This window comes from Oncorhynchus nerka, linkage group LG23 (assembly GCF_034236695.1).
Source record: "Oncorhynchus nerka isolate Pitt River linkage group LG23, Oner_Uvic_2.0, whole genome shotgun sequence".
Classification (NCBI taxonomy): Eukaryota; Metazoa; Chordata; class Actinopteri; order Salmoniformes; family Salmonidae; genus Oncorhynchus; species Oncorhynchus nerka.
Genome location: NC_088418.1, coordinates 43086461 through 43374818, shown reverse-complemented (window position 1 = coordinate 43374818; position 288358 = coordinate 43086461). Strand labels below are relative to the sequence as shown.

Genomic DNA, 288358 nt, shown 5'->3' with positions numbered 1-288358 from the left:
GAGAGAGAGGGGGTAGAGAGAGAGGGGTAGAGAGAGGAGAGAGAGGGGGTAGAGAGAGAGAAGAGAGAGAGAGGGGGTGGAGAGAGAAAGAGAGAGAAGGGGGTAGAGAGAGAGGGGGGTAGAGAGAGAGGGTGGTAGAGAGAGAGGGTGGTAGAGAGAGAGAAGAGAGAGAGAGAGGGGTAGAGAGAGAGAAGAGAGAGAGAGGGGGTAGAGAGAGAGAAGAGAGAGAGGGGGGTAGAGAGAGAGAGAAGAGAGAGAAGGGGTAGAGAGAGAGAAGAGAGAGAAGGGGTAGAGAGAAGGAGGGGGTAGCGAGAGAGAAGAGAGGGGGTAGAGAGAATGAGGGGGTAGCGAGAGAGAAGAGAGAGAGGGGGGGTAGAGAGAAAGAGGGGTAGTGAGAGAGAGGGGTGTGTAGAGAGAAAGAGGGGGTAGCGAGAGAGAATAGAGAGAGGAGGGTAGAGAGAAAGAGGGGTAGCGAGAGAGACGAGAGAGGGGGTAGAGAGAAAGCGGGGGTAGCGAGAGAGAAGAGAGAGAGGGGGTAGAGAGAAAGAGGGGGTAGCGAGAGAGAAGAGAGAGAGAGGGGGTAGAGAGAAAGAGGGGGTAGCGAGAGAAAAGGGTAGAGAGAAAGATTGGGTAGCGAGAGAGGAGAGAGAGGAGGGGTAGAGAGAAAGAGGGGGTAGCGAGAGAGAAGAGAGAGAGGGGTAGAGAGAAAGAGGGGTAGCGAGAGAGAAGAGAGAGAGAAGGGGGTAGCGAGAGAGAAGAGAGGGGGTAGCGAGAGAGAAGAGAGAGAGGGTTAGCGAGAGAGAAAGAGAGGAGGGGTAGAGAGAAAGAGGGGGTAGCGAGAGAGAAGAGAGAGGGGGTAGAAAGAGGGGGTAGCGAGAGAGAAGAGAGAGGGGGGGGGTAGAGACAAAGAGGGGTTGCGAGAGAGAAGAGAGAGGGGGGTAGAGACAAAGAGGGGTAGCGAGAGAGAAGAGAGAGGGGGGTAGAGACAAAGAGGGGTAGCGAGAGAGAAGAGAGAGAGGGGGTAGAGAGAGAGGGTGGTAGAGAGAGAGGAGATAGAGGGGGTAGAGAGAGAGGAGAGATCGGGGGTAGAGAGAGAAAGAGAGAGAAGGGGGTGGAGAGAGAGAAGAGAGAGAGGGGGTAGAGAGAGAGGGGGTAGAGAGAGAGGGGGGGTAGAGAGAGAGAGGGTGGTAGAGAGAGAGGAGACAGAGAAGAGAGAGAGAGGGGGTAGAGAGAGAGAAGAGAGGGGGTAGAGAGAGAGAAGAGAGAGAAGGGGTAGAGAGAGAGAAGAGAGAGAGGGGGTAGAGAGAGAGAGAGAGAGAGGGGGTAGAGAGAGAGAAGAGAGAAGGGGTAGAGAGAGAGAGAGAGAGAGAGAAGGGGTGGAGAGATAAGAGAGAGGGGTAGAGAGAAAGAGGGGGTAGCGAGAGAGAAGAGAGGGGGGTAGAGACAAAGAGGGGTTGCGAGAGAGAAGAGAGAGGGGGTAGAGACAAAGAGGGGTAGCGAGAGAGAAGAGAGAGGGGGTAGAGACAAAGAGGGGTAGCGAGAGAGAGAGAGAGAGGGGGTAGAGAGAAAGAGGGATAGCGAGAGAGAAGAGAGAGAGGGGGTAGCGAGAGAGAAGAGAGAGAGGGGGGTAGAGAGAGAGAGGGTGGTAGAGAGAGAGAAGAGGGGTAGAGAGAAAGAGGGGGTAGCGAGAGAGAAGAGGGGGTAGCGAGAGAGAAGAGGGGGTAGCGAGAGAGAGGGGTATAGAGAAAGAGGGGGTAGCGAGAGAGAAGTGAGAGAAGGGGTGTAGAGAGAAAGAGGGGGTAGCGAGAGAGAAGAGAGGGGGTAGAGAGAATGAGGGGTAGTGAGAGAGAAGAGAGAGGGGTAGAGAGAAAGAGGGGGTAGTGAGAGAGAGGGGGTAGAGAGAGAGAAGAGAGAGAGGGGGTAGAGAGAAAGCGGGGGTAGTGAGAGAGAAGAGAGAGAGGGGGGGGGTAGAGAGAAAGAGGGGGTAGCGAGAGAAAAGGGTAGAGAGAAAGATGGGGTAGCGAGAGAGAAGAGAGAGGGAGGGGTAGAGAGAAAGAGGGGGTAGCGAGAGAAAGAGAGAGAGGGGGTAGAGAGAAAGAGGGGGGTAGCGAGAGAGAAGAGAGAGAGGGGTAGAGAGAAAGAGGGGGTAGCGAGAGAGAAGAGAGAGAGAAGGGGGTAGAGAGAAAGAGGGGGTAGCGAGAGAGAAGAGAGAGAGAAGGGGGTAGAGAGAAAGAGGGGTAGTGAGAGAGAAGAGAGAGAGAAGGGGGTAGAGAGAAAGAGGGGGTAGTGAGAGAGAGGTGTGTAGAGAGAAAGAGAGAGAGAGAAGGGGGTAAGCGAGAGAGAAGAGAGAGAGAGGCGGGTAGAGAGAAAGACGGGGTAGTGAGAGAGAAGAGAGTGGGGGGTAGAGAGAAAGAGGGGTAGTGAGAGAGAAGAGAGAGAGGGGGGTAGAGAGAAAGAGGGGGTAGCGAGAGAGAAGAGAGAGAGGGGGAGGTAGAGAGAAAGAGGGGTAGGTAGAGAGAAAGATGGGGTAGCGAGAGAGAAGAGAGAGAGGAGGGGTAGAGAGAAAGAGGGGGTAGTGAGAGAGAAGAGAGAGAGGGGGTCGAGAGAAAGAGGGGGTAGCGAGAGAGAAGAGAGAGAGAAGGGGGTAGAGAGAAAGAGGGGGTAGTGAGAGAGAGGGTGTGTAGAGAGAAAGAGGGGGTAGCGAGAGAATAGAGAGAGGAGGGGTAGAGAGAGAGAGGGGGGGTAGCGAGAGAGAAGAGAGGGGGTAGAGAGAAAGAGGGGTAGCGAGAGAGAAGAGAGAGAGGGGGATAGAGAGAAAGCAGGGGTAGCGAGAGAGAAGAGAGAGAGGGGGGTAGAGAGAAAGAGGGGGTAGCGAGAGAGAAGAGAGAGGGGGGTAGAGAGAAAGGGGTAGCGAGAGAAAAGGGTAGAGAGAAAGATGGGGTAGCGAGAGAGAAGAGAGAGAGGAGGGGTAGAGAGAAAGAGGGGGTAGCGAGAGAGAAGAGAGAGGGGGTAGAGACAAAGAGGGGTAACGAGAGAGAAGAGGGAGAGGGGGTAAAGAGAAAGAGGGGTAGCGAGAGAGAAGAAAGACAGGGGGTAGCGAGAGAGAAGAGAGAGAGAGGGGGTAGCGAGAGAGGAGAGAGGGGTAGAGAGAAAGAGGGGTAGCGAGAGAGAAGAGAGAGAGGGGTAGAGAGAAAGAGGGGTAGCGAGAGAGAAGAGAGAGGGGGGTAGAGAGAGAGGAGAGAGAGAAAGGGTAGAGAGAAGAGAGAGAGGGGGGTAGAGAGAAAGAGGGATAGCGAGAGAGAAGAGAGAGAGGGGGTAGCGAGAGAGAAGAGAGAGAGGAGGGTTAGAGAGAAAGAGGGGGTAGCGAGAGAGAGAGGAGGGGTAGAGAGAGAAGGGGTTGCGAGAGAGAAGAGAGGGGGTAGAGAGAAAGAGAGGGTAGCGAGAGAGGAGAGAGGGGGTAGAGAGAAAGAGGGGCTAGCGAGAGAGAAGAGAGAGAGAGGGGGGTAGAGAGAGAAGAGAGAGAGAGGGGGTAGAGAGAGAGAGGGGGTAGAGAGAGAGAAGAGAGAGAGAGGGGGTAGAGAGAGAGAAGAGAGAGAAGGGGTAGAGAGAGAAGAGAGAGAGAAGGGGGGTGGCGAGAGGTAAGCGCGAAAAGAGAGAGAAAGTGACAGGACAACCAGAGGGGGGCACTGTAGGGCCGTCACTTCTCTCTCCTCTTCTCTGCACAGACAGTTTAACAAATGTGGGCAGCAAACTCAGAGACATGTCCTCTCTCTCTCATTCTCTCTCCCTCCATCTCCTGGAGAGCCAAGCTGGGATGGTTATTGTGCAGTAAAGAGGAATGGGATGTGGCTGTTCTCTCACAGCAAGGCTTCTTCTCTTCCCACAGACAGTGTGTGCACCCATGTGTGTCTGTGTGTGTGTGTGTGTTCTCCTCCCCGACAAGGATAAGATGTCTCCCTCCTGGAGGTAACGTCAGTTTAACCCCATCAGATAATGACCACATTTGTTTGTCATTGTCATGCTGTGCTCCATACAGGGTCCTGAGTCATGTGAAATAAAATGACACAGGAGGGGGGAGACTAATGTACTGTAAACTTCTAACCAAACATCCCCAAGCTCTAAGCGACCAATGGAGAGAGAGAAATGAATGCAACGGAAGTCGTACACTATATGTATATATATATAAAAAGATGTGGATACCCCTTCAAATTACTGGATTCGGGTATTTCAGCCACACCCGGTGTTGACAGGGGTATCCAGTCGAGCACACAGCCATGCAACCTCCACAGACAAACATTGGCAGTAGAATGGCCTTACTGAAGAGCTTAGTGACTTACGTGGAACCGTCGTAGCAATGTCACCTTTCCAACAAGTCAGTTCTTAACATTTTTGCCGCGCTACAGCTGCCCGGGTCAAATGTAAGTGCTGTTGTTGTGAAGTAGAAACGTCTAGGAGCAACAACGGCTCAGCTGCAAAGTGGTAGGCTACACAAGCTCACAGAACGGGACCGCCGGGTGATGAAGCGCGTAGCACATAAACATCGTGTCCTCTGTTTACAAACACGCACTACCGAGTTCCAAACTGCCTCTAGAAGTAACATCAGCACAAATGTTCGTCGGGAGCTTCATAAAATGGTTTTCCATGGCCGAGCAGCCGCACACAAGCCTAAGATCACCATGAGCAATGCCAAGCATCGGCTTGAGTGGTGTAAAGCTCGCCGCCATTGGACTCTGGAGCAGTGGAAACGCATTCTCTGGAGTGATGAATCACGCTTCCACATCTGGCAGTCCGATGGACCAATCTGGGTTTGGCTGATGCCAGGAGAACGCTACCTACCCCAATGCATAGTGCCAACTGTAAAGTTTGGAGGAGGAGGAATAATAGTCTGGGGCTGTTTTTCATGGTTCGGGCTAGTCCCCTTTAGTTCCAGTGAAGGGAAATCTTAAAGCTACAGCATACAATGACATTCTAGATGAATCTGTGGTTCCAACTTTGTGGCAGCGGTTTGGGGAAGGCCCTTTCCTGTTTCAGCATGACAATGCCCCCATGCACAAAGCGAGGTCCACACAGAAATGGTTTGTCAAGAACTTAACTGTTCTGCACAGAGCCCTGACTACAACCCCATCGGACACCTTTGAGGTGAATTAAAACGAGACTGCGACCCAGGCCTAATCACCCAACATCAGTGCCCGACCTCATTAATGCCCTTGTAGATGAATGGAAGTCCCCACAGCAATGTTCCAACATCTAGCGGAAAACCTTCCCAGAAGAGCGGAGGCTGTTATAGCAGCAAAGTGGACCAATAATAATTTTGCAATGAGATGTTCGACAACACGGTGTCCACATACTTTTGGTCATGTAGTGTAGATGGGAGTTTGTTTTTCCTACGGTGTCTTTGTGTTTGACCTGATTCTGAAGAACGGGTGTGATGTTGGCAGTCTACACCAACAGGATGATCAATCAATCAGCCAGCCAATGCATTCTTCTCAATGCCAAAACACATTCCTAATGAGACCAGGATTCCATCCCAAATGGCACCCTAATCCCTTTATAGTGCACTACTTTTGATCAGGGCCCATACTGCTAACCAGGGCCCACAGTGCTCCATGTAGGGAATAGGGTGCCATTTGGGACACAGGCCACCTCAGTTGATAGAAGGAACCCATCTCATCCAACTGCAAAGAACATGTTTATATTTCCGCCAATGTATTTTCATGTATTTATTTTCTTTCCCCTTTATTTAACCAGGTAGGCCAGTTGAGAACAAAAAAACAACACAGAGTTACACGTGGGATAAACAAATGTACAGTCAATAGCACAATAGAAAAATCTATATACAGTGTGTGCAAATGTAGTAAGATTAGGCAGGTAAGGCAATAAATTGCCATAATGGCAAAATAATTACAATTTAGCATTAACACTTGGGTGATAGATGTGCAGAAGATGATGTACAAGTAGAGATACTGGGGTGCAAATAAGCAAATATAAATAACAATATGGGGATGAGGTAGTTGGGTGTGCTATTTACAGATTGGCTATGTACAGTTACAGTGATCGTTAAGCTGCTCTGATAGCTGGTGCTTAAAGTTAGAGAGGGAGCGAAGACTCCAGCTTCAGTGATTTTTGTAAATCATTCCAGTCATTGGCAGCAGAGAACTGGAAGGAAAGGCAGCCAAAGGAGGTGTTGGCTTTGGGGACGACCAGTGAAATATACCTGCTGGAGCGCGTGCTACGGGAGGGTGTTGCTATGGTGACCAGTGAGCTAAGGCGGGGCTTTACCTAGCAAAGACTTATAGATGACCTGGAGCCAGTGGGTTTGGCAACGAATATGTAGTGAGGGCCAGCCAATGAGAGCGTACAGGTCACAGTGGTGGGTAATATATGGGGCTTTGGTGACAAAACAGATGGCACTGTGATAGACTCCATCCAGTTTTCTGATTAGAGGGTTGGAGGCTATTTTGTAAATGACATCGCCGAATTCAAGGATCGGTAGGACAGTCAGTTTGAGGTTGTGGTGATGAATGTATAACAATGTACAACAGATCTTAGAAATACTGCCTAACAACATAAATCCCTTCTAACAACTTATGCTGTAGTTGTTTTCTATCCAACCATGCAATATTTTAGATAAACCTTGTATCCAGTCAATTAAACTCTCAGTGAACCCGAGCCTCATTTGACTTCAGTTGCCTGAGAGTCATCAAACGAAATATGGTTAATAGTATCATTTAGAGGGGAATGGAATGGCCTCATGGTCTCAAATGGCCACCTATTCAATTTATGAGGCCTGGTCAAACGTAGTGCACTATGTAGGGAATAGCATGCCATTTTGGATGCATCCATTGTTCCCATTGGATTGGGCTGATCTGATGGGGCTCAGCGAAGGGGGGAAAGGAGGAACATTACGTGGTGTGATTACTTTAAGCACCATTAGGGATGCAATAACTTGGGAGTGTTTCGCTACAGAACAAGTCCAGCTCGGCTGGTCTGAATTGGACAGAGAAAAAGCGCTGTTCCACTATACACACAGTCCTAATCAACTGACTAACTGTTTGGTAGAGACCAAGGTTTGGAGACTATTCGAATTGAATGAACATCAATAGCTTTTCATTTTTTAAAGTTGATCGAGAAGTCATTGAAAATAAGACTGCCTTTTTACAATTATTGAATTGGAATTTCAGTTTAAATCCTGAATTGACTGCTTTCAATTTTTTTTAAATGGACTTAAACCATGGCACCTGCAGTAGCCTGTTACTACACCGGAGGGTAAATTGCTACAGGCAGAAAGGTCTCTGCTCACCTTGCCATGTCATGCATCATCTTCTGTTTGTAATTAAACAGGAAGTAAATGACAGCAGGAAATGCCAGTGTTTTGGGAATTATATCCAACAGCTGATTATTGTGGATGGCAATCATTCGACTGCAATGAAGCAGGCCTTCAATTGTAGACAGAGAAAGGTTCCTAACCAATACAGTCTTTACCTCACCACGCTCTCTCCAGTGTTCACTCGTCTGTCAGTGACCTCCCAGTAGGGAACATTCTCTCCAGCCAGGCCTGTGAAGTTTTTATTAGTGTCCCACCGAGAGGCTATGTAGGGTTACATTGTGAGGGCCAGTGTAGGCCCAGCCTGCACAGAGCTAAGGATTGGGGTAATTGGGTATACACAGCTCTCATAGCAGACTGACTAGTCTGGCACAGTGGTGTAGAGTGTGTGGTCAGTCCTCTCATGGCCTGTGGTGATGGGGGGGGGCAGGTATCAGGGTGTTTGAAGTGGGCGTGTTGGACCCATTGATCTATGGCAGTCTGAGTTCTTTGAGGAGAAATGGAAGCAGGAGGACTGCTACAATCAATAGATGGATAGAGCCCCGCGGCAGCCAGCAAGCAACACTTTGGGTTCACTCCTCTGATCCTGGTTCTTGCGCTCCTCCGCTCACAGCCACCGCCTCAGGAAATACAAAACACTTTCTCCATCTCTCCCTCTCAGAGGGGGTGGCAGATAGCCTAGTAGTTAGGAGCGTTGGGCCTGTAACCGAAAGGCCGCTGGTTCAAATCCTTGTGCCGAGCAAGGCAGTTAACCCCCAAACAACAAGTACTCCCCGGCTGCCGATGACGTTGATTAAGGCAGCCCCCCCCACACTCCTGATTCAGAGGGGTTAGGTTAAATGCAGAAGACAGTTCAGTTGTGCAACTGACTAGGTATCCCCCTTCCCTCATCAATGTGGTGATATCTTTTATCTTTATTTGATTTTTTTACCTTAAGGACGCAAATTATTTGCTTTTACCCAGTTCTGAATCACATTTCTTCTGCATCGCTGCATTGGCTCCTTACTTGGAGTGGCTGTTTCTCTAACCCATTAGAATGCATTACCTGAGCCCAGCTGTGGCTCTTTAGGGCCCGAGACCAGGGATCAGTGTAGACAGCTACTATCCTGGGTTCTGACAGAGCGGAGCTGTCTCAAGGTGGATGGGATAGAAAAAAACTCATCATCTGGGTAAAAATGCAAGTGTAATCACACTCACAATGACTTGTCTCCAATCTCCATGCAGTTTCGGTGTGAGCCAAGGACAGCAGCTGGCTGTGTGTGTGTTTATGGTTGTGTCTCAGGACGAAGGCCGGGTTTCTTGAGAATGAGACAGTGGGTCCCGACGGGAACGGGACCCGAAACCCGCTTTCAATGAAGACACAGTGAAGCACGAAAGGATGGGAGGAGAGAGGGAGGAAATTGAATGCACTCCGAGGCTAGGAAGAGGAGATCGGAAAATGACATTACTTCATTGCCATGCCGGACCAGATAGCACCGTAATGTGTGGGCCATATCAGAGACAGTGAGTGGATGAACAAATGTGGTCGAGGCAAAATATCTCTCCATCGGACGCCAGGGGAGAAGAGAGGAGCCAGAGACAATTTATATCTCCCCTGTAGTCGTTTTCATGTAATAAGCCCATTAAATGCTGTGGGCGTCTCATTCGTCCCTTTCCCCAGTAAAGCATATCTGTCAGCGGAATGGGCTTTGCGGCGCATCCAGCATTATGGAAGACCCTTACAGATAACAGGGAAACATGTATTGGTTTCATGTAGTTAATTTATAATAACATCCTGTAAACCATGCCAAGAGAGAGGATAGGGATGCCAGCCACCGACAGTGCTGCGTCTGGGGCCCGTTTTTCAGTCTGTGCTTTTGTGTGTAGGCAAATGTCCTTCCTGTTTAAGGAATAACAACAGAAGAGACACGGAGAAGACATGAACAAGGAACACACATAGACCCACTACAAAACCTGCACAGGGTTGATGAAGGCTTTAAGTTTATTAAAAGCCTCAAAGCCTACTGTAAAAAAAACAAAAAACAATTTGCACTTGACACCAAAAGTCACAACCTTCAAAATGCCCTCTGACCATTTCTAGAAAAATACACATTTTTCACACACTTATTAGTTTAAAAGCACTTTAATTAAGCTGTATCCAAACATTCATACATATTCAATTCTTATCAAATCATAATCCACATCACAGGTTAGTTACACACAGTGTGTCATGTCACCTTGAGACCCGCAAGATGAATGGTTTACATAAATATTCGGTCATTATAAAGCCTTCAGCAGAACTCATGTGTTTGTCAAAACGTTCCCCCACGTCAGCTGGCTTAGCGAGTCAGCGTGGGGCTGACACCGTTTGGTTCCACACGGATATATCCATTGTACAGCAAAGAAACATCAGCCAGTTCATCAGAACGGGACAGCCACATAGACCATTCACCCACAGGGAACATTATAAGCACGACCTGATTCACTCACAGCTCAGAGTTGAAATATAATCATGGCCTTTCGCAGCAACCAGTAATGATCGTGGAGAGGCTTCCAAAAGAACAGGCCGAGCCTCCCACAGTGTTGAGAGTTTAGGTCTGTGTGTGGTTTCACAGTGGCAGATGATAGATGTGTGTGCGTGCATGGAGTGTGTGTGTGTGTGTGTGTGTGTGTCCTAGAGTTGGCTGATGTTTTGGCTGCAGGAAGCAGCATCTGTCTGATGGCGGGCTAGTGTATAATTGTAACGGCGCTAACTCATTATGATGGCACTCTCACAAAGACATTACCCTACACACAGAGGACAACCCACTGGCAGCCCCCCTAGTGAGAGGGGCTACTAGTCTTAACTAAATCACTTCAAAATAGACAAACTGTAGCTCTGTGCCACAGGTGCGAAACTTCCTGGGAAAGCAAAATCACTGAGGGACCTCTGATTGCCCTGGAGTTTCTCTGCCCTCACATTGTATCACAGCGATACGCAGAAGCAGTGAGGCATTACCGACAGTCTAGCTTGGTGATTTCTACTTCCCATCGCATTGTCTTTGGATGCCCACACAGAACATCAGTCACATACTTTGATTGGAGGTACATAGAACAGATTCCTCCTTTTCGTTCATCTCATTATGTGGGTCTCCATATTCTCGGAAACCTGTACTGCAATCTGGTGTAATTGCGGCAGATACTCGGGGAGATGCATCAGGAAAGATACTTGACTGGGAAGGGAAAGCGCCATATGACAGCCTGTATGTCTTGTCAAAAGCGCAAGCTGATGGCAGTTCTCCTCGAATAAATGGGAAGTTGAAATACGTGACCAACTGACTTAAAAAAAAAAATGAAAGTTATAAATAAAAAATTTAAAAAATGCAGGACTTGCATGTGTGGTTGCAGGATGGAGGGATAAAGGGTCCAAATGCAGGACTTTCTAGCACAATTGGGGACAGTTGGTCCCCTTAAGCTTGCCACGAGAGACTTGATCCCTCTATTACAGACCATGTGTGTGTGTCAAACGTGGTCCTCCCCTCGACACCTCGGGCAAATAGTCTGATCAGCTGGCAGTGAACACTGTAGAGAGAGAGAGAGACACACACACACACACACACACACACACACAGAAAACAGTTACACATGTATTAACATAATGAGTGTTCGTTTTCAGTCTGACACAGATGTAAAACTAATGGAATGGAGATCAGGTTCCAAGCTCAGAAGCTTCCCTGTTCATTTTAGAGTAAAAACCGAGATTGTTATTTAGCGTTCAGGTGGCCTGGTTACAGAAACACTGATGAGACTTGTAATGGTCCAGTAGTAGTGTGGAGGTTAATGCATTAGAGAGACCCTGACTTTAATAAGAGTTCACTCAGATTTCATTTTCCAGTCAGTCACACTGGTGGTTCAAATAGTATGTGTGTCTAGCAGTGAAAGAAAGCACTGCTTTTCTTTTCAGGGGGGGGATCAGGGTTATCGCCATTAATTATCTCAGCCACTCATTCGCGGACTCATTCCAAGAACAATTACTGGAGAGGAAAAAGGCAATAAATGAACGGACTAAAAGGCTCTTAACAGTGGATGGGATATTGAATTAGATAAACTAGGATTACACATCCATGCCTCATTGGCAAAGTATAACGGAGCATAAAGTAAACGATGTGTTCAGGAAGAAAGCCACTGTTGTGCTATATAAAGATCTCTACTGATGTTGTGGTGGTGGAGGGAGAGCCACCATCATGCTATATAAAGATCTCTACTGATGTTGTGGTGGTGGGAGGGAGAGCCACCATCATGCTATATAAAGATCTCTACTGATGTTGTGGTGGTGGAGGGAGAGCCACCATCATGCTATATAAAGATCTCTACTGATGTTGTGGTGGTGGAGGGAGAGCCACCATCATGCTATCAAAAGATCTCTACTGATGTTGTGGTGGTAGAGGGAGAGCCACCATCATGCTATATAAAGATCTCTACTGATGTTGTGGTGGTGGAGGGAGAGCCACCATCATGCTATATAAAGATCTCTACTGATGTTGTGGTGGTGGAGGGAGAGCCACCATCATGCTATATAAAGATCTCTACTGATGTTGTGGTGGTGGGAGGGAGAGCCACCATCATGCTATATAAAGATCTCTACTGATGTTGTGGTGGTGGGAGGGAGAGCCACCATCATGCTATATAAAGATCTCTACTGATGTTGTGGTGGTGGAGGGAGAGCCACCATCATGCTATATAAAGATCTCTACTGATGTTGTGGTGGTGGAGGGGGAGCCAACATCATGCTATATAAAGATCTCTACTGATGTTGTGGTGGTGGAGGGAGAGCCACCATCATGCTATATAAAGATCTCTACTGATGTTGTGTTGGTGGTGGAGGGAGAGCCACCATCATGCTATATAAAGATCTCTATTGATGTTGTGGTGGTGGAGGGAGAGCCACCATCATGCTATATAAAGATCTCTACTGATGTTGTGGTGGTGGAGGGAGAGCCACCATCATGCTATATAAAGATCTCTACTGATGTTGTGGTGGTGGAGGGAGAGCCACCATCATGCTATATAAAGATCTCTACTGATGTTGTGGTGGTGGGAGGGAGAGCCACCATCATGCTATATAAAGATCTCTACTGATGTTGTGGTGGTAGAGGGAGAGCCACCATCATGCTATATAAAGATCTCTACTGATGTTGTGGTGGTGGAGGGAGAGCCACCATCATGCTATATAAAGATCTCTATTGATGTTGTGGTGGTGGAGGGAGAGCCACCATCATGCTATATAAAGATCTCTACTGATGTTGTGGTGGTAGAGGGAGAGCCACCATCATGCTATATAAAGATCTCTACTGATGTTGTGGTGGTGGAGGGAGAGCCACCATCATGCTATATAAAGATCTCTACTGATGTTGTGGTGGTGGAGGGAGAGCCACCATCATGCTATATAAAGATTTCTACTGATGTTGTGGTGGTGGGAGGGAGAGCCACCATCATGCTATATAAAGATCTCTACTGATGTTGTGGTGGTAGAGGGAGAGCCACCATCATGCTATATAAAGATCTCTACTGATGTTGTGGTGGTGGGAGGGAGAGCCACCATCATGCTATATAAAGATCTCTACTGATGTTGTGGTGGTGGAGGGAGAGCCACCATCATGCTATATAAACATCTCTACTGATGTTGTGGTGGTGGGAGGGAGAGCCACCATCATGCTATATAAAGATCTCTACTGATGTTGTGGTGGTGGGAGGGAGAGCCACCATCATGCTATATAAAGATCTCTACTGATGTTGTGGTGGTGGGAGGGAGAGCCACCATCATGCTATATAAAGATCTCTACTGATGTTGTGGTGGTGGAGGGAGAGCCACCATCATGCTATATAAAGATCTCTACTGATGTTGTGGTGGTGGGAGGGAGAGCCACCATCATGCTATATAAAGATCTCTACTGATGTTGTGGTGGTGGGAGGGAGAGCCACCATCATGCTATATAAAGATATCTACTGATATTTAGGTGGAAGAAGTGGGACCCCGTGTGTGTGTGTGCGCACGTGGGTAAACCTCAAACTTTTTAAATCTCTTAACAAAACCAACATATTACAATTCTGAATAGTATACCTCACTTGTATATCCGCATGAGGCAAGATCTCCCCATCACAGTTCCAGTTGCTATGGCCAGTGTCGTTGTTGGGATGGGCCGTGCAGACCTGGTTACAGATCTTCTTCCCACTGGTCTCACTCAGGTCCACCTCTGAGATCCCGTTGCTTTGCTTTGGAACAAAACGGAACCGCCGCACACGGTGCACCTCCACAAAGGACATGTCAAACTGTGGAGGCAGAGAGGGATGGAAGTCAGGGGAGGGAGGGACGGAGAGGGAGGGAGGGAGGGACGGAGAGGGAGGGACGGAGAGGGAGGGAGGGAGAGACGGACAGGGAGGGAGGGAGAGGGAGGGAGGGAGAGACGGACAGGGAGGGACGGAGAGGGAGGGACGGAGAGACGGACAGGGAGAGACGGAGAGGGAGGGAGGAGAGACGGACAGGGAGAGACGGAGAGGGAGGGACGGAGAGGGAGAGACGGAGAGGGAGAGACGGAGAGGGAGACGGAGAGGGAGAGACGGAGAGACGGAGAGGGAGGGACGGAGAGGGAGGGACGGAGAGGGAGAGACGGAGAGGGAGGGAGGGAGGGAGGGAGGGAGGGAGGGAGGGAGGGAGAGACGGACAGGGAGGGACGGAGAGGGAGGGACGGAGAGGGAGGGAGGGAGAGACGGACAGGGAGAGACGGAGAGGGAGGGACGGAGAGGGAGGAGGGAGAGACTGACAGGGAGGGACGGAGAGGGAGGGAGGGAGAGACGGAGAGGGAGGGACAGAGAGGGAGAGACGGACAGGGAGGAGGGACAGAGAGGGAGGGACAGAGAGGGAGGGACAGAGAGGGAGGGACAGAGAGGGAGGGACAGAGAGGGAGGGACAGAGAGGGAGGGACAGAGAGGGAGGGACAGAGAGGGAGGGACAGAGAGTGAGGACAGAGAGGGAGGGACAGAGAGGGAGGGACAGAGAGGGAGGGACGGAGAGGGAGGGACGGAGAGGGAGGGACGGAGAGGGAGGGACAGAGAGGGAGGGACAGAGAGGGAGGGACAGACAGACAGAGGTAGGAATAAGGAGAAGGGAGTAAAGACAAGAGGGGATGGATAGAAAGTCAGGAAAAGAGGCAGAAAAGAAGGGGTCAGTCAAAGGTCTGAATCTTTCACTGCACCAGAAAACAACCTCCCTTTATCCCCCCCATCACTACTCAGTTCTACTCCCCAGATTGTCTGAGAGGAGGGTGTCAGAGCGATTTATTCTCCATCACACTCACTTTATGACTGGGCCTGGTTAGTATTCATACCAAGTGTCCCCTAAAAAACTTTCGACAAAACTATGAATACACTTACTGGCCTCTCACTCCATGTTTCGCTCCGTGGTGGATGGGCTATGCAGATATTACAGAGGTATAATGCAATGGAAATCCTACCGTCCCACCTGTGTGTGTGGCAGTATGCGCAGGAGGATGATGCAAGTTATCCAGAGCGCTTTGTAGAATTGGGATATCACTTTGTAGAATTGGGATATTTACGAAAAGTGAGAGAGGGCGGAGTGGGACGCAAGAGAGTGTCTGAACTGAGGTATACCCTGATTTAGAAAGAGCTGTGTCAGCCAACTAAACCATGAGGTCTGCAAGCAAAATACAGGGAAACTCTTTCCCACTCAATCTCCATCTCTCTGTGAAGGCTGAGTAACCCGTGACATGCAGTACGTGAGAGAGATGAGTGACTGAGCAAGTGACGGAGGAATTCTCCATCTCCCCCCGAACCCCTTGTGACTTTCAAAAGTTGTATTGTGGATCAAGCCAGTACATTGCCAGAGATGAATATGGTTTGAAAATAATCCGTACTTACTTAGCAAATAACTTTGCTAAATCTTATCACTTTTTGGCAGGGGAGATATCCACCTCTGATTGAGTCATCTTACATCTAATGATCTTTTACGCTTGACAATGTGAAAATAAATAAACAAATAGCAAAATGTTTCTCTCAATGACAACTCAAGAGTTCCCCACCTGGTCGTCCTTGTTGGTGTGTCGCATGAGGTGTCGGAGGAAGTCGAGGCGGGAGGCCTTGCGTACCAGGATGAGGTCTGTGGTGCCGTCGGCCAGGTGGGCATAGGGCGACAGGCCTCTAGGGCTGCGAGGACAGGCACAGCTCATACTGGCAGCGTTGATTGCTAGGAACTTCCCCCGGATCACCCGCCATACACCATCACCACTGGTCTCTTTAAACACAAGAGGAGATGATCGATCAAAAAAAAGTGTCATCCCTTTTGGGGGAAATTCTTCCGACAGTGCTGCATCTGTATTATTGCTAGTAAAATATAAAAACACTCTTGTTGACTCTTTGGGTGCTCTAAAATCAGGAGCGAGGCTGGATAAAATATTGTGTGTTATTACACTCATGTGACGCCACTCGGTAACTGTTAGGTGAATCAAAGTCTTCTGCCATTAAATGACTGGTTGAGTGGTTTAATGGGGGATGTACAGTAACTCCAAAATGTTTGAGTGTTTTACGATAATATCCCTGATCGCATGGGGAATATTATGTGATCCGAGTCCATAAAACGCTTAATTATTCTAGTCCCCTCGTAAAACAAACTCACAGGAACGATAACCTGAACCAACATTAACAAGTCCACCGGGATTAAAAAACTAAATTCATTTACTTGGAAAGTAAATGATTAGACGTCTTTAAAAACTACCAATGGGATTGTGATTAGACATTTACAAACTTTACTGTAGGTCTTGGCATCGTCTTAGCTCGGGAACCTCTCAAGTGTCCCGCACACATTAAACATTTCGGGAGGCTCGTTTGCGACGTGGCACCGAGCCGGCGTCTTGCCCCATTGCTTAAGCAGTTGTTGGAGATTTGATCGCCAAAACGTGTGCAGCAAGTCTGCCGCCAACTCTGGCAGCCAGACCAACTATCTCCCTGATTAGTGGGGTTCTGACTCCCTCTGTCTGTGTGTGTGTGTGTGTGTGTGTCCCAGCACCACAGGGACCTGTCGCCTCAGCCAGCGCTCCAGTCAGCCACAACAGAGAAGCCGGAAATTAACACCAATTAGAGTCCCGGGAGATGAGAGGAGAAAGGGGATCTCTGTGGCTCTCAGTAAACTCTACTTATCCTATCTGCTGCTCAGAATAAATAAATGCCGGCTTAGAAGAGTTTCCCATTTCCCAAAAGTGGGGACTGTAGTGTGTGTGTGTATGTGTGTTGTGGGGTAGATAAGGGTCTGGGATGAGAAGAGTGGGCTGTGAGGAGTGTGTGTGTTCAACACCATACGGTATACTATGACTGTCTGTCGGGCGTCATGACAGTGAGAGAGAGAGAGAGAGACAGACGAGGGGACAGGAGGGAAAACAGCTTTATCAACAGACATGGCAACAGGGAAAAGACTACACACTGCACACACTTACAGAGGACTATAACCTCTTACCCTTGTCAGAGTTCTCTTCAGCCATCTTGTCGACATGATCCAATGAGAGGAGCTGCCCATTGTTGGCACCCTGCTCACAGATATGGCACCCAGTCATGCACTTGATCTTGTCTCTAGGGTTCCCCAGGTTGTCCTCAGCGGGCAGGAAAGCGACGGTCCCTTCATAATACTGATGGGTCAGGAACGTCTTTAGGCCTGCAATGTGTGAAGCAGTGTGCGTCTTTGAAAATCCTGATGTTGACATTGTGTGAAATGTCTAGTTTCTCCACTTATTCCTCCCTTTCCCTGTAGGTCATATTCGGAAATGGAGATTATTTTTTTATTTTTACTACATGACGTAGTAACTAATCGTTGGACTGCAATTGTAATAACACAATTTACCCGAGAAGTCGTATCTGGAAGGCCCCATCCAGCGCTTCCTCTCGCTGTCTGTCAGCACGTCGCCGTAGAAACCGTATCCGAGCAGCGAGACGGAGTACCTGAGGAAGGTGTTGTTGTGATGGACAGAACACACATCCATGGGCTGGGAGTCACCTGGAAAACAGACAGAAAGGGGGCCTTATTCAACTGGTTGGAATGTCGTCACGGAACACTCCCTGTAGAATAGTCTTGGCGTCCGGGTCAATGCCATATCAATATCAGTCCATTCAGAAAGTGAACCAAATTCAAATGGGTCCTCATTGAAAAGCATGGAAGAGAACTGGAATAACCAGTGTCCTTCCTGAATTGACCCAAACCCCCCTGGACAGGACTCTAGTAGAGTGCAATGTTATCTCTTTAAACCACACTCCAGACTGTGCGCATGGGACAACACAAGTGTACCTGCAGGACGTAGGATGCCGTACTGTACCCAGACATAGAATGCTTGTACTATTGAGAGATGCAGCTAATTGTGAGCATTGTCACCGAGATATATTAAGACATTCTATTAAATCTCGACGTGGACAGGTAGGAGACCGATAGACCTGTTTGTGTTTGTGTGTGTGTGTGTGTGTGTATGGTTACTTACCCATGATGATGTGCAGGGCTGAAGTCACTGGATCGTTGGTGCCTGTGGTAGAATAGCAGATACAGTCAGTCGAACCTGTTGGATAGGAGAGGTACAGGCCTCGTCAGTCACGTAATAGTATCTTGAATCTCAAGACTAATCCCAAACCACCAACTTTGGGGGCCGTTTCCCTCAGAAACAGATTAGCCCTAGTCCTGGACTAAAAAGCACACAGGACTAGGCTTTGTCTGTATCCAGTAGTTATTGTTTAAGTGTTTAAATATGGTTTTTATTGAATCATCAATGGCCATAAAAGTGTTTTATGATTAGAGTTTCGAGATGGAGTTAGAACAAGAGTTTAGGTAGTTTTATTAGGCAGAAAAGAGATGATATGTACCAGGGCCAAAGAAAGATATCATAGCAAATGGGTTTGTCCGGATCTGGGCAATCAGCACTCACTACACAGTAAATGAGGGGAAAGCGAGACGCAAACCCTTCCTGGCACTTGAGAGAAATGTTCCGTTTGACTTCGAAATCTCTGATTTGATATTATGGTAATAGGTCTCTATCGACCGTGCGCTACCTTTCAGCTGGGGGACAGTCATTTCAGGCATATCTGTCACAGTTAGATAATTTACGATCTGTTGAGACGAACCAACGACACCAAGACAGACCGGTGAGGAGACAGACTTATTTCCTATTTCCATCTCTACAGCTAGACTGCAGACTGATGCTAGGGATGCTTCCCAAATGGCACCCTATTCCCTAATAGGCTCTGATCAAAAGTATTGCACTATATAGGGAATAGGGTGCTATTTGGGATGCAAGCTAGATGTTTTCAGCTGACTCAGGGAACCGTGACAGAACAGAGAGCCTGGGAAATCAGCCCTGCCGTTTACAGATGGACTCATTGCTTAGTAATCACACTCCTCTCTTTTCAGATTGCTCTTATCAAGAATCTGACAATGACACAGCAGAGAGTAAAAGGGTGACATGGGCTGACTGGTTTGCTTCTCCAATACTTTTTGAAAAGTTATTGAATTGAAATTAAAACTAACTGTAGTGCTACAGACTGGTTTACACTTCCATATTTCTTCATCAAGTGAAGATTGAAGATGTGTGCGTGTGAAGGAAGCCTGGCTGTCTTGGGTGTGTGACTGTGAGCAGAGCATGTATTTATTATGGATCCCCATTAGTTTGCCCTACTCTTCCTGGGGTCCAGCAAAAGTTTAAAAACATTACAATACATTTCACAACACACTGTGTGCCCTCAGGCCCTTACACCACCACATATCTACAGTACTAAATCCATGTGTATGTATACTGCGTATGTGTGTGTGTGTGTGTGTGTGTGTATGCATGTGTCTGTGACACATTGTGTTGCTTCACAGTCCCCGCTGTTCCATAAGGTGTTTTTTTTATTACCTGTTTTTAAAATCTAATTTTACAGCTTGCTTCAGTTACTTGATGTAGAATAGAGTTCCATGTAGTCATGGTTTTATGTAGTACTGTGTGCCTCCCATAGTCTGTTCTGGACTTGGGGACTGTGAAGAGACCTCTTGGGGCATGTCTTGTGGGGTATGCATGGGTGTCCGAGCTGTGTGCCAGTAGTTTAGACAGACAGCTCGGTGCATTCAACATGCCAATACCTCTCATAAATAAAACTAGTGATGAAGTCAATCTCTCCTCCACTTTCAGCCAGGAGAGATTGACATGCATATTATTAAATATTAGCTCTCTGTGTACATCCAAGGGCCAGCCGTGCTGCCCTGCTCTGAGCCAATTGCTCTGAGTCAAGTCCTTTTTTTCGTGGTACCTGACCACACGATTGAACAGTAGTCAAGGTGAGACAAAACTAGGGCCTGTAGGACCTGCCTTGTTGATAGTGTTGTTAAGGCAGAGCATTGCTTTATTATAGACAGACTTCTCCCCTTCTTAGCTACTACTGCATCAATATGTTTTGACCATTTTTCAATATGTTTTGACAGTTTTCAATCTAGTGTTACTCCAAACAGTTAAGTCATCTTAATTTCCACAAGATTTATTACAAGATTTGGTTGAGGTTTAGGGTTTAGTTCCAAATACAATGCTTTTAGTTTTAGAAATATTTAGGGCTAACTTATTCCTTGCCACCCACTCTGAAACTAACTGCAGCTCTTTGTTGAGTGTTGCAGTCATTGCAGTCACTGTAGTAGATGACGTGTATAGTGTTGAGTCATCCGCATACATCGACACTCTGGCTTTACTCAAAGTCAGTGGCATGTCGTTAGTAAAAATTTAAAAAATAAAAAGGGGCCTAATCGGCTACCCTGGGGAATTCCTGATTCTAACTGTATTATATTTGAGAGGCTTCCATTAAAGAACACCATCTGTGTTCTGTTAGACAAGTAACTCTTTAGCCACATTATTGCAATAACACATACGTTTTCCCAACAGCAGACTATGATCAATAATGTCAAAAGCTGATCTCTAACAATCAGCCCCCCCAATCTTTTTAGCATTAATTTCTCTCAGCCGTTGGGTGTAAGTGCTGTGCTTGTTGAGTGTCCTTCCCTATATGCAGGCTGAAATTCTGTTGACAATTTGTTTCCTGTGAAATAGCATTGTATCTGGTCCAAAATAAAATCCAGAAGTTTACTAAGGGTTGGTAACAGGCTGATTGGTCGGCTATTTGAGCCTGTAAAGGGGGCTTTACTATTCTTTGGTAGCGGAATAACTAACTTCCCTCCAGGCCTGAGGGCACACTCTCTCCATTAGGCTTAAATTGAAGATGTGGCAAATAGGAATGACAATATCATCTGCTATTATCCTCAGTAATTTTCCATCCAGATTGTCAGACCCCGGTGGCTTGTCATTGTTGATAGACAACAATAATTTTTTCACCTCTTCCACACTGACTTTAGGGAATTCAAAATTACAATTATTGTCTTTCATAATGGTCCGATACACTTGGATGTGTAGTGTCAGCGTTTGTTGCTGGCATGTCATCCCTAATTTTGCTGATCTTGCCAATGAAAAAGTAATTAAAGTAGTTTGCAATATCAGTGGGCTTTGTGATTCAATGAACGAAGGAGCCGAGTTGGCCTTTTTCCCCAAAATGTTATTTAAGGTGCCCCAAAGCTTTTTACTATCATTCTTTATAGAATTTATATTTGTTTCAAGGTGTAGTTCATTTTTCTTTTTCTTTAGTTTAGTCACATGATTTCTTAATTTGCAGTACGTTTGCCAATCAGTTGGACTGCCAGACTTCATTTCCATACCTTGTGCCTCATCCATCTCAACCATACAATCCCTCATCAATCCAAGGGGATTTAACAGATGTTACAGTCATTTTAATTCCTGTGCTGTTTGTAACTACCCTGGTAGGTTGACTGACAACCTGATTCAGGCACTGGTTACAGTTTGACGTTTATTCCTGAGTGGGCAGCATGATGATAGCCAGTCAATATTTAAAAATCACCCAGGAAATATACTTCTCTGTTGAGATCACATACATTATCAAGCATTTCACACATATTATCCAGATACGGACTGTTAGCACTTGGTGGTCTATAGCAGCTTCCCACAAGAATGGGTTTTAGGTGAGGCAGATGAACCTGTAGGCATATTACTTCAACAGTATGTAACATTAGATCGTCTCTAAGCTTTACAGGAATGTGGTTCTGAATATAGACCGCAACACCTCCTTTGGTGGCATTTCTGTCTTTTCTGTAGATGTTATAACCATGTATTTCTGCCACTGTATCATCAAAGGTATTATCTAAGTGGGTCTCAGAGATAGTCAGAATATGAATGTCATCTGTTACAAGCAAGTTATTGACTTCATGGACCTTGTTTCTTAGGCTACATATGTTAATATGGGCTATTTTTAGCACTTTTCTGGGTTGCTTGATTGTTTTTAATGCTTTACTGGGAAGCTTGTCAGAGGTAGACTTACTCATGTTATTTACATTGGAGCTGATAGTGCAGGGTGAGCTGCATAAAGTGGGCTTCCTACTATTGCACACTGCCTCAGCGCTAACAGTAACTCTGGTTTATAGGCTCATGATTACTGCTTACAATAAGCAGATATATTCGGTGCAATTAGGGGTACATCAATTAAATTACTTACATTGCGTTTGCCAATGCCCCTAAAATCATGTACATTTGATGCGGCATTATGACGACTCATTGTCACAATGGTCGGGCTTAATTGAGCTGGGTCTTGGATCATCTACCAGTCATTGTTTCAACGCAGTCCTTTTCAAACAACAAACCTTAACACCCAGTCAAAAATATTCACAGAAGAGAGGAAACAAGCTACTCTCTCAGCTCCCTCTGAATTTCCAGATTTTTTATCTGGGAGATATTTCCCGCAGTTTTGACTCACTTCCTCATTCCAAAGCCTCTCTCACTATCTCTGTCTTGTCTGCCTACCTAATGGAATAACAGTCAAGGTTGAGTCATGAACCTAAACATAGTACCTTGACAATATGTGATAAGACAATGTGAATGTGTTGAACTACACACAGCCACTAGGTTTCTAGGTAGGTTACCTGATAAAACCGTGGACTTTGGGTACTCTAACCAAGGCTGTGTGTGTGCTGGGTTGACTTTGTAAACACTCATACTTTTTTCAGTGAAAGTCTATTTAATACAGAGAGGTTCTGTTCGCTATTTTACCACGTCTGATTAATACATCATTATTACTTCCGGTTATCATTTCTCCTGGTATACGGAACCGCACTACACCGTGACAGTTGGTTATCACTATCCCTTATCAGCCTCAAAATTATGTTTCGATTGATTGATAGGTAACAATATTTAAAATGTTTGTACGGGATAAGCAGTGGAGGCAGAAAAGGCCACACTTGACCTCATGAGACCTGTCAGTGGGACACCAACCAGGGCAAATGCACAAAGAAAAACTGTGATACCGTGAGTCCTTTTCTCTAGATATATAGTGTTAACTGGCTTATAGTAATCATTTCATCTTCATCTGACTGACTGGAAAAAGACAGTAATTCTGGACCCCAGCAGCAGCAGGCACTCAATGCTAAGTAGAAGCATTAACCTACAGAATCACTGAAGCTATAGGCCAAACCAGCTGTGATTTGATTCTCCTCCTCCATCTTCAACCTTAGGTATTGTAAAGTAATGGATTTCACGGTGGTGAAATGTATGATGATTCTTTATTTATTTTTTAAACTGGTCACACAGCACAACAGGCCCCCTCTAATTGAGTTTTGAGTGATGGACTCTTCAGAACCCCCTGTGGGACCCCAAGCCCTGTTGCTATAGGGATTCCAACTCGTAACTCAGCAACAGCCAGAAAACAGAACATGGGGATTAAGGTTAGCCACCGTGGGAGTCAATCATAGCCATGGCCACTAACAGAGGTATAACACAGTCCTATTCTATGGGCTAGAACTGGCCTTTACCTCACCATAACTTAACTTCTCCCATTCCTTCCTCTCCTCCCCTCATACCTGCAGGGATGATTCCGATGCGGAGCGCACATGGAACCAGGTCCTGGTTCGGTTGGTTTTGGTCCACTCTGGAATCACTCTGGGTCCTAGAGACCAGGCCGTGGACAACCTCGCTGAACATCCCGTCCCCTCCCACGCACACCACCCTGAACAGGGACACACACACACACACACACGATGCATGAAAACACTCCATTGAGACCAGCCTTAGGGTCTGCTGGTTTTTGCTTTCCTTTCAATTTGTGTCCAATTAAGACCTAGACAACCAGCTGAGGGAATTTCCTAACTAAATCGGTGACCATAATTGATTCATCTTAGGATTCATATGTCAGGTCAAAATGACCAAGCTAATGTTTTTTTGCTGTACTGATCTCCCCCAAAAATCTCATCTAATATTCCTGAAATAATGTATATTAATGTTCTAACATCCTAGTTTTGTTTTTTATTTCTTATCTTTTAAGGAAGAGTTTTTGCATCACTACCTCAAGTTTTCATATGTGGGTCAAATATGACCGGTATGTATTTCCTATAGAATTCACTGCATTGCACTTTTTTTTTGCTACAACAATAACATCTAAGTAATATCTTGTTTTTAAATGTTCATTAATCACCTTTTCCATGTATCCTTTTGAACTCTTTGAGTAAAAGGAGTTTCGTAAGGAGGCTCATAAGAATGTGGCCAGATATACAACCAAAATGGTTTTACAGATGCTGGATGAGGAAGCCATTGGTGCCTCCGACTCAGAATCTGAGGTATCCAATTCAGATGACACAGACTATGTGCCTGTGGGTCAAGTTGGAGTTGTGGATGCACCTGGTAGTCCAGCTGTCCTAGATGATTCTACAGATGGGGAGGATTCCTCTGAGGAGAAATTAGTAAAAAAGGGGTCTTACTGGAGTGAACACCCCTGCCCTCCCACTAAAGTCAGGACCAGAAGCCATAACATCCTGAGGAGATGCCCAGGGCCTGTGCCGGGGAAATCAGTTGTGTCACCAAAAGTTGCCTGGGAGCTGTTCATTAGTGATAACATCGTTGAGGAGGTCCTAAAGTGTACAAATTTAGAAGGACGGAGAAGAGCGACAGGAAAAGGGACAGAGTGGAGAGAGGTCAACAAGGAGGAACAAAAAGGCCTTAATTGGTTGAACCCTCCTCGCCGGCAAGGAGGAAAGGTGGGATGTCTCCACACGGGAGCTATTTTTGGATCCACTGCAGAATCCAATGTATAAGGCCACCATGTCGGTCGGAAGATATCTGGCGCTACCTGAGGCTTGATGACAAGAGGACCAGTGTGTTCAGAGAGGCAACGGATCACCTGGCAGCCTTACAGTATGTGAGGGACCTTTTCAAAGCAAAACTGTAGAAGGTTCATCCCCGGCGTCTGCGTCACAATGGATGAGCAGCTTTCCTCCAGACGTGACGCTTAGCATTCCATCCAAAGAGTTCAATCTTGGTTTCATCAGACCAGAGAATCCTGTTTATCATGGTCTGGGAGTCCTTTAGGTGTCTTTTTGGCAAACTCCAAGCGGGCTGTCATGTGCCTTTTACTGAGGAGTGGCTTCCGTCTGGCCACTCTACCATAAAGGCCTGCTTGTTGGAGTGCTGCAGAGATGGGAGAACCTTCCAGAAGGACAACCATTTAAACAGAAGAACTGAGACAATGGAAAGATGTGGGGTGATGAAAGAGCCATGCCACTACCACTCAGAGCAGCCAGGGCCAGAAGAGGAAGAGGTGCCAGCTCTGCCCACCACTCAGAGCAACCAGGGCCAGAAGAGGAAGAGGTGCCAGCTCTGCCCACCACTCAGAGCAGGCAGGGCCAGAAGAGGAAGAGGTGCCAGCTCTGCCCACCACTCAGAGCAACCAGGGCCAGAAGAGGTGCCAGCTCTGCCCACCACTCAGAGCAGCCAGGGCCAGAAGAGGAAGAGGTGCCAGCTCTGCCCACCACTCAGAGCAGCCAGGGCCAGAAGAGGAAGAGGTGCCAGCTCTCCCCACCACTCAGAGCAGCCAGGGCCAGAAGAGGAAGAGGTGCCAGCTCTGCCCACCACTCAGAGCAGCCAGGGCCAGAAGAGGAAGAGGTGCCAGCTCTGCCCACCACTCAGAGCACCCAGGGCTAGAAGAGGAAGAGGTGCCAGCTCTGCCCAAGTGCAAAGGATAGAAGTCAGCTGCTGGTGTTCTCAGTGCAACACATCCATCTGCAAAGAGCACAGTCACATGCTTGTGGTTTGTAACAAATGCATGGACTAAGACAGCACAAGTAAGCATCACACACACATGCACACGTTGTTCCTTTTAGGGTTCATGCTTTCTATATTCAAAATTGTTAGTGTGGTCGGTTATATTGATGAACTTTGGATTTAAAAAAAAATGTTTTGAAATATTATAAAACATGCTTAAGGTGGCTTTATTTGGTTCTTCACACTAAAAGGTTGAATGTGAAACTTTGATTGTAAAGATTTATTGTAAGAAAAAGATGCCAATATTTTCAATAGCCATTATGGAATTTCATAAATTGTCATCATTGAAATGGAGCTGTTGAAAAGCGACTAAAAAAAACATTTCTAACAATAAAATAATTATTGAAAATGTCCCAATCATCACTCAAAATAATTATATTCCACAAAAAGGATCATATTTTTGACCCATATAAATAAAACACAGATATTACATTATCGGGTAATTTTGACCTGGCAAATGCATCCTTGGGGCGCCATGTTTACAATGCATCCTCCAGTTCAATGGAGGAGTTAAAACCCACAGACACTCTGCCCCCCTCAGCTTTCATGTTAATGCGGTTGTTGTATTGATACTGCTATTAATGTCCATTTTGCTCTCAGCAGTCTTTTTCCCTCAGACATGAATGCATTGTGGTTGAACATGAACTGTTTTGTACTGAAATCTTCACTTAGTCTTTTGCACCAACAAAGTCATTTCTGACTGAGATGGTAAAGTCTATGCCAGGTGATTGAAGTGTTTTCCTGCTGTGTCTAAAACGCACCCGTCACATTGCTTCAGATCTACCTCCGTCTTCAAGTGATCCCTGGCATGATTGGCACTCTCCGTAACTATGGAAACAAGTTACATCATCACTATTAAAAACCCATGATGAACATCTCACAAGCTTGTCAAGACGTTGCACACACATTACAAAAAAATGGTTAAGCCAAGAATCCTGCATCCAGTATTGGCTTCCCATTGTCTAAAAAGGAAAGAAAATATATGTTTTTGACCATAAAGGGGTTCCAACAAATGGTGAAAGGCCAACACCAATTAAAACACCTCGAGCTATGGGTCTGGGTTCAGCCTTAAACCCATGACAGATCTATGGCCGCGAGCTGCCAATACCCTAGACTAGGGATCGGCAACTCCAGTCCTCGGGGACCTGGTTGGTCTCACACTTTTGCTCCAGCACCAGCTAACACACCTGACTCCAATAATCGACTAATCAGGACCTTCAGTTTAGAATGCAATAAGTTTTAAATCAGCTGCGTTTGCTAGCGATGGGGAAAAAGGGAAACACCATTCCCGGCCCCCGAGGACTGGAGTTGCCCATCCCTGCCCTAGACAATTCATGATCTTCCTAAGCTACGTGATGCCTCCCCCTGCCAATACCCTAGAACCCTCAAACTCAACTCTGGACCTTGAAGCCAACTCCAGTACTCGTTTTCATTTGTCCCCTCTAATCAGGGTCCCGATTTAGACCTGGCACCCCAAGTGGGTGCAATTAACTATCAGGTAGAACAGAAAACCAACAGGCTCTGGACCTCGTAGGGTAAGAGTCGAGTACCCCTGCCCTAGACGATCCATGGTCTTCCCAAAGCATCCCATGAATCATAGATGTGTTTGGAATGGATTCTCATGTTTATCGACTATCACAGCTTCCATTACAGTGTTCCATTGATGGATGGTGCTATAAATAAAACCATATTCTTGGGAGTGGTTGGCGGGTATAGGCTGTTTGCCAAGTCAACAAATAAATATTTGCCGGGCCATAAAAGCTCATTTTTTTATTTAAATATTAATGTAGGCCCTCTGACAGGAACTCACCGATCACGTCGGTGCTGATGGAGGCTCGAGAGAAGAGTGGGGCTACTCTCTGCTCGTAAATCCACTTCCCGCGCTGTTTCCCACTGTAGGGATTGATGTACACTAGCAAGCGTTTCGGTCGGATGCCTGCAAAGTGAAGGAGAGCCTGTTTGGTCATTAAAAATGGAGGACTCAACATTTAGTTTAACGGACGGTAGAGTGTGAGTCTCTGACAACTTCATGAAGTTTCATTAACCAACAAAACTTTACAGAAATGCTCCGTTATCAAACTGACATCCTCGGACTGATTCTCTTAATGTTCTCCAGAATAAATTGTTGGGGATACTGAAGGCTAGATGAGCAAAAAGCATTGGACAGGTACTTCTTGGTAAGATGCTAAATGGTGTATTAATGGTTGGTAAAAATGGTCCCACTTTACACAGACAACACATTTAAAAGAGATACGCCTTCATAGATGTTTCACAAATCGAGAGCCTTTAAAGTTGGTGTGTGTTTAATGTAAAACAGTCTGCATTGAAAAGGACATACTGAGTAGTGAGAGCTGGTTGTTGATTGTCTGGACCCACTGTTGACGCTGTGCCTCGTCTAAGCAATGGAAGATGATGTCTTTACACCGCCAGCAGTGATGTTTGGTCCTCTCCGTGTAGGACACTATTTCGAAAAAGAGAGAAAGACAGAATGGAAAACTGAAAAGTCAAGAGGGATACTATCATTCCAACAAATTCATGGCTTGTTCGGGTTGATTAAACAAAACAAAGATGTCTGCCTCCACAAACCATCCCATGCCAGATTATGTATCCCTCCCCTACCTGTAAATGCATACGGATACAACAGAACTCTATGCTTCCTTCCACCATCTTTGTTTGTTTGGTCTTCTTCTTCTTTGGTCTCTCTGGCACCAATTATCTCAGACACCAGGAGAAAATGGTGGTCTGCTGTAAACATTAAGAAACAACACAGAAAAACAGTTAAGTACCCCTTAATAACACAGCAATTACACAAAGGACAAATTGACATGCGGTCAGGATTTAGAATTCAACAATAGAGATTCGATATCAAAAAGGCAAAGATAACCTAGGGTTAAATTTACTTGAATGGGTGTCTTTTTAGGGTCATATTCCCCAGTGCTTGCATGAATGAAATCAAGGAACATTATTTATGACCTGGGATCATGTGAATGCTTGGAATGAGCCTTCCTGTTTAGTTGACTTTCCTATTAACAGGCTGTGGGCACTACATCTTGCATCACCATATGCCAGTAAACATCTCATGTGACCGTGCCACACTGGGATTAGGGTGACAGTATCAGAGTCATTATAGCTTTGTTCAAGGAAGTGGAGGGTTCAGACCAGGCACAAGGTGACGTTAATGATCTACCTCAGTCATAGACAGTAACCACCTAACGTTGACATACAGTACCAGTCAAAGGTTTGGACACACCTACTCATTCATGGGTTTCTTAATTGAAGACATCAACACTATGAAATAACACATATGGAATCATGTAGTAACCAAAAAAAAAAAGTGTCAAACAAATCCAAATGTATTTCATATTTGAGATTCTTCAAAGTAGACACCCTTTGCCTTTGACAGCTTTGCACACTTGGCATTTTTCTCAACCAGCTTCATGAGGAAGTCACCTGGAATGCATTTCAATTAACAGGTGTGCCTTCTTAAAAGTTCATTTGTGGAATTTCTTTCCTTCTTAATGCGTTTGAGCCAATCAGTTGTGTTGTGACAAGGTAGGGGTGGTATACAGAAGATAGCCCTATTTGGTAAAATACCAAGTCCATATTATGACAAGAACAGTTCCAATAAGCAAAGAGAAATGACAGTCCATCATTACTTTAAAGACATGAAGGTCATTCAATACGGAACATTTCAAGAACTTTGAAAGTTTCTTCAAATGCAGTTGCAAAAACCATCAAGCGCTATGATGAAACTGGCTCTCATGAGGACCGCCACAGGAAAGGAAGACCCAGAGTTACCTCTGCTGCAGAGGATAAGTTCATTAGAGTTACCAGCCTCAGAAATTGCAGCCCAAATAAATGCTTCACAGAGTTCAAGTAACAGACATCTCAACATCAACTGTTCAGAGGAGACTGTGTGAATCAGGCCTCCATGGTCAAATTTCTGCAAAGAAACCACTACTCAAAGACACCAACAAGAAGAAGCGAGTTGCTTGGGCCAAGAAACACGAGAAATGGACATTAGACCGGTGAAAATCTGTCCTTTGGTCTGATGAGTCCAAATTTGAGATTTTTAGTTCCAACCGCTGTGTCTTTGTGAGACGCAGAGCAGGTGAGCGGATGATTTCTGCATGCGTGGTTCCCAACGTGAAGCATGGAGGTGGTGGTGTGATGGTGCTTTGCTGGTGACACTCAGTGATTTATTTAGAATTCAAGGCACACTTAACCAGCATGGCTACCACAGCATTCTGCAGCGATACGCCATCCCATCTGGTTTGCGCTTAGTGGGACTATCATTTGTTTTTTAACAGGACAAGGACCGAATACACCTCCAGGCTGTGTAAGGGCTGTTTGACCAAGAAGGAGAGTGATGGAGTGCTGCATCAGATGACCTGGCCTCTACAATCACCCCACCTCAACCCAATTGAGATGGTTTGGGATGAGTTTGCCCACAGAGTGAAGAAAAAGCAGCCAACAAGTGCTCAGCATATGTGGGAACTCCTTCAAGACTGTTGGAAAAGCATTCCAGGTGAAGCTGGTTGAGAGAATGCCAAGAGTGTGCAAAGATGTCATCAAGGCAAAAGGTGGCTACTTCGAAGAATCTAAAATAAAATATATTTTGATTTGTGATATTTCATAGTTTTGATGTCTTCAATATTATTCTACATTGTAGAACAAAGTAAAAATAAAGAAGAACCCTTGAATGAGTGGGTGTCCAAACTTTTGACTGGTACTGTCATGAACATCTAGGTCTACAGCCTAACCTGCGTCATGATGAAAGCCACTTTTTGATAATGAAAATGATAGAGGGCAGCAAGAACAACACTTGAAGAATTATCACTCATAATATGAGCTGCTGCTCATACACACTGCAGCAGGGTACCCCAACTGGTGGCCCTCGGTCCGAATTTGGCTCGCATGTGATTTTATTTGGCCCCCCAAGTTCTGACCCCCCCCCCCCACACACACACACACACAAAATCCCCCAGTGTTTAATTTATTCAAAGGAATCCCATGCATAACAGAGTGATATATGTGATCATATACTGTAGAAATGTAAGCAAGGTTTGAAATCATTGTTTTAGTCAAATGTTATATCTGTTTGGGATTCAATTTGCAGTTTCAAATGATATGGAAATATGTTCCGGCCCCCTGACCATCCTCTCAAGATTCTAGTTGATGAGCCCTGCCCAATAGGCATTTGTGTGTTGTAGCTTTTAGTGTTGTGACATGGACAGTCAGCCAACTTACACCCACTCGGTCAAGCATAACCATTGGTTCTATATTTAGTCATATTATCACATATTATTGTCAACATAATGGAGCTTTGGAAACATTCCAGGACTGGAAATGCTAAACAATGACAAAGGCGGTATTCCTTGTACATTCACCAGTATATTAGCGACAGTATATCCACAGGAGGGGTTATTCTTTAGTCACATGTGGACTCTGTCTGATTAGTGATAGCAGAGCGATGGGGACGGGCGACTCCAGGTTTACACCCGTCATAATCATAAGGGCTTAAATCGGTTTTATCACTGTGACACTATGGGCGTATGACATGATGGAATAAACCAAACACTCCAATAAAAATATGAAATACATTGATGAAACACTGGGTAAGTGGAAGTTCACTGGCACAACGACAGACATTCCAAAGATGCTCTGCCTTTATTTCAGAGCATAACTCCTAAGAACAAACAAATCGTGGAGAAAAAAAAAACTGGTCAGCAAGAAACTGTCAACGTGAGAACAAGTGAACTACAGTGTCATGTGTACATTGCTGGGCCTCAGTCATCTGTGGCTGGGTCTTCCTCTTCAAGAAACGTCAGTATTAGGAGCTGATGATTATAGAGCAGACCCAATTTGCGTAAAGCCTCTTAAGCCGGTGGCTAACTAAGCACTGCCTTGAATCACTGGCTTGCACAGCGGACTCCCCTACCACGCTGAAAACACAAACCAATTACTGTTGCTGGACAGTATGTGACCTGACCTGGCAGTGTGACGCAGGTTAGAAAACACAGGCGCTTTTGCCACACACTGTTCACTGGTCTGGCACAGCTATAACCAAGAAAAGGTATCTAACAACTACTGTGTGTAGAATGCACAGTGCTTCAAGATTGTATTGACAACATGACCTAACTGTGACCCAAGAGTTTTTATAGTCAGGTCATATGGTCAGGAAAAACAACTTGGTTCTAATGTGTACAGTCAGATATAACCAAGGGAAGAAGTGTGCATATGATCTCATAATGTCTGGCTAATACAAACGCCCCAAATGGGGAAATTAGCAGTCCTCCAGCTACAATTCAAATATATATATTTTTTAAATCCATACAAAAAGGTGAGCTGCGTAAAGCAAAGCATGGGATTTTTATAAAGTACTTACTCAGCGGTTTTTAAACCTCAAACCCATTCCTACTTGGCCTGATAATGGAATAGTACAATTTCTAAATGATAACATTCATAAGTTCCCCCATGTCACCTCGCTCCTACACACACTCCCAGTCAAACCTTGAATCATCTTCAAGACCCTGGTGCTTGCCTACAGAGCAGCAACGGGAACTGCACCTCCTTACCTTCATGCTCTGCTCCAACCCGACGTTCCAATTCGAGAACTCCACCTTTGGTCCCTTGGCCCTCTGTCCTGGCACCCCAATAGTGGAATAACGCAAGCTTCCTCCTAAAGTCAGGACAGCGGGGTCCCTGCCCATCTTTTGAAAACTTAAAGCCTAAAACTTAAAGCCTACATCTTTGAAGAGTCTTCAAAGGCAGTTAACCCACTGTTCCTAGGCCGTCATTGAAACTAAGAACTTGTTCTTAACTGACCTGCCTAGTTAAATAAAGGTTAACATTTTTTTTTTTTTTTATCTTTTGGGAGGGGTGCCCCCAGCCACCCCTCCCAAAAAAATGCACTTCTCTTTTCCCACTTGCACTGACTTTGCTGATAAATACCTTGAGTGGAAATGCACGATACAATTGGGATGTGTTGTTGTCTCACCTAGCTATTTTAAGATGAATGCACTAACTAAGTCGCTCTGGAGAAGAGCGTCTGCTAAATGAATAAAATTTAATGTAAATTAAGGTTGTTGTGGTCATGAAATTATGCAAATAACTGCCGGTCTCACGGTAATTGACCGTTAATGAACATTAAGATGAATTAATCTCTTGGCTTCCACGCATAGCCTTCAAGCCACTGATGCAGACCTTTGGAACATCCACATTTTTAAAAAGTTGATCAAATTTATTTAATATAGCCGGCTATTACCAAACTGGGGCACCTAGCCCCAGGGGTATACGCAATGCCGCAGGGGATACGCCACATTTTCAAACAGTCCATTTAGATGTTCCAACGGTGCTATACATTTGGGTGATGTTTTTTTCCTCGCTTGAGTAGCCTCGTTTCACTGCCCCAAATAAAATGTAACCATCTAGTGTTCAGGGAATTAACAACACAATGTCAAATACATGTAGCCTAGTCAAATAATTAACATCCAATCACATTAACCATTACTCTCTAAGCTGGAATTCCACTATGTAGCCAAAAGTAGCTGCTGCTCATTCCGTTTGCTCGAAAATGGATGAATTGTTACAAAAAGTAAGGCCCGCGTCCTTAAGAGACACATACCAGCTCTACTGGTAGTACTACACCTGCACCTGTCGATGACAAGTTGTTCTGCTTCCACGATCACATCCAATGCTAGCATCAGTAATTCTGCATTTGTTGTTAGCACAGCTAGCATGGACACTGACGGTTGTGAATCTGATGCAGCCGAACAGCTACTGCCCCTTACCTGGGAAAGCACTGAACAACAGACAGGGACGTTGGACCATTTAAGTGGCGCAAATATGATGAGTATATGACTACATTGATTTGGGGTTCACTTATATTGGGAGTAGTGCCTTTCCTCAGCCACAGTGTGTTATATGTGCAAAAGTACTATCTCACAACTCAATGAAACATTCACTCTTGTTCAGACATTTAGAAGCATGCCAATTTGAAAAATAAGACACAGGAGTTTGAGCGAGAATTAATACGACTTTCGAGTAGTAAAACATGTATAAAAGCAATAGATACCATTAATAAAAGGGGCTAGAAGAGTCTTAAAAATGGTGAGCTACCGAGTGGCTAGTACAGGCAAGCCCCATACTATTGTGGAGGACTTAATTATTCCTGCTGCCGCGGATATGGCTAGGACCAATGCTGGGGGAAAAGGCCCCAAAAAAACTATAGAGACAATGACTTCATAAAACACTTTCACGACGCATCAGTGACATGGCAGGAGATGTTTAAACACAATTACTGCTTTGCATACAAGCCAGTGAATTCTATGCATTACAGCTGGATGAGTCAACAGAGGTGGCAGGCCTGGCACAACTGCTGGTATATGCCCGTTACGTTTGTGGGGGGTCAATTAAGGAAGACATCCTCTTCTGCAAACCACTGGAAACCAGGACAACAGGAAAGGACATTTTTTAAGTACTGGACAGCTTTGTGACATCAAATGGACTTTGGTGGTCAAGATGTGTTGGTATCTGTACTGATGGTGCAAAAGCCATGACAGGGAGACATAGTGGAGTGGTAACGCGTGTGCAAGCAGTTGCTCCCGATGCCACTTGGGTTCGCTGCAGCATCCACCGAGAGGCCCTTGCTGCCAAGGGAATGCCGGACAGCTTGAAACATGTTTTGGACACAACAGTGAAAATGGTTAACTTTGTTAAAGCAAGGCCCCTGAACTCTCGTGTATTTTCTGCACTATGCAATGATATGGGCAGCGATCATGTAAAGCTTTTACAACATACAGAAGTGTGCTGGTTATCAAGGGGCAAATTATTGACACGTTTTTTTTAAAACTGAGAGCTTAAACAAGTTTAACGGACAATGTCAAATGTGATATAGCGAAGCACCTGAGTCAGTTGGGTGCGCAATTACACAGGTACTTTCCCAAAATGGACGACACAACCAACTGGATTCATTATCCCTTTCGTGCCCTGCCTACAGTCCACTTACCGATATCTGAACAAGAGAGACTCATCGAAAATGCACCAAATCAGAAGCCACTGCCAGATTTCTGGATAGGGCCGCTCTCAGATTATCCTGCCTTGGCAAATCGCGCTGTTAAGACACTGATGCCTTTTGCAACCACGTACCTATGTAAGATGGCTAAATAAAGAACAAAATTATTGATTATATTATTATTTGTGCCCTGGTCCTATAAGAGCTCTTTGTCCCTTCCCACAAGCCGGGTTGTGACAAAAACTCACACTGATTCTTATATTTAATAAATGTATCGACATTTGAGAGTGCGCTGACCCTGGTGCTAGAGGGGGTACGCAGCTGGAGGTTGAATGTTTGAAGGGGTACGGGACTATAAAAAGGTTTTGGGAAACCATTTTTTAAAGTATAAAGAATACAACTGAACATAGCTAAATAAAATGATATTTTCTCCTAACGATTTCTAAGGAAGTGTGCAAATGCCCATATTCTGTGTTGAGCAGTTAACAAAGAAACAGCTCTTCCTATATCCTTAATTTAGAGTTAAAGTCAGCAAAATTGGATTTTGAATACCATTCAAAGGCAACATGATTTGACTAATGATGATTTGAAAAAAGTGGCATGAAAGGCATGAGATCTAATTTGTTTCTTGTGCAGGCTGCGCACATTCTCTCACAAGATAATATTCTCACCAGGCATCGAATTTCCCGGCGGTATCGGTATGTGTGGCTGTAATGCCTCCTAAAAAAAATCTGTGCCCTTGGGCTGAATATAATATTTATAATTCCCTTCTCCCGTGCTCCAAAGCACCTCTCACTCACATGGCTCTCTCAGATCTCAATTCTTATTAGCCAATGCCATTACTTGATAGGGTCCTTCTCACAAGCATCTCAGGTAAGCTACAGGTAGGCTACAAGTGAAGACAGACACATTGGGGACGCAACTGCGCATATCCCTCTTATCGAATTCCAAGGTGCATATTGAAGAGGACATAAAAACTGTCCACATTTAGCCTACTTTCTTGTCAGCCAACAAGATGAGTAGGCCTAACGAACAGCAAAAGCCCTAGCCTATGTCAATCTACTATCCCCCATAGCAAAAAAGTTGACCTATTATATTGGTCAACATGTCCTTCTGTGCAAGAAATAAATTATTCCTAGCATACTCTGGGACAGTTGTGGGATGCAATAGATCCCCCCCCCCCCACCAAAAACAATAAATAACTACATGAATAAAGTGATTAAAACCAATAACGCTGATGGAACAGATCAATTCGCTTAAAATGTTGATAAACCATTTGACAAACTGTTTCTTCACATTTTAAGTGCAACAATAAAACACAGGTTATAGGTTATAAGGGCAAATGTTTCAAAATGAACTAAATTAGTGGGAAAACACTGTTCTCAAAAGTGACCACAAATGCAATTACGCATGTAATGGTTTATTATAGAGGTGAATTTTTAGGTGTGAGGTGTGATACAAACCCTATCAAAACATATAGGCCTATGGGCTAGGCTACATGAGGTGTGATACAAACCCTATCAAACATATAGGCCTATGGGCTAGGCTACATGAGGTGTGATACAAACCCTATCAAACATATAGGCCTATGGGCTAGGCTACATGAGGTGTGATACTAACCTTGTTAAAACATATAGGCCTATGGGCTAGGCTACATGAGGTGTGATACTGACCTTATTAAAACATATAGGCCTATGGGCTAGGCTACATGAGGTGTGATACTGACCTTATTAAAACATATAGGCCTATGGGCTAGGCTACATGAGGTGTGATACTGACCTTATTAAAACATATAGGCCTATGGGCTAGGCTACATGAGGTGTGATACTGACCTTATTAAAACATATAGGCCTATGGGCTAGGCAACATGAGGTGTGCGACTATGATTAGAAAAACGTTTTCTTTTAAAGGCATGTGCTATTTCTTGCCTTACTGTATGATCAAGTGATAGGCTAATATTACCACCCATCAGACTATTCTTAATTTAATCTTGTCTTTATATATACTAAATAATGTGTGTGTGAAATTTGTTATAATTTAGAATGGAGCATTATCACGCACCTGTCTCGGGAACAGGGGCATAGGGATTGCCAGGTAGGCTATTCTCCTGTTGTAAAGTGAAGCAATCTGCTTAATATTAGGACAGTTATTAAATAAATATAGTAGGCCAAGCTGATGGGATCTTCTTTTAATGTAAAAATATAAAAAAATCTCATTCAATTGCATAGAAATGTTGCGCAACATGAGCTCTCATGAAGTGTTTGATTTGACTTTCGAAAAAACATTCACATTGATGTCAGAGTGATTAGAGGGACAATAGAGCGTGAAGTACCAGGCAGTTAGCAAGTTTGACTAATGACAGCAGCAACAGAGCTTGGAGAAGCCTAATTACCGTGACTAAATGGTCACGTGGAATTTGACTGTGGTCATAACTCATGACCGCCAGTGTGGCGGTAATGCGGTCACCATAACAGCCCTAGTGTAAATGTAATACACTTTGCCCGCAGTCTCCCATAATGTAGTCAGGTGGCATTCTGACAGACAGGATTCCTGCTCTGCACAAACAGAACATTCTGTACTGTTTGGGTCTCCTTCACGCTCCAGATCTACCCCTATACAAATAGGCCAAGAGGCCAAACTCACAGCTAAAATTGATTTCCTGTAAGCGCAGATTTTGGACCAGCTAACCCTCCAACAATTCTAACCATAACTACTGTGGGAAATGACAACATGCAGTCATTAGGCTATTTCAACTACACCTGTTGCTGAACGGTGTAAAAAAAAAAAAAAAAAAAAATCATACAGTCATGCAATCTCCATAGACAAACACTGGCAGTATAAAAGCCTCCATGAAGAGCTCAGTGAATTTCAACGTGACAGTGAAGGTGGCATCCTTCACTGTCAAAGGATGGCACTTTTCCAAAAAGTCAGTTCATAAAATGTCTGCCCTGGTCAACTGTATGTGCTGTTATTGTGAAGTAGCAACGTCTAGTAGCAACAACTGCTCAGCCGCGAAGTGGAAGGCCACACAAGCTCACAGAACGGGACCGCTGAAGAGCGTAAAAATCTTAAGTTACAACACTCACTACTGAGTTCAAAATTGCCAATGGAAGCAACATCAGCACAAGGACTGTTAATTGGTAGCTTCATGAAATTGGTTTCCATGGTGGTGTACATTGGCTGGAGTGGTGTAAAGCTCATCGCCATTGGAGCAGTGGAAACACGTTCTCTGGAGTGGTGAATCACACTTCACCACCTGGCAGTCCGACAAACAAATCTGGGTTTGGCATATGCCAGGAGAACGCTACCCTGCCCCAATGGCATAGTGCCAACTGTAAAGTTTGCTGTAGGAAGAATAATGGTCTGGGGTTGTTTTTCATGGTTCGGGCCCCTTAGTTCCAGTGAAGGGAAATCTGAACGCTACAGCATATGACATTCTAGACGATTATGTCCTTTAAAAACGTTGCCTTCTATGCCTTCATTTCCTAACTATTTATTTAACGAGGCAAGTCAGTTAAGAACAAATTCATATTTACAATGATAGCCTACCAAAAGGCCTCTTGCACGGACAGGGGCTGGGATAAAAAATAAATAAATAAATATATATATATAAACTAAAATGGACAAAACACACATCACAACAGAGAGAACACTACATAAAGAGAGACCTAAAACAAACGACCTAAAACAACATAATAGCAAGGCAGCAACACAACATGGAAGCAACACAACATGGTACAAACATTATCCTGGGCACAGACAACAGCACAAAGGGCAAGAAGGTAGAGACAACAATACATCACGCAAAGCAGCCACAACTGTCATTAAGAGTGTCCATGATTGAGTCTTTGAATGAAGAGACTGAGATAAAACTGTCCAGTTTGAGTGTTTTGTGCAGCTCGTTCCAGTCGCTAGCTGCAGTGAACTGAAAAGACGAGTGACCCAGGGATGCGTGTAGATATCTCAGATAGGGGGGGACTGAAGCCTAAGAGGGTTTTATAAATAAGCATCAAACAGTGGGTCTTGCGACGGGTATACAGAGATGACCAGTTTACAGAAGAGGATAGAGTGCAGTGATGTGTCCTATAAGGAACATTGGTGATGGCCGAATGGTAAAGAACATCTAGCCGCTCAAGAGCCCCCTCACCTGCGATCTATAAATTATGTCTCCGTAATCTAGCATGGGTAGGATGGTCATTGAATTAGGGTTAGTTTGGCAGCTGGGGTGAAAGAGGAGTGATTATGATAGAGGAAACAAAGCCTAGCCTGCAGCTTTGATATGTGCTGAGAGGACAGTGTACCGTTTAGCCATACACCCAAGTACTTGTATGAGGTGACTACCTCAAGCACTAAACCCTCAGAGGTAGTAATCACACCTGTGGGAAGAGGGGCATTCTTCTTACCCAACATCATGAGCTTTGTTTTGGAGGTGTTCAGAACAGGGTCAAGGGTAGAGAAAGCTTGATGGACACTAAGAAAGCTGTGTTGTAGAGCATTTAACACAAAATACGGGGATGGGCCAGCTGATTAGAAGACTTTCATCTGCATATAAATGGATGAGAGCTTCCTACTGCCTGAGCGATGTTGTTGAGGTAAATTGATAAGAGCGTGAGGCCTAGGATTGAGGCCTTGGAGTACCTCCCTTGGAGACAGGCAGTGGCTGAGACAGCAGATTTTCTGACTTTATACACTGCACTCTTTGAGAGAGGTATTTAGCAGACCAGCCCAAAGACCCCTCAGAGACACCAATACTCCTTAACCGGCCCACAATAAAGGAATGGTCTACCCTATCAAAAGCTTTGGCAAAGTCGATCAAAATAGCAGCACAATATTGCTTAGAATCAAGGACAGTGGTGACATCATTGATGACCTTTAAAGTTGCAGTGACACATCCATAACCTGAGCAGAAACCAGATTGCATACCCGAGAGAATACTATAGACATTAAGAAAGCCAGTCAGTTGATTATTGACAAGTTTTCCAACACTTTCGATTAACGGGGCAAAATAGAAATAGGCCTATAACAGTTAGGATCAGCTTGATCTCCCCCTTTAAATAACAGAACCGTGGCTGACTTTCAAGCAATGGGAACCTCCCCAGAAAGGAGAGACAGGTTAAAAAGGTCAGAGATAGGCTTGGCAATGATAGGGGCAGCGAACTTAAAGAGGGGTCAAGTTTAAGGAGCTCCTTTCGCACCTCGGACTTAGTGACTGCCTGCAGGGAGAGACTTTGTAGAGGAGCAGGGGAAAAAAGGGAGAAGCATCAGGGATAGTCGCATTAGAAGGGGTGGGAGATGAGAAAATGTTGGACAGCCAAGGAGGCATGGCTGAATCAAATAGGGATCCTGACTTAATGAAGTGGTGATTAAAGAACTCAGCCATGTGTATCTTGCCAGTAACAACCACATCAACTTTAAGGGACATGGGCAGCTGTGAGGAGAAGGGTTTATTCTCCAGGTCTTTACCCGTTTTCCAGAACTTCTTGGGGTTCGGCCCACAGAGAGAGAACTGCTCCTTAAAGTAACTAACTTTGGCCTTCCGGACAGCCTGAGTGCACTTATTTCTAATCTGCCTCAAAGCCAGTCAGCCTGAGTATACGTGTGCCGAGCCTTTAGCCAAATGCAATTCTTGAGGTGGAGTAACTCTGCAAGATCACTGTCGAACCAGGGGCTGAACCTGTTTTAATTTTATGGGGGCGTGTTTGTTAACAATACCACTGAAAATATCAAAAAGAAGGTCCAACCGTCTTCGACAGAGGGGATCAAGCTGATTCTATACTATTTTACAGAGGCCAGTTCATTAAGGAAGGCTTGCTCTTTGAAGTTTCTTAGCAAGTGTCTATGACAAATCAGGACAGGTCATATCACTGAGCAGCCATTACAAACACAGGCTGTAAAACAGTGATCACTAAGGTCATTACAGGAAACACCAGACTGATACCGATCAGGATTATTTGTGAGGATAACAGAGGAGAGTAGCCTTTTCTGGGTGTTTGGGAGTCATACCTTGTGGTGTTGGTAATAATCTGAGAAAGATTTAGGGAGTCCCATTGCTTTAGGACTTGGTCAGGTGGTTTAAGCATGTCCCAGTTTAGGTCACCTAGCAGGACTAATTCAGAGTTGGTGTAAGGGGCCAGGAGAGAGCTTAGGGCAGGTAGGGTACAGGCCGGTGTTAATGGAGGACCATAGCACCCAGCAACAGTCAACAAAGACCTATTTGAAAGTTTTATACCTAAAACCAGCAAATACAGTAAAAATACAGACTCTTAGCATTCATATGACACACAATTTTATAAGCTCCTATTGGTGCTCACATGTTGGTGCTCATGGGTCCTTTTCGAAGGAAATGACTTCATGAGTTATTAGCCAGGTTAACACCCTGACTCCCCCGCCCCTTTTTTAGTTTACAGATAAGGACAGTGACCCTTGTTGTCAGTGTGCTAGTCGAGGGTGTGTGTGTGTACGTTTGATATTGCTGCCATGGGTGAACATTGACCTGAGAGCTTTCGAGGGTTATTAAAGGCCATTTGGTTCCACTTAGAGAAAGGCCAATGGCAGTGCGCAATGTTAAGTGATGATAATCACTGTATTTACTGGTGTAATAGGATGGTGTCGTGTCTTTACTATCATTAACTGAAGACTGATAGTTCTTATCAAAGACTCTCTGTAATTAGTTATTACGCGATCAACTGATTAATCACGTAACTAATTAACTAGGAGGTCGGGGCACCAAGGAAAAATATTCAGATTACAAAGTTATCATTTCCTAAAATAACTTTTCAGATATTTTATCTGATAAATTAGTCTTCGAATTAATTAATTATTTACTTGACCTCATGTTAGTCTCATTCCAAACGTCGTAAATTGTTGGTTATCTCCACGAACCCAGTCTTCACTATAAGTCATCCATACATCAATTGTCTTAAATCATTTATTTATTACTAAATAAGTAATTCACAGAAATGCATAAACAAACTAGGTAAATGTGGTTACATGAAATGATAGGAGAATGTGCCCACTAAACCGGCATGGCGGCTTGTTAGACAAAAGGGGAGGTGGGGGTCGACTAAGAAGTCACTACAGAGTGATAATTATAACAATTGAAATGCTAATCCTTTGCACATGAACGCTCACTCATTCAGGAACAATTGCAATCAACATATATATATTTATGCTCAGTGTGTCGTCTTGATCGCTGGTGAAAAGTTCATTTCTTTTGTAGAATTGTGCGTCTCTCTCCCTCTCTCAGGTTGTGGTTAGAGAGGATTGTTCAGAGGGACATTCGTTATAGAATGGTTGTTTCGGCGGTTGTCATTCTTCGCGCTCAATATTCCCGAATTCCTAGCTGCAGACTAGTAATTAATATCAAAGACTTGTTCTTATTCTGTCGGTATCGATAGTCTAAGAGTTTAACCACGTGGTATGGTTAAAAGATTCAGCAATGGTCTACAACCTTTGTCCTCCTAATGGAGAAAACCATGGTCTGCAACCTTTAGCCATCTCGTAATTGAGGTAAGCTTGGTCTGCTGATCATTCCTCAAAGTTGGGTTTTATTCGGAATGGCAGAAAAGGGGCTGTCCCAGGAGGCCTGACCCTAACTGGGCTCAGGGGCGGTCCTCTGATTTAGTTCAAATCAAAAGGCAATTGTATTTTCTTCATTAAACAGTCCAAAACCATATTACACAATTATACAAACAGTATCATACTCACTCATTCATCTTATACAACAATTAGATGTAAACCTCATAACTGAGGCTATTATATAAACAGCGTTATGGTAATGTGGCCACACCGTCTCCCATGAGCTTCCCCAAGTTGTGACAAACGGACCAGTTCATAGCTGGATTCTTCACCGATCTTTTATACTTTCTCCGGAACATGAAATTTGTTCGTACCTCAAGTTCTGTGAGGTGGAAGGATTTAATTTGTTCTCCATGAAAATCTACTCTCTCTATACTGTGTGTCCATGAGGAGATTCTCTGGAATTTATGACGTCTCTCTGACCACAGCAACCTAGTGGAAAGGGGGAGGCAGGGAGAGGGGGATGGGCTTGCTATACGAGAGGGGGATGGGCTTGCCATGACAATGGTAAGGACCTCATTCACATGAATAAACAAAGCCAGGGAGGCAGAAAACATTGGCAGATTGAATAACACCTATTTACATGTTAGATATTAGTGCTTTAAGTTTTTCTTTAGATATGACATTTCATAAATAGAGGGCATTTTTACTAGGATTAAATGTCATAATGACCATTATGTTTGGAGGACAAAGGGGGAGGCTTGCAAGCCGAAGAACACCATCCCAACCTTGAAGCACGGGGCTGGCAGCATCATGTTGTGGGGGTGCTTTGCTGCAGGAGGGACTGGTGCACTTCACAAAATAGGAATGAAAATGTGGATATATTGAAGCAACATCTCAAGACATCAGTCACGAAGCTTGGTCGCTACTGGGTCTTCCAAATGGACAATGAACCCAAGCATACTTCAAAAGTTGTGGCAAAATGGCTTAAGGACAACAAAGTCAAGGTATTGGAGTGGCCATCACAAAGCCCTAACCTCAATCCCATAGAACATTTGTGGGCAGAACTGAAAAAGCGTGTACGAGCAAGGAGGCCTACACACCTGACTCAGTTACACCAGGTCTGTCAGGAGGAATGGGCCAAAATTCACCCAACTTATTGTAGGAAGATTGTGGAAGGCTACCCGGAACATTTGACGCAAGTAAAACAATTTAAAGGCAATACTGCCAAATACTAATTGTGTGTATGTAAACGTCTGACCCACTAGGAATGTGATGGAAGAAATAAAAGCTGAAATAAATCCCTCTACTATTATTCTGACATTTCACATTATTGAAATAAAGCGGTGATCCTAACGGACGTAAAACAGGGAATTTATACTAGGATTAAATGTCAGGAACTGTGACAAACTGAGTTTAAATGTATTTGGCTAAGTTGTATGTAAACCTCCGACTTCAACGGTAGCAGTAGTTGATAGGAAAAAGTTTTACATGTTGTTGAATGCAGCCAGACCCTTGCTACACGAGACTGACATACTAACAAACACTTCAGATACCCCCTGCATGGTTTTGATAAAAGGCCATATATGGTGAAGGGAACTATTCAATAAAATATTCTTTAAAGTCATACTTTTTCATTCACTGCCACAGGTTGGTGTAAAACCATGGATATCATAGAGTAAATACACTGGAAAATGTTTTTTACAATTAAAAAATTTTACTAGGTTAAAGTTCATATAAGCATATCAGTCAATTGAAATAAATACATTAGGACCTAATCTATGCATTTCACATGTCTGGGAATATAGATATGCATCTGTTGTTCACAGATACCTTTAAAAAAAGTTAGGGGCGTGGATCAGAAAACCAGTCAGTATCTGGTGTGACCACCATTTGCCTCATGGAGCGCAAGATCTCCTTAGCATAGAGTTGATCAAGCTGTTGATTGTGGCCTGTGGAATGTTGTCCCACTCCTCTTCAATGGCTGTACAACGTTGCTGGATATTGGCGGGAACTGGAACACGCTGTCGTACACATCGATCCAGAGCATACTAAACATACTCGACGGGGGACGTCTGGTGAGTATGCAGGCCATGGAAGAACTGGGACATTTTCTGCTTCCGGGAATTGTATACAGATCTTTGCAACATGGGGCTGTGCATTAGCATGCTGAAACATGAGGTGATGGCAGCTGATGAATGGCAAGACAATGGGCCTCAGGATCTTGTCACAGTATCTCTGTGCATTCAAATTACTATCAATAAAATGCGTTTTTGTTCGTTGTCTGTAGCTTATGCCCGGTACAGTTGAAACTGGGATAATCTGTGAAGAGGACACTTCTCCAGCATTCCAGTGACCATCGAAGGTGTGAATCTGCCCAATGAAGTCGGTTACGACACCAAACTGCAGTCAGGTCAAGACCCTGGTGAGGACGACAAGCACGCAGATGAGCTTCCCTGAGACAGTTTGTGCAGAAATTCTTTGGTTGTGCAAACCCACATTCATCAGCTCTCCGGGTGGCCTGTCTTAGACGATCCCGCAGGTGAAGAAACTGGATGTGGAGGTCCTGGACTGATGTGGTCTGCGGTTGTGAGACCGGTTGGACGTACTGCCAAATTCTCTAAAACAACATTGGAGGCGGCTTATGGTAGAGAAATGAACATTTAACTATCTGGCAACATCTCTGGTGGACATTCCTGCAGTCATCATGCAAATTGCAAGCTCCCTCAAAACTTAGCATTGTGTTGCATGACAAAACTTCACATTTGAGTGGCCTTTTGTCCCCAGCACAAGGTGCACCTTTGTAATGATCATGCTGTTTAATCAGCTTCTTGATATGCCACACCTCTCAGATGGATGGATTATCGTGGCAAATGAGAAATGCTCATTATAACAGGGATGTAAACAAATTTGTGCACAAAATCTGAGAGAAATAAGCTTTTTGTGTGCGTATGGAACATTTATGGGATCTTTTATTTTGGTTCATGAAACATGGAACCAACACTTTACATGTTTCATTTTTGTTCAGTATTTCAGATATGTTCCTGTTTATTGTAAATAACCCACAATTTAACTTGTACAGTGGCATAAAGTACTTAAGTAACACTACTTTGAAGTACAACTTATGTAGTTTTTTGGTGTATATGTACTTCATTATTTATATTGACAACTTTGACTTTTACTTCACTACATTCCTAAAGAAAATAATGTACTTTTTACACCATGTATATTCCCTGACACCTAAAAGTACTCCATTAATTTTGAATGCTTATCAGGACAGGAAAATTGCCCAATTCAGGCATTTATCAACAGAACATCCCAGGTCATCCCTACTGCCGCTGACCTGGCAGACTCACTAAAGAGAAATGCTTCGTTGGCAAATGATGTCTGAGTATTGGAGTGCACTGCTGGCTATCAGTAAATTATAAAAAGAAAATGGTGCCATCTGGTTTGCTTAATATAAGGAATTTGAAATTATTTTTACTTTTGGTACTTAAGTATATTTGAGCAATTACATATACTTTAGATACTTAAGTTTATTTAAAACCACATACTTTTTTACTTTTACTCAAAAAGTATTTTAATGACTGACCTCTACTTTATTTTCTATTAAGGCACAGCTGTCAAACTCATTCTATCGTGCGACAAGTGTTTGCGGGTTTTCGCTTATTTCATTGTAGTCACTAATTAATAAGGAACTCCCCACACTACTTGTCTAAGGCTTAATTGAAAAGAAAAACCTGCAGACACTAGACCCTCCAAGTGAATGAGGTTGACACCCCTGTATTAAGGGATCTTTACTTTAACTCCTGTATGACAATTGGGTACTTTTTCCTAAACTGAATTTGTAATAGCAAAACTAACAACTTGGCTGTTACTACGGCTATCCAAATTAGCACTGGTCAATGAAACGGATGGTCTGTCTAAAAACTAGACCTAATAATAATAGCATTTCATGTGCTTACCATCTTTAAAAATACAATTGAAGCTCGCAGAGCGTTTTCTCCTCGTCTCAATCTCCTTCCAAAATCCCAACATAACGCGGTTCAGAGTCACTTCTACAACCCTGTTCTTGTAAAGAAGTTGCGTTGACAATAATGTTGGTTGATTTACCATAATGAAGAATTCACTTATGAGCATTGTTACAATGTGTAGTGTTTCACAGCACGCCGAGGTAAACACGTCGCATAAACTCAATCGCTCAACAATGTTTTGCTGACAGGCAAAATGAGAGAGCGGGCGCGTTCGAGCAGATCATTTTTTTTTTGTCTGGCCATTGAGCACTGTTGGATACCTTCTTTCAAAGTGTGTTGTGTTATGGTTGTACAAATTGTTTGACTTGCAATTACATGTCGACTGCGTAAATGATACAAATTGTGATTAAGGTCATGCAGTTTTTTTTATATAGTTGCTTTTCACCAACTGCACCATGCAGCCACCACCTCCACTGTGGGAGGCACTATTTATCAATAATTTGAGTGTTTTTGTTTGGCCCATGTGAATGTGGGCAAATACATGACTGAAACAGGAAGCAACATTTCAACGCTACAGGGGATACAAATGAAAAGTGATTTGAAACCAATTAATTATACACACGTTATGTTTCCAGTTTGAGTATGTGACATGGGTGAATAGTAAAGTTTATTTTGACATTTTACAGACAAACGTATATATATTATGTTGACAATGCTATGTTGATCTGAGTCTTACTGTTGGAAAACCACCACAGTGTCCGACTTTTGGCTGTGGCAGATGCACCTCCCCTGATATCACTACTTTACTTTCATCTTGAGTCGGTTGCTTTCACCTTATTGCTCAAGCCCCCATGCAGTTGACATGTAGGCACAAGTCAGAAATGTTTAATCCCCATAATGCAACCCTCCTTTGGAAGACTTGACAAAAGTGATCCAGTCGAACGCGCCCAATGTCAAATACTATAGCCAAAGATTTCTACAACTAAAATTAACCCAAGATAGACCCGAGCCTGTCGTTTTCATTGGGAACACATTTGTAGTGTTGGAAAAAGTACCTTATTGTCATATTTGAGTAAAAGTAAAGATACCTTAATCACTCAAGTAAAAGTGAGACATTAAGTAAAATAGTACTTGAGTAAAAGTTTTTAAAAAACGTATTTGGTTTTAAATATAGTTAAATAAAACACTCAAAGTGAAAGTACAAATAATTCCAATTTCCTTAAATTAACTAGACAGCACTATGTTCTTTAAAAAATTTTTTTTTACGGATAGCCAACACTCAGAAGTAATTTACAAATGAAGCATGTGTGTTTAGTGAGTCCGCCAGATCAGAGGCAGTAGTGATGACCTGTGATTTTTTTCTTGATAAATGCATAAATTGAACCTTTTCCTGTCCTGCCAAGGCTAAGCATTCAAAATGTAACCAGTACTTTTGGGTGTCAGGGAAAATGTATGGAGTAAAATGTACCTTGTTTTTTTTTTAGGAATGTCGTTAAAGTAAAACTTGTCAAAAAAAATATAAATAGTAAAGTACAGATACCCCAAAAAAACAACTCAAGTAGTATTTTAAAGTGTTTTTAATTAAGTACTTTACACCACTGCAAATTAGTCAAAGTGGGCAGAACAAGAAGATGGGCAGAGCTAGCGAGATCCTATTGGGTGCGTTCTACCATGTATTTGCATATTTCCGTTAGGAAACGCCTACTGTGAAGTGCTGGTGTGCAATAACAAAAATCGCCCTTGCACCCCTAAACAACTCTTTTTTTTTTTTTTACCTTTGTGAAGGGTAAAATCTACAAAACTTAGTCCACTGTTTGTAACGGATTTTTGTTTTGGGAAATCTATATTGCTCAGTGGGGATTTTAGCTTGTAAATCTTGGTGGGGCAAACTCCCCAAAAAACATTTCAGATGCATGCCAGCAAAGCCACGACACCACACTACTTTTCATTCATTACATTATAACAGCGACAAAGGTGAAATGCCTCCCTATATACGTATACTTGGAATCACTCATTTCTCAATCTAATATGTATATATCTCTTAATTCCGTTCTTTTACTTTTAGATTTGTGTGTATTGTTGTGAATTGTTAGATATTACTGCACTGTTGGAGCTAGGAACACAAGCATTTCCCTACACCCGCAATAGCATCTGCTAAATATGTGTATGTGACCAATACAATTTGATTTGAAAGGTACCACAAACTGTTTGGGCCTACATAAAGCTTTCTCAACAGCAGAGCTTTCTTTTCAGCACCATGGATTGACACCTTACCACTGCTACACCTGGCTATCTGCGGAGCCTTGTCTGGCAGCGAAACAGTTCATTCAGTCTCATTTACTGCATTTTTAAAAGAAAAGATAGCTGATATGGCTGACAATTGAATCCTACAGACGAAGAACCATATATGTGACAATTTTTCCATTTTAAGATAATCAGTTATTTTTATATTATTAATTGTGTGTACCACATTAGGTGTTTTATGGTTGACAAATAATTCACCATACTCATATCTTCCAACAACAATTTATATTTTTTGTTATTTCAGTTTGTGGAAGAACAGTATATGTGACATTTTGCATGACTCTTGTAAGATGTCCTTTTTTAACACCTGATATGATGTTTTAAGAACTTTCAAGTACAGATGCCCTTCATGTAAATAACTTAAATGCAATATGTTATTAATTCATTTGTATGGAGGTTCATTTAAAAGGTGGTCTATCAACTTTAGCACTGATGACTTTTCTTAAAAGTTGAGTCATGAAATCTTAGTCTCATTTAAAATGAAGCCCTGAACATACCATAGAACTACAAAAATAGAATACAATTAAATTAATTCAATCAAAACAAGCACAACTTGTAAATATCAAATATGGATCAATGTGATGTACCAATATGCAGGTCCCTAAGGTCAATATTACAAAACTTTCAGAAAACCATTCTCTTTGCGTTTAACACTATGATCAGCAATTAAGTTTTGAATTGCGTTAAACCCATGCTAAAGGCAAGACATGTCCTTCTGTACTGAGGTGACCTGCAGTAAATAAGTATTAACTGCTTAGAGTTAATGCTAAATGTGGTGACAGAGAGACGTACTGTATATTGTAATTAATTAAAAAAAGGGAATCAAGATCAAATGAATACTCACATACTGTATGTGATGACTTATTTTTTTAAAATTCATTCAGATTAAAAAAGGTTCAAATGATCACACACAAAACCATTCTCAACAGAACACATTGTACATAACATTTTCTACACTAGGAACAACATCTTAAAATTAAATTAATTCAATATATTGTGCTGGTTCAAATCATACACAAATTGATTCACATAGAAAACACCTACTATACATTTAATTTCCTACAATATGGGTGACCTGTCTTCTGAAATGTATTCAGATTCAACACACTATACAGGTTCAGGGGATCATAAACTCACAGAACAAACGGTTAATTATGTAGCTTGGTTTAACAACAAATTATTCACTCTGCAGTGATTTATAAAAAGAGCGTGCAGCAGCTGGCAAGTAGTTGAGCAGGTCATCAGATCTTGGTACTTGTTTTTTTTATGGGCAGAGGACTCTCATATGCTCTAGGGTAGTGGCTTGCAAAATAGGGAGGTTGAGGTGTAGCTCCTTGTTTTGGTTTGGAGATCAGCCACGATTTCCATCCCTCAAATAGACTGTGGCTCTGTCTGGCGTACAGATCTCAATTATTGAGATGCACAAACTTTGACATAAGGGACCAACGAGCGGATAAGAGGCAATCTGTCATTTCAATGAAGACATTAATGAGCGAGCTAGGACAGACGTAGTCAATATAACTCTTTCTTCAGCACTTTTGAAATGTACTCAACTTGAGAGTTGAGTATGCATTTAAATGGCTAGACAAATAAGCGGCCATCTAGCCAGGCTAATATTGCGAACTAAACTCAGCAAAAAAAGAAATCTCTTTTTCAGGACCCTGTCTTTCAAAGATAATTCGTAAAAAAATCAAAATAACGTCACAGGTCTTCATTGTAAAGGGTTAAATACTGTTTCCAATGCTTGTTCAATGAACCATAAACAATGAATGAACATGCACCTGTGGAATGGTCGTTAAGACACTAACAGCTTACAGAGTAAGGTCACAGTTATGAAAACTTAGGACACTAAAGAGGCCTTTCTACTGACTGAAAACACCAAAAGAAAGATGCCCAGGGTCCCTGCTCATCAGTGTGAACGTGCCTTAGGCATGCTGCAAGGAGGCATGAGGACTGCAGATGTGGCCAGGGCAATAAATTGCAATGTCCGTACTGTGAGAAGCCTAAGACAGCGCTACAGGGAGACAGGACAGATCGTCCTCGCAGTGGCAGACCACTTGTAACAAGACAAGCACAGGATCAGTACATCAGAACATCACACCTGCTGGACAGGCACAGGATGGCAACAACAACTGTCCGAGTTACACCAGGAATGCAGAATCCCTCTATCCTGTCCATAATAGGCTGAGAGAGGCTGGACTGAGGGCTTGTAAGCCTGTTGTAAGGCAGGTTCTCACCAGACATCACCGGCAACAACGTCGCCAATGGGCACAAACCCACCGTTGCAGGACCAGACATGACTTGCAAAAAGTGCTCTTCACTGAAAAGTCACGGTTTTGTCACACCAGGGGTGATGGTCGGATTCACATTTATTGTCGAATGACTAAGCTTTACATCGATGCCTGTACTTTGGAGTAGGATACATTTTGAGGTGGAGGGTCCATCATGGTCTGGGGCGGTGTGTCACAGCATCATCGGACTGAGCTTGTTGACATTGCAGGCAATCTCAATGCTGTGCGTTACAGGGAAAACATCCTCCTCCCTCATGTGGTACCCTTCCTGCAGGCTCATCCTGACATGACCCTCCAGCATGACAATGCCACCAGCCATACTGCTCGTTCTGTGCATGAATTCCTGCAAATGTCACTGTTTTGCCATAGCCAGCGAAGAGCCCGGATCTCAGTCCCATTGAGCATGTCTGGGACCTGTATGATCGGGAGTGAGGGCTAGGGCCATTCCCCCCAGAAATGTCCGGGAACTTACAGGTGCCTTGGTGGAAGGGTAACATCTCACAGCAAGAACTGGCAAATCTGGTGCAGTCCATGAGGAGGAGATGCACTGCAGTACTTAATGCAGCTGTTGGCCACACCAGATACTCACTGTTACTTTTGATTTTGACCCCTCCTTTGTTCAGGGACACATTATTCCATTTCTGTTAGTCACATCAAATCAAATCAAATGTATTTATATAGCCCTTCGTACATCAGCTGATATCTCAAAGTGCTGTACAGAAACCCGGGCTAAAACCCCAAACAGCAAGCAATGCAGGTGTAGAAGCACGGTGGCTAGGAAAAACTCCCTAGAAAGGCCAAAACCTAGGAAGAAACCTAGAGAGGAACCAGGCTATGTGGGGTGGCCAGTCCTCTTCTGGCTGTGCCGGGTGGAGATTATAACAGAACATGGCCAAGATGTTCAAATGTTCATAAATGACCAGCATGGTCGAATAATAATAAGGCAGAACAGTTGAAACTGGAGCAGCAGCACAGTCAGGTGGACTGGGGACAGCAAGGAGTCATCATGTCAGGTAGTCCTGGGGCACGGTCCTAGGGCTCAGGTCCTCCGAGAGAGAGAAAGAAAGAGAGAATTAGAGAGAGCATATGTGGGGTGGCCAGTCCTCTTCTGGCTGTGCCGGGTGGAGATTATAACAGAACATGGCCAAGATGTACACCAGCGGAACATGTATGTGGAAATTGTTCAGTTTATGTCTCAGTTGTTGAATCTTGTTGTGTTCATGCAAATATTTACACATGTTAAGTTTGCTTAATATAAATGCAATTGACAGTGAGAGGACGTTTCTTTTTTTGCTGAGTTTAGCTAACCATGAGCTAGGTCCAGTGGATTCGAAAGTATTCACCCCCCTTGGCATTTTTCCTATTTTGTTGCATTACAACCTGGAATTTAAAAATTGTTTTTTTTGGGGGGTGTTGTATCATTTGATTTACACAACATGCCTGCCACTTTGAAGATACAAAATATTTTTTATTATGAAAAAAACCCAGAACTTGAGCGTGCATAACTATGGAGCTTTGCAGCTCCTTCAGGGTTATCTTTGGTTTCTTTGTTGCCTCTCTGATCAATGCCCTTCTAGTCTGGTCTGTGAGTTTTGGTGGGTGGCCCTCTCTTGGCAGGTTTGTTGTGGTGCCATATTCTTTATATTTTTTTAAGACTGGAGTTAATGGTGCTCTGTGGGATGTTCAAAGTATCTGATATTTTTTTATAACCCAACCCTGATCTGTACTTCTCCAAAACTGTGTCCCTGACCTGTTTGGAGAGCTCATTGGTTGTCATGCTGCCACTTGCTTGGTGGTGCCCCTTGCTTAGTGGTAGGGCCTTTCAGAACAGGTGTATATATATAATGAGATCATGTGACAGATCATGCAACACTTAACTTTATTTAACTAATTATATGACTTCTGAAGGTAATTGGTTGCACCAAATCTTATTTAGGGGATTCATAGCAAAGGGGGTGAATACATATGCACTCATCACTTTCCAGGTTTTTATTTTTTAGAATCTTCTGAAACTTTTAATTTTTTTATTTCACTAAACCAATTTGGACTATTGTGTCCATTACATGAAATCCAAATAAAAATCAATTTAATTTACAGGTTGTAATGCAACAAAATAGGTAAAACCCCAAGGGGAATGAATACTTTTGTTAGGCACTGTAGCTACTGCAGATAACAGGCATTTAGACAGATAATTTGCCCAAGACAGTTCACAGAATTTCCCATTTATTAATTACAAAATGTAGCTAACATTAGATTCTTACCTTTGTCTCGATTCGGAAGTCTCATCCAGATCATCATGTCCCTGGTGAGGGACGTGACGCTCGCTACAGGCATTTGTATTTCTGTATGATAGCCACATTTGCAGCTAATTTTCATTTAATTTTGGGGGGAGGTGGGTAAATACAGGCAAATGTATTGATTCAAGTTACCTTTTCTGAGAGAGAGATTCCTACAGTTAACAAAATGTTACACCAGGGTAACCCTACACGAAACACAGCACTTATTTGAAGTCTTTCTAAAATCTAAAATGAATTTTGGATATATATTGATATTTTTCTTTATTTTTTGGGGTAAGGGGACCCTAGCCTTGACCACTTATGTCTGGAACCAGCATAGTACTGATCTTAACTGTTTGTTGCTGCTTTTGATAATTTTATCTGTATATTTTAGCCATTTAGCATTAAGCCTTGCTCAAGGACACATCATACATTTTCACTCTAGTTGGCTCTGGGGTTCAAACCAGGAAACTTTCAGTTATTTGCCCAACGCTCTTAACCATTAGACTACCTGCCAGCATGTACAGGAAATCATCATCTGTCATCTTCTTCTTCGGTGGGGTTTATTGGCGGTTGGAATCCAACGTTATGGTGCATTACTATCTTATGTTTCACCGAGTAGTGGCTGAACGACGACACAGATAATATAGAGCTGGCGGGATTTTCCATGCACCGGCAGAACAGAGAAGCTACGTCTGGTAAGATGTCTATTTCTCAATAACAGCTGGTGCGAGTTATTGCTCACCTGAGGTAGCTGTAGACCACAATATCTACCAAGAGAGTTCTCATCTATATTATTCATAGCCGTCTATTTACCACCACAAACCGATGCTGGCACTAAGACCGCACACAACCAACTCTATAAGGTCATTAGCAAACAATAAAATGCTCATCCTGAAGTGGCGCTCCTAGTGGCCGCGGACTTTAATGCAGGCAAACTTTAATCTGTTTGACCTCATTTCTACCAGCATGTCACATGTGCAACCACCTTTACTCCACACACAGAGATGCATACAAAGTTCTCCCCAACCCTCCATTTGACAAATCTGACCATAATTCTATCCTCCTGATTCCTGTTTACAAGCAAAAACTAAAGCAGGAAGTTCCAGTGACTCGCTCAATACGGAAGTGGTCAGATGACGCGGATGCTACACTACAGGACTGTTTTGGTAACACAAACTGGAATATGTTCTGGGATTAATCCAATGGCATTGAGGAGTATACCACCTCAGTCATCGGCTTCATCAATAAGTGCATTGACGATGTCGTCCCCACAGTGACCATAGCCCAACCAGAAGCCATGGATTACAGGCAAGGTCCGCATCAAGCTAAAGGCTAGAGCTGCTGCTTTCAAGGAATGGGACACTAATCCGGACGATAATAAGAAATCCCTCTATACCATCAACCAAGCAAAGCGTCAATACAGGATTAAGATCGAATCCTACTACAGCGGCTCCGACGCACATCGGTTGTGGTAGGGCTTGAAAACTATTATGGACTACAAAGGGAAACCCAGACGCGAGCTGCCCAGTGACATGAGCCTACCAGACAAGCTAAATACCTTTTATGCTTGCTTTATGGCAATCAACACTTAAGCATGCTTGAGAGCACCAGCTGCTCTGGGTGACTGTGTGATAACGCTCTCAGTAGCCAATGTGAGCAAGACCTTTAAACAGGTCAACATTCACAAAGCCACGGGGCCAGACTCATTACCAGGACATTTACTCAAAGCATGTGCGGACCAATTGGCAAGTGTCTTCACTGACATGTTCAACATCTCCCTGACGGAGTCTGTAATGCCTACATGTTTCAAGCAGTCCACCATAGTCCCTGTGCCCAAGGAAGCGAAGGTGTCCTGCCTAAATGACTACTGCCCCGTAGCACTCACGTCGGTAGCCATGAAGTGCTTGAAAGGCTGGTCATGGCTAACATCAACAGCATCCTCCCGGATATTCTAGACCAACTCCAATTCGCCTCCGTCCAAACAGATCCACAGATGACGCAATCTCAATCGCACTCCACACTGCACTTTCCCACCTGGATAAAAGGAACACCTATGTGAGAATGCTGTTCATTGAGTACAGCTCAGCGTTTAACACCATAGTGCCCTCAAAGCTCATCACTAAGCAAAGGACCCTGGGACTAAACACCTCCCTCTGCAACTGGATCCTGGACTTCCTGACAGGCCGCCCCCAGGTGGTAAGGATAGGTAACAACACATCTGACACGCTGATCCTCAACACTGGGGCCCTTCAGGGGTGTGTACATAGTATTTTTTTACTTCATATTTTTTTGGTTTAGTCGCTAAATATTTTCTTAACTCTTCTTGAACTGCACTGTTGGTTAAGGTCTTGTACGTAAGCATTTCACAGTAAGGTCTACAGTTTGATTTATTTTTTATTTAACCTTCATTTATCTAGGCAAGTCAGTTAAGAACCGATTCTTATTTACAATGACAGCCTAACCCCGCCAATTTCTGGACAAATTGTGCAGACTCCCAATCACGGCCAGTTGTGATACAGCCTATAATCAAACCAGGGTCTGTAGTGACGCCTCTAGCACTGAGATGCAGTGCCTTAGACCGCTGTGCCACTCAGGAGCCAATTTGATTGATTTGATATCCTCCACATTCTGTACTGGAGTGTGGGCCAGAGACAGGGAGAACCTAAATCCTACCTGCCAGCTCATCTGCCATCCACACTGACCGTTTATATTATACCTCGTTCAAGTACTAGTCTGCACAAGGAAACTTAGAAATGTCCGACTTGTTCAATGGTTGTTAATCACGTGCTGCGTTTCCTATTTCCGACTAGGACTTGAACGCGGTATTATACCTCAGCGACGTTTACTGCGTTCACAAAGCTAGTCGGAACAATGAAACTTGGACATTTCTGTCTTCCTGGTTCGTTGAACGCGGGACGTTGACAACTATAACTTGTTAGCCAGTCGGACAATTCAGAGTTTCTAGTTTCGACGAGCACATGAATGCAGCATCTGACACATTTGAAGATGACGTCAAGCGCGTCTCAACTCACATACAGTAGATTGTACTTGTGATTGGGCGATGGCTAGGCATTGTGAAACTGACCAATCCCTACAGCGCTTGCTCAGACTAACGCAGCTCCAAAATGGCGGCGTTCTGAGTTTTGGAGGAGGGAACTGGGCGTAAATAAACACGCTTTAGACTTTTTTAAAACTTTCGGTAACAACACTCGCATTTTTGTGTTTGTGACATATTGTACCAGGGAAAGAAAATGTCAACTGACGGAAACAAGAAACAATTCTGGAAAAGAAATACAGCTAAGGTCCCTGGCAGGTATAAGTGACGTGTTCCTTCTTTGGTAGCTACATTTGCTCACTGCTTGTTAGCTAGCTCCGTTGCACTATTACATTCGAAATTACAGGTCACACTGACTGTAACGTTGAAACATTTAGTTTTTCACACATCCAATAATTATGTGTTGCTTCATGTCATACTTTATGGGGTTGTCAAACGTGCGCATGCTCTTGCCTCAGTGATTCAAGAGAACATACCAGCCGCTAACGTTAGCTAAATGCTTGTAGTATGAGTTCGTCGATTGGTATTCAGCTAGCTTAGCAAACCAGATAGCCAAGCCTAGCATTCCTTGCTAGCAAGTTTGTTAACTTTCTAAGGTTTTTATTTAGCTAGCTGTTGGCCTTTTCTGATTTAACTGACTCGTTGTCAGAGCGTATTGTCAATATAGCAAAAAATAAATATCAATATGACGTATTGAACTTATTTTTGATGTGTAGCTAAGTTCCAAGTAACTTTACATTTAGGCTCCAGTTCGCTAACTTTCTAAGGTTTTAATTTAGCTAGCTAGTAGCCTTTCCTGGTTGAACTGACTCGTTGTCAGAGCGTATTGTCATCATAACGTTACCAGCAATGAAATTCACAAGACGACTTATTGAACTTTATGATGTGTAGCCACGTTAAGTAACTTTACGTTTAGGCTAGATGGCTACATGCTCATCAAATAATCAAATGCGGCATCATATTGCCAACTACTGTTGACAGCTGCTTTCAAATTAAACCTAATTAAACCAAAGTTGGTCTGCTCAATGAATTCTCATTATTGGAGTGCACTTTAACTTAATCAAGGCATTAGTTGAGACATGTTATCCACTGTTTACTATAATACACTGTAATACATTAATTCAGTAGATTTTCTTGTCAAAGCATAGCAATAGGTCATTGTGTTTTTTTCCCTCCACAGCATACAACATGTGTATGGTGCTCAACATCCTCCTTTCGACCCTCTTCTGCATGCTAAGTAAGTGTCTGATTAGTTGTGCGGTATACAGTGCCTTGCGAAAGTATTCGGCCCCCTTGAATTTTGCAACCTTTTGCCACATTTCAGGCTTCAAACATAGACATAAAACTATTATTTTGTGAAGAATCAACAAGTGGGACACAATCATGAAGTGGAACGACATTTATTGGATATTTCAAACTTTTTTAACAAATCAAAAACTGAAAAATTGGGCGTGCAAAATTATTCAGCCCCCTTAAGTTAATACTTTGTAGCGTCACCTTTTGCTGCGATTACAGCTGTAAGTCGCTTGGGGTATGTCTCTATCAGTTTTGCACATCGAGAGACTGACATTTTTTCCCCATTCCTCCTTGCAAAACTGCTCGAGCTCAGTGAGGTTGGATGGAGAGCATTTGTGAACAGCAGTTCAGTTCTTTCCACAGATTCTCGATTGGATTCAGGTCTGGACTTTGACTTGGCCATTCTAACACCTGGATATGTTTATTTTTGAACCATTCCATTGTAGATTTTGCTTTATGTTTTGGATCATTGTCTTGTTGGAAGACAAATCTCCGTCCCAGTCTCAGGTCTTTTGCAGACTCCATCAGGTTTTCTTCCAGAATGGTCCTGTATTTGGCTCCATCCATCTTCCCATCAATTTTAACCATCTTCCCTGTGCCTGCTGAAGAAAAGCAGGCCCAAACCATGATGCTGCCACCACCATGTTTGACAGTGGGGATGATGTGTTCAGGGTGTTGCTTTTACGCCAAACATAACGTTTTGCATTGTTGCCAAAAAGTTCAATTTTGGTTTCATCTGACCAGAGCACCTTCTTCCACATGTTTGGTGTGTCTCCCAGGTGGCTTGTGACAAACTTTAAACAACACTTTTTATGGATATCTTTAAGAAATGGCTTTCTTCTTGCCACTCTTCCATAAAGGCCAGATTTGTGCAATATACGACTGATTGTTGTCCTATGGACAGAGTCTCCCACCTCAGCTGTAGATCTCTGCAGTTCATCCAGAGTGATCATGGGCCTCTTGGCTGCATCTCTGATCAGTCTTCTCCTTGTATGAGCTGAAAGTTTAGAGGAACGGCCAGGCCTTGGTAGATTTGCAGTGGTCTGATACTCCTTCCATTTCAATATTATCGCTTGCACAGTGCTCCTTGGGATGTTTAAAGCTTGGGAAATCTTTTTGTATCCAAATCCGGCTTTAAACTTCTTCACAACAGTATCTCGGACCTGCCTGGTGTGTTCCTTGTTCTTCATGATGCTCTCTGCGTTTTTAACGGACCTCTGAGACTATCACAGTGCAGGTGCATTTATACGGAGACTTGATTACACACAGGTGGATTGTATTTATCATCATTAGTCATTTAGGTCAACATTGTATCATTCAGAGATCCTCACTGAACTTCTGGAGTTTGCTGCACTGAAAGTAAAGGGGCTGAATAATTTTGCACGCCCAATTTTTCAGTTTTTGATTTGTTAAAAAAGTTTGAAATATCCAATAAATGTTGTTCCACTTCATGATTGTGTCCCACTTGTTGTTGATTCTTCACAAAAAATACAGTTTTATATCTTTATGTTTGAAGCCTGAAATGTGGCAAAAGGTCACAAAGTCCAAGGGGGCCGAATACTTTCGCAAGGCACTGTATGTCCAACCGTATGTCTGAGTCCCAAATGGCTCCCCATATCCTTCCAGTGCTACACAATATAGGGAATAACATGCCATTAGGGACATATTCTATAATGAATGAATGAATGGTGACTGTTACTCTCTGGTATGTAGGTAGCTTTAGTCCTTTGATAGGGGATTTAAGATGGCCATTCAGGTTGGAGTAGTGGACTGACCTGAAAATCCAGTTTCTAACTTTCAGGAAATGCTGAGGTTAAAATTCAATGCTATTATAACTTCCTTTCGCCTCAATCACACCGGCAGCGACATTGGATTTTGGTACAACAGAAGTACATTAATTTACTATGAAATGCTGTGCTTTCCTTGCGTCATTGCATTGCAGAGACAGTTGCAGTGTGTTGCATACGTTGTATTTATCCAACATACGCATCAAATGATATGGCTTGACAGAAATGGTAGCAGAAGTTTCTAACTTTCAGGAAATGCTGAGGCTAAAATTCAATGCTATTATAACTTCCTTTCGCCTCGATCACAGCGACATTGGATTTTGGTTCACCAGAACTTGAACTTTTGTTGCAGACATATCCAGATGACACTGCATACCATTTTGCACAATGACACTGTCTGTGTGATCGATGAGTTAGGACTATTGTAATTAAAAGAAACACTGCATGTCCTTGTTTGACTGTCTTTTTAAGCACCCGTTTGACTTGATTGAGGATAGGGAATTATGTCCGCTCCACTTTAGCCTGGGTGTCTAACTGTTTAATCAGCACTAGCTACATCGTTTCCTTGCCAATAGAACAGCAAATTGGCATAAGGGCAATTCCACGGTAATAACATTACGCTTTGACTCAGGTTTTTCACTTTCAAATGTATGACAAACAAAAAATACATTGATTTCAAAGTTCACCAAACCATACAAATCTATGCACAATGACTTTGGTAAGGGAATTACAATAAAATCTCCCTCATGTTTTTAAGAGACCACATTGTCCAAAAGCTCCGAATTAAGATTCAAAGATGTCTTCAGAAATAATGGCATGTCAGCTCATTTTTTACAAGTTTGAACATCACAGCGGAGGACAGTACAATACAGCAGCGTTCAGTAAAGTATGCTACTGTATTGTCTTATATTATACTGTACTATTGTATGTAACTTTACTGTACTGTGCTCTACTCACTGTTCTGTGCTCTACTCCCTGTACTGCACTCTGCTATCCAAATTTATGTCTGTGATGATAGGTTCAGATTTGGTCCAGTGCGTTTTGTCTGTGGATGTTCACATCAAGGCCAGGGTGGCCTGACCAAATGTGAACTACTTATGTCCATGAACGTCCGGTGTTGGCCGTTACTCAGTGAGTGAGGATGCTGGTTACAGTAAATTGAAAGAGAGAGGGCTCATGGATATGTGTCAGTAAGAGCAGGAAGAGGTGACATTAACTGGGTCCATTAACATTAACACTCTTGGTTTGACCACCAGACAACAAAGACAAAGAAATCAGTTCTGAGCTGAACATAAGTATGCCAGTGGAAGAGAGGACAGTAAGAAGGTTACCCAACTGTGGTTTGTGACACATTATTTTCCATTGTAGCCATTTCAGTTGCAGTGGTTTTTTGGGGGGGTAATTCGGCTACCAATTTGGTAACTGATTAGGAGTTTTAATAATTAGTAAACAAAATTGATATCAGTAAATTCACTGTAACTAACTGGTAGGTCTACCATTACTTGTTACTTCTGTGAGCTTACATTATCCTCTATTCTATATAGGTAACCAAATAATAATCTCTCTACTGGCTCTTTGGGCTGTGCAGCACAGTTCAGTCCAGCCCAGTCCAGCATAGTTCTGAAACTCCACCCATCTCCTCACGTACCTGTATACCAAGTATATTCTCCCAACTGTTGGTTGTGGGTTGACAAGGAGAGAGCGGAAACAGATGAATCAGCTGATCTTCAGTAATAGGCTTTTGTTGCTTTGCCTTTAGATTAAAGTGCTGCAAGTCTAATCATGTGGCTGATGTCCACAGAGGGGTTTATCTCATTTACTTGTTATTGTTAGGCTGACTTCCATGGTTTTATCACCTGTCAGGAGTGGGCTAGTCACAAGTAGAGTCATATTGAACTTGGCTTTGCTTTTGTTATGCTAATGCTTTCGTTTTGAGTGAAAATAATAAGATGGAAAGGAAGGGTCCCCTCTCCCTCTCTCCTTCCACCCGTGCTGCTTTTCAATCTCTGGTGCACACCTGAGTCTCATGGACACGAGAGGAAAAAGGATAAATTAAATTGGCTTTTTATTACGTTTTTTCCCCCCCTGAAGAAAACGTCTCTCATACACAAAGGAAGGTTTTCTGTGAGAAATTGTTGTTAATTGATTTAATCTGCGCTGTGATTGTGTACCTTTTACAATAAGCTTTTTGAAATAATTCAAATATATGCTGACTCATTGATTGTCCTTTCAGAATGTTTTTGTGATTGTTTAATTTCTTTCATTATGGTCATTCAGTTTTTCCCCCCCAACATTCTCGTCAGTCAGTTCTTTTCAACATCGGCTCGCTGCTTCAACGTGATGTTTGTGAAGTGGCCCTACCAGGGTGAATTTGTCTGCCAGTCCTAATCTTTCATGGTCTTTCTGTTCATCCTTTCTAAGTTTTACACCTGTCATTCAATTCACCATTATTACCAACCTCTTCCACCTTCCGCTAAAAGAATAACATGAATTGAAAATACATGTATAATTTGGTGTTTTTGGTCTCTTTTTTTAATGCTTTGGATGACTTCTAGTACCCTTAACTTCTCATCTTTCCCCATCTTAGTCTAATCAAAGTGGGCAACAAGCCCCAGATGACACCGGGAGGGAAGCCAAAGAAAGCCACCACCTTCCAGGAGTTTGAGAGCATCACCAGCGATGCCTGGGACGTGGGGGACGACGACGACGAGCTGCTCGCCATGGCCGCACAGAACCTCAACATCGAGGTCGTCATGGAAACCGCCAACAAGGTGATTCTATGCTGTCAACATACACAGCAGTCAGTCGTCCTTGGGTGTTTCAAAGGCCCTTATGTACTCATAAGCCCTGTTTATATTAACTTATATGCCCTTATAATACATTAAGCTGTTTTTAAGGAGTTACATTTTTTAAAAATATGTTATTGTCATTTTGCAGGTGATTGAGAACCACAGCAAGCAGCAGGAGAAGCAGAGACAGGACGATGCCGATGCGTCAGAGCTGGAGGACCGAGAGGAAGAGGAGCATGAGGAAGAGGTGGAAGAGCAGTGGGAGGAAGGGGAGGAATTGACCCCTGAGGTGTCGTTTGCTTGTGAGCCCAGCCCGCTCAGTGATGGCAGACTGGTGAAGTCACTGAGTGAGGCCCCCATCGGATCACCTAAGGGTAAGTAGACATGTTGCACGTTTCTCTTCTCGGTCTCTCTCCTCTCTATCCATCAATCAACAAACAGACAAAAAATGTAAGCGTGAGGTGACAGATGTGAGGAGCAACTTCCTAACAAGGAAGGAATCTTGAAAGGAGGAACCCCACTCCATAGGGCCCATCATTTCCTCTGTCTTCAGTCTTCACCCACTCCTTCTATACACAATATTTCCTCTCCCCCTGCCTCTGCTCTGAGCCTGCTAGGCTTTTCATGTTCATTTGTTAGTGTGGTAGCAGCAGCAGAGGGTGGTGTTTGTCTTGTGCAGTATGGAACATCTGCCTGCTGTCTGTGATGGTGCAGGAGATAACACAGCAGCCCGTAGCAGCCCTAACTCCAGTATTATCTCCATGGAGGAGACACTGGCAGAGTAGACGCTGTCTGGGGTCTGCTCCATTCATCTGTGTTGATCAGTACACACGCATATATATCTCTCACTCTCTCACTCACACACACAAAAGACAGATCCGCGCATCTGATGTGTTCATACACTGACCCCTACTCGCCCACAGACCCCTACTCGCCCACGGACCCCTACTCGCCCACGGACCCCTACTCGCACACTGCCCTTCCTGCTGGGAGAGACCTCATATTGTCTGTGATTGTTCTGCTCTCTATTGTAGTGCTTGGGTAAATGATATATCATGGTGATTATGCAGTGGAGGTTGAGCGACCCACTCTGTTCTTTGCCTGCAGGAAGTGATAGTATTCACACACTCCCCTTTGCATGCTGTGTTCAAACCAAGCTGCCGTCTTGAGCTCAACTCATCACAAAAAATCTGTGTTCATTTTCCTTTAGTCACATCACTATAATATTGTTGTCGGTCTGGTAGCTTCTCTCTACCCCGTCTCCTCTCCCCTCTGTCTAACCTGGCACTCCCCTCCCTCCACGCTTTCAGCCTACAAACAAGCTGCTCTCTGCTAATGGAGAGACAGGCAGAGAGAGAGAGTGGCCTGACCTCGGCCCTGCAGCACTCTACACCTTCTCTGGGTGTCCTCCGCTGTCCTCTACTTCTGCTGCTGGGAACAAACTCTACTCTGCCTTGTTATTGTCTGTAATGGGGCTCCCGAGTGGCACAGCGGTCTAAGGCACTGCATCTCAGTGCTAGTCGTCAGTACAGAACCTGGTTCGATTCCAGGCTGTATCACAACTGGCCGTGATTGGTAGTCCCATAGGTAGGCGCACAATTGTTAGGGTTAGGCCTGGGGTAGGCTGTCATTGTAAGTAAGAATTTGTTCTTAACTGACTTGTCTAGTTAAATAAATATAAAAATGTGGATTTGCTGTTACTGTAGTGGAGAAAGGTGGTTGGGTTACACAGTGTTTGTGTGACAGTATTGTATGACATGTGAATTCAATGGGTGTGCTCAGAGGAATGGTGCTTGCAACAGGTGTGCGTGTTTATCTGTGTTTTTGTGTGTGACCAAGTGTGTGCATCTTTGTGTGTGTGTGTGTTTGTTGTTCTCAGTATCTCTCCCCTCTCTCTGTTTATCCAGATGCGTCGCTCCACAGACAGCAGTCCCTGCCCCACCGGCCCACCATCCCCATGGTGGCTCGTATAGCTGACCAGAACACCTCCGGGACCCCAGCCATGACAGAGAGGGAGGCATCCCGCCTGGACAAGTTTAAACAGGTCCTGGCTGGACCCAACACTGACCTTGGTATGTTGCTGGATATTAATTACAGATCTAAAATCAGACTCATGTAGGAATGGTGCTCATATGGATCATCGAACCCAATACCTTTTTGAAGCTCTGATATGTGCTTCGTGTAGGAATGTTACCACTCAACCACACAGGTTCACCCCAATCCTGAACTAAACCATTTAGGGGAAAGATATCTGACCTTGTATCATTGTGTTGGGTTGCAACACCTCCCCGTCTCACCTTCTAATGGAAAACCCAGTTCACAGCTCTGTGGTAAAGAACTCCATCTGAGAAAACAAGCAGTGAAACATCTGCTGTGTTCTAACGATGCCATATGAATAGCTGAGGGGGAACTAAACTTTGCCATCTGGCCAGTGGCCACCGTGCATAATCCAAGGGACACAAATGATGCTTTTAGTTTGTACTTGCTCGTTCTCTAGCTTTACTTCTACTGTACTCCTTTGAGACGAGATGGTGCTTTAACTTGTGATCCAAGGCCGTAATGGGGTAACTGCAGTAGCTTTGGTATTCTTCCATGGGCATTTATATGGCCGATTTGAACATTTGTTTTATGCTTTCAACTTCTAAGGGCTGTTCTATGGAGGATTTAAAGTTCTATGGATGATTTGAAGGAGTCTATTCACCCTTTGACTTCCGCTTGTTCTCCTATAAGTTTCAAGGTTTTGTTCTTTGTCAGTCCTCTAATCCTGCAGTATCTGTCTGGCTTATCAGCTCCGTCCTGGAAAGGCATGGGGGCAGATTGGTATGACTTGCATTGGAGCTGCTCGGGTGTGTGTGTGTGTGTGTGTGTGTGTGTGTACTTAAGTGTTGTCAGACTCGTTCTTAACCATTTTGTACCGTTGATGATTTTCCCTGCAGTCGGCTTTTGTAATGCTCTGAATATCCTTGTATGTGTGCTGTTTGATCCGCCTCAATGATTCCAGCTTCCGTCGTTGTGCCTGAGCCAGAGGTGAAGGCGTCTTAGCGAGGTTATACCTGTGAGGGAGTCGGTTCTATTGTTTGAGTCATTGTGATAGCGCTGATTCAGCCCAGTGGCTAGATCATTTTGTGAGGCTATGTGTCACTGACTGTCTCTCTGGTTTATACAACGGGAGGTAAGCTATTAGTCATGAAGTGGTTCAGGGTCGTGCTGAGACACACGAGGGAATAGGATTGGGGTAAGTGAGGTGCTGAATGTCAAAGAAGACCACTTCTGATTTTGAAAGGCAAAGACCATAACAGGTTTGCCTTTTTTGCCAAACATTCCATTTTCAGTAGACGCATGTAACCGGGACAACTCATGACTAAAGAAGGGTCCACTGTATAGAGCTTGAGACACAAGTTGATACACAACCTGTGGTTTTAATGTCACATGTACAAGTACAGTGAGATGCATTTCTTGCAAACTCAAAACCCAACAATGCAATTATCAATAACAATATATTACTAGAAAAATACACAAGAAATTAGAATATGAAATACACAAAGTAAGTAACCATACTATATGCTGGAAATATTTAAACAGTCAGGTCTAATACCATATTTATGTGTGCAGGGATACTGGAGTGATGGAGGTAGATAGATTTTATTTGTTTATTTTGATTTAAGTAGGCAGGTCAGTTAAGAACAAATTCTTATTTACAATGATGGCCTAAAGGGATTAGGCAATAGGATATAAGATAAACAGAGTAGCAGCAGCTTGCGGGTGTGTAGAGTTTATAAATTATTGTTTTTTATTTAAATTATTACATTTTTTAGTTAACTAGGCAAGTCAGTTAAGAACAAAATCTTATTTCCAATGACGGCCTACCGCGGGCCAAACCCTAACCCCGACAACGCTGGGCCAATTGTGCGCTGCCCTATGGGACTCCCAATCACGGCCGCCGGTTGTGATACAGCCTGGAATGTTTGAGTGAGGAAATGATGGAGTGAGAGTTTGTGAGTGTGTAGAGTCCTGTGAGTGTGCATAGAGACAGTGCGAGATTGAAATAAAAGGTCAATAATGATACAAGGTTAATTAACACAGTTCGTGTAGCTATTTTGTTAGTTAGTCGTATTGCTTGGGGAGAGAAGCTGTTCAGGTGTCTGATGTACCTCTTGCCATGCGGCAGCAGGGAAAATAGTATATAGCTTGGGTGGTTGACGATTTTCCGGCCTTATTTTCACACTGCCTGATGTAGAGATCCTGGATGGTAGAGAGCTTGGCCCCACTGATGTACTGGGTTGTCTGCACAACCCTCTGTAGGTCCATGTGATCGAGGGCGGTGCTATTGCCATACCAAGCAGTGATGCAGCCAGTCAATATGCTCTCAATGGTACAGCTGTAGACCCTTTTGAGGATTTGAGGGCCCATGCCAAACCTTTTCAACCACCATTTTAAGTCCTTAGTGATTTTGGCACAGAGGAATTTGAAGATCTACTTGCTCCACTGCTGCCCTGTTGATGTGGATGGGGGCGTGTTCGCCACCCCTGTTTCCTGAAGTCCATGATCAGCTTCCTGGTCCTGCTGACGTTGAGGAAGAGGTTGTTGCTATGTGACCACACTGCCAGGTCACTGACCACCTCCCTGTAGGCTGACTCATTGTCGCCGGTGATCAGGCCTACCACCGTCGTGTTATCAGCAAACTTGATAATGGTGTTGGAGTTGTGCATGGCCACTCAGTTGTTGAACAGGGAGTACAGGAGGGAACTAAGCACACACCCCTGTGGGGCCCCTCTATTAATGGTCAGCATGGCGGGATGTCCAGGATCCAGTTGCAGAGGGAGGTATTCAGACCCAAAGTCCTAAGCTTGGTGACGAGCTTAGAGTGGACAATAGTGTTGAACACTGAGCTGTAGTCAATTAACAGCATTCACACATAGGTATTCCTCTTATCTAGGTTGCTGAGGGCAGTGTGAAGTGCAATTGAGATTGCATCATCTATGGATCTGTTGGGGCGGTATGCAAACTGGAGTGGGTCTAGTGTGGCTGGGATGAGGCAGTTAATATGTGCCATAACTTGCCTCAAAGCACTTAACAATTAGAGAAGTTAGTGCCACAGGGTGGTAGTCATTGTGACATGAAGCCAAAGAGTTCTTAGGCGCAGGAATGATTGTGGTCATCTTAAAACGTGGGGATTACAGACTGGGACAAGGAGAGGTTGAAAATGGACTGTAGTCCCTGCCACATACGGTGGGTGGTGGAGTCTGTAATGATTCCACCGTATTCCTATATTATCCTTTTGCTCGTTTGATTACTTTGCGGAGGTCATAGCAGGCCTTCTTCTAATTATTCCTGTCTTTGGCCATAGCATCAGGGTTGTCTAAGATGGCACTGTGTGCGGTAGCCCTGTTCTTTAGTTAAGCGCCAACTTGTTGATCCAGGGCTTTTGATAGGGGAAGCAGAAAACCCTCATCGTGGGTACTACGTTGCTGATGCATTTTCTAATGAAGTCTGTGACGGAGGTGGTTAGCTCGTCAATGTTGGCGCTGTAGTCTCAACATATTCCAATCAGCACTAGCAGAGCAGTCCTGTAGCATAACCTCTGATTCTGGTGACCGTTTCTCAACCGAGCGAATTGCAGGTACTTCTTGTTTGAGTTTCTGCTTGTAAACAGGAAGCAAAAGTACAGAGTCATGATCTGATTTTGCCAAATGGATGACGAGGGAGGGCCTTGTATGCATGCTTGACAGGGTAGAATAGCAGTGGTCTAGGACTTTATCGCACGTAGTTGCCTTGGAGAAGTGTTGATGGAAGTTGGGCATCAAATCAAATTTATTTGTCACATACACCTGGTTAGCAGATGTTAATGCGAGTGTAGCGAAATGCTTGTGCTTCTAGTTCCGACAATGCACTAATAACCAACGAGTAATCTAACCTAACAATTCCAAAACTACTACCGTATACACACAAGTGTAAAGGGATAAAGAATATGTACATAAAGATATATGAATGAGTGATGGTACAGGACAGCATAGGCAAGATGCAGTAGATGGTATCGAGTACAGTATATACATATGAGATGAGTAATGTAGGGTATGTAAACAAAAGTGGCATAGTTTAAAGTGGCTAGTGATACATGTGTTACATAACGATGCAGTAGATGGTATCGAGTACAGTATATACATATGAGATGAGGAATGTCAGGTATGTAAACATTATATTAAGTAGCATTGTTTAAAGTGGCTAGTGATATATTTTACATCAATTTCCATCAATTCCCATTATTAAAGTGGCTGGAGTTGAGTCAGTATGTTGGCAGCAGCCACTCAATGTTAGTGGTGGCTGTTTAATAGTCTGATCGCCTTGAGATAGAAGCTGTTTTTCAGTCTCTCGGTCCCCGTTTTGATTCACCTGTACTTTCCTCGCCTTCTGGATGATAGCGGGGTGAACAGGCAGTGGCTCGGGTAGTTGTTGTCCTTGATGATATTTTTGGCCTTCCTGTGACATCGGGTGGTGTAGGTGTCCTGGAGGGCAGGTAGTTTGCCCCCGGTGATGCGTTGTGCAGATCTCCCTACCCTCTGTAGAGCCTTACGGTTGTGGGCGGAGCAGTTGCCGTACCAGGCCGTGATACAGCCCGACAGAATGCTCTCGATTGTGCATCTGTAGAAGTTTGTGAGTGCTTTTGGTGACAAGCCAAATTTCTTCAGCCTCCTGAGGTTGAAGAGGCGCTGCTGCGCCTTCTTCACGACGCTGTCTGTGAATTCAGTTTGTCCGTGAAGTGTACGCCGAGGAACTTAAAACTTACTACCCTCTCCACTACTGTCCCATCGATGTGGATAGGGGGGTGCTCCCTCTGCTGTTTCCTGAAGTCCACAATCATCTCCTTAGTTTTGTTGACGTTGTGTGTGAGGTTATTTTCCTGACACCACACTCCGAGGGCCCTCACCTCCTCCCTGTAGGCCGTCTCGTCGTTGTTGGTAATGAAGCCTACCACTGTAGTGTCGTCCGCAAACTTGATGATTGAGTTGGAGGCGTGCATGGCCACGCAGTCGTGGGTGAACAGGGAGTACAGGAGAGGGCTCAGAACGCACCCTTGTGGGGCCCCAGTGTTGAGGATCAGCGGGGTGGAGATGTTGTTACCTACCCTCACCATCTTGGGGCGGCCCGTCAGGAAGTCTAGGACCCAGTTGCACAGAGCGGGGTCGAGACTCAGGGTTAAGCTCAGTTACCTTAGCTTTCTTGGGAACAGGGACAATGGTGGCCCTCTTGAAGCATGTGGGAACAGCAGACTGGGATAAGGATTGATTGAATATGTCCGTAAACACACCAACCAGCTGGTCTGCGCATGCTCTGAGGGCGCGGCTTGGGATGACATCTAGGCCTGCAGCCTTGCGAGGGTTAACACGTTTAAATGTTTTACTCACATCGACTGCAGTGAAGGAGAGTCCGCAGGTTTTGGTTGCGGTCCGTGTCAGTGGCTCTGTATTGTCCTCAAAGCGGGCAAAAAAGTTATTTAGTCTGCCTGGGAGCAAGACATCCTGGTTCGTGATGGGGCTGGTTTTCTTTTTGTAATCCATGATTGACTGTAGACACTGCCACATACCTCCTTGTGTCTGAGCTGTTGAATTGTGACTCTACTTTGTCTCTATACTGACGCTTAGCTTGTTTGATTGCCTTGTGGAGGGAATAGCTACACTGTTTGTATTCGGTCATGTTTCTGGTCACCTTTCCCTGGTTAAAAGCAGTGGTTCGCACTTTCAGTTTCACGCGAATGCTGCCATCAATCCACGGTTTCTGGTTTGGTAATGTTTTAATTGTTGCTATCGGAACAACATCATCAATGCACTTTCTAATGAACTCGCTCACCGAATCAGCATATTCATCAATGTTGTTGTTTGATGCAATACAAAACATATCCCAGTCCACGTGATGGAAGCAGTCTTGGAGCGTGGAATCAGATTGGTCGGACCAGTGTTGAACAGACCTGAGCGCGGGAGCTTCTTGTTTTAGTTTGTCTGTAGGCAGGGAGCAACAAAATGGAGTCGTGGTCAGCTTTTCCGAAAGGAGGGCGGAGGAGGGCCTTATATGCGTCGCGGAAGTTAGAATAGCGATGATCCAAGGTTTTACCAGCCCTGGTTGCGCAATCGATATTCTGATTGAATGTTTTCTTGTTTTCAGATTAGCCTTGTTAAAATCCCCAGCTACAATGAATGCGGCCTCAGAATATGTGGTTTGCAAAGAGTCAAATAAAGTTTGTTCAGGGCCATCTGTGTCTGCTTGGCGGGGAATATATACGGCTGTGATTATAATCGAAGAGAATTCCCTTGGTAGATAGTGCGGTCGACATCTGATTGTGAGGAATTCTAAGTCAGGTGAACAGAAGGACTTGAGTTCCTGTATGTTGTTGTGATCACAACACGTTTCGTTAATCATAAGGCATTCGCCTCCGCCCCTCTTCTTACCAGAAAGATGTTTGTTTCTGTTGGCGCGATGCGTGAAGAAACCAGCTGGCTGCACCGATTCCGTTAGCGTCTCTTGAGTGAGCCATGTTTCTGTGAAGCAAAGAACGTTACAGTCTCTGATGTCCCTCTGGAATGCTACCCTTGCTCGGATTTCATCAACCTTGTTGTCAAGAGACTGGACATTGGCGAGTAGTATGCTAGGGCGTGGTGCGCGATGTACCCGTCTCCGGAGCCTGACCAGAAGACTTCGTTTCCCTCTTTTACGACGTCGTTGTTTTGGGTCGCAGGCTGGGATCCATTCCGTTGTCCTGGGTGGAAGGCAGAACACAGGATCAGATTCGGGAAAGTCATATTCCTGGTCGTACTGATGGTGAGTTGACGTTTTTCTTGTATTTAGTAGTTCTTCCCGACTGTATTTAATGAAACCTAAGAGTACCTGGGGTACCAATGTAAGAAATAACACGTAAAAAAACAAAATACTGCGTAGTTTCCTAGGAACGCGAAGCGAGGCGGCCATCTCTGTCGGCGCCAGAATTGAATGGCTACCAGATATCTCACATTCTCTCACATTTCAGGTTGGCAACACGGGGATCCCAAACATGAGCAATAAAACTACTATTGATACAGAAACTGTTTCCCCTTTTTCACAGCAACGGTTTTCTTTTTTCTTTGCCCTTAGAGACAAACATGACTTTGTGACGGCATATTAAAGTTGCCGGCAACCAGAAAGGCAGTGTATGTTCTCCTGCTTGTTTATATCCTTGTACAGTTTAAGCGCCAGCTTGTTAATTTTTGTCTTGAGGTGGAATGTATACAGCAGTCATGATGACAGCTGAAAAGGGTCAGCATTTGACCATCAGACGGGTGAACAGTGGGTCGACACTTCCACCAGTCTGGAATTAGCACACCAGTTGTTGTACTTGAAGAGGCAACCCCCCCCCCATCGGATTTCCCCGACTTCACTGTCCTGTCTGCATGAAAATATCCTGTCTGCATGAAAATATCCTGTCTGCATGAGTCCTTAGCCGTAGTATATTGGCCATATACCACACCACCTTGGGTCTTATTGCTTAGGTATACCAAGGGTATGACAAAACATGCGTTTTACTTCTCTAATGATGTTGGTAACCAGTTTATAATAGCAATAAGGGACCTCAGGGGTTTGTGGTATATGGCCAATATACCACGGCTGCCGGCTGTATCCAGGCACTCCTGGTTGTGCATAGAACACCCCTTAGCTGTTGTATATAGACAATATACCACACCCCCTTGGGCCTTATTGCTTAAACATGTCCCTAAAAACAGCAATTTACAATGTTTCCCTTTGTTGAAACCCTGCGTGAATGTTTGTTGGTCCTGTCGCCATGACTACGACAACTTCAGTGAAGCTAGCCGACGTTAGCTTCTATGCTAACAGACTTTTCTAAATTAATTAAACTATCAAAACACCATCAAAAAAAGAAGAATGTGCTGTGTTATTACACTCCGCTGAACTCTGTTTAATTTCCTCTGCTTTATAACTCGCTCACCATAAAATGTGTTTATCTGGTGGTGTTCTCTTCAGTTTTCAGTTGGCTCTCACTGACTCACTAACCAGGCAGTGTAGCGTGAGAGTGCGTGAAGCAACCACTAGAGCGAGCAGCTCTCTCGGTGGGCCAAAAGAAGCACAACACCCCTAGACTCTTTGAAAGATTAGGCTACCAGATATCTCACATTCTCCCACATTTCAGGTTGGCAACACGGGGAACCCAAACGAGCAATAAAACTACTATTGATACAGAAACTGTTTCCCCTTTTTCACAGCAACGGTTTCCTTTTTTCTTTGCCCTTAGAGACAAACTAGGACCAACAATAGTATCCTGCCTCTGACCATACTGGTATATGAATTCATCAGTATAATACCAACCAACCTCTTGATCTTGAGGAGTTTAATTATTTAAAGCATTGTACTGCCGTTGTACTACGTTAACGCATAATTCATAAAGATGGTACCATATGTATAATGCAGTTTTAAAACCATGCTATTTCAATGAGGCAATACCATGGTATTATTTCTGATCATGGCAGTACCATACTTCAACGCTAAAACCATCGGAATTGGGGTAAGTAACTGCCGATCTGATGTTCAAGAGTTCTTGTCGGTTGTGAGAAATGATAGCGGATTTATTTAGTGAAAATAGAGTAAAAGTAAATGGCAAAATAATCACAAAGTAGCAAAGTTCTGTCGACGCTTGCAAAACGGCGGCAATCCAGTATGGCGCTATCTTGTGAGGTCATAAGAGGATTTAAAGCCATCCATATACCAGTACATGTCTTCATCTGTCATCTGTGTATTATTATGGACCCCTGAGAGGAGGGAGATGGAGGCTGGGGGGGAGCAGCAGGGTACAGTCAGTGATTCTAAGTCTGTCAACAGTGATTACACCAGGCCAGCAGTCGGGATCTGCTTTTTAAATGGAGTTGTCGCTGCTTTATTACATATCCAAGCTGACTAGCCAGACGCATGATGCCAACGATGAAATATGAACTTAATTCAGAGGCCATAATTAAGCCACACAGAGGTAGAGGGCAAAACAGACAGCGAGAGAGGGGGAGATTGGCAGAGGGTAAGGGAGACAAATCGATTGATGGAGAGAAAGAGAGAGCCTGTTGACAGAGATGGATGGGTGTGTTGTCCTGTGGTTGAGGTGGCCGACCTGGTTTTTGTCCTGGTCTCCCCTCTGTGACGTCAAATCAAATGTTATTGGTCATATACACATGGTTAGCAGATGTTAATGCGATTGTAGCGAAATGCTTGTGAAGAAAAGTGATTGAGTGTATTGCAAAGCAAATTCTATCAGCATATTGATTGCACTATGCAATTGCACTATATTTGTTCTCAAATTTGCTTTGTTAAAATCCCCAGTTACATTAAATGCAGCCTCAGGATATAGGGTTTCCAGTTTACATAGAGTCTAGGGAAGTTCCTTGAGGGCTGTCTTGGTGTCTGTTTGATGGGGAATGTACACCGCTGTCACGATAACTGACGAGAATTCTCTTGGGAGGTAATATGGCCGGCATTTGATTGTGAGGAATACTATGTTAGGTGAACAAAAGGACTTGAGTTCCTGTATGTTGTTATGATTACACCATGAGTCGTTGATCATGAAGCATACACCCCCGCTCTTCCCAGAGAGGTGTTGCATGGAAAATCCTGGTGGCTGAACCGATTCTGACAACATATCCCGAGAGCCATGTTTCTGTGAAACAGAGGATTTTACAATCTCTTCTGTCTCTCTGGAAAGCAACCCTTGCTTGAATTTCATCTACCTTGTTGTCAAGAGACTGGACATTGGCGAGTAGTATACTCAGGAGCGGTGGGCGATGTACACGTTTACGAACCTGACCAGAGGGCCGCTCCGTCTGCCCCTTCTGCGCCGCCATTGTTTTGGGCCGGCTTCTGGAATTAGGTCCATTGTCCTGGGTGCTGGTCCAAACAGTGGATCATCTTTGGGCAAGTCGTATTCCTTAGTCGTAATGTTGGTAAGTTGACTCCGCTCATATGTCCAATAGTTCTTCCCGGCTGTATGTAATAAGACTTACGATTTCCTTGGGTAAAAATGTAAGAACTCAAAATACTGCATAGTTTCCTAAGGACTCGAAGCAAGGCGACCATCTCTGTTGGCGACATCTTACTTTTTTCATCACAGCATCTGTAGAATTACATAGCCATTTATCAGTCCTCTCACCACCAACAGCGCTCGCTTAAACCTCCATCTCTCTCGCTCTGTCGCTCTTTCTCGCTCAAAACTCATCTACTCATCCCTCTCTCAATCACACAGCTATCAATCCTGGGAGACGCTGCCCTCTAGTGTAGAACGACCCCTGACTCTTGTCCTTGATGTTGGGGGTTGTGTGTGTATCAGGGAAGGTGTGCACGTGCGCTTCATTCTTTCTTCAGCCTGATGGATTTCAGCCTGGTTTGTGGCTCTAGCCCTCCATCATGTTGGGATTTGTCTCCAGAGGTGTGTGTGTGTGTGTGTGTGTGTGAAACTGACTGACTCCTCCACTCTCTGCTCTCACCTGTTTAACGATTAGAAGATGGGCTTGGCATGGGATAGAGCGAGGCTAAAACCGTTAGGCCTAAAATGAATCACTCTTTTCCTTGTCATTCCCAGTTTCTATGATTTTAATTGTCACAAAGATTTAGAAAAGACAATCAGGTACTTTGGTTATTCCAGATGCAATATACAGTTTTTGTTTCTAATTCAAGCATTCATCAGCCATCTGTGTTTGTGGGTGGGTGTGTGTGTGTGTGTGTTATTTTGAGCAGTTTGTCAGGATTTCTGTGTTTCTCCAGACAGAGCAGTGAACCTGGCAGAGGTAGGCAGGCTGACAGAGCGGAACAGAGCAGGCTTTACGGCACTAAGGCCACAAAGACCATGGCAAGAGCAGGCCAAACCCATTTATCACCACGGAGAGTGAGAATATGACTGGATCTCATTCACAGCCTCTTATCTGTCTCCCTTTTGCTGTCTCGATCTTTCTCTCTCATTCTCACTCTGTCACCTGTCTCTACCCCACCCTGCTCTCTCTGAAAAGTCATTTAAATGAATTTAATAATTTCTCATAATGTTATATATTAAGGCATAGTTGAAATATTTTATCAATCGCATAAAAATCAACATATCAGCCAGGATCGGAATGACACTTTAGAGCGTCTGTGAGTGCGCTCATTACCTGCATGTAAAACGATTGGGCTGTTTCTCAAGTGGAGAGACAGACAGTCGGACATTGCAGTAGCAGGCAGTCCTAGACTATAAAATATAATAGTGAACAGAACAAACTAACTTGGTAGCGAATTAAAAAACATCTTGTCGCCCGGCTAGTTAACTGTTTAACTATTATTAGGGTCTATTAATGTTTTCATCATGTCCCAAAAATGACATTCTATGATTCATTTTAGGGCTGACCCTATTTAGTTGACCAGTTGATTGTTTGGTCGATAGGCTGTTGGTTGACCAAGGTTTTTTCTTTTTTAATTGAGCAGTGGCAAAGGGTGGCTACTGTGAAGAATCTCAAATATTAATATTAATAAGTCCTTTACCAGTCGCTCAAGTGTTCTTCCCCTCATAGACAAAAAAAGTGCATGTGTATGCACACACAGAATCAGCCAAAACAAACAGCTTGGAACCCCCCTTAGTTGGTTTGTTACGCATGTATTGTTTTAGGCCAATTCTGGCCTTTGGGGCTACCATCCACTCATCTATGGACAAGTTCTGGGCGGGCTGAAAATGGATCTTGCAGGCCTCAACCATGCTGGGGTAGAGAGGTTTGACTTTGCAGAGCCTGTCAAACCTTGCGGTGCCTCTCCTCCTGTCATTCTCATCAACTTCTGGGTCACTGATTTGAAGCGCCCGTGAGATATTTAAAAACCTTGTAGAGGACATGACAGTAAAAAGTAGCAGAAAAGGTCTGACATGGAAATGGGCTTCCATGCCTCTTTCTTTCCTGCTTGCTTCCTAGCCTCATACTTGTTAGTATTACACACCAGGGAATCAACAACTGCCGGGGTGAAAAACAATTGAAAAAGTTTCATGGGGCTGTATTTTGCTGTCATGTCGAGCTGAGGTCCTGGTGGCCTTTTTGGTTGGAATATTGGAGGACGTGGCTCCACATCCTCCTCCAGCACAGAGTGCCATTTCTCTACCCCTCTGCCAGCAGTTTCCACACTTCCCCTCCTCCGCTTCTTTGTTACTGTCTTCACACCTCTAGATGGCCGGGCGGGGGTAGGTGTGGAGCCGGAGACAGCAGGAGTCCGGCTGGATGAACCCGTTTCAGTGGGGGATGGGCACCTTGGCACCCAGTCGCTATCACTGTGAAAGAAATCATAAAAAAATATTTGTATTGTATGAGCCTTTTATCATCACATAAAATAAACAGATATGCATTGTATAGAGCAGAGGGAACAGTCACTAATGTAAAGTGCTGTTCCATTCAACTCCGGCCATTGTTGTGGGCCTGCTCTCCCCCCAACAACACCCAATGGCTATTTCATATGGAAATGGAGAGGAGTAGCACGTGCAGTGGCCATGTGGGTGTTTGCTGTTCTACTCAGTTCCATTTGAATAAAAAATTGAAAATATATATATCTGACATGGAATATACACACACACACAGGTTATGGGTCGTACACATACATACATACACACACACACACACAATATAGGCAATGTGTACTTTACACATTTCATCACGCATTTCATTGCAAATGGAAAAAAACAAAAAATTAATATTTTTGCAAAAAATAAATAATATATTTATATTTCATAAAACTGCATTAGCACTTACCAGTCCAGAAGAGTGTCCTGTCCTTGCAGAAACAGCTCCTCGATATTTGAATCATAACTGTGTTCACTCAAAGATTTCTCAAACAAAAAATCTGTCTCACTTTCGCGGTCAATCTCTTCTATAATCTGGTGCAAATCTGTATACTTGGACTTCGCTTTTCCTGATTTATTCGCCATGATGTCTTCAAAGAAATCGTTGAAAAAACACTTCCAAAATACTACTTTCCAAAACACTGCTGTGCGTGACTGCAACTACTCTGACGGTCAATGGCGAGAATGAAGTTCGTTACGCGTGTGTTTACTAACAAGGGATGGTGGTCCAACCCATAACCATCACATACTGGCATTTACCTCAGCTCATTGGCTATCTACCCACCTAGATTTCAAGAAGGTCAGTGGTCATTGGGCAGAAATAGTCAATCAACGAAGCTTCGCTAATATTATTGGTGCGCAATGAGGTCTTTGCTCGTTGTCTTCAAATCAGTTCACTTCGGTCAATACTCCCCGCAAAAAAAAACTATCAAGTTTGGCTATGTTGCAAACATCCAGAGGATTTCAATGAAACCAACTATGACTAGATAAACGATTGTTTAGTGTGTGTAATTACGTCGAATGCTCCGTTGATAGAGATGGAATTCACGACACAAACGGTTTACGAAATGTTTCGTTTTAAGCTATAAAAATGGATTTTATCACAGAAAACGGCACTTAATTTGATCACTGGGACCCTCAGGAAGAGAAATAAGAGCAAGATATCAGCATGTAAGTCATAATTCTACCTTCAGATATGAATGTGTCAACTGTCATGGTGGAAAATGTTTGTTGTTGATCGCTCTTCTCAAACAAAAGCATGGAATTTGTTCTCTGTAATAGCTATTTTAAATTGGAAAACGTAGTTTGATTACCAAGATCGCTAGAGCGCGATGGGACAAGCACATCCCTGCCGGCTAAACCCTCCTGTAACCCGACCACGCTTGGCCAATTGTGCGCCATCCCATGGGTCTCCGGGCTGCGACAGAGCCTAGCAACTGCGATGCAGTGCCTTAGACCACTGCGCCACTTGGGAGGCACACAATGTGTGTCAGTTGATCTTGTCACTTTCTGTAAAACGGAATATGTATACACTACCGTTCAAAAGTTTGGGTCACTTAGAAATGTCCTTTCCATGAATACATGCATGAAATGAGATGCAAAACTAATAGGAAATATAGTCGAGACGTTGACAAGGTTATATAGGCGGTGGCCCGTTCCTGTAGGTTCATGCTCTACAACATCCGCAGAGTACGACCCTGCCTCACACAGGAAGCGGCGCAGGTCCTAATCCAGGCACTTGTCATCTCCCGTCTGGATTACTGCAACTCGCTGTTGGCTGGGCTCCCTGCCTGTGCCATTAAACCCCTACAACTCATCCAGAACGCCGCAGCCCGTCTGGTGTTCAACCTTCCCAAGTTCTCTCACGTCACCCCGCTCCTCCGCTCCCTCCACTGGCTTCCAGTTGAAGCTCGCATCCGCTACAAGACCATGGTGCTTGCCTACGGAGCTGTGAGGGGAACGGCACCTCAGTACCTCCAGGCTCTGATCAGGCCCTACACCCAAACAAGGGCACTGCGTTCATCCACCTCTGGCCTGCTCGCCTCCCTAACACTGAGGAAGTACAGTTCCCGCTCAGCCCAGTCAAAACTGTTCGCTGCTCTGGCCCCCCAATGGTGGAACAAACTCCCTCACGACGCCAGGACAGCGGAGTCAATCACCACCTTCCGGAGACACCTGAAACCCCACCTCTTTAAGGAATACCTAGGATAGGATAAAGTAATCCCTCTCACCCCCCCTCCCCCTGAAAAGATTTAGATGCACTACTGTTCCACTGGAGGTCATAAGGTGAATGCACCAATTTGTAAGTCGCTCTGGATAAGAGCGTCTGCTAAATGACTTAAATGTAAATGTAAATGTAAATATATAATTATTTTTAATTGAAATAATTGTGTCCTTCAAACTTTGCTTTCGTCAAAGAATCCTCCATTTGCAGCAATTACAGCCTTGCAGACCTTTGGCATCTAGTTGTCAATTTGTTGAGGTAATCTGAAGAGATTTCACCCCATGCTTCCTGAAGCACCTCCCACAAATTGGATTGGCTTGATGGCACTTCTTACGTATGGTCAAGCTGCTCCCACAACAGCTCAATAGGGTTGAGATCTGGTGACTGTGCTGGCCATGCCATTAGACAGAGTACCAGCTATACCAATACCTTCTCTAAATAGTTATTGCATAGTTTGGAACTGTGCTTTGGGTCATTTTCCTGTTGTCGGAGGAAATTGGCACCAATTAAGCCCCATCCACAGGGTATGGCATGGTGTTGCAAAATGGAGTGATAGCCTTCCTTCTTCAAGATCCCTTCTACCCTGTACACTTCACCACCACCAAAGCTCCATCACATTGTGTCTCATGAATGTTCTTCTTTGTGATCTGAACACCTCCAACTTAGATGTCTGTGTTATTTTGCCCATCTTAATCTTTTCTTTTTATTGGCCAGTCTGAGATATGGCTTTTTCTTTGCAACTCTGCCTAGAATGCTAGCATCCCGGAGTCACCTCTTCACTGTGGACATTGCGACTGGTACTATTTAATGAAGCTGCCAGTTGAGGACTTGAGAGGCGTCTGTTTCTCAAACTAGACACACTAATGTACTTGTCCTCTTGCTCAGTTGTGCACTGGGACCTCCCAAATTAATTTATAAAGCCCTTCTTACATCAGCTGATATCTCAAAGTGCTGTACAGAAACCCAGCCTAAAATCCCAAACGGCAAGCAATGCAGGTGTAGAAGCACAGTGGCTCAGAAAAACTCCCTAGAAAGGCAAAAACCTAGGAAGAAACCTAGAGAGGAGCCAGGCTATGAGGGGTGGCCAGTCCTCTTCTGGCTGTGCTGGGTGGCGATTATAACAGAACATGGCCAAGATGTTCATATGTTCATAAATGACCAGCATGGTCAAATAATAATAATAATCACAGTAGTTGTCGAGAGTGCAAGTCAGCACCTCAGGAGTAAATGTCAGTTGGATTTTCATAGCCGATCATTCAGAGTATCTCTACCACTCCTGCTGTCTCTAGAGAGTTGAAAACAGCAGGTCTGGGACAGGAAGCACGTCCGGTGAACAGGTCAGGGTTCCATAGCCGCAGGCAGAACAGTTGAAACTGGAGCAGCAGCACAGCCAGGTGGACTGGGGACAGCAAGGAGTCATCATGCCAGGTAGTCCTGAGGCATGGTCCTAGAGCTCAGGTCTTCCGAGAGAGAGAGAAAGAAAGAAAGCGAGAGAGAACTAGAGAGAGCATACTTAAATTCACACAGGACACCGGATAAGACACTCCTCTTTCTATTCTGGTTAGTCAGTTTGCGCTGTTCTGTGAAGGGAGTAGTACATGGCGTACGAGATCTTCTGTTTCTTGGCAATTTCTTGCATGAGAGAGCCTTCATTTTTCAGAACAAGAATAGACTGACGAGTTTCAGAAAAGTTATTTGTTTCTGGCCATTTTGAGCCTGTTATCGAACCCACAAATGCTGATGCTCCAGATACTCAACTAGTCTAAAGAAGGCCAGTTTTATTGCTTCTTTAATCAGAACAACAGTTTTCAGCTGTGCTAACATAATTGCAAAAAGGTTTTTCTAATAATCAACTAGCCTTTTAAAATGATAAAGTTGGATTAGCTAACACAACGTGCCAGGAGTGATGGTTGCTGATAATGGGCCTCTGTTCGCCTATGTAGATATTCCATAAAATATATATCAGCTCTTTCCATCTACAATAGTCAATTACAACGTTAACAATGTCTACACTGTATTTCTGATCAATTTGATATTTTAATGAACAAAAACGAGGACATTTCTAAGTGACCCCAAACTTTTGAACAGGTTTGTAGTTAAATTGAGGGTTAATATAAATAATCATAAAACATATTTGGTTGCAAATCTGGTCTGCACTTTATTTTTTATTTTCCATTATTTATTATGATTAAATAGCCTGCCTAAAAGAAATAATGAGTCTGGTTAAGCTACGCAGAATTGTATTAAATTAGCTTCAAAACAAAGGTTTCCTCAAACAATAATAATAATAAAAAGCTTGTTTTAGCTTTCTTATCAGAGCTAGCTGGCTAACTCATTGATACTGCTTTGGCCTGGCCTCAGGCAGGGGTCTAGTTAAGCAATGACTGAAAACTGATAAAGATACTGTACATGGGCTGCATTTTGAAATGGCACCTGGTCAAAAGTTGTGGAATATTGGCCTATGACAAATAGACTGCCATTCCAGACACATGTGAATCATGATCTTAATCTAATGTCCTTTTTTGCGATAAAATTTAACCACTTTGAAAGAGGCAAGTTTGGCTAGTTCTGTCATTTGATCTGCACCATTTGGAACAGTGTATATTTTATCCCTGTCCTTCTGCTTTTTAATGAGTGTTTTCAGAAACCCTAGTATAGATGCCAGCGTGTAGTTGTGTGAGCTGGATTTTTCGAGTCACAGCATCAGCTTTTACAGTTTATTTTGAGAGACTAAGAGCGGCGAACACCAGCCAATTACCTCTCTCTGATGGCGGAAACATAGCCGTTTCCATGGCGATGCTCTTTCCTCTTAGGTCTTGCTTAGACTTTCTCGCTCCTACTCTACCTCACTTCATCCCTGGCAATCTTCCCTGGACACTAAACCCCTCCCTCCCCACATACACTCCCGTTTTACTCCCTGCCCTTTCTCCTTTCTTTTGCTGACTTGCGTTCCCTCTTTCTTCCTCTTGTTAGTCTCTGACTCTACCTCTTCTTTCTGCTGTGTCTCTCTCCATCTCTTTTCATCTGCTTCTCTCCGCCTGCTACAGTTGGGGGAGCTGCTGATCTATGGAACTCCTTCTCTTGCTGAAGCATCTAAATGCTTCTGCTGCTACTTATCGTTTTTCTCTGCATATCTGCCTTTCTTTCTCTCTCTCTGTCTGTCTGTCTGTCTCTCTGTCTGTGTCTGTCTCTGTGTCTGTCTCTGTGTCTGTCTGTCTGTCTGTCTCACAGTTACAGTTGACAATCCTGTTACACAGCCATTTCCCAATATTATAGGCTTACCACCACAGCCATAACATTCTGTAGTTCAATTGAATTCTTATGTCAACTATTAACTCAATTAGTACATTTTTTTTGAATCTGTACGGGGAATGGAATTTCTGATGCATCTCTCCGTTGTGTATGAAAATATGATCCTCCAAAATCTGGTTTTCTAGTAAATAGGCTCAGGGTTTAGTCAAGAGAGTAGATATCCCAGGTCAAGCACCGGATGGCTAGTTAAATTGTCTTTTAAGACGACATCATCCAATGATGAATACCCCCCTGGAGAGTGGAACGTAGATTAGGAGCGCAAGACACTCCCCTCTCAAAAAACATAAACAGCATCTCCGTCTTGGAGAGTTGAACCACTATAGCAGCTGAAGTTTCTCTCTGGTGAGGTACACTATTTCACACCTCAGTGGTCATTTGAGACCAGAGGCTAAATGACAACTACTGTGATGATTATGTCTCTCATGGCGATGCCCTAGGCCTAAAGCTGCTCTACTGTGGCAGGTCTCACCAGGCAGGCTGTCATGTGCCAGTTGTCTCTTTTGATTGCTAATTCCTTTGTGCGTAATTACTTGGCACACAGTCAGCTGTTTTGTCACCAATACCAGTTGTTTTTGCCTGTCCATGCCAGTTATACAGTGGGGCGAAAAATTATTTAGTCAGCCACCAATTGTGCAAGTTCTCCCACTTAAAAAGATGAGAGGCCTGTAATTTTCATCATAGGTACACTTCAACTATGACAGACAAAATTTGAATTTTTTTTTCTCCAGAAAATCACATTGTAGGATTTTAATGAATTTATTTGCAAATGAGTATTTGGTCAATAACAAAAGTTTCTCAATACTTTGTCATTGCCAACAAAGGGTATATAACAGAGGTCAAACGTTTTCTGTAAAAACAAGGTTTTCACACACTGTTGCTGGTGTTTTGGCCCATTCCTCCATGCAGATCTCCTCTAGAGCAGTGATGTTTTGGAAAAAACCCTTATCGAAGTCCAAAACTAACAAGAACGTCACAAAATGTTGTCATAATATACAGTGCATTCAAAAAGTATTCAGGTCCCTTGTCTTTTTCCACATTTTGTTACATTATAGCCTTATTAGAAAATGTATGAAATATGTGTTTTTCTTCGATTTACACACACTAGCCCATAATGACAAAGCAAAAACAGTTTTTTGAAAATGTTAGCAAATGTATTAAAAATAAAATACTTATTTACGTAAATATTCAGACCCTTAGCTATGAAACTCAATGTTGAGCTCCGGTGCATCCTGTTTCCATTGATCATCCTTGAGATGTTTCTAGAACTTGATTGGAGTCAACCTGTCGTAAATTCAATTGATTGGACATTATTTGTAAAGGCACACACCTGTCTATATTAGGTCCCAGAGCAAAATCCAAGCCATGATGTCAAAGGAATTGTCCATAGAGCCCCGAGACAGGATCATGTCGAGGCACGGATCTGGGGAAGGGTCACCAAAACATTTCTGCAGCATTGAAGGTCCCTTAGAACACAGTGGCCTCCATCATGCTTAAATGGAAGACGTTTAGACGCGTCATACCCAAGTCATACCCAAGACGACTCTAGGCTGTGATCTTTGACAAAGGTTCTTCAACAAAGTACTCAGTAAAGGGTCTGAATTCTTATGTAAATGTGTTTCAGTTTTATATATTTTTTTTAACAAATGAGCAGAAATGTCCCAATCAGTTTTTTTTCTTTGTCATTATTGGGTATCGTGTGTAGATTGAGGATAACAATTTAATCTATTTTAGAATAAGGGTGTAACGTAAATGTAGAAAAGGTCAAAGGGTCTGAATACTTTGTATGCGCAAACTCCTCCGAATTGTTTCGGCTGGGAAGCATGCGGATGCCTTGACGGTGGTAGTATGACTCACTAGATTACAGTGGCAGCCTGGCAGAACTTTGTCTTCCCATAGTAGGTCCAAGAGTATGAACTCCCCATGAACCAAATAATATATAGATCTGGGGGCCTCTTCATAATCCCTGCACTCAAAACTGCCACTTCGTCTACAGTATACTTTAGAACTTAAAACATTTCATTTTTACTCAGCCTCATTAAAAAGCTGGCATCATACACACACTTTAGAGACTTTTAGGGAGAAGTTTAAATAAGTTGGTTTTGAAAAGTGTCATCTGAAATTAGAATATTGTACGTTAACTTCACGGGTGAAGTAGGATAATTTATAAGAAGCAGAGGAATTTATAATGCAATCAGTTTAAAAAGCCGACCACCTCTCTCGGCAGTGACTTTGAGAGGCCGGGCTAGGGGGAGTTGACTGGGTCCTTACTGTACCGTTCACTTCCCAGTCACCAGCACTATATCTCACCATGGCTGCGTCCCAAATGGAACCCCATTTCCTGTATGGGCCTAGTGCACCATATATGCTTGGGTCAAAAGTAGTGCACTTTATAGGGAAGAATAGGGTGCCATTTGGGACGTAGACTACATTTCATCGTCCAGAAGCCAGGTGGTAATACGGAGGAGTATCTTTTTACTGGACTCCCATTAGTTCACGAGCCTGTCGTCACCAGCTGCTTGTCTCTTCGTCCTTTTACCTGAGTTAACAGCACGGTACTCTGTCTCTCACATAGACAGACTCAGTGCTTAAGGTTTAGAGCATCAGCTAAAACTTTTACAGCGCTGAATAAATGCGTCAGGCCGGATGACATCCCTGTTAGCCATGATAGGGATGATGTGGCGGTAGGCCCTAGTTTGTCTGCTGGGGATGTTGTCTTGGGCTCCCTGCGTTGGAAGAAATGGGGATCTGCCTGCCACTAATATTGTAGCCCCTCCGCGTTAGTTTTACAGGACTACACGAGACACAGAGTGCAGCAAGATGTTGCTCGGGATGTGGATTTAGGCTTAGCTCTAATTTCTTTATTGGGTTGTTGTCGGCCATGATAGGAATAGGCCTACGGGATCTGCTGTCACTTTCTGATATAGCCTATCACTTTATGGTTTTTCTCGGCCTATGTCTGACACCGACAAGGAAGTGTTTGTTTTGTAGTGTCTGTCTATGAATGTGAGCTGTGTGTGAGGACCTCTTGGCTGTCTGTCCGCCCCATTGCCCTCTCCATCTGAGTCGTGTCTGACTAGTGCATGGCTCCGGCCTGCCAACTGTCTGCCTCCCTCTGCCATCACTTCCTCACTCAGTCAGCACACAGACTGACAGCTCTCATCTTTCCTGATAAATGGCCTGTCTTTCTCTGCCTTTCAATTTTTTATATTTTTTATATTTTTATTCCTCCCTTTTACGCACACACACAGGATGTGGACTCAAATCCAAGCACTTGACTCTCCATCTGGAGATTTGAACGACACAATCTGTGTTGGGATTGTACCGTACATTATAAACATTGCAATATTGAAGGTATTTAGCGTCCATTACTTCAACTTCTCCCATAGGGATACAGCTGTTAAAATGCTTAAACAGGAGGTACACGATGTTACGAAGTACCGGCGCGGCCACAAGCGAAAATGTACTGTAGCCAAGGCCTATCCCGCGTGAGCTCATGAATAAACCATTAACGCAGTAGTCTAAAGGACAAGGTGTCTGGGATAGGAAGTGACCTCCGGGGGAGAGGTTCTATGACGCAACACAGTGCTTCCCCTAGGATCTAGTGAACATGACTGTTTGTTTTAACTTGTTGAGGACGTGGTACCGAAGTGGGGACCACAATCAGCAGAAATGCTCAAGAGCGCCACCATAGAGGTTGATAAACCTCAAACTTTCATTAAAATTGACATACAATATACTGAATTAAAGCTACACTCGTTGTGAATCTATCGACCAAGTCAGATTTGTAAAATGCTTTTCGGGGAAAGCATGAGAAGCTATTATCTGATACCATGCACCCTCAAAATACTGCACCGTCACCTAAAACTACAGATTTTGCGTTAGCCGTCGCAAACGAAAACGCTGAAATAAAATATAAAACATTCATTACCTTTGACGAGCTTCTTTCTTGGCACTCCTAGATGTCCCATAAACATCATTTAGGGTCTTTTTTCGATTAAATCGGTCCACATATAGCCTAGATATCGAGCTACGACTTTGTTGCGAGTAAAGAAAATAAATTAGCATTTCATAACGTAACGTAATTTTTTAAAATTCAAAAAGTCGACGATAAACTTTCACAAAACACTTCGAAATACTTTTGCAATGCAACTTTAGGTATTAGTACACGTTAATAAGCGATCAAAATCCTCAGGAGGCGATGTGAAATGATTAGGTGGTCTGTGGAGAAAATGCTGTCTTCAAAAGGTCGAACCAAAATCTGGGCGGGGACAGTAGGAAAGGAGTTCCCTTGTTTCGGTTAGACCAAGAATCAATTGCGCAACAAATGACGTGACTCTAGACAACCTGGGGAAGCTGTAGCCAATGAAAACTCGGCTCTATGTAATTCTGTTCGCTTTGAACAATTGCCTGTAGTCGCGGAAGAATATATTTTTCCATTTTCAGTGAACAGATTTTCATGCACTATTCGATGAAACGCACCTTCTGTAAATGCCACAGGCGTGATTTAAACAGTTTTGGAAACGTCTGAGTGTTTTCTATCCACACACACTAACCATATGCATATACTATATTCCTGGCATGAATAGCAGGGCGCTGAAATGTTGCGCGATTTTTAACAAAAAGCTGCGAAAATCTGCTTGAATTCTGAACTTCCCTAAGAGGTTTTAAAGCTGCTTTCCTTCTCCAATTCTACACCCCTCATATTGTGCAGTTTTAAAGTTTAAAGTTAATTTCTGCCAAGTCTACACACTTTCAGTGTCTTTGCTATAGAAATAGGCCTACGGTATATTCTATTTGTCATTAGTAGTCTGTGTTGGCGTTTTCATTTAATTGGCATTCGGCTTTAATTATTTGACTCTGCCTGTGTCACCCTGTCTAGGATATGCCTTTTCTCGGTTTCTCTTAGATTATCCTCATAGCTCACAGACACAATGCCTACTGACTGACTGCGTGCTTCACACTGTGCTTTTCCTCATAATCTCACTCAGGGCTCTGAGACTATTGATTTGATTTAGCCCTGGGTCCACGTCCCTGGGGGACCTTGTTCAACTAGTGTTTCAGGCTTTGCTGTTTTATTCTAATGAACAAGTGATATATATTCTTGAAAAAGCGGTGTTTTCCGAGAAACGAGACGGCCACTAATGAAACGGCATTTGCAATTTAACACCAGGCTCGAGGAAACTGAGCAAGGTCGTGTTTTTCTCTCGCCGTGTAGCAGGAGCTCCGGATGGCATTTCCTCATCTGTGCACTGACTGAGTCAGCTCGGGAGGGGATGTTGAAGGGGCAAGCAGACCACGTCTTAAATCATATTATATTACCTTTTTAAAGTGCACTCATGTTAACCATTAGTGCTCTACTCTCAACCAGAGGTACCCATGTACTGTTGACCTAATCCCTATGCGTGAATAGAAAGTCATTAGAGATTTCCCCAGTTTTAGATTTTTCGAGTAGTGTTTCAGAATGCGTCGAGCACAGAGGGCGTGTTCCGTCACGTTCCGTGATGTTCCCTCTGTGATGTATGGCTGCAGCGGGCAGATGCTCTCACACTGCTGGCCAGATTGGTGCCAGGTAAATGTCTGACCTCCAGCCCTCCCAAACACAGAAGCCTTGCACGTATGGCCATGAGAACGGTCGCCTTTCCAGGTCATCAGCGCCCGAGGAGAGAGACTGTGTAAGTCTGTGTCTGACTCTCTCTCCCCACTGTGAGATTAATGTCAGTTGGGAAACAGGTAGTTTAATTAACGGCTAGTAAGATAAATGAATCAATTAATGCGGCTGACGGCGCAGATGAGGGTTCGAAGGTGCAGAGTGCGGACTGACGAGAGACACCGTTGAGTAGCTCTGTATTTAATTCATTGAATGGATTCCTTTCCCTATGAAGTTTCTTCCCTCCCTGTAAAGCCTTGGGGTTCGTTAAAGCTGCCACCTCAGTGTAACTGTGAATGTGGTGTGGTTCTCCCTCCACTGTTGTCGATCTACCTCTTTTTTTTTTCTCTGCTCCCTTCCTTCTCTCTCTCCTCCCTCTGCTCCCTTCCTTCTCTCTCTCCTCCCTCTGCTCCCTTCCTTCTCTCTCTGCTCCCTTCCTTCTCTCTCTCCTCTCTCTGCTCCCTTCCTTCTCTCTCTCCTCCCTCTGCTCCCTTCCTTCCTTCTCTCTCTCCTCCCTCTGCTCCCTTCCTTCTCTCCCTTCCTTCTCTTCTGCTCCCTGCTCCCTTCCTTCTCTCTCTGCTCCTTCCTTCTCTCTCTGCTCCCTTCCTTCTCTCTCTGCTCCCTTCCTTCTCTCTCTCCTCCCTCTGCTCCCTTCCTTCTCTCCTCCCTCTGCTCCCTTCCTTCTCTCTCTGCTCCCTTCCTTCTCTCTCTGCTCCCTTCCTTCTCTCTCTGCTCCCTTCCTTCTCTCTCTGCTCCCTTCCTTCTCTCTCTGCTCCCTCTGCTCCCTTCCTTCTCTCTCTCCTCCCTCTGCTCCCCCTTGCACTCCCCCGTCCTGCAGTCTTCTCACATCCCTCTTTCTTCTGCATCATTTCATCATGCCTCTCCTCTCCTTCCCAACAGCTGCCCTTTGGCTCTAGAAGGTTAGGTTTGGGTTAATTACCAAGCCCATGCCATTCAAATAATCTCCATCAAATTGTATTGGTCGCGTACACATATTTAGCAGATTTTTTTAAATAATTTTTTTTATTGTGGGTGTAGCGAAATGCTTGTGTTCCTAGCTCCAACAGTCCAGTAGTATCTAACAATACACATCAATACACACATCTAAAAGTACAAGACTGGAATTAAGAAATATGTAATATTAAGACGAGCAATGGAGTACAAATACAGTACCAGTCAAAAGTTTGGACACATCTACTCCAAGGGTTTTCCTTTTAGTTTTACTATTTTCCACATTGTAGAATAATAGTGAAGACATAAACTATGAAATACCACACATGGAAATCATGTAGTAACCACACACACACACACACATTTGTAGGATAGGGTAGTGTGTGTGTGTGTGTGTGTATATATATATATACAGCAATTGTTGAAAAGGATGGCGTTGACGTAGAATACAGTATATACATATGAAATGACTAAAACCTTATTTAAACAAGTGACCAGTGTCTATGTGCATAGGGCAGCAGTCTATGTGCGTGGTAGAGTAACCGGGTGGCAGTCGGCTAGTGACGGTGACTAAGTTCAGGGCCGGGTACTGGGTGGAGGCCGAACAGTGATGGCTAATTTAACAGACTGATGGCCTTGAGATAGAAGCTGTTTTTCAGTCTCTTGTCCCCAGCTTTGATTCACCTGTACTGACCTCGACTTCTGGATGATAATGGGGTGAACAGGCAGTGGCTCGGTGGTTGATGTCCTTGATGATCTTTTTGTTCTTCTTGTGACACCGGGGGCTGTAGATGTCCTGGAGGGCAGGCAGTTTGCCCCTGGTGATGCAGACCGCTCTGAGCCCTGTGGTTGCGGGCGGTGCATTTGCCATACCAGGCGTTGTTACGGCCTGACGGTATGGTCTCAATGTTGTATATATGCATTACATTAGTGTTTCAAGAAGGCGTATGCTTTACGTCCTGATAACTATATACATTTCCTGTCTCTACCTGCTAGGGAACCTCAGGGCTTCTGTTTAAAAGCTTTATTCTGTGCAATTCCATACTGATGGGCTGCGTCCCAATAATCTCCTTCCTCCTGAAGTGTGCACTTGTTCACATCCCTTTATGGATTTGAGAGGATATGGCTGGTATACGGAAACCAACTATAGCCCGTGCCTACTCCAATTCTATCCTTTTAAACATGTGGGGAGTAGTGAACGATTGCACAGTTCAAGAAGAAGGATAGATTATTGGGACACGACCATAGTGTGCTGTGGGCTGTGATTCATTATAGAATCTATGTACCTCACCAGAGGCCCTGGAGATACGGAGAGGTAATATGGAACAATTTCTATATCCTATAGGCTTTATATAGTGAATGCTTGATTTCTGGCTTTTTGCTCTCTTCTGGAAAAAGTTTTTTGAATCTCATTGAGAATGAAAATAATAAATAAAAGGGTAAATGGATGAAAAACAAACATGCTCAGAATGTAGCCTTGCCTAAGTGGCGATGGTATACAAAGCAGCAGTGATGGGCTATACAACGTATTAGTAGTTGTGTAAGTGGACACTCGATGTAACCAATGGACTAATCCAGGCCTTCCTGTTTAGAACGGGACAACATTTCCCATTGCAATATCGGTCACTAACACAATATTGTCTTGCGTTTGCTTTAGAACTGCCCGGCAGTAATTTGGAACAAATCAACGTCTGCCGTGTTATACCAGTTTTGCGCCAACGCTCTGAGCAAGAGTGGAGATGGGAGCTTAGGCCTGAGTCAGAGATGCTTTTGTTTTTACATGGAGGTAGGTAGAGTGGGAGGGATGGAAGGAGAGGTGTAACGATAGAAAGATGGAGAGCAAGGAAGAGTCAGAGGGAGAACGGGAGGGGCGTTGACCTGGTTTGCCTGCCGTTGTCATCTCATTTACACACATCAGTCCCCCCGCTCTCCTAACACGAGTGAGACAATGCACAATATGCAATTACACTGAAGAGATTCTTGTTGAATTTGTGTGGAATTTTGATTGGAATAGGCAGGCGGAATGTTAATGATGCAGTCCTAAACTTTGGTTAGGCTGAAGCGAAGTTAGATGCATGGCCGTTGGTGAACTATGGTTGAATGACACAGGTGAAGGCCTTGTCTGTGTCCCAAATGTCACCCTAGTATTTCATTTATAGTGCACTACTCTTTACCATGGCCAATAGCACTGCCCACTCCCGCAGAGTTTGAAGTATGCAGTGGACATTATGTGAAAGAATCCAGAATTAAACCATGGTTGCGTCCCAAATGGGACCCTATTTCCTATATACAGTAGTACACTGTTTTTGACCAGAGCACTAATGCCCTGGTCAAAAGTGCACTACATAGGGAATAGGTTGCCAATTGGGACACAGCCAATATGAAGAATCCAGCATAAACCATATTTTCTGGTGGTTTTATAGACCCAGGGGGAGACCCTCTTTTCCAATTTAAAAGTCAAATTTGCATCTCTGTGAGATTGATTCACATTAATGCTCGTGGGCCCCAGAACGCGGCCTCCTGACCATGTGGTGGGAAACCTCTTTAAACCCGTCAAATGCTAATGTTTTGGATGTCAGAGACGGAGAAGCTTTGGGTTTGGAATTCATTTGCATGTGTAGGATATTGGGAATTTGGGGGAAAATATACACCAAATCAGAAAGCTTCATGGTGTTGTCTTTCAAGGAAATATGTTTTCCTGTAGAGCCAACATATGTTTTGGGTTCATTTCCTGGCATCACGGTCTATGTATGTGTTGGATAACAGGCAATTCGGAGTCTTTGGGGGAAATAGGCTACACAGTAAATACGCATGGCGCTGTCTTTCCAGGAAATATGTTTTCCCCCTACGCAAACATGAGAAATGCCTTAGGATACAGATACACCTAAAGCATCAGCCTAAGGTTTTGTAGTATAAAATCTATTATTATTGTCAATTATTAGACAATTATTGTCTTTTTTCTTTTGCTTTCTTCAGGCAAAGAATCTCAGTGGTCTTGTATGTTCTTTGAAAATGTCATAACGTAATTCTCTGTCTGTTCCCCTTTCAGAGGAATTACGAAAGTTGAGCTGGTCTGGAATTCCGCGCCAGGTTCGTCCAATCACGTGGAAGCTCCTTTCGGTAAGTAAGGGTGTTTTCACATATAGTCCGCTTTTTAAAATAACAATCTCAGTCATATTTTAATGGTGTTATCACACTTGGTCCCTTTCAGCAAATTTTTCTGTACTCTGTACGTTTTTCGTTCTGTGTGAACACTCAAAAGAGCCCCTGAAGCGAACCGAACTGAACTGACCATCTCGAGAGGGGGGCCATAGCCTATCTTGGGTGTCCAGTCAAATGTACGTGTTAATAGTATCTTCTGATAAATTATGAGACATAATTGTTAACTAAACACAATCTATTAGCTTCCAAAATGTAGTTAGGTACAGTTGAAGTCAGAAGTTTATATACACCTTAGCCAAATACATTTTGCACAATTCCTGACATTTAATCCTAGTAAAATTCCCCTGTTTTAGGTCAGTTAGGATCCCCACTTTATTTTAAGAATGTGAAATGTCAGAATAATACTAGAGTGATTTATTTTCAGCTTTTGTTTCTTTCATCACATTCCCAGTGGGTCAGAAGTTTACATACACTCAATTAGTATTTGGTAGCATTGCCTTTAAATTGTTTTACTTGGGTCAAACGTTTTGGGTAGCCTTCCACAAGCTTCCCTCAATAAGTTTGTGTGAATTTTGTCCCATTCCTCCTAAAAGAGCGGGTGTAACTGAGTCAGGTTTGTAGGCCTCCTTGCTCGCACGTGCTTTTTCAGTTCTGCCCACACATTTTCTATAGGGCTGAGGTCAGGGCTTTGTGATGGCCATTCCAATACCTTGACTTTGTTGTCCTTAAGCCATTTTGCCACAACTTTGGAAGTATGCTTGGGGTCTTTGTCCATTTGGAAGACACATTTGCGACCAAGCTCGACTGATGTTGCTTCAATATATCCACATCATTTTCCGTCATCATGATGCCATCTATTTTGTGAAGCGTACCAGTCCCTCCTGCAGCAAAGCACCCCCACAACATGATGCTGCCATCCCCGAGCTTCACGGTTGGGATGGTGTTCTTCGGCTTCCAACCTCCCCATTTTTCCTCCAAACATAACAATGGTCATAATGGCCAAACAGTTTCATCAAACCAGAGGACATTTCTTCAAAAAGTACGATCTTTGTCCCCATGTGCAGTTGCAAACCGTAGTCTGGCTTTTTTTATGGCGGTTTTGGAGCAGTGGCTTCTTGCTTGCTGAGCGGCCTTACAGGTTATGTCGATATAGGACTTGTTTTTCCTGTGGTTATAGATCATTTTGTACCTGTTTCCTCCAGCATCTTCACAAGGTCATTTGCTGTTATTCTGGGTTTGATTCACGTTTTTCGCACCAAAGTACGTTCATCTTTAGGAGACAGAACGCATCTCCTTCCTTGGCAGTATGACAGTTGCGTGGTCCCATGGTGTTTATACTTGCGTACTATTGTTTGTACAGATGAACGTGGTACCTTCAGGCGTTTGGAAGTTGCTCCCAAAGATGAACCAGACTTGTGGAGGTCTACAATTTTTTTCTGAGGTCTTGGCTGATTTCGTTTGATTTTCCCATGATGTCATGCAATGAGGCACTGAGTTTGATGGTAGGCCTTGAAATGATTTCACAGGTACACCTCCAATTGACTCAAATGATGTAAATTAGCCGATCAGACGCTTCTAAAGCCATGACATTGTTTTCTGGAATTTTCCAAGCTGTTTAACCTGTGTAGGACCAGAACTACTTTCCGCTAGCGGAATCCCTCGCCAACAGCCAATGAATTTGCAGGGCGCCATATAAAATCAACAGAAATCTCATAAATCAAATTTCTCAAACATACAAGTATTAGGCACCATTTTAAAGATAAAATTCTCGTTAATCCAGCCACAGTGGCTGATTTCAAAAAGGCTTTACAGCGAAAGCTCCACAAACGATTGTTAGGTAACCACCAACTCACAGAAAAACCCTGCCATTTTCTCCAGCCAAAGAGAGGAGTCACAAAAAGCACAAATGGAGATAAAATGAATCACTAACCTTTGATCTTCATCAGATGACACTCATAGGACATGTATGTTTTGTTCGGTAACGTTCATATTTATATCCAAAAATCTTATTTTACGTTGGCGTGTTATGTTCAGTAGTTCCAAAACATGCAGTGATATTGCAGAGAGCCACATGAATTCACAGAAATACTCATTATAAATGTTGATAAATACAAGTGTTATAAAATTCTCCTTAAAGGCCCAGTCAACTTAATGTATGTAAACTTCTGACACACTGTAATTGTGATACAGGGAAATAATCTCTGTAAACAATTGTAGGAAAGATTTACTTGTGTCATGCACAAACTAGATGTCATAACTGACTTGCCAAAACTATAGTTTGTTAACAAGACATTTGGAGTGGTTGAAAAAGTTTTAATGACTCCAACCTAAATGTAAACTTCCGACTTCAACTGTATGTTTACATTGCCAAAGCAAGTGAAGTACATAATATACAAAAGTAAAATAAACAATAAATTTAACAGTAAAAAGTACTCCACAGAAGTTCCAAAAGAATAGACATTACAAAAATAAACTTGCTATTGACCAAATACTTATTTTCCACCATAATTTGCAAATAAATTCATGAAAAATCCTACAATGTGATTTTCTGGATTTTAATTCCCTAATTTTGTCTGTCATAGTTGAAGTGCACCTATGAAAATTACAGGCGCCTCATCTTTTTAAGTGGGAGAACTTGCACAATTGGTGGCTGACTAAATAGTTTTTTGCCCCACTGTACATTGTTTAATCTGCAACATGTTTCATAATTTTCTGCAAGCCTAACAGTTTCTCACCACCACGGGAGGACACAGTATTACAACTGTTAGAAAACACGGACATTTGCTCAGTACATTGTTTTCACTGAGGAAATGTACGAGTCTGCAGTTAATGATAATGCAGAGGATTTTCCTAAGGTTGCTGTTGTCGCGTATTCCATGGTAGTTATTGGGGTCACAATTGTCTCCACTTTTGTGGATTGGGGTGATCAGTCCTTGGTTCCAAATATTGGGGATGACGCCAGATCTAAGGATGATGTTAGTTTTGGTATTGCCAATTGGAATATTTTGTCTGTATGTTTGATTATTTCATTGAGGATACCATCAACACCACAACCTTTTTGGGTAGCAGGGTTTTTATTTTGTCCTGTAGTTCAAGGTTATTTGACAATCCAGTGGCTTCTGGTAGTCTTAAATTGATTTGTATTTGATCATGTATATGTTTTTTCTGTTTGTTCTTTGTTATAGAGCCAAAAAGATTGGAGAAGTGGTTTACCCAAACATCTCGATTTTGGGGAGATAATTCTTGTTGTTTGTTTAGTGTTTTCCAATGTTCCCAGAATTGGTTAGTCTATGGATTCTTCAATTACATTGAGCTGATTTCTGACGTGCTGTTCCTTCTTTTTCTGTAGTGTATTTCTGTGTTGTTTTAGTGATTCACCATCAGGTTTTCCGAGTCTGTGTGTTTATGGTTGGACAGGTTTCTCAATTAATTTATTAGATTTTTGTATTCTTTATCAAACCATTTGTCATTGTTGTTAATTTTCTTCAGTTTTCTACTTGAGATTTTTTAGATTTGATAGGGAAGCTGAGAGGTCAGATGGAGATTTTCTACTGCCAAGTTTACACCTTCACTATTACAGTTGAACGTTTTGTTCTGGAAGTTGTCTAAAAGGGATTGAATTTGTTGCAGAATTGTTTTTTGGTAGGTTTCGAAACTATATTCCTTCCATCTATAGCATTTAATATTACTTTGATATTGCTTTGATGCCTCATGATTATTTTTCTGTTCAAGTTGACTGATTTTGCTGTGATCTGATCGAGGTGTCAGTGGGCTGACAGTGAACGCTCTGAGAGACTCTGGGTTGAGGTCAGCGATAGAGTAGTCTACAGTACTACTGCCAAGAGATGAGCTCTAGGTGTACCTACCATAGGAGTCTCCTCAAAGCCTACCACTTGACTATGTACATACCCAGCGTGCGACAGAGCTGCAGGAGGTTGTGACCCGTTTTTGTTGGTTATGTTGTCATAGTTGTGCCTAGGGGGCATATGGGGTAGGGAATGCTGTCAACTCCAGGCAGGCGTTTGTCCCCCTGTGTGCTGAGGGTGTCAGGTTCTTGTCCCGTTCTGGCATTTAGGTCAACACGGACTAGTATGTCCCTGGAAATGATAGCTTCTCCATCCTGGAGGGGGAAAATCAGTCTTCATTTTAAACTATGGGGATTCTAGTGGGGGGTTAAAGGTAGCAAAAAGGAGGACATTTTTCTCTTAAGATAATTCCCTTTTCAATTTCTAGCCAAATGTAAAATGTTCCTGTTTTGATTAATATGATGGTGTGAGTTAGGTCTGCTCTATACCAAATTATCATAACCCCTGAGTCTCTTTCCTGTTTCACACCTGGTAGTTTAGTGGATGGAACTACCAGCTCTCTGTAACCTAGAGGGCAACCAGTGGGTCCGTCTCCTCTATACCAGGTTTCTTTTAGGATGACAATGTCTGTATTTCCGATTTCTTTGATGAAGTCCAGGTTCCTGCTCGTGAGGCCAAAGGCAGATGGCCTTGGTTATTCCAGGATAAAAGAATGAAGGCTTTGTGGTTCCATAGTGTCCAATGTGGTTGGTCCAGCTCCACCTGCCTTACCTCCAGCTCTCTCTGTCTCTCTGTCTCTCTGTCTCTCGGTCTCTCTCTCGGTCTCTCTCTCGGTCTCTGTGTCTCTCTCGGTCTCTCCTTGTCATTCATGGAGATGAATAACGTTCTTTACCCCCATTTAAAAAATTAATTGCCAGGCACAAATAATGTATTCACAAGACTCATTAAGCTATTGTTGCAGTTTACAGTGACCAAACTAGTGGGTGACTTCAGTCTGGTGATCACTGCAGTGTGTGGAGCATTACTTTGAGTGGTGTGACTTTCACATTAATTGCTGTGTACACAGACAAAAGCTTATTATATTGCTTAGGGGTATGGCAAAGATTTTGTTAACACAAATTAGTGTCAGAGGTCCGCAAGTTCTGTCTGAGGGGCTGAGATGCAGTGGTGTAAAGTTCTTAAGTAAAAAATACTTGACTACATTTACTTGAACACTTTTCCTAACGACAATAATGTACTTTTTACTCCATACATTTTCCCGGATTCCCGAAAAGTACTCATAACATTTCGAATGCTTAGCAGGACAGGAAAAAGGGGGGTAATAGATACTTTAGGGAAGTAATGGGTTACAGTACATTGCACTCAATCTGGGATTTGTCTGTCAGTAGAATCACCTTGTCTTTTGCTGATGATGGTAGCACAACAATCCAATAGGGCTATCCGATTCAGATTAGTCATCAATATCCAAATTCAATATCACCCTATCAGGTTGCGCTTCTGGCTCTCAACGGCTTGGTGTTCTGTGTTCCCTTAGACCCCCAGACTTGTCCCACAGAATGTTGAATATAGGCCTATGCTGTGCGACAGACACATGAGGGATGCAAGTGTGTGGCTTGCAAAAAGAAATGGAAAGGGAGGAGATGGAAGGAGATGCCAAATCCCTGCAACATGCCATCCTTATCCTCCCCCGAAGGATCCTGGGATATCTGAACACTCCCCCGACCTTTTAAATCCTCTCTGTCAAGATGCGGTCTGCGATAGACAGGAGAGCCTCTGAGAATCTATTCTCCACCCTCTACCGCTATTCCATAAACTTGGAGCCACATAATAAAACTTCACTCTCGACGCGTCCCCTGTGACCTTCTCTGCTCCCGATCGTGCCGTGGATATTCAATTTGTTCTTTTCCAGAGGCAGGTTAGGGCAAGCAGTAGTTCCTCCCCAGGAAAATGCCTGCTTGTCTCTTTCAAAGTTGTTAATACATTTTAATGCTGCATCACCTTCCACCCCCCCCGCCCCCAGTTGCATTTTAACACCGGACTGCACAAATTATACGTAACTGTCTCAATCATTATTAGGAAACGGAGGGAATTATAAGGTAAGAAAACAGTGAATGAGTTTTTATTTTTATATCCTCCTCAGTCTACCTCTCCCTGGGCAGTATCTCTTTACGCTTAGCTACGCTACAGTTATGTTTAGACTCATCTCTGTCTGTGCCATAAGACACAGAGGAAGCTTCCAGCCCTATGAAAAAGAAGCAGCTTTTCTGGAATAATAAAGAGCTTTTAAAGAAGAATCGTCCACTTGGGTTCCAGTGCCTGGAGGAAGTCAATTAAGTGGATTTTCAGTGTTAAAAATGGCTGAGCCGCCCGTGGCAATGTGTACACTTTCCTAATGGAGCGGAATTGTTCAATGTTAAGTGCTGGTAAAGCAGCAGCTGCAACTGGCTTTGTGGTATTGATATGGCTGCAAGGCCAGATGTGACATATATATATAGCCTGGTGTAGGGCTCATACACATAGCACAGCATGCTAGCTATAGCATTTAGGCCTATGGATCATTCTATATCAATCAAGGGCCTTTTTCCAAAGCCGTTTTTATTGATTGATTTCATATGCAATGAGAGATATAGAAACTGTATCTTGAAAATCAAATCTCTGCACTCAAAACAACTTATATTTATATATTTTTCCCTCACTAACAAAAAACATCAGCTCTCTGAGCAGCTAACCGATCGCTGCAGCTGTACATAGTCCATCTGTAAATAGCCCACCCAATCTACATACCTCATCCCCATATTGTTTTTATTTACTTTTCTGCTCTTTTGCGCACCAGTATCTCTACTTACACATCATCATCTGCTCATTTATCACTCGTGTTAATCTGCTAAATTGAAATTATTTCGCTACTATGGCCTAATTATTGCCTTACCTCCTCACGCCATTTGCACACACTGTAAATATACTTTATTTTTTCTTTGTGTTATTGACTATATGCCTGTTTATTCCATGTGTAACTCTGTTGTCTGTATCGCACTGCTTTGCTTTATCTTGGCCAGGTCGCAGTTGTAAATGAGGACTTGTTCTCAACTAACCTACCTGGTTAAATAAAGGTGAAATAAAAAAATAATAAACCGTGCCACTAAACCAGAAATGTAGCAGCTACAACCAGCTTAACTCTGGTCCAAACACTTTCATGACCATATTTCACAGCCGGGCTAACATGCCCCTTGCTGGTACTTCTCACAGAAACCATCACCATTTTATCCCCCAACACTTTCCCTGGTTGCCACTCAAAAATGTAATCTATCACTTTAAAAAAAAAAAAATCACTCCAAATACACTGATTTTGAGGTAGGGTGGCGTTTTATGCCAAGTTACCTGATTTTCATATTCTATTTTTTGGGGGCGTGATATTGTGGTGGTGCAGTGCCACCTGGTTAGCCCGGGTAGCACACACAGCCATATCTAGTTCACCTGTCTGACCTTCATCTGCCTATGTCTGTATAGTCTGTCATCCTGACTCGGAGCTGGAGCTCCACTCTGTTGGACCCTTTGTGTGGTGAGGGTTGGTGTGTGTATGTGTGTGTCTCTTGTCTTCTTGGTATCCCTCTTCTGTATATGGTGATGTCTTTCTGCATCTAGTCCTGTGTTTGTGTGTTAGTGATTTTTGCCATGAGAATTAAAACAGCAGGGCATCATCTTTAAACAAGAGCGATGACTCGTCAGGCCTCTGTGGGAGCAGACGGAGCTGCCGTCACCGTTTGAGGCGCTGTTGTTTTAATGCAAAATCAATTCTCTTCATCCTGCTGACTTCACACAACCTGCTGCACACACACACACACACACACACACACACACACACACACACACACACTGTTCAGACTTCAACAAGCCTCTCCAGTGCTCTACTAAGTAGATTTTTGTTTTTTGTAGAAAATAAAGATTTCATTTACTTCCCAAATTGATTCCTTAAGCTTATTTTTTAGTGGGAGAGCGATGGGAGAACAGATTGTGTGTTTGTGTCAGGTGCCAGCCCATGGATTGACAAAGCGATTATTGGAGAAAATAATCAACAGCAAGTTAAAGGGGGTCTTTAGATGTATCTAGGCTGGCCAGCTGTGATAGTTACCTACTGACTGTCAGCACCTTATAGTTTTACTTTCCCCTCTTCAAAAACTTCCACAAGGGCAAGGCTATTGATTCTTCTCATTTTCTGAAGCACAAGAACAGATAGTCAAATTAAATTGGCACCCTTGCATTATTCAATTTCTTTTAAGTAAAACAATAAAATGACAACTTTTAGTGTTTGCAACTGCAAATGACCTCAAACTGGAATTGAGATTTTTTTACTGTAAGGAGAAAATTAATGATTGAATATTCATATTAACTTGGTTGGAGGCAATGGTTGTCCTTTTGCTGTGTAATTTCTCACATGATAAGTTGCAGGCGCCTACATGAGTAAAAATATCCCTGGGGCCAAGTTTCCTGACATCCAGGATCTATATACTAGGTGCTGTCAGAGGAAGGCCCAAAGAATTGTCAAGGACTCCAGTCACCCAAGTCTTAGACTGTTCTCTCTGCTACTGCACGGCAAGCGGTACAGGACCTGAAGGCTCATTAACAGCTTCTACCCCCAAGCCATAAGACTGCTGAACAAATAATCAAATGGCCACCATGACTATTGACATGTACCGGTTCCCCCTGTATATAACCTCGTTATTATGTACATTTCTTGTTACGTTTTTTTTTTATTTGATTGATTCAACATTTTTTTTATTTTTAACTTTAATATTTCATTAACTCTCTCTTAAACTGCATTGCTGATTTAAGGGCTTGTAAGCATTTCGCTGTAAAGTCTACACCTGTTGTATTCGGCGCATGTGACAAATACTTTTGATATGAAATAGCTATTCAATCAGTTTTGGAAATGAATAAACAGAACATTCTTCATTGCACTCCATAGTAAAGTGTAACAGTGCCAATGTATTTGATTGCATCTGTAAGTGTGGTGGATGGAAGTTTGTTGAATTTAGTTCGAATTGCAGTGACTGAGCAATCTAACAAATCCCAGAGTGGACTGGTAGTATCATGCATGAACCAGGGGTTTGAACCTAAATGTATTATCCAATCGTTTCGTTCTGATCAAATCAAATCGAATTGTATTCACATGCGCCGAATACAACAGGTGTAGACTTCACAGTGAAATGATTACTTACGAGCCCCCAACCAACAATGCGTAATTTAAAAGCAGCTTTAAAACAAAAATAGCGAGACTATTTTTGAGAATGACACAATTATTAATTTCCAAAAAGTTTGCTGCTTCAGTGTCTTTAGATATTTTTGTCAGATGTTACTACGGAATACTGAAGTATAATTACAAGCATTTCATAAGTGTCAAAGGCTTTTATTGACAATTACTTGAAGTTGATGCAAAGAGTCAATACTTGCAGTGTTGACCCTTCTTTTTCAAGACATCTGCAATCTGCCCTGGCATGCTGTCAATTAACTTCTGGGCCACGTCCTGACTGATGGCAGCCCATTCTTGCATAATCTATGCTTGGAGTGTGTCAGAATTTGTGGGTTTTTGTTTGTCCACCCGCCTCTTGAGGATTGACCACAAGTTCTCAGTGGGACTAAGGTCTGGGGAGTTTCCTGACCATGGACCCAAAATATCGATGTTTTGTTCCCCGAGCCACTTCGTTATCACTTTTGCCTTATGGCAAGGTGCTCCATCATGCTGGAAAAGGCATTGTTCTGTTCTTGGATGGTTGGGAGAAGTTGCTCTCGGAGGATGTGTTCCTATGCAAAATTGTGAGTGAGTCCACTCCCTTGGCTGAGAAGCAACCCCACACATGAATGGTCTCAGAATGCTTTACTGTTGGCAGGACACAGGACTGATGGTAGCGCTCACCTCGTCTTCTCCGGACAAGCCTTTTTCCGGATGCCCCAAACAATCGGGAAGGGGATTCATCAGAGAAAATGACTTTACCCCAGTCCTCAGCAGTCCAATCCCTGTATCTTTTGCAGAATATTAGTCTGTCCCTGATGTTTTTCCTGGAGCGAAGTGGCTTCTTTGCTGCCCTTCTTGACACCAGGCCATCCTCCAAAGGTCTACACCTCACTGTGCGTGCAGATGCACTCACACCTACCTGCCTGCTGCCATTCCTGAGCAAGCTATGTACTGGTGGTGCCCCGATCCCGCAGCTGAATCAACTTTAGGAGATGATCCTGGCGTTTGCTGCACTTTCTTGGGCGGCCTGAAGCCTTCTTCACAACAATTGAACCGCTGGCAGCAATATCCTTGCCTGTGAAGCTCTTTTTGTGCAAAGCAATGATGACGGCACATGTTTCCTTGCAGGTAACCATGATTGACAGAGGAAGAACAATGATTCCAAGCACCACCCTCGTTTTGAAGCTTCCAGTCTGTTATTCGAACTCAATCAGCATGACAGAGTGATCTCCAGCCTTGTCCTCGTCAACACTCACACCTGTGTTAACCAGAGAATCACTGACATGTCAGCTGGTCCTTTTGTGGCAGGGCTGAAATTCATTGGAAATGTTTTTGGGGGGATTCATTTCAGGAATTTAATTTACCTAACTGTGGTTTGTGTACCTGCCTGGCTTTAGAGCACATCTGCGCACAACTATGACAGTCCTGACTCCAAAGGAAGAGACAATCCTCTTGAACCTACTTGGAACTAAATGCTTGCGCTGATCAATAATGTATTACTATTGACAGATTTTTCTCTTCACCTACCAAATTACTATGTTTAATGTGCTCTCTACTGTATCCAGCTAAACACACTGCCAGCCCACCTCCAACATTCTCTAACCACTTTGTGACTTACTCAAACTGTGCTTGTACTGTTTGACGGAGTGGTTTGAAACTTTTGAAGGACTCACTCCTTTTGACTCGCTTCTATTCATGTTCTGACTCAGTCACTGCTGAAATTTCTAAAGGTTGGTGAAGTCCAACATGTTCCATCAATAAAGTAACCAATTTCTCATCTCTCAATTCATGAATGAAACTTCCCCCCCACATCCTGAGTTAACCCTCCCGTTGTGTTCGTTTCATGTTAATTATGTGTTCCTGGTCCAAAATGACCGCCCCATTATTGCTGATTATAAATCTATAATACATATATTATCACCAAATGTTGTTAGATCTTTTTATCAACTTAAGTTCTTGTGAACGTTACATGTTTTGAACTTCTATTTGCTATTTATGGACTGTAGGCCTCATTGACCTGAGCTCATACAACTCGTTTTTGAGTTAAAAAACAATGTATGGATTATTTTGACTGTAACATACTCAGTTGAAACCTATTGTGCTATTTATCAGACTACTTTGTCAAAGTTTAACAAGGACTCTCTCCTCCTCACCAGTGTCATGATCAAAGATATGATCAAGAGCCTCGCATACAGTATATCGTTTGGTAATTGTGCCGCCTCAGAATGAATTGTGAGCAAGGCCTCAAAAAAGCTTTATATACCAGAGCTGCGAGAGAAGTTCTATATATTAATGAAGCAATGTTGAGATTGTTTGTGAGAATGCCAACAGGTGGGGAAAGATTCTTTTTGGGGGCGTTGCCATGGAAGCCAAGAAGGGGGTGGTTCACGTGCTCAAATGTGGTGGTCTGGGAGAGCAAGTGTGTCCATCTGATGAATTGGCATGTGCCTGAACTCAATTTTAGACATTGTCTCACCCATTCATTTCTAATGACCGGTCACTTTTGACCCGAAACACCCAAAGTGTTATGAAAATCATCAACATTTATTTTGTCATGGAGCCGTATGACAATCAGATTAAATGAACTACATTTTTCAGAGAGAACTTGTAAGTTGGTCCAATTCGACTGGGACACAGCAGGAGGGTTAATGGAGTTTTCAAAAGGTTTTGACCCCACCCAACCTAGCTATCCACTGCATATCTCACAGCAGTAGCACTCGGATAATACTTCTGAGTCTCTTGAAATACTTGACCTTCCTCTGTCACCAACATTAGAATAGCAACCCTCACCTCCTCCCTTTTAAGGCACATTATCAAGTCAGCGTGATTACATGGACATATGGTAATGGCCCTTATAGCCAGTGCTCAGGGGGCTGCCTGGCACACATACGTCTTGTTGTAAGAGCTATTTGTTGTGCCGTGGGAGTGAAGAATGGGCACAAGTCTCAACTGCTCCAGAGATGAATGGTTTTCTGGGGCTGTAGATTTCCAGGCAATCAATTACTGTATCACTATGGGCCTAGTCTACACCAGCAGGACTAGACATATGATGTATACTGTAGCTAGATACATTCTCACTGGAGGAGAGGTGTGTTTGTATCCGGTGTGTGCGAGTGTGTTTTCAATGTTATACCATTGTTAGGCCCTCGACCCTCTTTGCATTAATCTCTGCCCATCTGTTATTGAATGTGGGTTGATATGAAGAGAATAATATGGCCAACAACCTTAACAGTTCCCTTTTCAAATTCCTCTGCCATACTGAAACATTTGCTGATGCAGTGGACCTGTGTCAGTAGTAAAGTGCTCGAACAGTTAGGGTGTGTCCCAAATGGCCCCCTCATCCCTACATAGAGTAGTGCACTACTTTTTCCCAGCCTGGTGCCCACTGGAGCCCAGTCCGTTTTTAGCAGATTCAAAGTGATTGGAAGTTACTGTATCCCCTAACGTAGTTCCCACAATGTGTGTGGATGCATGGGTGTGTATGTGCGTGACTAGACTAGTGTATAATGCTAGGCTTGTGATGAATCGTTCTCGACTACTCACAAGGCTAGCATGGGCAGGTTTTTTTTTCTTCTCTCCAGTGAATTGATTCAAATATGTATGTTTGACTCAAAGTATAGGGTGGTATATGCTTGGGTGGTATCCAGATTATCATACCTTCAAACAGACCTTGTGCCATACTGGGATATTAGCTGTTTTCAAAACCCACTGTAATCCGAAGGTTAGCAATGCTAACAAGTACATGTAAAAATCCATAGAGAATGAGAACTAAATGCGAACGAGTGCATTGCAAGCATTTTATACAGTCATTTAATATATGAACTAAACCCTACAAGTACACAAGTAACTAAAAAAAGCTACTTAGTTTTCGGCATGCACAAAACAAATATTAAACAGCAAGGCTCTGGATCCAGGAGGGGTTTCTCTGCTGTTACCAAGTGAAGCTTGATTTTGGAAGAAGCTAACCATTTAGCTAGCGAGCTACTAAATTGGAAAACCAAATGCACGTCTTCGGAGCTTTTAGCACACTTTAGACGGGTTAACTTAATAGTTATAAGATATTTATCTGACAACCACTTACTTGTGAATTCCATATGGTATGTAACAAGATCACCTGGTGTGTGCTGCACAACAGTGAGTGACTCACAAGCAATTTCCCTCAAAAAAATGTAGGCACTGAGCAAATTTCAGGTCTGCTGAGTGCAAACTCGAACTTTGTGGAATTTCTGTGCAACTTCTGGCCCGCGTTTACTGTGAACACTGACGCTGTACTCACTTTAGGTTACAGGTATAACAGTGGCCAAGTAGGTTGCTGTGGCTATTTGATCATAATGTAGGCCTATCAGAGTTGCTTAGCATAAACTATGGAGAAAATGCATCGCAATACATTTTAGCATGGAATTAGCTGTTCTGTATTTCAGCCTACAGTAGCCAATGTGTGGTGTTCAATGAAGGCCTATATTCCATAAGACTTTTCAAAGAAATGTAGCGATTGATAGTAACCTGTTTATCCACTTGTCTCTCAGACAAGGTGACTGAACATGTTGTATTAGTTTGCAAGAAACCACTTTACAAAATGAATTGCATTATTATTCTCATACCATTATTACGGATAATCGGGCAAATTATGCTACCCTTTGCATATTGGCTGCTTATATTTTGAGACATGCTTGAATGAGCTAACACTGCCCCAAAATACAACACTGCCCCTTGCAGATAAAATGCTCTTTACCTGACTTGCATTTTCAAAGAAGGCTAGAAATGCACGTGTTGTGCTCTTGTAGGAAGCAACCACTCTGACATTGCTGACTAGAAATGAGGTATAACTGGGCTAATAACTCACTAACAGAATATGAACAAATGTACACCTGGCTACATGCAGTTGTTGGTTTGATCGCAAAACAAACGTATCTATTCGCAACCACACATTCTGTAAACACAGTCCAGTTCAAAGTGAATGGTACAGATCCAAGTATGACAATGGTCTGTTTGCGTATAGGGATACTGTAGCTCTGGTTGGTTATGATGCACCGGTCTGTGTAGAGTATGGGCCTGAGTTGTGTCAGGCAATGCAATAGAATCCTACTTCAATGCACTTTGCATAGTTTTTTTGTTTCGGTATGTTGCATTGAAAGTGACGAATATTGCGTTGATTCGTTCACAATTCACACAGCGGAGGGAAATGTTGATAGTGTTAACTAAAAGGGCTGATATTTCTTCTGTGCGTCAGTCTCGTGGGGCTGTGCGTGCTTAGAGGGAACATTGCTCACAAGGCTCCGGTCTCTCGTGTTGTGTGCTTGTAAAGTGAAACCAGGTGACTGGGGACTACTGGTCAGTGGTGGAAGAAGTACCTAATATTCATACTTGAGTAAAAGTAACGATACCTTCATAGAAAATGATTAGAGTGTAAGTCACCCAGTAAAATTCTACTTTATTTTTTACATTTTTATTTTTTTTTAGAATTTTACCCCGTTTTCTCCCCAATTTCGTGGTATCCAATTGTTTAGTAGCTACTATCTTGTCTCATCGCTACAACTCCCGTACGGGCTCAGGAGAGAGGAAGGTTGAAAGTCATGCGTCCTCCGATACACAACCCAACCTAGCCGCACTGCTTCTTAACACAGCGCGCATCCAACCCAGAAGCCAGCTGCACCAATGTGTCGGAGGAAACACCGTGCACCTGGCAACCTTGGTTAGGTGCCCGGCCCGCCACAGGAGTCGCTGGTGCAAGATGAGACAAGGATATCCCTACCGGCCAACCCCTCCCTAACCCGGACGACGCTAGGCCAATTGTGCATCGCCCCACGGACCTCCCGGTCACGACAGAGCCTGGGCGCGTAAAATTCTACTTGAGTAAAAGTATTTGCTATGAAATATACTTAAGTATAAATAACGGCCTAGGAACAGTGGGTTAACTGTCTTCTTCAGGGGCAGAACGACAGATTTGTACCTTGTCAGCTCAGGGGATTCGATCTTAAAACCTTTCTTGATGCAATTAAAGATTTTAAGTCTGGGGAAAACCCCAGGGCTGGATGGCGCATACCAGTTGAGGTATATCAACCTGTTTTTGATGTGCTCAGAGGACCTTTTTATTAGTTTTAACCACTCTTATAACAATGGTAGATAATCATACTGAACAAGGCCTGATTTCACTATTACTGAAACACGACCCAGGTGGTAAATACAGTGCATTCGGAAAGTATTCAAATGCATGGACTTTTTTCACATTTTGTTACGTTGCAGCCTTATTCTAAAATTGATTGTTGTTGTCAATCTACACACACTACCCCATAATGACAATGCAAAACAGGTTTTTAGAAATGTTTGAAAATGTATTAAAAATAAATAACTGAAAAGTATTCAGACCCTTTTCTCAGTATTTTGTTGAAGCACCTTTGGGCAGCACCAAGTGGGCTGTCCGGTGCCTTTTTCTGAGGAGTGGCTTCCGTCTGGACACTCTACCATAAAGGCTTGATGGTTGGAGTGCTGCAGAGATGGTTGTCCTTCTGGAAGGTTCTCCCGTCTCCACAGAGGAACACTAGAACTCTGTCAAGTTTTTCAACACCTTCCAGACCAACGCCCTTCTCCCATTTTTGCTCAGTTCTAGGAAGAGTCTCGGTGGTTTCAAACTTCTTCCATTTAAGAATGGAGGCCACTGTGTTCTTGGGGAGCTTCAATGCTGCAGAAATGTTTCGGCACCCTTCCCCAGATCTGTGCCTCAACACAATCCTGTCTTGGAGCTCTACGGATCGGTGTGTGCCTTTCCCAATCATGTCCAATCACTTGAAGTTACTACAGGTGGACTCCAATCGGGCAGTAGGTGGCCTAGTGGGTAGAAATGTGGGCCAGTAACCGAAAGGTTGCTTGATCGAATACCGGAGCTGACAAGGTAAAAATCTGTAATTTTGTTAGAATGACGTGGATGTCGATTTAAGGCATCCCCCTTACCTCTCTGATTCAGAGGGGTTGGGTGAAATGCGGAGGGTACATTTTCAGTTGAACCCATTCACATGTACAATTGACTCGGTATCCTCCTTTCCAATCAAGTTGTAGAAACATCTCAAGTAACATCAATGGAAACAGGATGCACCTTAGCTCAATTTCCAGTCTCCCAGCAAAAGGTCTGAATACTTATGTTAAAGTATTTGTGTTTTATTTTCATTTTTAGTACATTTGCAAACATGTCTAAACCAATTTTCATTTTGTCATTATGGGGTATTGTGTATAGATTGATGAGGAACAAAATGTGTTAAATCCATTTTAGAATAAGGGTGTAAGGAAACAAAATGTATTAAATAATTTTTAGAATAAGGCTGTAAGGAAACAAAATGTGAAAAGTCAGGTTTCTGAATGCACTATATGAAGATCCTGTCCATTAAAATTGGTGGCCCCTTACACTTCAGTGTTGTGATGCAAAAATTCTAGCAAAATGCATAGAATTAAAGTTATTTTGGGATATTATTCATCGTAATCAGGAGTATTTTCTACATGGACAATAGATTAAAGATAATATAAGACAAGTACTGGAAACAATAGAACGCTATGAAAAATCCATGAAACCAGGCCTGGTATTCATAGCTGACTTTCAAAAATACTTTTGATAAAGTGCGACTGGAATTTACATATAAATGCCTGGAATATTTCCATTTTGGAGAATCTCTTATACAATGGGTTAATGTTATGTAAAGTAACCCAAGTTGTAAAATAGTAAATAATGACTACTTCTCATAGTATTAAATTAAACTGTCAATAGGAGTAAAACAATGTTGTCCACTATCAGCATATCTATTTATTATGGCCATAGAGATGTTGGCTATTAAAATCACATCCAACAATAGTATCAAGGGGTCTAGAAAGCCAGGGCATAAATACAAAAGTGTCATTGTACGCCGATGATTCATGTTTTCTTTGAAATCCACAAATTGGATCCCTCCACAGCCTCATAGAAGATCTAGATCATTTTTCTAACTTCTTGAGGCCGATATGTGAAGCTTAATAAAGGGCAGTGATACTAGCAAGAGCAGTGTGCGGGTTTCTCGCTTTTTCTCTCATATTATTCAATTGTTTACTTGCACCTGCAACAAAGATCGCTCAGATGTGCGAGTGCCTTTTGAATGGAAAGTTAGCAAAAGTAGATGCCATCTTGCTACCATGGAAAGGACAATACCTGTCTATTTGTGGAAAAATCACCCTGATTTAACTCTTTAGTCATATCCCAGTTTACTTATTTGCGTATCGCCTTGGCTTTACATAACAACTTGTTTTTTAAATATGTGCAAAAGATTACATTTTATTTGGCATGGCAAGCCAGACAAAATTAAACGGTTATGTTTATTATGAATATGAATTTGGAGGGCAGAAATGATTAAATATTAAAGCATTAGACCTCTCACTAAAGGCTTCAGTCATACAAAAGCTATATTTATATCCGAACTGGTTCTCTAGCAGATTAGTAAGAATGGCTAACCCTGTGTTCAAGAATGGCCTTTTTCCCTTTATTCAGATTACAGCTCCAAAATAGCATTATTTTTAAAACAAGCCATAGGAAGATGCATTATCAGTTTAACCCACCAGAAAAGACAGAAATGATTACAACAAATATTTTTATGATTAACTCAAATATGCGAACTGATAGAAAAACAATTTAAAAACAATAATAATAAAAAACTAAACCGGTATGATTATTTCTAAATGATGTCATACACATGACTGGTGGAGGGAGGTATGTCACACATGCAGCTAACAAAAACATATGGAAATGTCTGCTCTATATAAATTGCAACCAACAAGTTGCAGCATTACCTCAAAGATGGAAGGGGAGAAAGTAAGAAACGTGTCTGTTGGCCTGTTGGCATTAAAGACCAAAATTGGTTAAAGAAAAGTGTGATAAATAAATAAAGTATACCAGTTTCAGTTAAGGACCAAAGAATTGGCAGCTGTGTCATATATATATTTACACTGGACCTGTTCAATGGTTTATGAACTGATACACACAACAACGCCGTATTGAACACTTAGTTTTTCAATTCAAATTGTTGTACAAATGTGGGTGATACAACCCTACCAGCTCTACAGATTTAGCTGTGAAGAGACAGAATCATTAGATCATTTGTTTAAGTACTCTCCATATGTAGCTTGTTTTTGGTCACAGGAATGGCTGAAGAAGTGCAACATTTATTTGGAGTTAACTCTGCTAATTGCATTGCTGGGTGATCTGAAAATTCAAAAGTCAATAATATGTCTATAAAATAATAATGCTCTTACCAAAAATGTTTTCTTTTAATTTACAATATATATATATATATATGCCATTCATTTTTCAACTGCGATGTGATGTTCAACCAAAACTCAACCTTTCTATTCTCAGTTTCTACAGATTGTAAATGAAAAGAAAAGGCAGGCTGACGGATGGGACTAAAAACAAACCAAACTAATGTAAAATATACTCCCGTCCGTAAAATGTTTATAGTATGTATAATCTGGTAGTAGAATCCTAGGTTATGTTGTCCAATTAGCGGGGTTAGGGGGAAATAATAAAATGAAAATATAAAACATATCTTTTTTTTTAAAGGAGTGGAACTGGCTTCGAGGTCCTGAGTTGAGTTTGAGGACCCTATACTATCCTAACTGTTCTGGTGTTTTCTTCCCAGGGTTACCTTCCTGCCAACACAGAGAGGAGAGAGAGCACGCTACAGAGGAAGAGACAGGAATACTTCGGTTTCATAGAACAGTACTACGACTCGCGCAACGAAGAGCACCACCAAGACACGTACAGACAGGTAAGATGCTATGTATGACTACACACACAGTCACATTTTGTCACTCTTTATTTCTTTCTCTCCTTCCTTTTTTCGCTCCTCTTCTCCCCTGTCTTTCTGTATACCTATATCCACCGAGACGATTTTATTCAACCTTTTATTTATACTAGGCAAGTTAGTTACAATGACTGCCTACCCCGGCCAAACCCTAGTGACGCTGGGCCACCCTACGGGACTCCCAATCACGGCCGGTTGTGATTCAGTCTGGAACTGAACCAGTGTCTGTAGTGACGCTTCTAGCACCGAGATGCAGTGCATTAGACCGCTGTGCCATTCATGAGCCCATGCACTCATATATTGAGAGCAGTCTGTCTATGCTAAGCTCCACTCCTCCACAGTTCATCCGTTCCAGTGGTGGATAAATATAATTCCTCCTCGGCTATCTACAGTTCAGACCCCTCCACCTCAGTGACGGCAGACATATTCATTTGTGCAGATAGAATGGGCTGTCCTGTGGGTGTAAATCCCCAAGCCCTCTTACCAGCCATTTCTCTTTGTCCCTGATGTGTTGGTTCAGCCACACCCCAGACTAGCCAAGCCACGGCCTGTCAGCGGCCGCGAGGCTGCATCACAGATCCAGTTATACGGTGATAAGTGGTTTTTCATGCTGCTCTCCTCTCACACATAGCAGTGGCTCTCTCGCTCTAAAATATGACCCTCCTCCCACCATTGGTGTCAGACTCTCTCCCTCCCTCTGTTTATCAGGGAAATCACTTCTGCTGACACACACACACACACCTCATATGTTTTACTATCCTTGTGGGGACCTAAAATTGTTTTCCATTCAAAATCCTATTTTCCCTAAACCTAACCCTAGGCTTCAAATAGCCTTTCTCCCTGCAGGGGATAATTGTACTTGTTTTACTCTCCTTTTGGTGATTTCCGGTGCCCACGAGGATAGTAAACACATGCACGCATGATATTTAAAAAAAAATATGACCCTCCTCCTTATGTGGTGTGTTGTCGATATTTACTATGGTGCGACAATATTTACTCTGCTGAGATCAACAACCGTTTCCCGCTAGAGTAAGATGAAGAGAAGAAAGCCCTCTCTTTGCCTTGAAGAAAATGACTGATATTTACTTTAAAATGGGAGAGCTTTAGGCTTCCAGCAAACTGAGTAGAAATGTCGCCTCAGCAGGGAGTCTGGAGACCGTTCTTCTCTACACTGATCTCAGTTCTGTGTTCAGTGGCAGAGGATGTTTTCTGTCTGATCACAGGCTCACTGCTGTTCCTGAGTCAGGGCTCAACTTCCTGACATTGGCAGTGCAAGACATGTGACTGTATGTTCCCCGGTCTCTCTTCTGTAACTCCTCTCATCTCCCTACAGTAGTGGATCTCTCGCTCACTCACACTCCCCCTCTCACGCCAACTTTCTCTTTCAATCAATCAATCAAGTGTATTTATAAAGCCCTTTTTACGTCAGTGGATGTCACATAGTACTTATACAGAAACCCAGCCTAAAAACCCAAAGAGCAAGCAACAGTGGCTAGGGAAAAACTCCTTAGAAAGGCACTCCCTCCCACACTCTCAGGAGGGGACTATCAGGCGCTCCCTCCCACACTCTCAGGAGGGGACTATCAGGCGCTCCCTCCCACACTCTCAGGAGGGGACTATCAGGCGCTCCCTCCCACACTCTCAGGAGGGGACTATCAGGCGCTCCCTCCCACACTCTCAGGAGGGGACTATCAGGCGCTCCCTCCCACACTCTCAGGAGGGGACTATCAGACGCTCCCTCCCACACTCTCAGGAGGGGACTATCAGACGCTCCCTCCCACACTCTCAGGAGGGGACTATCAGACGCTCCCTCCCACACTCTCAGGAGGGGACTATCAGACGCTCCCTCCCACACTCTCAGGAGGGGACTATCAGACGCTCCCTCCCACACTCTCAGGAGGGGACTATCAGACGCTCCCTCCCACACTCTCAGGAGGGGACTATCAGACGCTCCCTCCCACATCTACTGTATTTTTGCTTGTTGAATGCTCGAGTCTGTCAGAGGCTTCATATTTTCTAGTCACATTTCTGTACTATATCCCGTTGAATTGTCTCATGTTGATATGTGTGTAGCAGTATGTGCCTTTTTGTGAAAACAGCAGTTTCCCCCCCCCGTCCACATCTAGGGCTGGGAAAAAGTCCACTGTGGATATGTGTTCAGTTGACTGTGTTGACTTATTCCCCTGGTGTGTGTATGCGCGACGACTGAATGTGTGTGTGATGTGTTTGTGTTTACTGTTTTCTCCACGCCACCAGATTCGTATAGACATCCCCCGGATGAGTCCAGAGTGTCTAATGCTGCAGCCTATGGTGACCGAGGTAAGACTGGTTAAAGAGGCTGCAGACCCAACCCTCTCTCGCCAGCATGACCCCGGTCCGGTTCCCGTCTGCCCTGCCAGTGTTTGTCCGTCTGTCTGCAGGCTCCAACTTCTGAACTGGGTGAAAGTGGCTCTCTGGTTTGACGAGGCTCTCCTCCACACGTATGTGACGACGAGGTGTATGTGCTTGTGCCCCGCACTTGACCCCGCTGTGTTTCCATAGAGAAAGTGGGGTTTGGTTTGCAGAGAGCTAGTGAGCCACACTACCCCCTCCACCCAGTTCGGAAATATAGCCTCCAGTCCATCCACTAACCAAGTGCTCTCTCTCTCTCTCTCTCTCTCTCTCTCTCTCTCTCTCTCTCTCTCTCTCTCTCTCTATCCCTTCCTCTCTGTTCCCTCTCTGTGACGGCGTATGATAACCTCGGCTGCTCTTCTGTTTTGTGTTTCCTCTCTCTCCTCTCTGCAGATCCACATTGACATACCGAGAACTAATCCCCTTATTCCTCTCTTTCAACAAGCTTCTGTCCAAGAGGTGAGGCCTTCTATACAGAACACACCGACTGCCCTGCCCAGGCAGTCACTCACCTCGTCCTAGCTAACGTGCTACATCCTGTCCCGTCGTCTTATGCGCACACTGCACCACGCATGCATGCACGTATACTCACGCTCTCTACTAAAGAGTGGAAAAACCGTCTGTTGTAATGGAATGTTCTTTCCGCGCTTTTTTTTTTGCACTCTGCAATGACTATTTTAGAAAACAGATTGTCATTGGATGTAATGGAGTGTGTCTGCCTGTGTGTCCTGAATAAGTGTGTTCAGTATTGCGAGTCGCACCCCTCTTCCGCCGTGTCCTCTATTGGCCTCTACCTCCGTTCCCCTCCCAGGCCACACTACTACCTCAGTGCTGTGAGAGAGTACTAATGAATAAGCCAGCCGCCCTCACACACACACACCCACCCCAATATCTGCATCTCCCTCTTTCTCCTCATACCTCTCTTTCTCTCTCCTTCGCCTATTTCTCTCTCTCTTTTTCTCTCTCTCTCTTTCTCTCTCTTTTTCTCTCTTCTTTCTCTCTCTCTCTCTCTCTCTCTCTCTTTCTCTCTTTTCTCTCTTTTTTCTCTCGCTCTTTTTCTCTCGCTCTTTTTCTCTCGCTCTTTTTCTCTCGCTCTTTTTCTCGCTCTTTTTCTCGCTCTCTTTCTCGCTCTCTCTTTCTCTCTCTCTCTTTCTCTCTCTCTCTTTCTCTCTTTCTTTCGTCCTACTGTTTTCGATTTCTTTTAATTGGGGCTGATTTTTATTTCCGTCCCGAAATACTTTATGGTGATGCATGCAACCGCAGAGCTGTCTAAAAATCAGCTATTTCAGTCTCCATTAGTTCTGATTGTCACCGTCTGTGTGCGTACACTTCCTATAGAAAGTCAACACCTCCCTTGGATTTCTTCACATTTTATTGTGTTATAAGTGGGATGAAAATTGGCCACTCACATTCACTGTTTTCTTGGTAAGAAACTCTAGTGTAGATTTGGCTTTTTCTCCTATCACAGCCATTTAACTGTAGCTGTTTTTAAAATCCCCAACAGTTTCCATCCTGTCCTGCAGCTCCGTTCAGAAGGACGACTGCATCTTTGATGTGTCTGGGTGTTTTAATGCATCATCCACAGCGTAATTGTGCTTAATTGCACCATGCTTCAATGTCTGATTTTTGTTATTGGTATCCATCTACCGATCACTGCCCGTCTTTTTGAGGCCTTTGAGAAATGTTCCAGATGTGTGTTTGGGGGGGGACAGCGGAAGGGGTTAGTCATTCAGAATCATGTCAACCCTTATGTGATTTGTTAAGCAACACGTTACTCCTGAACTCATTTAGGCTCGCCTCAATGCAATGACTGTATTTGAGTTATTTAATTTGTGTTTGGCGAGGAAGTCATTTTCTTTTCACCTTCACATTAAGAGTGTTTTGTGTAGGTCAATGACTAAACAGTACAATTGAAATACATTAAAGTCTCACTTTGTAACGCAACAAACTGTGGAGAAAAAAAAGCTGAAGTTAGGTGTAGGCTTTCTATAGGCACGGTATGACTCTCTGACACCGCAAATGGCTGACTAATGCAACATTTTAGTTTTTGTTAGGCACTGACATGGAATCTGTCTTTCTCACTGTGTGGGTAGAGGTCTCTCCCTAAGAGACCTACAGCACTGGACATGAAGTTGGCCTCGGTGGACCACTATGGCTGTAGACATGCTGTTCACACATTAGCAGTGAGCTAATGGGGACGTGAAGCTAGAGCGAGCGAGAGAGAAGCACGCGCGTGTGTGTTTGTTTGCGTGCGTGTGTGTGTGTGTGTCCGTACATACATTTCTGTCTCCTCGTGATTTCCCTTGAGGAGGCAATGCAACACTGTGGGTGGAAAGAGGAGAATGATGAGGAGGGTGACAGGGGTGAAAGCCTAATGCTCGTCCAAGCAAGTCGTGCTTTTATGCATGGTCAAATTGGAATAATTCAGTGATGGTGCACTGAAGTATGTACAAGCTATTGGCTTAAAACATACATAACTCACCAGGTCCTATGGTTTTTAGTAGGCTTTTGTCCCCTTTTTTTTTAAATGATTTTTTTTGTTCTGAGAGCTGTATTATAAATCTTGCCTTATCCCAGATCTGTAATAGCCAAGCCAACACTTCACTACTACATTTTTGGGCAAAATAACATGGAGATCGAGGTCCAGTCTGCTGACCACTCACTGTCATTGATGCCTTGCGCCTGTGGCTTGATGGGCAGCCTGTACACTGCGTAACCATTACACGACACACTGTCTGGACCTAACCCTCACACGCTGACACTGTTCAACCCTGTCCTCCCCTGATCACACATTGACCCCCATCTAATCAGTTACCACCATGAGGTCAACGCACTTCACCTGTGACTCTGCGGCTGTTGTCGTTCCATTGATTTATTTAGAATGACTATGATTTATTATTCTGGCTTCAGGCAGTGTCTTTCAGTCTCTTATTGACGCGCAGGAGCTGCCTTGGAGTGGTCAGGGTGGAGGGTGTCTGAAAAGCAAATAAATGGATAATGTGTTCACTATTGGCCTCTTCCCCTCTCTCTCTCTCACACTCACGCTCTCTCTCTGGCCATTGATTTCTTCCACCTGGTTTAGTGTTTAAGTTTCACCCTCTGATGTGCTTCTGACCATGAATTCTGGCTGCAGAGAGATGAGGAACAAGAACGTGGGTTGTTTCAGGGACGGAGAGGGCCAAAAGAGAGGGAAGGTGGAGGAGGCCAAGGGAATTTTTATTTTTTATTTTTTTATTTCACCTTTATTTAACCAGGTAGGCTAGTTGAGAACAAGTTCTCATTTGCAACTGCGACCTGGCCAAGATAAAGCTTAGCAGTGTGAACAGACAACACAGAGTTACACATGGAGTAAACAATTAACAAGTCAATAACACAGTAGGGAAAAAAAGGGGGGGAGTCTATATACAATGTGTGCAAAAGGCATGAGGAGGTAGGCGAATAATTACAATTTTGCAGATTAACACTGGAGTGATAAATGATCAGATGGTCATGTACAGGTAGAGATATTGGTGTGCAAAAGAGCAGAAAAGTAAATAAATAAAACAGTATGGGGATGAGGTAGGTGAAAATGGTTGGGCTATTTACCAATAGACTATGTACAGCTGCAGCGATCGGTTAGCTGCTCAGATAGCTGATGTTTGAAGTTGGTGAGGGAGATAAAAGTCTCCAACTTCAGCGATTTTTGCAATTCGTTCCAGTCACAGGCAGCAGAGAACTGGAACGAAAGGCGGCCAAATGAGGTGTTGGCTTTAGGGATGACCAGTGAGATACACCTGCTGGAGCGCGTGCTACGGATGGGTGTTGCCATCGTGACCAGTGAACTGAGATAAGGCGGAGCTTTACCTAGCATGGACTTGTAGATGACCTGGAGCCAGTGGGTCTGGCGACGAATATGTAGCGAGGGCCAGCCGACTAGAGCATACAAGTCGCAGTGGTGGGTGGTATAAGGTGCTTTAGTGACAAAACGGATGGCACTGTGATAAACTGCATCCAGTTTGCTGAGTAGAGTGTTGGAAGCCATTTTGTAGATGACATCGCAGAAGGCGAGGATCGGTAGGATAGTCAGTTTTACTAGGGTAAGCTTGGCGGCGTGAGTGAAGGAGGCTTGGTTGCGGAATAGAAAGCAGACTCTTGATTTGATTTTCGATTGGAGATGTTTGATATGAGTCTGGAAGGAGAGTTTGCAGTCTAGCCAGACACCTAGGTACTTATAGATGTCCACATATTCAAGGTCGGAACCATCCAGGGTGGTGATGCTAGTCAGGCATGCGGGTGCAGGCAGCGATTGGTTGAAAAGCATGCATTTGGTTTTACTAGCGTTTAAGAGCAGTTGGAGGCCACGGAAGGAGTGCTGTATGGCATTGAAGCTCGTTTGGAGGTTAGATAGCACAGTGTCCAATGACGGGCCGAAAGTATATAGAATGGTGTCGTCTGCGTAGAGGTGGATCAGGGAATCGCCCGCAGCAAGAGCAACATCATTTGATATATACAGAGAAAAGAGTCGGCCCGAGAATTGAACCCTGTGGCACCCCCATAGAGACTGCCAGAGGACCGGACAGCATGCCCTCCGATTTGACACACTGAACTCTGTCTGCAAAGTAATTGGTGAACCAGGCAAGGCAGTCATCCGAAAAACCGAGGCTACTGAGTTTGCCGATAAGAATATGGTGATTGACAGAGTCGAAGGCCTTGGCAAGGTCGATGAAGACGGCTGCACAGTACTGTCTTTTATCGATGGCGGTTATGATATCGTTTAGTACCTTGAGTGTGGCTGAGGTGCACCCGTGACCGGCTCGGAAACCAGATTGCACAGCGGAGAAGGTACGGTGGGATTCGAGATGGTCAGTGACCTGTTTGTTGACTTGGCTTTCGAAGACCTTAGATAGGCAGGGCAGGATGGATATAGGTCTGTAACAGTTTGGGTCCAGGGTGTCTCCCCCTTTGAAGAGGGGGATGACTGCGGCAGCTTTCCAATCCTTGGGGATCTCGGGCGATATGAAAGAGAGGTTGAACAGGCTGGTAATAGGGGTTGCGACAATGGCGGCGGATAGTTTCAGAAATAGAGGGTCCAGATTGTCAAGCCCAGCTGATTTGTACGGGTCCAGGTTTTGGAGCTCTTTCAGAACATCTGCTATCTGGATTTGGGTAAAGGAGAACCTGGAGAGGCTTGGGCGAGGAGCTGCGGGGGGGGGCGGAGCTGTTGGCAGAGGTTGGAGAAGCCAGGCGGAAGGCGTGGCCAGCCGTTGAGAAATGCTTATTGAAGTTTTCGATAATCATGGATCTATCGGTGGAGACCGTGTTACCTAGCCTCAGTGCAGTGGGCAGCTGGGAGGAGGTGCTCTTGTTCTCCATGGACTTCAGTGTCCCAGAAATTTTTGGAGTTGGAGCTACAGGATGCAAACTTCTGCCTGAAGAAGCTGGCCTTAGCTTTCCTGACTGACTGCATGTATTGGTTCCTGACTTCCCTGAACAGTTGCATATCACGGGGACTCTTCGATGCTATTGCAGTCCGCCACAGGATGTTTTTGTGCTGGTCGAGGGCAGTCAGGTCTGGAGTGAACCAAGGGCTCTATCTGTTCTTGGTTCTGCATTTTTTGAACGGAGCATGCTTATCTAAAATGGTGAGGAAGTTACTTTTAAAGAATGACCAGGCATCCTCAACTGACGGGATGAGGTCAATGTCCTTCCAGGATACCCGGGCCAGGTCGATTAGAAAGGCCTGCTCACAGAAGTGTTTTAGGGAGCATTTGACAGTGATGAGGGGTGGTCGTTTGACTGCGGCTCCGTAGCGGATACAGGCAATGAGGCAGTGATCGCTGAGATCCTGGTTGAAGACAGCGGAGGTGTATTTGGAGGGCCAGTTGGTCAGGATGACGTCTATGAGGGTGCCCTTGTTTACAGAGTTAGGGTTGTATCTGGTGGGTTCCTTGATGATTTGTGTGAGATTGAGGGCATCTAGCTTAGATTGTAGGACTGCCGGGGTGTTAAGCATATCCCAGTTTAGGTCACGTAACAGAACAAACTCTGAAGCTAGATGGGGGGCGATCAATTCACAAATGGTGTCCAGGGCACAGCTGGGAGCTGAGGGGGGTCGGTAGCAGGCGGCAACAGTGAGAGACTTATTTCTGGAGAGAGTAATTTTCAAAATTAGTAGTTCGTAGTAATAACATGGATGAGGAGAGAGGGTGGGGCTGTGAAAGGGGAGAAACTCACATTAGCCACCCCCCCCCCCCCTCTCCTCCCCACCCCACTATGATAGATGTGACTTTGATGATGAAAGCAGGGGGGCAGCAGCAGTAGGGGGGTGGGAATCCCATACATGTCCATGTTTTTTAGAAGGACATCGCCAAACCATACTAGCTAGCATAACACGCCAGTACCCCAGGCAGCCAACCAACATGTTTTTTTTGAGGCCGGGGCGATCACAATTTGAGAAATGTGTTTATTTAGAAAAATGACAGAAACATGGCGTCCGAGAAAGCGCTCTGCATGTGTGATGCATCGCTTGACATGTCAGAACACCGGCACAGACATTCAGGGGCCAGACTAGAAGAGGGAAGAGGAAGAGAATGAAAATATAAACATGCATCCCAAATGGCACCCTATTCCCTATATAGTGCACTACTTTTGACCGGCATGCTATGGGCCCTGGCCAAAAGTAGTGCACTATTAAGGAGGGGAATGGTGTGCCATTTGGGGCACGGCTAATTTGTATGTTTGATTTGCGTGGTTGATTTGCGCTGAACTTCAAGCCTCCTTTAATTCTCGGGGGTCTGACAGCAGCAAGGTGAAACATTTAAAACCCTCAGACAGAGCCTGTAACGAAGATGGAAGTGTTTGCCTTGCAGAATAGATTGGAGAAAGAAGAAAAGGACAAAGGAAAGTTCTTGATCCCGCAGCAGTAACGAGGCAGACGGGTCCAACCCGTCGATGGGAAATTGATGTTGAAGTGTCGTGTGTTCTTCAGTTCCAAGAACATTTAATAGGACATTCTGGAACACGCTCCGATTCCATGTCACCGCTCACCACACATGCTTGTCCTATCCTCTTCTGTCTAATCTCCTCACTTCTCTCGCACAATCAAACCTTTATGTCGACGATTAAAACATGCATTATTTCTAACTTCATCCGATATTGCTCTTTGATTGATTGGTGGGCATGGGACGGGGCTGTTCTGTGTTGGTTTGAAACCATCGTGTGACCTTGTTAAAGGAAGTCTTAACATATTAAAACAGAAGTACATCTACATTATTCACTGTTTTACATTGATTTGTCTTCTGTAGCGTGTCTGTTCCTCTTTAGGCATATCGTCAATGGCTAGATTGACTATTGGCCTTAAATTGGACTTTGACTAGCACATCAAAACAAGCAAGCTTACTTATTGTACACAATTTACAAATACTCTTTAAACAAAAGCTTGTGCATAATGATTCTAGAAGTAGCTTCCATGTTCCTCCTATGTACTGTGCTCTATACACAGTGTGTGTGTGCTGACTGTGTTCCATCCGTCTGTCCGTCAGATCTTTGAGCGTATCCTGTTCATCTGGGCGATCCGCCACCCGGCCAGCGGCTACGTGCAGGGCATCAACGACCTCGTCACGCCTTTCTTCGTTGTCTACGTCTTTGAGTACATCAGTGAGTCTCTCGTCCTCCCTCTTCGTCCACCCTCCTCTTCCTCTGTCCTCTTCTTACTCCCTCCTCTCTTCCTTTGCTGAAGGGAAGAGCCAAAGCCAAAGACTAGATAATGTGTTTGTAGGTTGGTGAGTCCCCCTCTCCCAGCCGCTTCTCTCATTTAAGGGAAAAAATATATAATTTTTGCTTTCATTGCTGGAATAGATAGCCGAAGACTAGATAGTAGCGTATGCGTTTGAGTTCAAGTGCACCGGTCCCTCCGCTTCCCTCACTCAAGGGAATACCAAGCCGTGAAGAGATACTAGTTTAAATGTTTTAATAAGCTCTCCTCTCACAATAGAGATTGCTTGGATCCCTGCTGTGTGAGTTAATGTGGTGTACATTATTTGTTATGAATGTTTCATTACATTGAGGACTTAATGCTCTCTTGTGTTGTGTAAACTGAACTGAGCCTCAAACATTGATATGCAGAGAGTAAAGCATCTCAAATGATGTGTGTGTGAGTGAGGGTGGGGTTAGGGGGGAGTGTATGTGCTCTAGTGTGTTTGTGTTCCTAGATGATGAATAAATGGCTGCTCTGCCACTCCAGGGGGTGCTCTAAAGGCATGGTGAGAAGGTGGGTTGTGAACCCGGGGGATTGCAGTTGTTCGCTTACTGAAGCGTGAAACAGAAAATAGTTGTTTCTGTTGCTTTTGACTACCCTCTCTTTCCTTCTCCCTGTCTCTCTGTCTGTCAGATCCTCAGTCTCCTGGCCTGCTTTGCACTGTTTCTATGCATCTTCGTGTGCTGTCTGCTGATGAGCCTTGAAAGCTTACAAAGCCAACCAACCTTCAAATGTGCTCCGCCTGACACGTAACATGATGGTTTGATGTGCTGTCTGTTGTTTTTGTTTTTGAGGGAGCGGGTAAGAGATAGAAAGGGATATAGCCATTTTGGGGTGTTCATGCCGAAGAATGAGCAGGCTAATTACGCTTCTGTCTGAAGCTTTCTCTCGCTCGCTTTCTCCCTCACTCTCACACACACACTAACCTGTATACGCACACTCTCACTCAGTTCAACTTTTGATGGTGCTGTGTCACAGCTAGCTGGCAGTAATTTATTATTACCCAGTATTCTACGGGGTCGAATGAGGGCTGACGTCTGAGTGAATGCACGTTAAATAAAGTTAGATTTCTATCATTTCAGTCACGCTGAGATGTTCACTCTCCATCACTTTGGGATGAAAAGGAAGAACTCTCCATCACTGAATAAAGAGGAAGTCTGAGGGTTGGTTATTTCAGATATAATTGAAAGCTGTTAGTTTAGGACATCTCTCTCTGAGGCAGATTTTCTTTGTGTGTGTGTGTGTTGTTGGACTTGGCTTTAATGTCCGGATCTTGTCAGAAAGCTTCACTGACTAGCTGGATCAGTCTGTCTTTAAAGGAAATGGATGGGTTCGTACACTCCTAATTACTTTTTTCCCCCTTCAGTAGCATTTCACATGGTGTTAGTACAAACCCTTACGGGACATTACTGTTGTTGAAGGCAATGCTGCTTTATATTGTAGCTGATTCTCATTAAATGAGTATTGAGGAGGAGGATGAAAGGAGGTGTGTGTGTTTGCATTTGTACATGTGTGTGCATACATCTGTGTGTGTAGTTTTTCAGCAGCGTTTGCAGTAGTAGCAGCCATAGCGTGAATCGTACTCACTGGATTGTGCTGGTTGAATCCCTGCGTGTTAAAGATGCATGATGACAGGGATGTAATAGAAGGGCCAGTAAGTCATGCTGTGTTGTGCCTGCTGCTGTTAGGTACCATGCATTATAGAGCTCGCCAGCTTGTAGTCCTAAAACCCGGATATGAGTTACCTCAGGTTCATTCAGCTGCTCCTGTGGGGAAAATGAATGGGGAAAGAATAGGGTTTTGGGATGAACACGGAAAATAATGGCAGGTAACTCAGGCTTACGAGATCTACGTTTTGTTCTATGAGATAATATCAGTCAGTTAACATGACCTTTATGAATTATGAAGCCTTTTGTGCTCAATGTACTTTTTTTTTTTTTAATTATGTAAATGCTTCAAAATTCACAGAAGGTGACTTGCTGATGAAGATTCTCATAGAACAAAACGTATATAGATCTCCTAAGCCTGTGTTTGCCACAGACCTTATTCTCAGCGATGTATCCAAAAACTCCATTAATTTGCCCGAAAAAGGATGCAATTGCTATTGCTCTCTATAGAATAACGGAAGGGGTTTTCCCCCTTTGCTACACACACACACACTCAAAAGCGTAGGTTTGTTTGCGGTAGTCAGAAGGCCTAAATAATGTAGCTGTAGCATGTTGCCTATATGTTGGCTTTTGTAATGTACAGTAATACACTGCTTAACCTGTCACCCTGCCTGACCACTAGGGACAGCGTTTAATCTATGTTTTAGTACACCTACTGGATAGCTCTTTGTCTACACCCATTCAGCATCATTCACCTTCTTAAGCCTTAGCTCAACCCATCTTTTTAAGGATTCACATGCAAGGCCATGTGTTAAACAGAGTAAGGTCGTGTAGTCAACAACCAAATATTTCAAGAGTAAAAGTGATGTAGTAGCAAGAATCCACTTTATCTAGTTCAATAGCTAACCCCAATCACCTTCAACTAGATTCAATGTTAGCCTGTACAGAATACAAAACTAGCTAGCTTTCTTTTCACTCGGTCAATTAGGTTAGTATTGTGGAGTAACTACAATGTTGATCCATCCTCAGTTTTCTCCTATCACAGCCATTCAATTCAGTTGCTGTTTTAAAATCACCATTGGCATCATGGTGAAATCCCTGTGCGGTTTTCTTACTCTCCGGCAACTGAGTTAGGAAGAACGCCTTTGTTTTGTAGTGGGGTACAGAAACGGGGTACTCATTTAAAATCATGTTAAACACTATTATTGCAAACAGAGTGATTCCATCTAACTTGTGTTTTGTGCTGCTGCCATGCTGTGCTGCTGCCATGCTGTGTTGCTGCCATGCCATGCTATGTTGTCTTAGGTCTAGTGGTGTCTCTCTTGTTGTGATATGTTTTGTCCTACATATTTTTTATTTGTAAAAAAAACTAAACATTTTTGCCCCCATCCCCGCAGGAGGCCTTTTGGTAGGCTGTCATTGTAAATAATTTGAGAACAAATTCTTATGTGACTAGTTAAGCACATTTTTACCCCTGAACTTATTGGACATTGGGCTATCTAACCTCCAAACGAGCTTCAATGCCATACAACACTCCTTCCGTGGCCTCCAACTACTCTTAAACGCTAGTAAAACCAAATGCATGCTTTTCAACCGTTCGCTGCCTGCACCCGCACGCCTGACCAGCATCACCACCCTGGATGGTTCCGACCTTGAATATGTGGACATCTATAAGTACCTAGGTGTCTGGCTAGACTGTAAACTCTCCTTCCAGACTCATATCAAACATCTCCAATCAAAAATCTAATCTAGAGTTGGCTTTCTATTCCGCATCAAAGCCTCCTTCACTCACGCCGCCAAACTTACCCTAGAAAAACTGACTATCCTACCGATCCTCGACTTCGGCGATGTCATCTACAAAATTGCTTCCAACACTCTACTCAGCAAACTGGATGCAGTTTATCACAGTGCCATCCGTTTTGTCACTAAAGCACCTTATACCACCCACCACTGCTACCTGTATGCTCTAGTCGGCTGGCCCTCGCTACATATTCGTCGCCAGACCCACTGGCTTCAGGTCATCTACAAGTCCATGCTAGGTAAAGCTCCGCCTTATCTCAGTTCACTGGTCACGATGGCAACACCCATCCGTAGCATGCGCTCCAGCAGGTGTATCTCACTGATCATCCCTAAAGCCAACACCTCATTTGGCTGCCTTTCGTTCCAGTTCTCTGCTGCCTGTGACTGGAACGAATTGCAAAAATCGCTGAAGTTGGAGACTTTTATCTCTCTCCCCAACATCTGCTATCTGAGCAGCTAACCGATCGCTGCAGCTGTACATAATCTATCGGTAAATAGCCCACCCATTTTTACCTACCTCATCCCCATACTGTTTTTATTTATTTACTTTTCTGCTCTTTTGCACACCAATATCTCTACCTGTACATGACCATCTGATCATTTATCACTCCAGTGTTAATCTGCAAAATTGTAATTATTCGCCTACCTCATCATGCCTTTTGCACACAATATATATAGACTCTTTTTTTCTACTGTGTTATTGACTTGCTTATTGTTTACTCCATGTGTAACTCTGTGTTGTCTGCTATGCTTTATCTTGGCCAGGTCGCAGTTGCAAATGAGAACTTGTTCTCAACTAGCCTACCTGGTTAAATAAAGGTGGGAAAAAAATGGGTTTACCATAACAAAGGGGTTGAATACTTATTGACACAAGACATTTCAGCTTTTGAATGATTTGTAAAAAATATTGAAAAACATAATTCCACTTTGACAAAATAATTGAATTCAGACTGTAACACAAGAAAATGTGGAAGTTGAGGGGTGTCTAATTTCTGGAGGCACTGTAACACCATAAAGAGGTGTAAAAGATGTGAGGGAGTTGAGGGGTGTCAATAATTTCTGGAGGCACTGTAACACCATAAAGAGGTGTAAAAGATGTGAGGAAGTTGAGGGGTGTCAATAATTTCTGGAGGCACTGTAACACCATAAAGAGGTGTAAAAGATGTGAGGAAGTTGAGTGACATGCTGTGTGAAATGTGAATCACAGTTTCCTCTGTCAGGGAAATAATTAAGATGTTCACCTGCACTAGGTGCTTTTCTCTCTCATCAACACCATCTAAATACATCTATCAGACAGGATCAAGGCTGCCATTCCATCTGCGCCTTCTCGTATTGCCTTTGCTCTGTAGCAACGCTAAGCTATCGCTTTTTATGTCTCTATTTTTGTTCCTTTGTTGCTGCTTGTTTTCAAACAAATGTCCTTCCTTTGATGATGCAAGAACTAAGATGTTGTGCTTCATGCTGGAACCAGTGGGTTGCTCGGGGGAGGGGGTTCAATGGGATGCAACTGCAGCCCCGAATTGGTGGCTGCGGTTGCACACTAATGCTTTTGACTGCTTCCAAATCCACACACCAAGCCCCACCCACTGTCACTCAACCAGGCAGTACCTCGCGCTCGAGATTCACTCTGCACTGAACAACATTTTTCAAACAGGAACGACACTGCTTTCCTCCTTGTGTCTTAATATAAATCCACATGTAGTATATTCTACTATTATTTGTTCAACAGTAATAGCCTATGCATTATGTCGATTCCAGCTGTGAAAGTATCTGCCCATCCCTGTGTCGCTGTCGGTTGCCGATTCTCTCTCCATTATGCGCACGGAGGAGGGAAAGATGGATTCTGAGAAGCACAAGCACATTACCATTGCTCAAAATGCTTTTGAGAAAAATAGTTTTTGAATTTTTTTTTTAAAGCAACTACTGTCTAGTTACAGAGAGGATAGTCATATATCATTTCTCAATATTGAGTTCATGGCACCACTTTGCAGCCGGTGTAGGCTGTAATTAGTTTGTACTCCATTTGCAGTGACGAACGAGGCCTACATCAAGTAGCCTATAGGCCTAGCTCTGGAAAGTTTTTGTAGGACATCAATTAGCCTACATGGCAATCTAGCAACAATATCATATTAGCAATCTAGATAAGCGTTTTGAGTTCCCACTTTCTTCAGTTCGTAAGTAATATTGCCTTATCGGCCAATATGCACAAATATGTTGGCAAATGCTTTGAAGAGCCCTGTCTCTAATTTAAAGTAACTCTCCATTTAAACAAAACATCGTATTTGTTGTTATCGAGCAAAATAGTTATTACTGTTTGTCTATATCTCCTCTTGGGTTGGCTGAAGTTGTTTCGGAGAGGACTGGTGAGCTCTTTTTCTGTTTGTCAGTGTGGACGCTGGGGAGAGAGGCTCTGTGCTGTCAGGAGGAAGCTACACGCGTTTCCTGGAAGATGACCTATGGTAGTGAATGGAATACGATAATATAACTTGTGTGAGTGAGTGTAGAGGTCTGGTCAGGAGTCATTAATGGATCTGCAGCAGGCGGTGTGCCAGTGGGAAGCAGGCAAGAACTCCATGGTGGTGTCACGGCCAAGGAGTTATGCCAAGAAGTCATGGCGGAGAGGCGAGGGACATTCCATGTAATAATGAGGTGGGCATTCGGTCCGGTCTGTCCAAGAGCTCTCAACTAAGTCCTGCCTGCTGGTCCTGGCACTGAGGGGTCAAGAGGGGAAAGGGAGGGACAGTGAGTGACTGAGAGAGGAGCAGAGGCAGGGATTGGAAGAGAGAGGCTGAGAGAGGGACAGAGAAGGGAAGAACAGGGAAGCAAGGAGCTCAGAGGGAGAAATCCTCCTTATTCGGATCCTCATTAGCTGTTGAAGAAGCAGAAGCTATTCTTCCTGGGGTGAAGTGACTCAGAAGTGATTCTCTCATCTGTTTAAAAAAAAAATTTAACGGACCTTTTCTCTACTTATATATTTGCTACCATGATTTGGGATAATCGTGAATAATGATGAGTGAGAAAGCATCCCCCCCCCCAAAAAAAATGCTAACTTCCCTTATTGTAATGGTGAGATGTTAGCATGTCTTGGGGGGGTATGGTATTTGTGCATCTGTAACATTCTCAACTCATCATTATTCAGGATTCATTCAGGATTACCCGTAATTATGTTTGCATCCACATTAATGTGGAAGTGTTAAGAGATGTTACTCCTAAATGACACATTTACCATTCATTTCTATTGGGCACAAAATATTCTGGAACAGAACCAAAACAAAGAGCAAATGCATCCAACAAATGTGTAGAGTCACAAGCTTGATGTGGTCAATGCGTGCTTTGAATATGGGACCAAATACTTCACTTTTTAGTGCTTTAATACACGCGAGTTTGTCCCAATACATTTAGTCCCATAGAATGGGTGGACTATGTACAAAAAGTGGTGTAATCTCTTAACGTGTCACCCGATATTGATGAAAATACCCTCAAATGAAAACGGACAGTCTGCACTTCCATCTCATAGTCATGGTATCATTTGGAAATCCAAAGAGCTGGAGTACAGAGCCAAAACAACAAAAATGTGTCACTGTTCCAATACTTTTGGAGCTCACGGTCTTAAGTGAACCAGGTCTCCATATGTCCACTTAAATCAAATCAAATGTTATTGGTCACATCCACATATTTAACAGGTTTTATTGCGGGTGTAGCAAAATGCTTGTGTGCACTTAAGAAATAGAAAATGGTACATTTTGAGGGTGCTGGCAATTCAGAATAATAAACCAGACATATTATAGCCTAGCTCTGACGGCGTCTCCACTGTCAGCCGATGCATAGATATGAAGGTTGGTTTTAATAACGGCAACAGAACACTGCGAAAGAACACCAATTAAGTGAAGAGAGTCAACCTGCTCTGTTAGTTAGCAGTGCTATCCTAGCAAGGTGTTTAGCGTGGCTGGTTGGTGTACGGTCTGAGACCTTGCTGACACTGAGCATCTCTGACAGATGCTCTAAACAGAGCTAATGTTAACGGCGCTGAAACCATTTGCCCATTTAGATGCCTTATGAATATGGAGTTAGTGTCTGTGATCAAGCATGGGGCACTATAACTACAGGCACAAAGAGGAGAGAGAAGGACCCCTGCTGTATCTGGGACCCCCCACTTGTTATTTTATCCTTGTGGAAATATAAAATGTATTTCCATTCAAAATCCTATTTTCCTTAAACTTAACCCCTAAATCTTACCCCTAAACTTAAAATAGCTTTTGTCCTCATGGGGATGTGTGAAATGTCCTCACGAGGGAGAATGTTCCGTGTTTTACTACCTACCCTTGTGGGGTCATTTGGGTATTTCAGGACCCCTTGAGGATAGAAGAACAAGACAATGAGCGTACACACACACACACACACACACACACACACACACACACACACACACACACACACACACACACACACACAGCGGGAAGGGGATTTCAGGCGGAAGGAGGAGCAGTCAGGGAAAAAGCATGTTGAGGAATACAGTCAGCCTAAATGATAAACCATGTAGTCGAGAGAGGAATTACACATCAGATTGAGCTTCAGCGACAGCACTGTTGGACTATTCCAAGCAAACTAGAGATGCCTTCCTACTAAGCAGAGAGGTGATTTGAAGTCGACCTGCTTTGATTGTGAGTAGGCCTATGTTGTGTGTTTACACCGTGTGACTTCTAACTGGAGACTTCTGATGTAATGATTCAGTCGTGTTAATTTCACTCTGTTTTACTCTTCTCTCCAGCAGTCTTTTAGCTTTAGCCAGCTACTTTGTCAGCCTCTACTAGGCTGGTTGAGTTTCTCCATGTGTAAGTGGTCTGTATTGACTGTGTGAGGAACATGTCTACTGTCTGTTGTTCAGTCTAGTCTGGCTGTGGGTTGAGTTTAATGTCAGTGGGGTGTGTTGGTTCTCTGTCGTGCTGATTGAGCGGCGGGCCAGTGGTCTGCTCCCTTTGTGGATTGAGTGGGGGATCAGTGGTCTGTGCTGTCTGTGGATTGAACGGGGGATCAGTGGGTTGTGTCTGCGCTGTCTTTGGATTGAGCTGGGCGCCATTGGTCTGTGTCTGCGCTGTCTTTGGATTGAGCTGGGCGCCATTGGTCTGTGTCTGCGCTGTCTGTGGATTGAGCTGGGCGCCAGTGGTCTGTGTCTGCGCTGTCTGTGGATTGAGCTGGGCGCCAGTGGTCTGCTCCCTCTGTGGATTGAGGGGGGGATCAGTGGTCTGCTCTGTGGGTTGAGCGGGGGATCAGTGGTCTGCTCTGTCTATGGGTTGAGAGGGGGATCAGTGGTCTGCTCTGTGGGTTGAGCGGGGGATCAGTGGTCTGCTCTGTCTGTGGGTTGAGCGGGGCATCAGTGGTCTGCTCTGTCTGTGGGTTGAGCGGGGGATCAGTGGTCTGCTCCCTCTGTAGGTTGAGCGGGGGATCAGTGGTCTGCTCTGTGGATTGAGCGGGGGATCAGTGGTCTGCTCTGTGGATTGAGCGGGGGATCAGTGGTCTGCTCTGTGGATTGAGCGGGGGATCAGTGTTCTGCTCTGTAGGTTGAGCAGGGGATCAGTGGTCTGCTCCGTCTGTGGGTTGAGGGGGGCTCAGTGGTCTGCTCTGTAGGTTGAGCAGGGGATCAGTGGTCTGCTCTGTCTGTGGGTTGAGCGGGGGATCAGTGGTCTGCTCTCTCTGTAGGTTGAGCGGGGGATCAGTGGTCTGCGCCGTCTGTGGATTGAGCGGGGGATCAGTGCTGTGCTCCCTCTGTAGATTGAGCGGTGGATCAGTGGTCTGCTCCCTCTGTAGATTGAGAGGGGGATCAGTGGGTTGTGTCTGTGGGTTGAGTGGGGATCAGTGGTCTGCGCTGTCTGTGGGTTGAGCGGGGGATCAGTGGTCTGCTCCCTCTGTAGGTTGAGCGGGGGATCAGTGGTCTGCTCCCTCTGTAGGTTGAGCGGGGGGATCAGTGGTCTGCGCTGTCTGTAGGTTGAGCGGGGGATCAGTGGTCTGCGCTGTCTGTAGGTTGAGCGGGGGATCAGTGGTCTGCTCCCTCTGTAGGTTGAGCGGGGGATCAGTGGTCTGCTCCCTCTGTAGATTGAGCGGGGATCAGTGGTCTGCTCCCTCTGTAGGTTGAGCGGGGATCAGTGGTGTGCTCCCTCTGTAGGTTGAGCGGGGGATCAGTGGTCTGCTCCCTCTGTAGGTTGAGCGGGGATCAGTGGTCTGCTCCCTCTGTAGGTTGAGCGGGGGATCAGTGGTCTGCTCCCTCTGTAGATTGAGCGGGGGATCAGTGGTCTGCTCCCTCTGTAGGTTGAGCGGGGGATCAGTGGTGTGCTCCCTCTAGGTTGAGCGGGGGATCAGTGGTCTGCTCCCTCTGTAGGTTGAGCGGGGGATCAGTGGTGTGCTCCCTCTGTAGGTTGAGCGGGGGATCAGTGGTGTGCTCCCTCTAGATTGAGCGGGGGATCAGTGGTCTGCGCCGTCTGTAGATTGAGCGGGGGATCAGTGGTCTGCGCCGTCTGTAGATTGAGCGGGGGATCAGTGGGTTGTGTCTGCTCTGTCTGTAGGTTGAGCGGGGATCGGTGGGTCTGCGTCTGCTCTGTCTGTAGATTGAGCGGGGATCGGTGGGTTGCGTCTGCTCTGTCTGTAGATTGAGCGGGGATCGGTGGGTTGCGTCTGCTCTGTCTGTAGATTGAGCGGGGGATCAGGGTTGGTCTGCTCTGTCTGTGGATTGAGCGGGGATCAGTGGTTGCGTCTGCTCTGTCTGTGGATTGAGCGGGGATCAGTGGGTTGCGTCTGCTCTGTCTGTAGATTGAGCGGGGATCGGTGGGTTGCGTCTGCTCTGTCTGTAGATTGAGCGGGGGATCGGTGGGTTGCGTCTGCTCTGTCTGTGGATTGAGCGGGGGATCGGTGGGTTGCGTCTGCTCTGTCTGTAGATTGAGCGGGGGATCGGTGGGTTGCGTCTGCTCTGTCTGTGGATTGAGCGGGGGATCGGTGGGTTGCGTCTGCTCTGTCTGTGGATTGAGCGGGGATCGGTGGGTTGCGTCTGCTCTGTCTGTGGATTGAGCGGGGGATCGGTGGGTTGCGTCTGCTCTGTCTGTAGTTTGAGCGGGGGATCGGTGGGTTGCGTCTGCTCTGTCTGTAGATTGAGCGGGGGATCAGTGGGGTATGTCTTGTTGCTGAGTAGTTAATGAGTATCGGTTTGTTCACCGTCTCCCATCGCCAGGCGCTGATTAACATTCTTTATTTGCTCTAATGAGTCATTAAGTAATTACCTCGGCACGACCACTGGCATTCACTGGAGGTTTTTCCCTCTTTCCTCCTCTCCTCTCTCCCATACCCCTCTTCTATTGTTCTCTGGTGGTTCCTCATTGACCCACGTTTGTGTCTAGTAGACTGATGTGGAAGGCAGGGGACATTGCAGACACATCGTACTTATTGGCAGTAGTAAAGAAATGTGCATCTGAAGTAGGCCTTGCAATTAGTTTTTGCCTCTCTTGCTCTGTTTTTTTAAATGATGGAAATTTACAATCTGTTTTGCCCTGAACCACTTTTTTCCAACTTCTACATTTATTATACAGTACTCATATTTCTAGTTTATTTCCATATAAATAATTGTTCTGAAATGCAATACACAGTATCATCCTAAGCACAGAATAGTTCATATCACGCCTTGAAATATTTTCTTCTATAAGATGGAGAAGCTGACTCATTTTTCAAATGGCCAGGATCGGAAACACCAGATCTGATTTGAGACTTTCTCCACATATCTTCTCATCATTCCTTATTCCATAAAATGCTCTGGAGCCGAGAATGATTCTGAAAAAACGCCTTGTCAAGAAGTAATACGTTCACCATTAATAATATTCACGGTTATTTCATATTTTGGGATTAAATTAATTATTCGACTATAAAAAGGCATAAATTGGATTTCGGCGCAGATTTCTCTGCATGAAAAATTGCTCCTTTATCATTTTGTCACCCAGCTGAAATCCGATGCACTTGACCTGATGCAATTGCGATTGCCTTTTTTTTTTTAAAGAGAGACACTGTGCCATGCCACTTCATGAGTTGTTGCATCTTCCACTCTTTCCATGTCAATTTATTTGCGTCAGCTTTAATTCCGTGTAGCTACTTCACATTTATCAATTTGTCAATTAACATTCCACTCGGCCTCGTAGACCCAGGCTGTGTCCCATTTGGGACGTAGGGCGTAATGTCTCCCCATTAACTGTACTTCTAATGATTTCAGTGAGACTGCAGATTCATTTCTTAATGGATTGATCTTCTGTATTTCACACACTAGAAATGTTCCCCCTTTTCCTCTTTTCACCCCCTTTTCTCCATTAGTGGCAGGTCATCTAGACTGATGACTGTCTGTCCATCTCTGTCTGCAATAACAGGTTAAGTCAGTGGGGGATAGTGTGTGTGTGTTCTGTTACATTGTAAGTTTTGTCACGTGCAGTACAGTGAAATGTCTTTCTTGCAAGCTCTTTCCCAACAATTTAGTAATCAAGTAAGCGGTAAGATGTTCTCATTGTGTGTAGACTATAGTAGTGTTGACTGAAGAGCCTTCCCAGGCAGCCTAGTTCTCCCCACATTGACCTGGGGCTTTCCCACCCGGACCCGTTTTCATAAATACATTTTTAAAACATAGAGACCCTTTCCGAATGGACCCGTGGACAACTAGACCCTTTCCATAAAGACCTGATCGGATCCAGACCCAATCCGAGTGAGGGAAGAGAAAGAAAAGCTTTCTAAGCTACTTTTTTAACCGGAGCAGATACAGCGTGAGAGGAGGGAGAGAGAGGTGCTGCTCTAGCAGGCGGGGGGATTGGGCATACTGTGAGCAAGTGACACGGGGAACAGGGAGCGAGAGACTAGAGACACCAACCAACCATCCAAGCAGACTTGTCCTATGTTAGACCAACAGCTGCCATATAGCTAGATTATTGATCATCAAATATGATTACGTAGTAACTGTCTTGACTGCATGAGACCGGGACAAGCTAGTTAAGATAGCTGCTGCCTCTCATCCTACAGTTACAAATTACAGCAACTCCATTCAGAATATTAAGTAGCAGCCTACCTGTTGGCTCTTGGTCATTGTAGCCAATCCTTCTCCTTTAACTTATTCCGTCCTTTTAATTCCATCTTCCATTGATTTGATGTCTCCAAAATGTTGCTACACACGAGGCTCTATGACTGTAGCCTATTGCTGCTTTGTTGACTTATGATTGGCCAACAACAACAACTGCCACGTGCCACGCTCCACTCGTGAACAGCAAGAGCAGCAGCATAAATAATATAATTTCTCTCCCTCTACTGCAGCGGTCGAGTTCGGCTTTGTACGGGCCCTTCCGGACAAGTCAGTTAAAATACGCATACCCAATACCCTTGACAATCATCTCTGAGATCCCTAGATACAGTCCTAGATCACTAGCCAAGCAACCAGCAGGCCACAGAGAGGACAGCAACAGTGTCTCTAATGGCACCCTATTCCCTACTGTATAATGTGCAGTACTTTTGACCAGTGCCAATTCAGATGCAGCCATCCGAACAGATCTGAAATGCAGCTCTGCTCTGCTGCTGTACCATCGCCATGGTTACGTGATTGCGGAGCAAGCCTTGGACGTTGGTAGGTGAACCGTACCGCCGGGCTGGTTGGGTGGAGAGGAGAGGCAGCTGTGTGTGTTCGACCGACTGTGTGGGCTGGGCTGGCGCTAGTCTGGTCGAGTCAAGTGCAAAAGCCTATGGCAGCAGACAGTTATTTCGATCCTGTAGCTTGTCGTCCTCTGTCGGCTCTCATACGTTTGCTATTGGAGGATGACACACACACACACACACACACACACACACACACACACACACACACACACACACACACACACACACACACAGAGTGAAGATCTTTGTTCATTTACCTCCAAATATCTATTTCCATAAATCACGGATGGATTACCACCTCTTTCTTTCACACAGTATAATTACGCTCCCAGCATCACTTGTATCTCTGCTGGTGTTACTAAGACAACTTTGCCAAATTTGACTCCCTCATATTAATTATCCACTGTTTCAAATGCCTACCTCAGAGGAAAATGTGATAATCATTAACCAACACTAGGTTTCAGGATGTTGTCTTCTTAATTGGCTTGTTTTAGTCAGGTTGGGTTAATATCAATGAGATGACTGATTTCTGTGGCTGGAGGCCACTCTTGGCTCTGTGCAGACTGTACAAGATGACATTGACACATCTAGACATACCATACAGGCTTTCACATACTCCAAAACCACCTCTCCACAATGTTCTCAGCCAAGGGAAGTTGTGAATGCTACAATTTTTTGGTGAATATGTATTGAGAAAAACTAATGTTTTTAGACGGACAATCTGTGTACTCAGCCTAGGCTGTAGATATAAACTCAGCAAAAAAAAAAAAAAGAAACGTCCTCTCACTTTCAACAGCGTTTATTTTCAGCAAACTTAATGTGTAAATATTTGTATGAACATAAGATTCAACAACTGAGACATAAACTGAACAAGTTCCACAGACATGTGAATTACAGAAATTGAATGTGTCCCAGAACAAAGGGGGGTCAAAATCAAAAGTAACAGTCAGTATCTGGTGTGGCCACTAGCTGCATTAAGAACTGCAGTGCATCTCCTCCTCATGGACTGCTCCAGATTTGCCAGTTCTTGCTGTGAGACACCGACCCAGACCACGACGAAACCTCCACCTCCAAATCGATCCCGTTCCAGAGTACAGGCCTCGGTGTAACGCTCATTCCTTCGACGATAAACGCAAATCTGACCATCACCCCTGGTGAGACAAAACCGCGACTCGTCAGTGAAGAGCACTTTTTGCCAGTCCTGTCTGGTCCAGCGACGGTTGGTTTGTGCCCATATGGTTGACATTGTCGGTGCTGTCTAGTGAGGACCTGCCTTACAACAGGCCTACAAGCCCTCAGGCTGAGAGGGGCTGGACTATAGCAGACCGTCTGAGCACTGATGGAGGGATTGTGTGTCGGGCAGTTGTTGCCATCCTGTACCTGTCCCTTAGGTGTGATGTTCCGATGTACTGATCCTGTGCTGCTGTTACACGTGGTCTGCCATTGCGAGGACTGCCACTGTCCTGTATCCCTGTAGCGCTGTCTTAGGCGTCTCACAGTACGGACATTGCAATTTATTGCCCTGGCCACATCTGCAGTCCTCATGCCTCTTTGCTGCATGCCTAAGGCACGTTCACGCAGTTGAGCAGGGACCTGGGCATATTTATTTTTGTGTTTTTCAGAGTCGGTAGAAAGGCCTCTTTAGTGTCCTAAGTTTTCATAACTGTGACCTTAATTACCTTCTGTCTGTAAGCTGTTAGTGTCTTAACGACCGTTCCGCAGGTGCGTGTTCATTAATTGTTTAATGATGGGAAACGGTGTTTAAACCCTTTACAATGAAGATCAGTGAAGTGTATTTGTATTTTTCAAATCATCTTTGAAAGACAGGGTCCTGAAAAAGGGCTGTTTTTTTTTTGTTGTTGCTGGGTTTATGTCATCCAAGTTGTCACAGACAATTTTCTCAGTTTAGGTAAGCCGGATAAAGCCTCCTGCAGGCTGCCGTTAGCATCTAAATGATCCTTATAAGGTCTTCTGTGTGCAATTTTAAAATAATTGTTTCAAGGACGTACAGTTGAAGTCGTTTACATACTTAGGTTGTAGTCATTAACTCGTTTTTCAACTTCTCCACAAATGTTTTGTTAATTAACAAACTATAGTTTTGGCAAGTCGTTTAGTAATTTTTCAAACAATTGTTAAGACAGATTATTTCACTTATAATTCACTGTCACAATTCCAGTGGGTCAGAAGTTTACATACGCTAAGTTGACTGTGCTTTTAAACAGCTTGGAAAATTCCAGAAAATGATGTCATGGCTTTAGAAGCTTCTGATTGACATCATTTGACTCAATTGGAGGTGGACCTGTGGATGTATTTCAATGCCTATCTTCAAACTCAGTGCCTCTTTGCATGACAACATGGGAAAATCAGACAAGACCTCAGAAAAAAAATTGTGGACCACCACAAGTCTGGCTTATCCTTGGGAGCAATTTTCAAATCCCTGAAGGTACCACGTTCATCTGTACAAGCAATAGTACGCAAGTATAAACACCACCACGCAGCCGTCATACTGCTCAGGACGGAGATGCGTTCTGTCTCCTAGAGATGAACGTACTTTGGTGCGAAAGAGCAAGTCAATCACAGAACAGCAGCAAACAGGCACAAAAGTATCTATATCCACAGTAAAACGAGCCTTATATCGACATAACCTGAAAGGCCACTCTGCAAGGAAGAAGCCACTGCTCCAAAACCACCATAAAAAAGCCATACCACTGTTTCCAACTGCACATGGGGACAAAGATTGTGCTTTTTGGAGAAATATCCTCTGATCTGATGGAAAAAAATAGAATTGGTGCACTTCACAAAATAGATGGCATCATGAGGTTGGAAATGTATGTGGATATAATGAAGCAACATCTCAAGACATCAGGATGTTAAAGCTTAGTCGCAAGTGGATCTTCCAAATGGACAATGCCCCCAAGCATACTTCCAAAGTTGGCTTCAGGACAGCAAGGTCATGGTATTGGGGTGGCCATCTCAAAGCCCTGACCTCAATCCTATAGAACATTTGTGGGCAGAACTGAAAAAGCGTGTGCCACGAAGGAGGCCTACAAACCTGACTCAGTTACACCAGCTGTGTCAGGAAGAGTGGGCCAAAATTCACCCAACTTATTGTGGGAAGCTTGTGGAAGGCCGCTACCCAATACATTTGACCCAAGTTAAACAATTTAAATGCAATGCTACCAAATACTAATTGAGTTTATGTAAACTTCTGACCCACTGGGAATGAAAGAAATAAAAGCTGAAAGTAAATTATTCTCTCTAGTATTATTCTGACATTTCACTTTCTTAAAATAAAGTGATGATCCCAACTGACTTAAGACAGGGAATTTTTACTAGGATTAAATGTCAGGAATTGTGAAAAACTAGGTTTAAATGTATTAATGTATGTAAACTTCTGACTTCATCTGTTCAGATTGTTTATTCGAAGCAATTATTGGTATGATTGTCCTCAAAACACTTTAATCACATAAAGATTGCAATCTTTCCATTCATTATAATGGCGGATCCTGTTTTCTGCTAACAATGCCGGCTGTACCGTGGTCAGCCTTGAACTCCCGTGGCTTCAATGAGATTGCCAGTCGTTCTCCCCTGGGTGTTACTGAAAGCCCATAGACCCATACTGCTGGGGAGTTCTGCCAGATGGCATGGTGTCTCACTGTCTCTTTCTCTAGAGGTGTAACCCATCTCTCTGTGTGCCAAGCCAGGCACACAGCTGGTACTGCCCTATCCCGGATATCTTGTCGTGTTTTTCCTAGCGCAGTGGTTCTTAACCTTGTTGGAGGTACTGAACCCCACCAGTTTCATATGCGCATTCACCGAACCCTTCTTAACTGGAAAAATAAAATAATATTTTTTCAAATTCAAAACATAGGTATATATTTTACTGGTGCACAAAATGAACCGTGCATCAACATCACTGTGTTCAAAGAACAAAATCATCAAAACATGAACATTTCACACAAAAACTAAATAATGAATATTTACTGCAAATCAGTGTGACTTCTGCTGTTGCCTTTCAGAGACCAGTTCAGAAATGCACAGCTTCACCTTGGCAAGTGCCACTCTCATGTCATTTTCGCAACAAAGTCTGTTCCTTTTCTTTGTTTTAATGTCCAGCATCCTCAAAAAGGACTCTCTTGTAGGGAAGTATCCGTCGAGAGACTTTGCAAGCTCATCTAAGTGCGTGGCAATTGCTTGTTTCAGTTCCACGGGTACAGAAATGTCTCCGATTCCAGATACATCTACGATCTTACTTACACAGTTGTCCAGCAGGGGAAAGTTTGCGAAGTTATCGTTCTCTGTTCGTCGTTTCCATAACAGTAGCTTTTTTTGAAAAGCCTTCAGGTTTTCCTCCGCTTCGATGATGTTGACTCCACCGCCCTGCATCTTTTGATTGAGATGATTGAGAGCTGCGAAGATATCAGCCATGTACGCTAAAATGAGAATGAATTCAGAATTGTTGAAGCAAACTGCATGACAATGTTGGTGCTCTTGCAAAAACAGGGCTAATTCCACACGCACGGCAAAAACACGATTCAGCACCTGTCCCCCGGGATAACCACCGAACGTTAGAATGGTACAGAAGTACATCGAATTCAGAGCCCATTTCTTTACACAGCTCACTGAAGATGCGGTGCCTCAGAGCACTAGTTCGCACATAGTTCACGCATTCCACTACAATTTTTAATACTTCTGCCAGTTTTGGAGGCAAGGTTTTTGTTGCCAACGCATGCCTGTTTAGAATACAATGCGTAACAATGATGTGTGGTGCATCGGCTTTCACTAGCGCACCAAAACCAGACTTTCTTCCCAGCATGACTGGAGCTCCGTCCGAACAAACTGCAGAAACCATATCCCACGAAAGATTTGTCTTTGAAGAAGTCATCCACAAGTTTCTTCACATCGGCTGCCTTAGTTGTTGTTGTAAGAGGCTTACAAAATAAAAAAATATTTTATCACGCCGTCTTTCACATAGCGCACGAATACAGCAAGCTGGCTTAGATTGGAAACGTCTGTGGTCTCGTCGAGTTGAAGGCTGAATTTTGCCGGGCTTGAAATCAGATCTGCAACTACTTGAGCCAAGATGTCTTTGCTCATGTCCTCTATTCTATCGCTGATGGTGTCATTTGAAAGAAGAATTTGGGATAACTTAACTTCAGCCTCTTTTCCCAGCATGATATTCGCCATCTTCAACACAGCTGGTTTTGAGTGTTTCACCAATGATTTGTGTGGTTTCCCCTGTTTTGCGATCAGGTAAGCAACTTCGTAAGATGCTGTGAGGATCGGTTTGTTGATGGGTACAAAGCCGAGAACAGGCAGAGTAGCCTTTTCATCGAATCTGGCTCTCTTCACCTTGAATTCAGCGAGTGTTGTGTTCTTGTATTTTCCATCTCCATGCAGCTTAAGGAAGTGTTCTCTTAGTTTTGCCGGTGCTAGACTAGAATTGCTCAACTTGGCAATGCAAATCATACAGTTAGGACGCTGACTCCCATCACGTTCCGTTATACATGTGAATCCATATTGTACATATTCCTCCGACCACTTTCTTCTTTTGCTCGACATAGTAAGCATGAAGGGATTAAAATATTAAGAAAGAAATAACAAGACGTACCATCACGACAGTCACAAGTCGACGACTGAGCGCACCAAATTCCCTGCAGCACAGATAGGCCAAGCGATGTAGCGTGATCACCTGCAGCCAATGATGGCCAAGCGGGGCGTGTCATCACGAATCATATGAGTCGGATGTGTGTCTTGACCTCCGCCGAACCCCTGAGACTGACTCACCGAACCCCTGGGGTTAACCACCCAGGTTAAGAACCACTGTCCTAGCGTCAGGAAACATGGACACTAGGCAGACAGGAAGCTATGGGATCACCGGCCAATAAGAAGCCTCTTGGCAGAGGGGAGGATCTGTGTTCGGCCGATAGTGAAACAGTCTCATGCAAACGCGCGCAAACATCCATACGCACTCGCACTAAAACCCACCCTTCCACACTCTATTTGGGTGCTAAAATGCACTGGAAAGCAGTGGGGAAAGTCACCATGTAAATCTAATCCATTATTATGGAGCAGCCAGTCTAAACATCCAAACATGGCCCTTGGCCTCTACCAAATGAAAACAGAGTTGACATTAAAGGAACATTTCTCCCCTTTCAGTTAATACATCTACGAGCATCCTTAAATGTACTGTAGTGAACATATACCCTCCAAATCCCTTCATCTGTTACTGTGTTTCCATAAAACAGCATTGTCCCTCACCCTCCAAGATTGCACAATCCTCTCCCCAAGCATCCTCTGACTGCAGTTTCCTACATTTGCCACAAAGCCTCTCACCATTCTGCTCTGAGCCACTGGGCAGCACCATGCAATATACCCTGGACTGAAGAGGCCGAAAAATAGGAGAAATGTGTTGGAGAGCTGCCTAATCATAATGCTACGTCATACCGGCTGTATTTCTGCATGCGTGAACGGCAAGAACTCAGACGCGCATGAAATTATCCTTGGAATCGATAGAACATCGCTGAGAGATGTCCAAAAAATGGCACCCTATTTAGGCTTGTGTACTACTTTTGACCAGGGCCTATAGGGCTCCGGTCAAAAGTAATACACTATATAGGGAATAGGGTGCCATTTGGGATGCATCCATGGCATTAGCTGTGCTGGTTCTATTTTGGGATTTGCAGTCTGCAGAGCTGCAGCACTAGTTTTACCAGGCAGAACCCATCTCATCCCCCTCTCTCTAATCTGTAGAGAAAAGGTTAATGAACCCAGATGATCACAACACCAGGCTCTAGGGATCAGCCTGTGTGTGTCTGTGTGAGTAAGCCTGTGTGTGTGTGTGCTCGTGCGTGTTAGGGCTGTCCCTGACAACAACCAAAAAATATTGGTAGACAGTAATTTGCGCTTGTATTTTTTATATATATATATATATATATATATATATATATATATATATTACACATCCTATGTGTTTTAATCAAATAAACTATATGCACTGAGCTTGTCTGATGCTTTAAGCACAGTTTGATTAAATAATTAAGACACACAAATGACTAGAGGGAATCTGACCGCAATTGATTTGATTGTGCCGGGCAGGACTCAGACTTGCTGTGTTATACAAAAATGACAGTGAGTGACTGTGACTAGCACCCCTTGTCGCTCTCTCCTCCCTGCTGCAGCGACCACCACAGAACATTAAGTGTTTATCGCTCTGTCTGTGTTGCTGAATCTGCAACATAATTGCAGCTATTTCTGACTGAAAAGTTACCTTACCGAAATCCTTCGTTTAGGAAAAACATTCCCTGTTCCCTCAAGCCTTGCTCGCTTTACGTGATACATGTACGCATCACATGCACGTGACCAATAGGGTCTGATCTATAGCATATCACAATCACATCGATAAATTGGTTCTAACAAACACCGTAAAACATGTGACAGCGAAATGAATGCAAATTACCTGCCAACTAAAATCAAAACAGGGGAATGTTTGGTTGTTCAGGAGGTAAAGGGGAAGTCGGGTGTGGAATAAATGTGACTAGTTGTGGAAAATACTGGCGATACAAAGACAACGACGGTAAGGAACAAGCGCTGTGTGCATATTACGTGTGCCAAACAGGTGGTGGTAGATTACAATGTTTTTTTCTGACCGTTTGGAACGATGTAAACAACACTAAATGAATAAATAGCCTACCAGAGGGTCCTTTTTTGGGGAAGACTTTATTACAGCAAAGACTAAACAGTCTCATTCCTGAATGCATGTGAAAAAATGGAATGGTTTATTCCTTACGCTAATTATTCAAGTGTCTCTTTTTGTTATTTAAAAAAAAAAATGCTTTATTGCATTTCAAATCCTGAATGACTCATGCTGTGTGATGCCATGAATAAATGAATGATTGATACAGTAGCCTATATAAGTATTGAGATATAGGCCAAAGTAAGTTACTGTGTTAACACTAAACAGGATGCGTTCTTAGGCCTACAGCTCAATGCTGGTTATACAAGGATACTATACAAAGCCTTCTAATGATAATGACATGACTTATTATTAATGATGATCATAATAATAATAATAATAATAATAGTAACACATATAAGGAGATAAGAGGATTATTATTTTCTTACAATTTGGAACAGTGTAAACACTAAATCTTAATACCAGGAGAGGCTGTTCTAACGGAAAAAAGTGTAAAGCATAGCAAAGATTAAAAACAGCCGAATTAGTCAAGTTGTTTATCCGACATGTTGTGGTTGCGTCAGGCTTGGCGCTATTAAACAAACACTCCCAGCCAACACAAGCAGGATCTATCAGATTTATTTAGATTTACACGACCTTTCAATAGTTTGGGGTCACTTAGAAATGTCCTTGTTTTTGAAAGAAAAACACTTTTTTTTTTTTTTTTTTTTTGGTCCATTTTAAAATAACATCCAATTGATCAGAAATAGTGTAGACATGGTTAATGTTATAAATGTCTAATGGAAGCTGGAAACAGCTGATTTTTAATGGAGTATCTACATAGGCATACAGAGGCCCATTATCAGCAGCCATCACTCCTGTGTTCTTATGGCACGTTATGTTAGCTAATCCAAGTTTATCATTTTAAAAGGCTAGTTGATCATTAGAAAACCCTGTAGTACCTGCAAAACACCACTCCGGGATGCTGGCCTTCTCGGCAGAGTTGCAAAGAAAAACCCATATCTGACTGGCCAATAAAAATAAAAAAAAGAATCAGATGGCCAAAATAACAGACACTGGACAGAGGAACTCTGCCTTGAAGGCCAGCATCCCGGAGTGGTGTTTTGCGGGTACTATTTAATGATGCTGCCAGTTGAGGACTTGTGAGGCGTCTGTTTCTCAAACTACAGACACTAATGTACTTGTCCTCTTGCTCAGTTGTGCACCTGGGCCTCCCACTCTTACTATTCTGGTTAGAGCCTGTAATCAAACCCACGAGGACATTTCTAAGTGACTCCAAACTTTTGAACAGTAGTGTATATTGATGATTTATAAAGCCGGGCACATTTAACAGTTAGGCTGTCGATTAAAGACCTAATTATTTCCTCACTTTTCTTAGACTATAAAGGCGGGGGCTGTTTTCTCATCTCCTAACTCCACTGCTGCCTCCGCCGCGTTGTTCTCAACACCAATATGCTGGGTAACTCTGGCGAGTATGCACATAGCAACATAGTCTAGGAAAACGTGCCAATTCAATAGCGCACTGTTTTAGAACCGCGGACAGCAACCCCTCTTCACCGCGGGAGAAAGTGCATTTGTTATAAAATATTTTTTGATGTGTTGCACCATTGTTCTTACATAATATAACCCATATAGAATTTGAGTAGTACGTGTCTTAGATTGTTGGACTGTGCCAACAGCCTCCACAGTGGATCAGTCCTCTGACAGGTGCCAATCAGACAGGTGTCTTGTAGGCTACTCCACGACAAAATATTATTCTTTCAGTTTTTTGGTGCTACTGCTCGACATCTCCATCGACCAACAGCCTATCAACTGGTCGACTAATTGGGTTTCAGCCCTAGTGCATTTGGGTGTACTAGTGTGTCTCCATATGCCTGTAGCCCGCTATTAATGGTCAAACACCTTTATCTCACCCTCCCATGTCCTCGGCTTCACCTTGTATCCCTGTATCCCTGCTCTCTAGTCTTCTGCTCTCCATCCTTTCTTTGGTTCCTGTGTCCAGTCAGTGTGATGCTCAGTGGCTGTGTCACCTCTCTCTCTCTCTTTGTGTTTGTGTGATGCTTCATGTCACCTTGCCTCTATAGCGGCTGAATGGCCACAGGCCCTCTCTCCTGACAATACGGTTGGACAGATGGCCTGGTCCTACCCTTAGAGAGCGAGAGGGGGAGAGTGTGTGTTTGTGCGGCGCTAGGAATAGTACACCGTGGGACTTTTCACTCTGCCTATTTAACCCACATAGTCTGACTGCTCACCTATAACTCTTCTGTTTTTCGGGGGCACCATGAGCCATAATCATAATGTTCGTAACACACTCTTACTGACACGTTCTTCCTCTCAGCAAAAGGCTCTTATTATTACTGACCTACTCCCCCCTGGGTTTGTGCGTGTCACGTCGACTCATAGAAATGGAACTCGTAGCTTTGTGGCGTCTACTACTGATGACGTCAGAAACTGTCTGGTGGCCCCAGTGACTTGTCTTTGTAAAGAGTATGCCGGGGAGAGTAAGTGTGTGGCTAAATATAGCCGAGAACACTGGCTGAGAGAGAACACTGTGTAGGTGACTCAGATCTCCCAATATAATAAAGAAAATATAATTTGTTGTGCTTCCCTCCCAAGGGAAATTCACTTCTATAACATTGTTCTATCACTTCAGAGCAGGCTTCAGTTCATACAGTGACCACAGGGGGAGCTGTTGATTTGTGGAACATGTAGTACAGACGTTAGAGGTATAGATACACAGCGCCTTCTTTCTTGTGCCCTTGTTCATGCATACTCTGAGTTAGCCCCAATTCCACATCAACCCTCTTACCCTCAAGATACTTGTACACTCCTAGCAGATCTACACAAATATCTCCCCAACCCTCACCTCAATTCAACAAAACAGTGTTAAACTGGCAGTTTAGACCTGGGGAGGGTCTAATTGTATTAAGTCAGTGGTCACCAACCCTTTCTAAATCAATATCACTTTCGGAGTCAAAAAGCAAGTCGAGATCTACCGCTCAGATTAAACATGACTTAAGATGTAAGCCTGCAACATTTAACTTAATGCAACATTAACCTAATAAAAATAGTTATGTAGGAATGAGGTTTGTACATTAGGCCTAATACATTTTCACAGCATATTGGCTATGATTGGCCTGCCAATATCGTTCTTCTCAGACCATATTATAATTCTAAACTTGTGCTTTGATAAAATAGATCTGTTGTCACTTGCTAGGCACAGCTGAACAAATTGAAATACTAAGCTTTTTAAAATTTTACTGATGGTACCTGCATCTGATGGTCAATCTCAGCGGAGGAAAGGAGAAGGCAGCAGACTGTCTGCCTCTCACTGTCCCTGTCCTTTCCTCTGGTGAGACTGACCAGAGAGAGGGGGGGACACAGTCTTCCTTCTACCTGATGGTGAAACTAGAGTCGCACCACATTATTTCTGCCTCATGCACGAATTGATGTTGTTCCTATGAGCAGAAAAAGTGAAACATTCTGCGATATTAAAATGGACACGACTAGCTGCTAATAATAACGCAACATGTCGATATCATTGGCTACTTCATTCATTGCAACTGCAGTGCTGGTTGTAGCGCGAGTGTATGTAGGGAGAAGCGCATTTAGCTTTCCTGGTCTGCCGGGTAGGCGGAGTTTGTCCCTGCAGACAAATTAAATGGTTCAAAATGCACCCGGGGTGCAGGGCTTCTGAAGTGCAAGGCTTTATCGTTGGCTTTTCTACAGAAATCTTTGGTGACTACCGTATTAAGGGCTCCTGAAAAAGGCTCCCCTGTCTTTGAACAATCTATCCATCCAGCCATCCCTTCTCCCTGTCCATTAGTGCCCGTCTTCAGCAGTTTCTTTTCTCTCCTCTCCCTATTTACCCGAGGGCTTGCCTGCTGCTCACCTCCTCTGGTGTTACCTGTCAGAGTAGCCACTGAGCACACGCACAGCCCACACTCTGTCATACACTCATGTTCCCCTCGCCTCGTCAATCTGATTATACGTTAATGATCCCGAATGCACCCATCAGCGTGATAACAGATGATATTACACCGGGTCTAAATGAACCCAGGTCCACACACGACGGACATATAGAAGTAATTGAAGGAGGTATGGTTAACAAGGCAACGAATTATGAAGACCCCAACCCCCATTTTATGTTGTGTGGATCAATGAGAGTGAGAAAGAAACGTCTTTTTTTTTTTTTTATTTTTTTAACTTTATTTTAATTGCTGTATATAATGGGCCAAGCTTATTGGTCCTTATCGGAAACGTGTTGCTCATATTTACATTTGTACAAAATGTCCATGACTGTAACACAAATGGGACAGGAGGTAGGCTTGTTCAAAGTTTTGGAATTTCAGTTGATTACTATAGCGCCAATCAGTGCAGTTGTGTAAATGTTTGATCTCTATGGCCAGACTCATCATTCATCCAAGTTCCGTCAAAGAATGGGCCAGTGGTGTCTGTAAGAGGTAGTAAAGAACATATGTACTATGGTTGAATATTTTCCAAGTATTTTACTAATGTTCCATCCTGAGAATAAATGACTTTGCTCCCGGGTAACCCGGTATTTCCCACCAAAACCGGAAGTGTTATTCAAAGCATTATAAGGCATATAAATATGTCTGGATTTGATTAGAGCTTTGATCAGCATTACAATTCTATCCTGATGCTGCCCGAACCTGATGAGACATATATTACATACAATTTGTGAGCCCTACATTAACATTTCATTTCCCCAAACCCCAAAAAGCCCAAATGATCGTGTCATTATCCAATACATATATGATATAGGCTACTGCTCATTGAGCACAATAGAAAAACATAGAAGCCCATAGATGTAGCTAGCTATATGCTCTCTTGGGTAAATCAATGAAACTAGCTCCAGTAGGCTAATCTTTTTGAGTGTGAACTATATTACTCTATTGTATTATATGGAAACATGATGGGGCCTGTTTGTATAATTAGTATGGAGATGCATACAGTCTATAGCTTTAATATCTCCCCTAATGTTATTAGCCTACCTCTTTCTCTCCATTGTTGCTTCAATCATTCATCTCTTTCAACAGTTAAATGACATGTTTTGTTGTCCTCATCTTCATTATTCTAATGACATCCTTGAATAATATAGGACTATAATTAGATGCAGAAGGCTTCTCTTCACAAATGTTGAATGGTTATGGGTCTGAAAACACAACTGTTGTAGCCTACCGCCATCGCGCGTTGGCTCTTCTTTCAAACTACCCGTGAGATCTATTGGCTGCTGTATTTAACATTCATCAAAGCACTTGCGTCCCTCTTCAAATATTTTATTTAACCTTTTATTTAACTAGGCAAGTCAGTTAACCTGTCTAGGATCCCCCCCCCCATTCCGCTGAAAAGGCAGCGCGGGAAATTCAAAAATATATTTTTAGAAATATTTAACTTTCACACATTAACAAGTCCAATACAGCAAATGAAAGATAAACATCTTGTTAATAAGGTGAACGCACCAATTTGTAAGTCGCTCTGGATAAGAGCGTCTGCTAAATGACTTAAATGTAAATGTACCCATCGTGTCCGATTAAAAAAAAAAAAAAAAAAGAACTTTAAAAAAACACAACATATATTTGTTAGATCACCACCAAATCCAAAAAAACACGCAGCCATTTTTCCCAGCCAAAGATGGTCACAAAAGCAGAATTAAAGATAAAATAAATCACTAACCTTTGATAATCTTCCTCAGATGACACTCATAGGACATTATGTTACACAATATATTTATGTTTTGTCCGATAATATGCATATTTATATCAAATCTCAGTTTACATTGGCGCCATGTTCAGAAATGCCTCCAAAATATCCGGAGTAATTACAGAGAGCCATGTCATATAACAGAAATACTCATCATAAACTTTGAGGAAAGATACATGTTTTACATATAATTAAAGATACACTGGTTCTTAATGCAACCGCTGTGTCAGATTTTAAAAAACGTTAGGAAAAAAGCATACCATGCAATAATCTGAGACGGCGCTCAGAAGTAAATATATTTCTCCGCCATGTTGGAATCAACAGAAATACGAAATTACATCATAAATATTCCCTTACCTTTGATGATCTTTCATCAGAATGCATTGCAAGGAATCCTAGTTCCGCAATAAATGGTTGTTTTGTTCGATAATGTCCATTACTAGTGTCCAATTAGCTGCCTTTGCTAGCACGTTTAGTTCACACGTCCAAAAGTTGGCGCTGGTCCTTGCGAACTTGGACGAAAACTTCAAAAAGTTATATTCCAGGTTGAATAAACTGGTCAAACTAAGTAGAGAATCAATCTTCAGGATGTTATTATCATATATCCAATTACGTTCTAACCGGAGCATTCATTTTTGTGTACAGAGTAATGGAACGCAAGGCGATATCATGAGTAATGTGCGCCACCAGGAACTGGCATTCTGCCAGACCACTGACTCATTCCCCTCCCATCCGGTCCCACATCACACTAGAGGCTTCATTCCACGTTCTACTGACTGTTGACATCTAGTGGAAGGCGTAGGAAGTGCGTACAGATCCATATCTTACTGGGATGTGAATAGGCGATGAGTTGAAAATCAACCAGCCCCAGAATTTCCACTCCCTGTTTGGAAGTTTGCCTGCCCTATGAGTTCTGTTATACTCACAGACATAATTCAAACAGTCCTAAAAACTTCAGTGTTTTCTATCCAATAGTAATAATAATATGCATATATTAGCATCTGGGACAGAGTAGGAGGTAGTTCGCTATGGGCATGCAATTCATCCAAAGTGAAAATGCTGTCCCCTATACTTAGCACAAATTCTCATTTACAGTGATGGCCGACCCCAGCCAAACCCTAACCCGGACGACGCTGGGTCAATTGTGTGCCTCCCTATGGAAGTACAAATCACGGCCGTTTGTGATACAGACCCTGGTTCATTTCCAGGTTGTAGTGACGCCTCTAGCACTGAGATGCAGTAACTTAGACCGCTGCACCAATTGTCTATTGGTAAAAGAAAAGCAACAAAACTAAAAGCTTTTCCTGCGTGGGACTCCAAGAGATAAGGAGTCTTTTTCAAAGAGAGGCCAGCGGAGCACAGGTGCTTGTGTATTGCACATGAGACAGAGGCTATAATAAGTTAGAAGCTTATTATGCATAACCTATCATTAATTAGCTAAATATAAGGCTAATACTGCGTTGAATGTAATACCTGGAAGAGGTAGGCTAGGACATCTATATATAGGGCTATATATCAATCTAGAACAGGATTTTCTATTTTGGATGCAATTTGCATGGAGTTGGAGAGAGACTGCGAGAGAGTGCTCACGCGTGCTTTAAGCAACGGTATCCGAGTGATAGGCTGTTTAAAAACAATGGGATCCTCGAAAGCCGGATGGAGATGGGTGAATTAGACACGCATTCAGTCTTTGTATCACTGCAGCATATGTAGGCCTCCCCGTCACAAGACAAAAAGTTCCCATGATGAGATGATAGGTGTACATGCATTGTGAACTGCGCCCCATACTGAGATGGGCTGTCTGTCCTCACCCTGAGCCTTGATTCATCACACAGAGGCCGAGGCAACGCCAGATTTAGACACCACGTATAATTTAACATTTCCATTTCACGCTATGCTCTTCATATAAATCATTTATTATCATTTGACTGGTTTCTCACTTATTTATCCCGGGAAAAGGGAGTGGTTTTGAGCATCCATCTCGCTAACCGGATTCCAGCCATTCAACCCTAATCTGTACAAACGAACGGACAGAGACTGATCTCCGATTTCATAGTAGAGGGGTAAATGGTTCCAACTGTCATTCATACACTTAACCCATGAATGGACTTCATTGCTGATGTCTAGCTTCATAATCTGTACGGTATTTCATGGGGCTTTTGTTAGCCATCTACAATCTCAGAAGATATAATGCATGGTTTAAGTGATAGGTCTATGTGCAGCAAACATACTGAAAGGGTAAGATGGCACGAGAATATAGATTAGTGCTGTATGTTTGAATGTGTGTGGAGAGTAGATGTGGTTGAAGATGTAGTAAGAACAAACAGTCTGCACAATGTAAGTAATGTATGTGCGAATGAGTGTGGCGTGTGAATCGACGTGTTGTTAACAAGTGCTGTTCGAGAGGCTCTCTACGAAGCTCTGATGATACCATTCTGTACCACCACACTTCATCAAGGACTCCTCGGGCTCTCAAGAACATCTCTCCATCCCTCTTTTCTTTTTTTCTCTTCTGTTTAATGCAAGGCCCCTGCTGTGATGCTGGTAGACCTAATTCTCTCTCTCTCGCTCTCTCTCTCTCTCTCTACAGAGGAGGAGGTGGAGAACTTTGACGTGTCCAGCTTGCAGGAGGCGGCTTTGCGAAACATCGAGGCTGACAGTTTCTGGTGCATGAGCAAATTGTTGGACGGCATTCAGGTACATGAATTCTCCTTTCCGCTGTTTACATTCACTGTGTGTGTCTGTACCACCTCCCCAGGAGAGAACGGGTTAGGCGTGTGTATTTTTAGTTTTTTTGGAGTATAGTAGTTCCATGTGTGTGTGTGTGTGTTGAATTGGCCACGCACATGAATACACACGGGTTTAGTCACAGTGGAGTCCCCTGTGTGTAAGTTAGTCGCGCCGTCCCACTTTCCCCCTCTGTTCCATCTCTTCAGAATTAGTGTGTGAATGATGAATATTCTCTCTCTGCACTGTACCGAAGCCAGATACAGCCTTTTTACATGTCCACCCTGTGGCGGCCGGCGTTGAGCGTATCACCCAGGGAACTGTTCCGCTGCTGCCTCACTTTCTCTCTCTCTCTCTTTGTCGCTTATTGATTTACAGCCATAACCACATCCGAGCCGTGTGAGTGTGACCATGTGTGAGCACTCCAGTGTGTTTGTCCTTGATGTAAATGGCCCCATACACAGAGGTAGCTAGGCAGTGGAAGGCAGGCAGGTAGGTGGCAAGGCTACAGCATCCATACAGCCATTCGGCGGTGTGTTCAGAGCGGATTGCTGCTGCTAGCCACACGCCCCGGCACGGTTCCCAGGTGGTGCCCACTGCCACCGTTTGGTCTCGCTGTTTTTTTTCCTAAACACTCGCGAGGGATGAAATGTTGTGTAATTACACCAGGGCGTGGAAAAGAGGGTTTGATTTACTTCAGCTAGTGCTCTCTCTCGTTTTTTTCTGTCACACGTTCTCTCTCTTTCTCGGTCTTTCGTTCTCTCTCTCGCACTCGCTCAATTTCAGATAGCTTTTTTGGCATAAAGTACAATTTGTAGATATTGCCAAAGCAGTGTAGTGGTACAGCATTTCATTAAATACATTACAATGCAATGAGAATAGTTAGATTGATTTATTTGACCGTTATTTGATCAAGGAGTCATACTGAGACCAAGGTCTCTTTTACAGATGAGCCCTGAATGACAGAAATGACAGAAAATACAAAATGCAAGAAGAGAAACACGGTCCTAAAACACAAACACATTCATCAGTAAAAAGGTCCTCAATCAGCTTTCTGAATTCACCTAGAGGCACCGGAACATCACATTTAAGAACATTTTGAAGATTGTTCCACAAATAAGGTGCAAGAACTAAAGTCTGATTTACCTAACTCAGTAGAGACCAAAGAAATTTCCAGAGTTAGCCATCCCCGAGATTGGGTATGGTAACATTATGTCTAAAGTGTAGTAATGCTGCTAGGTACAGTGGGACTTTGTGTAAAAGGGCTTTATAAATTAAAACATAGCAATGTATTGTGTGACGCAACCTACGTGACATCAAAGAGGGCCAACCAACTTTCTGGTAGAGACTGCAGTGATGACCACTAACAATGTCGCCCGTAATAAAGTGCAATGCTCTATGATAAACTACATCTAACGGCTATAATGAAGTGGCAGCTGCGTTCATATAGACGATGTGGCCATAGTCTGGGACCGACAGGAGCGTTGACTGAATCATCTGCTTTCTACTATGTAGCGAGAGGCAGGACCTACTTCTATAGAGGAAGACCATTTTTTATTCTCATATTATTTGAAGCGGGTATTTTTTATTTTAGGGGGTATTCTCATTAAAAAGAATGAAATACAGTTCATTTGAGTAGTAATAATAGTACAAATAATCATCTATACAGGTAAAACACTGCTGTTTTATTATCTTCGATCGATTTACATTTTAATAAATCAAAATAAGACAAACAAAGGATGGAGAATAAATGAACAACAATGTACATGGGGGATGGTTTGAAGTTATATACGATGTATATACGATAGGCAATGAATGGTCATGGGACGTCCGTCGGGCTACAGAATGGCAATCGTCTACATACTGTATCTCTCATTCTCTCTCGCTCTCTCTCCTGCTCTCGCATTTTCTCCCGCTCCTCTCGCCCCGCTCACCGACACTTCTCTCATCTCTCTCCTCTCATCGTCTTTCCTGTGCTCTTTGTATCTGTCATTCAGATGGCGGTCTCCAGTCTCTCTACTCCAGAGAGGGCCATTTGTATTGCTGGTGACTCACCTCTCTTCAGGGGCAGCAGTACATTAGGAGGCACTCCCAGCCAGACAACCTTTTTGTGCTGTTTTGTCCCTAATTACCGCAGTCAATTGTGTGTACAAAGCTGATTCTCACAGGCACTTGTGAATTTTTCTTCACAACTTCACAGTAGCCAGTTTTAACCCGGGAACATTCATACTTTGCTTTCACACTGTTTAGAGGTGTGTGTCTGTGTGGGACTGTGTCTGTGTATGAGAGCGACACAGGGGACTGTTGGTCTGAGTCTGTGGGCGGGAGCTGAACTGAGCCTCTGCTTGTTGCAGTAGAAAGGAATGCTTACTCTGAAGATTATCTGACGCCTTAGAATGTGGAGATTTTAAGACCGCTATCTCCGTGGAAAGACATAAGATCGTGATGAACATATTATAATAGGTATTAAGCAGGAAACAACATTTTGTAGCATGGCAAACTGCTGTTTTGACCCAAATCCTTTGGACATTCAAGGAAAATACAAAAAATACTCAGTCTGCGTCTCATGTGGCACCCTAGTCCCTACTACCTTTGACCAAGAAGTGCACTATATACGGAATAGGGTGCCATTTGCAATGCAGCCTCAATGAGGCTGACAACACTGGATGGCCTTGCTCCTAGTTTTAGGAAGCAGATGTTATTATTGAAATCTTGGTTTCCTAAAAAACTCTCTATGGTAAACTTCACAATAACATCCAGCTGTCAGACAGATTTCTACAGCTTTCTGCCCTGAAGGCAGATCACCACAAAAACATCTTATAAAATCACCAGGGACGGTTGATTGCTCATGCGGGTGTCGGTTAGTGTGTTTCATATAGCAATGTACAATACTCAATGTGTATCATATTCTCTTTCATTCTGCACCAGCATGCATCAAAATCAAGCATGAGACCCCATCTTCTCTTTAGCTGTTCTTCGATTGGTCTCCCGCACCACTTGATGCAGTTTACATGTCACCGTGACCTGTGTGGAAGCTAGCGTGCCTTACCTTAATCCCTGCTGTTTTTGTTGAAAGCATTAACCGTAGAGACAAATGGAGAGAGATTTTACAGGCTTCTGTTCTGCTCCCTAGAGGCTCTTTGTATTTAACTCAATCAACGACTGACACACACACACACACACACACACACACACACCACGCACACACACTAGAGTGAGTCCCGTGAGGAGTGTACCAGACACACACTGGTACACACATGCAGTTTAACTCACACAGCTGTGGGTACACACACACACACACGAAGAGAAGAGGTGAGCGATCACCAGCTGTTCTGTTTTGATGACTGACGTGTGAGCGGTGCAGCCTTAAACCCCTGTGATTCGCCGAAGCGGGACACAGCCCCACGCTGCTGTCTGATTAACGCTGACCTCGGAACCCTGCGCTGGGCCCTGGGAGACCCCGTCTCTGATTAGCACAGCTGGGTGATCTGTAAAAAGACGTATGGTGTCAGAGAGGTGAGCAGCTCTCTTAGGGAGCGAAGGGGCCACAAAGCTTGTGAAGCTGGTTATCAGAGTTAGTCTTTTTAGTGGAAGGTGTTTATTTGACCAAAAGACCCATTAAGGTAGTCCAGTCAAGTGCACTCACCTACAAACACAAGGATTTTATCTTGGAATTGATCATGTCGTTTTATTCAGTAGCAAGACAAAAGAACAGACGTACATCCTTTAAAAGCACCCTATAAAACACCCATACACAAAGAGGGTAATGGCTTCCCAGACCCCCACTCCTCAGCTATTTAACCCCTCCACTCCCTGTCGTCTCTGTGGATATGGTAGTAGTGGGTATTAGAGAGAATAGGTTTACAGCTGGGACAGGATGGATCACAAACTAGCTAATTAAGGTGCTGGAGGTGTTGGGCCCCGTAAAAATGGTTGAGAAACAATTAGGGCCAAAAATGACTTGCCTCTGACACACACACATAGTTCGATAGAGACAAGGTCACAGGACACACACACACACACACACACACACACCTCTCTCCGGCGCTCCTTTAGGAACTGCTGCTGTCGACAGAATGCAGTAGCATTTACTCCGGGACAAAGGAGCCGAAGCACGCTTTTTATTAATTCTCCTAAATAAATAGATCCCTTATGGGGCCTTGTTGCTAAAACGCCTTCAGTGATATTAATGAGCCACTTGTTTATTTAGCCTATTTTTAACGGGCTCTATAGCTAACTTAACAGAGAAGGAAATTGGAAGCATTTACCTCAGAGCCCCTAGAGATTGATGGTATAAAACACTATGAAAGCCACTGTGAGAGTAGTATCAGATCTGGAATAGAAAATACTTTTCTTTCTGTTTTTATAGTAATAAATTCCTCTGTTTGAGTTTGAAATGGAACTTAAATGATTTTCCAGCAACTAGGTCACTTGTTGTTACAATGGCCGCCTTTTTGATGTAGCTTTTCTGTGGTGCTATACAAGTACTGGCATCTAGTTTTACATGGTTGTGTGAAATTGGTGGCATTTGAAGTGCCATTTTTTTCTCAGTCTTTCAGAAATCTTCTTGTCTGTCTGGATTAACAGTTAACCATTTTTTTCCAGTAACTGCTGCGCTACTTAACTAGATGCAGATAGACACACAAACATAAAAATATGTTAAACCCTGGCTAGCTAGCACACACACCAGGGTTGGGCGGTATCCAGATTTTCATGTCTTCATACCGTCTTTCTCTCATCCAGGGATTTACGGTATAAATGGTTTAATACACAATAGCATATTTCCATGGTGGCTGCTAGTTAAATATGCTAACAAGCGCAAACTAAAATAAAGAATTGCAAAGACAGGCAATCCAGCTCATAAAGTTATACATGTGTGTGTGTGTGTGTGTGTGTGTGTGTATATACACACACACACACACACACACACACAGTCATGGCCAAAAGTTTTGAGAATGACACAAATATACATTTTCGTGAAGTCTGCTGCCTCAGTTTGTATGATGGCAATTTGCATATACTCCAGAATGTTATGAAGAGTGATCAGATTAATTGCAATTAATTGCAAAGTCCCTCTTTGCCATGCAAATGAACTGAATCCCAAAAGAACATTTCCACTGCATTTCAGCCCTGCCACAAAAGGAACAGCTGACATGTCAGTGACTCTCTCGTTAACACATGTGTGAGTGTTGATGAGGACAGGGCTGGAGATCACTCTGTCATGCTGATTGAGTTCGAATAACAGACTGGGAGCTTCAAAGGAAGGTGGTGCTTGGAATCATTGTTCTTCCTCTGTCAACCATGGTTACCTGCAAGGAAACACGTGCCGTCATCATTGCTTTGCACAAAAATAGCTTCACAGGCAAGGATATTGCTGCCAGTAAGATTGCACCTAAATAAACCATTTATCAAATCATCAAGAACTTCAAGGAGAGCGGCTCAATTGTTGTGAAGAAGGTTTCAGGGCGCCCAAGAAAATCTGGCAAGCGCCAGGACCGTCTCCTAATGTTGATTCAACTGCGGGCACCAGTAGTACAGAGCTTGCTCAGGAATGGCAGCAGGCAGGTGTGAGTGCATCTAGTTAAAATAAAGAATTGCAAAGAATTGCACAGTGAGGCGAAGACTTTTGGAGGATGGCCTGGTGTCAAGAAGGGCAGCCTAGAAGCCACTTCTCTCCAGGAAAAACATCAGGGACAGACTGATATTCTGCAAAAGGTACAGGGATTGGACTGCTGAGGACTGGGGTAAAGTCATTTTCTCTGAATCCCCTTTCCGATTGTTTGGGGCGTCTGGAAAAAAGCTTGTCCCGGAGAAGACGAGGTGAGCGCTACCATCAGTCCTGTGTCATGCCAACAGTAAAGCATCCTGAGACCATTCATGTGTGGGGTTGCTTCTCAGCGAAGGGAGTGGGCTCACTCACAATTTTGCCTAAGAACACAGCCATGAATAAAGAATGGTACAAACACATCCTCCGAGAGCAACTTCTCCCAACCATCCAGGAACAGTTTGGTGACCAACGATGCCTTTTCCAGCATGATGGAGCACCTTGCCATAAGGTGGCTCGGGGAACAAAACATTGATATTTTGGGTACATGGGCAATAAACTAGCAGTGACAGCTACACAGAACTCATCCAAAGGGCTTTGACTCCTGAAACACGGCAGGAAGTTAACACAATATGATGCTCCTTCACCTTGTTAATTCAGCCACTTACTTAGAAAACATGATGCGTAAGTTTAACTTTCTAGTTAATGCAGAATGATGCAGTAAAGAAAAAATATTTTACCTCCTTTTTTAAAATTCTATTTATTGTCATTTCTGCCCAGCATCACACACATGTTGTGCTTCAGTTGCACTTCACTAGGATGACAATTCATACACGAACGGGCATTCTAACAGCAGATAGCGCTTTGACTGATGTGTAGCTACTTTTCTCCAGTACTTTTCTTGGTGTAGCCAGACCACTTTTCTCCAGTAAAATGCAAGACGAACTTTAAACAAAACATTATGAAATGTATCAGGCAGCATTTCTTCCATGATAAATATTAGAAATAGGATGGCCATGCATAATTTGTACAAAAAAATACCTTGCTTTTTCATCATAAGCTCATTTACTTGTGTGGCTGCCAGCCAAATAACTTTGGGCTTCCGTTGTCATCTGATGAAAAATAAGCTATTTTCCGCCGGCTGTGTTGCTCTAATGTATTTTCTGTAAAGGAATAGTTGCAAGTCCCTGATCGGTCTATTGAAACAAAACAAAAAACACTTGACTTATATCAAATGTAACCCCTGTCAGTACACAGCTGAACTCACCTGCTCCTGCTTTCTCCCATTGTGCTACTTGTGAACGAAGGTAAGCTTCATAATGTAAAGTTATGTTACAGGTGAAACTGGCTGCTTTATCTGGCTGCTTTATCTCCTAATATATTGCACAAGTTGTCTGCAGCTAAACGTCCCCTTTTTCAGGACCCTGTCTTTCAAAGATAATTTGTAAAAATCCAAATTACTTCACAAATATTCATTGTAAAGGGTTTAAACACGGTTTCCCATGCTTGTTCAATGAACCATAAACTATTAACAACCGTTCCACAGGTGCATGTTCATTAACTTCACCAGGGTAGTGGGCAGCATTCGGAATTTTGGATGAAAAGCGGGCCCAAATTAAACTGCCTGCTACTCAGGCCCAGAAGGTAGGATATGCATATAATTGGTAGATTTGGATAGAAAACACTCAAGTTTCCAAAACCTGAGAAAATAATCAATCCAGGAAGTACTATTATTTTGAAAGGCTGTTCTTCCATTGAAAGCCTATCCACCATACAAAGACTTAAGACCCAGTTCACAATCTCTGGCTTCATCTACATGTGGCCAGTCTTTAGGCATTGTTTCAGGCTTGTACTCTGAAAAATGAGGGAGAGACAGCACTTTCAATGAGTGGACAATGGAAATTTCCAGACATGAGTCCAGCACACGATCGGGAGCGCACCTTTCTTGTTGCTCCTTTTCTATTGACGAAACTTTTGTCCGGTTGAAATATTGATCATTTATGACAAAAACAACATGATGATTGATTTTAAATATCGTTTGACATGTTTCTACGAACCTATATTGTACTTTTTTGACTTTTTGTCTGGATGTTGAGAGCGTGCTTTGTGCCTTTGGATTACTGAACTAAACGCACAAAGAGGGACATTATCGAACAAAACAAACATTTATCGTGTAACATGGAGTCCTGCGAGTGCCACCAGATGAAGATCATCAAAGGTTAGTGATTAATTTAATCGCTTTTTCTGACTTTTGTGAGTCCTCTCCTTGGCTGGAAAATGTCTGCATGGTTTCTTGTGGCTAGGCGCTGTCCTAACATAATCGCATGGTTGTGCTTTCGCCGTAAAGCCTTTTTGAAATCGGACACTATGGTTGGATTAACAAGAAGTTTATCTTTAAAATGGTGTATAATACTTGTATGTTTGAGGAATTTTAATTATGGGATTTCTGTTTGAATTTGGCCCCCTGCAATTTCACTGGCTGTTGTTGAGGTGGGACGCTAGCGTCCCAATGATCCCAGAGAGGTTAAGACACTAACAGCTTACAGACGGTAGGCAATTAAGGCCACAGTTATGAAAACTTAGGACACTAAAGAGGCCTTTCTACTGACTCTGGAAAAACACCAAAAGAAAGATGTCCCTGCTCATCTGAGTGAACGTGCATTAGGCATGCTGCAAGGAGGCATGAGGACTGTAGATGTGGCCAGGGCAATACATTCCAATGTCCGAACTGTGAGACGCCTAAGACAGCGCTACAGGGAGACAGGATGGACAGCTGATCGTCCTCGCAGTGGCAGACCCCATGTAACAACATCTGCACAGGATCGGTACATCGGAACATCACACCTGCGGGACAGGTGCAGGATGGCAACAGCAACTGCCGAGTTACACCATGAACACACAATCCCTCCATCAGTGCTCAGAATGTCCTCAATAAGCTGAGAGAGGCTGGAATGAGGGCTTGTAGGCCTGTTGTAAGGCAGGTCCTCACCAGACATCACCGGCAACAACGTTGCTTATGGGCACAAACCAACCGTTGCTGGACCAGACAGGACAAAAAGTGCTCTTCACTGTCGAGTTGCGGGTTGCGGTTTTGTCTCACCAGGGGTGATGGTCGGATTTGCGTTTATCGTCAATGGAATTAGCGTTACCCCGAGGCCTGTACTCTAGAGCGGGATTGATTTGGAGGTAGAGGGTCCTGCATGTTCTGAGGCGGTGTGTCACAGTGTAGCGGTATTTATTAGAGGGGCAAAGAAAGATTTTGTTCAGGCATTATTAACCATGCCGAAAGGAAAATGGTAGAATAGAGTACCACTACCAGACCCACACACATCAGCAGAAGAGACTGCCTAGAGTTTAGCCTGTTTACCAGATAGCCAGTAGAGAGAAAAGAGAATACACACCATATAAACCCACATCACAGCACAGGGGTAACCCCAACAAGAATACCTCATACAATTAATAATAATGGCAGAACAATTTAACAGCAACTTCATATGAGAAAGAACCCAGTCATCAACAGCGGATTTGCAATCCTGTATGTTAAAGCTTCGCAACAAGGTTGCTACTAATCCATGCGATCCATAATGGGCGTGGTCCCAAACGAAAACAACCACGACCTAGAGCGATCACACCAATGATTGAGTTAAATACTTTATAAACTACACACGCTGAAAACAAACAAAACTTCTGCAGCACAGTACACACAATCAAACTGTTGCGCCACCCAAGAGCCCCTCCCAAAAGAGCTGTCTTTATTTCCTCCTTCCTTACTGCTGTTGCACTCTTAAAGTGGCAGTGCACGGTGAAGGCTCCGTGCAGGATTTTGCCACAACAGCATCATTGGACTGAGTTTGCCATTGCAGGCAATCTCAATGCTGTGCATTACAGGGAAGACATCCTCCTCCCTTGTGGTACCCTTCCTGCAGGCTCATCCTGACATGACCCTCCAGCATGACAATGCCACCAGCCGTACTGCTCGTTCTGTGTGTGATTTCCTTCAACACATGAATGTCAGTGTTCTGCAATGGCCAGCGAAGAGCCCGGATCTCAATCCCATTGAGCACGTCTGGGACCTGTTGGATCTGAGGGCTAGGGCCATTCCCCCCAGAAATGTCAGGGAACTTGCAGGTGCCTTGGTGGAAGAGTGGGGTAACATCTCACAGCAAGAACTGGCAAATCTGGTGCAGTCCATGAGGAGGAGATGCACTGCAGTACTTAATGCAGCTGGTGGCCACACCAGATACTGACTGTTACTTTTGATTTTCACTCCCCCTTTTTTTCAGGGTCCCATTATTCAATTTCTGTTAGTCACATGTCTGTGGAACTTGTTCAGTTTGTCTGTTGTTGAATCTTATGTTTGTTCAAATATTTACACATGTTAAGTTTGCTGAAAATAATCGCAGTTGACAGTGAGAGGACCTTTCTTTTAATTTACTTAGAAAGTAGCTACAAACATTAAAATGTATAGAAATACGTCACCAACCATACGATCACTTTAAATATAAAATCGAATCCAATTTTATTTGTTACGTGCGCCGTATACAACATGCGTAGACCTTACTATGAAATGCTTACTTGAAATCCCTTAATTAACCAACAGTGCAGTTTTAAGAAAATAGAATCAAGAAAATATTTACTAAATGAGACTGACTAACAAAATCAATTGGGGCCTGTGGAATGTCCCACTCCTCTTCAATGGCTTTACTAAGTTGCAGGATATAGGCGGGATCTGGAACACGCTGTTGTACACGTTGATCCAGAGCATCCCAAACATGCTCAATGGGTGATCCTTGCGACGTGTTGTCATGCTAAAACATGAGGTAATGCTGACTGATGAATGGTGCGACCATGGGCCTCAGGATCTCTTCACGGCATCTCTTTGCATTCAAATTGTCATCGATAAAATGCAATTGTGTTCGTTGTCGGTAGCTTATGCCTGCCCATACCATAACCCCACCGCCACCGCGGGGCACTCTGTTCACAACATTGAAACCAGCGAGCCACTCGCCCACACGACGCCATCCACACTTTCTGCCATCTGCCCGATACAGTTGAAACCGGCTTTCATCTGTGAAGAGCGCACTTCTCCAGTGTTCAAGTGGCCGTCGAAGGTGAGCCTTTTTCCACAAGTTGGTTATGAAGCCGAGCTGCAGTCAGGTCAAGACCCTGGTGAGGATGACAAGCAGGCAGATGAGCTTCCGTGAGAGAGTTTCTGCACAAACTGTCAGATACCATTTTAGGGCGCAAACCCGCAGTTTCATCAGCTGTCCAGTTGGCTGGTCTCAGATGATCCCGCAGGTGAAGTAGCAGGATGTGGAGGTCCTGGGCTGTTGTGGTTACACGTTGGAGGGGGTTTATGGTAGAGAAATGATCATAACAATCTCTGGCAACAGTTGAGACCCCGACTGGGGGGGAATTGATCCAAGAGCCTTCAAAAGGGGGGCTGCGGGCCGCCAGTTGTCCATCCCTGACTTTGGTAGAAGGCTGGATTAAGAGCAAGGTTTGTGTGAATCTGTCTCACAAACAACTGGAGAGACCACACACACACACACACTTTACTTTCTGCCAGTTTAGCTGGGAGCTAGGGTCCCTGCTGTGGGAGGCTGGTGCCGCCTGCTGGTGCAGTCAGTGTTGAGGTGATGTAGTGAGAGGTGCAGTGGGTTTCTATCCTGGTATTACTCCTCTGGGATGTTTTAAGCAGGACTATGACTCATAGCTTCTGCCTGGTTCAGCTTGCTTCTGTGTGAGGGTGGCTGTGGTTGGAGCCCGAGGCTGGGTAATGCCAGTCTCTGTTTGGGGAAATATCTCACCCTAGCGCACCCCTGCCAATTAGATTCATTCATTTGTGCCCAGGAGGGAGGTGTGGGAGACATGGAGAGAGGGAGGAGAGCCAGGGAAAGCAAGGTTCCAGACAAACATTTTCAGTCGGTGGCACCAGGCCATAATTTGATCACACCAATTTTTCTATGCGGCATCATCTTAAGTCGGTGCTTTATTAAAAAGTGTAATAGACTACTAAGATGGTATTCAGTAATACATTTATATATATTCATGTTTCAAAATATTCTAATGTGCCACCTAATCCAGTGATTGTCATGCATTTTGGGTTGACAATTAGGCTGTTAAATGTTACTGTTAAAATGACTCTAAATATACTGTTATACCCACTAGTAGCCATGCATTAGTCTAAAAGTTAATGTAATCTCCATAAACCGTTGCAGTTGTAGCCTACGGCCCAGTGAGGCCTATGCGATCGCAATGGCCAATGCTCATTTCTCGCACTCTGTAACTCGAAGCCATATCAAATGTCTTTGGTTGTAAAATAGTTGCTATTGAGCTCAAAATTGAGAGTTGATTACAACAAAAAAAAAGTACCGAAAGCTGAGAACCTCCTTAACTGTGACAACAGGATCGCTGTGTTTCCTCCGCTATTGGATTTTAAGGTGTTATGCAATCAGAACCACTTTTTTTCCTGGGTAAGGAGAGAGAGTGGCTTGCTCAGCACAGTAGCAGGACTCAGCGAAAAAGGTACAGGGGCAGGCAGACATTTTCATGACAAGAATGATGAGGATAAATGTACCTTTCTGTTTTACCAAATCATGGTTTTAGCCTCCTAGTGTAAAAATGTGTATAAAAATTCAAAGGGTTTCAAAAGAGACTAAATGTGAGCCCTTTGTCTACACCCATTCAGCATCATTCACACCCTCTTAAGCTTTAGCCCCGCCCATCTCTTTAAGGGTTGATCTTAATGTATTAACAGCACCCAAGCTAACTTGCTAGCTACTTCCAGACATCTAAGGGAGAGAGAACAGCTCACTGAAAACTCGCTCTGGCAGAGCTGTTATGTTATCCAGAGCGTTGGTGATTGCAACTGTACTGTCAGATTGTCCATTCATGAATTGAGCGCACACCGGGCCATATTCACCAGGTTTTGAGCGTTTTGTAAATTCATAAGTTATTCTGCGCTCTCTGGCACACTCAGCTAACTAGGTAAACAATGAACCGTAATCCCAACTCATGTCGTCACTTCCACTGCTTTGAAAACTCCTCCAGAAAGTGGAGAGCAACACTTCTGCAGTTTTAATACACAATCCATTTTTTAAAATACCGCGTTCGACAGGATTACCTAGACATACTGACCAGCTCAAATAGACTGAAGGGCGCTATATTGTAGACCAATCCAAACTCATCTCTGCATGTCCAGCCCACTCATTATCTCAGCCAATCATGGGCTAGCGGGAAGGCTGCGGTCTATTTCTTTAGCTAAGCCAACTGGTCTCGTAATTTAACTATTTTATTCCTACTTACAGATGGCATACAAGTTTGATATTAAGGCACATGAAAGTTCACATGTTCGAGAAGGCGTTTCTGCCAAAAAATACAATTAGATTTTTTTTGTGATGTTTTTTTAATTACGTTCAAACGACTTCCCTTTGAAGTCGTGACCCGCGAGCCCTGGAGAGAGGAGAATGAAACAATGGGGATGTAAGGAGAAACATTGGAAGGGAGACGCAGGCAGGCAGAGGGAGGGTGGCAGGCAGGCAGGGGGGAGACATTGAGAAGGGAGGCAGGTGAAACTGGAAGAATGGAATGAGACGGGGAGGGATGGGGACCTGGGGAGGCAGGGGGAAGAGGGAGTTGTTCTGGCTGACTGCGGCTCTCTCTCTCCTACCTTTTTATTGACAGCTGGATGCCTCTTTTTAAGCTCTGCTAGCTACTCAATCACACAGCTGATAGAGAGGCCTGTCACTCATATTCTCCTTGTTTCTGACACACACACAAAGCCAACACTCACGCTCTATTCATTCCTTTCTCTGACACATCCAACACCAACTCAAACGATAAGACCCCATTAACATGCGCATTTAAGTGCCTCGCAGACCCCGTTTAAAATATGTCTGAGCACTCCCTATCAACGAGTCCTAGAATTAGAGAGGCAGTGGAATGCCGGGGGAGGAGAGGACAGGCTCTGTGTGAGGGAAATATTTCTCCGATAAGCCCGCGATTGCTGATTGTTCCCTCAGGTTATCCCCAAACACACACAGAGCCATCCGACAGTCAGCAGAGGGAGAGATGGATGGAGAGAATGTTGATGGAGGTGGGTCAATATGGCTTTGTCCTCCTCAACACGTGTGTTTGTATGGGTGTGTGTACACAGCACGGTGTTCAGCAGGTCTATTGTGACTCTGGGTTATCTGTGGCTGTCATCTCTGTAGCAGACGCCTCCAGCGACAGACAGACACACTTTCTCTGTTGTCCGCTGTTGCTGTTCACTTTGTTGATTGGCGCCAACACACAATAACTAGCCTCAGTCATCGAAGACTGTGTCCTACATTGTTTGGCCACTAACAGAATAGAAAGTTGAAGAACTGGCAGCCCTGAAAACATCATTGGCCTTACATCGATCGTGAGATTCTTGTCATTCCTGGGATGAAAAGGGGGAATGGTTTGTCATTGTTGGTGAGGGCAGAGACGTGACAGACGGACAGTGACCCGATGGCTCCGTTTCTAGTGGAGAATAACAGAACAGCGAGAAAAGAAAAAGAAAGAAGAACAAAGTGTGGAATGTGGACATGTCCTGCCATTGCCTCAGAGGATCAAAGCTGGAGTCAAGCACTTTATCACAGACAGTCTGGAGCTGTGGCTTTGTGGAGAAATGGGGAGTGAGAAAGGGAGGGGGGGGCGAGAGAAGCAGATATGAGAGACAGCGCCACACAGTGTTCATACTGACCTCTGACCCAGCTGGACAGTCTATAGGTCAGGTTAAGTGTACCATAACACTTGCACTGTGGCCTCACTCCCTACTTCTCTAGTGCTTTGCAGTAGGCCAGGTGTTACTTTCTAAATGTAATCTGTTAGTTACAAGTTACCTGTCCTCAATTGTAATCAGTAAATTATCTTTTGGATTACCCACACCCAGTAACGTAATCTGATCATTTTAGATTACATTCCCCTTAAGAGGCATTAGAAGAAGACAAAAAAGAATATTACTAATTGCACATCTATTGCAGGAAACATCCGTAGCTGGCCACAAATGGATGTTGCAATTTACTTTACGGGTTGGTTTTGTAGGCTTCTTCAAGCCCATTGCTTTATTCTACAAATAATCATACAATTCGGCCATTTCTTTACGTTATAAACCAAAGTCATATTTCCAGTCGTTCCAATGAATTGACCCGTTGGTCTTCAGGAATAGGACTTGGAAATATGGAATTATAAATTAGCCCCAATTCGTTTTGTTTTTTTACCTGCTGCACAACCCAACAACGAAAGACTGATTAGCCTACTCTGTTGTTGATGATTTTGTTGCCATGGAGGACTGATTAGCCTACTCTGTTGTTGATGATGTTGTTGCCATGGAGGACTGATTAGCCTACTCTGTTGTTGATGATGTTGTTGTCATGGAGGACTGATTAGCCTACTCTGTTGTTGATGATGTTGTTGTCATGGAGGACTGATTAGCCTACTCTGTTGTTGATGATGTTGTCATGGAGGACTGATTAGCCTACTCTGTTGTTGATGATGTTGTTGTCATGGAGGACATATTAGCCTACTCTGTTGTTGATGATGTTGTTGTCATGGAGGACTGATTAGCCTACTCTGTTGTTGATGATGATGTTGTCATGGAGGACTGATTAGCCTACTCTGTTGTTGATGATGTTGTTGTCATGGAGGACTGATTAGCCTACTCTGTTGTTGTCATGGAGGACTGATTAGCCTACTCTGTTGTTGATGATGTTGTTGTCATGGAGGACTGATTAGCCTACTCTGTTGTTGATGATGTTGTTGTCATGGAGGACTGATTAGCCTACTCTGTTGTTGATGATGTTGTTGTCATGGAGGACTGATTAGCCTACTCTTGTTGATGATGTTGTTGTCATGGAGGACTGATTAGCCTACTCTTGTTGATGATGTTGTTGTCATGGAGGACTGATTAGCCTACTCTGTTGTTGATGATTTTGTTGTCATGGAGGACTGATTAGCCTACTCTGTTGTTGATGATTTTGTTGTCATGGAGGACTGATTAGCCTACTCTGTTGTTGATGATTTTGTTGTCATGGAGGACTTATTAGCCTACTCTGTTGTTGATGATTTTGTTGTCATGGAGGACTGATTAGCCTAGTCTGTTGTTGATGATGTTGTTGTCATGGAGGACTGATTAGCCTACTCTGTTGTTGATGATTTTGTTGTCATGGAGGACTGATTAGCCTACTCTGTTGTTGATGATTTTGTTGTCATGGAGGACTTATTAGCCTACTCTGTTGTTGATGATGTTGTTGTCATGGAGGACTGATTAGCCTACTCTGTTGTTGATGATTTCGTTGTCATGGAGGACTTATTAGCCTACTCTGTTGTTGATGATTTTGTTGTCATGGAGGACATATTAGCCTACTCTGTTGTTGATGATGTTGTTGTCATGGAGGACTGATTAGCCTACTCTGTTGTTGATGATTTTGTTGTCATGGAGGACTGATAGGGCTCATAGCTTTGAGTTGACATGTAAATCCTGCTCTGGGAATAGCATGCTTTGAGCACTGCCGAGAAGTGTTATGTACAGGACACGTGGAAGAAGAGCCCCGTAGGGTGCGGTTGCTGAATGGCTATCGTTGACCTTTTTAGTTGGTGACACTTTGACGTCTGGACAATTTGCAGAAGTCTTAAGAGTTTGAGGATGTGTCCGTCAGGAGAGAAAATATCTCCCCCCCCCCCCCCCTCCCTATTTACGACTCCACGCACGGAGCAGCATTTTCCAGTGGACCAGAGAGAGAGAGGGGTACAGTAGCTAGTTCATTAAAGCGAGGGATCTTGAAGCTGGTGTAATTATTGGTGCCTGTGGGCTCTGGGCTAGTCTTAATGCCTGCTTCAAATTGGCCAAGTGCTCACTCTCTGAACAGGTAATTGCATTTAGGCACAGAGAGAGAGAGGGAGGGAGAAAGATGAAGGGCAACGAGGGAGCAGTAACCTGGGAGGACCAGCTGTGCCTGGGCAGCATATTATGGTCTGTTGACTTGAGGACATGGCTACTGCACGTGTGCAGATGGAGCCAGGAAGTCTCAATCCCGACCCCGCTCTAATTAATCAGACCATAGCCCATCAAACGTTCAGAACACTCAGTGGTCTGGTTCTGGAGCTCCACTATAGGAGAATGGACTTGGATGGGGGAGGAGGGGTAACACTTGGGAGTGAGGATGGCTGAACATGCCTTGACCCGGTACTGCTGTGTACTTCCGAATCCATGTCAGCCATTGAAATATCCTTTCTCTGTGTCAGCCTACGTGAAATCCGTGTTATTTTCTGGAAGTAGCTTCTTATAGCTGGGCTGTACAGTAGCACTGGGAGGTCACAGGGAAGGGAGAGGTGATGGTAGGCCAAGGTTTCTCTCTCAGTCTCCCCACCCTCTCTATTCTTCTCCCTCTCTCTCCCCCTCTGTCAATAGTGTGTTGTATCCAGAGCCACTCCTGTATTCATGGCCACAACACTCGGGCCCCAGAACGCTCACTGCAGGATGCACAGTTGAGCCTGAAGGTCGGGCAGCAATTGTTTATCGGTTAATATGTCTCGCTCCCTCTGTTGCTCTCTCTCTCTCCCTCTGTCGCTCTCCCTCTGTCGCTCTCCCTCTGTCGCTCTCCCTCTGTCGCTCTCCCTCTGTCGCTCTCCTCTGTCGCTCTCTCTCTGTCGCTCTCTCTCTGTCGCTCTCTCTCTGTCGCTCTCTCTCTGTCGCTCCCTCTGTCGCTCTCTCTCTGTCGCTCCCTCTGTCGCTCCCTCTGTCGCTCTCTCTCGCTCTCGCTCCCTCTGTCGCTCTCTCTCTCTCGCTCCCTCTGTCGCTCTCTCGCTCTCTCTCTCTCGCTCCCTCTGTCGCTCTCTCTCTCTCTCGCTCCCTCTGTCGCTCTCTCTCTCTCTCGCTCCCTCTGTCGCTCTCTCTCTCTCGCTCCCTCTGTCGCTCTCTCTCTCGCTCCCTCTGTCGCTCTCTCTCGCTCCCCCTCTCTCTCTCGCTCCCCCCCTCTCTTACCTTGCCCTTGCAGCTCTCTCTACAAGTGCAACACATCAGCATCATAGCCACACTCCTTCCATAGTAATTCCCATGGCTCAGACTGCAGACACACACACACGTTTGTAATAACTTAAACTTAGAGACCCAGCCTATGATTTAATCATTTATTGCTTTGTAAATGCAGGCTAGATCCAAGGCCTGTTGTGAGGTTGTTGCTTTTCGTCCCCGAAGGCCTTAATCAAATAAGAAATTATTTGATCACTTAAATGTACATTAGGATTAAAAACTGGGCTTGTCTGCAAATGTCAAATGAACGTGACTTGCTCCACTATGTAAAGTCCACTTCCAGTGGCAGTGTGTACATTAGGACCAACCTCAAACAAAAGTGACTTTTCAATGTCCAATTACTGTTCGCCTGTGTTATTAGCAGGCCCATCAGCACTGTCTGAATGGAGTTCTATAAATCTGATCTTACATGTGCCTATTAGATGGATGCCCTCTTCACTCTGCTATAAGGAGACATCATTACCTCTTCAAGACCTGTCGTCTATTCATACTGTGACTAAAGGTGACCTTGCATATATAATGGTCTCAGTACTTAGAGGAACTGACCCCCCCCTCTGGTTGATATGAGGCCTATGTGGCGTCGGCCATAAACATACGTTCTAGTCCCAGAACAGTCAAGTGTAGTGATGAGGAGGGTGATAATGGATGAAAAAATCAGTCCCCCTTCAAGCCCTGCTGCTGATATTTGCATTTAGTCTGTAAATGTTGCATTTAATCTCCTGTCAGCTTGTGTTTAGTGGTTGAGAGGACGGCTCACCTCCTGATCTCACTCTCTCGCCTTCTCTCTGTCTGTGACCTCCCCTTTTCTTCAGGATGGCCACGAAATGGCCCATGGATCACGAGCTGGGGTTGCTAGTTGCTCACCCTTGAATGAGACTGTGTGTCCAGTGTCCCTCCGCTAGTATACACAGTTGTTTGTTCATCTGTCGCCATTACTATTCCTCACACACATCCTTTTTTTCTTTACTGAAGTACATGAGCGTTTGAAGCAACATTTTAGGGCAACAGACTCGTCTCTGTTTTTAAGTCAAATTGATAATAGTGCGGCCATCACCCCTAGTAAGACAGACTACACCTTGCTGTGAAATTAATTTCTCTCTCTCTCGCTCTCTCTCTCTTTCTCTCTCCAATCAAGGACAACTACACATTTGCCCAGCCGGGGATCCAAAGGAAAGTCAAGGCTCTGGAGGAGTTGGTCAGCAGGATTGATGGTGAGCTTCCTCTCCTCTTCCTCTCTCTCTCCTGTCCTCTCCTGTGGTCCTTTCTCTCTCGCTCCTGTCCGCTCTCGCTCCTGTCCGCTCTCGCTCTCTCTCTCTCCTGTCCGCTCTCGCTCTCTCCTGTCCTCTCCTGTGGTGCTCTCTCTCTCTCTCTCTCTCGCTCTCTCCTGTCCTCTCCTGTGGTGCTCTCTCTCTCTCTCTCCTGTCCTCTCCTGTGGTCCTTTCCCTCTCTCTCTCTCTCTCTCTCTCTCTCTCTCCCTCTCTCTCTCTCTCCTGTGGTCCTTTCCCGTGGTCCTTTCCCTCTCTCTCTCTCTCTCTCTCTCCTGTTCTCTCCTGTTCTCTCCTGTGGCCCTTTCTCTCTCTCTCTCTCTCTCTCTCTCTCTCTCTGTCCGTCCGTCCGTCTCCATCTGTCAGAGTGATCGCGGACGCACACACACACACACCCTGATTGCTGAATGTCATCCCCAATCAGTGGCGGGTCAGTGTGGCCTTTAACAGAACGGTGGCTGGCTGGCGTCTGGTCCGCCGGGGGGAAGCAAGGAGCCACCAGAGCATGAGCTCCTCTCATTACTTTAAATGACAGAGGTGTAATCAGAATTCACTGGCCATCCTCTCCTCCCTCCATTTCCTGACAGAGCAGGAAAGGCTGGCCCCTGCACAGCACAAAGCCAGACCGGGACTGGAACTAGACTCAGATCTAGTCCCGTACTTTCTTTACATTAGAGAAGTATAATCAGGATTTAGTGGACATCTTACAGGACAGAGACAGTCAGTCCAGTTCTAGACCCAGGTTCAACCTGAGACCGAGCTCTATACCCTACTGCCAGATCCAGCCCACGCCCCATCTGTACACCCTAGCCCCAGACCCAGGTTCAACCTGAGACAGAGCTCTATACCCTACTGCCAGATCCAGCCCACGCCCCATCTGTACACCCTAGCCCCAGACCCAGGTTCAACCTGAGACAGAGCTCTATACCCTACTGCCAGATCCAGCCCACGCCCCATCTGTACACCCTAGCCCCAGACCCAGGTTCAACCTGAGACCGAGTTCTATACCCTACTGCCAGATCCAGCCCACGCCCCATCTGTACACCCCAGCCCCAGCCCCAGGTTCAACCTGAGACCGAGCTCTATACCCTACTGCCAGATCCAGCCCACGCCCCATCTGTACACCCTAGCCCCAGACCCAGGTTCAACCTGAGACCGAGCTCTATACCCTACTGCCAGATCCAGCCCACGCCCCATCTCTACACCCTAGCCCCAGACCCAGGTTCAACCTGAGACCGAGCTCTATACCCTACTGCCAGATCCAGCCCACGCCCCATCTGTACACCCTAGCCCCAGACCCAGGTTCAACCTGAGACAGAGCTCTATACCCTACTGCCAGATCCAGCCCACGCCCCATCTGTACACCCTAGCCCCAGACCCAGGTTCAACCTGAGACCGAGCTCTATACCCTACTGCCAGATCCAGCCCACGCCCCATCTGTACACCCTAGCCCCAGACCCAGGTTCAACCTGAGACAGAGCTCTATACCCTACTGCCAGATCCAGCCCACCCCCATCTGTACACCCTCGCCCCAGACCCAGGTTCAACCTGAGACAGAGCTCTATACCCTACTGCCAGATCCAGCCCACGCCCCATCTGTACACCCTAGCCCCAGACCCAGGTTCAACCTGAGACCGAGCTCTATACCCTACTGCCAGATCCAGCCCACCCCCATCTCTACACCCTCGCCCCAGACCCAGGTTCAACCTGAGACAGAGCTCTATACCCTACTGCCAGATCCAGCCCACGCCCCATCTGTACACCCTCGCCCCAGACCCAGGCATTTGTATTCCAAAACGGTCTTATTTTTTCTTTCTTTCTGATGTCTCTGCTGAGTTTGGACTTGGCTATATTTAACAACCAAATGTATGCAGGGAGAGAAATTGAGTTGGTCTTCTTGGACAAGATAAATGTCTTTAGGTCGCAGGTTAGATTTACTCTCTCTGGAGTAAGGAGGAGACAGAGATTGAACTTTACCAGTCCTCCTTGAGAACTTCACTTCTTTCTCTCTTTATCATTTAGAGTTTCCGGCGTTGAGTTGATATCTCCATTTCCTTGATCCTACAGTACACGTCTACCTTAAATGACCTGTAAATACTTCAGCAATAAGGCCCGAGGTGGGTGTGGTGTGTGGCCAATATACCACGGCTAAGGGCTGTTCTTAGGCACGAGTGCTTGGATACAGCCCTTAGCCGTGGTATAGCCGTGGTATATTGGCCATGTATCACAAGCACCCAAGGTGCCTTTTTTGCTATTATAAACTGGTTACCGATGTAATTAAAGAAGCAAAAATACATGTTTTTCTGATATACCACGTCTTTCAGCCAATCAGCATTCAGGGCTCGAACCACCTAGTTTATAATGGTAAATTAACCATACTTTGCAAGGTATATACATTTTATTACTTTAAAATTAGCCTAGCGGTTAAGAGCGTTCGGCCAGTAACCAAACAGAAGCCCTTATCAAATGTTTCTCATTACCATTAGTCTCTGACGATGTTTCTCTCTGTCCTCGTCATGAATACCGAACAGAAGCCCTTATCAAATGTTTCTCATTACCATTAGTCTCTGACGATGTTTCTCTCTGTCCTCGTCATGAATACCGAACAGAAGCCCTTATCAAATGTTTCTCATTACCATTAGTCTCTGACGGTGTTTCTCTCTGTCCTCGTCGTGAATACCGAACAGAAGCCCTTATCAAATGTTTCTCATTACCATTAGTCTCTGACGATGTTTCTCTCTGTCCTCGTCATGAATACCGAACAGAAGCCCTTATCAAATGTTTCTCATTACCATTAGTCTCTGACGGTGTTTCTCTCTGTCCTCGTCATGAATACCGAACAGAAGCCCTTATCAAATGTTTCTAATTACCATTAGTCTCTGACGGTGTTTCTGTCTGTCCTCGTCATGAATACCGAACAGAAGCCCTTATCAAATGTTTCTCATTACCATTAGTCTCTGATGGTGTTTCTCTCTGTCCTCGTCATGAATACCGAACAGAAGCCCTTATCAAATGTTTCTCATTACCATTAGTCTCTGACGGTGTTTCTCTCTGTCCTCGTCATGAATACCGAACAGAAGCCCTTATCAAATGTTTCTCATTACCATTAGTCTGACGGTGTTTCTCTCTGTCCTCGTCATGAATTCCCGAACAGAAGCCCTTATCAAATGTTTCTCATTACCATTAGTCTCTGACGGTGTTTCTGTCTGTCCTCGTCATGAATACCGAACAGAAGCCCTTATCAAATGTTTCTCATTACCATTAGTCTCTGACGGTGTTTCTCTCTGTCCTCGTCATGAATACCGAACAGAAGCCCTTATCAAATGTTTCTCATTACCATTAGTTTCTGACTATGTTTCTCTCTGTCCTCGTCATGAATACCGAACAGAAGCCCTTATCAAATGTCTCCTTTGTAGCGCAGTCTTGTTCTTGACCAACCTTCACAGTGTTAGACTCCAGAGTCCCACTCTTGTCACATTGAACTGTATTTATCTCTAATCGAGGGGGATTCAAATGGGATGTGGAAGTAGGGGAACGCTGGGGGAGAATTTATATTTGAGAAGGCTGTGGTGCTGTAGTAGTTTGAAAGGGCTATAGGGACATGAGAGCAGAGAGAGACAGTTTTGGGTGAACACTTCTCCTGTTGTATGAGTTGTTGTGATGGTTTGATTGGATCTCTTGTCAGTGGAATGTGTGTAATTTTGTTCTGCTTTCATGTCAGTGTGTTGTCTCCTGCAGCAGACTAATGATCGAGACAGAGGGAAAGTGTACAACATAGGGAGAGTAAAAGACACAGACAAAGAGAGAGAGAGGGCACAGTACATTAGGTGTGAGGGGAGAGAAATGAGTAAGATTAGTCTTCCTCTTGAAATCCTCTGTTGGCTTGCGTGTGTGTTTGCGTGTATGTGTCAGACCTGGGTTCAAATACTATTTAGGGTATTTTAATTACCTTCAAAGACATTTGAAAGTGTTTTTATTTATTTTTTATTTTTAGAACAAGTGTTTGAATATGGGAATGTATATTGGCATATATTTTAAAATACTCATGCATAGTATTTATTCAAATATTTAAATAATCTCATTAAACATTTTTTTTTTTATCAACAGGGTGTCATGCTGAGACCAACGTGTCTTTCTCAGATGAGCCCTGCATGAAACCCAAGTTTACATACACCTTAGCCAAATACATTTAAACTCCAAAATAGTTACCAGAATATAGATTTCAGTAGAAAATCACAATATCAAACAATTACTCCCAGAAATTTTGAACAAACCTTCTAGTTGAGAAAAGCATTATAGAACAATAGAATAGAATTATAGAAATTATGCATGCGAGCCCCCCCCCCCCCCCCCCAAAATAAATCTTTGCTATTGCGAGCCAAAATCCTAATCCTACTAACTAAAATATAAACGCATTAAAACAAATTAAAGTTATGAGGAGTTTTTTCCAAACTTTTCTAGTGTGTAATGTCCTGAAGTTGCAGCTTTTAAATGGGAATTATTATGAAAGTCTACGCTATTCTCATTCACAGATTTATTTTTGAATGACAAATATTTTAGGCCACAAGAAGTGAAATTGAGCAAACAATACCAAGATTGAAAAATCCAATGAGGAGTCAAAACAAAAATTATTTGTACATTATTTTGGATGGCTGCTAGGGGGGGGGGGCGAACAGAGTCTGTGGCAGGGGTGTCAAACATTCCATGGCAGGTCTAGTGTCTACTGGTTATATTTTTTTCCTTTCAATTAAGACTTAGACAACCAGGCAGGGGAGTTCCTTACTAATCAGTGACCTTAATTCATCAATCAAGTATAACGGACGAGCCAAAACCCGCAGACACTCGGCCCAACCGTGGAACCAATTTGACACGTGGTCTATGGACAAGCACAGAAAATGATTTCACATCCCTCCTATGTACTTCACTCATTTTCAGTCACTCCTTTGGTGTTACGGACCTTTTTTTGTTTTGGGACTTTAGCTTTCGGAAAAGTCACAAAAAAAAGATGTCCTACTTGTCCAAGGACAAGTGGCTAAAAAAAGTTCAATGTCAAGCCCTGGTTGTTGAAATGAAAACAGATGTACTAGGAGTTGACTGCTCTTCCGAGGAGCCAAGTGGAGGCCGGGAGAGGGAAATGGCAGTCATGCTGGACTGACTGCCCAGGGTCAATTAAATCAAGGAATGATCAAATAAGAAGCCTGCCGAAATAAAAAGTGTGAGTATGGATGTGTTTATGTGCGAGCATGAGTTGGTGTGGATTGATTTCCACCTCTGCGTAACGAGATCCATTAGGGCTGCTCCAAGGGAGATGTAAAACAGCACCACTCTGCCAGCTCTCTGCTAGCTGATTAAACCTGACACAGGACATGGCTCCAAGGGGGTCGTTTTGGGAAAATAGCACAATGTAACAACAGTCCTACAAACCCCCAGAGTGACTTGAAAATAACCACCTAACCACCATTCAACACTGGAATTTACACCTTGAAAAGAGGATACCTTTCAGAGAGCAGAGAACAGCCGGGGTACAAGAAAGACCAAAGAGAGAAAAAGGGGAACAGAAAGGTAGAGGACAGGGAAGCCGGTGGAGAAAAGGGAAGAGAAGAAGGCATCAGATGCAACAGCTGTGGCGAAGAGAGAGATCAGTGGCCTTGCTACATTCCCTGCCTTCAGAAACACATAGCAGCCTTAGTCTCTTCCTCGTGGTTCACCAGCCAGGTTGTATTTGATCCTATCGACCACTGCGTAGTGTTTCCCCCACCACACTCACGGATGTGTTAAAGTGTGTGTGAGCCAGGGCTGGAGGTGTACCATTGAGAGATGGCCTGCCCAGATTGGTGCTACTTGGTGGCCCGGGGCCCTGATGTTCAGACATGCTCCTGAAGCACACCTCTGGCTCTCCTCTGGCTCCTCAGCCATATGGCTCTGCTCTGCTCTGTCAGGTGACAGAAAGGAAGGAGCTAGCCTAGCGCCCCAGGGACATGACAGAACCCGACCAGCCTGCCAGCCCTGCCTGACATAACGTCTGTGGGCACGGGGGAGAGACTGGACGCGACAGAGAAAGACGGGAGGGGAAGGAGGGCGTGGAGGGGGGGTGTGTGAGCGAAAACTAAACTGGCCCTGACTCGTGATGCCATCAGCCATGAACTTGAGCAAAGACACATTGTGGTCATACAGCTGAATAGTCACATCATGCTGGAACAACAACCACAGTCCCTGCCCAGACTGTACGCTATATGAAGAGGTATTCTCTAATTACCCCTGTGATTATATTAGATACTAATGATGCTGCATTTATAGGGCTTTTCAAGGTGCTTTACGTGTTAACGGTGTAATGGTGAACTGACCTCACCTTGCATTGTCCTTTGCGGGATGCTGACAAAATTGCTGATCAAATGTGTGATAAGAGAAACTGAGCTCCACCTAATGATGATGATGATGATACAGAAACGGATCTGTATTGTTGTGTTATACGGACTTACACCAGAGTCTTGTATTACCTGGTACCTTAGCTGATACAGTCCATTTGACCACCAGGCACTGAGAGGAGGGGTGAGGAGAGGAGGGGGAGTCATGCTGATCTCACCCCAGTGTCTGATTGCATTAATGCTTCGTCCCGTCCTACCCTGTGACTCGTCTGCTCTGTCAGCGGCTCAGGTCCGTCCTTCAGTCTCTCCCTGCCTGCCCTTCAGCCCAAACACTGCCAGCTCACCTGCCTTTATCTCCCTCAAACAGACAGCAAAGGAGAGAGAGCAGAGTAGAGCGAAAAGCACAGACACTGAGCAGGGAAAGAGAGAGAAGAGAGGGAGACTGAATAGAGCGAGAACCGAGGGGAATAGAGAGAGCGAGAGAGCACAGCCCTGCCTGGACCCTCCACCACCCCTCACTTGCCTCTAAAATCAACAGGGATGGAGAGAGAGAAGAGAGGGAGACGGAATAGAGCGAGAACCGAGGGGAATAGAGCGAGCGAGAGAGCACAGCCCTGCCTGGACCCTCCACCACCCCTCACTTGCCTCTCAAATCAACAGGGATGGAGAGAGAGAGAACAGTTCGGCATGATTCCTCAAGAACTTTCCCTTTTCTCTGCCTCTGTAGAGCTAGGTCCAAACAGTGCAGTAACCTATATAGCAGAGAGCGTAGTCTAGGCTCTGACCAGTCCCTGCGCAATTTAACAGAGGAGTGAACGTTCAACCTCCTCCAATAGGCCCTGATATATCCCTGACGACTCACTAACACATTCTGGTGAACGACCCGTCTCGGGTCAAAGCAACCACCCTGGTTCTTTTAATACAGGGTTAGGCAACCTTGGTTCTGTAGTGCCACAGGCACTCCATGTTTTTGATTGAACTGACCTGGAAGACCAGCTGTGTTGGATTTAGGCAATCACTGAACTGATCAGTTAGCTCAGCTGGTCAGGTGTGGTGCCTAGTTGGAACAAAATCCTACAGTACCTGCAGCACTCCAGGAACAGGGTTGCCTAGCCATATTCTAATATGATATAATCTGTCCACAGTACCATCTTATCCATACAGCTCAGACCAGAGAGGCAGTGGGAGCCAATGGGTCCTGTCCTCCCTGTAGCAGTTCCTTGCTTCCTCTCTCTCTCTGTTATTAACGGCCTGTATGATTACGGGGGAGGAGAAGTGGAAGGGTGGAGGGCTACCCTCTGTAGCCTCTCATTGAATATCTGACTTTAGACTATATTCCTCTCATACTTCCACAGAGTATTTCAAAGAATGTTCACTTGAGTTCAGATGGTACAACTGAACTTCGCCTTTTATACGCCCAATGAGGCAGTTGAGTATGTTTGAGATCATATATGATTGGCTCAGATTCTGTAATGTAAAAGAGGTCATTCAGGCAGAGAGTTGTATGATAGTTGATATGCCAGGATGATAGCTGGAAGGAAAGACGTTGATCTGCTGACGCGTCAGCCATGCTACTTTTGTACGGGATTGACAAGAACATCGCATGCCACTCAGACGTTCATTCCTTTGTACGTGTGCAGTACATCTAAAATATAGGCTACAGTGTTTGGAGTAATAGTTTTAAGGTGAAGAGAGTATAGGGTTGTAACTGAATATGAAGAGTACGTTTTACACTTCTGACTGAGACCGGGGTTTGCATGTTAGCCTAACAGTGTGTGGGACTGTGCGTGCTTCCTTCCTTCTTTCCTTCCGCATGTGCGTGCGTGCGCGTGTGTGTGTTGGAAAGCCAGGGCCGTCCCTCATCTCCTCTTTGTCCTCCCTTCTCTCTCAGGGCCTAATCTCCTCTCCACACGGCAGCAGTAATACACATCTCTCCATCCTCTCCTCCTCTGTGTGGGGCTGTGTTTCTCTAAAAGACCGAGGCTGATGTCTGATGTGAGACTATTGCAGCAGTAATACACATCTCTCCATCCTCTCCTCCTCTGTGTGGGGCTGTGTTTCTCTATAAGACCGAGGCTGATGTCTGATGTGAGACTATTGCAGCAGTAATACACATCTCTCCATCCTCTCCTCCTCTGTGTGGGGCTGTGTTTCTCTAAAAGACCGAGGCTGATGTCTGATGTGAGACTATTGCAGCAGTAATACACATCTCTCCATCCTCTCCTCCTCTGTGTGGGGCTGTGTTTCTCTAAAAGACCGAGACTGATGTCTGATGTGAGACTATTGCAGCAGTAATACACATCTCTCCATCCTCTCCTCCTCTGTGTTGGGCTGTGTTTCTCTAAAAGACCGAGACTGATGTCTGATGTGAGACTATTACAGCAGTGGGTGTCAGATCACCCCCCCCCCCCCTGTGTTCTCCTTTTCTCTGTTCCTTTCCTGTTTCCTTTCCCCTTCTCTCCCTCTCTCTTCTCTCTCCCTTTCTTTTCTCTCTCCCTTCCTTTTCTCTCTCCCTCTCTCTTCTCTCTCCCTCTCTTCTCTCTCCCCCTCCTCTCTCCCCTCTTCTCTCTCTCCCTCTTCTCTCTCTCCCTCTCTTCTCTCCCCCTCTTCTCTCCCCCTCTCTGGGCTTTGTTTATGTTTGACAGACTGATGCTGGACGCGGCAGCTCGTCCCCCTCTCTTCTCTCTCTCCCTCTCTGGGCTTTGTTTATGTTTGACAGACTGATGCTGGATGCGGCAGCTCGTCCCCCTCTCTTCTCTCTCTCCCTCTCTGGGCTTTGTTTATGTTTGACAGACTGATGCTGGACACGGCAGCTCGTCCCCCTCTTCTCTCTCTCCCTCTCTGGGCTTTGTTTATGTTTGACAGACTGATGCTGGACGCGGCAGCTCGTCCCCCTCTCTTCTCTCTCTCCCTCTCTGGGCTTTGTTTATGTTTGACAGACTGATGCTGGACGCGGCAGCTCGTCCCCCTCTCTTCTCTCTCTCCCTCTCTGGGCTTTGTTTATGTTTGACAGACTGATGCTGGACGCGGCAGCTCGTCCCCCTCTCTTCTCTCTCTCCCTCTCTGGGCTTTGTTTATGTTTGACAGACTGATGCTGGACGCGGCAGCTCGTCCCCCTCTTCTCTCTCTCCATCTCTGGGCTTTGTTTATGTTTGACAGACTGATGCTGGACGCGGCAGCTCGTCCCCCTCTCTTCTCTCTAGAAACACACTCCCCGTGGATGGATGGCCTGGGCAGTGTTGGAGCCTTAGAAAGGAGTCGATGCCAACGTGTTCACTCACTGTAGCATTTCAGGGATCAGTCGATCATGCCAACGTGTTCACTCACTGTAGCGTTTAGGGATCAGTCGATCATGCCAACGTGTTCACTCACCCTGCGTTGGGGTCACTGCTGTCTGTCATCAGCTGCCTGACCAGGGATGTCGTGGCGGTCGAGCTCGCACGTTTTGTTTTGTGCTTTTTAAGAACAGGGTTGATAGATGCGTGTTGATCTTAGATGTGTGGGTAGTAACATGTCATATGCTACGAGGAGTTTGTCAAGAACAGGAAGATGGTGTCCTTGTGCAGTGCATCATGGAGGATATGTACCAATGGAAATTGTCTATACGAGGCAAGAGCTATCCGCATTTGTAATCCTACTTTTAAGCAGAGAGTCCTGCGATGCCCCATGTTCCCCTGCTCCGTCGCGGCCCGCCCCACCACCACATCTCCCAGGCCCTTTAAACAGAACCAGGTATATGGAGATGAGTGTGTTTACAATTCAAATGAACGCGCTGAGGCGGTAGTGCACAGGGTGTGCTCTAGATAAACGAGGAGGAGGAGGAAACGGTCACCTTCCACCCAGGAGAGTGGGACGGGAACAAAAACCTGGTTTAAGCCAAAAGGGGAGGTTGTTTCTCATGCATTTAGCCTACCGCGGCTAATGACGTCCTTCTATAGTCCCTTTTTATTTTCTACTTGAGTTGATGTTACAGGTGACATCGGTCAGTGAGAGAGACACCGTTTTCCAGAAGTGTCGGGAGATGCAGACCGCTTATGGAGGTTTCTGTCCAGTAGTTATGATGGTCTGCTCCATCAGTCGGACCGTTAGGTGATTAGGTAGTGTGGCGTGAGATGACTCTTGTGGTGAAGGTGTGTTAGAACTGGGCAATATGGACAAGAATCCGTATCGCAATACATTCCCTGAATTGATACGATAAACGGAACGATGCTTAAAATGTGCACCACATTTAATAAATAGATGTATGATCCTTTAAACTACTGCTACTAGTTTGGTGGTTGTGGCCATCAGTTGTCCCATTAACTATCCACCATATCACCAAACGTACTTCATTTCAAGGCTACCTATCGTGATGGACGATGTCAGCAAAATGCTTGCGATAGCCGATCGGTGTGGACTTTGGTTTATCGGTCAGAACTTTGGTTTATCGTCCCCAGCGCTAGTGTGTCTGACTGATTCGGGACATGGGACACCAGGTGACTTAACGCTCTAGCCACTTAGTTCTGATCTGGATGCTGAGCTCTCCCTAACCTATTATCGATCGTCTCTCTGAGGCCCCGGGATTCCCCCCTTTGACTCGGTACCTAATACAGAGCCGTCTCTAGTCTGTGGAACGTCCCCTCCCCACCCCTGGCTGGCCCTGCTCCCCTCATTATGAAATGAACTGAATCCCCTCCACTCAGGAGCCAAAAGGCAGAACTGTCGCCGGGCGTTGTTTTCATTTTTTTTTTGCAACAATCAGGAGCTTCGCTCTAATTAGCGACGCCGTATTAAACCACAGCCCCGTTTTCTTATCGTGACACTAAAGCGTGTGATTTCTACCGTCACGCTAACGTTCACCGGAAGCTACAATCTATCTGCAATATTAAGGCTGATCTAGCCCCTAAAAAGAGAAGAGAAAAAACCCCCAGATGTTTCTCTCTCTCTCCATAAGGTTTGGAAATGTTTCCTCTGATCTCTCTCTCTCTCTGTTCTGTGTGAATACAGAATGCATTCAGGGTTCATCAGCACGGAAGTTGCTGAAGGTGAGTTTATTTATGCAAACGAAGGAGAGAAGCCGCACGGTTTCTGTAAGACTCCCGTGGTTCGATTGTTGAGGCAGAAGTATGAATAGAATTATAGGAAAAGAAGTTGACGAGTGTGTCTATGAAGAAAATAATTATCTTTCCTATGTTAGAAGGTATTGTTACTATTATTCCGTGTGTGTGTGTGTGTGTGTGTGTGTGTGTGTGTATGACTGTGCGTACGTGCATGTGATTACATGTCCATTGCTGAGCTTCATGTTGATCTGACATCAAGTCTCTGCCGTGAGGATTTAACCTGCAGTCACCCCTCTGTTCTCTCTGCCTCTCCTCTGAGCTCCTCTCATCTCCTCCAGACCTCTCAATCCACCGACACACAACCTATTGATTTACACAGGCCCATAGAGCTTGGCTCTCCTCTACCGTCTTAGCAGCACTATGCATATTGCTATATTGTTTACCGTAAAATCATCTCAAATATGCATCCATTCATTGGCATCAACAAATTATATTTGTTTATTGTGCTTTGAAGAGTTTTGTAAGTGAGAGTATGGAGGAGTTGTTCTTCATAGCTGGATTCTACTTTGATCATGGACACGAGTCGCTGGTCGAGGGTTTAGAATGTAGATCATAGTCCTCAGTGCTGCAGCGCTGTGTGTGATTGAAGTGGCGCAAAGATGGATGCACTGAATGACGTGTTCCTGCTGCTGTGACAAATGCAATCACTAGGAGCATACAGGCAGAGTCACACTCAACTGTCATCCTGGGATATAGAGTACACACACACACACACACACACACACACGTATATGATGCACAGTTTCGCTGAAGCTAAGAAGGCTTGTTGTCGTGTGTCTATCAATCTCCTTATGCAATCAACTTTGTCTGACACTGAAACATGATAAGGACAACGTCGGAGCTCAGTCACAGACGCAAAAAGACATGCTGTTGGTATGTCATGTGAAATGATTTAGAGGACCTATCTTTCAGGGTGCATGCTGTCAGAGTACTGGAGGTCTGGTCAAGTGGTAGAAAAAAAGCTCAGCAGAGAACTTATTCAGACAGGCAAGAACCCTGAAAATGGAGCTGAGGGGGAGGAGAAGAGAGGTGGATGAAGAAAGAGATCTAAGTAAAGAAAGAGAGATGAGGGACAAAGAGTGCGTTCGAGAGCGGGAGAGATAGATAGAGGGAGAGAGAATGAGGGAAGGGAGAGGGCCACGGCGTAGATGTAATCATGGGATGGAGGAGAGCAGAAGTCAGGGAGAAGTGTGGAGCTCAGCAGAATGCAGCTCAGCAGCATCGCTTGTCTTTTCCCTGACCCCTGACCTCCAACTGTGCTCCCGCTACCCAAATCTACCTAGCAGGCCGTGCGCTGCCAGTCGGCGTCTGCCGGAGTGCTAACCTCCCTACAAAACTCCACTAAACAAACAGTCCTGCTAACACTTGCCTCTTCTTCAGCATATTATAGTCTGACTTCTCGCAAACAGGATTAATGAGTTACCTTACCACTGAATTTGATTTGGTTCTGGTAGAGTACTTTTTAGGGCAAACGCTTTCAACCGCTGACTTGACTTAATTCACCCTCAACCAAGTCACCTTCCTGCTGTTTTAACTGCAGGCCTAATCATGTTAACTGTACTTAGTTGCCCACAACAGGTCTTCTAGATAGCTAGCCAGCTATTTTGTCGTCCTTAACGTAGGAGACACTCCTAGCAAGCCAATAGCCAGCCAACGTCTACTGAATAGAACTTTCGCATTCCGGTCGCATTCCGCGTCGCTCCACAGGTAGTATCACTTTTTCATTTCATTTCATTACAGTCCCAACGGTGTGATTTGTTTGATCGTAGCTAGCTACATAGCTAGTTACATAGCCGTCTTTGTTTCAAAGATAATTGTGTAGTCTAGAGCGATTTTCTAGGTTAGCTAGCCAGCTATTGTCGTTCTCCTAACGCAACGTAACGTAACCAACACTGCTAGCTAGCCAGCTAGCTCCCGATAAGCAGCACTGTAGAAACTTCACACTCAACGGTACGACTTGATTAGGGTAGTGTCAACAACGCAGCTAGCCTACCCCAGCAGTACTCTATCATTTTAATCATTTTAGTCAATTAGATTCTTGCTACGTAAGCTTAACTTTCTGAACATTCGAGACGTGTAGTCCACTTGTCATTCCAATCTCCTCTGCATTAGCGTAGCCTCTTCTCTAGCCTGTCAACCATGTGTCTGTCTATCCCTGTTCTCTCCTCTCTGCACAGACCATACAAACGCTCCACACCGCATGGCCGCAGCCACCCTAATCTGGTGGTCCCAGCGCGCACGACCCACGTGGAGTTCCAGGTCTCCGGTAGCCTCTGGAACTGCCGATCTGCGGCCAACAAGGCAGAGTTCATCTCAGCCTATGCCTCCCTCCAGTCCCTCGACTTCTTGGCTCTGACGGAAACATGGATCACCACAGACAACACCGCTACTCCTACTGCTCTCTCTTCGTCCGCCCACGTGCTCTCGCACACCCCGAGAGCTTCTGGTCAGCGGGGTGGTGGCACCGGGATCCTCATCTCTCCCAAGTGGTCATTCTCTCTTTCTCCCCTTACCCATCTGTCTATCGCCTCCTTTGAATTCCATGCTGTCACAGTTACCAGCCCTTTCAAGCTTAACATCCTTATCATTTATCGCCCTCCAGGTTCCTCGGAGAGTTCATCAATGAGCTTGATGCCTTGATAAGCTCCTTTCCTGAGGACGGCTCACCTCTCACAGTTCTGGGCGACTTTAACCTCCCCACGTCTACCTTTGACTCATTCCTCTCTGCCTCCTTCTTTCCACTCCTCTCCTCTTTTGACCTCACCCTCTCACCTTCCCCCTACTCACAAGGCAGGCAATACGCTCGACCTCATCTTTACTAGATGCTGTTCTTCCACTAACCTCATTGCAACTCCCTCCAAGTCTCCGACCACTACCTTGTATCCTTTTCCCTCTCGCTCTCATCCAACACTTCCCACACTGCCCCTACTCGGATGGTATCGCGCCGTCCCAACCTTCGCTCTCTCTCCCCCGCTACTCTCTCCTCTTCCATCCTATCATCTCTTCCCTCTGCTCAAACCTTCTCCAACCTATCTCCTGATTCTGCCTCCTCAACCCTCCTCTCCTCCCTTTCTGCATCCTTTGACTCTCTATGTCCCCTATCCTCCAGGCCGGCTCGGTCCTCCCCTCCCGCTCCGTGGCTCGACGACTCATTGCGAGCTCACAGAACAGGGCTCCGGGCAGCCGAGCGGAAATGGAGGAAAACTCGCCTCCCTGCGGACCTGGCATCCTTTCACTCCCTCCTCTCTACATTTTCATCCTCTGTCTCTGCTGCTAAAGCCACTTTCTACCACTCTAAATTCCAAGCATCTGCCTCTAACCCTAGGAAGCTCTTTGCCACCTTCTCCTCCCTCTTGAATCCTCCTCCCCCTCCCCCTCCTCCCTCTCTGCAGATGACTTCGTCAACCATTTTGAAAAGAAGGTCGACGACATCCGATCCTCGTTTGCTAAGTCAAACGACACCGCTGGTTCTGCTCACACTGCCCTACCCTGTGCTCTGACCTCTTTCTCCCCTCTCTCTCCAGATGACATCTCGCGTCTTGTGACGGCCGGCCGCCCAACAACCTGCCCGCTTGACCCTATCCCCTCCTCTCTTCTCCAGACCATCTCCGGTGACCTTCTCCCTTACCTCACCTCGCTCATCAACTCATCCCTGACCGCTGGCTACGTCCCTCCCGTCTTCAAGAGAGCGAGAGTTGCACCCCTTCTGAAAAACCTACACTCGATCCCTCCGATGTCAACAACTAGAGACCAGTATCCCTTCTTTCTTTTCTCTCCAAAACTCTTGAATGTGCCGTCCTTGGCCAGCTCTCCCGCTATCTCTCTCAGAATGACCTTCTTGATCCAAATCAGTCAGGTTTCAAGACTAGTCATTCAACTGAGACTGCTCTTCTCTGTATCACGGAGGCGCTCCGCACTGCTAAAGCTAACTCTCTCTCCTCTGCTCTCATCCTTCTAGACCTATCGGCTGCCTTCGATACTGTGAACCATCAGATCCTCCTCTCCACCCTCTCCGAGTTGGGCATCTCCGGCGCGGCCCACGCTTGGATTGCGTCCTACCTGACAGGTCGCTCCTACCAGGTGGCGTGGCGAGAATCCGTCTCCTCACCACGTGCTCTCACCACTGGTGTCCCCCAGGGCTCTGTTCTAGGCCCGCTCCTATTCTCGCTATACACCAAGTCACTTGGCTCTGTCATAACCTCACATGGTCTCTCCTATCATTGCTATGCAGACGACACACAATTAATCTTCTCCTTTCCCCCTTCTGACGACCAGGTGGCGAATCGCATCTCTGCATGTCTGGCAGACATATCAGTGTGGATGACGGATCATCACCTCAAGCTGAACCTCGGCAAGACGGAGCTACTCTTCCTCCCGGGAAGGACTGCCCGTTCCATGATCTCGCCATCACGGTTGACAACTCCATTGTGTCCTCGTCCCAGAGCGCTAAGAACCTTGGCGTGATCCTGGACAACACCCTGTCGTTCTCAAATAACATCAAGGCTGTGGCCCGTTCCTGTAGGTTCATGCTCTACAACATCCGCAGAGTACGACCCTGCCTCACACAGGAAGCGGCGCAGGTCCTAATCCAGGCACTTGTCATCTCCCGTCTGGATTACTGCAACTCGCTGTTGGCTGGGCTCCCTGCCTGTGCCATTAAACCCCTACAACTCATCCAGAACGCCGCAGCCCGTCTGGTGTTCAACCTTCCCAAGTTCTCTCACGTCACCCCGCTCCTCCGCTCTCTCCACTGGCTTCCAGTTGAAGCTCGCATCCGCTACAAGACCATGGTGCTTGCCTACGGAGCTGTGAGGGGAACGGCACCTCACTACCTCCAGGCTCTGATCAGGCCCTACACCCAAACAAGGGCACTGCGTTCATCCACCTCTGGCCTGCTCGCCTCCCTACCACTGAGGAAGTACAGTTCCCGCTCAGCCCAGTCAAAACTGTTCGCTGCTCTGGCCCCCCAATGGTGGAACAAACTCCCTCACGACGCCAGGACAGCGGAGTCAATCACCACCTTCCGGAGACACCTGAAACCCCACCTCTTTAAGGAATACCTAGGATAGGATAAAGTAATCCTTCTCCCCCCCCCCCCCCTTAAAAGACCTAGATGCACTATTGTAAAGTGGCTGTTCCACTGGATGTCATAAGGTGAAAGCACCAATTTGTAAGTCGCTCTGGATAAGAGCATCTGCTAAATGACTTAAATGTAAATGTAGATGTATTCCTAGCTGAAAGCAGGTGCTTCCCTCCTCCCTGGGTGTGCAACGGAGTAAAATAATGTTCTATATTGCATAAAGAGTGGCTCCGTAGTACTGAAACACTAATAATCATTCTCTCCCGCTCTCTGTTTTCCTCCCTAGCTATAACAGCTGTTCCTCTGTTCTACTGGCTCTAGAACAGATAAAACAATAACGAACTAATTAACTTCCAGGGGACCAGGACTCAGAACTCAGGCTATTCTCTCTCTGTAGAACGGTTCCTCTTCTCTTCTTACTTGAGCCAAGCCAACTCCTCTGATTACATGTGAGAAGTTTCATTTATTTCCTCCAGAGTGGTTATTCTGAGTGTTGGTTGCCTCTTATTAGGGAAGCTGTTTAGAGGTGATATATGACTGTGATTTATTCACTGTTAATGATGTTAGGCCTCTGTTGTTTATGCGGAGCATAGCTATGCCATAATTAAACTGTGGGGATGAGAGAGCGAGAGGAGTGTTCACTGTTTACCTCACCCTCCTGAGAGTGTCTGTGTGGGTGCGCATGCGAGAACCAACGAATGTGATTTGTTGACGGGTGTGTGTTGACACGTGTATGGTGAAAAATGAAGTGGATTGTGATGGGTACAGCAGGGGTGATGTGAATGCACACTTTACTCCCGGTAGCTAAAATGCAAGAGGAACTCCAAGCGAAACATTATGGAAAAGTAGCTTGCTACATTATTCTATTTATTTTACCTTTATTTAACTAGGCAAGTCAGTTAAGAACAAATTCTTATTTTCAATGACTGCCTAGGAACAGTGGGTTAACTGCCTGTTCAGGGGCAGAATGATAGATTTGTACCTTGTCAGCTCAGGGGTTTGAACTTGCAACCTTCCGGTTACTAGTCCAACACTAACCACTGCCGCCCCTATGATGAACATGACTACTCGGGTGGCCATGCATCGTTTTCCCCCTGTAAGCTAGTGTACTTATGTGTGGCTGCTGGCTATATAGTGTTGCACTTCTATTTTCATTTGGTGAAAAGGAAGCTAATTTCTGCCAAATGTGTGTCATTAATTTGTGTGTGAAGAGAAACCAGTTGCACTCCCCTGATCGCTCTATTGATGCAAACACTGTTAACTTTAAACATAAAATGCAAGTGAAATGGTTTAAAAAGCAGAAAATGCATATTTCTAAACGGTAATGCGACCTCTCTACAGAGTTGTCCTTTATGTCAGGACCGAACTAAGGTAGCTTCATTGTTCAGGGATCTGATCTGGAATCATTGTCCGTGTCACTGGTTAGAGAGGACTGATTGGATGTTTCAGAGCTTATTAATAGTCTTCGATTTATACACACTGGAGGTCTTCACAGATCCACCTGTACACGAATACCCAAGACACAATCCAGGACATGAGCGGTTCCCGATCCAGAATTGTAAATAATGTAACGGGTCTGGGTCAGAGCTGAGGTGATTGTCACGGGTCTCGGGTATGTGTCATTTTAACGGACTAGTCCGGAAGGGCCCTTACAGATCCAAACATAGCGGCTGCAGTAGAGAGACATTTTATCATGTATGCTGCTCTTGCTTTTCACAAGAGGAGTGTGGTGCATGTAGCTTGTTGTTGGCCAATTATAAGTCATCAAAGTGGCAATAGGCTCCGGTCATAAAGCCTCTGTGAAAAAGTTAGGAGACACACTACATGACCAAAAGTATGTGAACACCTGCTCGTCAAACGTCTCATTACAAAATATGGGCATTAATATGGAGTTGGTCCCCCTTTGCTGCTGTAACAGCCTGCACTCTTCTCTGAAAGCTTTCCACCAGACGTTGGAACATTGCTGCGGTTATTTGCTTCCGTTCAGCCTCTGGCGTATTAGTGAGGTCGGGCACTACTGTTGGCCGAATTAGCCCTGGCTCGCAGTCTGCGTTCCAATTCATCCCAAAGGTGTTCGATGGGGTTAAGGTCAGGGCTCTGTGCAAGCCAGTCAAGTTCTTCCACACCGATCTCGACAAACCATTTCTGTATGGACCTCACTTTGTAAATGGGGGCATTGTCATGCTGAAACAGGAAAAGTTCTTCCCCAACTTTTGCAACAAAGTTGGAAGCACAGAATCGTGATGTAGCTTTAAGATTTCCCTGCACTGGAACTAAGGGCTGAGCCCGGACCATGAAAAACAGCCCCAGACCATTATTCCTCCTCCACCAAACCTTGCAGTTGGCACTCTGCATTGGGGCAGGTATTGTTCTTCTGGCATCCGCCAAAAGGGTGATTCATCACTCCAGAGAACGCATTTCCACCGCTCCAAAGTCAACGCATGGCATTTTGCATGGTGATGTTAGGCTTGTGTGTGGCTGCTGGGCCATGGAAACCCATTTCATGAAGCTCCTGATGAACAGTTATTGTACTGGCGTTGCTTCCAGAGGCAGTTTGGAACTTGGTAGGGAGTGTTGCAACCGAGGGCAGTCAATTTTTACTCGCTCTGTGTTTCAGCACTCGGCGGTCCCGTTCTGTGAGCTTGTGGCCTTCCACTTCGCGGCTGAGCAGAGTTTGCTCCTAGACCTTTCTACTTCACAGCAACAGCACTTACAGTTGACCGGGGCAGCTCTAGGAGGGCATACATTTGACCAACTGACTTGTTGGAAAGGTGGCATCCTATGACGGTGCCACGTTGAATGTCACTGAGCTCTTCAGTAAGACCATTCTACAATGTTTGTCTAAAGCGATTGCATGGCTGTGTGCTCGATTGTATACACCTGTCAGCAATGGTTGTGGCTGAAATAGGGGCGTCCACATAATTTTGAATATATAGTACTCACTCGGAAATGACCGGATCTGGATCCGACCAGCTCTATACAGAATGGGTCTAGTTTTCCTCGGATCCGGGTGGGACCCGTGAAGACCTCTAATACACACACACACACACACACACACGCAAACAATACACACACACACACACTGTTATAATGCTGTCTTTCTCCTGAGCTATACAGTAGCTTTAATGTCCTTTTGAGAGGTCCACTGACAGCTATGTAATTACGGCGGTATTGTCTGACCACCCAGCCATCATTAGTGGAAAGAAAAAGGTGTGTGTGTGTGTGCTGTGGTTATCACAATGATCAGCAGCTCTCCATGTAAATGGCTCGTGTGTGTGTGTTCATCAGTGTCTGACGGTAGTGTGTTTGCATACTGTGTTGATCATTGTGCGTGCGTTGATCATTGTTTGATGGAAATGTGTGTGTTTCAGTTTAACAAGTCTGTGTGTGTGTGGGCGGGTGTGTTTCAGAAACGGTGCACGTCCACATGCAGCAGTATGAAGTGGAGTATCTCCAGTTTGCCTTCCGTTGGATGAACAACCTGCTGATGAGAGAGCTGCCGTTACGCTGCACGATACGCCTCTGGGACACCTACCAGGTGACACACCCACACACACCACAAACACACACGTACGTACGCACACATGCTGTACAAACGTGCGCGCAGGAACACACACACACACACACACACACACACACACACACACACACACACACACAAATCGTCACATTTCACTCACAGCGCGACGTGTGTGTGATTCAACCATTGTGTTCCTTCTGTCAGTCCTCTCATCTGTGGCCTGTACCTCTGGCTCTCGATCTCTCTCTCTGTCAGCAGCTCAGAGCAATGAGCCCATGCCTCAACGCCACTGAACTATTACTAAACAAAAGCCTTAACAAACCATCCTTCATCACTCCTCCCACCCCTCCCCTCAGAGTGTAGGACCTCTGAAAGGCTGCAATGGGACAGTGGTGCAGTGCTCTGGCTTGGCACTGAAGGGCCACAGTGTCTGATTTTCTGGGAACTTACCTGTCTTACTAGAACCTGGCAGTTCGTCAATGACATGAATTGATCGAGGATCAAAAGAACTGCATTACTGACTGGTTCTGTGTAGGAGGAATGTGTATGTGTTTTGTATTGTGTTCCTTTGCCTCAGCCGTGCGTCATCTAAGGTAGCCTATTATACATGTATATGTGTATATACAGTTGAAGTGGGAAGTTTACATACACTTAGATTGGAGTCATTCACTTTTTTTCAACCACTCTACAAATTTCTTGTTAACAAACTATAGTTTTAGCAGGTCGGTTAGGACATCAACTTTGTGCATGACACTACATTTTTCCAACAATGGTTTACAGACAGATTATTTCACTTAGAATTCACTGTCACAATTCCAGTGGGTCAGAAGTTTACATACACTAAGTTGACAGGGCTTTTAAACAGCTTGGAAAATTCCAGAAAATGGTGTCATGGCTTTAGAAGCTTTTGATAGGCTAATTGACATCATTTGAGTCAATTGGAGGTTTATCTGAGGATGTATTTCAAGGCCTACCTACAAACTCAGTGCCTCTTTGCTTGACATCATGGGGAAATCAAAATAAATCACCCAAGACTGCAGAAAAAAATTATAGACCTCCACAAGTCTAGTTCATCCTTGGGAGCAATTTTCAAATGCCTGAAGGTGCCACGGTCATCTTTTCAAACAATAGTATGCAAGTATAAACACCACTGGATCATGCAACCATCATACCGCTCAGGAAGGAGACGTGTTCTGCCTCCTAGATATTAACGTACTTTGGCGCGAAAAGTGCAAATCAATCCCAGAACAACAGCAAAGGACCTTGTGAAGATGCTGGAGGAAACAGGTACACAAGTGTCTATATCCACAGTAAAACGAGTCCTATATCGACATAACCTGAAAGGCCGCTCAGCAAGGAAGAAGCCACTGCTCCAAAAACTCCATAAAAAAAGCCAGACTACGCTTTGCAACTGCACATGGGGACAAAGATCGTACTTTTTTGGAGAAATGTCCTCTGGTCTGATGAAACAAAAATAGAACTGTTTGGCCATAATGACCATTGTTATGTTTGGAGGGAAAAGGAGAAGGCTTGCAAGCCGAAGAACACCATCCCAACCGTGAAGCACTGCAGTGTCAGCATCATGTTGTGGGGCTGCTTTGCTGCAGGAGGGGCTGGTGCACTTCACAAAATAGATGGCAACGTGAGGAAATTATGTGGATATATTGAAGCAACATCTCAAGACATCAGTCAGGAAGTTGAAGCTTGGTCGCAAATGGATCTTCCAAATGGACAATGACCCCAAGCATACATCCAAAGTTGTGGCAAAATGGCTTAATGACAACAAAGTCAAGCTATTGGACTGGCCATCACAAACCCCTGACCTCAATCCTATAGAAAATGTGTGGGCAGAACTGAAAAAGTGTGTGCGAGCAAGGAGGCCTACAAACCTGACTCAGTTACACCAGCTCTGTCAGGAGGAATGGGCCAAAATTCACCCAACTTATTGTGGGAAGCTTGTGGAAGGCTACCCAAAACATTTGACCCAAGTTAAACAATTTGAATTGCAATGCTACTTGAGTGTATGTACATTTCTGACCCACTGGGAATGTGATGAAAGAAATAAAAGCTGAAATCAATCATTCTCTACAATTATTCAGTATATGCACACACATTTCACATTCTTAAAATGCAGTGGTGATCCTAACTGACCAAAGCAGGGAATCTTTACTAGGATTAAATGTCAGGAATTGTGAAAAACTGAGTTTAAATGTATTTGGCTACGGTTTATGTAAACTTCCGACTTCAACTGTATATCTAAAAGATTGATGGGATTGGGGTGACTCTTGACTTTCCTTTATTTTCTTTTAAAATGCTAATCTCATTCTCTCGTTGTCTCTCATTCACTTTGTCTCTGTCACTCACTCACTCACACACACATACATACAGTAGCTCTTGGGTGGCACTGGCTTTTCACTTGATTCTACTAATCAGCTATTTCCTTTAGTTCATATGAGGACTTTAGAATTTAACTGTTGGTCAAAACTCTCCAGCCCTATCGACGAGCCACACATCGGCTTCCATACTATTTTTTAAATTTAATTTATTTCACCTTTATTTAACCAAGTAGGCTCGTTGAGAACAAGTGCTCATTTAACACTGCGACCTGGCCAAGATAAAGCAAAGCAGGGCGACACAAACAGCACAGTTTTACACATGGAATCAACAAACATACAGTCAATAGCACAATAGTACACAGGGATGCCAGAGAGCAGATAGCCATCTCAAGCCCTGTGACTTCCAACAGCCGTGTGTGTGTGTGGTCTGACAGTCGCAGTGGCTTTTCTTTTGTTTACCTCAAAGTGTTAGAGGGAGGAAGATATGGAGGGCTTCCTCTGTACCTCTGTCTCCGCCACTATCAGACCCTGCCATTGATTTTGACGCTTGTTGACGTGTACTTTGTGGTGTGGGCTCAACGGACACGGTCTCTTGTTAGGATAACACCAGGAGTCAATAATAGCAGGATATTACTTAATGCGTCTCTATTGATTCTTCGTTGTGTTGGAGTATAAAATGTGTGTGTTTGTGTGTGTACCTTATGGGATGTGGAGGAAGTTGACCCTCTCCTGATGACTCACTTTAATTACCGTGGCAACTGCGTTTTTAGTGGGGGCGCTCGGAGGGTAGCGGGGTGTAATTGTGTACCTATTCCGCTTTACCCTCTGTATTGACTGGGAGAGTGAAGGTTGTCGATTCAGTCAGAGCATTATGAAACGTAATAAGAAACGTAATAAGAAGGCAGAAGCCCCTTAGTGACACGAGAAAGTCACTGACCGTTCGGTATGGGGTTAGTCTATAAACTCTCACGACAGGAAGTCTGTAACACTCTCTAGGTCACTGCTCTGACTGCGAATGAACTCACGCAGGTAAGTTCCCACGTCGTAATCCCAGAGAGCAGCAGTCAGGAAGGCCTCTAAAGTTCAGCTTTTATGAACTCGACACTATGAGACGCTGCCTACCAAAAGTGAACTGCAGATAAAACTCAATTGATTTCCATCAGTGAATTATTGGTAGTAAATCACATAGTCAGAGCCTAGCCTACTTTCTCCAAAAACACTTCTGGGCTCTGCCTCTGCAAGCCATGGCAAATATGAAGTATGTACTGCCTGTACTACAGAACCACAGACTATGTGTTGTGATAAGGAATAACTGTCTAGATGTCATACTTGCTGATATTAGTTTTTGGAGGTTTGAGTGGTGACTGAGTGGAGTTTTTCTAATCAACGGTCGGGCCTGCGGGGAGCGACTGCGACAGGAATTAAACCCTGAGTGGTTGACCTTTTGGGCTAACAACCTCAGTTATGACCGTAAGATCACTGCCAACAACCTGTCTACAGGGACCTCTCAATCCTCCATCTGGCTCCTCATCTCCACCCACCCCCCCAACACACACACACAGTATATGCACACTCATACGGCACACACTCAAGTCTCACACACACTCATACGTAGCTAAGGGGTAAAAAGCTGTGTGTGATACTCCATCAGTTAAAGACAACCTCTACATGCCGTACTCTCAGATATGTGGTTCTGCCATAGTGGGGGTTTACATCCAAGCTGGGTCTACAGTGTGGAATTGACCCCTTCCCCAATCATTTTGAGTAGGAGGAAAACGACTCATAAACGGGGGCATTTTATGTCTGTGCACAAAGGTAATGTACAGTGCCATCAGAAAGTATCTCCCCCCCCCACACTCCACTGTCTAAGTGGAATTATGTTTTTAGATATTTTTACAAATGAATACAAAATGTACAGTTGGAATGTCAATAAGTATTCAACCACTTTGTTATGGCAAGCCTAAATCATTTCTAGAGTAAATATTGGCTTAATAAGTTGCTTGTACTCTCTGAATGCAATATTTTTTTTTCACATGATTTTTTTTGTCTACGTCATCTCTTTACCCCACACATGGAATAAGTCTAGCAGTTAATTTCAAACACAGGTTAAAGCACCAAGACCAGGGAGGTTTTCCAGTGGTTTACAAAGAAGGGTACATATTGGTAAATAGATTAAAATGCAGAATATCCCTTTGAGCATTGTGAAGTTATTAATTACGCTTTGGATGGTCTTATCTATCATGTCTAGACGTCAAAGATACAGGCGTCCTTCCTAACTTAGTTGCCGGATAGGAAGGAAACCACTCAGGGATTTTACCATGAGCCAATGGTGACTTTAAAACAGTTACAGAGCTTAATGGCTGTGACAGGAGAGAACTGAGGATGGATCAACAACATTGTAGTTACTCCACAACACTAACCTAATTGACAGAGTGAAAAGAAGAGAGCCTGGACAGAATAAAACGTATTCCAAAAACATGCATCCTGTTTGCAATAAGGCTCTAAAGTAATACTTCAAAAATGTGGCCAAGAAATTCACTTTGTGTCCTGAATACGAAGCGTAATGTTTGGGGCAAATCCAGCACCTCACTAAGTACCACTCTTCATATTTTCAAGCATGGTGGTGGCTGTGTCATGTCATGGATATGGTTGTTGTCTGCAAGGACTATGGAGTTTTTTAGGATACAAATAAAAGGACTAGAACTAACATTCCTTGACTTTCCTGCAGTCAGGATGCCAATTGCACGCTCCCTCCATAACCTGAGACATCTGTGGCATTGTGTTGTGTGATAAAACTGCACATTTTAGTAGCCTTTTATTGTCCCCACACCATGTGCACCTGTGTAAAGATCTTGCTGTTTAATCAGCTTCTTTTATACGGCACACCTGTCAGGTGGATGGATTATCTTGGCAAAGGAGAAATGCTCACCAACAGGAATGTATGGAGCATTTCTGGGATCTTTTATTTCAGCTCATGAAACATGGGACCAACACTTTACATGTTGCATTTATATTTTTGTTCCGTGTCAATTATTAAATGAATGGGAAGACTTAAATGGCTGTCCTAGCAATGATCATCAACCAACTTGACAGAGCTTGCAAATAATAATTTGCAAATATTGTACAATCCAAGTGTAAAAAGCTTTTAAAGATTCACCCAGCAAGACTTGGCTGTAACCACTGCCAAAGGTTCTTCTACAAAGTATTGACTCAGGGGTTTGAATACTCATGTAAATGAGATATTTCTGTATTTCATTTTTTTTTTAAATGTGCTAATTTGACTGAGTATTTTGTGTAGATGGGTGAGAAAGTATATTAAATCCTATTTGAAGTAAGGCTGTAACACAACAAAATGTGTCGTAACTCAAGGGGTGTTAATACATACTGAAGTCACTATGGTTTATATAGTAACCCAGTAACTGAATTGAAGGCTAGGCACTGAGAATAACTTTGAAGTATAGACTGCTGTAGCAAGGTGACGTGATTATCAATAATTATACAACTTGAAAAAGTATACCATAAAGGAGAGTTTAAAACTAAGAGAACAGATTCATTCCACACTCAATTCAAGTGTAATTTCCTCCACACAAGCCAAAAATAGAATGTAATTCATTACTTTAATATTTAATGCGTTTGCAAAATAGTTGAGAATGACGACAGTCTTTCCCCCCTTCTCTGAGGGACCTGTGACACTGTCCCTCCCTCACTCATTTCCTTTCCTTTCCTCATGCCCCTGAGACTGTCTGTGTCACAGTAAAGGCATCAGCATGCTTCAGTGACGCCTTGCTTCGACAAACTAAAAACCTTTCCCCGCTTTGAGGATAATACTGTGGGCTCTTCTTCGACATTTAAACACGTTAACCCTCTCAAGGCTGCCGGCCCAGACGGCATCCCTAGCCACGTCCTCAGAGCAGATATTTAGACCAGCAGCCTGTTGTGTTTACGGACATATTCAATCTCTCCCTATCCCATTCTGCTGTCCCCACATGTTTCAAGATGGTCACCGTTGTTCCTGTGCCCAAGAAGGCAAAGGTAACTGAACTAAATGACTATCGACCCGTAGCACTCACTTATGTCATCATGAAGTGCTTTGAGAGGCTAGTCAAGGGTCATATAATCTCCACCTTACCTGCCCCAATAGGTCCACAGACAATGCAATCGCCATATGGACAAGTGGAATACCTATGTAAGAATGTTGTTAATTGACTATAGCTCAGCATTCAACACCATAGTACCCACCAAGCTCATCATTAAGCTAGGTCTCAACCCCGCCCTGTGCAACTGGGTCCTGGACTTCCTGACAGGCCACCCCCGGCTGGTGAAGGTAGTTAACATCTCCACTGATCCTCAACACTGGGGCCCCACAAAGGTGCATGCTCAGCCCCCTCCTGTACTCCCTTTCACCCATGACTGCGTGGCCACGCACGCCTCCAACTCAATCAAGTTTGCAGACGACACAAGTTGTAGGCTTTATTACCAACATCGACGAGACAGCCTAAAGGGAGGAGGTGAGGGCACTCGGTGTCTGGGGTGTCAGCAAAATAAACTCTTCACTCAAAGTCAACAAAACAAAGGAGATGATCGTGGACTTTAGTTAACAGCAGAGGGAGCACCCTCCTATCCACATCGACGGGACAGCAGTGGAGAAGGTGGAAAGTTCCTCGGCATACTCATCCCGGACAACTGAAATAGTCCACCCACACAGACAGTGTGGTGAAAAAGGCGCAACAGCGCCTCTTCATCCTCAGGAGGCTGAAGACATTTGGCTTGTCACCTAAAACCCTCACAAACTTTTACAGATGCACAATTGAGAGCATCCTGTCGGGCTGTATCACCACCTGGTACAGCAACTGCACAGCCCACAGCAGCAAGGCTCTCCAGAAGGTAGTGCGGTCTGCACAATGCATCACCGCACCGGGGGCAAACTACCTGCAATCCAGGACACCTACCTCACCGATGTCACAGGAAGGCCAGAAAGATCATCAAGGAAAACAACCACCAACAAACACTGCCTGTTCACCCCGCTACCTACCGTCCAGAAAACGCGAGGTCAGTACAGGTGTATTAAAGCTGGGACCGAGAGACTGAAAAACAATTTATATCTCAAGGCCATCAGACTGCTAAACAGCCATCACTAACACAGAGAGGCTGCTTCCTATATAGACTTGAAATAATTGACCACTTTAATAAATGAATCACTAGTCACTTTAATAATGCCACTTTAATCTAGTTTACATATCTTGCATCACTCATCTCATATATATATATATATAATATAATGCTAAAAAAAATAAAGGGAACACTTAAACAACACAATGTAACTCCAAGTCAATCACACTTCTGTGAAATCAAACTGTCCACTTAGGAAGCAACACTGATTGACAATACATTTCACATGCTTTTGTGCAAATGGAATAGACAACGGGTTGAAATTATAGGCAATTAGCAAGGCACCCCCAATAAAGGAGTGGTTTTGCAGGTTGTGACCACAGACCACTTCTCAGTTCCTATGCTTCCTGGCTGATGTTTTGGTCATTTTTGAATGCTGGCGATGCTTTCACTCTAGTGGTAGCAGGAGACGGAGTCTACAACCCACACAAGTGGCTCAGGTAGTGCACCTCATCCAGGATGGCCCATCAATGCGAGCTGTGGCAAGAAGGTTTGCTGTGTCTGTCAGCGTAGTGTCCAGAGCATGGAGGCGCTACCAGGAGACAGACCAGTACAAAAGGAGACGTGGAGGAGGCCGTAGGAGGGCAACAAACCAGCAGCAGGACCGCTACCTCCACCTTTGTGCAAGGAGGAGCATGAGGAGCACTGCCAGAGCCCTGCAAAAATGTGCATGTGTCTGCTCAAACGGTCAGAAACATACTCCATGAGGGTGGTATGAGGGCCCGACGTCCACAGGTGGGGGTTGTGCTTACAGCCCAACACCGTGCAGGACGTTTGGCATTTGCCAGAGAACACCAAGATTGGAAAATTTGCCACTGGCTGTGCTCTTCACAGATGAAAGCAGGTTCACACTGAGCACGTGACAGAGTCTGGAGACGCCGTGGAGAATGTTCTGCTGCCTGCAACATCCTCCAGCATGACCGGTTTGGAGGTGGGTCAGTCATGGTGTGGGGTGGCATTTCTTTGGGGGGCCGCACAGCCCTCCATGTGCTCGCCGGAGGTAGCCTGACTGGCATTAGGTACCGAGATGAGATCCTCAGACCACTTGTGAGACCATATGCTGGTGCAGTTGGCCCTGAGTTCCTCCTAATGCAAGACAATGCTAGACCTCATGTGGCTGGAGTGTGTCAGCAGTTCCTGCAAGAGGAAGGCATTAATGCTATGGACTGGCCAGCCCGTTCCTCAGACCTGAATCCAATTGAGCACATCTGGGACATCATGTCTCGCTCCATCCACCAACGCCACGTTGCACCACAGACTGTCCAGGAGTTGGCGGATGCTTTAGTCCAGCTCTGGGAGGAGATCCCTCAGGAGACCATCCGCCACCTCATCAGGAGCATGCCCAGGCGTTGTAGGGAGGTCATACAAGCACGTGGAGGCCACACACACTACTGAGCCTCATTTTGACTTGTTTTAAGGACGTTACATCAAAGTTGGATCAGCCTGTAGTGTGGTTTTCCACTTTAATTTTGAGTGTGACTCCAAATCCAGACTTCCATGGGTTGATAAATTTGATTTCCATTGATAATTTTGGTGTGATTTTGTCAGCACATTCAACTATGTGTAGAAAGTATTTAATAAGAATATTTCATTCATTCAGACCTAGGATGTGTTATTTTAGTGTTCTCTTTATTTTTTTGAGCAGTGTGTACATATATATATATATATATATATATATAGTGTGTTATACCGTGTCTTGCCTATGCCGCTCTGTCATTGCTCATCCATATATTCATATATTCTTATTCCATTCCTTAGATTTGTGTGTATTAGGTAGGTGTTGTGGAATTGTTAGATTGCATGTTAGTTATTGCTGCGTTGTCGGAACTAGAAGCACAAGCATTTCGCTACACTCACAATAACATCTGCTAACCATGTGTATGTGACCAATAACACTTGATTTGATTTGTTTCCAAGCCTGTAGAATATAGGCTGTAGAAGGTCACGTATAGAATGTTCTACATCGAGTTGCAACATAAGTGTTCGGTTTCACAGTTTGTGCTTGTTTTCATGAAAGCCAGAGAAAAGTGCAAAGCTATGTCAGAGAGAGTGCTTATTGGTTTCGTGTGTGTGTGTGTGAGAGCCTCTAAGCCTCGACAGGGCAGTATTGTGCCATTTAGAGCAGCAGTATGTCAGGGGAGGGTTTAACCTGTGTTGAAATTCTCTCTCTGCAGTCAGCCCATCTGCTCCCTCCACGCTGCTCTCCAACACATCCTCCCTATGTAACGCCATGCGTCCGTGTGCACTCGAGACATTCTCATTTATTTTTTGTCACCTGCTCTAGTTGCTTTTTCAATTACTTACATGTACGTGTGTGTGTGTGATTTAATAGCAATGATCTGCTACATGAATTCCTGTTCACACAGTCTAACCGCGTCCATGTGGGTTTATTCTATTTCTTTCAGGTTGGTATTAGCCGTCCCACGACTGCCGTGCCATCGTGTGCGTTTGTGGCATGATAACCAATGCTGTGTGCTGTGGCCTTTATTATACAGTGTAGTCATTGGTTGGGTCCTTTATCCGCTCTCACAGGTAGTTACAGTGGACAGACCTGACTAGAGGTGGAAACGCCTGCAGCCAGCCCTAGGGCTACTCCCGTGTGTGTGTGTGTGTGTGTGTGTGTCACATTAATGCAGGCAGGATCGGGGCATGTACTGTACAGGCCTTAGGGGTTCTGCTGCTGACTGCTGTACGGTGGTGGTTCATCACAGGTGAAATGTCAAACAGGCTACGTAATGCAGAAGCCAGCCACAGCTGTTCACACAGAGAAGTTTATGTGTGAATTACCGATTTTGTATTAGTAATGTGACTGGCTGGACTGAAAAAAGGCTAAGTATGATTTTGAAGGTGGGCTACCATTGAGTGTGTGTGAGTGTGCCAGAGAGAAAGACAAAGTGTGTGTTTGCATGTAATGGATGTTCATGTTTTGCTTCTTATCATCCCCCTTCTCCACACACCACTGTTCCTTAAACCCCTCACACACACACTCACACTGTTCCCACCCCTCCCGCCACGCTCCGCTCGTCCCTGACAGAGGGGTGTCCAAATGATCCTTGTTGCACAGAGCATGAAATGAGCAAGTGGCTCTGTGTGAAGGCATTAGCATGGGGGTGTTTAAGGAGCAGAAAGGCCCTCCCTTCTGTGTAACCGGGAAGATAGAAACACAGTGTGCATGGTGCAGAATGTGTGTTGCTTTAAAGGTTTGGGAATTGCCAGGGACCTCGCAATACGGTATTATAACTATATTTAGGGCAATTTCCTCCTCCAGGCTAGATGGACGTCATATCCTACAATATGTGTCTCCCCTTTTCATTGCCCTTGATTAGATGGATGCATTCAAGACTATGTCGTTCTCAGTTTTTCAGTTTCAGCAGAGTAGCCTGCCTTGTCATTTTTGTGGTATTAATTGTTTTGCTATGGTTTCCAGGCAGGGACAGTAAAGTGGTGTAGAATTGCATGAACTATGTTTATAAAAGGACAAAAACTTTTTTTTTTTCCTGGGATAAAAAAAATGTCACTAGCTGGGGCTGAGCTCTGGGTGTGTGCAAAGAAAGGAGAAGAGAAGCAAAAAGGTATTTTCCGCGAACAGTGAGTCCGTTATATTATTAGCCTAATTTATGGACTATCCATTAGGAATAGTACACTATCTTACATTAATCTGCACATGCGATGAGAGATGCATGGAATACTTATCATAGAATTTTTTTTAAATGACATGATTTTTTGTTGTTGTTGCTTCCCCAAACTTGAAACTCACGCGCTGCCATTGTCCCTATTCTTACTTAAAATGTAAGCGGTATCATTGACAATGGTATATTCAACATTTGTCTGTTCTGATTTGTCCTTATTTATTTTCCTGGTTGACTATATTGTCAGAGACTCCTGTAATGTTTTACCTTAGTACATTGTCTATCCAGAGAGAGATCAGGAAAGAGAGAATGACAAATGGAGACTGCAGGGCTTAGAGAGAGAGAGAGAAGTAATGAGAGAGATGGAGAAGAGAACCAGTGTACCTCTGCAGGAAACAGGAACGGCAACATGATCCTCAGGGATGTGGCCCCAGCTCCTTTACCCCTCCCCTCCAGGCCCCCAGGGGCCTCCTAATGATTGGCTGATTGGTGACACAGAGAGCCAATCCCCAGCAGACACAGACAGGGTTAGAGGTTGGGTCAGCCACGCGGCCCCAAGCATCAATACTTCATCTGTTCTGCTCTCTATAAAACATAGAACTCTGCCGCTTCGCTCACTCCATCTCTATACCTCTGCTCTGATGCACTGCTCGCTATCTTTCTCGTCCTCTCTCCTCCACTGCACTGTTGGCTTCACCCCTCTGTCTCTCTGTCCTTGTCCTATGCTGTAGACCTTCAAACACACTGACAAGCTGTGTCAGAATGCATTCAGGACTGAGCTTTTACGTGAGGCCACTCATTGACACACAGGACCCAACAAACACCATAAACCCCTTGATGTGGTTTCACAGTGCTCTGGCTTGCATTACACTGCAGCATTTCGCCATACCCCCTGTGTATGAAGTGTTGCTGCTGAACTGACTCCGCTCGCTCGCACATATGCACACACACACACACACGTCCTTCCTAGGGATGTCCTGTGGCTCCCTCAGGATACAGCAACAGGCCTTTAGCATGATTTTTTTTCTACACACACACACACACCACCCACTACCTCAACTCTCCTGACTACTCTCACCTTCAGGGTTTGAATCCTGTTGTGATCAGTTTTCCACACAGAGCTGACGTTTAGTCCCACATCAAACAGGACTGTTTAAGGGTTATATGACAGAACAGCTAGCGATGCAGTTTGGAGCACCTGACTCTGCACCTCTCTCCTCTGATCTCACAGAGAACCTCTGTACTATACACCATGTCTGCAGGTCAGGCCTGCTTCTCCAGTACTGTGACTCTGACACCGGGACTGGCACCAGGAATAACAATAGGGAAGGAGCTTGGAGATGGAAGTTGAGAAGTTTGACGGCACACTAGAGAAACGTAAAGTCAGAAATGATCACAGGGTTTACTGTGGTCTTTTAGTGAAGACTTCTATGGCGTTTGAGGGAGGCTGTATAAAGGGCTGAGGGAGAAAGTTGAATGAAGGGATATTGAGAGAGAGAGATGAGATATAGGCCCAGAGAAATGTTGACGACATGGGGATGAGGAAATCACTGGCCGATTGGTGATCACTCTCTCACTCCCAGAAGTCCCTCTGTTAATGAAGTGTGTGTGCACAACTGACTCCTACCTATCTGCTGGTCAGATTAAAGCCGTGAGGGTAGACCAATAGGCAATCATCAGCCAGAACATAACTCACTGCAAAACAACTCTCTCTCTCTCTCTCTGTTTCCCTCTCTTACTCACTTTATCTGTATCTCTGTTTTTCTTCCTTCGCTCTGTTTATCTGTTTGTCTCTCTGTCTTTTCAATTCAATTTGCTTTATTGGCATGATGTAACAATGTACATATTGCAAATGCTTATTTTGGATATTTACAATATGAAAATAATAAGAATCAAAATTGTCAATGGGACAACAGTAACAACAATAACCAAGGGTCAAAATAAACATACATTGAACAATAAGCATACAGTAGAGGACATGTGTAGGTTGATTGGTCTGTCAGACACTGTCCCTCAACTTATGGCAGGCAGCAATGTAGTGCGCTGCCAACCCACAGCTCTCTGCGTCCTCCCCCAACAAGATGGGTAGCCTACTCTCATCAGAGAGGTCTTTGAAACCTTGAATGAGGGTTTCAAATTTGGGGAATGACAATCTCTAATTGTTTTATATTTTTTACATTTTGTCAGGAAATGCCACTGTCTCAGGTTCTGCTGTTGTGCAGTGGTTGCACAGCCTTTCCTCTACATGGAGCCAGGTTTTCCTGTGTCTACCCTTCTCAATGGCAAGGCTGTGCTCACTGAGTCTGTACTTTGTCAAGGTTTTTCTAAGGTTTTGATCAGTAATCATGGTCAAATAGTTAGCCACGGTGTGCTGTCGATTTAGGGCCAGATAGCACTGCATTTTGCTTTGTGCTTGTGTTTCCCAATAAGCAATATAGTTTTGATTGTGTTGTAATTTTGTTTTTATTATGATTGATTGGATGTTCTGGTCCTGAGGCTTCAGTGTGTTAGTAGAACAGGTTTATGAACTCAGCCCCCAGGACCAGCTGGATGAGGGGACTCTTCTTTGCTCAGCTCTTTGCATTGCATGGCTTGGTAATGATATAAGAGGAGGTCACTGTATCTTAGATGTTTCCAAAACTTAATTGCTCTTTTTTGAGTTTTTATTATTAGTGGATGTTGGCCTAAATCTGTCCTGCATGCATTGTTTGTAGTTTTCCTCGAGACATGTAGGAGAACCTTACAGAACTATGCATGCAGGGTTTCAATGGAGTGTTTGTCCCATTTGGTGAAATCTTGTTTTGCAAGTGGACCCCACACCTCGCTGCCATAAAGTGCAATTGGTTCAATGACACATTCAATTAGTTTTAGTAGGAATTTGTTTTTTAATGGTGTAGAATGCCCTGTGTGCTTTCTCTCAGTTCATTCACTGCCTCATTATGGTGTCCAGTTGAGAAATTGTAGTGTGTGTAGTACTCTATATATTCTGTACCAATTTGAGAACTTTGGTCTAATTCCCTGAGATCTGGATCTTCTCTGGAAAATCATTATTTTAGTCTTTTTGGGGATTACTGCCATCAGTACTGCTCTAGCAGGTCCAGGCTCTGCTGTAGGCCATGTGCTGTCGGTGACAGCAGGCATAGGTCATCTGCGGAGAGTAGGCATTTAACCTCTGAATTGTGGAGACTAACACCAGGGGCTGAGGATTTTTCTAGAATAGTGGCCAATTTGTTGATGTAAATATTGAAGAGTGCAGGGCTCAGATTGCAACCCTGGGGAAGCCCCCCCCTGGTTAAAGAATTCAGTTATTTTCTTGCCAATTTTAATGCTGCACATATTGCCAGTATATATTGATTTAATTATGTCATATGTTTTACCCCCTACACAACTTTCATAGCATCACCCACCTGTAGCACACGCTCCAGCAGGTATATCTCTCTGGTAACCCCCAAAACCAATTCTTTCTTTGGCCGCCTCTCCTTCCAGTTCTCTGCTGCCTATGACTGGAACGAACTACAAAAACTCTGAAACTGGAAACACTTATCTCCCTCACTAGCTTTAAGCACCAGCTGTCAGAGCAGCTCACAGATTACTGCACCTGTACATAGCCCACCTATAATTTAGCCCAAACAACTACCTCTTTCCCTACTGTATTTATTTTTATTTATTTATTAATTTTGCTCCTTTGCACCCCATTATTTTTATTTCTACTTTGCACATTCTTCCACTGCAAATCTACCATTCCAGTGTTTTACTTGCTATATTGTATTTACTTTGCCACCATGGCCTTTTTTTTGCCTTTACCTCATCTCACCTCATTTGCTCGCATCCTATATAGACTTGTTTCTACTGTATTATTGACTGTATGTTTGTTTTACTCCATGTTGTAACTCTGTGTCGTTGTATGTGTCGAACTGCTTTGCTTTATCTTGGCCAGGTTGCAATTGTAAATGAGAACTTGTTCTCAACTTGCCTACCTGGTTAAATAAAGGTGAAATAAAATAAATAAATACAATTAACTTTGTAGAACAGTCCTGTATGCCAAATAGAATCAAATGCTTTTTGGAAGTCGATAAGCAAGCGTATATTTTGGTATTATTTTGGTGGACATGTTTATCTATCAGGGTGTGTAGAGTGTAAATATGATGTGCGATATATATATATATATGATGTGCGAATATGTGATGTTTTGGTATAAATCCAATTTGGGTTTTTCTCAAGACGTGCTTATTAAGGAAGTTTAGAACTCTTACATTTATAATACTACAGAAAACCTTCCCCAGGTTACTGTTCACACAAATGCCTCTGTAATTGTTAGGGTCAAATTTGTCTCCGTTCTTAAAGATTGGGGTTATAAGTCCTTGATTCCAGATGTCAGGGAAATAACCTATAACTCAGGATCAAATTAAACAGTTTTAATATAGCCAATTGATATGTTGCACCAGTGAGTTTGATCATCTCGTTTAGGATGCTATCAGGTCCGCATGCCTTTTTAAATTTGAGAGCCTAAAGTTTCTGATAGAGCTCCTGGTCAGTATTTGGGGAGTCCAGTGGATTTTGATTGTCCTTTATAGCTTCTTCTAATCCATTCAACGTCTCGTGAATTTGGAATTGTTCTGCGTTTGTGTCAATTTGAATGGTTTTGTGGAGTGTTTTAAAATGGGTTGTCCATTTTATATCGCTCATTCCTCTTGTTTTTTTTTTTTATTTTTTCCCCCAATTTTGCCAGAAGTTTTGTGTTTATGGACTCCTCAATTAGTGTCAGCTGCTTGCTGTTGTACTGTGCATTTTTGCTTCTGAGTGTATGAAGTTTTGAAGTCTCACAGTAAGGCTTAATTCACCATTATTTGTGTCTCTGTGCTTTTGGTTGGATAGTGTTCTAAGATTTTTTCCTTATAATTTTACAATCTGCATCAAACCAGTTGTCATCTGTGGTCTTTTTTGTTTCGTTTTTTTATCAATTTCACATCTGCTTCTTTTGCCTGAATATATCGTTGATATTTCTTTCTGCTATATTGATGCCTTATTTACTGTGAGTGAATGTGCTATTCAGAAAGTTATCTAAGAGTGTTTGGAAATGTTGGTTCCAGGTTGCTTTCTGGTATTCTTCTGTGGTGTTTTGAGCCCATCTGTATGAATTTCTGATGTTGTACTAATCTCTCTCTCGATCTCTCTACGACTCTACCCTCTACCCTCTCTGTCTGTCCCCTGCCTGAGTTGACAGTGGAGATGAGTGTGTGTTCTGCCCTGTGTCAGCTCTCTCTCGTCACTCACCCCGTCTGGGTTATCTCTCTGTCTCCAGATGACCTCTCCTCTCCTCCATCTCTCCCTCTGTTTTCTAATTCCACCACTCCTTCTTCACCTCTCCTTCTCTTGAAGGTAAATCCCAGTCATATTAGCGTTTTGTGGGAGACCTTTCACCCAATCTAGCCTAGATTCCAAGCTACATGTATTGGCTTGTCTAAACGGCACACGACTTATTTAACAGACATGTCCTTATTGTAATGCGAGTGGAGAGGTCTTGTACTTCATGTCCATTAGCAGGCTTGTTAAAGCCGATAGAATTGGACAGCCTGGCTCACTCATCCTGCTCTGACCGCGTGGCAGAGGAGTGCCGTAGTTGCACAAGCGGCGTCTTAATGCGTCCCTCTTTTCTCTTTGCTGTGTGTGTGTGTAGGATAAGTGTCCTTGTAGTGAGGCATTTTTATGTGGCCCTCTTACATCTTTAAACAGGTTGCACTGAAGAGGGCCTGGCACACTGAGGCTGGGAGGAAACCAGGCCGCTGGGATGGGGGAGGAGAGAGGGAGAGAGAAATAGAGACAGTGGCTGAGAGGGAAGAAGAAGAGCGAAAGAGACAGAGGCTAAGAAAGAAATAGAGTGCAAAGATGCATCGAGGGAAGCAAAGGCACAGAGTGGGAAGGGAAAAAAGGACAAGGAAAGGCATAGCAAGGAGGGAGAGAGGAGAAAGAGGGCATCCAGTGCCTTTTCTTTTATTGTGGTCATTAATTAAGGTCCCATCATGGTTCCATTCCCCCGGGGAGAGGTGGAAGAGAAACAATTCAAATGATCCACGAGTAGACTCTGCTGCAGTTAACTAACACTTAAAGGAAAACTCCACTTAAATTGTCTTTCTGGGGTTCTTTTCTTCCATTCGTCCATTGTTGGTACAGTCCCAAAATGTTTTGCGTGTCAAGCAATCAAGTTTTCAAGATATTTCCAAACAGCACATCATCATGATGACGTGGCCGGTGACACTTTGCTTCTTGAAAGTCAAATATCTTTAAAACGTGACTGCTGACATGCAAAACATTTTGGCACTGTATCAAATCCAATTTTATTTAGCAGATGTTATTGCGGGTGTAGCGAAATGCTTGTGTTCCTAGCTCCAACAGTGCAGTGGTATCTAACTAAATGCTTGTGTTCCTAGCTCCAACAGTGCAGTGGTATCTAACTAAATGCTTGTGTTCCTAGCTCCAACAGTGCAGTGGTATCTAACTAAATGCTTGTGTTCCTAGCTCCAACAGTGCAGTGGTATCTAACTAAATGCTTGTGTTCCTAGCTCCAACAGTGCAGTGGTATCTAACTAAATGCTTGTGTTCCTAGCTCCAACAGTGCAGTGGTATCTAACTAAATGCTTGTGTTCCTAGCTCCAACAGTGCAGTGGTATCTAACTAAATGCTTGTGTTCCTAGCTCCAACAGTGCAGTGGTATCTAACTAAATGCTGGTGTTCCTAGCTCCAACAGTGCAGTGGTATCTAACTAAATGCTTGTGTTCCTAGCTCCAACAGTGCAGTGGTATCTAACTAAATGCTTGTGTTCCTAGCTCCAACAGTGCAGTAGTATCTAGCAATACACAACAATACATATACATCTAAAAGTAAAATAATGGAATTAAAAAATATGTCAATAATAGGACGAGCAATGTCGGAGTGGCATTGCTTTCCGGGCTGGTTGTAATAACACAAAAAAACGTTCTGGGATAAAAATGTACAAAATAGAAATATACTGCAAGGTTCCTAAGGAGCTTAAAGCAGAGCTGCCATGTCTGTTGGTGCCATCTTACTCCGTGTCAACAGTGGACTAATGAAAAAGATACCAAAATGTAGAGTATTTTGTCCTTTAAGGTGTGCCCTGGCATCACAGTATAAAAACACCATCAATACCAGCTGCTTAGTGAAAACAGGAAGTTAGAGAGGTTGGATGATGAAGAGAGAACTTTTGTCTTGTATGTTTTAGAAGCTTTATGGGGGAATTGTATCGAGCAACAACTGTTTAGCAAGCAGTAACTTGGATAGTAACTAATGTGAAGCTACCATATCTCATGCTTCATAATATGTACATAGATGTGTTGGAATTTCTATGTAGATAAGTGATTTTCTTAGCTGTGGGCCTAGTCGATGTGCCCTACACAGGTATATCCATATAAACAGTCTGCACTCAGCAGTGTGTCACACCTGTGTATGTTTTGACCTCAATGTGAAGGGAATGTTTCCCACTGCCGTAGCTCCAACAGTTAGTTATCCTTGAAGAGCCCTGTCCTGTCTGTTTATTGGAGTGAAGAAGGAACACAGCCATTGATTTTCATTACGCTCCCTCCGTGTCTGGCATAAATGACGACCTGTTGCCCCTCGCTGTGAATACGCTAATATCACACTCGCCCTGTGCTTTGCTTCACTGTGCTGCGCCACTGAACTGCAGCACGCCGGCCCGGGAATGGAAAATGTCATTTTCGAACAACCCCCCTCTTCTCCAGTGCGAACAGCATTAGTCTTGACTATTTACCCAGGAAAGTGGGAATAATTCTCTTCCTTAGAGTCTTGACATGGCGCTGCATCTGTAAGAGACATCCAGGGATCATAACCTGGCCCAGTCTAACCCAATGTGGTTATTGGGTTATTGTTTAGCTGCTCCCTCGCTCCCAGACACACGCATGTACACACACACACACACACACACACACACACACACAGTATGCACACTTTCTATCTCTGCTCCCTCTCTCTGAGACTGTTTGATTGTGGCTGGGATAATATATATATATTTTAAATAAAAAAATATTTATTTAACTAAGCAAGTCAGTTAAGAACATTCGTATTTTCAATGACGGCCTAGGAACAGTGGGTTAACTGCCTTGTTCAGGGGCAGAATGACAGATACTTACCTTGTCAGCGAGAGGATTCGATCTTGCAACCTTTCTAGCTCCAACGCTCTAACCACTAGGCTACCTGCCGCCCCACAGGAGTAGTTGTTCAGGGGCAGCTCGGGGATTAGATCCAGCAACCTTTCGGTTACTGGCCCAACGCTCTAACCACTAGGCTACCTGCCGCCCCAAATATAATATGCAAATATACAGTTGTGGCCAAAAGTTGAGAGAATGACCACAAATATACATTTTCACAAAGTCTGCTGCCTCAGTTTGTATGATGGCAATTTGCATATACTCCAGAATGTTATGAAGAGTGATCAGATGAATTGCAATTAATTGCAAAGTCACCCTTTGCCATGGGGAACTGATTCCCCCAAAAACATTACCACTGCATTTCAGCCCTGCCACAAAAGGACCAGCTGACATGTCAGTGATTCTCTGGTTAACACAGGTGTGAGTGTTGACGAGGACAAGGCTGGCGATCACTCGGTCATGCTGATTGAGTTCGAATAACAGACTGGAAGCTTCAAAAAGAGGGTGGTGCTTGGAATCATTGTTCTTCCTCTGTCAACCATGGTTACCTGCAAGGAAACATGTGCCGTCATCATTGCTTTGCACAAAAAGGGATTCACAGGCAAGGATATTGCTGCCAGTAAGATTGCACCTAAATCAACCATTTATCGGATCATCAAAAACTTCAAGGAGAGCGGTTCAATTGTTGTGAAGAAGGCCTCAGGCCGCCCAAGAAAGTCCAGCAAGCGCCAGGACCATCTCCTAAAGTTGATTCAGCTGCGGGATCGGTGCACCACCAGTACATAGCTTGCTCAGGAATGGCAGCAGGCAGGTGTAAGTGCATCTGCATGCACAGTGAGACGAAGACTTTTGGAGGATGGCCTGGTGTCAAGAAGGGCAGCAAAGAAGCCACTTCTCTCCAAGAAAAACATCAGGTACGGACTGATACTCTGCAAAAGGTACACGGATTGGACTGCTGAGGACTGGGGTAAAGTCATTTTCTCTGATGAATCCCCTTTCCGATTGTTTGGGGCATCCGGAAAAAAGCTTGTCCGGAGACGAGGTGAGTTCTCAGTCCTGTGTCATGCCAACAGTAAAGCATCCTGAGACCATTCATGTGTCTTCTCAGCCAAGGGAGTGGGCTCACTCACAATTTTGCCTAAGAACACAGCCATGAATAAAGAATGGTACCAACACATCCTCCGAGAGCAACTTCTCTCAACCATCCAGGAACAGTTTGGTCACGAACAATGCCTTTTCCAGCATGATGGAGCACCTTGCCATAAGCCAAAAGTAATATTTGAGTCGATATTTGGGTCCATGGCCAAGAAACTCCCAAGACCTTAATCCCATTGAGAACTTGTGGTCAATCCTCAAGAGGCGGGTGGACAAACAAAAACCCACAAATTCTGACAAACTCCAAGCATTGATTATGCAAGAATGGGCTGCCGTCAGTCAGGATGTGGCCTAGAAGTTAATTGACAGCATGCCAGGGCAGATTGGAGAGGTCTTGAAAAAGAAGGGTGAACATTGCAAATATTCAATGTCATGCAATTGTCAATAAAGGACTTTGACACTTATGAAATGCTTGTAATTATACTTCGGAATTCCGTAGTAACATCTGGCAAAAATTATCTAAAGACACTGATGCAGCGAACTTTTTGGAAATTAATATTTGTGTCATTCTCAACACTTTTGGCCACGACTGTACATTTTTGCAGAAGAGATGCCTGGATGCTGAGCGTTTGTGAAGACCCATATTACTGTGAGCACTTGAACACATTGTCCTATTTCCACTCCTTTCCTCCTTCAGTCGGTTTTAAGAGCTTTAATTGTCTTCCCCTGGATAGCCCTTTAGATGAGGGCTATAGACCATCTCACTCTCTCACTTTCATTTCCCTCCTTTATTCAGCGCTGTAGAAACGGGCCTGGAAATGGAATGAGCGTCTGAAGGAAGGGAGGAGAAAAAGTAAAGGGCAAATTTAAAAGGGATTTGTCTTTCAGCTCCTAGTCGAATGTAAATTCTCTGATTGAGACAGAAAATATGTAGTCCCCCCCCCCCCCCCCCAGTAAGCGTCCAAATTCCCACTCTGAGAGTAGATTTAAGTCTTCCTTTCAAACATAATGTCAAGGTATAGACGGCCTAAGTGGAGAGATGGAGGATGCTACAGTATTATCTTCACTGTCGCCCTAATGCTGCTTTCTAATGCTGTCTGTTCAATACTGAGTTCATTGTCAAAATAACTCAGGATATGTTAGAACATTTGTTTAGTTGTGTAATTCTGTCTCTCTCTGCAGGCTGAACCTGAGGGATTCTCTCACTTCCATCTCTACGTGTGTGCTGCTTTCCTGGTACGATGGAGGAAAGAGATTCTGGACGAGAGAGATTTCCAGGTAAGGGAGAAGGATGGAAATGTATGGTGTCGTTCCTACATCACCTTTTACTGAGGTCCTGGGTGAGAAAAAGACCCCCTTTTAATAGTGATGTTTCCATGGCTTTTTATTTGGAAGAGTGAGGTCTCTGACTCTATCCCCATGTTGCTCTATTTAAGAAAGGCTGTCATTTGGACTTTGGTCATTTGGCCACAAAGGGTGCTGTTTAAAAGTAGTGCATTGTTTATACAGGGAATAGGGTGTCATTTGAGACTGTGCCACTAAGTATGAATGTGAGTCCCAGTAGGGCTGAGCAGAGTGTGCCAGCCAGTGTGATCTTCTCTCCAGCACATCCCAGCCCAGCACTGCGCTCATCATTAACTACAGGGATCAGGGGTCATATTGGCTGCATTAGTGGGATGACAGCAGCAGCTGCTGCAAGGTGACATTGGCATGAAGCAGGAATCAGACTTTGGGCCCTGCCCCCTAGTTCCTCTCTTCTCTCCGTTTCTCTTATTGACTGAGGTAATCTCTTCCCCTGCATGCATCTTCTCTTCTGTTGAAGAATACCTCTCAACCATGCTCTGAACAGTTTTGGGTCAATGGATGCTGCTTCAGCTTTAATGAGACACGTTTCCAAGTTCTCCTTTCCTCTCCCTCCTAGTCCGTTATTACCCTTCCTCTCACTCCTTTTCCCACCCTCTCCTCCTCCTTCCCTCTCTGTGCAGATTGAATTGAAACTGGTGTGTGGTTGAATATGCAGAGGTTCAGTGGTGCATGTCGCGAGGGGCTCAGTGTGTGTGCGCGCACGTGTGAGCATGCGCCTGTGTGTGTGTCCGTGTGTCGCAGTTGATTTATAGTGTTTACAGTACCCACTGATTTAGTATTATCCCTGCTGCACCGCTGCACCACACACACACAGCTTGGCATGCAGACTGCCACCGACGCGCCAGAGGCACTAACACTCGCGTCCATCTATCCTCTTTTCGTCCTCCCCTGGGAGAGAGAGGGGGCTCTCTCTCTTTCTCCGTCTTTATTTCATCTCTCTCTTACCTCTCCCTCCGTCTTTATTTCATCTCTCTCTACCTCTCCCTCCGTCTTTATTTCATCTCTCTCTACCTCTCCCTCCGTCTTTATTTCATCTCTCTCTTACCTCTCCCTCCGTCTTTATTTCATCTCTCTCTTACCTCTCCCTCCGTCTTTATTTCATCTCTCTCTTACCTCTCCCTCCGTCTTTATTTCATCTCTCTCTTACCTCTCCCTCTGTCTTTATTTCATCTCTCTACCTCTCCCTCCGTCTTTATTTCATCTCTCTCTCTCTCCCTCTGTCTTTAATTCATCTCTCTACCTCTTTATTTCCTCTCCGTCTTTTTATTTCATCTCTCTTACCTCTCCCTCCTTCTTTATTTCATCTCTCTTACCTCTCCCTCCGTCTTTATTTCATCTCTCTCTACCTCTCCCTCCGTCTTTATTTCATCTCTCTTACCTTCTTTATTTCATCTCTCTCTACCTCTCCCTCCGTCTTTATTTCATATCTCTCTTACCTCTCCCTCCGTCTTTATTTCATCTCTCTCTTACCTCTCCCTCCGTCTTTAATTCATCTCTCTACCTCTCCCTCCGTCTTTATTTCATCTCTCTTACCTCTCCCTCCTTCTTTATTTCATCTCTCTTACCTCTCCCTCCGTCTTTATTTCATCTCTCTCTACCTCTCCCTCCGTCTTTATTTCATCTCTCTTACCTCTCCCTCCTTCTTTATTTCATCTCTCTCTACCTCTCCCTCCGTCTTTATTTCATCTTTCTCTTACCTCTCCCTCCGTCTTTATTTCATCTCTCGCTTACCTCTCCCTCCGTCTTTATTTCATCTCTCGCTTACCTCTCCCTCCGTCTTTATTTCATCGCTCTTACCTCTCCCTCCGTCTTTATTTCATCGCTCTTACCTCTCCCTCCGTCTTTATTTCATCTCTCTCTTACCTCTCCCTCCGTCTTTATTTTATCTCTCTCTTACCTCTCCCTCCGTCTTTATTTCATCTCTCTCTTACCTCTCCCTCCGTCTTTATTTCATCTCTCTCTTACCTCTCCCTCCGTCTTTATTTCATCTCTCTCTTCCGTCTTTATTTCATCTCTCCCTCCGTCTTTATTTCATCTCTCTCTTACCTCTCCCTCCGTCTTTATTTCATCTCTCTTACCTCTCCCTCCGTCTTTATTTCATCTCTCTCTTACCTCTCCCTCCGTCTTTATTTCATCTCTCTCTTACCTCTCCCTCCGTCTTTATTTCATCTCTCTCTTTCCTACCTCTCCCTCCGTCTTTATTTCATCTCTCTCTTTCTTACCTCTCCCTCCGTCTTTATTTCATCTCTCTCTTACCTCTCCCTCCGTCTTTATTTCATCGCTCTTACCTCTCCCTCCGTCTTTATTTCATCGCTCTTACCTCTCCCTCCGTCTTTATTTCATCGCTCTTACCTCTCCCTCCGTCTTTATTTCATCGCTCTTACCTCTCCCTCCGTCTTTATTTCATCTCTCTTACCTCTCCCTCCGTCTTTATTTCATCTCTCTCTACCTCTCCCTCCGTCTTTATTTTATCTCTCTCTTACCTCTCCCTCCGTCTTTATTTCATCTCTCTCTTACCTCTCCCTCCGTCTTTATTTCATCTCTCTCTTACCTCTCCCTCCGTCTTTATTTCATCTCTCTCTTACCTCTCCCTCCGTCTTTATTTCATCTCTCTCTTACCTCTCCCTCCGTCTTTATTTCATCTCTCTTACCTCTCCCTCCGTCTTTATTTCATCTCTCTCTTACCTCTCCCTCCGTCTTTATTTCATCTCTCTCTTACCTCTCCCTCCGTCTTTATTTCATCTCTCTCTTACCTCTCCCTCCGTCTTTATTTCATCTCTCTCTTACCTCTCCCTCCGTCTTTATTTCATCTCTCTCTTACCTCTCCCTCCGTCTTTATTTCATCTCTCTTACCTCCAGTGTTCCTCTCCCCTCTTTCTTTATTCTTATTCTGAAATGGATTAAATCATGTTTTTTTTTCTCATTTATGAAAAATGTAAAACTATTACATTTACATAAGTATTCAGACCCTTTACTCAGTACTGTGTTGAAGCACCTTTGGCAGCATTTACAGCCTTAAGTCTTATTGGGTATGACGCTACAAGCTTGGAAAACCTGTATTTGGGGAGTTTCACCCATTCTTCTCTGCAGATCCTCTCAATTTCTGTCAGATTGGATGGGGAGCGTTGCTGCACACAGGTCTCTCCTGAGATGTTCTATCAGGTTCAAGTCCGGGCTCTGGCTGAGCCACTCAAGGACATTCACAGACTTGTCCCGAAGCCACTCCTGCATTGTCTTGGCTGTTCATCAGACCGGAGAATTTTGTTTATCAAGTTCTGAGACCATTTAGAATTCCTTTTGGAAAACTCCAAGCGGGCTGTCAGGTGCCCTTTTCTGAGGAGTGGCTTCCGTGTGGCTATTCTACCATAAAGGCTTGATTGTTTGAGTGCTGCAGACATGGTTGTCCTTTTTAGAAGGTCCTCCCATTTCCAGAGGAACTCTAGAGCTCTAGACCATCGGGTTCTTGGTCACCTCCCTGACCAAGGCCCTTCTCCCCCGACTGCTCAGTTTGGCCGGGCGGCCAGCTCTGGGAAGAGTCTTGGTGGTACCAAACTTCTTCCATTTAACAATGACGGACACCACTGTGGTTCTTGGGGAACTTCAATGCTGCAGAAATGTTTTGGTACCCTTCCCCGTATCTGTGCCTCGACACAATCCTGTCTCGAATCTCTAAGACAATTCCTTCCACCTCACGGCTTGGTTTTTGCTCTGACATGAACTGTCAACTATGGGAACTTATATAGACATGTGTATGCCTTTCCGAATCATGTCCAATCAATTGAATTTAACATTGAATTTGTAATACATTTGCAAGGATTTATGAAAACCTGTTTTCGCTTTGTCACTATTGGTTATTGTGCGTAGATTGAGTTTTTTTAAATTTTGTTAATCCATTTTAGAATACGCCTGTAACGTAACAAAATATGGGACGAGTCAAGGGGTCTGAATACTTTCCGAAGGCACTGTGTTCCACCGTCATCACTGACTTACACCTCTACCTTACACCCGCTGTGAAACCTCATGAGAACATTTCTACCTTTTTGACTATAGTGCTGAGGGCCGTGTTCACCTTTCTTCTTACTTAATTGCCTACAGTACTGTATGGTTCTACTTGGAATGGGATGGACATTTGGCATTTCCCTCTCTGGATAAGTATGAGAGAGAGAGAGAGAGAGGGGGCCATATACGAGCGCTATAGGCAGAGAGAAGTGTGATTATGAGAACTGAAATGAGTGTTCAATCTAAAGGTGTGGATTGGCTACACAATGAGTCACCACGGCGAACGTGTCACAAAATGAGACTTGGGTTAATGCCGCTGTGCGCGCGAGGGTGTGAGTCTGTGTGTGCGTGTGTGTGGCTGACATTCTCCCTGTCAGTGTTCTGCGCCTCCTGCTCTGACTGTGCTTTGACCATCTGCAGCCCCAGCTAGCCAGTCCCCTCCTCTGTACTGACCACTGATGTCCTGGCGGCCAGGCCTATTCTTGGCAGAAGGGCTGGTAATAAGTTTGACCTAATTAGGCAGCCAGGCAGCAGAGGACCAGAATTTGACAGTAGACTAGAGCCAGTCTCAGGTCCATTATGTATCAGCCAGGCAGGGGAGGACCAGAGACCAGAGCTGGACAGGAGTCACAAGACGCAGACCTTGCCTACTTCCTTCATCCCAGGCCAAGGCCTGCTGTTCTGGCCAACCTGCCTCAAGCAAACCCACCCCAGTAATAGGGCTTTGGTCCCAAGAAAAACTAACCTACTTCTGGGTTTCTTCCCTTCTAACTCGCATCCAAGACTGGGTCTTCGGCTCCCAGCTAGCTAACCCACCCTAGTCTTTGGCTTTGCCCCTATTAAGTGACTTTGGCTTTGACCTTAGCCTTCATCAAACCGACCTCGGACTCTAGTTGATATCCCCAGTAAATCCCCCCCACAGTGGGGCTGGTCCCCACCAGCAGCCCACCCACCCTGACTCCAGCCCAGCTCCAGGCCCTTGGCATCATCTCCACAGATTGGCCAGGCCTCAGAGCCTGCTCCATTACTCCCACAAACAGTCTGTCTCTCTCAGCAGTGACCTTTCATCTGGGTCTTTTTGATTACCATGCAGTGACAGTTCAGAGCACACTAACTCACATGGTTCTGCTCTCCTCTCACACTGTACTGTACTCTTCTGGTCGCTCCAGGCTACTCTTGCTCGCACTCGCTGTCTGCGTCTCAAATGGTTCCCTTTCCCTTATATAGTGGACTACTTTTGACCGGAGCCCTATGGGCCCTCGCCGATAGTAGCGCACTATAAATGGAATAGGGTGCCGTTTGAGACACGCACTCTGCCGCTCTCCTCACTGGACTACAGCAAGGCTCAGGACTGATGAAGTGAACACTAGGCCCGCCCTGGTAGGGTTTAGCTAGTAAATGACATGAGTGATTATTTAAATAAAAACGGGCTTCAGTAATCTATAATTCACTGCTTCCTTGTTGTTGGGTTGAATCGGGGGTGTTTCAACTCAATGCGGAATAGAAAATGTAATTGACTCTGAGTCGAAAGGGGTATTGCATCCCTCCTGCACCTCCAGTAAACTGAATGACCCATAGAGGAGTGCAGGGCATAGGGATGCCATGGCTCTGTTAGGCTGTTAGCTTGGCATTAGCCTGGAGGGATAATGACAGCTTCCTGTGGTTCAGACCTTGTTCTGGTCAGCCTCTCTAATCACAGAGTCTCTGAGTATATTCCTCTATCTCCCAAGAGCACTGCTTGTGACACAGAGTGCATCGGATTAGTTTGTGTGGGTGTGTGCACATGCATGTGCAGACACAGAGTTGAAGCGTTTTCTTGTTGTATGTGTATGTTGAGAGAGTTGAAGAGTTCACTGTGTGTGGGTGTGCGCGCACGCATATCTGTGTGTGTGTTGATGAGCACTTGTCCGTGTGACTCCTCTCTCCACTGTGCCTGCCGTCTGCTCTCCTCTTTTCCCCCTCTCCCCTCCTTGGCCCCCTTGCCGTGAGCCACCACAGGGCCACAGACAGCCAAATGTCAGAGCCCGCTGGCATGTACTGAGGCCAATATGCAGCAAATGAGCCCTCATTATCTATTTGTTTATCACATAATGGGAAGCCTTTTCTCAGGCTAATGAAACAGACACACAGGCTGCAGCCCAAAATTGCATCCTATTCCCTCAACTGCTTTTCAACAGGACTCTGGTCAAAGGTTGTGCGCTATATAGGGAATAAGGGTGCCATTTGGGATTCATCCAAAGATTCCTTTTCCTCCCAGTCTCTGATCAGCGACTACATTTCCCCCGGCCTCTGGTTTCACAGAAAATGATGATCAAACTGGTCTACAAATCAGGTCAGAATCTAGGCCCACCATCTTGTAAGGCATCCTGGACCTTACCTTAAAGCTAGAATCCTTATATGGTGAAACTGCCACGTCCGTTTGGGATATCACAACGCCAAAGACAATCAATGAACACTGTTTTTTTGTTTTTTTATACCTCTGACGTCATCGCACGTGCGTAAGAACAGCAGAATATGTACTGCAATATGTTTGACCATGCTGCTGAAAATGTTGACATAAGCACTGGGGTGAAAATATCTTTACTGCAGGATATAACCTGTGCTTTATAAGGCTTATATACAGGTTTTACTTAAAACAAGCCATTCCTATGCTCCTACAGGTTCCTTAGAGCATCATTTGCCTGTCTAAAGTCAGCAGTCTACAAGCAGTCTAGCTGCTGTCTTAGCTGTCCATTACCTGTCCTATTCAGTTGTCTTTGTCCTGCCATACACCAGAGGCTGGCTCACCTGACACCTCCCACACGCCTTTCCTCCCAGCTTAGTCCTGTACAGAACAAGATGCCTCACACACTGCCTCTGTCACCCTCTCTATCTCTGTGTGTCTGTCTGTCCAGGCTTCCTCTCTGGTGAAGGACACCAAAATTAAATCTAGAATCGGCTTCCTATTTCGCAACAAAGCCTCCTTCACTCATGCTGCCAAACACCCTTGTAAAACTGACCATCCTACTGATCCTCGACTTCGGCGATGTCATTTATAAAATAGCTTCCAACACTCTACTCAACAAATTGGATGCAGTCTATCACAGTGCCATCCGTTTTGTCACCAAAGCCTCATATACTAACTAGAGGTCGACCGATTAATCGGAATGGCCGATTTCAAGTTTTCATAACAATCGGAAATCGGTATTTTTGGACAGCGATTTGGCCAATTGTTTTAATTATTTTTTTTTATTAAATGACACCTTTTTATATAATCTTTATTTAACTAGGCAAGTCAGTTAAGAACACATTCTTATTTTTAATGATGGCCTAGGAACGGTGGGTTAACTGCCTCGTTCAGGGGCAGAACAACAGTTTTTTACCTTGTCTGGGGATTCAATCATGCGACCTTACAGTTAACTAGTCCAACGCTCAAACCACCTGATTACATTGCACTCCACGAGGAGACTGCCTGTTATGCGAATGCAGTAAGCAAAGGTAAGTTGCTAGCTAGAATTAAACTTATCTTGTAAAAAACAATCAATCAATCATAATCACTAGTTAACTACACATGGTTGATGATATTACTAGTTTATCTAGCGTGTCCTGCGTTGCATATAATAGTTGCGGTGCGCATCGTTGCTCCAATGTGTACCTAACCATAAACATCAACGCCTTTCTTAAAATCAATACACAGAAGTATATATTTTTAAACCTGCATATTTAGCTAAAAGAAATCCAGGTTAGCAGGCAATATTAACCAGGTGAAATTGTGTCACTTCTCTTGCGTTTATTGCACGCAGAGTCCGTGTATACGCAACAGTTTGGGCCGTCTAATTTGCCAGAATTTTACGTAATTATGACATAGCATTGAAGCTTGTGCAATGTAACAGCAATATTTAGACTTATGGATGCCACCCATTTGATAAAATATGGAACGGTTCCGTATTTCACTGCAAGAATAAATGTCTTGTTTTCGAGATGATAGTTTCCGGATTCGACCATATTAATGACCTAAGGCTTGTATTTCTGTGTGTTATTATGTTATAATTAAGTCTATGATTTGATAGAGTAATCTGACTGAGCTGTGGTAGGCACCAGCAGGCTCGTAAGCATTCATTCAAACAGCACTTTTGTGCGTTTTGCTAGCAGCTCTTCGCAAGCACAGCACTGTTTGACTTCAAGCCTATCAACTCCCGAGATTAGGCTAGTGTAACCGATGTGAAATGGCTAGCTAGTTAGCGGGGTGCGCGCTAATAGCGTTTCAATCGTCACTCGCTCTTGGAGAAGTTATTCCCCTTGCTCTGCATGGGTAACGCTGCTTCGAGGGTGGCTGTTGTCGTTGTGTTCCTGGTTCAAGTCCAGGTAGAGCGAGGAGAGATACGGAAGCTATACTGTTACACTGGCAAAACTAAAAAGTGCCTATAAGAACATCCAATAGTCAAAGGTTAATGAAATACAAATGGTATAGAGAGAAATAGTCCTATAATTCTTATAATAACTACAACCTAAAACTTCTTACCTGGGAATATTGAAGACTCATGTTAAAAGGAACCACCAGCTTCCATATGTTCTCATGTTCTGAGCAAGGAACGTTAGCTTTTTTACATGGCACATATTGCACTTTTACTTTCTTCTCCAACACTTTGTTTTTGCATTATTTAAACCAAATTGAACATGTTTCATTATTTATTTGAGGCTAAATTGATTTTATTGATGTATTAAGTTAAAATAAGTGTTCATTCAGTATTGTTGTAATTGTCATTATTACAAATACATTTTAAAAAATCGGCCGATTAAATCTAATACTAACCACCACTGCGACCTGTATGTTCTCGTTGGCTGGCCCTCGCTTCATACTCGTCGCCAAACCCACTGGCTCCAGGTCATCTACAAGTCTCTGCTGGGAAAGCCCCGCCTTATCTCAGCTCACTGGTCACCATAGCAGCACCCACTCGTAGCACGCGCTCCAGCAGGTATATCTCACTGGTCACCCCCAAAGCCAATTCCTCCTTTGGTCGCCTTTCCTTCCAGTTCTCTGCTGCCAATGACTGGAACGAACTGCAAAAATCACTGAAGCTGGAGACTCATATCTCCCTCACTAACTTTAAGCACCAGCTGTCAGAGCAGCTCACAGATCACTGCACCTGTGTATAGGCCATCTGTAAACGGCCTATCCAACTACCTCATCCCCATACTGTATTTATTTATCTTGCTCCTTTGCACCCCAGTATCTCTACTTACACATTCATCTTCTGCACATCTACCATTCCAGTGTTTAATTGCTATATTGTAATTACTTTGCCACCATGGCCTATTTATTGCCTTTACCTCCCTTCTCTTTGCACTCACTGTATATATACTTTTTGTTTTCTTTTTTTCTACTGTATTATTGACTGTATGTTTTGTTTATTCCATGTGTAACTCTGTGTTGTTGTATGTGTCGAACTGCTATGCTTTTTCTTGGCCAGGTCGCAGTTGCAAATGAGAACTTGTTCTCAACTAGCCTTCCTGGTTAAATAAAGGTGAAATAAACAAATAAAAAATCTGTGATCTTTGTGACCAATACCCCTGAGTCTGAAAGCAGTAGAACACATTTAACTAATGATAGATGGATGGTGGGAGGGAGAAAGAAAATAGAAATGGGTGGAATCAATCTTCCACAGTGTTGTAACAGTTTTGATTTAAATCGAGTTTAGCCTCCAATGGTAAGGGCTTGGAGTTGAGACGCTGTCGTGCACGGGTTGTTGCATGGTTCTCCCAGGGTTCTGTAAATCTGTATCTGTTCACAGTTCTACACCACAGCCCAGGAGCGCTTACCCTGACACACATTTAGCACACGGCACACGCACGAGATGGCCCCAGCAGCTCCCGCAGCCAATCAAGCATGTGAAGCAGAAAACTTGAAGTTATGTGCTCTCATAATGGACATCGTACATGAGTACAGGCCTTAATTAAAAAGAGAGGATGTATGGCCACGTGATAACCTGCATGTTAACTCACACTTAGAATATCACCTTATATAATACACACCTCTCTCACGCGGTATCATTCATTCCCTTAATATTAGACTGCAGTTGCTGTTCAAATTTTCTCCAGCCATATATCACTTGGTTTATTAACTTTTTGACAATACAAAAGCATACAATTTAACATTTACATCCACACATTTCAACAAACATGAATGACCTCACACTTGCTCAGTCCCACATGTTCCCACAGTAACCTCACCCATCCTGCCCGTCTCACAATAACACTTTCTCATCCCCTGGACAGCTCTCGTGCTTGCAATACTTTATGCCATATAGCTTCAAACTGCACTATTCTGCCTCTCTGTAGCCCACATTTCTTTCAGTATTTAATGTGTTTGAGACATCCAGTGTCTTAACGATAGAGGGTCATTTAATTTCCAGTTGTTTAGCAAACCTTTTTCAAAATGATTGATGAAAAAGTACAGTCAGTCCAACACATTGGGTATTCCCCTCGTATGCCATGTCTTAAATTATGCAGATAGGCGGATTAAATAATTTATATTGTAAAACGTCTGACAGCCAACTCTCGAACTCCGCCCGTAACTTTTGGACTTCATAGCACTCCCAGAAAGCATGAATCATTGAGTCACTGTTCGTTTTAGACATGACTCTGCTGTTGTGCTGTAAAATTTGGTATTTTCGTCTCTTGTATAAACATTTCTGTACATTAGTTTATACTGGATTAAGCGTACATTTTGTTTATGTTCCAACACTTGTGTGCCAATATCTTGTGCCAATATCAGTTATTTTTAGGTCTTGGTTCCAATAGTTGATTTATTTTTTCCAAAGAGATTTGTTGGATAGGCTTTCTGCAATGTTTTGTACATCTTACCTCGTTTGAGTATCCTTTTCTTACTCAAATAGAATTCCCTCATTTGCTTTGATGTCCAAAAGTTTTCAGATCAATATTTCATGATATACAACTTTTAAGTTGCTTGCATTTGACAATGTATACGTTGGTCAGTCCAAAATTCCTTTCTTAATTCTGTCATGTCAGTAATTGTATTTCCTGTTGCCAAGTTATTTATGGTTTCCATGCGGGCCAATTCATCAGTGAATTCTGAAAAGCTTTCCAAGTATTGTTCCATAGTGGTGTATTTTTAGGGATTGATATTGGTTCTTGTAGAATCCGTTTCATTTTCTTCCATATTGTTATAGTTTTCAATGTTCTTAGCTCCATCCTTTTAAAAAAGACATGAAAAGATTCTGGGGATGATCATGTGCATCTTCAGTATGTACCCGTTGTTCCTCTTTAGTGCATTTAACTATATGTTGCAAGTAAATGCCTTGGGTGGCGAGTTGATACATTTCTACATCTGGAAGGTTAAAACCACCCTCAGAACTATGAGCATGCAATACTTTACCATTTATTATATTTTATTTGCCCACATAAAGTCTGTTATGGCAGAGTATACTTTTTTAAATAATGTCTTCGTGGGGTAATTGGTATTGCCGAAAATAAATATAAAAACTTTGGGAACCATACCATTTTTAAAGAGGTTTATATTACCTTTAAGATTTATGGGAAGACTGTCCCATTTTATTAGATATGCTTTCATGTTGTTGAGTAATGGGATAAAGTAATCTTTACATATTTGTTGTTTGTCACTTTCTGCAAAAAGGAGGGGGGAGAGAGGGCATCCCTGTCTCGTTCCCCTTTTCTAAAGAAATATCATCACATAATGTGTTATTTGTTTCTGGAAAGTTGAAGGGTACCAACGTTTTGACTAGAAAAGGACATTCAAGATGATTGGAAGCCTTTTTGTTTTTTTTATTGTAATGTATTATACTGAAACTTGTTCTTGTAGTTGTTTTTAAGTGTCTGTTTTAATAAACCTTGTTTGATTAATATGTATCAAGTCTGATAAGATCTTTTGTAATTCTGTTGCTTATGAGTTCTTATTATTTTTTGTCGCAATTTATTCAACTTATGTGTCTGTGCAGACTGAAATAACTGTTTGATACATGTACAGTTGAAGTCGGGAGTTTGCATGACCTGAAAGGCCGCTCAGCAAGGAAGAAGCCACTGCTTCAAAACTGCCATAAAAAAGCTAGACTACGATTTGCAACTGCACATGGGGACAAAGATTGTACTTTTTGGAGAAATGTCCCCTGGTCTGATGAAACAAAAGTACAACTGTTTAGCCATACTGATCATCGTTATGTTTGGAGGAAAAAGGGGGATGCTTGCAAGCCGAAGAATACCATCCCAAGCGTGAAGCACGAGGGTGGCAGCATCATGTTGTGGGGGTGCTTTGCTGCAGAAGGGACCGATGTGGAAGGGAAATTGAGGAAGAAAATGATGTGGATATATTGAAGCAACATCTCAAGACATCAGTCAGGAAGTTAAAGCTTGGTTGAAAATGGGTCTTCCAAATGGAAGATGGTAAAATGGCTTAAGGACAACAAAGTCAAGGTATTGGAATGGCCATCGCAAAGCCCTGACCTCAATCCTATAGAAAATGTGTGGGCAGAATTGAAAAGGCATGTGTGAGCAAGGAGGGCTACAAACCTGACTCCGTTACACCAGCTCTGTCAGGAGGAATGGGCCAAAATCCGCTCAACTTATTGTGGAAGGCTACCTGAAACGTTTGACCCAAGTGAAACAATCTAAAGGCATTGCTCCCAAATACCAATTGGGTGTATGTAAACTTCTGACCCACTGGGAATGTGATGAAAGAAATAAAAGTTTAAATAACTCATTCTCACTACTTATTATTCTGACATTTCACATTCTTAAAATAAAGTGGTGATCCTAACGGACTATGACTTTTTATTAGGATGAAATGTCAGAAATTGTGAAAAACTGAGTTTAAATGTATTTGGCTAAGGTGTATGTAAACTTCCGACTTCAACTGTAACTCGGAAGCACTGAATTGAGTGACGTGTGTTGTCATTTCAGTAAATAGGAACACTATTTTGTCCCATAATGTAAAATACATTTATATGGGAAAGCAGTCCATTCCTGGTGCTTTTCTCCGCCCTAATGTTTTACGAGTTTAATATTTATTTTGGGGTGACTCTTTTTTTGTCTGTTGTAGTGTTGTTGAGTCTGTGTTTTTTTTTTAATCAGATTTATATAGAAGCTTTTAAAATGGTTATTAATAGTGTAACTAATTAAAGGATTTTGTTTCTAATTAAACCATTGTTTAAAATTCTAACTTGTTTGGCATGTATTAGTTTTGTCAGGGCTGTGTTTACCAGATTAATTTGCCATTTAAATCGTATGCTTTAATTGAGTTTAACCTGTAGTAGTAGGCTCTCTTCAAAAGTAAAATGTTATTTTCCTGCTTAAGTTCAGAAATGATGTTTTCTCCTTTACCTTGTAAAGATTTTCTATGGGGTTTTTCTAAGATAGAGATTTTTTTCTTTCTAACTCCAATTACACTTTCTCAGAGTATGAGATTATCATTCCCTAATGTATGCCTTAAAAGCATCCCAAATGTTGTGGCTGGTGATGCTCTACTTGGGCGAGTGGGTCCACCGACAGAGTGAGGTGAGTGGAGGCATCACAGGGAAGTGAAGTGTCTGATGCCCTCCCAGTCGCCTAATAGGCAGTGTAATGAAACGGTGAGAAAATAATCATTTTGTAAGTAAACAAATGAGAAGAGAGCACATGCTTGTTTGATTGGTTAAGCAGGTAAATGACTAACTGGAAACTAGCAGGCAGAATGTTCTTTGAAAATGTTCTCTTTACTGATCCACCTCAGGTGGTTGGGAACCGCTGCGACTGTAACTGGCATCTCTGTCTGCCTCAATAGCTTACTTGGCACCGACACCAACACTCTCTCTCACACACACACCAACTCTACTTCTCTCTCTCCCAACCTCTCTCTCACCTCTCTCTCACTGTTGCTTTCTCACACATGCACAAACTCTGCCTTTACGTCTCTCTCACACACACACACACTGTTGTTCAGGGCTCTGGAAGAATTGCAGAGTGCCTGCGGTGCTGTTTTCAGAAGGCTGAAGCACTCACTGCCATTCTACATTACCACCATACCCCTAGATACTCCAGAAACATTGACTAAGACTTTGGCTCTAACTGGCTCACCGTAGCGCTATGCTGGAACTCTTGATCTGTCCAACCCTCTGGCCTGTAGCTGTATTCGTAAAGATGATGTCAAGGCTATCATATCAAATTATACTCAATGGTGCCTTTCCATTTGGACCAGTCAGCTAGTGACGAAAGGTTACGGGGACAGAAGAGTGGAGAGCTTGTTTCTTTCCTAGAATTCATCAAATTGAAATGAGGACCAAATGTTTCATGTAGCATGAATAGCAATGGCTTCGATACAGACACCATGCCTTTTCTCTGTGATTTCATTACTATCTGGTATTGAATAAATGCTGGGAACGTCATTTGGAAAGTTAATTTCAGCCTGACTGGGATGTATACACAAAGCTATTAGTTTGGTGTAAATCGAAGATCACTATGTCATTGTGTGTTTCTCCTTGAGACAGATGTGGGCGCATACACACACACATACAAACACAGACACACACACACACTCCTAGCCGAGAGAGAAAGGAGTTACACAGACGGCTTTAACGCAATTAAATGTCTGTCAGACGGAAGTGGAACTCTTTAAATGTCAGCTGCTTTTCTACTGATTAAATGTCCATGTTGAATGCATTTGCTTTGACTCTATTATTATAAGAGGGCGGAAAAGTGTGTACTGTGTATAACTCTATACTATAGAAATATCAGTGCTACTTCAATGTCTGTAGGCCTATACTTTTGAGTGTATACAGTGCCTTCAGAAAGTATTAAATAGAGTTTTTGTCACTGGCCTACATAAAATACCTCAATGTCAGTGCAATTCTTTAAAAAACAATTTTTTTTAGAAATGTTTACAAATGAATGAAAAGCTCAATGGCTTGAGTGTTCAGACCCTTTGTTATGGCAAACCTCTAAGTTCAGGTTTTATTATTTATGTCCTGAATACAAAGCGTTATGTCTGGTGCAAATCCAGCCGAACACATCACTGAGAACCACTCTTCATATTTTCAAACATGGTGGTGGCTGCTTCTTGTTATGGGTATGCTTGTCATCGGCAAGGCATGACATTTTGTTGTTGCTGAAAATAAACGTAATAGAGCTAAGCACAGGCAACATCCTGGAGGAAAACCTGGCTCAGTCTGCTTTCTAACAGCCACTGGGAGACAAATTCACCTTTCAGCAGGACAATATCCTAAAACATAGGGCCAAATGTACACTGGAGTTGCTTTCCAAGACAACATTCAATGGTCCGGTGTGGCCTAGTTACAGTTTTGACTTAAATTGGCCTGAAAATCTATGGCAAGACTTGAAAATGGCTGTCTAGCAATGATCAACAACCAACTTGACAGAGCTTGAAGAATTGAAATAATAATGTGCAAATATTGTACAATCCAGGTGTGCAACCTCTTAGAGACTTACCCAGAAAGACTCACAACTGTAATCGCTGCCAAAGGGGATTATAACATGTATTGACTCAGGTTTGGGAATGATTATGAGATATTTCTATATTTCAAAAAGTACCCAATTTGTCATACTTGAGTCATTTTCTATTAAGGTATCTTAACTTTTACTCAAGTAAAAGTGAATCACCCAGTAAAATAGTACTTGAGTAAAAGTCTAAGTATTTGTTTTTAAATATACTTAAGTATCAAAAGTAAATGTAATTGCTAAAATATACTTAACTATTGAACGTAAAAGTATAAATCATTTCAAATTCCCTGTATTAAGCAAACCAGATGGCACCATTTTCTAGTTTTTTGTTATTTATGGGCACACTCCAACATAGACATCATTTTTCAAACAAAGCATTTGGGTTTAGTGAGTCCGTCAGAACAGAGGCATTAGGGATGACGAGGGATGTTCTCTTGATACATGCATGAATTGGACTATTTTCCTGTCATGCTAGCCATTCAAAATGTAACAAGTACATTTGAGTGTCGGGGAAAATGTATGGAGTAAAAAGTACATAGTTGACTTTTGGAATATAATGAAGTAGAGGTAAAAGTTAACAAAAATATAAATTGTAAAGTACAGATATCTCCAAAAACTACTGAAGTAGTTTAAAGTGTTTTTAAATAAGTACTTTACGCCACTGTACATTTGCAAACATTTCTAAAAACACGTTATTACTTTGTCATTATGGGGTATTGTGTGTAGATGGGTGAGGGAAAAAAAAATCAATTTAATCAATTTTGACAAGAAAAAATTTGTACAAAGTAAAGCGGTATCACTACTTTCTGAAGGCACTGTTTACTCTGTATGGATGGTATAGACATGTCAATGCAATATTCATCTCTGTAAATCCTGTTGAGTGTACATACCCTGGATGGTATAGAAATGCCAATGCTACTTTCATTTCTGTATATCCTTTTGAGTGTACTCTGAGACCAAGGTATCGAAATCTCAGAGGCATTTCAATATGTATATCCTGTGTATACTCTCTCCGGATGGTTTAGAAAAGCCAGTGCTACTTCAGTCTCTGTATCCTATTGTCAAGCATTGTGGGATATGCTTGTGATGGCAGCAACATATGAGGCAGTCACACTCCCAATCTGTTCTATCACAACTACCAGGACAGACATGTATCTTAATCAGACAGAAGTTTACACCTTCTCATCTCTCAGTGTAGAGGTCTTAATAGACTCACGGCCATAACTCACAACAGCTAGAAGCTAAATGACAAGCATCCGACGTGCTCCACACATCAATCTCTACTCCCAAAAGAAATTATGGAAATGATGCCATTTTTGGGAGTGTATTTGTACACATACAAAAGCCGGCATTCAATCAATGGCAAAAAACTACAAACAAATTGTGAGTTATGGCCTTGAGTCTATTACACTGAGAGATGAGAAAGTGTAAACTTCTGCCTGATTAATACAATGCCCTCGCCGTTCATCAGAAAAACTTGTAATTTTGTCCAAACTTGGGCTGTGAGTGGAGACTCATTTAAACTGCATGTAGCTTGATGAATCACCACGCGAGAGTGATTTGGTGTAGTTGTAGTGCGTGCACGCGCACACACGGAGGGAGAGAGAGACAAATAGAGGTGTAGAGAAAAGGAGCAAGAGAGGAAGGTAGAGTGCTAGAGGCAGGACCTCCCATGTAAATTGGTTTTAATACACTCTTAATGGACTTTCTCACATGGGCCGTATGAATCTACTCAACAGAGGCATTTACTGAAAGGAGTAATGTAGGGGGGAAAAACAAAAGAAAAAACACAATACTGTGGATGTAATTGTATACACACTCCCCCTGCATCGCCCGCTCTCTCCCCCCCTGCATCGCGCTCGCTCTCCCCCCCCCTGCATCGCGCTCGCTCTCCCCCTGCATCGCGCTCGCTCTCCCCCTGCATCGCGCTCGCTCTCCCCCCTGCATCGCGCTCGCTCTCCCCCCCCTGCATCGCGCTCGCTCTCCCCCTGCATCGCGCTCGCTCTCCCCCTGCATCGCGCTCGCTCTCCCCCTGCATCGCGCTCGCTCTCCCCCTGCATCGCGCTCGCTCTCCCCCTGCATCGCTCTCTCTCTCCCCCCTGCATCGCTCTCTCTCTCCCCCTGCATCGCTCTCTCTCCCCCCCTGCATCGCTCTCTCTCCCCCCCTGCATCGCTCTCTCTCTCCCCCTGCATCGCTCGCTCTCTCCCCCTGCATCGCTCTCTCGCTCTACCCCCCTGCATCGCTCTCTCGCTCTCTCCCCCTGCATCGCTCTCTCTCTCTCCCCCCTGCATCGCTCTCTCTCTCTCCCCCTGCACGCTCTCTCCCCCTGCATCGCTCTCTCTCTCCCTGCATCGCTCTCTCTCTCTCCCCCCTGCACGCTCTCTCTCTCCCCCTGCATCGTTCTCGCTCTCTCCCCTGCATCGTTCTCGCTCTCTCCCCCCTGCATCGCCCGCTCTCTCCCCCTGCATCGCCCGCTCTCTCCCCCACCTGCATCGCTCTCTCCCCCCTGCACGCTCTCTCCCCCTGCATCTCTCTCTCTCCCCCTGCATCTCTCTCTCCCCCTGCATCGCTCTCTCCCCCTGCATCTCTCTCTCCCCCCTGCATCGCTCTCTCCCCCTGCATCTCTCTCTCCCCCTGCATCGCATCTCTCTCCCCCTGCATCGCTCTCTCCCCCCTGCATCGCTCTCTCCCCCTGCATCGCTCTCTCCCCCTGCATCGCTCTCTCCCCCTGCATCGCTCTCTCCCCCTGCATCGCTCTCTCCCCCTGCATCGCTCTCTCCCCCTGCATCGCTCTCTCCCCCTGCATCGCTCTCTCTCCCCCTGTATCGCTCTCTCTCTCCCCCTGCATCGCTCTCTCTCTCCCCCCCTGCATCGCTTCTCTCTCTCTCCCCCTGCATCGCTCTCTCTCTCTCCCCCCTGCATCGCTCTCTCTCTCTCCCCCCTGCATCGCTCTCTCTCTCTCCCCCTGCATCGCTCTCTCTCTCCCCCCTGCATCGCTCTCTCTCTCTCCCCCTGCATCGCTCTCTCCCCCTGCATCGCTCTCTCCCCCTGCATCGCTCTCTCCCCCTGCATCGCTCTCTCCCCCTGCATCGCTCTCTCCCCCTGCATCGCTCTCTCCCCCTGCATCGCTCTCTCTCTCCCCCTGCATCGCTCTCTCCCCCTGCACGCTCTCTCTCTCCCCCTGCATCGCTCTCTCTCTCCCCCCTGCATCGCTCTCTCTCTCCCCCTGCATCGCTCTCTCTCTCCCCCTGCATCGCTCTCTCCCCCTGCATCGCTCTCTCCCCTGCATCGCTCTCTCTCTCTCCCCCCTGCATCGCTCTCTCTCCCCCCTGCATCGCTCTCTCCTGCTAACTTGTGTGGCCCTTCGTGTATGTTACCCACAATACCCAGGACCTCCTGATGAACAGAACTGTTGGTTAAGTCGCTCGTAATCAATCACCCGTCTGTGGCGTTTAGTTGGTTGTGTCTGCGTTGGTGCGTGCAAGCGCAGTACACCGTAGAAGGGTTGAGACTTCTTTGCAGTATGATAGTGACTGCCCCTGCGTTCTCCATCAGTGATCAATAAACACCACACCAGGGCGCCATGCGACTCTGATACTGACGAGGGGGCTAAGTCGATCATTTTTTTTCATCCTTACTCACAAATCTACTAAAAGTAGTTATCACTCCCAACAACAGTGGCCTGTGGTGCGGCGCTCTGCCTTGCTGCCAGACTGTCATTCGAGACCTGCAGTTTATCGCTGTGTCTGTGTGTCTGGCTCGGCCCAGACCCACCGCAGTGAGCCAAATGCACAGCTAAATAATTAAGCTGCTTCTTTCTGTCCCCCGCTTCGCTATGTGCCGCCTGCGATACGGACAGGACTCAGTAACCATAGTCGCCGCCTCAATACAGTGATTTCAGAGAGGATGAATAAATACATGTCGCTATTGTCTTAGATACTCTCGCTGCTTTCTGTTTGGCTCTATCTTAGGAGGTGATTTAATGGACTCGAGGACAGATTGGAGAAACAGGGTTGTGAATTCATCTCTACTGGGTCTGTGAGGTTTCCTCTGGGTCTGTGGCTGTGTCTCTGCTTGTGCCTTCATCTCGGTTAAACCAGAGCTAAAATCTTCCATAATGTGTTAGTCCATTACTATCCCCAAGAAGCACTGTCACACACACACACACACACGCTAAGAGCACACAGTCCACCCTCTATCTATCCACTTTGATCTCTCGTTAACTCTGTGGGGAGAAAAGACCGCAGAGTCCTCTTGAGAAGTACCAGGCTTTTCATTTGACTTAATGCAATCTGAGCACCATCCAGGAATGTCCTATTCAGTGTACAATTGAGTCGATGGGTGTTGGGTTTACCTTTTTGTGCAGGTGCTTGGAACTGTACTTTGCATAAGTGGTCGACTTGAAAGGCCTTCTAATTCCTAAAGAGGATGCTTCAGCACATGGACCCATCCTTTTCTAAACGATGTGCATTTCTGCCGCTGGCCTTGCTTCTTTAGAGAGGCTGTTAATTGTTCCGATGTTCTGAGGGGCCTCTTTTGATGCCGTTATCAATGTGACTCAATCAGACATTAGACACACGCGTTGTGCCCCTACCTGTGTTAGTAAAGTGATTTCTGCAGCAGCCTGTGAGATGTGTGTAATTAAGGTATATTATGCTCATTAGCGGAATATCAATGATAGCCAACAGCTGGTCATTAGAATGTTTAAGTCATGAATGAAGGACTCTCACCAGCCAGTCACCAGGGAGGTGGGTTTGACTACTAGCTTATTCTATACATTAGGTAGGACACTGAATACCTATGAGTTGTCCCATAGAATGTCCTCTGGAGGTCCATATACTCCATTATGTACCATTATATGCAGCACTTTAAACTGTGCTCGACCGCCATATCCAGCTTTCTCACATTTGCGTTTCTAGGATGTTTGACAATGAAACTAACACTGTGCCTCTGACTAAACTAGTCAACAAACAACATGGCCTTGTCCATTCAAATGCTCCCACATACACTACAAACGTATGTGGACGCCCGCTCGTCGAAAATCTCATTCCAAAATCATAGGCATTAATATGGAGTTGTTCACCTCTTTGCTGCTATGACAGCCTCCACTCTTCTGAGAAGGCTTTCCACTAGATGTTGGAACATTGCTGCGGGGACTTGCTTCCTTTCAGCCACGAGCATTAGTGAGGTTGGGCATTGATGTTCGGCAATTAGGGCCTGGCTCGCAGTCGGCATTGCAGTTAATCTCAAAGGTATTCGATGGGGTTGAGGTCAGGGCTTTGTGCAGGTCACTCAAGTTCTTCAAATCCAATCTCGACAAATAATTTCTGTATGGACCGTGCTTTGTGCACGGGGGCATTGTCATGCTGAAACAGGAAAGGGGCTTCCCCAACTGTTGCCACAAAGTTGGAAGCACAGAACTGTCTAGAATGTCATTATATGCTGTAGCGTTAAGATTTCCCTTCACTGGAGCTAAGGGGTGAGCCCGAACCATGAAAAACAGCCCCAGACCATTATTCCTCCTCATCCAAACACGGGGAAATCACATTTAGCAAATGTTATTGCGAATGTTCAGATAGCTCCGAAACTATTGGGACATGTGATTTGTATGCAACCTGCGGTGTGTTGTCAGATATTCAAATGAGCGTCAGAACTGATTTGCATTAATAATGATATCTGTCGTCAGTTTTCTTTTCTCCTTCTCTGTCAGTCAGTGTTTAGCGCTGGTGGAGTTGTGAACATGTGAGACAGTCATAAGCAAGCAGGTACGCGCACAGAGAGACATGTAAACACAGCAGTCTTATTTCAAACAACTGTGTGGGGTGGGAAAAGAACTAGCCTGGACGAACCAAAGTAGGCAGCTACACAGTGCAATGGTAGGGAAAGCATTTTGCGCAAGTGTCACTGTCACCCCAGGCCGGGCCTGTCTCTGTTACTGCAGGAAGTGTTAACCAGATTCATTCCCCCCTCATCAGGCCCCAGTCAGAGGGCTTTATTAGGCTGGAGATGGAGGTCCTGCCGTCCCAGCCTCACTAACACACACTAATGCATCAATCTAGTGGGGGGGGGGGGGTCTGGCAGGGGCTCAGCTGGGGCTAACTGTAACTCCATAAGGCTTTTTTTATTTATTTTTTACTTTGTCTCTCGTCGTTCAAGTCAGAAAGCCGTGACACCGACCACCTCAGGTTGATCTGAAATGGTTTCTGTAGTTTAGAAACAAATAATATAAGCACTCCTGCAACATAATTTATGATTGATTGCACACAAATTGGCTTTTTTAAGAACCCCCAATTGTTAAAGAGAGTTCACCTAAATTACAAAATACATTGTTTTTTTGTCTCTGGACCAGGTATGACAGCAGGCCATGCTTTGGTTTTGTTTACCTGGCCACTGCTAACTTTTTAGCGTTTATGGCATAAATCCAATGCAAGTCAGTGGTACCTATATTAGCATTTTTGCGCTTCATATTCAAATCATGGGAACTGGTTAATAACATTATTTTACGTTTCAAGCATATTTTTCTTTCAGTCCCACAAAAAAAAATGCCATCAAAGGGCCCATGCAATGCACTCACTCTGTCACTCAAACTTCTCTTTCTTGTGTCTTCCTGCCAGCTAGTTTTCTAGGCTATTTAAGGATACTATGATCATCACGTTTCACATTGGATTTATTAACAATAAGGAAAGATGTGATTTGAATTCTGGTGCCGCTGCACACACAAGCTTGTTAGCTAGCCTCGGCATTGAGCCAACTTTTCCGACGTTCAAAGTTCCTCCGTATATTAGCCTCTTCTCCGTAGCTAGGTATCTTGCTAGGATATAATTATTTGATTCAGTAAAGTAATGATAGGCTTACTAACATCCTAAACGCATTATAATGCATGTCTTATCATGATGCCCGGAGCTTTAAGCCAAGGCCCTCTTGTACTCTCCCCACTTTGAAACATTTCAGTCGCACCCTACACTTCTCTGTCTATCAAGCATACAAACAACTAGCTTGCCCGGTCCATAGAAAGCCGCTCTATCTGCACTGATTGGTGGAGTCATTTAATGAGCTAAATGTAAAGTAAAAAGGAACAGAAATGAACTATATAACCAGTACTACTTTCTGGTTCAAACCGGTTCAGAACTTTGGTCGTAACAGTGGAACAGAACGAAAAACACAGTGGTTCTGTTCAGAACGAAACGACACGCGACGGCTTGTTAAATACACTTTTAATCAGAGAGTAATTCTAAGTGTGTTCTGTGATGGTGCTTCTGCTTCACTGGTTGGTGTTATAAAGCAGGCGGTGTGTGTGAGGCGCTCCTTACTGAGACACCCTCCCAGCTCCTCTCACTACTGTTGCCCCTGGCGACACCTTCACATTCACACACTGTAATGTTCAAAGAGTGGTGTGCCCTTCTCCTCTCACTTGGTTCTCGCTGTCTTTCTCTCTCTGGCCATATCAATTTGTCTGTGTCTAACTGCACTCCTTGCTCTCTCTCTCTCTGCCACTCTCTACTTCTTTCTCTCTCTCTCTCTCTCTCTCTCTACCTCTACCTTCAGCGCCACTAAATCCTTTTGTTGTTTCTTTCTCTGCCCCACAGGGTCTGATGATTCTGCTGCAGAACCTACCCACCATGCACTGGGGCAACGAGGAGGTCAGCGTGCTCCTGGCTGAGGCCTACAGGTTGAAGTTTGCCTTCGCTGATGCACCCAACCACTACAAGAGATGAGTGTGGGCCCCTGACAGCTAGCTACTTGAACCCCTGACAGAGGCCCCCTGGCGGACAGATGGATGGATGGAACCCCTCCTTGACTTTCTTGTCCCTCTGCAGTCCACAACCTTTGCTACTCGTAGATGAAAGCAAAAACGTTTGCGCCACAAATGGCGCCCTATTCTCTACAAAATGCATTATTTTTTGACCAGAGCCCCAAGTAGAGCACTATGTAGGGAATAGGGGGCCATTTGGGAAGCCATTGCTTCTTGGTATGTGGGTACCGTTCTAACCGACTGTTCTTCTTGACTCCTCTTCTCTTTGTTCTTAACCATGAAATTACATTTGTGCAACACTCCAACAACATCAATGCCTGTCCCATCGAAGTAGACCCCAACCACAACAGACCTCCAGTCAGTGTGGTAGTGGAGATCTAGCTGCAGACCCATGGATGACTGTTCTAGACTGTCCTGTACTGTTTGTCCGTGACTGGCCACCGTCCCCAAGGAACTCAGACCTTCTCCTAGAGGCCCAGTCACATTGAGTGGATCTCCACAGCAGGCGCAACATGTCCCGAGACCTAATGAATGAATTGTCTGAACGAACCGTGTGTGTGTGGGGGGGGCAGGGGGGCAGAGAGAGGTCTTTTGTACTTGGTTGATATGTCACTTTTAATTCCTAAGGAAACTGAGGACACATGTCGTCATTCCTAGCTGGCATCGAGTTCTTCTTTCGTGTCCGTGCTTTCAGTTCAAAACAAGCAGTCAATCCCCCAGAGACAAGTAGGTTTTTGTTAAAAACAGAAACACATTCACTTAAAAGTGAATAATTAGATAAGGAAGTATCTTATTGTTATGAATGATTTCGTTCTGACTCTGACATGCGCCGCAGGGCTGGATCTAATGATGTGTCTAACACTCGCTGAACTATATTATGTAAGATATGGAATATTTGTCGGTTGGCTGAGGGAGGGACGAGTGTCGCGTGACTCTGCCTGACATACGATCATCTCTGAACCTAGGACTCACTACCTAATTGGTACTGCACCGTGCAGTGGTGAGCAGTCACCTTTTAGGCCAGGAGATTTTCTAGTGTGGTCACATGGCCAGAAAACTCGTACCCGTATACGGGTTGGTAATGGCAGATTTGGGCACTAATAAACAACTAAATTGTAATGCAGTGGCTGTACAGTAACAAGTTAACACTGTATGGGTTTTGACTGACGGACATTCTGAACTTGAGCACCTCGCGCGACCTTGTTGCAAATGTGAATGTGTTTTCAGTCAATTTACCTGGTAAAATAAAAACCAAAAAATATATATATATATATTTTTTTGTCTTTAGTGAGGGAATTGCTGTACATTTTGAAAGATGAGAAATACCGCTTTAATGTCATAAACTTGCCAAACACCCGTGAGTCCAAATGTGCACTTCACACTTCCATATCATAAAACTAATGTCATACACAGTGTCAACATTTCTGATCACTATGTTTGATATACAGTTACAAGATGATGTGGCGTCATACACTGGGTTGTTCTGAACCAAATGAGCCTAATATTTGTCTGTTGTGAAGAAAATTTGCCGCGGCACATGCACCTGAATGCACTCAAGACTCCGTTCTATGTGCACCAGGATTATACATTGCATTCTGAAAGCAAGTAACATCGTATTTTATAACTTAGCCAGTCATTTTGGCAATAGAACAAGCTTTCATATGACGCCCACCTGACCCAGATTGCAATTTATAAATGGACCGTTTTTGGATTGCGTTAACAACAATAGTAATTGTGTGATGATGGGGATGCAGGGTTGTGTTCCAAACAAACCAAATACAAGTGTATTTGTGCTAGTTTCTCAACGGCACAGCTAGGAGAGCTCATGAAATTCACCTTATAGTTGAAGACTCTTCTTTGAGTCATTAAAGTGCTTTGAAATAACCTAGGAACTACGCACACTTTGGAGAGGTACATGGCCACAAGGAGACACCAGTTAGTCCTCTCGCTCAAACCCTTGTCATTCTTTTTGTCTTGTGTTGCACCTACCACACATTTTCCAGGAATGTACTTATGTTACTGAATATATCCAGAGTATTTTCGGATTTTATCAACAAATGCAGCGAAAGTACAGTAAATGTAGAATGCACATCAAATCAAGTGTAATCATTTTCCCATAATCTCCTAACTGTTCCCTTTCAACTGCTACCATGGTTATGCATATGCTTTTCATATTTCTTCTCTAAGAAACATTTCACGTTAGCCGTGTCCATATAGTCAAATTTCCATGCGTGTACAAAGGGTTAAAAAATACTCCTCAAAACCCAGAAGTAGGACCATGAGTTTTGTGGTCAGAAAAAACTTCTGGACTACGACAATTTGTAACTGATCATAGCCCAGAACTAGGGCCCATTCAGTTATTCAGTCTATTCATGAACACTGACTGGGGATGTTAGGGTGGAATAAGTTACCGCTCTCCATTTGCCTTCATTTGACTGCTTAGGGTTTTTGTTTGATGTACCAAATGATGTGATTAGTTTGTTTTTGCCTGGTGTAGAGCCCTCAAACACAACTCTGGACTCAACCCAGTTCCACTCCTATTTTTCATTGTTCCCCTCTAATCGGGGACTGATTTAATCCTGGGACAACAGGTGGGTGCAATTAATTGTCAGGTAGAAGAGAAAACCAACAGGCTCCGGCCCGCGTGGGTTAAGAGTTGTTATACCCCTTGCGTAGAGGGTGGATATACGATGTAAATTAGACGTTGAAATGATATTATGTACCACTTTTATCGTCAAAAACATCCTGCCAGGTAACGATGAAGACCGATAATTGTTGCATGAACTCCTCAATGATGTGTGTGTTTTATGTGGGTTTGGGAGTGTGTGTATAGATGGGGCAGCTTAATACTCTGTATTTGAACCTCAACTTCTTTTGATCATGTCGGTAATGTTGTTGCGCTCCATGTCAGCTCCAGGCCCAATTTCCTATTCTCACGTTGATTAGAAACTTTTTTTAAACTGCACTTGATAAAAGTCCATTTTCTTCCCTTTTTTGTACGAAATATATTATTTGGAATCAGCTTTAAAAGAAACAAATGTCTTTCTCTCCCTTTTTTTTTATATATACTGTTTACATGAGCCTATTAAGTTGTGCCTAATGTAGAGATAGCAGATGATCATCATAGATATTTATTTTACCTTAATTTAAGCTCTGCAAATGAAACAAGAACGTTTATTCAGTTGATGCTCTCACACTCGGTGTTTGCTAAGCCATGACAGTAACTGCATCCAAAATGGCACCCTATTCCATATATAGTGCACTACTTTCGACCAGATCCCTATGAGCCCTGGTCAAAGTAGTGCACGGTTTAGGGAATAGGGTGCCATTTGGGACGCAACCCGATGAGTCCACAGAATCACATCAGTAAGTCTAGCAGCTGCCTTCTCTGGTGTCCTTATGTGTTTCAACTTGGTTTGATGTACCGAACAACCCTTACACACACCTTCGGTAAAAGTCAAAAGCCCCGTATTGCCATGGTTACGGTGGTGACCATGTGTCCGTCCGCTGGCTGGAGGCCTCGGACACACACACACACACTGGACGTTGCAGTCAGCATCTCATGGGGCATGACCTAACATGTTTGGTCTGCCTCCTAAAGCCTTTTTCTGGGGGGTTGTATTTTACTGTTGCTCGGTTTCTTTTCAGAGATGTTCAAATGTTTCTGACCAAACTACGACTTCTGACTAAGACATGTGAAAGTGTGAATCTCATACAGTGGAGAGTGATCGTGATTCTTTTCTTTTTTTAAATACGTGTACAGAGAATGAATTTTGAAACAAAGATCTGTAAATAGAAAAGTGTAAATAAATGCTATATATGACCAAACTGTTTGTATACATTCATGGATGTACTGTAAAATCATGCTTCAATATACCACGGCTAAGGGCTGTACTCATGCACTCTGCTTTGTGTCTTGCAGAAGAACAGCCCTAGTCATGGTATATTCATGTCATGCCATATCCCACCCCCCCTTGGGCCTTATTGCTATTATAAACTGCTTACCAACGTAATTAGAGCAGTAAAAATACATGTTTTGTCATACCCATGGTAAACGGTCCGATATACCACGGCTGTCAGCCAATCAGCATTCAGGGCTCGAACCACCCAGTTCATAATATCAAATAAGATTACAAGAAGTGTATATATTCAACACCAGAACTACCCAGTGGGTTTCATGTCTCCATATCACACAACGAAAACATGAACATTACGTTGTTATTTAAATGACTCGCCTAGGCTGCGGGCACTCCAACCCAGGCATGCAAGCAACTGCATAAATAAGCACTGCATTAGCTTCTACATTGATTGCGTAGACTGCTGTATTAATAACTTCTGTATTGTATGCGTGTGGTTGCTGCTCCCCACACAGACACGCAAACGCACTGCCTCGGCTGGTAAACAGGTTCGTTATGGTCCCTGTGGAGTGGTGGTGCGGCAGAGCCCCAGGTTTGGTAATTAGGCCCTTTTTAATGTAAGGAGGGAGTCTCTTGTTCTCCACCTCCTTTTTTTCCCTTCCCTCTCATTAAGCTAACTGATGTTCACAGTGGCAGGAATTAAAAAGTCATTTGAATCACCTGGACTTCCTTAGTCGCTCACACATGGTACAGGTGGCATGGGCCTGTAGACGGGATGGGACTCACAATGACCGCCTTTTACGGAGGTAGATTTGGCTGTAGGGCACGTACAGTGCTGTGCAGAGAAATATTGATCTTGGCAAACGTTTGAGATGTATGATGGCTTAAACAACACCCTACACTGGTACTAAACTCAGCCAAAAAAGAAACATCCTCTCACTGTCAACTGCGTTTATTATCAGCAAACTTAACGTGTAAATATGTTTATGAACAAAACAAGATTCAACAACTGAGACATAAACTGAACAAGTTCCGCAGACATTGGACTAACAGAAATTGAGCCTAGAAATCTCAGCCTATTGCAGACAGTGTGAGCACTGATGGAGGGATTGTGCATTCCTGATGAAACTCGATCAGCTGTCCATCCTGTCTCCCTGTAGCGCTGTCTTAGGCTTCTCACAGTACGGACATTGCAATTTTTTGCCCTGGCCACATCTGCAGTCCTCATGCCTCCTTGCAGCATGCCTAAGGCACGTTCACACAGATGAGCAAGGACACTGGGCATCTTTATTTTGGTGTTTTTAAGAGTCCGTAGAAAGGCCTCCTTAGTTTTCATAACTGTGATCTTAATTACCTACCGTCTGTAAGCTGTTAGTGTCTTAACAACCGTTCCGCAAGTGCATGTTCATTAATTAAACACACATCGCAACAAGAGAGACAACACAACGCTACATAAAGAGAGACCTAAGACAACAACATAGCAACGCAACATAACAACAACATGGTAGCAGCACAAAACATGGTACAAACATGATTGGGCACAGACAACAGCACAAAGGTCAAGAAGGTAGAAACAACAATACATCATGCAAAGCAGCCACAACTGTCAGTAAGCGTGTCCATGATTGAGTCTTTGAATGAAGAGATTGAGAAACAACTGCCCAGTTTGAGTGTTTGTTGCAGCTCACTCCAGTCGCTAGCTGCAGCGAACTGAAAAGATGAGCGACCCAGGGATATTTGTGCTTTGGAATGCTTTAACAGAATGTGACTGGCAGAACGGTGTTGTATGTGGAGGATGAGGGCTGCAGTAGATATCTTAGGGGAGAGTGAGGCCTAAGAGGGTTTTATAAATAAGCATCAACCAGTGGGTCTTGCAACAGGTATACAGAGATGACCAGTTTACAGAGGAGTGCTGTGATGTGTCCTATAAGGAGCATTGGTGGCAAATCTGATGGCCGAATGGTAAAGAACATCTAGCCGCTCGATCTATAAATGACGTCTCAATAGTCTAGCATGGGTAGGATGGTCATCTGAATCAGGGTTAGTTTGGCAGCTGGAGTGAATGAGGAGTGATTACGATAGAGGAAACCAAGTCTAGATTTAACTTTAGCCTGCAGTTTTGATATGTGCTGAGAAAAGGACAGTGCACCGTCTAGCCATCCTCCCAAGTACTTGTATGAGGTGACAACCTCAAACTCTAAACCCTCAGAGGTAGTAATAACACATGTGGGAAGAGGGGCATTCTTATTACCAAACCACATGACCTTTGTTTTGGAGGTGTTCCCGAACAAGGTTAAGGGTTGAGAAAGCCTGCTGGACACTAAGAACGCTTTGTTGTAGAGCATCCCTTGGTGACAGGAAGTGGCTGAGACAGCCAATTTTCTGACTTTATACACTGCACTCTTTGAGAGAGGTAGTTAGCAAACCAGCCCAAAGACCCCTCAGAGACACCAATACTCCTTAGCTGACCCAGAAGAAAGGAATGGTCTACCCTATCAAAAGCTTTGGCAAAGTCGATCAAAATAGCAGCACAATATTGCTTAGAATCAAGGACAGTGGTGACATCATTGATGACCTTTAAAGTTGCAGTGACACATCCATAACCTGAGCAGAAACCAGATTGCATACCCGAGAGAATACTATAGACATTAAGAAAGCCAGTCAGTTGATTATTGACAAGTTTTCCAACACTTTTGATTAACAGGCCAAAATAGAAATACAGGCCTATAACAGTTAGGATCAGCTTGATCTCCCCCTTTAAATAAAGGACGAACCGTGGCTGACTTCCAAGCAATGGGAACCTCCACAGAAAGGAGAGACAGGTTTGGCGATGATAGGAGCAGCAACCTTAAAGAAGGGCTTTTTGGGGTCAAGTTTAACGAGCTCCTTTTGCACCTCAGACTTAGTGACTGCCTGCAGGGAGAGACTTTGTAGAGGAGCAGGGGAAACAGAGGGAGAAGCACCAGGGATAGTCGCATTAGCAGGGGTGGGAGATGAGGAAATGTTGGACAGCCAAGGAGGCATGGCTGAATCAAATAGGGATCCTTACTTATTGAAGTGGTGATTTAAAGAGCTCAGCCATGTGCTTCTTGTCAGTAACCACACATCATCAACTTTATGGGACATGGGCAGCAGAGAGAGAACTGCTCCTTAAAGTAACTAACTTTGGCCTTCCGGACAGCCTGACTGCACTTATTTCTCACTTGCCTAAACGAAAGCCAGTCAGCCTGAGTGTACATGTGCCGAGCCTTTAGCCAAATACAATTCTTGAGGTGGAGTAACTCTGCAAGATCACTGTCGAACCAGGGGCTGAACCTGTTTTTTATTCTAATTTTCTTTATGGGGGCGTGTTTGTTAACAAAACCACTGAATATATCAAACAGAAGGTCCAAGCGTCTTCGACAGAGGGGATCAAGCTGATTCTATACTATTTTACAGAGGCCAGTTCATTAAGGAAGCCTTGCTCATTGAAGTTTTTTAGCAAGTGTCTATGACAAATCAGGACAGGTCATATCACTGAGCAGCCATTACAAAAACAGGCTGTAAAACAGTGATCACTAAGGTCATTACAGGAAACACCAGACTGATACCTATCAGGATTATTTGTGAGGATAACAGAGGAGAGTAGCCTTTTCTGGGTGTTTGGGAGTCATACCTTGTGGGATTGGTAATAATCTGAGAAAGATTTAGGGAGTCCTATTGCTTTAGGACTTGGTCAGGTGGTTTAAGCATGTCCCAGTTTAGGTCACCTAGCAGGACTAATTCAGAGTTGATGTAAGGGGCCAGGAGAGAGCTTAGGGCAGGTAGGGTACAGGCCGGTGTTAATGGAGGAGGATAGCACCCAGCAACAGTCAACAAAGACCTATTTGAAAGTTTAATGCTTAAAACCAGAAAATCTAATTGTTTGGGGACGGGCTTGGTGGAGACCACCGAAGGTAAAGATTGCCACACCCCCACCTTTGGAATCTGTCTTTCCGAAAAAGGTTATAACCAGAAAGATTAACATAAGTATCCAAAACACTTATTCCTTAACCACGTCTCAGTAATGACCAACACATCTGGATTGGAGCTGTGAACCAACACTTTCAATTGATCCATTTTAGGTAATCAGCTTCTAGTGTTAACGTGCAGAAAACCCAGGCTTTAACGAGAGCAGAAATCAGTGAAGCAGATATCAGAGCCCAAGTCAGAATTAGGGCTGGCAACAGTAGATGGGCCAGGCTGTACATGCACATTTCCAGATATCATCAACTGTAATACAATCAAGGTACGGCAGAGGACAGGGAGAGATCTGCAGTGCTGATTTATGACATCTGAATGTGTATCAGATGGCAACAAGATCATATTGTACAGCAATTTCATCAGGTAACATGAATACAAAGCCGGTGAGAGGTGGTTGGAATAGGATGAGAGGCCAAAAGTCTGTTTAACCCAATGGAGAGTCAGAGTCCCGAGTGTAGGAACAAAGAGTCTGTCCCATGGTTGGGTAAAGAAAGTTTGTAGTCAACAAAGTATGCAGGAGCCATGAGGCAAAATGCTCAATAAATAAATAAAATATATAACGACTTGGGGCTAGCCATTTTAAGTTCAGAGTCACTCACCCCAACAGTGTGTGTGTGCTGGAGTGTGTTGGGGGCACCTGTACCAGACAGGGGAGACAGGCCAGGGAGAGAGGGGGAGTGTGGTGGGGGTACCTGTACCAGACAGGGGGAGACAGGCCAGGGAGAGAGGGGTGAGTGTGGTGGGGGCACCTGTACCAGACAGGGGGAGACAGGCCAGGGAGAGAGGGGGAGTGTGGTGGGGGCACCTTTACCAGACAGGGGAGACAGGCCAGGGAGAGAGGGGGAGTGTGGTGGAGGTACCTGTACCAGACAGGGGAGACAGGCCAGGGAGAGGGGGGAGTGTGGTGGAGGTACCTGTACCAGACAGGGGAGACAGGCCAGGGAGAGAGGGGGAGTGTGGTGGGGGTACCTGTACCAGACAGGGGGAGACAGGCCAGGGAGAGAGGGGGAGTGTGGTGGAGGTACCTGTACCAGACAGGGGAGACAGGCCAGGGAGAGAGGGGGAGTGTGGTGGAGGTACCTGTACCAGACAGGGGAGACAGGCCAGGGAGAGAGGGGGAGTGTGGTGGGGGTACCTGTACCAGACAGGGGAGACAGGCCAGGGAGAGAGGGGGAGTGTGGTGGAGGTACCTGTACCAGACAGGGGGAGACAGGCCAGGGAGAGAGGGGGGAGTGTGGTGGAGGTACCTGTACCAGACAGGGGGAGACAGACCAGGGAGAGAGGGGTGAGTGTGGTGGAGGTACCTGTACCAGACAGGGGGAGACAGACCAGGGCAGACGGTGAACAGATCGCCAGGTGGTATCCAAGCAGCAGCGCAGCAGGCAACGGGAGTAGGTGTCACACCCACTTGGGTGAAGCTTTTATTTCAGGAGGCAGACTTCTTGTAGAAAATGCCAGTGGATGGTCTTTGAACAGCAGGGGGCTTCATAGGATGCTTCAAAGACTCCTGCCACTTGTTGGGCCCAAAGGCCTCGGCACCTTTTACTTCACACCTCAGTGCGGATTGAATTTGTATCTGGTCTGTCCTTGCAAGCCTGGGAGCCTTAACTCAGCATTCAATCCCCATAAAATAAAACATAATTGTAGTGTACTTTAATTTTTAATTTTTCCTTCTTGGCTTTAAAAATGGCATCAGACCAAACACTACTGACTCAGATCCAGGTTGGATGGTGTCCTCAGGTCTCAGCTGTTTGTTTGCTAGAGCCCCCTCCGTATAGTCAAAATTAGGTTGTACGTTTGGAGTTTTGATCTGGAGCGAAGGCCATGCTGTGGAGGGTAGCATCCTGCATATTATCCTGCATATTATCTAACTCCAAATCTATCCTTTAATATATATTTTTTAAACATGTTGAAAAATGTGAGAGCTCACATGCAGCTGTGTCTCTCTCTCTCTCTGATGGGGGCGGGTCAAGATGATCCACTTTCTAAAGAGAGGAATGCAAAATTGGAGCATTTGTAATGGATTAGTCTGATCTCTAGCTGCTGTAACTTTATGGCTCTACATGCTGAACTCGACGTAGTAGCTATGGCTCCACAGAGAGACCACAGTGCACAGAACTGACCATACAGTATTGCAGTGAATTCTGAAAGTATTCAGACCCCTTTACTTTCTCCACATTTTGTTATTCTAAAATGGATTTTAAAAATGAGAATCAATCTACACACATAATGAAAAAGTGAAAACAGGTTTTTACAAAATATTTGCAAGCGTAATAAAAAATAAAATACCTTATTTACATAAGTATAGAGATCACTTGCTATTAGACTCGAAATTGAGCTCAGGTGCATCCTGTTTCCATTGATCATCCTTGAGATGTTTCTACAACTTGATTGGACTTGATTTGGAAAGGCACACACCTGTCTATATAAGCTCCCACAGTTGACAGTGCATGTCAGCGCAAAAATCAAGACCGTAAGGTCAAATTGTCCGTAGAGCTCTGAGACAGGATTGTGTAGAGGCAAAGAACTGGGGAAGGGTACCAAATAATTTCTGCAGCATTGAAGGTCCCCAAGAACACAGTGGCCTCCATCATTCTTAAATGGAAGACGTTTGGAACAACCAAGACTCTTCCTAGAGCTGGCCGCCTGGCCAAACTGCACAATCGGAGGAGAAGGGCTTCGGTCAGTGAGGTGACCAAGAACCCGATGGTCACTCTGACAGAGCTACAGAATTCCTCTACGGAGATGGGAAAACCTTCCAGAAGGACAACCATCTCTGCAGCACTCGACCAATCAAGCCTTTATGGTAGAATGGCCACACGGAAGCCACTCCTCAGTAAAAATGCACATGTCAGGCCACTTGGAGTTTGCTAAAAGGCACCCAAAGGACTCAGACCATGAGAAACAAGATTATCTGGTCTGATGAAACCAAGATTGAACTCTTTGGCCTGAATACCAAGTGTCACATATGGAGGAAACCTGGCACCATCCCTACAGTGAAGCATGGTGGTGGCAGCATCATGCTGTGGGGATGTTTTTCAGCGGCAGGGACTGGGAGACTAGTCAGGATCGAGGAAAAGATGAGCGGAGCAAAGTACAGAGAGATCCTTGATGAAAACCTGCTTCAGGGGGTGAAGGTTCACCTGACTGGGGGCGAAGGTTCACCTTCCAACAGGACAACTACCCTAAGCACACTGCCTAGACAACACAGGAGTGGCTTCTGAATGTCCTTGAGTGGCCCAACCAGAGCCCGGACTTGAACCTGATTGAACATCTCAGGAGTGACCTGAAAATAGCTGTTCAGCGACGCTCTCCATCCAGCCTGACAGAACTTAAGAGGATCTGTAGAGAAGAATGGGAGACGCTCTCCAAATACAATCCGATTTGCACTTCTTTACTTGAAGTTTACCAAAGTAACCCTCTCTCTGGCTGGCCTTACATACAGACTCATACGTACAGTACACACAGTCCCTCTCTCCCCTTTCCTTGGCCACTATTTCTTATATCGCTCAGAGAAAATTACAGTTTTTGTGGTATTGCTTTGTGCACTGACTTTACTGAACTCTGGAGAAAACTAACATTGTCGCTCGATGAGTACATCTGACAATGTGCTCTCCCGACCATTAGACATTTTGTCTGCGGGAACTCATTATTTTTCACTTGGTCCACTCGCCCAAGTGCCTATGCATTTGTGGCATGTGAACAGTACGAACTTGTGTTACTACCAAAGTCTAATGGTTTTAAATGACTGTTTTGTATTGTCTTGAATCCTACTTGTAGAATTTGCTTGCAGTAGGTCTCTTAAAAAATAGAAACCGTGCAAGGTTATTAAACAGAGGAGCCTAGTTATTCTTATTTTGTTGATATCAAATAACGTGCAACCTAACCCTGGCCCTGAAATGCAATGTCTCCAAACCCCCTCTGATTTTAAATCTAGATCTGGTTTTGGTATTTTTCATTTAAATGTACGCAGCCTGTTGTCTAAAATTGATGGGGTTAGGATTTGGGCTAAATCAACTGATGCTGATGTAATTGTGTTTCCTGAAACCTGGCTCAGCAAGTCTGTTGTTGATAAGGATATATTTGTGTAAATGGTCAGAATGTGTATCGCGCTGATCGAGTTAAGAAAAGTGGGTGTGTGGCTATATATGTAAAGACTAAATTCCTTGTAAGTGTGGCAAAGTCTGAAGCTATTTGTAAACAGTTGGAATTTCCTGCTATGAATCTTGAGGTTTCAAAGGGAACCCCTCTGCTCTCTGTGATGCATTTTCTTCTCTGATGAACCTTATGTCTAAACTTCTTGGTTGTTATTGTTATTTATTTTTCCTTACCCAAACGTGATGAACAAAACGGAGCGATTAGTCGACACAAATAATATTTTTTGTAAAAACGGAACATTTGCTATCTAACAGAGTCTCCTCATTGAAAACATCTGAAGTTCTTTAAAGGTAAATGATTTTATTTGAATTCTTTTCTGGTTTTTGTGGAAAATGTTGCATGCTGAAATAGAGGCATAATCCAATGCTAGGCTAATACTAATACTAATACTGTTACACAAATGCTTGTTTAGCTATGGTTCAAAAGCATATTTTGACAATCTGAGATGACAGTGTTGTTAACAAAAGGCTAAGCTTGAGAGCAAATAGATTAATTTCATTTCATTTGCGATTTTCATGAATAGTTAACGTTGCGTTATGGTAATGAGCTTGAGGCTGTAGTCACGATACCGGATCTGGGATGGCTCGACGCAAGAAGTTAATCTGTTCAATCTAACCCTGGAATGTAATGAAATTCCAAAGATCTGGAAATCAGCATTTGTCCTACCACTTTTAAAAGAGGGAGATTCAACTCTGGCCTATAATTATAAAAAAATCTCAAAACTGTCACCCCTGGCAAAAATACTTGAAACTCTTGTTAGTGAACAGCTAAAAGAGTTTTTATATATATAACTATATTTTATAAATGTACCAATCGGGCTTCAGGAAGAAGCATAGCACAATTACAGCAGCCATGAAGGTTTTATATGATATCACTGAAGCCATTGACAAAAAAAACAGCACTATGTCTCCTCACTTTTTATTGATCTCTCTAAGGTCTTTGATACATTTGATCATGCTGAGGCAGAGATTGTCGAGCGTAGGTCTTTCGGAGCATGCAGTTGCATGGTTTGCTAACGATCTGTCTGATAGAACTCCGTGCACTCAAGTTGATGGGCTCATGTCTGTTAAATTGTCTGTCTGTAATGGTGTGCCCCAGGGCTCTGTACTTATCCCTTCTTATTCACTATTTATATAAATACTTTAGACAAATATGTGCAAACTGCGCAACTTTACTTTTATGCTGATGATACTGTTATTTATTGTTGTGCCTCGTCTCTCACAAAAGCTTTCCAGAACCTGCAAAGTGCTTTTAATACTGTTCAATATACCTTGTGCCAATTGAAGCTTTACAAAATTTAGGCTTTACAAAAGCCTTACAAAATACTTAAAAAATATATATGCTTTTCCCGATTGGTGTTTTTAAATCATTGATGAAGGATTTTGAGGCTGATTACCTGACCTATAAAATTGTTTTTACTAGTCTGTTTTATGATTTTGTGAATTATATATTTTTTACTAGATTACCTGTAGTTTTTCATGTTGTCTGTCTGTAATTGTGTAATGACTTGGTGCTGCCTATCTTGGCCAGGACGCTCTTGAAAAAGTGATGAGCCCTTCCTGGTTAAATAAAGGTGAAATAAATCAAATAAATTCTAACAATGTAGAAAATAGTACAAAATGTTTTTTTTTTAAAAGCTTCAATAAGTACAGGCAGGCAGCACGTTGCCACCAGTGTATCGCCAAATCAAATCAAATTTATTTGTCACATACACATGGTTAGCAGATGTTAATGCGAGTGTAGCGAAATGCTTGTGCTTCTAGTTCCGACAATGCAGTAATAACCAACAAGTAATCTAACTAACAATTCCAAAACTACTATCTTATACACACAAGTGTAAGGGGATAAAGAATATGTACAAAAGGATATATGAATGAGTGATGGTACAGAGCGGCATAGGCAAGATACAGTAGATGGTATCGAGTACAGTATATACATATGAGATGAGTATGTAAACAAAGTGGCATAGTTAGTGGCTAGTGATACATGTATTACATAAAGATGCAGTAGATGATATAGAGTACAGTATATACATATACATATGAGATGAATAATGTAGGGTATGTAAACATTATATTAGGTAGCATTGTTTAAAGTGGCTAGTGATATATTTTACATCATTTCCCATCAATTCCCATTATTAAAGTGGCTGGAGTTGAGTCAGTGTGTTGGCAGCAGCCACTCAATGTTAGTGGTGGCTGTTTAACAGTCTGATGGCCTTGAGATAGAAACTGTTTTTCAGTCTCTCGGTCCCAGCTTTGATGCACCTGTACTGACCTCGCCTTCTGGATGATAGCGGGGTGAACAGGCAGTGGCTCGGGTGGTTGTTGTCCTTGATGATCTTTATGGCCTTCCTGTGACATCGGGTGGTGTAGGTGTCCTGGAGGGCAGGTAGTTTGCCCCCGGTGATGCGTTGTGCAGACCTCACTACCCTCTGGAGAGCCTTACGGTTGTGGGCGGAGCAGTTGCCGTACCAGGCGGTGATACAGCCCGCCAGGATGCTCTCGATTGTGCATCTGTAGAAGTTTGAGTGCTTTTGGTGACAAGACAAATTTTTCCTGAGGTTGAAGAGGCGCTGCTGCGCCTTCTTCACGATGCTGTCTGTGTGGGTGGACCAATTCAGTTTGTCTGTGATGTGTACGCCGAGGAACTTAAAACTTACTACCCTCTCCACTACTGTTCCATTGATGTGGATAGGGGGGTGTTCCCTCTGCTGTTTCCTGAAGTCCACAATCATCTCCTTAGTTTTGTTGACGTTGAGTGTGAGGATATTTTCCTGACACCACACTCCGAGGGCCCTCACCTCCTCCCTGTAGGCCGTCTCGTCGTTGTTGGTAATCAAGCCTACCACTGTTGTGTCGTCCGCAAACTTGATGATTGAGTTGGAGGCGTGCATGGCCACGCAGTCGTGGGTGAACAGGGAGTACAGGAGAGGGCTCAGAACGCACCCTTGTGGGGCCCCAGTGTTGAGGATCAGCGGGGTGGAGATGTTGTTGCCTACCCTCACCACCTGGGGGCGGCCCGTCAGGAAGTCCAGTACCCAGTTGCACAGAGCGGGGTCGAGACCCAGGGTCTCGAGCTTGATGACGAGCTTGGAGGGTACTATGGTGTTAAATGCCGAGCTGTAGTCGATGAACAGCATTCTCACATAGGTATTCCTCTTGTCCAGATGGGTTAGGGCAGTGTGCAGTGTGGTTGAGATTGCATGGACTGTGGACCTATTTGGGCGGTAAGCAAATTGGAGTGGGTCTAGGGTGTCAGGTAGGGTGGAGGTGATATGGTCCTTGACTAGTCTCTCAAAGCACTTCATGATGACGGAAGTGAGTGCCACGGGGCGGTAGTCGTTTAGCTCAGTTACCTTAGCTTTCTTGGGAACAGGAACAATGGTGGCCCTCTTGAAGCATGTGTGAACAGCAGACTGGGATAGGGATTGATTGAATATGTCCCTAAACACACCGGCCAGCTGGTCTGCGCATGCTCTGAGGGCGCGGCTTGGGATGCCGTCTGGGCCTGCAGCCTTGCAAGGGTTAACACGTTTAAATGTTTTCCTCACGTCGGCTGCAGTGAAGGAGAGTCCGCATGTTTTGGTTGCGGGCCGTGTCAGTGGCACTGTATTGTCCTCAAAGCGGGCAAAAAAGTTATTTAGTCTGCCTGAGAGCAAGACATCCTGGTCCGTGACGGGGCTGGTTTTCTTTTTGTAATCCGTGAATAACTGTTAGACCCTGCCACATACCTCTTGTGTCTGAGCCGTTGAATTGCGATTCTACTTTGTCTCTATACTGACGCTTAGCTTGTTTGATTGCCTTGCGGAGGGAGTAGCTACACTGTTTGTATTTGTTCATGTTTCCGGTCACCTTGCCCTGATTAAAAGCAGTGGTTCGCGCTTTCAGTTTCACGCGAATGCTGCCATCAATCCACGGTTTCTGGTTTGGGAGTGTTTTAATCGTTGCTATGGGAACGACATCTTCAACGCACGTTCTAATGAATTCGCTCACCGAATCAGCATATTCGTCAATATTGTTGTTTGACGCAATATGAAACATATCCCAGTCCATGTGATGGAAGCAGTCATGGAGTGTGGAATCAGATTGGTCGGACCAGCGTTGAACAGACCTCAGCGCAGGAGCTTCTTGTTTTAGATTCTGTCTGTAGGCAGGGATCAACAAAATGGAGTCGTGGTCAGCTTTTCCGAAAGGAGAGCGGGGAAGGGCCTTATATGCATCGCGGAAGTTAGAATAGCAATGATCCAAGGTTTTGCCAGCCCTGGTTGTGCAATCGATATGCTGATACAATTTAGGGAGTCTTGTTTTCAGATTAGCCTTGTTAAAATCCCCAGCTACAATGAATGCAGCCTCAGGATATATGGATTCCAGTTTGCAAAGAGTCAAATAAAGTTCGTTCAGAGCCATCGATGTGTCTGCTTGGGGGGGAATATATACGGCTGTGATTATAATCGAAGAGAATTCCCTTGGTAGATAATGCGGTCGACATTTGATTGTGAGGAATTCTAAATCAGGTGAACAGAAGGACTTGAGTTCCTGTATGTGTAACTGCATAGTTTCCTAGGAACGCGAAGCGAGGCGGCCATCTCTGTCGGCGTCGAATTGAATCCGCCATCGACGCCTTCTGTGGCTTCGTAGTAGGACTGTCAGATGAAGTTAATTTAATTTCATACTAGCCACTGGACAAGTAGCTAGCTACTCATCAGTATTACCAAAATGCAGCACCCACTTGGGTAATGCAACGGCAGTTACAAGGGGCCAGAAAGTACACCACACAAAAGTAATTCAGGAGTAGCCTTATTACTTATTACTTATTACTCATTCAGTCATGGTCATCTCTGTACACCTCTGTATTTGGGCGTCTCTCCATCCTCAACCTCCAGACAGTAGGCATAATCAAATCAAAATATTGCATTCTAGCTAGCTACAATTGTATAGGTATATTTACACACACACACAAACAGTTTATTGCTACTCTTCAGTCTCCAATAGACTTGAATCTATGCTCTGACATCCTGCCATTGCTTCTGTCGCTCAAAGATCTGCTTCAGTGAACACTGCAGCCTGTGTACTTTTCCTTTCAAGTGGGAACACACTGCCCCTCATGTATGCTCACAAATGCCCCTGTGACTCCAAGGCTCGAACACATATCAAGCCATGACAGATATGAGAGAGGCCATCTAGACCAGGGGTTTTCAAACCTCTCCCCTGGGACCCCCCCAGGGGACCTATTCCAGTGCTAGCACAGCTGATCCAATATATCTACTAATTATCCAGGCCTTGATCAGGTGAATTAAGTGGGCTAGTTCAGGGATACAACAGAACTGTGAAATGTTTGGGGCTCCCCGGGAGGAGGTTTGAAAACCACTCATCTAGAGTAAGCAATGTTACAATATGAAAAGACAAAGGCCTGCAAACTGTAATGCTCCTAATGGCATGGTATGAAGTCATACCACGGATAATGAGTTGAATGAGTTTGAGTTTAGATGTATAGTTATTTGTAAAGTAGACAAGTATTAATACTGCTGAAGAGATTGGATTAACATCTATTAACCAATGTCAACACATATTGCTATAGTAATCACACAAACGCTCTCTCCGACTCTGTTCCTCTCTGCAGCGATATCTATTTTCTTGAAACAATGATTAAGTATGAAAGGCTTTACAAAGAACAATGTAACATTCCATCTAGCTAGCTACACATCAATGTTTTGTCCTTGAGATCCATGTCCTTTGCCTTACGCTATAGGCTATATATCTGCTGCTGTGCTGGCTGGAATTGTTGCAGGCTTGGCAGCCCTAAGTCTTGCAGTGATAAAGACAGAATGGTTTGATGCTGCCCAGCCAGCTCATGTGGAACACATAATTGCCTTCGAGGGATAAGCCCCATCCCCGGTCTGAACCCTGGACACTCATTCCCTCCTAACGCCAAACGTCACAACCACTTATTCAAATGACAGCTCAATGGAATAATAACGTGCTAGCTCGGCGCATTTACCACTGAAGAACCGCATGCTGGGACTATACACACACACACACACACACACACAACTATGATGATAATCTGTATGTGTAGCCATGGTGGTCTGCTAAAACATATTCTCCTCATATTCTCTTCTCTCTCACACGCATAATGTAAGCCACAGTACTGGCGCCAGCAGCCACATTTGAATATGGAGAAGCTAATTACTTACGAAGTTCAGACGTAATTTGATGACAATGCAGTCAGCAGCCCAGCCCTGCTTTCCGAGTCTCTGGTTGCGTAAGAAATGGCGCCCTATTGTTTACATGGTGCACTATTTAAGACCCTGGTGAAAAGTAGTGCACGAAATCGGGAATAGGGTGCCATTTGGGATGCTGCCAAGGACTCACCCGTGTCAGGACAGAGTGCCCAAAGGCATGAGCCTGCATATATTTGGGCAGAGTGAGTGAGTTGGTTGGTGGGCTAAGTTGTCCCATCATGCTTCAGCTGATCCTCTCCATGGTCTATCCCTAACACCCCTCCTCCTGCCCTTCCCTGCCCTAACCTGGCCTATCAGACTGCAGTGTTACAGTTCCCCTGTCCCTTTAGCCTGGATATTACCCCCATGCATATCTGCAGTACACACACACACTTTACAGAACCCCCCACACACACACAATAATCTAGCCTAGGCTGTCCTCCATCCTCCAAATATCGCTGTATATTATTTAGCAGGAAGCGCTGGGAGTGAATCATAGCCCCTTTGGCTGCTTATTATGCGGTCCACCTCGTTAGCACACGTGATTTAATATTCATCTTACTTTCAGGACAGAGATCCTCTTGCTGCTGCATTTTTAACAGGCGAGGAGAGTTATGGCGGCCAGGGAGAGGGAAGGGAGCTTAGGAAGACGCCGAGCATCCAAAGTGTTTTTTAACTTTCACAACTAATCCAAAACACACAGAGTATAAAGCTAAGCATCTGTTTGTAGACTGTACTGTCTATTGTGGAAGTAACCAAACCCAACCAAAGCAGGGGGGATATTTGCTGCCCACACATCTGTGGATCTGTTGGGGCGGTATGCAAATTGGTGTGACTCTAGGGTACCTGGGATAATGGTGTTGATGTGAGCCATGACCAGCGTTTCATGGCTACCAACTTGAGTGCGACGGGTTGGTAGTCATTTAGGCAGGTTACCTTAGTGTTCTTGGGCACAGGGACTATGGTGGTCTGCTTAAAACATGTTGGTATTACAGACTCAGACAGGGAGAGGTTGAAAATGTCAGTGAAGACACTTGCCAGTTGGTCAGTACATGCTCGGAGTACACGTCCTGGTAATCTGTCTGGCCCTGCGGCCTTGTGAATGTTGACCTATTTAAAGGTCTTACTCACATCGTCTGCGGAGAGCGTGATCACACAGTCGTCCGGAACAGCTGATGCTCTCATGCATGTTTGTGTTATTTTCCTCGAAAGGGGCATAGAAGTAGTTTAGCTCGTCTGGTAGGCTCGTGTCACTGGGCAGCTCTCAGCTGGGCTTCCCTTTGTAGTCTGTAATGTTTTGCAAGCCCTGCCACATCTGACGAGCGTCAGAGCGGTGTAGTAGGATTCGATCTTAGTCCTGTAATGACACTTTGCCTGTTTGATTGTTCGTCGGAGGGCATAGCAGGATTTCCTCTTAGCTTACGGGTTAGAGTCCCGCTCCTCATCACCACATAAAAAGTACATTTTATGGCCAGGCCTCAGAGGCAGAAACACAAAAGGCAACATCTTTGGGCCAAACGCTGGTCAAAGCCTGACAAGGGAAATGCACCAACAATGTAAAAAAATGATGATAAAAATCATTGTTGATGTCATCCAGAGTATTTCCCTTCTAATCAGGAGGCTCTGAAACTCCCGGCAGTGTCTGAACTCCCTGGGTCCTCAGTTCCATGGTGGTGACAAGCAAATACAAATTAGCCTAGTTGTTTTGAGTGTGGAGTACAAGATTCCTGTACAAGTCCCCTCACTGAACAAGGCACTGTTTTGCCATTGCATTTAAAAACATTTTTTTTTTTACTGCTAATTGACTTAAACAGATGCAGAACCCCCAGTTGAGTAACTCTGCTGTACTCTAGGCTTCAGCCCACTGTTTGTAGTTGTTTGTTTCATGTACTGTTCTTTTGAGTTACAACTCCTCCTCCACTCTCCTTTCATGGCAAACATCACGCAGGCTCTCTCTCTCTCTCACACTCTCTCACTCTCATTTCCATACATTCAAATTCACCTTGTTCAGCGAGTGAGCCGAGGAGAGGCGAGTCCACCAAACAGTTAACAGGTTGGCAGAATAAGTAACCAGCCTCAGCACTGCACACCATTACAAGTAAACAACACCCCGTAACCAAACAAAGCAGGCCCAGTTTCAATACACGTTTCTCATTCACATAAGTGATGTGCTTTTTTTTTGTTTTTTTTGAAGAAGAAGAAGAGTCTTTTAGATTTACGATAACCTATGACATCACTCTTTATCTGTCTTTGTCTAATTCTGGCCCCGGAACGTTCCATGCGTGGGTGGAATCGTAGGCCTGCCTACCTGTTACCGTGGTGCAAGTCTTGGGAGTTTGTTGTTGTTGTGGCGGCCATATGAAGATTCCTTCCTATCCGTATTGATTTAATTGTTGGATAAGGAGTGTGGTCACTGCATCTTCCTTTCAAAGCACTCTTACCATCTTAGGCCCTGTTAAAAAAAAAAAAAAAAAAAGAAGAAGTCTCATGAAGTATGGATTTTCTGATTGGTTTAGATGCCTTGTGAAGCATCTCAGTTAATAGTACACTTTTGTGTGCGTCCCAATTGACGCAAAAAGTAGTGCAACATATAGGGAATAGTGTCATTTGGGATGATCCTCTATAAGTTTGCGAATCCTCTGGGACAGACGCATCTCAAAAGCATCCCGCTGACAAAACCATGTATCCCCCCCCCATGTAGCATAGCTGAGGATATCCTTCCACAGGATCAGATATTTGAAATCCGAGTATAAACCCATGGATCCGGAAGAGCTCAGTTTACCCACACGTCTTTTACATCAAGCACATAGACACAGGTCTATTTGTATGTTGTAGTGAAAGAAGTCTAAGCCCCTTCGAGCTGGTTTGCTGTCTAAATTGTGTATGAGAAGATCAGATTTGGCACCAAACAGATTCCATCACTATGAATTGCATCATTATGAAACTAATACACACAGTCAGCAACCATTTAGTATCATATGTTTATTCATAGCATCCTTGAGTGGTGTGTAGGCCTAAATCAGTGCTGAAATGAAAAAAAAAAAAAAAAAAAAATATTCAGCTGTTTTACAACAGACACACACACTTATCTGTGATAAATATTATGCATTCATAAGAAGGTGAAGGGTAAATCATCTGATCCGTGCAGCAGCAGAATCATGTCAAAATGTATGTCATCTCTGTACTCAGTGTGGGGCCTATGAATGTTGTGTATTGAATCACTTCTCCTGAATGAACATTCCAATAGACTGTGTAAATTGTGGATGAATGCAGGGGAGGGCTGGGTGGATCCGTCTCCTGACTCAGCTCTCCTGTGCCGCTTTACCCACTTCAAGGGAACGAAACGGCTACATTGCTGTGGTACTCGGTCTAGCTAGCGCAAGGCCTGATTCATACAGAGGTGCTCACACACATTTCAGACTGAGAAGAGGCATGTTTGGGCACCCCACATGTTTTTAGAGGTGCAGAGACATGCTTCATTCATAAAAAGGACAGAGGCTCACTGCATGAGGCTCACTGCATGACGCACACTGCATGAGGCTCACTGCATGAGGCTCACTGCATGCGGCTCACTGCATGAGGCTCACTGCATGAGGCTCACTGCATGAGGCTCACTGCATGAGGCTCACTGCATGAGGCACACTGCATGAGGCTCACTGCATGAGGCACACTGATGTAGAGGAGCAATTCATGTCACGGAAAATGGGGCACTTAGTTTTATGAATGGAAAAGTACATTTATAGAAATCTAAGTGCTCACTTTTCTGCTCCACATTTATTAATAATTTGTTACTTTTTCACTTGCTGACTATATCTTTCTGTGTAACCATGCTTCAGAGCTGTAGCTGGGTTCCAACATGCAACCCTTGTGAGGTGAGATCCTAAAACCCGAGCCACAGACTTCTGCATATCAGACATTTTATGTTTTGTATATACTGTACGTACATAAAGGCTGTGTTCAAGAGCATCAAACTAAATAAATTGTGACTGACTGAGCTACAAATAATATTGAACACATGTTTATGATGCTAGGTCATTTGTAGATCTTGACTCCCCTTTAAAGTCGGCTGCAATGTGGAATGCTCCCAAAGTATACAGTAAAACATTGAGAATCGTCCCTAGGTAAATATGTAAAACACACGGTCCCATTGTTCATTAAGAGATTCTCCATTGGTTTTGCTAACTCCTCCTACCACCGTCCTCTCCTCGCCTCTATTTTTTAAAAGTTCAAAGGTGATTAAGGAGAGGAGGCAAGGAGAGGAAATGTGGAAACAAATGCGCTTGTAAGAAATGAAACTTTCCTTGTCCACTAGCACGTCAGGCCGGTTTACATTTACATAGGAGGCACATGAGGTTGGTGGGACCTTAATTTGGGAGGACGGGCTCGTGGTAATGACTGGAGTGGAACAGGTGGAATGGTATCAAACGTCCAACACAAAGTTTCCAGATCTTTGATGCCATTCCATGTGCTCCATTCAGGACATTATTATGAGCTGTTCTCCACTCAAATAAATGTTGCTAGTTGTGTCAGACATTTTAGAAATAAAACGATAAGTTGCATATCATTTTCAAAGGTGTGCATGCTTTTCTCCTGCTGCAAAACAGCTGATTCAATGGGGGGGGCGTGGCAGATATCGAAAAGGTGGCTAATCGAGGAGGGGGGAAGACATTTTTCTGTTTGGCTACTAAACGAATTGGCACGCTCCACGACCACTGAGAATCTCCCGTAGAGATGTGTGTCGACTGTGGGCTCTGCCCCGGTCACTCCCTAGCCATATCCATAGCCACTTTCTGGTTTGAGTGAAACAGGAAGTAAGTGTGTCAAGAAAAAGGAAGCCGTCTGACTACAGAAATGTGGTCAGAAATGTTTGGCACTTTTTAAGGGATATTAGGCTAGTGGTCAATCCTCAAAAATGGCTTTAATTTTTGAGATAACCCTACCCGAGTTAGAACCAAACACAACCATGTTTTTCCACATCTGTCTCCCATTTATGAAATGGATAGTTGTGACACCAAATATTTTACTGCAAAAGTAGTTTGATTGGTAGATATTGTAACACCCCACTAACCTCAAAGTGCAAATGGTCCTGCCTGACAAAAATACAAACAGTTCCACTTTTATTTGGTGTAATTGTGATCAGAATAATAACACAGCAGGTAGAATGCAGAGATATGAACTATCGATATTTGCGACGAATGTAAGCTTTACTTTTTGGTAGCTGATTAACAAACAACTTTCCCGAGTAAAATTTGCTCTCAATTGACAAACAATACATACAGTTATACGTGTTTTATGATGACGTGGCTAGTGTAATATAATCGTCTCGGAGGAAAATATGTGGGTCGAGAGTGAAAACGGTCATTTATTTTCGTTCAGACACTTGTAATTACGTTAGGCTCCAAATCCGTTTGGACTTCAAATCCAGTATGGCGTCATAACTACACTCAAACGCCATTCTCTGCACACAGAAGATTCAGCAGACTGCTTGGCATGGCAACACCAAGTATTCTAAATCACGAGCTTTTTTGAGGATCAATCTGGCAACTCGGACTGGTGTATAACTTGTGGCTCCAGGATTGGGCTCGTTATTTAGAAGTAACCTTTGTTTCATTGCTGGTTCAGTACGGCTGCTTGAATCCAACATGGCCTTGCGCTGGCTCTGCGTATGTGATGAGCAATGTTCCAGTGCACTCTTACGTTGTTTGGATTGAGCCGGGCTGTCTGCCCTGGAGTTGACGTGTTTGTTGACTTTGGGACATGATGGTGTATGAGGACACATGAGGACAAGCGCACGAGGCAATAAACCAAACCAACCTGACACTCATTGACAAGTAATGCCATCAACTTAGTGGTCCTTCACATGTCATAAGAATTGTGCCTATCCAATGCCGATGGGAGATTCAGGATGGCAGTCTGCCCTGGAGTTGCCTTACGTGTTGATTCTATGACATTATGGTGCATCGGGAGGACGCAACCACATATGATGACAAGCTCATATGGAAGGTGTTCACCACATTGAACCTACACACCTCTACCAATGTAAATCCCATCCTGCATCTCCCAGAACTAATCTCGATAGGCCCACTCCACCATCAGTCCGCCTCTGGCAGTTCATTTACATTTACAGCACTCAGTGTCAAAGGAAGGCCAAGAAGATCATCAAGGACATCGACCTAGGGACGAAAGCACTCGAGCCTGGGTCTTCACTCTGCTACCATCGAGCAGACAGAGACGGTACAGGTGCATCTAAGGACTGAGAAACAGCTTCTATCTCCAGGCCATCAGTCTGTTGAACAGCCATCACTAGCCGGCTACTTGCCCGGAACTCTGCTCCTTGAAACAAACACCCCATGTACATGGAGTCATTGAATGCTGGCCACCTCATATTGTGTTTATATACTGTTGTTTATTCACGTGTATGTACAGGTAACTGCCAAAATAAAGGAAACACCAACATAAAGTGTCTTAATAGGGTGTTGGGCCACCAGAAGGCTTCAATGCGCCTTGGCATAGATTCTACGAGTGCCTGGAACTCTATTGGAGGGATGCGACACCATTCTTCCATAAGAACGTTTTTGTTGTTGATGGTGGTGGAAAACACTACCCCAGGCTCTGCTCCAGAATCTCCCATAAGTGTTCATTTGGGTTGAGCTCTGGTTTGAGATCATGCATATGGTTACTTTGTTTTCATGCTCATCAAGCCATTCAGTGACCAGTTGTGCCCTGTAGATTGGGGCATTGTCATCCTATGGGGGCATAGCCATGGTAGCCAAAATAACGGCCTGCCCAGCATTTTTATGACCCTAACCATGCTGGGATGTTAATTGCTTAATTAACTCAGGAACCACATCTGTGTGGAAGCACCTGCTTTCAATATACTTTGTATCCCTCATTTAGTGTTTCCATTATTTTGGCAGTTACCTGTATATACTATATTCTTGACGTAGCTCATTCTAATATACTGTACCTACTACTTTACATACCATTTTCCTTCCAAATTATATACTGTCTATAGACACCACATATACCGCATTTTGTTACGTTACAGCTTTATTCTAAAATAAGTTAAATTGTTTTTTCACCTGATCAATCTACACACAATACCCCATGATGACAAAAGCAAAAACAGGTTTTTAGAAACTTGCAAATGTATTAAAAATATAAAAATACACATTTGTATAAATTCAGACCCTTTACTCAGTACTTAGTTGAAACACCTTTGGTAGCGATTACAGCCTCAAGTCTTCTTGGGTATGATGCTACAAGCTTGGCCCACCTGTATTTAGGGAGTTTCTCCCATTTTCCACTGCAGATCCTCTCCAACTCTGTCAGGTTGGATGGGGAGTGTCGCTGCACAGCTATTTTCAGGTCTCTCCTGAGATGTTCAATCAGGTTCAAGGCTGGGCTCTGGCTGGACCACTGAAGGACATTCACAGACTTGTCACAAAGCCACTCCTGCGTTGTCTTGGCTGTGTGCTTAGGGTCGTTGTCCTGTTGGAAGGTGAACTTATGCCACAGTCCGAGGTCCTGAGCGCTCTGGAGAAGGTCTTCATCAAGAATCTCTCTGTACTTTGCTCCGTTCATCTTTCCTTAGATCCTGATTAGTCTCCCTGTCCCTGGCACTGAAAACTAAGCAATCAGGGGAGAAAGGCCTTGGTCAAGGAGGTGAAAACATCGGGTTCTTGTTCACCTCCTTGACCAAGGCCTTTCTCCCCTGATTGCTTAGTTTGGCCGGGCGGCCAGCTCTAGGAGAGTCTTGGTGGTTCCAAACTTCTTCCATTTAAGAAAGATGGAGGCCACTGTGTTCTTGGGGACCTTCACTGCTGCAGAAATATTTTGTACCCTTCCCCAGATCTGTGCCTCGACACAATCCTGTCTCGGAGCTCTACGGACAATTACTTCAACCTCATGGCTTGGTTTTGCTCTGACTGTAACTGTTTCCAACTCAACCCTCAAACACGTAGATCCCCTGAACGCAGCTCACTTTCCAGCCCAATTTCCAGCTCACACTCTCAAACACCTAGATCCCCTGAACGCAGCTCACTCTCCAGATCCCAATCACCTGAGTTCTAATCACCTGTCCACACACCTGCATGTCATTATCACACACTATTTAGTTCAGTTCTTTGCACCCCGTCACTGTGAGTTATTGTTTGTTTTGTGACACACGTCTTTCAGAGCGCTGTTTTCCCGTGATTTACTCCTCCCGTGTTTGATAGTTTTTGCCTGCCTCACTAACGACGCCTTTTGCCTATTCCCTGCCTGTACTTTAGCTTATCAGGTTTCCTGTTATCTACCTATTGCCTGATTTCCTGGAGTACATTACTGCCTGTACTGTTTCCCTTTTGGACCCTCTGTGTGTGACCTTCTGCCTGCCCCTCGACCCAGCTACCTGCCTCCTCCTGTGGTCCTGCAACAAACACCTGCTGCGCCCTGCGCTTGAAACCAGCTCTCTGTCTCCCCTTGTGTTCATTACACTGACATGCACTGTCAACTGTGGATCCTTATTTAGAGAGATGTGTGCCTTTCCAAATCATGTCCAATCAATTGAAATTACCGCAAGTGGATTCCAATTAAGTTGCAGAAACATTTCAAGGATGATCCATGGAAACAGGATGCATGGAGCTCAGATTTGAGTCTCATAGCAAAGGGTTTATACATTTGCAAACATTTTGAAATACCTGTTTTTGCTTTATCATCATGGGGTATTGTGTGTAGATTGACGAGGGAATGAATGTAACAAAAGGTGGGGAAAGTGAAGGGGCCTGAATAGTTTCCAAATGCACTGTATATTCTAGATTCTGACACCTGCTCACGTTAATTTATCTCCTCTGGATTGTTAACTCAACTTTCTGAACATTCGAGACGTGTAGTCCACTTGTCATTCCAATCTCCTTTGCATTAGCGTAGCCTCTTCTGTAGCCTGTCAACTATGTGTCTGTCTATCCCTGTTCTCTCCTCTCTGCACAGACCATACAAACGCTCCACACCGCGTGGCCGCGGCCACCCTAATCTGGTGGTCCCAGCGCGCACGACCCACGTGGAGTTCCAGGTCTCCGGTAGCCTCTGGAACTGCCGATCTGCGGCCAACAAGGCAGAGTTCATCTCAGCCTATGCCTCCCTCCAGTCCCTCGACTTCTTGGCACTGACGGAAACATGGATCACCACAGATAACACTGCTACTCCTACTGCTCTCTCTTCGTCCGCCCACGTGTTCTCGCACACCCCGAGAGCTTCTGGTCAGCGGGGTGGTGGCACCGGGATCCTCATCTCTCCCAAGTGGTCATTCTCTCTTTCTCCCTTACCCATCTGTCTATCGCCTCCTTTGAATGCCATGCTGTCACAGTTACCAGCCCTTTCAAGCTTAACATCCTTATCATTTATCGCCCTCCAGGTTCCCTCGGAGAGTTCATCAATGAGCTTGATGCCTTGATAAGCTCCTTTCCTGAGGACGGCTCACCTCTCACAGTTCTGGGCGACTTTAACCTCCCCACGTCTACCTTTGACTCATTCCTCTCTGCCTCCTTCTTTCCACTCCTCTCCTCTTTTGACCTCTCCCTCTCACCTTCCCCCTACTCACAAGGCAGGCAATACGCTCGACCTCATCTTTACTAGATGCTGTTCTTCCACTAACCTCATTGCAACTCCTCCAAGTCTCCGACCACTACCTTGTATCCTTTTCCCTCTCGCTCTCATCCAACACTTCCCACACTGCCCCTACTCGGATGGTATCGCGCCATCCCAACCTTCGCTCTCTCTCCCCCGCTACTCTCTCCTCTTCCATCCTATCATCTCTTCCCTCTGCTCAAACCTTCTCCAACCTATCTCCTGATTCTGCCTCCTCAACCCTCCTTTCCTCCCTTTCTGCATCCTTTGACTCTCTATGTCCCCTATCCTCCAGGCCGGCTCGGTCCTCCCCTCCCGCTCCGTGGCTCGACGACTCATTGCGAGCTCACAGAACAGGGCTCCGGAAAACTCGCCTCCCTGCGGACCTGGCATCCTTTCACTCCCTCCTCTCTACATTTTCCTCTTCTGTCGCTGCTGCTAAAGCCACTTTCTACCACTCTAAATTCCAAGCATCTGCCTCTAACCCTAGGAAGCTCTTTGCCACCTTCTCCTCCCTCCTGAATCCCCCCTCCTCCCCCTCTCTGCAGATGACTTCGTCAACCATTTTGAAAAGAAGGTCGACGACATCCGATCCTCGTTTGCTAAGTCAAACGACACCGCTGGTTCTGCTCACACTACCCTACCCTGTGCTCTGACCTCTTTCTCCCTCTCTCTCCAGATGAAATCTCGCGTCTTGTGACGGCCGGCCGCCCAACAACCTGCCCGCTTGACCCTATCCCCTCCTCTCTTCTCCAGACCATTTCCGGAGACCTTCTCCATTACCTCACCTCGCTCATCAACTCATCCCTGACCGCTGGCTACGTCCCTTCCGTCTTCAAGAGAGCGAGAGTTGCACCCCTTCTGAAAAAACCTACACTCGATCCCTCCGATGTCAACAACTACAGACCAGTATCCCTTCTTTCTTTTCTCTCCAAAACCCTTGAACGTGCCGTCCTTGGCCAGCTCTCCCGCTATCTCTCTCAGAATGACCTTCTTGATCCAAATCAGTCAGGTTTCAAGACTAGTCATTCAACTGAGACTGCTCTTCTCTGTATCACGGAGGCGCTCCGCACTGCTAAAGCTAACTCTCTCTCCTCTGCTCTCATCCTTCTAGACCTATCGGCTGCCTTCGATACTGTGAACCATCAGATCCTCCTCTCCACCCTCTCCGAGTTGGGCATCTCCGGCGCGGCCCACGCTTGGATTGCGTCCTACCTGACAGGTCGCTCCTACCAGGTGGCGTGGCGAGAATCCGTCTCCTCACCACGTGCTCTCACCACTGGTGTCCCCAGGGCTCTGTTCTAGGCCCTCTCCTATTCTCGCTATACACCAAGTCACTTGGCTCTGTCATAACCTCACATGGTCTCTCCTATCATTGCTATGCAGACGACACACAATTAATCTTCTCCTTTCCCCCTTCTGATGACCAGGTGGCGAATCGCATCTCTGCATGTCTGGCAGACATATCAGTGTGGATGACGGATCACCACCTCAAGCTGAACCTCGGCAAGACGGAGCTGCTCTTCCTCCCGGGGAAGGACTGCCCGTTCCATGATCTCGCCATCACGGTTGACAACTCCACTGTGTCCTCCTCCCAGAGCGCTAAGAACCTTGGCGTGATCCTGGACAACACCCTGTCGTTCTCAACTAACATCAAGGCGGTGGCCCGTTCCTGTAGGTTCATGCTCTACAACATCCGCAGAGTACGACCCTGCCTCACACAGGAAGCGGCGCAGGTCCTAATCCAGGCACTTGTCATCTCCCGTCTGGATTACTGCAACTCGCTGTTGGCTGGGCTCCCTGCCTGTGCCATTAAACCCCTACAACTCATCCAGAATGCCGCAGCCCGTCTGGTGTTCAACCTTCCCAAGTTCTCTCACGTCACCCCGCTCCTCCGCTCTCTCCACTGGCTTCCAGTTGAAGCTCGCATCCGCTACAAGACCATGGTGCTTGCCTATGGAGCTGTGAGGGGAACGGCACCTCAGTACCTCCAGGCTCTGATCAGGCCCTACACCCAAACAAGGGCACTGCGTTCATCCACCTCTGGCCTGCTCGCCTCCCTACCACTGAGGAAGTACAGTTCCCGCTCAGCCCAGTCAAAACTGTTCGCTGCTCTGGCCCCCCAATGGTGGAACAAACTCCCTCACGACGCCAGGACAGCGGAGTCAATCACCACCTTCCGGAGACACCTGAAACCCCACCTCTTTAAGGAATACCTAGGATAGGATAAAGTAATCCTTCTCACCCCCCACCCCCCTTAAAAGATTTAGATGCACTATTGTAAAGTGGCTGCTCCACTGGATGTCATAAGGTGAATGCACCAATTTGTAAGTCGCTCTGGATAAGAGCGTCTGCTAAATGACTTAAATGTAAATGTAAATGTAATGTTAACTGGACTCGTTCTGTCAATTCTTGTTTAGATGTTTTATTATTTGTGTATTTAGTGTTGCATTTACTGGACATTCTGCTGCACTGTTAGAGATATTAAGATATTAACCTCTTGCCTCTACTTGGGACGCTTGCGTCCCAACTAGAGCTCTGGAAATGCAAATGCGCTACGCTAAATGCTAATAGTATTAGTTAAAACTCAAAAGTTCATTAAAATACACATGCAGGGTATCAAATTAAAGCTACACTCGTTGTGAATCCAGGCAACAAGTCAGATTTTTAAAATGCTTTTCGGCGACAGCATGAGAAGCTATTATCTGATAGCATGCACCAATACACTACAACAGAAAAGCACAGCAGGGGACGTAAACAAAATAATTAGCATTTCGGCGTTACACAAACCGCACAATAAAATAGAAAACAGTCATTACATTTCACCATCTTCTTTGTTGGCACTCCTAGATGTCCCATAAACACTATTGGGTCTTTATTTCGATTAAATCGGGCCATATAAAGCCAAGATATCGTTATATGTAGACTGTGTGATAAACGAAAAAAACAGCGATTTCACAACGCAACGTCATTTTTTAAAATTCAAAAAGTAGACGATAAACTTTCACAAAACACTTCGAAATACGTTTGTAATGCTACTTTAGGTATTAGTAAACGTTAATAAGCGATAAAAATCATCCGTAGGCGATGTAAATATCATTAGCTGTCGTCTTGGAAAAAATTTCAGGAGAGAGCTCTTCCGGAATGATCTGGGCGGAGACCGGAGGTAAGTCGTGCCCCTCTTTCGGTTCAACCAAGAATCAAAGAGGATTCAATTCACAAGACTCTAGACAACATGGGGATGCTGTGGGAGTTGAATGCTCGGTCTTATCTAATTCGGCTCACTGTTAACAATTGCTGGAAGTGGCGCAAGGATATTTATTTCCATTTTCTGTGATCAGGTTTTCCTGCGCTTTCCGATGTAACGCACGTTATGTAATAGCCACAGTCGTGATTTAACCAGTTTTAAAAACGTCCGAGGGTTTCCTATCCACACATTCTAACCATATGAACGTACTATATTCCTGGCATGAGTAGCAGGGCGCTGAAATGTTGCGCGATTTTTAACAAAATGTTCAAAAAAGTAGAGGGTCGACTGAAGAGGTTAACATAAGCATTTCGCTGCACCTGCTATAACACCTGCAAATCTGTGAACGTGTGCATGTTTGTTTGACTTTGATTTCGTTTAATAAAGATGGCGACACCATGGAACTGGACTGCCACATGTCACGAGGCCATTCAACAGCCAAAATGCCATCTGGAAGGTGATGGCGTGCATTGCCCTCATGTACCCATTTTGCTGCAACCCATGACAGACCAGCCCATGCGACACCTGAACTGGTCTGGGAAACTGTTCAGTAATCCCAAGATCCATATAAGGACATAATGCCGTCTTCCAGATGGCAAACAAGAGGCCCTATTAACAGTGTGGGTGCTAAGTAAACTCAACTAGTGGACCACATTCTTATCCTATCACTATTACCAATAAAAATAGTAGCAATCCATGCTGGCTTCGTCCTAAACCCTAGCTAATCGTGTCAGAGCATGTTCTGGCAGTGTTTCAAAGCGCTTTTAAACTTTTAATGTCCTAACCCTCTCCGGCTGAGTTGACGACTTAGTAGTTCAGGAGAGCCACAGCCACATGCACCCCCCCCCACACTCAAACGGAAACACACACACACACACACACACGACCCTGGCATCTCTCTGGCGGGCCCTAGCTGTTATTGTTTATTGGAGAGAAAGAGTTGAGTTTGCCCCCCGTTGAGCCTCAGCTCACTACAGAAATGTAAATTAGGCATTAATCCTTGTTCCGGGCAGCAGACCTTTCTTTCTTAATGCTTCTGCCACTCCTCTATCCTGGCTAGGCTAAGCGTGCTGGGCTGTGGGGACCATGTGTTTTTATGAAGGCCATTACTTCTAATGCACACCGGCTGTGGATACTGGTATGCATAGAGGAAAATGCACAGGGAGAGGAAAGGAGGGGATGGGGGATTATAATGTGTTGGTTGCTATGGTCCCACCTGTTTACTCATTACACAGAGAAAGAGCTACACTGAGTGTAAAAAAACATTATTAACACCTGCTCTTTCCATGACATAGACTGACCAGGTGAAGGCTATGATCCCTTATTGATGTCACTTGTTAAATTCACTTCAATCAGTGTAGATGAAGTGGAGGAGACAGGTTAAAGGATCATTTTTAAGCCTTGATACAATTGAGACATGGATTGTGTATGTGTGCCATTCCGAGGGTGAATGGGCAAGGCAAAATATTGAAGTGCCTTTGAACGGGGTATGGTAGTAGGTGCCAAGCACACCGGTTTGTGTCAAGAACTGTAGGATTGCTGGGTTTTCATGCTCAACAGTTTCCTGTGTGCATCAAGAACGGTTCACCAACCAAAGGACATCCAGCCAACTTGACACAACTGTGAGAAGCATTGGAGTCCTGTGGAAGGCTTTCGATACCTTGTTGAGTCCATTCCTGACGAATTGAGGCTGTTCTTAATGTTTTGTACACTGTGTATTTTGACAAACTCCATTGCACAGATCAGTGAAGTTGTTTAGGCAGGTAACAGATTCCTGTTGCTCCACCTGTTGTTTTCTTTATTTAGCGGTTCACTGGCACCCTCCTTTCCTCTCCTCTCTCCCTCCATCTATAGAGCATCTGTGCTGAATTGACTTCTCCCACCAAAAAGCATGAAAAGAGCATCTTGAAAAGGCTCCACTTGGCAGCCTACTAGGAAAAACAAATTAGGAGTTCACAACTTCAAAAGAGCTCCCCACAGCAACCCCCTCGCTCCTGCCGACGGTGGTTCTTTCCAAAGACAGCCAGGCAGTGAGAGGGTTTTTAATAAGGAGGAGTCTCAATCAGAGCCCCTGCAGAGTAAAATTATGGATGTGAATCCACTGTGTGGGATGTCTGCATTTATGGGTAGGCTTGCACAGCACTCAACCACATACAGTATTTCCAGTTTTTAAGTTGTTGACAGTGAAAACTTTTGTACGAAATGTTGTGACAAGATAACAAGATAATTACACTGTACAAAAATATAAACGCAACATCTAAGGTGTTCGTTTCATGTGCTGAATGTCCACCAGAGCCGTTGCCAGATAATTGAATGTTCATTTCTCTACCATAAGTTGCCTCCAATTTTATTTGAGAGAATTTAGCAGTACATCCAATAGGCCTCACAACCACAGACAACGTGTAACCATGCTAGCCAAGGACAACCACAGACAACGTGTAACCGTGCTAGCCAAGGACAACCACAGACAATGTGTAACCGTGCTAGCCAAGGACAACCACAGACAACGTGTAACCGTGCTAGCCAAGGACAACCACAGACAACGTGTAACCGTGCTAGCCAAGGACAACCACAGACAACGTGTAACCGTGCTAGCCAAGGACAACCACAGACAACGTGTAACCGTGCTAGCCAAGGACAACCACAGACAACGTGTAACCATGCTAGCCAAGGACAACCACAGACAACGTGTAACCGTGCTAGCCAAGGACAACCACAGACAACGTGTAACCATGCTAGCCAAGGACAACCGCAGCTTCTTCACCTGGTAGACTGTCTGAAACTAGCCACCCGGGCAGCTAAAGAAACTCTGGGTTTGCACAACGGAATAATTTCTGCACAAAGTCTCAAAACCGTGTCAGAGAAGGTCAACTTTGTATGTGCTTGTTGTCCTCACCAGGGTCTTGACCTGACAGCAGTTTGGTGTCGTAACCAACCTCAGTGGGCAAATGCTCACCTTCAGTGGCCACTGGCACATTGGAGAAGTGTGGTCTTAACGGATGAATCCTGGTTTCAACTGTACCGGGCAGATGGCACACAGCATGTATGGCATTGTGTGGGCGAGCGTTTTGTTCATGTCAGCGTTGTGAAAACAGAGTGCCCCATGGTGGCGGTAGGGTTATGCTATGGGGCAGTCATAAGCTACGAACAACAAACACAATTTAATTTTATCTATGGCAATTTGAATGCACAGAGATTAAGTGAAAAGCTCCTGAGGCCCATTGTCGTGCCATTCACCCGCCAACATCACCTCATGTTTCAGCATTATAATGCATGGCCCAATGTCGCAAGGATCTGTACACAATGCCTGGAAGCTGAAAATGTTCCACTTCTTCAATGGCCTGCATTATTCACAAGACGTCACCCACTGAGCATGTTTGGTATGCTCTGGATCAACATGTATGACAGCGCATTACAGTTCCCACCAATATCCAGCAACTTCACACAGCCAATGAATGGCGCTGGAGGATGGCTGACGTTTTACATGCTCCTAACCAACTGAGCTATTTGTTCATTTTTTTTGTGTTGTTAGTAACTTATTTTTTGCTTATTTTGTACATGAGAGATGGTAGCAGCAACATTATGACCAAAAATAACTTCTGGAAATCAGAATAGCGATTACTCACCTCGATCTGGAAGAAACTTTCCTTTAATGAGTCCGACGGGAACAGGTCCAAATCCCCGTCATTTGTGTGAAAAACAGCAGAGAAAAAGGGGGCGGAGGTCAGGCCTCCTTCTGAGAATTTGTAGGCAAGCGAGTAGACTACCACTGCCATCCATTCCATTGGCCAATGTGCAATCATTGGAAAATAAAATCGATGACCTACGATAAAGATTATCCTACCAAAGGGACATTTAAAAAATATATCTTATGTTTCACTGAGTCGTGGCTGAACGATGACAGGAATAATATAGATCTGGCGGGATTTTCCATACACCGGCAGAACAGAGAAGCTACGTCTGGTACGACGAGGGGTGGGGATGTGTGTCTATTTGTCAATAACAGCTGGTGCGCAATGTCTAATATTAAAGAAGTCTCGAGTTATTGCTCACCTGAGGTAGAGTACCTTATGATAAGCTGTAGACCACACTATCTACCAAGAGAGTTCTCATCTATATTATTTGTAGCAGTCTATTTACCACCACAGACCGATGCTGGCACTAAGACCACACTCAAGGCCATACGCAAACAATGCTCATCCAGAAGCGGCGCTCCTACTGGCCGGGGACTTTATTGTAGGCAAATTTAAATCCTTTTGACCTAATTTCTACCAGCATGTCACATGTGCAACCAGAAGAAGAAAAATATAGACCACCTTTACTCCACACACAGAGATACATACAAAGTTATCCCCCACCCTCCATTTGGCAAATCTGACCATAATTCTATCCTCCTGATTCCTGTTTACAAGCAAAAACTTAAGCAGGAAGTCCCAGTGACTCGCTCAATACGGAAGTGGTCAGATGACGCGGATGCTACGCTACAGGACTGTTTTGCTAGCACAGACTGGGAATATGTTCCAAGATTCATCCAATGGCATTGAGGAGTTGTCACGAGCCGGCTCGAAGTTCGTAACAAAAAGGGAGACAATGTGGAGATAAGGAATAGCAAAGTATATTTATTAACTGAGGTAAAATAAATACAATTAACAATGGTGTATATAGTCAGTAATCAGTAGTGTAAGTGAGTGGTTGCCTGCATAAATGTGATAATGATGGGTGTTGAAAGATGCCAAAGCAAACAAACAAAACGGCCATAAAAATGCCACAACCAAAATCTAGCAGTGTCTGCATGGAGAGAGTCTCCTCAATGAATAGGGAAGAGGTATATTTATCCCGGGACACACCTGAGCCCAAGTGTGTCCCATTTCGCTGACGACCCTCCCGACTCCGCCCACCGACAGCGTATTAATTAAGGAAAACAAGAGCAAAGAGACAGAATACGGCAGACAGAGTGGGAGGGCCGTCCCAGAGTATACCACCTCAGTCATCGGTTTCATCAATAAGTGCATCGACGACGTCGTCCCCACAGTGACCATACGTACATATCCCAACCAGAAGCCATGGATTACAGGTAACACCCGCATCGAGCTAAAGGCTAGAGCTGCCACTTTCAAGGAGCAGGACACTAATCCGAACACTTATAAGAAATCCAGCCAAACCCTCAGACGAACCATCAAACAAGCAAAGTGTCAACACAGGATTAAGATTGAATCCTACTATACCGGCTCTGACGCTCGTCGGATGTGGCAGGGCTTGAAAAATATTTGGGACTACAAAGGGAAACCCAGCCGCGAGCTGTCCAGTAACGTCAGCCTACCAGACGAGCTAAATGCCTTTTATGCTCGCTTCGAGACAAGCAACACTGAAGCATCCACCACCTGTTTTGGACGACTGTGTGATAATGCTCTTGGTAGCCGATGTGAGCAAGACCTTTAAACAGGTCAACATTCAGAAAGCTGTAAGGCTAGACGGATTACTAGGGCATGTACACTAAGCATGCGCTGACCAACTGGTAAGTGTCTTCACTGACATTTTTAACCTGTCCCTGACCGAGTATATAATACCTACATGTTTCAAGCAGACCACTATAGTTCCTGTGCCCAAGGAAGCGACGGTAACCTGCCTAAATGATTACCGCCCCGTAGCACTCACGTCGGTAGCCATGAAGTGCTTTGAAAGGCTGGTCATGACTCACTTCAACAGCATCCTCCCGGATACCCTAGACCCACTCCAATTTGCATACCGCCTCATCAGATCCAGAGATGACGCAATCTCAATCGCACTCCACACTGCCCTTTTCCACCTGGACTAAAAGAACACCTATGTGAGAATGCTGTTCATTGACTACAGCTCAGAGTTCAACTCCGTAGTGCCCATGAAGCTCATCACTAAGCTAAGGACCCTGGGACTAAACACCTCCCTCTGCAACTGGATCCTGAACTTCCTGACGGGCCACCCATAGGTGGTAAGGGTAGGCAAACACGTCTGCCACGCTGATCCTTAACCCTGGGGCCCCTCGGGTGTGTACTTTAGTCCCCCCCTGTACTCCCTGGTCACCCACGACTGCGTGGCCAAACAACTCCAACACCATCAATAAGTTTGATGTGGTAGGCTTGATCACCGACGACGATGAGATAGCCAATAGGGAGGAGGTTAATGACCTGCCAGTGTGGTGCCAGGACAACAACCTCTCCCTCAATGTGAGCAATACAAAGTAGCTGACTACAGCTGGACTACAGGAAAAGGCGAGCTGAATAGGCCCCCATTGACTGGACTGTAGTGGAGCAGGTTGAGAGTTAAGTTCCTTGGTGTCCACATCACCAACAAACTATCGTGTTCCAAACACACCAAGACTGTAGTGAAAGGGCATGACAAAACCTTTTCCCCCTCAGGAGACTGAAAAGATTTTTCAGATCTACAGTTCTACAGCTGCACCATCGAGAGCATCCTGACCGGTTGATTCACCGCCTGCTATGGAAACTGCTTGGCATCTGACCGTAAGGTGCTACAGAAGGTAGTGCGTACGGCCCAGTACATCACTTGGACCAAGCTTTCTGCCATCCAGGACCTATATAATAGGCGGTGTCAGAGGAAAGCCCAAAAAATGGTCAGAGACTCCAGTCACCCAAGTCATTGACTGATTTCTCTGCTACCGCACAGCAAGCGGTATCGTAGCTTCAGGTCTAGGACCAAAAGGCTCCTCAACAGCTTCTACCCCCAAGCCATAAGACTGTTGAACAATTAATCAAATGGCCACTGGACTATTTACATTGACACCCCCATTTGTTTTGTAGACTGCTGCTACTTGCTGTTTCTTATCTATGCAAAGTCACTTCACCCCTACCTACATGTACAAATGACCTGGACTAACCTGTATCCCTACATATTGACTTGGTACCGGTACCCCCTGTATATAGCCTCATTATTGTTATTTTATTGTGTTACTTTTTATTTATTTTTTTAACTTTAGTTTATTATTTGGTAAATATTTTCTTAACCCTTCTTGAACTGCACTGTTGGTTAAGTGCTTGTAAGTAAGCATTTCACAGTAAGGTCTACACATGTTGTATTCGGTGCGCATTTGACAAATAAAGCTGGATTTGATTGATTTGAGTAGGATTGGGACAACGTTCCACAGGCCACCACCAAAAGCCCGATAAACTCTATGCGAATGAGATGGGTCGAGCTGCATGAGGCAAATGGTGGTCACCAGATACTGACTGATTTTCTGATCCACGCCCCTACCTTATTTTTAGGGTATCGGTGATCAATAGATACATATCTGTATTCCTAGTCATGTGAAATCTATAGATTAGGGCCTAATGAATTGATTATTTCCTTATATGAACTGTAACTCAGTAAAATATGTTGCTGCATGTTGCGTTCATATTTTTGTTCAGTGAAATGTTAGAAGTCTTGAACAGGTGTCTGTATAGAGAAAGACTGATCAGAAGCTGATTAGCTTTCATTTGATTGATGTGTCTCTCAGACATTGCAGAACACCATTTGACTGTGTAAATCCTCACTGTTGCACAACAAGCCCGAGACTAAAATGTCAGCCATTACTCATGTTGGTCATTACCTTGTTTACTTTAAGACTTTCCTTTGGTATTATCAATCTGACTCTGTTAAAAAAGGTCACTGATTCTGGGGTGACAAGGGGATCGAGCGTTGTGTAGCGACACGAAAAGGAGGTCTACTCTGAGCGATTGGCATCGCTCTACATTGCCTGTTGACCGTGCACAGCGAGTCATTGAACGTATAAATGTTTGTCTGTCGTCATCGAAGTTCATACACAGGTTAAAGGGCAATTTTTCACCCGTTGTAGATGATCCATCTACATATGATCGAGCCAACGGTACTGTAGTGGTGTATGCTTTTACCATACTTAAACTGTTGTTATGGGTTACCCACCTTTAAGTACTGATGCATTCTGGGTGACTCATGAACCCTTGCCATATGATGCATATACAGTATGAGCCATATGATTCCCATGGTCAGACCCCCAACCAAGGCCAGAGTGGAACAGGGCTCCGGGCAGCCGAGCGGAAATGGAGGAAAACTCGCCTCCCTGCGGACCTGGCATCCTTTCACTCCCTCCTCTCTACATTTTCCTCTTCTGTCTCTGCTGCTAAAGCCACTTTCTACCACTCTAAATTCCAAGCATCTGCCTCTAACCCTAGGAAGCTCTTTGCCACCTTCTCCTCCCTCCTGAATCCTCCCCCCCCCCTCCTCCCTCTCTGCAGATGACTTCGTCAACCATTTTGAAAAGAAGGTCGACGACATCCGATCCTCGTTTGCTAAGTCAAACGACACCGCTGGTTCTGCTCACACTGCCCTACCCTGTGCTCTGACCTCTTTCTCCCCTCTCTCTCCAGACGAAATCTCGCGTCTTGTGACGGCCGGCCGCCCAACAACCTGCCCGCTTGACCCTATCCCCTCCTCTCTTCTCCAGACCATTTCCGGAGACCTTCTCCCATACCTCACCTCGCTCATCAACTCATCCCTGACCGCTGGCTGCATGTCTGGCAGACATATCAGTGTGGATGACGGATCACCACCTCAAGCTGAACCTTGGCAAGACGGAGCTGCTCTTCCTCCCGGGGAAGGACTGCCCGTTCCATGATCTCGCCATCACGGTTGACAACTCCATTGTGTCCTCCTCCCAGAGCGCTAAGAACCTTGGCATGATCCTGGACAACACCCTGTCGTTCTCAAATAACATCAAGGCGGTGGCCCGTTCCTGTAGGTTCATGCTCTACAACATCCGCAGAATACGACCCTGCCTCACACAGGAAGCGGCGCAGGTCCTAATCCAGGCACTTGTCATCTCCCGTCTGGATTACTGCAACTCGCTGTTGGCTGGGCTCCCTGCCTGTGCCATTAAACCCCTACAACTCATCCAGAACGCCGCAGCCCGTCTGGTGTTCAACCTTCCCAAGTTCTCTCACGTCACCCTGCTCCTCCGCTCTCTCCACTGGCTTCCAGTTGAAGCTCGCATCCGCTACAAGACCATGGTGCTTGCCTACGGAGCTGTGAGGGGAACGGCACCTCAGTACCTCCAGGCTCTGATCAGGCCCTATACCCAAACAAGGGCACTGCGTTCATCCACCTCTGGCCTGCTCGCCTCCCTACCACTGAGGAAGTACAGTTCCCGCTCAGCCCAGTCAAAACTGTTCCCTGCTCTGGCCCCCCAATGGTGGAACAAACTCCCTCACGACGCCAGGACAGCGGAGTCAATCACCACCTTCCGGAGACACCTGAAACCCCACCTCTTTAAGGAATACCTAGGATAGGATAAAGTAATCCTTCTCACCCCCTTAAAAGATTTAGATGCACTATTGTAAAGTGGCTGTTCCACTGGATGTCATAAGGTGAATGCACCAATTTGTAAGTCGCTCTGGATAAGAGCGTCTGCTAAATGACTTAAATGTAATGTTAAATGAAATAAGTCCTTTACTTTCTTGTTATCCTTGAGGGTTTTGTATAATGTAGCGTGGAACCCCATATTATCGGCAGCGTTGAATATATATATTACCTTAAATGTTACCCTGTGATCAAGCTGTCAATGTTTTGTGATTATTGGTGTGGTAAAAATGACCAATTAGCATGTTTGACATTTCAGTGGAAATACAGCTATTATCAGCTTTTTGATGGCTCATAATTTATTTGACAGATTACATTGATGTTTTGAGAAAGTAGATGAAAATATAAATGAATACAAATCATTTACATCAAATAAAACTTTAAATTCAGTGATGTGCATTGACATACAGTTCCTTGAGTAACTATTCACCCCCCCTCCCCCCAATGCCAATACTTTGTAGAGCCACCTTTTGCAGCAATTACAGCTAGGGGATTCATAGCAAAGCGTGTGAATATATATGCACGTATCACTTTTCAGATTTAATTTTTAATTTTTTGAAACAAATTATTGTTTTTCATTTCACCAATTTGGACTATTTTGTGTATGTCCATTACTTGAAATCCAAGTAAACTCTATTTAAACTACAGGTTGTAATGCAACAAAATAGGAAGCACGCCAAGGGGGAGGGGGGGGGGTGAATACTTTTGCAAGGCACTGTAAACAATGAAAACACTGTGTTGGAGTTTGTGTTGCAGAGATGCACTTGGAAAGTCAAGTAAGAAATACACGAGGTGGAAAAGTACTGTTAGACAACGCATGTTTCATGAAAAACATTTTCAACTTTTTTACATATTGTATTTGAATTGCAGGGACAAAAGATGAGGCTGTTATGGTGGTGTGACCAGGGGAGATAGAGGAGGTAGTTGGTCTAGGAGGAGGCCGCTTCGGTTGGGACAGACAGGGGGGCTGGTGTGCATCGTGGTGTTGGTGGACGAAACCCCAGACGGTGGTTTGGGGGAGCTGGTGTTGGTAGTGGGGGGGGGGGACCGACGATGGTGTGGCCCGGGAGAGCAGTCACGTGGCCTTCTTCTACAGCTGGGGGTTCGGGTGTATCCTACAGGTGTTGCACACAGGGAGGCACTGGCTGTGGTGATGCAGCTGGAGTGGTTCCGGCATGGATCCAGCAGAGGCGACGGCGTCGATGGTTTCATCCGTGACCCGACCCTCTTTCTCCTCTGCCTCTGCCAACTTCTTCTCACCCCTCTCCTGCCGCTGGCGCGAGACAGCATTAAACAGGATCCTTCGATGGCTGAAGGGTCAAAAGGGAAGAGGTCACACTTCTTAATCCCTTCCATCACATAGAGCATGTCCTTGCAGCGCTGGTATGGGTAGCAGAATACTCTGGTCAATTCTGATTTTTTTGACCATGTAGGAGTAGTCGAAATGGCTGAGGTCACCAGCTACCGTGGAGAACTCCATTAAAGCCGTTAAAGGGACAAAAAGTATCCCACGTTCAGATGCTGCAGGACATAGGGCGGCAGGGTAGCCTAGTGGTTAGAGCGTTGGACTAGTAACCGAAAGGTTGCAAGTTCAAATCCCCGAGCTGACAAGGTACAAATATGTCGTTCTGCCCCTGAACAGGCAGTTAACCCACTGTTCCTAGGCCGTCATTGAAAATAAGAATTTGTTCTTAACTGACTTGCCTAGTAAAATAAAGGTAAAAATTAAAATAGGGGCAGTGTGGTGGAAGACAAAGAAGCATAACCCCTTCCCTTAGTGCTGCCGCGAGCACCTCCGGGCCCATGTGGCTCCTGTGCCCATCGAAGAGGAGAAGGAGAGGGCGTTCCTTTATTTCCTGCTTAATGAAATGCTGAAATCACTTCCTGAACAGGTCCCTGTCAATGTATCCACTGTTGGACCTTCCATACAAGGCTTGCAGGGGTAGGGACTCCCAGTGTGTAGTGGCAGCCGGGGAAACACTTGGGGTAGATGTTAAACGGGGGAACGTCCTCCCCCAGCTGCGTTGGAGCAGGCCAGCACTGTGATGTGCTCCATGGTCCCCGGAGCCTGATGGTACACGTGTTTTGCGCCCCAGGGAGCCAGCACTTTGTGCCTGCTCTGGTCACTAAGATCACAGACTCCTCACAGTTACACATTTGTCTGGGGTTTTCCCTCAACCCACTCTCATCCAAGATCTTCTTGGTGAAGAAGGTGTCCATTGCTGGATGGGTGGCACACTCGGCTCCCCGTGTCCAGGCTGTCCGGCCTCCTCATGCTCAGGTTCTTGTGACTCCTTCTGAACATTTCCCACCATGTCTTCCCCAGTGGTGGGATTGTCTCCCCTGGGTGCCAAAACCTAGTATAGAATATACATTTTCCATCCAGGATCAAAATGTTTATTTTGTCATCATCATCATCATCATCATCATCCACCTTTATGTCACACACATTGACAACAGTCAGTCCAGCATTCTACATACATAAACACATAGAACACCAAATACCTACATATTTTGTTGCTGTATTTTTTCAGCCTCTGTCTGGTGAAGGGGAACCCATGACTGGCACAGTAGATACAGTACTGCACCAGAGAATTTTCATCCTTTGGCGCAAGCAATGTGGGTGGTCCACTGAGAGAACCATGGATCACCCAGATACTCAGCCTGCCCGCCAGGGTCTGCTGAGGTACACTATGCACCTTGGTGGATAAGAAAAGGAAACTGTTATTAGCAGATGAAATTCACATACAGTGCCTTGCGAAAGTATTCGGCCCCCTTGAACTTTGCGACTTTTGCCACATTTCAGGCTTCAAACATAAAGATATAAAACTGTATTTTTTTGTGAAGAATCAACAACAAGTGGGACACAATCATGAAGTGGAACGACATTTATTGGATATTTCAAACTTTTTTAACAGATCAAAAACTGAAAAATTGGGCGTGCAAAATTACACAGTTTTATATCTTTATGTTTGAAGCCTGAAATGTGGAATACCTGAATGTGGAAATGCGAAATACTTTCGCAAGGCACTGTACATGTGGTAGTCTCCTAAAAGCAAAAAAGGACTGGCCTTGGCATCCTGCCGGATAGTCATCCGTGCCCTGCACTCCTCCATGGAACATGTTCACCTCGCTCCACTTACTTCCCCTTTACTTTCTCCATGCTGTGGTGGGAAATACATGTAGCTGAATAACTTCCATGCTAACCTAAATAACACAAGCCAAGGCATTGAAAGGTGACGATGAAAGTTCCCACAATAAACTGAAAGTGTGTTTTGTTTGATGTGATCTGCAATGAGAATTAGTGTCCCAATTAATTCAACATTGATGCATACATTGTAATATTTGACTAAATACTGTCTCCGAGTAGCTCTGGTAAGATGAAACATAGCCAACAGTTAATGGTTCGAAGTTCAAAATAAATGTTTGTAGATGCTCCTATCAGACGACTCCATTTTTGATATGGTAAAGCTTGACAACATTCAGCTGTTTACGTCATATGTATTATTTAACACTTACAATTTCTTTCTTTTTTTGGTTACTAAGCAGTTCCTTCAACATTTAGCAACTAAGCAGGCAACATGAGCAAATCTGTTCACAATATTTCAGAGGGTAAAATGTGGATATTAAAATATGTGTGGTCAGTCCCGCAGTCAAATTTTACAATACACAGCGAGTCCCACAAAATGTGCATTATACAGTAACAGTCAAAGGTTTGGACACACCTACTCATTCAAGGGTTTTTCTTTATTTTTACTATTTTCTACATTTTAGAATAATAGTGAAGACATCAAAACTATGAAACAATACATCATGGAATCATGCAGTAAGCATTCTCTCAACGAGCTTTATGAGGTAGTCACCTGTAATCCAATTCAATTAACAGGAGTGTCTTGTTAATTTGTGGAATTTCTTTCTTGCTTAATGTGTTTAAGCCAATCAGTTGTGTTGTGACAAGTAGGGGTGGTACACAGATGATAGCCCTATTGGTAAAACACCAAGCCCATATTATGGCAACAGCAGCTCAAATAAGGAAAGAGAAATGACAGTCCATCATTACTTTAAGAAATGAAGGTCAGTCAAGCCAGAAAATTTCAAGAACTTTTAACGTTTCTTCAAGTGCAGTCGCAAAAACCATCAAGCGCTATGATGAAACTGCCTCTCATGAGGACCGCCACAGGAAAGGAAGACCCAGAGTTACCTCGGATAAGTTCATTAGACTTAATTGAACCTCAAATTGCAGCCCAAATAAATGCTTCACAGAGTTCCAAGTAACAGACTCATCTCAACATCAACTGTTCAGAGGAGACTGCATGAATCAGGCTTTCATGGTCGAATAGCTGAAAATAAACCACTACTAAAGGACACCAATAATAATAAAAGACTTGCTTGGGCCAAGAAACACGAGCAATGGACATTAGACAGGTGGAAATCTGTCCTTTGGTTCCAACCGCCGTGTCTTTGTGAGATGCAGAGTAGGTGAACGGATGATCTCCGCATGTGTGGTTCCCACCGTGAAGCATGGAGGAGGTGGTGTGAGGGTGCTTTGCTGGTGACACTGTCTGTGATTTATTTAGAATTCAACGCACACTTAACCAGCATTCTGCAGTGATACGCCATCCCAGGTTTGCACTTAGTGGGACTATAATTTGTTTTTCAACAGTACAATGACCCAACACACCTCCAGGCTGTGTAAGGACTATTTGACCAAGAAGAAGAGTGATGGAGTGCTGCATCAGATGACCTGGCCTCCACAATCACCCGACCTCAACCGACCTGGAAAAGCATTCAAGGTGAGGCTGGTTGAGAGAATGTCCACACTGTGCAAAGCTGTCATCAAGGCAAAGGGTGACTACTGTGAAGAATCTCAAATATATGTTATACTTGTTAAACACTTTTTTGGTTACTACATGATTCCATATGTGTTATTTCAGAGTTTTGATGTCTTCACTATTATTCTACATTGTAGAAAATAGTAAGAATAAAGAAAAACCCTTGGATAAGTAGGTGTGTCCAAACTTTTGGCTGCTATTGCATATATTATTATATTTCTTTTTTACTACCATAACCTAACTTAATGTACATATGTTGTAACGAAAATAGGTGGTCAGCTAGCTGGAAGGGTGTATTTAGTCGCAAAACCTACTGTTATTTGCCAAACCGAAGTTAGGGGAAATTAGCTGTAATTATTTGATGTTTTCACCCATTGTATATGTATTTCTGTATTCATACACCTTACCAAACCAGCTATTGCTTCAATCACTTACAACTAATGCTTTACTGAGCCATACATGGGCATTCATAATCTACAACCGTTAGCAATATGCTAATGCATCCCAGTTTACACATCATGAAATTACATAAAAAAACGAATCATAGCCGTCATTAACAAGGCTACATCTCTGTAGCCTATTTGCTGCAATTTGTGTCTAATTTCATCCTTTCATATGAAATACCCACCGTTTCAACGGGGCTTAGTGTTCAGTGATCAGAGACGTGTTACATATTCTCCTCATCAGCGAGCAGCCATCCAACCATTAAGTGTAATGTGCAATTAAATATTTATTTGAACTCGGCTAGCTAGGTTCTATTACATTTACATACTCAACCCATTGTCAGCCATCCAGTGAAGTGCGTTTGTCTGCTTATGAATTCATATTTGTATGACACAATCTCTATTCTTCTCTTCACAATACCAAGAGTCCATTTTACACCCCTCCTCTTCCTTTTCCTCTTCAGCTTCAGTCTCAATTTGGGTCTGAGTCAAACGGGGACGTTGAGATATGTTGGTGTGTGTGTATTTCTTGGTGGGGGGAGGTAGTGGAGAGTAAGTGCTGTTGGAAGCCATGCTGATTGTCTGGACTCGCGCTGGGAGAACGGATGGTGAAAGAGCGAGCTTAACAGCTCCCGGGTGCCTTAGCGGTCTAAGGCACTGCATCTCAGTGCTACAGGCGTCACTACAGACACTGGTTCGATCCCGGACTCTATCACAACTGGCCGTGATCGGGAGTCCCATAGGGCGGCGCACAATTGGCCCAGTGTCATCCGGGTTAGGGGAGGGTTTGTTCTTAACTGACTTGCCTAGTTAAATAAAAGTGAAACAAATAAATGAATACAAAATAAAAGAAAAAGCTGAGAACATTGTCCATAAAAACAAACAAGTTCATGTTTGACAGTGGAATAACTAGCAGGCTTTAAACAAAATGACAAATTGCCCATTTTCTTGGACAGGGTTAGCAAAATTTTGAATTCAAGCAGCCTTTCTTCAACTGAGTGCCAGCAACAATATCTCAGCTCACTTGAAAATGAGATTTACAATGCAAAGATGCGACACAGATTCATAAACATTGAGATCAGCTAAACGCACAATAGGCTTTGGTCTGAGCGGGTTCTTGCATCATGTTGTTTGTATAATGCAGTCTCACAAAGTCGATCGTTCTAAGTACACGTTCTCTCTCTCTCTCGCTCTCTCTTTTTCTCTTTTATATTTGTCACACACACAGAGGGGTGCCATTCAACCCCTCCCAGCCTGCTGTGCTCTGCTCCTGCTCAGGCTCATTCTCATGCATGGCTCCACTGGAGCCCCTGCTGCCTAGCTCACCTGCATAAGAGGCTTTCAACAAACTCACTCCCACTGTGCAAAAGAGGCTGTGACTGCTGGGTGCTCCTTCCATCACACACACAGTCACAGCGAGCGTCAGGTACTCCTGGCTGTACACACACACACACACACACACACACAGCGGCCATCGGACTCCCCTCCCAGTCATTGGGAGTCACTCTCAGCTCATTATCACCAGACCTAATGGAGCACAACACACACCCTGGGATCACACTGGTAAATAGACCAGCGTAGTGAGTTCCAGGGAGGTGTGTGTATGTGTGAGGGGGGGATGAGTCTGTATCTTTGTGCCTGTGTGTGTCTGATTTTCAGCTCTCAGGAGGACCAGCTGTTTGATTGATATGGATGTCTCCCCAAACCCTGTATATGTTATCTTAGTGTGTGTGTGTTATAGTAGCTCACTATGTGTGCTAGCTCACTGTGCTCAATGGTAGAAGCTCATATCTGGGGTTGCTCCAATATACACCCCATCCTCCTCCCTTTCTCTCTCTTTCTATCTCCCTATCGCTCTCTCTCTCTCTCTCTCGCTCTGCTCTTCCTCTCACACACACCTAAGCACAAGGTAACTCAGAGGTTAGGCATCAGGAGATGGGAGGGATTATTGACACACACACACACACACACACACACACACACACAGAGGTATGATTCAAATGAGAGCCAGGAGAAGCTGAGACAGGGTACCTTTGCTTATGCAAATGTTTAATTATATAATGAAAAATTGTTGTCCACATTTAATTTTCCTCCGCTAAACATGAGCAAGCAACAGCAAAATCAAAGGTGCACTCAAATTGCAAGTGAAGAGCAGGGATAGAAATATGCTTGCCCAGTTACTGTACGACATTCTTAATGCAGTAGCGGGAAAACATTGTCAAGGTGTGGACGTTTCTCTCTCAGGCTGATGCAGAGAGACTCATTCATGCTTTTATTACAAAAACAGGCTTGACTACTGTAATTCTCTCCTGTCTGGTCCACCCAAGAAAGCCATTGGTCAACTGTAAAAACATACAGAATGCTGCTGCACGGGTACTGACCAAGACCAGACGGAGAGCCCACATTACACTGGTTTTAAGGTCTCTGCACTGGCTGCCTGGGAGTTTTAGAATTCATTTTAAGATTCTTCTATTGGTTTTGAAATAAATCCACGATTGTGCACCCCCAATACATGTCAGACCTGCTTTTAAGTTATGTACCCAGTAGGTCCCTCAGGTCCTCTGGCCTTTTAACTATCCCAAACCCTAGGACCAAGAGGCATGGAGAGACAACCTCTGGAATAGTCTGCCAGAGAACCTTTTCCATCTGGTGCTGTTATCCTCGTATGTTTGTTGTGTACTAAGTATATATGGTTTTTGTCTTCAGTTCTTCTTGTTTCTTTCTTGTTGCATCCCTGGTCTGTAGTCAAATCCTTCTATTTGATTTGACGACACTTGTTTTTCAATCCAGGAAATGAGTCAAATGCCCCATTTTAGAACCTGAGTTTTTAGCAGCTGTATGAACTATGTGCGTCAGCACTCTCCGACAGTGTGGGATCCAAAGGGAAGAACAGGGCTAAGTGTAACATGGGCCAGGTGTAACTGAGAAGCCTGCATGTTATTCACAGTAGGCCTACATGATCCTGGTTGGCTGAGTGCCAGTGGACTGTTGTTCGTTGTGGTGACAGTTAAGTCATCGATATGTTACTAACTAGCAACGAGATAGACTTGAGAGATGTACGTTATAGTATCTGATCGAGCTGATTAGCCGAGCGGGGTAAATGCAGATGGGAAAACCCTCAGCGGACGTATTTCTATCCACTGTGCTGCGTCAGCTGAGCATCATCAGGTGATCATCTTTAATACTAAATAGCACACCTGCCAAGGACCAATTTGCCATTGGGCTCATTTCTCGAGGGGGAAATGATATTTTAGATGTCTGCATGGGCGTCTGACTTTGTCTGAAAGTGGGGGTGCATATATATATTTTTATATATACAGTACCTGTCAAAAGTTTGGACACACCTACTCATTCAAGGGTTTTTCTTTATTTTGTACTATTTTCCACATTGTAGAATAATAGTGAAGACATCAAATCTATGAAATAACACGTAATAATGTAGTAACCAGTGTTAAACATATGTTAAACAAATAAACAAGTGTTAAACAAACATATTTTAGATTTTAGATTCTTCAAAGTAGCCACCCTTTGCCTTGTTAACAGCTTGGCACAGTCTTGGCATTCTTGGGCTCCCGAGTGGTGCAGTGGTCTAAGACACTGCATCCCAGTGCAAGAGGCGTCACTGCAGTACCTGGTTTGAATCCAGACTGCGTCACATCCAGCCGTGATTGGGAGTCCCATAGGGCGGTGCACAATTGGCCCAGTGTCGTCCTCTGCAGCAGAGGTAACTTTGGGTCTTTCTTTCCTGTGGCGGTCGTCATGAGAACCAGTTTCATCATAGAGCTTGATGGTTTTTGCGAACTGCACTTGAAGAAACTTTCAAAGTTCATGAAATGTTCCGTATTGACTGACCTTCATGTCTTAAGGTAATGATGGACTGTCATTTCTCTTTGTTTATTTGAGCTGTCCATAATATGGACTTGGTCTTTCACCAAATAGGGCTATCTTCTGTATACCACCCCGACCTTGTCACGACACGACTGATTGGCTCAAATGCATTAAAAAGATAAGAAATTCTACTGTAACTGATTGAAAACATTTTACAATGTGATTTAACCAATTGATGTTGTGAAAATAGATGGCAAAAATGCAGAAGGGTGTTGAATACCTGTAAACAGCTTGGTGAGAAAAAATATTCCACTGATTTTTTTGTTGTTGTGTAATATTAGGCCTACTGTCATATGCCTGTGGTCATCATGATTCCCACATGCAAAGGGAAATGACAATGTGTGCGCATGGTGCACGCGGCTCAAATGATATGTATCAACACACTGAGTGCATCGGACATGAAAGGTACAACTGTAACAGCACAACTAAATAGATAGACCATTTTCTTTTACAGATGTCTTTTCATTTTAAAACCAATGGTGCAACTAGTGCTTTCTAACTGCACTGAACCAACACAGTGGGGCTCGGAAGAGAAGTCAAACTTTCCTGTGGGCAAAACCATTCATCTTGAGGCGACGGTGAAGGGGGTGAGAACTGCAATCTGTTACTTATTATATCATATATACAATGAACATATCTATTTTTATTACAGACCAGCTTTAAACATGACTAATCATTGAAAATGACAAATTAATTTTCTGGTAAAAAAAAAAGTTCGGGGTTGAAAAAACATAAATTCTGAATTAAGGGATGCGGTTGCTTCGTTGCTCAGGCATGTCATTTTATTTTTCATTCATTTTGGAGTAGACTGTCCTTTTAAAACGTCACCAGGACTGACCTTCTCACAGTCATTCTCCCCCTCCAAATTTGAAGTCCCTCCATAACCTGTAGTATGCTGTGATTTGTGCCTTGTCAGTATATATTGTTTAGTTTAGTATATCAATTATATCACTTTACCCACTGCAACACACACACGCACACACACACACGCACACAGTGCTGTAGGCCGCTTAACAGCAGTCCAAGGCAGCCTGTCAAACCCCCGATCCCAACCAGATATCTATATATTTTACATCACCCATGCCCTACAGCCCAATGAGCGATATTCACATTTAAACAACAATCTTGTTGAAATTCTATCAATATTTCCCCCGCAGCCAAAACATTTCTGGGAAACATAAAAGCAACAGTGAATGCATCATAACTGGTACATTGGTTCTCCTTAACAAATATAGCTAACTCACATGGTTTCTGGTTATTGCCTACAGATGTTGTGTTGTGTCCATTATTGTGGTGCCTGGCCTGTTGTCTGGCCTCTGGCTGGGTGGCCCCAGGAAGACGACAGAATGAAGAGATCAGGGAACCAGGGGGCCTCATTTATTCATGCGAAGGCGCAAATCTGTGAGTAAACCAAGTGTGAGATTTATCAATATGAACGTTTGCTTAAGTGTGTGCATTCATTTTGTTTCCCAAAACCAATATTTTTTTGAGCAACGGGCACTTTTCAGAGGAAGCTTGTTGATTGGCATCTCACAACCCAATGCTTTGGATGCGATCATCAGCAAAATGAACAGTAACACACAGTTTCCATACAGCATCGCACAACAGGTTGAAGTCAAGAGCTGTTTCTTTGTCATGATGCAATCAATGGGTTCACAAATATGAACGCCGCAATAGACGGCGCTCACATTGTCATGAAATCATTTTGGGATGGTGATTTTAACTGTGCGAACAGAAAAGGCTTCCACTCTTTATGTGCAGATGATTGGTTCATGTGATGGGCAAAAGACACTGCTGAATGTGGTGGCCAGGGTGGTGCACATGACTTTTTCATTCTGCAGAACAGCAATGTTGGCCTGTACGCCTATAGGAGGGGGCTGGTGAGGATGGATGGCTTGTTGGTGAGTGTTGCCTCCTCATTGGAAGCATATTTGCCATTGTCAAAACAACTTGAGTCGTCCTAACGGTCCTCTCTTTGTAGCTATGTTTTTCATTTTTACTGGTCAAGCCACAACTGAGCGAACAAAATAAATCATTTTGGTTGTACTCAATCTCTAACACTAGCACTCCTTAGCTTTTCTTTGGTTGTGCTCTTTGTATTTCATTGTCGAGCGTTGGATATTCCCCGCAGGCTTTAAAAGGGATTATGTTGACGATATAGGGTTATTTAGGGGCGTTTCAAAATGCAAATAGCCAAGGTCGTGCACAAGCACTGAGGCTGAGAACAATTTCTATTCATCAATGGTTATCTCCTACCGGTGTGAGTATGAGGCTAGTAGGCTTGTTTGATAAATCACACTTTTCCTATGCATAGAAGCATTCTAAACTCCATTTGTGAAGTAGTATTTTAGAATAGCTTCTTCACATTATCGAACTGCCTGTCTCTGAGCCACGCGCATGTCGGCCATCGTTGACTTGTCTGTTATTGGTAGACTAACATGTCGGCTCCCCTGTACCCTACTGTGTGTGTCGTGCCAGTGTTCGAGATGATTTGAGCGTACATTTCATTCCAGAATGCTGTTCCTTTCTCCTCCCGTCTTGTCTGCCACGACACGAGGAACAGTGTCTGTGTGTGTGTCTGCGTGTGAATGTGTCTCAGAGACTGTACAGTTAGGTGTACATAGAGTACCTTTAATGTATGCCACCTATGTCTATCTATTTCTGTGCACAATGTCATTTATGTTCACTCAGCGGGTAATACATATGTATCGGTGCATGTGTGTTGGTGTGTGTCAGAGATTGGATGTATGGGCATATGTTTGTTATAAGATATGCGTGCACTCGGTGTGTATATCTGTCTGTGTATGCATGGTTACTGTTCAGTTAATCCTGCAGGCTATATCAGCCCTTTCTGTCTATCTATATCTGCAGTGGCCAGTCACATCTCCAGGGTCTTCTTCTCTGCATCACCAGATCAATAGGGCTTAGCCCCTATCTGGGCACAACAATACACTGAAGAGGTCTGTCACTGGCACTGGCATGTAATTAAGGACCTTCAATGGCAAACCCTCTGACTGCTCTGTAGACGGGGACGCAAACATCCTGCATGTATGCCACGGTTAGGGCACATTTTTGTATGAGTGGCCAATGCGGGATTTGAACCCACGATCCTGTTGGGGATATGCCTTTTACTCCTATACAATAAATGATACAGTACAGTACAAGCTTACCTCCTTCCAAAAACCCCATGTCAGCATCTGTGCAGTATCTCCTGCATGCATGTTTGACACTCCTTATGTTATAAAATATACAGTGAACTTCGTGTTTGTCTGAGTAAGTCGGTCTTCAAACACCAAGGTTTCTGCTCTGTCCTCCAGTAATGTACAGCCAACCTGCTCCTCAGCACCTCAGAACTCCTAGAAAAAGCCAGAAACATCAGAGGCTCAGTCAGCTCCAAGTCCCTAATCAATATTTCATAGTGATATGGAATGACATTCTGCATTCTGATAGATCAATGGGGAGGAGGGTGGGGGGGTGGGGGGGGGGCTCATCTCTGATGACTGGCCTTCATTTTATTTTATGACGCACATTTCATTTTCTCGTTCTCTCTCTCTATTTCTCTCTTTCTCTCCCCCTTCCCTCACACACTACCCCCCCACACAACACAATCACACACGAGTAGAGCAGAGGTGGTGCGTAAGCTTTGGGATCTTAATCCATGGGAAGAAAGGTCCAGTAAGAGTCGGATCCGCAGCCACCATGGCAGGGTGGCTTCAATAGCTGTGACATTTAGCAGAGACCCTAGCGCCATGTCTAATACAAATGCCACCATGTGCTGGGCGACGGGGATATTACTGCTGACATGTGTGGAAAGGTTAATAAAGTCTGGAAGTGGGCTCAGATCCCTGATCATATCCTATAAGCGGGGGTATTTACCATAATGCTCTCTAATTTGATATTAGCCCCACTGTCAGTGGGATCCCACAGGAGGTTGGTGGCACCTTAATTGGGGAGGATGGGCTCGTGTTAATGGCTGGAGCGAAATTGGTTTAATGGTCTCAAATACATCACACATAGGGTTTCCATGTGTTTGATGCCATTCCATTTGCGCCGTTCCAGCCATTATTATGAGCCGTCCTCCCCTCAGCAGCCTCCACTGTTGGATCGCCAACTGAAATAACACTAATTAGGAAACATCATGGTAGGAGGTCCTGGTGAAATAGAGGACAGCTTTTAGACGTCGGTGAGAGTATAGGAGCCAACTAGATCCACAGCCACTCCGTTGGGGTTATTACCCGTGGACCAGGCCACCATGGCAGGGTTGCTTCAATAGCTGTGACATTTAGCAGAGACCCTAGCGCCATGTCTAATACAAATGCCACCATGTGCTGGGCGACGGGGATATTACTGCTGACATGTGTGGAAAGGTTAATAAAGTCTGGAAGTGGGCTCAGATCCCTGATCATATCCTATAAGCGGGGGTATTTACCATAATGCTCTCTAATTTGATATTAGCCCCAGTGTCAGTGGATCCCCATCTGAAATAAGGTGAACATTGTGGTAGGAGGAGGTGCTGATTAAATACAGGAGAGCGTTTAGGCGTTGGTGAGGGAAGAGGTTAAAGGTAAAGCATGGCTGGAGCTATCACGGCATATTATTTTCACAGTAGTTCCACTGTGTTGTGTGTGTGTGTACGTGTGTGTGTGCGCTCGCATGTGCGTGTGTTTGTGTCCGTAAACATCCCCTCATCTGGGAGAGAGCAAACAAGCTTGCACAAAGCAATGCCATCCCAAAGCCCTGAATTACACAACATAACGACCCGAATTGCTCTCAACAAGAAAATGACAGTGTAATCAGAGGCAGTAGTGAAATATGAATAGTTAAATGTGTAAAAAATGGTCTATCTTCTGTGGTGACATAACGCAGCTACAACAGTATCATGAACTACCAATATAGTGTAGTATGTAACCACTTTAGGAGTGATAAACGATGTGGAACCCATCCAGACATACAGGGAAAGTATCATGACGTTGCCCCAGGACATTGATCTAAGGTCACTTCTGTTATTTTCCCTCCATAATAGTTAAGGTTAGGGTTGGTGGAGGGGAAACTGACCCTAGATCTGTGCCTAAGGGCCACTAAGGGATCTGTGCCTAAGCAGGTCAGGCTTTGTAGAGGAGAAGAGAGCTTTTCTCATGTCCTACTGGCCTGCTCTAGGGGAAGATTACTGGAGATGGGCT

General features: G+C 44.3%; 2 protein-coding genes across 7 annotated transcripts; one reads left to right on the top strand and one right to left on the bottom strand.

Annotated features, from left to right (window-relative positions):
* Positions 1-9282: 9282 nt before the first annotated feature.
* cerk (ceramide kinase) lies at positions 9283-46288 on the bottom strand. Of its 3 annotated transcripts, none has more exons than XM_029630028.2 (12): positions 45994-46288; positions 28114-28239; positions 27833-27955; positions 27305-27430; positions 26256-26322; positions 23262-23407; positions 17815-17889; positions 17187-17339; positions 16806-17000; positions 15379-15590; positions 13404-13612; positions 9283-10864 (listed from the first exon to the last, which is right to left on the bottom strand). In XM_029630028.2, exons 1-12 carry the CDS (start codon positions 46166-46168, stop codon positions 10753-10755), a joined length of 1719 nt encoding a protein of 572 aa, XP_029485888.1. In that variant the 5' UTR covers positions 46169-46288; the 3' UTR covers positions 9283-10752. The 3 variants fall into 3 exon arrangements, with proteins under 3 accessions (XP_029485888.1, XP_064864202.1, XP_064864201.1); XM_065008130.1 differs by having other exon boundaries at positions 13409-13612; XM_065008129.1 differs by having other exon boundaries at positions 17815-17856.
* Positions 46289-55989: 9701 nt separating this feature from the next.
* tbc1d22a (TBC1 domain family, member 22a) lies at positions 55990-237381 on the top strand. 4 transcript variants are annotated; one of them, XM_029630020.2, is made up of 15 exons: positions 55990-56189; positions 57112-57168; positions 61602-61785; positions 61952-62177; positions 63711-63875; positions 91349-91419; positions 110148-110276; positions 112569-112631; positions 113097-113162; positions 120224-120338; positions 149513-149619; positions 168388-168463; positions 188472-188599; positions 210173-210268; positions 233387-237381. In XM_029630020.2, the coding sequence occupies exons 1-15, from the start codon at positions 56128-56130 to the stop codon at positions 233513-233515; spliced, it is 1674 nt and encodes a 557-aa protein (XP_029485880.1). In that variant the 5' UTR covers positions 55990-56127; the 3' UTR covers positions 233516-237381. The 4 variants fall into 4 exon arrangements, with proteins under 4 accessions (XP_029485880.1, XP_029485881.1, XP_029485882.1 ...); XM_029630021.2 differs by lacking the exon at positions 112569-112631; XM_029630022.2 differs by lacking the exon at positions 113097-113162.
* Positions 237382-288358: the final 50977 nt, after the last annotated feature.

What these genes read in the sequence shown, in the direction of transcription:
- cerk (XM_029630028.2), bottom strand. Translation starts at nt 46,168, where the DNA reads ATGCTCATAAGTGAATTCTTCATTATGGTAAATCAACCAACATTATTG. An exon ending in GTATCCGTATGCATTTACAG is followed by an intron (nt 27,956 to 28,113) that starts GTAGGGGAGGGA and finishes TTTTCGAAATAG; the next exon opens with TGTCCTACACGGAGAGGACC. An exon ending in CAACCAGCTCTCACTACTCA is followed by an intron (nt 27,431 to 27,832) that starts GTATGTCCTTTT and finishes TTCACTTTGCAG; the next exon opens with GCATCCGACCGAAACGCTTG.
- tbc1d22a (XM_029630020.2), top strand. Translation starts at nt 56,128, where the DNA reads ATGTCAACTGACGGAAACAAGAAACAATTCTGGAAAAGAAATACAGCT. An exon ending in CCCCATCGGATCACCTAAGG is followed by an intron (nt 62,178 to 63,710) that starts GTAAGTAGACAT and finishes CTGTTTATCCAG; the next exon opens with ATGCGTCGCTCCACAGACAG. An exon ending in TGGACGAGAGAGATTTCCAG is followed by an intron (nt 210,269 to 233,386) that starts GTAAGGGAGAAG and finishes TCTGCCCCACAG; the next exon opens with GGTCTGATGATTCTGCTGCA.